The 288358-nt window shown below is 37.7% G+C and overlaps 1 protein-coding gene and 1 pseudogene across 18 annotated transcripts; both read left to right on the plus strand.

Moving 5' to 3' along the window:
• The first annotated feature begins 7665 nt into the window (after positions 1 to 7665).
• Positions 7666 to 238611, plus strand: TP63 (tumor protein p63). 18 transcript variants are annotated; one of them, XM_021070042.2, is made up of 15 exons: positions 7666 to 7774; positions 8003 to 8077; positions 93251 to 93379; positions 94156 to 94288; positions 154004 to 154258; positions 204822 to 205008; positions 207125 to 207240; positions 208544 to 208653; positions 209309 to 209445; positions 211414 to 211496; positions 213969 to 214105; positions 228453 to 228610; positions 230793 to 230937; positions 232272 to 232365; positions 235510 to 238611. In XM_021070042.2, the coding sequence occupies exons 2-15, from the start codon at positions 8016 to 8018 to the stop codon at positions 235804 to 235806; spliced, it is 2043 nt and encodes a 680-aa protein (XP_020925701.1). In that variant the 5' UTR covers positions 7666 to 7774; positions 8003 to 8015; the 3' UTR covers positions 235807 to 238611. The 18 variants fall into 18 exon arrangements, with proteins under 18 accessions (XP_020925701.1, XP_020925703.1, XP_084846830.1 ...); XM_021070044.2 differs by lacking the exon at positions 8003 to 8077; XM_084990704.1 differs by lacking the exon at positions 8003 to 8077 and having other exon boundaries at positions 209309 to 209433.
• LOC146397666 (small nucleolar RNA U3) lies at positions 69962 to 70030 on the plus strand (annotated as a pseudogene).
• Positions 238612 to 288358: the final 49747 nt, after the last annotated feature.

Here is a 288358-nt window from a genome sequence, read left to right on the forward strand (position 1 = left end):
AGCTCCCAGTTTTTCTTACTCTTGATGTTTATACTGGTTATTGAGTTTCTTATTTACCTAAATATTTAATTTTTTAAACTTTTTAATTGTGGTATAAAAAGCACAGAACATAAAATTTATTTACCAGGATAACCATTTTTAAGTGCATAGTTCAATAGTGGTAGGTATATTCACATTGTTGTGTAATGACTCTCCTGAACTTTCTCATCTTGCAAAACTGAAACTCTGCAGCCATTAAACAAGACAATATCTCCTCCTCTCAGCCTTTGGTTACACTGCATGTGTGTTTTTAAATCTTCTAATAAGTATATGTATTTTACAAGAGACCATAAATTATTCTGGAACAAGATGATTTCATGCAGATATATAGATAGATGGATTGTATGTAAATGAAGCCTATGAGTTTATAGTCATAGAATCACTGACTCTCAGAGTTGGACACAATCTTAACATCATATACTCAGCCCTGTCTTCTGCAGCCCCCATCTAAGTCTTGACAGACACACCTCTCTACAGCACTGCCCATGTTTCATGTTCCTACAAACATGCACAAGTATAAGGATAAATTCTGTTTAAAGCATCTCCCATTATAAAAGGCCACATAATGTATGGTGCTTTGATAACTATATATGCTGGATAAAAGACAGAAGAAAACTTGGTTTGGATCTTGGTTCCTCTGCCTGATAAAAGGAAGAGAAAGTTTCCACAGAGTAGCTTCAGCCTCTGTGCATTTCAAATTCTGCTTCTTCTCTACTGGTCATGCATTTGCCATGGCAGTTGTTGTTGGAAATGTCCATATTGTGGGGTGACCTCCAGCTGGGGTCCTCAGTGACATCATGTTTAGTGCCATGGGCAGGAGAAGTGATCTTGGAAGCCATTCCTACACCAGAATGAGTAGTAATAACTTAACTCTACACAACCCTAACTGCAGACCACAGTAATGTATTCCCCCACACCCAAACTAAAAGTAATTTTCTATTCAACTTGCTCTTGATTGGATCCTAAGAATCCCATGGCCTCTCCATCACCACTACATTGTAAGATGAATGGTGATGAAAGGAAAATTGGAGTAGAAAGAGATGGTCATATTATAAGATTTTAGTTCAAATACCTCACATTTGTATATTTTACAGAAACATAATGATCATGTGTATATATTACTAAGATAGTTCCTAGGACCTTAGAAAGGACTATCAAGGCAAGTAAGAGGTTTTGACATTGAAACACTATGAGGTTCACAGAAAATCTGTTCCTGAGAGGAGAGCTGGGAAAAACCCTTTAAAGGGCTTTAAAAACTGAGCAATTCCTGAAATGATGCTCTGAAATGCATACAATATCACAGCATCACAGATGTTTCTGCTAAAATTAGATAGCTCAATCTAATTGTGAGGCAACAGAGTCAAACCTAAACTAAGGTACATTCTATAGAATAACTGGTCTGCATGCTTCAAAAATATTTTTCATGCCATAGAGAACAGACTTGTGCTTTCCAAGGGGGAGGGAATGGTAGATGGTTGGATTGGGAGTTTGGGACTAGCAGAGACAAATTATTATATATAGAATGGATAAGCAACAAGGTCTTATGTTATCGCCCAGGGAACTATAGTCAATATCCTGTGATAAACCATAATGGAAAAGAATATGAAAAAGAATACATGTATGTATATACTTGCTGTAAACCAGAAACTTACACAGCATTGTAAATCAACTATACTTCAATGAAAAAAGAAATCTGTCATGAAACATGACGGGAACTGTTCCTAATTAAAAAAAAAAGAGGCTAAATAAACAGAACAACTAAATGCAATGCAGGATCCAGTATTTTCTCTTGGTATAAAAAATATCGAGACAACTGGCAAAATCTGATTAAGGTATGTAGAGAAGATAATATTTTCTCAATGTTCATTTCTTTATTGAACTGTGATCATGTTAAGATATTTTCTCATTTTTGGAAATACACACCAAGATATTTAGAGTCAAGGTGCATGGTATCTACAACGGACAAATGGTTCAGGAAACAAAAAATATGGGAAGTCCCAAATAAGGACTTCCTGTGTCTCCTTATTTATCTCTCACTCACTCATGTGGGCATTGGGCAAAGGAGGGGTGGGAGTGAGGAGCAGCCCACACACAGCTGTTCAAGGATGTCTGGAAAAGAAGCCCACCCACACTGCTCTAGGACACTGGGTGTGACTTGGAGGGTGTCGGGTTTGTCTGTTAGGGACACTGCCAACCGCCTCCCTCCCCATTCTGCCTGTGTGTTTCCTTACATGCCTTCTGAATAGAAAAGTGTCCCTTTGCTCAGACACTTCCCCAGAGCATCTTCTTTCTTCTCAGCAGACTCTGAGACATTCACTTTATACGTTTTTGTCTATTTGTTGCACTCTAGGGACTTGTAAGGAGGTGGAGGTAAAAATCAGTAGAAGCACATGGCTAAGCTTGCCAGGCATTTGCTTTCTCACTGATATATAAAAACATTTGACGCTAATCCAGCATACTTAAATTCTAGGACCAGCTTTACTCTTACTAGAGATCCTACTTTAGCAAATCTTAGATTCATAGAGCACAAAGTTGGATGGGTTAGTAAGATCTCCTCCCCATCCCCCACAAAACAGAAACTGGTTTCCACTTCTATAAAACAGAGATTGTAGATTGAACAGAAGTTATATATAGAAAAGTGTTTTAAAACTGAAAATCACCAGACTCCTCAGTCCCTTCAACTCTGTGATACTTGATGAATTTTTTTCCAGTACCTCTCTTGCAAGAAGGTTTTCTCCCAGTCCCCTTATTATAAAAGAGGGGCAGGTCAGGATGCCTTGGAAAGAACAGGACTTGAGGTCCAGTTACTCTGACAAAAAAGTCAGCTTCTCCTATCACAGAGCTACAGACAGCCAGAGCTCCAAGGAATGTGCGAGATCATCCACTTTAAATCCCTCCTGGTGGCATCTGTTGTTTTCTATTGCCCTGAACCTATTGCCCTTTCCTTGCTTAATAGAACTTCTGTTTTCTTTTGGAAACTCTCTTTGCCCCATTCTTGGTGGAACTATTAATTAACATGTTCAGATTTCTCCTGGCCAAACATGGCATCTTCCTTTTGAGGTTTTGAATCTCAAGGTGAATGACACAAGTTAAAACATAGAAACAAAAACACCTGTTGGGTCTGATTTATGCCTACAGTGGCAGTAAGAAATGACTCTTTCGGCTATTTAGATCCCTGAAGCTCTTCTGGTTCCAGCCCCTTCCCAAATCTTGTTTTTCAACTTTCTCTTCCAGTCTGTGAATTACTTTTAATGTATTTTCACATTTTTAGTTTTATTTAGCTGAGTTAGTCTCTATTGCTAATAACAAAGTAATCCTAACTGGAGTTACCATCATGGCTCAGTGGAAGCAAATCCAACTAGGAACCATGAGGTTGTGGGTTCGATCCCTGGCCATGCTCAGTGAGTTAAGGATCCAGCGTTGCCGTGAGCTGTGGTATAGGCTACAGACACGGCTTAGATCTGGCATTGCTGTGGCTGTGGTGTAGGCTGATGGCTACAGCTCCAGTTAGACCCCTGGCCTGGGAACCTCCATATGCCACAGGTGTGGGCCTACAAAGATGAAAAACTAACTAACAAAATAAATAAATAAAAATAAAAACAAAGTAATTCTAACTGGAATATCTTTCCTCTCAAGAATGTAAAGCCCAAAGAGAGTAGGCTACTTGCCTCAGTCAGAGAGGAAGTTAGGGCCAGAGCCCAGATTAAACCCAGGTTAGTCAATTTCTTGATACCACATCTGCTGTCTCTTCTAGAGCTATAGCAACCTTGGAAGGAACAAGCTATTCCACATCACTAAGGGACTCAATGAGATGAGTTATTACTGAGATCTCAAAGTCTGTTGGACTTCTGCTTCTGGTCGTAATTGAGGATTTGAGACCAGAATTTATTCTTAATAAAGAATAAAGAGGAGCAATCTACACATTCAACAGACATAAAAAAAGAATCAGTTACTAGCATACATAACAACATGGATATATCTCAAAAATAATTCATCGAATGAAAGAACATACTAGACACAGAACAATACACATTATGTGTGTCCATTTATGTGACATATTAGCATTGTGATGCCAACATGGTAGCCACTCAACACATGTGGCTATTTAAATACAAGTTGATTAATATTAAATAAAAATTAAACTGTAGTCTCTCAGTTGCATTAACCATATGTGACCAGCGGCTACAATGATAGTGCAAATACAGAAAATTTCCTTCACCACAGGAAGTTTTACTGGCTACTGCTATTCTAAAAAACATATATCTGGAGTCCCCACTGGGGTGCAGTGGGTTAATGATCTGGTTTGTCTCTGTGGAGTTGCCCTTCTATTCCCAACCTGGCAGAGTGAATTAAGGATTCCATGTTGCTGCACCTGTAGCATAGGCAACAGATGTGGCTTGGATTTGGTCCCTAGTACAGAAAATTGCATATGCTGCAGATGTGACTAAAAAAAGGGAAAAAAATAATAAATAAATAAAAAACATGCATCTGATACACAGTGATAGAAAAACAGGAGAGTGATAGATGGGCCAGTGGTGAGGAAGGACTAAGGGCAAAGGGGAGCTTCTGGCATAATGGAAATGAGGAGACTTGAGGAGTCATTGAATATTCTATGTCTTGGTTGTGGTGGAGGCTATGTGGTATATAATATGCCAAAATTCCTCAAAACTGAACAGTAGAGTTAGTGAATTTCATTGTATGCAAATTGTACCTCAATAAAGTTAATTCTGAAAAGTCAGGTGTTTTATGGAAGAACTTTCTTAACCGCTTCTAATTATTAGATTCATCTTGCAAAAATATATGCATGTTATTTGTTCACTGGACCATATTGTGCTAGTCCCTAGAGATACAGAGATGAATCAGATAGTAAAGCAGCCCTCAAGTTGTTCACAGTCCAGCCCAGGAGATGGGTCTTATGCAAAAGTAGCTCAAATTCAGAAAGAAAGTAGCAGGTACCCTTACACAAGTATACAATGTGCCCTTACACAAAATATAACGATTTAAGATAGAGGTAGAGAATCTTCCTTGTAGCTGGTGGGATGAAAAAAATTTTCTGTTCTCTGAAGTATCTGTGAGATGCAGATATATGCACATGGGGTTTTAAAACATTTTGGATGAAGGACAAAATATGATCTAAGGCAGGGGAGCAACCAGAAAAGTATGTGGATAAAGGAGAGCAGTTAGGAAATAATTCACATGGATATAAATTAGAAGGTAGGCGTTTTGAATATCTGAGTTTGGCGAAGTGCAATTCTTGGCTGCTAGGGAAGGAAAAAAAAATGTAGTTTTATCTTACATTATCTTACATTATGTACAGAGTTCCAGGCCCTAAAAGCTACTGTTTCCCCAAGCTCTTTATTTTTCTCCTCCTCTTCCTACAAATCAAAAACCTTCACCAACAAGAGCATTTAAAGACATAGGCCACGGCCAGAAAGGCAATTGCCTTTTCCCAGGCTAATGTGTATGTAAGACTTAAGGTGTTGGAAAAGCATCTAACTTGCACAGCAAAGAAATAATTTATGCATTTGTATAGTAGCCTGGGCCCCCTGGGCGAAGAGGGATGTAATATAAATGTAAGTGGCAATTATGGTAATTATGGTATAATTGTCACTTATTTTCCAAGGTTCTGGATGGTTGTGTGATATTGGTGTGCTGTTGAATCCCAGAGAATTTGTCTTTTGTTCCTGGTCAGCGTAGCTCTCTGCATTTATTTCAACAATGCAATAGGAACCAGTATGTTTCATAATTATTTATATACATTGTTATCATTTAATATCTGTCCCTCTTTGCTAACTAAATGTAGGTTTTTTTTAAAAAAAATAACAATATTGTTGTCAGGACATCCATTTTAAATGATCCTTTTTATAAATCAGCCTATAAAACTTTTGAAATTAAAAACATGCTAGGAAAACTTTCAAATTCACCTATTATTTGGGAACCTAGAGCCTCTGCTGGTGATTTTAAATATTTAAAGGAGCTCTGCTTATTTCCTAGAAGTAAGTAAATAGCAGGCCTGAAAAGAGCACTAGGTTATGCTACTCAAATTGTGATGCAAAATCTTAGTAGCACCTGGGAGCTTTAAGATGTGCAGAGTCTCAGGCCTCACCCCAGACCTACTGAACTGGAATCTGCATTAATAAGATTTCCAGGTGAGTCACAGGTGCATTGACATTTGAGAAGTACCACAGTAGAGATCATTGGGACATCTGTCATTGTATAAATGGGGAAAAGCGAGGTACTATGTGATGGACCATCTTGGCCATGCTCAAAGGAAACTGAATATTTTCAATTTCAGAGTTTTATATTATTCCGGTCATCTGTATTTGCCAATAGCAGGGAATAAAGCCAAACACTTTAACTCCAATTAACAAATCTAAATTAATTAGTAAAATGATCTTCCCTCAAGTTTCCCATTTTTTAGAACAAGCTGCTTGAGTTGGCTGGGGCTCAGGCCGGCATATTTGTGAATTTCACAATTCACAGATGTTTGACGCTCTTGGGCTAAGTAAGGAAGAGAATGTCAAGTTTTAAATAGCTTCTCCCTTCTATCCTGGCTGAAGCAACAAATAAAATATTTTTATGAAACACATTTTGAATCAAAATTTCTCAAAAGAAAATGTCGAATTTCTCTGGACAGGACTTTAGATAATCTCACAACCCTGACAACTTCTGATGTCACCAGTTTTGACCTGTGATCGGGGGTGAATGGAGGATGAGAACTTGCTGTGTTAGTGACCCTTGGGCACAATAACTGGTTTTTTTGTGTGTTTGCGTGTTTTTTTTTTCTTCTGTTAGAGTCTATTTTAATTTAGCTTCTGAATCATATTTCTTTCAATTTCCCGGTCCACAAAATCAGTATAAGTTTACAGCCTGGATTCAGAAAGGAAGTGAATTATTCTATATGTAGACTTTTTTGATGTTTTATTAATTTTTGATTTTTTAACCAATGAACAGTCTCACTCCAAAGTAACTCAAGCCAAAGCAAAACCAAAACCAGCAAAAACAGTAAGACATACATAAGAGAGTAGGAGAGACTGAGATGAAAGCACTCAAATGTTTCCAGTAACAGGGAATTTGAAATAAATTTTTAAGCCACCAAATAGTCTAAAAGGGTATATTATTTTCTATTTTAGTATTACTTTAAGAGAATTATGTGTAGGTATGTTTGAAATAGGATACTTTAAAAACTCAATAATTTTTTTTTTTTTAATTTAGAGAAAGTAAAACTTCTAAGGGGATGTGAATGGGTAGCTCTTTTAGTTGAGACGAAGAGTGAGTTCTAGGTTAAATATAATCAAGGAATTTCCCTGTCTTTGCTATTTGAGATTGTGACCACAACAGGCGGTTGGCTGAAAGGGAGAATGAAGGGGGAAAAGGGAGGGGTGGAGGTGGACATAAAAAAATAAAACAAAAAACCCAAACAACTTCTTAAGCAGCTCTGTGAAATATTTAGTTTCAGAGCAGTTAAAGAAAAGTCCTCAAATCAAATCAGTATGCAAACACAAGGGAATATTAATTAGCTGGAACGGAGTGGACACTCATCTGCTCTGTTCTGTTATGAAAGCCCAGGCTGCTGAAATTAAACTCTGATGCCATTCATGCCAGCATCCAATCACCAGAGAGACCAGAAGCTCAGAGATGACTCCAAGTTGCCAACAAGTGTGGCCACTATACGTCAAGGACTCTAAAACTGTGGTTGAGGGGGAAGAACAACTTTAGAGAGGATGCCCAGCTGGTAAGATTTGACTGTTTCTGATGTTTTCGTCACTTGATGAATCTCATTGGCTCAAATCAAGAAATGCTCCGCCTCTTTGCAAATGTGTGTGAAGTGGGGGAAGTGTCTACCCTTCTATGTCTGATAGTATTTGACCCTATTGCTTTTAGCCTCCTGGCTTTATATCTGTATATACACAGGTATATGTATATATGTTACAAAATTGTTCTCCATTTGTTGATATTAAAGAGAGTTGAAGGAAATGAATTTTGAAACTTCACGGTGTGCCACCCTACAGTACTGCCCCGACCCTTACATCCAGCGGTGAGTTTAAATGTGACGTAACTTCTATCAGAACTTAATTGGAGTGCCTTGTGTATGATGAGTGTTTCTGCCGTGTACGAAGAGCAGTCCTCCCTGTTTATGAGCACGATGATATTATTTGGGATCTTCTGTGGACTTAAAGCGGTCTGTGGCATCTTTTCTGGTTTTCTTTTTTAGTTGCTATCTGGATTTACATAGGGACAGAGTTTGAAGACAATCTTCCCATGGCTTCTTAAAAAAAATTGTCACACCATTTTAAGATGTTTAAAATCTGTTATTTGCCTGGCTCAGGACTCACCCGCCCAAGAAGAAGACATTTCATTGGACAAGGATTTAATAATCTGTGGAAGATCCTCAAGTCAAAACAAACACAGAGTGATTTTGATTTGTATGTTGCAAAATAGATAAATAGCCATTGTTATACCAAACAGATTGTAGCTTGTCATTTTGGCTCTATGGCATATTTTCTTCTGGATTTGTTTCATAACAAACATCATCTTTTGACAAATCTTTCTTTTAAAACTTATGATTCTACTGAATTTGACTTCAGTTTATAGGAAGGAACATTTGCCTTGCCCTAAGAGGGAATATTAGTGAGCATGCATGATGTGTGTGTGTGTGTGTGTGTGTTTCAAATCAGAGTTTGCTATTTTTAAACTGGTAAATGAAATCTGAACAGTGTTTTTCCAGTCATAAAGCTATGGGAGACATTCAAGTTGCATATAGCAGTGTGATGTTGTTAATTTAACAACAGGAGACCTGATGTCGGAATGTCATACTTTATTTTCTAAGATTAAGGAGGGAGGTCCTCTGAGTGTTGAAAACGGTGTGGTTGCAAAGGGGTTAACCTGTCATTCACCACTGGTGTCTCTTAGAGTCTCACACCAGCAGTGCAGTGGGCTCTCTGGCCAGGACTCACTGTCGCATTGCCCAGGCAATTAAGGAAGACGTGTGATCTGTTTTCATTAATATGATTTGTCACCATGTAAACATTCATGTGGACTATGCAGTGTTAGCTTCTTTTCCTGGGAGGTTTCTAGGGGACTGTGTGAGAAAGAAGAGGAAAAGTAAAGGAGAAATGTAAATGGAGTCGTGGAGAGAGTAAGAAAAGAGAGGGAGAAAAAGGAAGGAAAGGGAGAGAGGAAGCAAGTTTGTGGTCTTCCAGATTGAAATGGGAAATCTGAATGGTGATTTAATTCCGGCCTTGCTCTGTGACAGGAAGAACAACATTAGCCAAAAGGAATGGCTCTGGAATTCATGTTCATAGATAACTTGAAAATTAGATTTCGTTGAAGTTGGGAAATAGGTGGATAAAGAGCACAACACAAAAGAGTGTCTGGTTTTCAAAAGTGTTTTCCAGCCTCAAAATTTTCTATTCTAATAAAATCTTTGAAGTGATATTTCTAATAGAGTAATTCTGATGAAACATTAGCTGCATGAAGCTTCCCTTGAGGGCATCTTTTTTAAAGTAGGTACTTGGATCTACCTCTGCTCTAGAAAAAACTTTCTTCTATTGACTAGCAACCCACATGTCAATCATGTACACCTCTGTCCAGAAGTATTTCTAGTGATTGATGTGGGAAGCCTGTAAACATAAATACTTGAGGAAATTGCCTTTCATAGTGTCCCAACAACCTGCTAATTCATAGAGCAAATATTATCTTAGTTTTTGACAGATTATGAAATCTAAAATAATAGCAGTGCTCTTAAAATGGTTTAAAAATTTTGAATCCTTGACCTTTAATCATAGCGAGTGTCACTTTGGGGGAAATGAGGAGAGTGTGTTGGGGGCTGTGAGATTGTGGTGTGGGGTGGTCAGGAAATATTTTTTTTTTTTGCCAAATTGTACAAAGTACAAGATTACGTACTTTCCATGTGCAATAAAAACTCAACTGACCAATACATTAAAGAAAAATATTTGTTGCTAAGCATTAACTCTGTGCAAGGCACTGGGAATACAAAATTGAAGAAGATACGGCTGTACTGTTCATCTAACTCTATGGTACTTACGTATTTAATAACATGTATTTTCCTCACGTATTTTAACAATTTTCTCAGATATTTCAAGGACTGATTTATTGCTATTTTTCTGTCTATTCTACTTAGTGAATAAATGAATCAACGAATAAATGAAATATCACTATAAGAAATCTATGATACTGTATATTGTCAAAGTAAAAATCAAACAGTCTTCTCTTTGATGTCTAAGGAGTGAATGGGTTTGAGCTGGTTTTTCTAAGCAGACAACCCTTGCAGTTCTCAGTTTACAAAATCTATTTTAAGTAAGACCAAATTTAATCATTCCATAATCACAGTCATCTACATAGTTAAATTTGTCTTTTTCCTGACCTTGTCTTTAGAAAGAAGTTATGAAAGAGAATTTTCAAAAACGGAAAGAACAGGATTTCTTGTTATTTTTAACTCCAAACTACCTTAATGCATGAATCTCCTTTTATCACGGAATGGAATAAATGAGAGATACTATTATCATTTATTACTGAATGTTAATATCATTCCCCAAAAGCCAATTTTAATATACATTTCAAAGTATGATGGTAATCATTCTCCCAGTTAAAAATTGAAATTTCACCCTTTTTTTCCTTTGCACCTGAACATATTGACATATTATGCACTTAGTTGTGCTCTGATGTGAGTTCTAATTTACTTAAGTCTCTGCAAACATTTTTCTGAGAATAAAAAGAATATTTAAACTATAGAACTTAGATATCCCCTTTGATGATATATGGCAATTACAGAAGAAGAGAAGGTGGACAAATCACAAGTTTTGTCATTTTATTGCTAATTTAATTGTAATAAAAATAGATAAAATTATGCAAAATAACTAAGAACAAAAGGGTAGACACCATTTCCTTATCAACTAAAACCATATACAATGAGTTCTGTTTATTTTTACTAGTAAATACTCAAAATAAATCTAAAAGTTAGCATTTTAGAAGTTACAGTTTTGTTAATTTATTGTTTGGGTAACAATTTGGGCCTTCTTGCATCCTTTAGTTTTTAGAATTGCCACCTAGTTTGTAACATAGATTTCTTTAGCCAAGTGTTTCTAAAAGGCAGATTAAATTCTTCCAAATACAATTTTGAAAACAAACCACTTGAAATGATAAAAAGGAATCAAGACTAAATTTTGAAATCTTATGATAGCCTAATGATAAATTTTGAAACCTTATGTTAGCCTTATGATAGGGCTAAAAAAAAAAGAGAAAGAAAAGCATATTATAATTTGAACCACATGTAAAATAATTTTGAGGTTTTTTTCAGTCACCCTCTACTCAGAAGAAGTTTAAAATGTTAAGGTACTGTATGAATAAGAAGTATTTCCTGTGTAAATTACATATTGATTGTGAATTTTATGCTCTATGAACTTAAAGGTCAACTCTATTAACTGTGTTTTCTAAATATATCCTGAAAGGACAGGGGAGGGGCGTGGTGATTACAGGGAACTTACAGTGAAGGATCATTTTATTTGTCAAATACAATCGTGTAAAGGAAGATGTGGGTCTGTGCTGAGCGTCCTCTGCTTGCTTCTCCACAACCCCCCTTCATCCTTCTTGTTTTGAACCCCAGGAGCTGACTTCCAAAGATCTCATTGACTGATCCTTTCTCCTCTGATTTCCTCTTGGGTTCAACCAGTGGGCACCTCTAGCAGGAGATCAAAGGGTGGGAGGAGAGTGAATTGGGGGTATATGTGGCCCTGGTCCTCTCTCTGTTAGCTTTTCTACTAAAGGCTGCAGGTCCTATAGAGGCTCTTACCCACCAATACAGTTAACTACTCTCTTCTCTCCCGTTTCTTCAAGCTTAAGGGTGGTAACCCTTTCTAGCCACTACTAACTCCAAAAATCCATACCATATCTCTTTTCCCTTTGTTAGACAGTCCCTTTATTCAGCTCTCTTCAGCTACTCTATTTTCAAGTGCTCTTTTTCTTCCTAGGATCATACCCAGGATCAAAATTTAAAATGTGCCCATAGTGTTGTTTGTGTGCATATGAAGACTGAAAATTGACGTAATAATATAATTCCTGATGTAAGATAAATGAGGTACCCATTCAATGAGCAAACCATTTTTTAATAAGGCTAGTGCATTAATTTTAGCCAGCTCTGTAATCACTAAATTCCTCTGTCTGTCTGAAAGGAATGAACTGACATGCTACAGTCTGTGTAGGTGGTTTATATCCGTACTTGAAGTGAAACAAGGCAGAGGGCAGGAAGAATCTGTTCATAAAGAAATAGAATGGTATAGTTTCTCAACAGGGACAAATGTAGCCATCAGCTATAGTCAAGAAAATACTGCCTCCAACCCTTAAAATTTTTGCAAGAATACATTTCAAATGACCTTTATGACCTACTGTAGCTAGCCAAAATTATGATGTGTTATAATTCTGTATGCTGCTCCTGAGCTATGAATGCATTTAAATGGCAGGGAAGTAGGGAAGTGTGTTAACTGAAGGTACCTAGGACTTAAAAGGTCTGAATAACGGTCTTAAGGCCACCACTAAGTGATTATGTGACCTTAACAAACTTAGGCTGTCCAAATCAAAGTTTTTTTGTAAAGTAAGTAAGGATAACAACTTTTGATCTACTGTTCACAACTAAGACATTGAGAATGAAATATTAACCCAACAAAACTCTGAAAAGCATCCCCTCAATGTAGTAGCTGAGTTCTACTATTGTGTGTACGCCACATCGGTGGATTGGAGATTCCATCCCAGCAACAATTGCGTCCTGGTGCAGGCATACCTTAAGTCCCATTTTGCTCTCCATCATTTTAAAAGTAAGAACAAAGATCATTATGAGTCTTGACATCTTGATTTGTCTCTCTCAATTCTTATGCTTTAGAATTGAGAAATCTAAAACCTAGAAAGGTTAAGATATTTGTCCAAAATCAAACTCAAAAAATAGTAACAAAACTAAGTCTAGAATTCAAGTCTTTTCCTTGTTCAAGGCTGATTCTACCACAGACTATAACAGTTTGTTAGATCTGTAGGGAACTTTACAATTAACAAAGTGTTATCAAACACATTACATAGTTGACCACCTGGGGCAGTTGGGGTAGACAGAATAATGACCTCCAGAGAAAGCCAGGTCTAATACTCCAAACTTGTGAATCTGTTATCTTATGAAACAAAGGGAAGTTAGGTTGCAGATGAAATTAAGGTTGCAAATCGCTGACCTTAAAATAGGTAGATTATTGGGAGTTCCCTGGTGGCTCAGTGGGTTAAGGATATGGCATTGTCACTGCCATGGCTCAGGTCAATGTTGAGGTGCCTGTAAGCTCCCTGGCCTGGGAACTTCCTCATGCAGCAGTTACAGGCCAAAAATAAATAAATAAATAAAAATAAAAAATTACCTTGGATTATCTATGTGAGCCTAATCTAATCACAAGAGTCCTTAAAAGTGGGAGTGAGAGGTATAAAAAGTGTCCAAGTGATGTGATGTGAGAAAAGATTCAACAGATTTTGAAAATAGAAAGGGATCAGGGAGCCAGGGAAATCTGGAGGTCCCTAAAAGCTGGAAAAGGCCAGGAAACAGATTTTCCTTTAGAGCCTCTGGAATGAACACGGTCCTGCCAGCACCTTGATTTCAGCCCAATGAAATCTGTATCACGCTTCCAATCTATAGAACTGTGAGATAATATATCTGTGAGATAATAAATCTGGGTTGATTAAAGCCACAAGTTTGTGGTAACTTGTTACAGCAGTCATAGGAAATTAACTCACTATGTGAGAGATTTTTACCCTCAAGTTGTAGATACGAAACTGAATTTTTTTTGGTTTGGATTTGTTTGCTTAAAGTATTCCATGAGCTTATTTATTTTTTTGATGCTGATAGGTGAAAAAAAAAAAAAAACAGAAGGAATGAGTAAGATATAATCCTAGACTTCAGGGAATTCAAGGAAGAGATGTATGTATAGAAATACTACAGTGCAGTGCAAGGAAGAGGAGCAGACCCTGGACACACAGGCTGGGGACTGCAAGTGCAAAGCCCATACCTTGGAGGCAGCAAGTGGGAAGGGTGACTTTGGCTCATAGCATCTCTTAAGGTTCCTCAAAATGCTTTATACAGAAATATATTTGACTCTTAGGAAGTAACTGAAACTATGACACCCCAATTCAGATTCAGCAAAACACAATAATATACATACTCACTTCTGATGTTGTCAGGAATTCAGAGAGATGTCACATCAACACTCTGAGACTATGACTTGATAAATCTAGTGAAACCTCCGAATTGCATAGTTAACAAAAACAAACAATTAAAATTCATATAATAGAGTTCCCATTGTGACTTAGTGGGTTAAGGACCTGACATTGTCTCTCTGAGGATGTGGATTCGATCCCTGGCCTTACTCATTGAGTTAAAGATCTGGCATTGTTGAAGGCTGTAGTGTAGGTCACAGATGCGGCTCTGATCTGGCATTGCTGTGGGTGTGGTGTAGACTGACAGCTGCAGCTCTGAGCTGCAACCCCTAGCCTGGGAACTTACACATGCCACAGATGTAGCTGTAAAAAGGAAAAAGGGGGGGGGAATAAAATTAATGTAATTTTCAGACCCCTCTGAGGATAAACAATTCTAGGCCTTCTGGTGCTATAAGTTTCCCAGTTAATTTTAGGTTTACGATTACATCGGCACCTCTCTGAGAAACTGAGGGGAAGGAAGGCAAAAGCAACATTTTTATCAAGCACCCCAGGTGAATTGTTTCTTTGCACACCCAGTTTTGAGGACCATTACATAGTGTGAGGCAAACTTGGATCCAGTGTCCCAGTCGAAGCTCATAAGAAGGTACCCGTGGTATGAAGGGCAGAGACACATGCCTTTCCAAAGAGAGACTTCATGTTCTCACTTTACTTAAAAGCCAAATGGATTGTGAGATTAAAGTGGCAATTTTCAATCTGTTTCAAGTCAAGAGAGCCAAGTTTTTGATTAGCTGTTTTGCAGCTCAAATTTGTCCTGACAGGGTTTCTATCTCCTTTAAAGAACTCACCAAGGAATAGTCCTCAAGCAACAAGTGATGGATGGATAAAGCACTATAATTATGATCAAAGTCCAAAGACTCCAGTCTATGTAATTATGTACTTCCCAACCTCTGAAAGTCACTTTGTTCCATTTAAAATAGGATGAAAAATGGACATGGGGTGATGTGTACTTTTTGGTTAGTCAAGGTTTGGGAAATGACAGTTATTAACATTTCTGTTTTACCTTAAGCCATAATATTTGGGGGATAATTTAGGTGGAGAGAATTGTCACTCCATTCTTATTGTTTGCCTTCCATCCTCCACTTATATCTGACTCTCTTTTTATTATCAATTAGACTCTTTGAAGTTCAAAATGAAATCATTAAGCTTAGAAGAAGAAATGTAAGCGCTCAAAATCTCCTTGACACTTTCAAATCTCTCATACCCTTTTCTTGTGTTTCAAATGAGCAAACTTAATTTGTCAAGTTGAACGGTAAACACTCATTCTCACTTTCCATTAACTCAGGCAGCTCTCTCATAATGGAAGATAATACCATCATCATAATAATGTTAAGAATGATAAAGCATTCTGAGTCAAGAAGTACAAAACTGGAAGCTGGTGTGAAAATTTAATCAGCCTCATGGTTACCTAGAGCAGATTTTTTTTATGCAATTTTTTTTTTTTTTAAGAGATGGTGGTGTAAATTGAAATAAACAATAGGATGCACACAAATTCATCCTAGGGGTAAGGCTGCAATAAAGACTTTTGCTTCTAAAGTTAAATATGTTTTATCTGGGGAGTTCCCATTGTGGCTCAGCAGGTTACGAACCTGACTACTATCCATGAGGATATGGGTTTGATCCCCGGCCTCACTCAGTGGGTTAAAGGATCTGGCATTGCAGTGAGCTGTGGTATAGGTCACAGACAACATGGAGCCCAAGCTGCTGTGGCTGTAGCTCTGATTTGACCCCTAGCCTGGGAATTTGCATATGCTACAGGTGTGGCTCTAAAAAGCAAAAAAAAAAAAAAAAAAGTTATATCTGAAGATTGTTGATTCTATTTTTGCAATTAATTTATCCTTCAATCATATCTTGCCATTTTATCAAGGTGGTCAATTTTTAGAGCTTCCTTTAAACTACTTAGCTTTAAATAGTTTATTTGTAATTCAGCATTAGCTTTTCTTTTCCCTTTTTTCTGACTCAATGAACTTCCATTTTTGTGTTTGAACTTGGTAACGTCATTTGCTTTATCTTTTGGCCACACCCAGGATCAAACTCACACCACAGTAGTGACCTGAGCCGTGACAGTAGCTTTAACTTTCTGGGCTACTAGGGAGTTTAAGAGTTTTTTGTTTGCTTGATGAGTTGGTTGCTGTTGTTCTTTTTTACTTCTTAATAATTATATTTATTGAAGCTTTTCATGAGAAAAATCACTTTCTTCCAATTTTTTCTTTGCAACTTTCTCTAAGTAAAACGTGCCAATAAGATATATATTTTCAATTTACTTTTTCTTTATAACACTTTTATCTCAAGCAGTGAATGAAGAATTTTCTACTTAACAGGATTTTCTAAATAAATTATAAAGAAATCAAAGCATCTAGTCCAAATGAATTTTTTCAAACATCTCAATTGATACCATCTAATACGATAAATCTTTGCACCTGCATAAGCTATTTTTTGGTATTCTGTAGAGGTTGATGTGGCTCTAATTAATATTTCAGATTTAGTGAAAAGATCTCAGTAGCTGACTTATCTTCATTTTAGCACTGGTGGGAACATAGGCCACCCTAAATTTTGCATTTGTATTGACACACTTTATAAAATCTTATGCTGAATCATGTTTTCACTGAGCAAAAAAACTTTGCCTGTGAAAGCACTACTTGCCTGTCTGGCAGACATTTGAGGACCCACCTTATCTTCCTACATAAAATGTATATGCAATTTTACCTCCAAATCTTGAATTTTTTCCCTTTCTACTTTCCTCCTTCCTTTTTTCTTTCTTTTATATAAGCTCTATGTACCTTTCTTTCTTGGGAAGACAAAATATACCCAAAAAGGCTAAAAATATCATAAAGTACTTTAAAAAAAAAAAACAGTTCAAACTTTGCTCTGCAAAAGTGAATTTGGGGCATTTTGTAAGTGAGAGAAATTATGACAACCACATAAAAACACAAATAACACTGACAAAATATGTAGCTTTTGGATTTTTTATTTTAACATCTAGTTCATCTGAGTAGCTAAAAGAATTTTAAAGGAGTTTTATAAATTAGCAATTATTTGAATAAATTGATAAATACAATTGGCATAACAAGGAAGAATAGAAAAAGGGAAATGATAAAGTCTTAAATAGTCCAAACTTACTGTAAACTACAAACTTATTCAATAATGTTCAGTAAATATTTACTAAATGGATATATGATAAGAAATTTTAAAATTCCAAGTTTTTAAGTGCTCATTTTTACTATAGCAAATCTTTTAGGATCATCTGAATTAAGTCTGATATAAAGGAAGATCTTTGAAGCTCAGGTAGAAACATAAATATCAGCATATTTTAGGTATTCTCAGATGAAACATTCAGATAAAAGTACTTGTAACTTGATATTAGTGAATCAAAAGCTTTTAGACAAATGACATGTTCTCAGCAATAATGGAAGCCAACAATAAAATAAACAATAAATAAAAACAACTAATAAAACAGTTGTTTTCCATGTCATCTTCTAGGTCCATATTGTTTTCACAGTAGTTGTAATATAAAATAATTTCAGGAGTTCCTGTTGTGGCTCAGTGGGTTATGAACCCAACTAGTATCCATGAGGATGTGGGTTAGATCCCTGGCCTCACTCAGTGGATTGAGGATCTGGCATTGCTGTGAGCTGTGGTGTATGTCACGGATACGGCTTGGACCCCGAATTGCTATGGTAGCTCCAATTTGACCCCTAGCCTGAGAACTTGCTTATGCCACAGGTGCAGCCCTAAGAAGCAAAAGGAAAAAAAGAAAAAAGAAAAAGAAAAGAATTTCAATGTTTTATTATATAAATTACTTAAGTTGTATATTATATAAATTACTTAAATTACTTGTCCTTTCCATTTATCATGTATTTTGCATTTATCGTATGTAACTGCATAAGAATCTCATCAGATCAATGCGACTTAATACATTTATTTCTCTTATTGAATATTTAAGCTAGCTATTATAGATTGAAAAATATTGTATAGACACCTCCTTTGCTTTATTCTCTTGGGATCATTCCATGAAACAAATATTTAGGGAATGCAACCTAATATGTGTTCAATCTCTACAAATTGCCATGTAATTTACTTACATCTTTACATTTTAGGCTTTTTTAGCTAAGTAACATGCCTAGTTTATAGATGAGAAAATGATGCTGAGAGAGATAACTGACTTAACCAAGATGATATAACTGGTATATGGAAGAAACTCTTTATGTTTTCATTTTGACCTCAGTCACAATTTGAACCCAGGATTATCTGATATAAAGATTTTGCTGCTTCCCTCACAACATACTGTGACCTAAGAAGTTAAGAAGGTTGACAAGTTAAAGTGTATATATTTTTTAAAGTTTTCTGGAAAACATTACTCTTTAAAAGGATGTGTCAATGAATTTTGCCAAAGAGTTCCAGCTTTAGATATTATTTAAAAGTTTTGCTAATTTATGGTAAAACCACTATGGAAAACACTATGGAGGTTCCTCGAAAAACTAAATATAGAGCCACCATATGATCCAACAATCCCACTCCTAGGCATGTATTCAGACAAAACTTTCACTGAAAAAGATACATGCACCCCTATTTTCATTCCAAAACTATTCACAATAGCCAAGACATAAAAACAACCTAAATTTCCATCAACAGAACAGATAAATGAATTAAGATGTGGTACATATACACAATGGAATACTTCTCAGCCATAAAAAATGAAATAATGCCATTTGCAGCAACATGGATGCAACTAGAGATTCTCATACCAAGTGAAGTAAGTCAGAAAGACAAATACCATATGATATCACTTATATGTGGAGTCTAAAATATGCCACAATTGAACCTCTCTATAGAATAGAACAGACTTACAGACATGGAGGACAGACTTGTGGTTGCCAAGGGGGCTGGGGGAGGCAGTGGGATGGACTAGGAGTTTGGGGTAGTAGATGAAAACTATTACATTTAAAATGGATAGTAGTGGAGTTCCCGTCGTGGCGCAGTGGTTAACGAATCCGACTAGGAACCATGAGGTTGCGGGTTCGGTCCCTGCCCTTGCTCAGTGGGTTAACGATCCGGCGTTGCCGTGAGCTGTGGTGTAGGTTGCAGATGCGGCTCGGATCCCGCGTTGCTGTGGCTCTGGCGTAGGCTGGTGGCTACAGCTCCGATTCGACCCCTAGCCTGGGAACCTCCATATGCCACGGGAGCGGCCCAAGAAATGGCAACAACAACAACAACAACAACAACAACAACAACAACAACAACAACAAAAAGACAAAAAAAAAAAAAAAATAAAATAAAATGGATAGTAGTGAGGTCCTATTGTATAGCACAGGGAACTGTGTCCAGTCTCCTGGGGTAGAATATGATGGGGGATTATATGGAAAAAAGAATGTGTATATATATATGTATGTATGCTTGGGTCACTTTGCTACACAACAGAAATTGTCACAACATTGTAAATCAACTATACTTTAAAAAGTAAAAAAATATATTTTGCTAATTTAACATATGTAAAATTACATAGTTTTAATAACACTTTTTTTTATTATTATTAACTAGGGCAACTATAGAAACCCCAATTACTAATTTTCTGAGGTTTCAACTTCTGATCCTATATTTTTAGAAAATGAGGATGAGGCATAAACTGTAAATATCTAGTATTTATTGAATTATTATGTGCCAGAATGATTCTAAGCACTTTACATATCTAATTTTACACATTTAATTCTCAAATCCCCATAAAGAGTATTTGTTGGTATTATCTATTGGTAACCAAGAGACAGCACTATAATGGTTGAGACTAGGTTTTGTGACTCAGGTGCCTTAGTTCAAATTCTCTCTCCACCAATTGTTAAATCTCCTAACTTAATCTCTGTATGTCTCTTCTCATGTACAAATGAGCATGATGATATGACCTACCTGACTGGGTGGCTTTGGGAATTAAATGAGTTAATTGTACAAATGATTTACAGACACCGACTGGTGCATGGTAAGTGCCATATAGCTGATAGGTCTCATTATCGTTATTCTATAGAAGAAGTTGTGGCACAGAGAAGCTGTGAAAACTGCCCAGGTTATAATAGCTCAATACTGGTGGAAATGAGTAGGATCTTGATTTCTACAACATTATTTTTATGGTCATACCTTAACTAATCCTCAGCAGATTCTATGCAGCCATCATTTTTTAATAAGTTTTTTTTTCTTTTTATGCTTAGAGACCCTAGAAACAAATTATTTAACATTTTAGAAAAATAGTGTGAATCCAAAGAGGAGAAAGATTACTAAGGATTATTTTTACCATCAAATTAAACCTGGTAAACATTTGAGAACAATTTATTCTATCTCAGGATATAATTTTTTTCAGCCATATTAACTAGGACTTTACACAGGATTCAATTTTGAAAGTTTGGAATTACACTATTTGAAAACTCAGGACCTCTTCAAAAACTTTCCTTTAATTGTTTTTTTTGTTTGTTTTTTGTCTTAAATCGCTGCTTTTGTTCCCTCATGGCTGTTCATAACTCACAAATCCCTTATTTCCTAATTTCTGTTAATGAAAATTGTTGACTTAAATAGAATCCTCTTCCATAAACTCTCAACTCTAAATTAATTCTGACTTTTTCCTGTTTCCACTCTACCAATGTGATTTTTTTTTTTCCAGAGTGGTATTTTGACTTCCCACCATTTTTGTTTTTATTTTGTTTTGTATTGTTTTATTGTTTTATTATTTTGGCTGTGACCATGGCATGCAAAAGTTCCCAGGCTAGAGCTCAAACCCAATCCACAGCAATGGCAATACTGAGTCCTTAACTGCTAGGCCACCAGGGAACTCCTGCCATCACCTTTGGAATAAATTTTCTCTCCATCTTTGATCTTCATCTTTGACATTTCTTTTTTTATACTCCTCTGCTAGCTAGTTTTAATTAAAAGCTGTTCTTTCTCTCAAAAATACCCATATTGCCCATTGTGGTTCAGGAGAAGCAAAACTTTCTATATATACCCCTTTTTATTCAAGGGCCAAGAAAAGGACTTAACATACTTCATGCTCAACACTGCTGTTTTCAGATCACCGTTTATCCACTATCACTCAGCAGTTTCATGTCTTCTGAAACCTCTTCTATCAGAGTGCTTTACTGAACTTCATGACAATGCTCTGACTTTAGGAGCTTCTCTTCTGTAACTTGGCTCCATTGTCCTCTTTACTTATGCCAACTCTTTGAGAACTCCAATAGCCCCTTTGATGACCTTCATATAATGTAGTCTCACACATCCTTGGCCTGTTTAACTCAAGGAGCTCCCATTTCTACTCTGTTCTAGTTACTAACTCTGTAGCCATATGCTGGCCTTCCTCATTACCTCAAGTTATTCCAATCCCAAATCATGCCACCTCACATTTCCATTTCTGGTCAAAATCTATTATCCCTTCACCTCTTACACACCCTCAGCTTATAGTGAACCTGTTCCATCTGTACACTCTTAAAATCTCCCCTACAAAACCCAAGGCATGTCTTAATTTCTGTTTATTTCATAATGTCTTTTGTGCATATTTTTTTGGTTTTGCTTTTTAGGGCATGCCCATGGCAAATGGAAGTTGCTGGGGTAGGGTCAAAATTGGAGCTATGGCCATTGGCCTATGCCATAGGCACAGCAATGCCAGATGCAAGCCACGTCTGCAGCCTACATCACAGCTCATGGCAACACTGGATTCTTTAATCCACTGAGCAGGGCCAGGGATCAAACCTGCATCCTCATGGATACTAGTCAAGTTTACTACCCCTGAATCACAATGGAACTTACTTTTGTACATATTTATTTACAAGCATCTGCCCACCTACTAGACCTTCTCTACTCAAAGTGAAGTGCATAGGATAATACAGAATCTGGGGGCCTACATCAGTCCTATTAAATGAGAAATTGCATTTTAATGAAAACTCAAGGGAATTTGTGAACATTAAATTTGAGAAGCATTGCTCTAGCCTAGTAGCTCTCCAGGGATAATTCTGAGAACATAGCAGTACCCTATAATGTGATAGAAATGCAGATTCTCAGGTACACGAGCCCTATTCAATCAAAAAACCTGGCATTGTGGTCCAGAAATCTACATTTTAACACACTCTTTAGAGGCTTCTCTGATGCACACTTAACATTGAAACCTACTTTTCCAGCTTTTCAGGGGAGGGGCTGTCTTACTTATTTTGATATTCCTTGAGTGTATATAGTAGGTACCTCACAAATCCATAATAAATGAAGGAGTGAATGCATGTGTGAATAAAGCTTTTGCTTTCCTTTGCAAATAATGTGTTATATTTCTTTTCTGATATGCCATGTAACTATACCTCTCTAAAGGCATTTATATTACTTACTTAAATAACTAAGCTTTAGTTATTTCTGAATATATATCATGTCTAGCATTGAGTCCTGCACATAGTAGGTATTCAACAATTGTTTAATTCAGTTAGAAAGTTTTTGCTGTGTATTTTAATGTTTTGGTTCTCTTGCCCTCACTCCTTATTCACCTTTCCCTTACTCGATCCATTGTTTCACATCAAGTAAAGGACCAAACAGGAGATATTAAGCAGGCAGAAACATGACATTGGAATTCATACACATAAAACAGCAGAGATAAATCTTAGGGGAAAAAGTTTTAAAAAGCGAGAAAAGCAAATGAATCAGATTTGAGACTAGAGGTGGTGGCTGGCTACACCCACAATCCCCTGACAAAACAGCTTTGGTTGTCATTGTCAAGCCATGTGAGAATGTGTATGGTACAAACACTACTGGAAACCAGAGGCAGCTTGGGTTTGAAATATGCTTCTCTAGTCATGGGGAATGTCGTGATTTTCATTTCCCAAAGAATTCTGTTCAGATTCAACCAATGAGAACTCTGCAATGAAGTTGTCAGGCTGGAAAACTAATGCTACTCTTGGCAGCAACGGCCCATGAATCTTTTTCCTTGAACAGGGACAGACTATAAATAATAGCGTTTGTCTCGCACTTTGTCACTTCCAAGAACTCCAGAGGTCCTAACAAATGACACCGATGTTCTATGCCAACTTGCGGGTGGATAGTTTTTAATACCCAAGGAGGAGGGTCACTGTAACCAGATAGCAACCCGAGTGCTGATGTGGTTCTTCAGATTAAGATTTTAGGCCAACAGTGACTATTCTGTCATTCTGGACTTTCTCTTAGTCATGTCCTACAAATTAGGTCTTTACCAGGGCATTACATATTTCTAGCATTGTAAATATCTGTGCGAAAACAATGACTGGTTCATATGTCTAACTTGTGTGATGAACCATTGACCATAGTCATTAAATATGACCTGTCAGCTCATCCCAACGACCTCCCCCTTAGTGGGCCCAATTCAACAAGTCTTCTCCTTATGGCTTCTCTAGTCACACACCACAATCCAGGGCGCTGATGGAGAGGATCAGTTGATTGTGTTTGTCTAGAAAGCTATTTCAAACTCTACATGGTTGTTCTCAGGAAGCTTAGCATCCCTTTTGCCATTTTCCTAATTCTACAGGGTACAGTTGCTTCGTCATTGTGGATGCAGCCCTCCTAGGAAAGTAAAAGCCAAATGGGACATTGTCAAAAAACAAAAACAAAAACAACCCCCCAAAAAAAACCTCTTTCCTCCCCCTCCTTGTTTTCAGTTTCCAAGAATAGAAAATGTAGCAGTAAAAACATGAGTTTCAGAACAAGTGGACTAAAAAAAAAATGCATGTTTTAGATATATTATTTATTTAATTTGTAATGGAAATACTGCTTCTTTTAAAGAAATTAGTAATTAAGAAACCCTATGTGATCAACTGCATTTCATGAGAAGCTTACAGATTTTGCTTGGAAAGGTTAATAACCACTGCAAATTTTCTACAGTAATATTTCTTCAAAGGTATATTATTATATCTGCTACTCCATTGGGAGTACATAGTTTCTATAATTTTAAGCAAAATATATAGGATCGACTTTTGAGCAAAAATAAAACATATAGAGGAGGAGAAGAAAAGTCTTTCAATGACAGTGTATGCTCAGGGGTCATGGCCCCTTATTTAATTGTAACCTGACCCCCACTTCCCATATTTCTAATCCGCAGTTCCTTACTACACAATTTTGTCCATATAATAAACATCATCTTCTAATATACTACTTTATGTACTTATGTTTCCTCACAAGGGAAGGTAAACTCCATGAGAGCAGGAGATTTGTCTTCTTTGTGCCCTGATTTATCTCAAATGCCTAGAACAGAGCCTGGCATGCAGGATGCCCAGTTAATAACTTGTTGATTGAGTGAATTATGAAGAAACAGTTAATAAAAAATCCTTAATCACTGTTGGTTTTCCTGATGAATGAGATATAATTTATTTTTATTTTTTATAATTATTTTTTTTCCATTATAACTGGTTTACAGTGTTCTGTCAATTTTCTGCTACACAGCAAGGTGACTCAGTCACACATACATGTATATATTCTTTTTTCATACATTATCATGTTCCATCACAAGTGACCACATGTAGTTCGCAGTGCTATACAGTAGGATCCCATCCATTGCTTATCCATTCCAAAGGCAATAGTTTATATCTATTAACTCCAAATTCCTAGTCCATCCCGTCCCTCCCCCTCCCCCTTGGCAACCACATGTCTGTTCTCCATGTCCATGATTTTCTTTTCTGTGGAAAGGTTCATTTGTGCCATATATTAAATTTCAGATATAAGTGATATCATACGGTATTTTCCTTTCTCTTTCTGACTTAACTTCACTCAATATGAAAGTGTCTAGTGTCATCCATGTTGCTGCGATTGGCATTATTTTGTTCTTTTCATTGCTGGGTAGTATTCCATTCTGTATATATATGACATCATCTTAATCCAATCATCAGTCAGTGGACATTTAGGTTGTTTCCATGTCTTGGCTATTGTGAATAGAGCTGCAATGAACATGTGAGTGCATGTGTCTTTTTCAAGTGAAGTATTGTCTGGATAAATGCCCAAGAGTGGGATTTCTGGGTCATATGGTAGTTCTTTGTACAGTTTTCTAAGGTACCTCCATATTGTTCTCCATAGTGGCTGTACCAATTTACATTCCCACCAACAGTGCAGGAGGGTTCCTTTTCTCCATACCCCCTCCAGCACTTGTTATTTGTGGACTTATTAATGATGGCCATTCTGACTGGTGTGAAGTGGTACCTCATAGTAGTTTTGATTTGCATTTCTCTAATAATCAGTGATGTTGAGCATTTTTTCATGTGCTTGTTGGCCATCTGCATATCTTCTTTGGGGAAATGTCTATTCAGGTCTTTTGTCCATTTTTCAATTGGGTTGTTGGCTTTTTTGCTGTTGAGTTTTATAAGTTGTTTACATATTTTAGAGATTAAGCCCTTGTCAGTTGTATCATCTTAAACTATTTTCTCCCATTCTATAAGTTGTCTTTTTTTTTTTTTATGGTTTCCTCTGCTGTGCAAAAGCTTGTCAGTTTTATTAGGTCCCTTTTTTTTTTCTTTGCTTTTATTTCTGTTGCTTTGGAAGACTGACCTGAGAAAACATTTGTAAGGTTGATATCAGAGAATGTTTTATCTATGTTCTCTTCTAGGACTTTGATGGTGTCTTGTCTTATATTTAAGTCTTCAAGCCATTTTGAGTTTATTTTTGTACATGGTGTGAGGGTGTGTTCCAGTTTCATGAATTTGCATGTGGCTTACTTACTGAAAACACTGTCTTTTTCCCATTTTATATTCTTGCATCTTTTGTCAAAGATTAACTGACCATATTTCTGGGTTCTCTATTATGTTCCACTGGTCTGCATGTCTATTTTCATACCAATACCCCACAGTCTTGATGACTGTGGCTTTGTAATATTGCCTAAAGTCTGGGAGAGAGATGCCTCCTGGTTGGTTTTTGTTCCTTAGAATTGCTTTGGCAATACTTGGTCTTTTGTGGTTCCATATAAAATTTTGGATTGTTTATTCTAGTTCTGTGAAAATGTCATGGGTAGTTTGATAGGGATTGCACTGAATCTGTTGATTGTTTTGGGTAGTATGGCCATTTTTTACAATATTAATTTTTCCAACCCAGGAGCATGGAATATCTTTCCATTTCTTTGTATCTTCTTTAATTTCCTTAATTAATGTTTTATAGTTCTCAGCATATAAGTTTTCACCTCCTTTGTCAGGTTTATTTACAGGTATTTGATTTTTTGGGGTGCAATTTTAAAAGATATTTTATCTTTGTATTCCTTTTCTAATATTTTGTTGTCAGTATACAGAAATGCGACTGATTTCTGAATGTTAATCTTATATCTTGCTACTTTGCTGAATTTGTTGATCAGTTCGAGTAGTTTTGGGGTTGAGTCCTTAGAGTTTTCTACATATAGTATCATGTCATCTGCATAGAGTGAAAATTTTACCTCGTCTTTCCAATTTGGATACCTTTTATTTCTTTTGTTTGTCTGATTGCTGTGGCTAGGACTTCCAATACTATGTTGAATAAAAGTGGTGAGAGTGGGCATTCTTGTCTTGTTCCAGATTTTAGTGGGAAAGCTTTCAGCTTTTCTCCATTGAGTATTATATTTGCTGTGGGTTTGTTGTAAATGGCTTGAGTTATATAGGCCCAAACATATAAAAAAAAAAAGAGTCTACATTTTCTTACTTTCTTTCCCCACATTCTATGATTTTGAAGTCCTTTTTTAACATCTTTGTGTTTGTCCTTTTGGTGTTCCTTGTGTTTACTATCGCTTTTACAGTAGTTTTTGTTCGTTTGTTTTGTTTTTTTCCTCTTTTAGATCTGTGTGCTGGCTTATTTAAGCGACTGCTTTCCAATTATGGTTTATTTCATCCTATTTCATCTTGCTTCTTCTTTTTTTTTTTTATTATTTAGAGAAGCCCTTTCAGTATTTCTTTTAGAATGGGTTTAGTATTGCTGTGCTCTTTTAGATTTTGTTTGTTGGAGAAATTCTTTATTTCCAGTCCCATCATGATTCACTTTTTTTCTTTATTTTTTTCTTTTGTTCTACCCAATTATGTCAGGATTTTCTTGTCCTTTTTGGAGTTTTAGTTTCTTCTGCTAGCATTCGGTAGATGTTCTGTATGAGTCATTTTACACATAGATGTGTTTTTTTGTTTGTTTGTTTTTTGTTTTTTTGGTTTTTTTTGATGTGTTTGTAGGAGAAGGTGAATGCAACGTCTTATTTCTCCACCATCTTGATCCAGCTCCTAGTTTATTTAAAATGAGTGAAAAAATATTATTGGAAAAGTTTTTTTTTTTTTTTTCATCAGGGAAATGAAGCTTAAAGGTTTTGAACTGACCCAAAGTCACAGACCTGGTAAGTGAGAGAGTCAAGGCTAACAATTGGCTTTTCACACTCAGAATTCAGTGTTCTCACTAAAGTTTGTTGCCTATCCTATTTGTAAGCCTGGCTATCTTGTTTATCCAAATCTCTCATAATCGTATAGGATTTTATTATGTAAAACACTTTTACATAAAGCATTTGAACCACAGAGGTATTATTAGTTGCACTTTATAGATAAAGAATCTGAAGGTAGGGAGCCAGTGACTTGTTGAAAGTCACACAGATGCCTAATTGAAGGCAAAGGTAGGATTAGGGTTCTGCAATCTAATCAAATAGCCTTTGTTATTACACATTTCTCTTGCAACTGTTGATCTAAAAAAAAATGAAATGGGTACCATCTCTGTGCTAAGACCAGTTCCAGGCACTAGGGGGCAAAAACTCATGAATGCTGTCATGGAACCGATACCTTCAGTTCCACAAATAAGGACATGACGTGTTGGGTAGTGGTAAGTCTCAGCATAAAAGTGAGGCAAGATAAGGGGTCTGTAGAAAGAATGATAGGTTTGAAAAGAATGCTATATTAAATAACATGCTCATCTAATAAGTCCTCTCAGATGAGGTGACATGTAAGTAGATATCTAAAAAGAATAAGGAAGAAATGGGGAGAAAGAGAATTCCAGAATGTGAGGAGGCTGGAGTGGCTGCAACAGAGCAAGAAGGAAGGGAGAGATAAAAACAATTGTTAGGGAGCAGGACTGCCGAGCAGAGATATAAAGATTGACTTCTCTCTCATAAGAATTTTGTCTTATATTTTGAAGAATCACTTTGGCTGTGTGTGTGTGTGTGCGTGTGTGTGTGTGTGTGTGTGTGTGTGTTTCCCCATTGACTCCAGCAGAAGCCAGATATGCAGAGAGAAATGAGAAGCTCTACATCTATTTCTACAGAATGAAAATCCTGCTGTGAAGGAGATAGAGTCAGTGTGGATTGCTCTGCTCTGGCCTTTGAGGGTGCAGGTCTGGGGGCCATTGCTTTGAATGAGAATCAGTGACGCTTTGTACTAAGGTGATTAAGAGTGATAGTATCAAGAATATATTTCCAGAGTTCCCATTGTGAATGCATAAGGATGTGGATTTGATCCCTGGCCTTGCCCAGGGCTTAAGGATCCAGCATTGCTGCAAATTGCAGTGGCATAGGTCATAGATGTGGCTCTGATCTGGCATTGCTATGGCTATGGCATAAGCCTGAAGCTGAAGCTCTGATTGACCCCTAGTTTGGGAACTTTCATATGTTACAGGTGTGGCTGTATAAAGAAAAAAGATAGAATTGTCAAAGTTTATAGAAAAGGACCTTATTTTGGGCTTGGGTGTCATCCATGGAAGGGCATCTGGTTTCTGGAGCATGACATTACTTTGGTGAATATATTTCAATTCAAAGCTAGCTCTCAAACCTGAAAACTTAGAGGCTTGGTTTTAACACAAGATCCAACTTCTTGGTTAACCAAGAACTCAGATTGATATATGAAAATGAGAAAGCCAATGTTTCATGTCTTACAATGGGAGATATGACAATCTTGAATAAGCTTCTGTTGGCTGATAAGTATATTCCTTTCTTGTAAGAATATAAGTAGACATATTATAGTGGACAGCAAATTAGATTCTGAATGTTAGCAAATGAATATGGCATAGTAGAAGAATAGAGGTCAATGGAGAATTTGATAGCCTAATATATTCATTACTATACAGCTTACTCCATAAAAATATATGCACTGAAAGGAACATATAGATACTCATGTTGGGCCGGAATATACATGTGCCAGGACAGAGCTGGAGACCTAATAAAATAAAGCTCTCTTCTGGTTTCTCAGCCCTCACCAATGACCAACAAATTCTATAACCCACCTTGACTGCACATTTTTCCTTTAGATATGCTAGTATATTTAATCATATTTCATTCTATTTTTGGCCTGAGATCATGCCTGTCTCTTTTGTGACTTTTCCAATGAGACCTGCTACATTTTTGTTTTACTCACAAAAGGCAATTAATCTTATTTCTCAGTTTCTGAGGTGTCCCCATTATATGTCATTATTACAAACTACTTTATATAATTCTCCTAAAACTCTGCTCAATAATTATCTGCTAAATTTAGACCGATTGAATCAAAACAAGTACAGTTTTCTTTTCAAATCATGGTAACTGCTGGTTGTGGTGGTGGTGGTATTCTTGTTATAATATTAAAATAACCTAATTTCCAGATGTCTCAGTTGAGTCTACTAAAACTAGACCTTTTATGATATACGATATGCAGATTTTTTATGAGCTTTAATTGTTAAGAAAATTCCTTGAGTGTTTAATTTTGAAAAGCATTTGCCCTAAACCGTATTTCATTTATAATAAGATACTTGTCTAGTTGTCTATAACTTTTATATTTTAAGGGATTAGATCTAAACAAATTCTTAGTCTTTGTTATTTTAACACCAAAATAATATGTTAGAGAAAAGCATCTCATATCTTTCATGTGGTTCTTTATGCTTGGGGGAGCAATGGTTGAATTTCAGCCCACCCTCCACTAGGGCTGAAGAGATTAAAGAATCAAATGATGATTATATATTTTCTTTATGCATGTTTTGTTATTTATAATAAACACAATTCCTAGTAAACTAATTTCTTATTTATGTGCAAGATAACTTTGTGCTGATTAGCTAAACCTATGAAAGCATGAGACCTATTTGCCAGCAATATCTTAATTGTCTTAAGGTACAAAACCAGTTGAAGTATCACATTATATATGTGAAATCTTTACTTAAATAAAAGAATATTAACATCAAGGTTTTGATTTTTTTTTAATTTATAATCATTCCAAAGAAACAAATGACAAGGGGTAATTCATGACAAAGTGAAAATAGATTATTAAAATGAAAGCATATGATGGAAGATAAGTTATATTTTATTCTTCATGCTATAGGAAAAGAAATAATTTTAATTCCAGAATCAATCCATAATTATTTTGGTTTATTGGCTTTGATATTAAAACATAAAAGTATCTGAGGTTACTTTTTAGGATATTTACTAGAGGGTAAAAAGTGTACATACACATTTCCGGTATATATAATTATTTTTGAATAAAATAACTTTGAGAAATATTTTCAGCTGAATCTCGGCGGGGGAGATGTATTATTTAGCTTCAAAAGACTCGAGTTCTCAGATATGGCAATATTGTAATGGCTTTTTTTCCCAAAAATATCTATCTAAAAAAATCCTAAAAAACTGATTAATAGAATAAGTTGGAAAACCTAAAAGTCACAAAGCTTTTTCATATTTGCATTAATGACCTACATATTTAGAAATCTCATGTACTGAGATATCCCACACTCAGATTTCAACATATAATTTCCTGGCCCCTTTTTCATGCCATGTCTTCTTATTTTCCATTGTCACATGCCCTTGATGTAATTTTTTGTTCAGGTTAATGAGCTAGAAGGGATCTTAATTGAGTTAATGGAAAGAAGCCAAATTTTTGCTTTTGCATCCCACTGAGAACACCTGAATGGGAAGATCATGGGACAGCTTTTGAAATGTAGCAGCCAGCAATGAATTTTACAGTGATTTCAAGTTTGGTCATCAATTAGGAAGAAATGCTATAGCTAACTTTCTCATAGACTCACAGAATTTGTGGAAATGAAAGGAACATTTGTTACAATTTTTAAAGCTACCTTTAGGCTACTGGAACACAATTAAATGGAAGTTGAGACATCTGCTTCTGCACAATCTTTAAAAATTAGGGAGACTTCTGGTTTAACTCTAATATGTAAGGAACTCAGATGCTGTCACCTCTCTCACAAGAAGAAAATGTTAGACAAACTGAAAATTTCTGTACCTACTAGAGAAATGAGGTTGCAGGACAAATGGCCATCGTAAAATCCGAAGAGATAGGTTCATCCAGAGAAAGAGAATAGAGATCTGCTTAGCTGCAGCAGACGCCATAAAGTGGTGGGAACATTTAACTGATTGATTGCTGGAGGTGTTGTCTACTAGCTTAACAGTGAGAGATCCTTTGAAACACAGTTTTGGAAGAGATCTACACTTTTCTGGGCTTCTACCAGGAACCCCACTAAGGCCTTACTATGAGGATCTAAGATGTCCCATTGAAGGGAAGGGAAAGAGGAGCCACTGTAAAATAAACAGTTTTCTCTGTAACACCACAGTAGGACTGTTATCCAAAGGGAAAGACTGCCAGAGGTGCATCAGTTAGTAATCTTCCCTTTGGAGTCCCATTCAGACTTAATGTCTTAGCAGGGAGGAGTGATAACATTAGTAGGGGTCAGGGTTTCAAGCAAATACATTGGAGATACTGGAGTCAGAGAAGACAGTAGAATTCAGGAGAAATAAAACTATTCTAGTGGAGAAATGCTTGTGAGGGTCACATCCCTGTGATATAAATCCAGTGAAAGACTGAGATTTAATTAGAATCTTATAAAACCTTTTTCCTTCCCCAACATTTTATCACTATACCAAGTGGAATTCAATAAAATTTTAGTAGATTGTGGCTGAAAGAGCTGCAAGGTACAGACTTTCGCAAAGGGAAGCCCAAAATCAAAAGAAGAGATAAAAAGGAATGCGAAGCCTCTGACACCTCTACCTACAGAAACTTTAATCAGTCTGACTTCGAGCAATGTTAACATAAGTCATCACACTAAAGGCAAATTTACTTTTACATGCCCAACATTTGACAAATGTCAAAATGTGCCTAGGTAGATAAGTCACAGTTTGAAGAATAAAACCACCATAGCCTGTCTCAGATATGACATAAATGTTGAAATGATCCATGGGAGATTAGTAGGTTAAGGGCTGTCATGGAAAAATTCAAAAACATGAAAGAGCAGATGGATAATGTAAGAGAGAGGAAAATTAAAGTATTAAAAGGAAATGATAAAAAAAATTAAAAAAAAACGCTATAACATTATGATTTACCCCAGGTATACCAGGCTGTTTCAACATTATAAAATCAGTTTATGCCACCTGTCATGTCAACGAAACAGCAATAGTAAAGAGATCAGTGGTCACCAGGATTTTTGGAGAGGGAGGGATGAAGAGGCAGAACATAGAGAATTTGTAGAGTGAAACTCCTCTGTATGATACTATAATGGTGGCTGCATGTCATTATGTATTTACCCAAACATACATGTACAATAAACAACACCAAAAATGAACCCTAATATAAACTATGGACTTTGGATAATAATTTGCCAACTTAAGTTCATGAAGTATCACAAATGCATGACTTTGGGTGATAATGGGGGAGATGGTGCATATATAGGAAGAGGTGATATATGGGAAACTTCTGTACCTTCTGCTCAATATTGCTGTGTACCTAAAACTACTCTCAAAATAAATTCTTAAAAATAAACAAACACAAAAGCCAGGATAACAAGAATGAAGAATACCTTTTATGGGTTCATCAGTAGATTCATCAGGAGCCCACAGCCAGAGGAAGAAGCGGTAAACTGGGCAACATCAGTAGAAAATCCCCAAACTGCAATTCAAGGAGAAAAAAAAAATGAAAAAAAAATTAACAGATCACCCACACTGTGAGGCAATGTTAAAACATAACATATTTATAACTAGAATACCAGAAAAAGAGAGAACTGAGCAGGAAAAAAAAAAGAAAGAAAGAAAGAAAGAAAAAGAAAAAGAAAGCAATGATGGCTAAGAACTCTCCCTAATCAATGAAACAGAGAACTGAAGATTTTGGAAGCTCAGAGAACAAGAAGCAGGATAAATGCCAAAACCAAACACACACATACCTTTAGGACTATCATATTTAAATTGTAGTAAACCAAAGACAAAGAGAAAATCTTGAAAGGAGCTGACAGGGCAGGGGGCACAGAGGGGATTATCTTACCTCTAGAGGAACAAGGATAAGAATTACAGTAGACTTCTCAGAAATCATTCAGATAAGAAATAGAGTGAAATACTGCAAGTGTTGGAAAAAAATGCAAACCTAGAATTCTACATCTAATGAAATTATCTTTCAAAAGTGAATGAAAGAGACTTTTTTCAAACAAATAAAAACTAAGGGAATCCATTTCCATCAGACCTGCAAGAACTGTTAAGAGAAATTCTTAAAGCAGAAGAAAAATAATATAGGTAAGTATAAGTATATAATAATATATATGTTTCCTATATGAAGAAAGGAAGAGATTTGGAGAAAGAATGAAGATATAATAGAATATTTTTTTTTATTCCTAATTGGTCTAAAAGAAGACAGTTTAAAATAACAACAGTAAGAGTGTATTAAAATATATAGCTAAGTAAATGAATGATAGCAGTATACCAAGAGAGGAGCAAAAGGGAACTGAGAAGTTTTGATTGAAGAGTTCCTATTGTGGCTCAGTGGGTTAAGAACATTACTAGTATCCATGAGGGGGGAAGGTTCCATTCCTGGCTTCACTCAGTGGGTCAAGGATCTGGCATTGCCTCAAGCTACAGTGTAGATCTCAGATGCGGCTCTCATCTGGTGTTGCTGTGGCTGTGCTGTAGGCCTGCAGCTGCAGCTCTGATTCAGCCTCTAGCCTGGGAACTTCCATATTCCACAGGTATGGCCCTAAAAAAAAAAAAAATTGACTGGAAGACACCTACTACATGAAGTAGTAGAGTGTGATTTGAAGATAAATTTAGAATAGTTAAAAACGTATAATGTAAACTCTAGGGCAATCACTAAAAGAATGCTAAATTTTAATTGATAAACAAATGGAAGAGATAAAATAGTGTCATATAATATGTTCAATTAAAACCAAAGAATGCATTAAAAGGGGAGATTAGGAGGGGGTCAAATAACAAATGCAATGAATAAAAACAATTGGAATTACATTAATGGTCAGTGTCAACCCACCTAAACCAATAATCACTGTAATGTGAATGGTCTAAACATACCATTTAAAAGACAGAGATTGTTAGAATAGAATGACAAAAACCAATACCCAAATATATGTCATATATAAGAAATGCACTTTAAATACAAAGACTCTGGTTAAAGGCAAAGGAATGGAATCCTCCAGTGGAATGTGGAATGTAACAAAACAATCTCACCATATTGGAAATGTATAGAACTGCTCACTGAAGAGGATGGGGAAAGGTGCTGAGCTAAGTAACTTTAGAAATTAGTCTGTAAAATGAACCGAACATAAAAACTGTAGTCTAGTTGATACAGTTGTTTCCCCTGAAGATGCAGTTTAACCATTCTGAAACTGCTATACATGTATACTGGAACTGAGTAATCAGATTAGTGGATGGTGGATGGCAGAACCAGATTTCCCAACAATGCAATGGAGGTTGTGGATAAGCAATGGAAGGAAACTAAAATGACCCATATAGTAATGGATTCAAGTTGAAGACATTAATATAATATCATGTGTATTTAAGTTAGCATACAGACAGTTACATACAGAAACATTTATTGACATGTTTAAGTGTTAGCATACACCCATATATTTCCTTGCTCTATCAGCTGAGAAACTAGAAGCAATGAGCACACTCCTTAATTCTAGGACTGGGCATAGAAGCAAGGACATCGCAGTAGCAATGAATATAGTTAGTACCTAGAACTTGACTTCTAATACTTATTTCTAAATACTAATGTTTCTTCAAAAAATGGCTGATTGTTGAGCTGGGACAAAAATATACAAGATAAATTTGGAATATTTTGTAGTTCTAGAATGTAAAAATTTGCTTAAGACAAAAATAGAATAAGCAAAACTACAAAACAATGATGGAGGTGTGCTAAAGGGACAAAAGCACCAAGTGAGAAGTTTCCAATGCCCAAAGCTAGCAAAATTTGAGTAATAAAAGATGTGGACAATCCAAAGCAGTGTCGGCAAAAGAACAAATCTGGAGGTATCATACTCCCCGACTTCAAACTATACCACAAAGGTACAATAATCAAAGCAATAAAAAATTGGCACAAAAATAGATGAATAGATCAGTGAAACAGAATGAAGAGGCCAGAAATAAACCCATATGCATATTCTCTATAAATATATGACAAAGAAGGTAAAATAAACAGTGAGGGAAAAACTATCTGGTCTCTTCAATAAGTGATGTTGGGAAAACTGGACAGCTGCATATAAAAGAATGAAACTAGAACATTTTCTTACACCATGTACAAAAACAAACCCAAAATGGATTAAATATTTAAGTGTAAGTCCTGAAACCATAAAATTCCTAGAAGAAAGCATAAGCAGTAAGCTGATTGACAAATGTCTTTGGATCTCTCTCCTTAGGCAAGGGAAATAACATTTTAAAAATGCACAATTACAACTATGTCTAACTAAAAAGTTTTACAAAGGAAACCAAGAGAAAATGAAAAGCCATCCTACTGAGTGGGAGAAGATATTTGCAAATTATGTGTCTGATAAGGGGTTAATATCCAAAAAATAATAATAATAGGCACATGAAAAGATGCTCATCACTAACTAGCAGGGAAATGCAAATCAAAACCACAATGCACTTGTCATCTTATGCCAGTCAATATGGCTATTATCAAAACGACTGGTGAGGATGTGAAGGATACACTGTTCCTGGGAATATAAATTAGTACAAATACTAGGATAAAACAGTATGGAATGCCCAAAGAAAATTAAAAATAGAGCTACCATATAATCCAGCAATCCCAATATTGGGTATACATCTGAAGAAAACAGTAGCGCTTATTTGGAAAGACATATGCACCATGATGTTCATTGCACTATTACTTACAAGAGATAAGATGTGAGAGCAACCTAAGTGTATACCAGTAGTGAATGGATAAAAAGATGTAGTGTGCAAAGACAGAGGAATATTACCTAGCCGTAAAAGAATGAAATTTTACCATTTTTGACAACATGGATGGATCTAGAGTGCATTATGTTAAAAGAGAGACAAATATTATATGTTTTTCCTTATATGTTAAATCTAAAAACAAACAAATGAATATCATAAAACATAAAAAGACTAATAGATATAAAGAACCAACTAGTAGTACCAGAGGGGTGTAGAGTAGGTGGATCAACAAAATTGATGGTGAAGGAGATTAGTAGACGCCAACCATCAATTATAAAATAAATGTCACAGGGATGTAATGTATAACATGAGGAAAATTGTCAATAATGTTGTAATAACTTTGGTGCATAATACAGAAAAAGATTGAATCACTACATTGTAACCTGAAATTAATAGGGTTTTCTAAGTCAACTATACTTCAACTGAAAAGAAAAGTGATTTGATATAAAGAGTATTTTACCCCTGTGGCTTTCCTTCCAAAAACCTATAACCCCAGTCTAATCATGAAAAAACCTCAGGCAAATCCCAATTGACAGACATTATACAAAATACCTAATAATCCTCAGAACCGTCAATGTTATCAAAAACAAGGGAAATCCATGAAACTGTTACAACTAAGAAGAGCCTAATGAGGAAAGATGACTAAATGTAAGGTGGTGTCATGATGGGATCCAGAAAAGGAAGAAGGACACAAGTAAAAACTAAGGAAATTTGAATAAAATGTGGACTTAGTTAATAATAATACATAAACATTACTTGTGACAATTGTGTTATATTAAATATGATGTTAATAGGGGAAGTGGTGTTGGAGTTGTATGCAAATTCTCTATAACTCTTTGCAGTTACTTTGTTACAGAGTTTTATTTTGTACCACTATTCTAAAATAAGAGTATTTTTAACATTTTGTTTAAAGCTTTACTCTTTAAAAATTCTAAGACCTGAATTTCCCATTGTGGCTCAGCAGAAACAAACCCAAGTAGGATTCATGAGGATGTGGGTTTGACCCCTGGCTTTGCTCAGTAAGTTAAGGATCCAGCATTGCCATGAGCTGTGGTGTATGTCGCAGATATGGCTCAGATCCCGTGTTGCTGTGGCTGTGGTGTAGGCAGGCAGCTGTAGCTCTGATTTGACCCCTAGCCTAAGAACTTCTGTATGCTGTGGGTGTGGCCCTAAAAAGAAAAAAAAAATATTCTAAGACTTCTTTTCAACTCTATAGTGATAGTTATTGTTTATGCTCATTTTCTCTCTCTCTCTCTATATATATATGTGTGTGTATAGTGTATATACATATATAGTATATATTATATATATACTTAACAAAGTTTGAAAATAAATGACTGGGTTAGCTCTGTGTTTAAAACACAGTACTTTAGTTTATTAGATAATTTAATTATCTTATTCTGACATTGAAAGAAAAAATATTTTTAAGTAAATATATTTACTTTCCATTTTCTTTTGGTGGGGAGGATGGTTCTTTCCTTTATTTCAGTATTTTAAACACATGTGGATATATGATATAGTTTAAAGAGAAGAATATTGCAAATGAGGCAACCTAGTTGGAATCCAAATCTGACTGCCAAGAGATTTCTGGGATGACCTTTTTTCCCTGTGTAAAATGAGGATATCTGAGTAGATTAAGTGATATTAACCTAATCTTCTGTATGGCCTTCGAAGTTACAAATTGAGCTACTGAAAAATGGACATTTTCCTGGGGTATACGTTTATGGTTTTGACCACATTTTTAAAAATGTCTATTACTCATAAAATGGCTAAACTCTCTGGCCTGGCTGACTTCTGTACCTTGGACACTGACTCTGTGAAAACCTAGAAGATGGTACTCTTGATAAATACCCAAAGGTATCAAAATGATTTTTAAAATATCATTTGAGTTTTTTTCAACAGTGACTATAGTTAGAAGTGTAGATTATCTGAGTCTGGAAGGACTTTAGAGTTGGCACAAACCACGAAGTCCAGGTCTTTTAAGCCCTGTTTCATCAGTGGAAGAAACTGAGACACAGAGGAAGAGAATTACAGAAATAACAAAGGATCTCAGCTTAAAACTTCTACCCTATTCTTCATAGTCCACAAAGATGAGCATCTACAGATCTAAAAGGATGTCAGGGCCAGATCCAGGCAAGATGAACTAATCATCTAATTCATAATTTGATCATTTCATTCAATTCATTCTTTCAATCACTTGTGCATTTAGCAAATAGTAAGTTTCTAATATAGACCAAGTGAACTGTTAGGTGCTTGGGATACAGAATATCTATCTATCTATCTATCTATCTATCTATCTATCTATCTATCTATACTTAAATACCTACTAAGTGCTTTAGTTAATTTTCAAAATATTTTAAAGACCTGACAGCATAGAGACTCAGAAAGTTTGCATTACCTGTCCAAGGCTATACGGATAGTGAGCTCCGTGTTTGGCCTTAAAACTCAGATCTGACTTCCCCCATCCCTAACCATAGTCTTTTACCTTCCCTACCTCGCTCTCGTAAAAGCTGCCCTTAACGCACTTAGAGGGTTTGGAGAAAAAAAAAAAAGGCATGTAAAATAATAATAGATATGTCAGTAACAACAGCAAAAATAGCATAATACCCAGCAAAATTATTTAACATAATTTCAACAAATCATTTGTTGAGAGCCTACATCTTTTTTTGTAAGTTGGAAATACAAAGTTCAGAAAAGCTATACTCAAACACATACAGATATATTTTTTAAATCACAATGACAAACGTTAGAACTACATGTACAGTAAAATTATCTGTTATTGCTTTCCCATTTTCTGAGAAAAACCTATTCCTGTGGTGTAATATATCTTGACCAGAACAAACAGGAAAAAAAATCTAGCATGAGGAACATTGACTCAACATTAAGGATTTCTGGCTTTAAGCTTTATTCAAGATGTCATTTCTCAGCTTTCCTTTCTTTTGATCAAATATTGGTAAAATGGCACAATAGGACTTTATTAGTAAGCCTTTTCATTCTGTTGTACTTTATAAAATATTTTGGTGTTCTTATTAGGTATTGCTCAATTTTCTACCTTGTATTATTATTAGGTATTGCTCAATTTTCTACCATGCTATAAAATACAGCAAATACAGTAAAGTTGCATCTACTTTTATAACAAATTAAATAGTAATATTTCTTTGTGTATAATGTGTGCACATGGTATAAGGCCCTTTTATGTGTGCACATGGTATAAGGCTCTAATTTTAATAAAGACAGAGGGAGATGGCTGATGGGAAGACCGTGGTGCACTGGAGCTAGCTTGGACCTGCGCAGAAGAGCTGGTTATTATGTTTTCAGGAATTTCCAAGTCAATTTTTAAACACAGCAATTTTTTTTTAAAGCACATGAACTTATTACTAAGTGAATAATATTAAAAATGAAGGTAATAAACAAAACTCATCACTTTTTAATAATCATTTTAATACATTTCACTATTATCTCTGGTCTTTAGGTTTACATTCATTGCATTTGGGTGGTGAAACTACTCCTTTTTAAGAGTGTGCTACTTTCTGTGTCTTCACTACTCTGCAGTCAATGTTATCATTTTAATAGCTTAAAATTGGCCACAGTGGGAGTATTTACACTACAGAAATTGCCATATGCTACAGTTTAGAAATATTTTCCCCTAGAGAGTCAGTTGATAAACATGTACCATTATGTCACAGAAAATAGGGGACTATCACAAATATTGATTAACCACTGCTAGCCACAAAGTCAAGCCTAATTTAATACTATAGTCTTATGTTTATACTGATTAAACTGTTTTGGTACTGGGTCAGATTGCAATCTGATATGTTCCATGTAAAAATTCCAAATAGACTGATGTCTAAGCAACTTGAGGATGAAGTAAATGTTATACTTGCTGCCATTGCTTCTTACTTGAAACTATGAAGGAACTTGTCTAAGGGCATCAGCCAACATGTTGGGGAAGGCAGACCAGGAAGAAGGGATAAACTCCAATCCTTGATGATGTTATTGACCCACTGAATTAATTAACTTGAGAATCACACTTCAGACATCTTGTTATGTAAAAAATATATTATTTGAAAGCCACTATTAATTGGGATGTCTGCTATTTGCAGCAGAATATAATCTAACAAATACACTAATTACCCTTTTTATGGATAAAAGTCAGCTAATTTCTACAGCCAAGACAGTTAGGCAAGTTCACTTAAGGACTTATTAGCACTTCTATTTTAAAGGCTTATCTTTTTTATTTTTAATTTTAAGTGCAACTTTGACTTAATTATAGCCTCCAGTATATGAAAGTGTTATTTGAACGTAGGTTCTTTATGTGAAATGTAACCAAGAAGACACTTTGAAAAGTATGAATACTCCAAATATATACATTCATATAATTATGAGTACTAATGAGTATGGTGAATGTCTGATATCCAACTTAAAACAAATATAATTTTCCTTAGCAAAGAAAGGGCAGAACCCAATTATTCAAATATTTACTAAGCCTTTCTTATTTTTAGAGCTTATTTACAGCTGTAACATGCTTACTGAATATATTATCAGTAAGCATTCATCCAACTATAAACTGATTAGTAACATTTAATTAAACATAATTTCTTAAATTTATTAGAAATTCTAATAATTATAGAAACAACACCTAGTGATCTGATTTTACACTATAAAAAATATGATCCTTTTATAGAGAAATTCCATTTTGGTTGAATAAAGTAAACACTTTAACCCAAAAACTCCTAAGGAGTGTTACATAAAAGTAAGACCAACTAGTTAAAAAAAAATTACAGGATGTCATTTTTTTCTATGCCATAGAGGGACAGAAAACAGTGAAATAAATTTCTAAGATAAGCACGATATTGTAAATTCTACCCTACACAATACAATTGGAAGTGTACAAAATCACCCTACACTCTTAAATTCTAATATTGTAGTAAAAGGAGAAAAGAGGGAACTAGAGGAAAATATGAATATTAATAGATGGTTTGAAATAGGCAAACAGAATAAAATAATAATAGATGATACAATATTGGTAAACTGCCATGCGATTTACTTTGTGGTATGTCAAGGATTCAGAGGATAGCTGAAGAAATTCTTTACAGCTTCTAAGGAGAATATAATGATGCATTATTCTAAATTCAAGATTATTCTATATAGGTAGTTCTCTAGTAAAATAATTTGAGTATAATCCTCTAACTGGCTCAAGTCTATTAGAAGGTACAATCTTTTCATGTATTTATTCAATCATATGCATTTTCAAAAAAAAGATTTGGTATTTTAAAGTGACAGTAGAGAAACTTATGTCTATGATCATATACAACACTTTAACACTGGACATAATATATGAGAAAACTGTTTTTAGAAATTGGACAACAAACCTGAAATTCTTAAAGAAAAAACTTACGAAATGTGTTCCATGATTGTCCTAGCTCTCTGCCTGAAAACAATTTCCCAAACTGTGACAGAGAGGGCTGAAGCCTAAGCAGATCATAGACGTCCCACTAAAGTTAGAGCAGAGATCAGAATAAAGAGTTACTGCAGTAGCTGGGAACCTCCATATGCCACCTGGTGTGGTCCTAAAAAAAAAAAAAAAAAAAATGTACGGATCATATCCTAGAGCAGACAAGAGCAGACATCAACAGTTTTCCTGTAAAGCACAAGAGAGCAAATATTCTAGGGTCTCTGGTCCATATGGTCTCTGTTGCAACTATTCAACTATCTTTGTGGTATGAAAGCATCTATAGATAGTATATAAATAAATGGGTGTGACTATGTTTCAATAAACCTTTAATTACAAACTAACCAATTGTTGAGTGAGGTTTGACCCATGGGCCATAGTTTTCTGACTCCTCTTTGAATAAGTCTACTCTATACATACATTTCAAAGCCTAAAACTAAGCTTTGAAGATACAGAAGATACAGAGCTCAGAGGTAAAGTCTCACCAAGTTAGAAGGGCTTGAGTAACACTTTAGGCATTACACTGATATCTCCTGGCAAAACATAAAACTAAACTAATATAAGTCCAAGATAAATATCCAGTAATTAAGCTGCTTGCTTGAACAAAAATCCACAATCTTCAGAGAAAAATAACAAAATCCAGCATATCTAAATCCTATCACCCAAAAATCTTAATATAAAATAACACAATTACAAGACCAGAAAAAAATGAAATCAATATAAACAGACTTTGAAATAGCCCTGAGGTTTGATTTAGCAAACAAAAACTTTAAGGGAGTTGCTATGAATAATCTCAAGGCTAAAAGCAAAATATAGCCTTATTGATAGACATATGAGGAATCCAAGCAGAAAAGTAGAAAATATAAAAAAGAAAAAAATATATACAATTAAAATGTATAGTAACTGAACTTCTAAAAATTCACCATGTGAACTTTACAGAAGACTGGAAATGAGAGAAAAAAGTGTTAGTGAACTTGAAGCAAACATAGATTACTGAAATATGAAGAAAGAAGACAATGAAGAAATAATAAGAGCACCTCTAGGGTGTTATGGACATTACCAATGAATATTGCAAATATTTAATTAAAATCCTAGAAAGAAAACAAAATGAGATTGAGTTACGAAAGTATTTAAATAAGTAATGGATTAAATGTCCCCAAACTTCATGTAAAACATTGACTTTCAAATCTTTAAACAAAACTCAGAAAACATCAAGCACACAAAAAAATACCTAGACATATCACATATATATTTATAAAATCCAAAAATAAAGAAAAGCCACCAAAGAAAATGGAAATAAATAATTTAACAAATAATACAAATGGTGGCTAGTTTCTCATTAGAAAAATGGAAGGCAAAGGACAGTGAAATGGCATCTTAGAAACATCAAAAAATAAAAAAATAAACAAAGCTAACTAGAAACAAAACAGAAGCCTATTAAATGAGGATTCTATAGCTAGTGAAAAAATATCTGAAAAACAATGGTAAAATGAAGACATTTTCAGAAAAAAAAAAAAGTGTGGGGAATTTTTTGTTAGCAAGCCTGAACTATAGAAAAAAAAGTCAAAGAAAATTCTTCAAGCCAAAGGAAATTATACCAGACAGAAGCTCAAATCTCTAAGAAATAGTAAAAAAAAAAAAAAAAAAAAAAATGCTAGAAATGACAAGTAACTAGGATGTAGTCAAAGTACTACAGAGGGAAATTTATAGGTTTAAATATCTGTATTAGAAAAAATATATAGGTTTAAAATAAATGATATAAGTAGCTACATTAAGATCATAGAAAAATAAGAGCAAATTAAAGCCTAAGTAGATAAAGGGATATGAACAGAAATCTATATTAGAAAAATTAAACAAAATCAACAATTGGTTCTTTGTATACAAGTAATAAAAATTATTAAACTACTAGCAAGATTAATCAAGAAAAGAAAAAGAGAAAAAGCACAAATTCTGATACCAAGAATAAAAGAAGGGCTATCACAACAGATGCTAAAGTTAGCAAAAGGATAACATGGAAATATTTTAACTCCTTTGTCCCAATAAATTCAACATAGATGAAATTAATATATTCCTTGAAAAATATTATTTACCAAAATTGACTCATAGAGAAATAAAAACTGTCAATAGCCCTACATTTATTAAATGTATTGATTTTTTTTATCAAAGACCTTCCCACAGAGAAACTAGGTCCAGATAGCAATGACTCCAGTCAACAGTTAAGCAAGAAATAATACCAACTTGTATACATTATTTCAGAATATAGAGGAGGAAAGAACTCTCCCCAAATCATTGTAAGAAGTCAGCAATGTGGTACAAACATTCCAAAAAAAGAAAGATTTCACACCAATATCGCTTATGAACATAGATGCAACCAACATGCTAACAAAAATATTACCATATCAAGTCTCTCAGTATATAAACTAACAACATCGGATGACTAAGTTGCTTTACCCCAGAAATTCAAGGTTTGTCCAACATTTAAAAATCAATCAATTTAGTTCACCACCTTATCAGAATAAAAGAAAAAAATGTTATTATATGAATAACTATTTGACAAAATTTAACATCTTTTATGATAATAACTCAAGGAACTAGGAAAGAAGAGATTTTTTTTCCCTTTCTGATAAAGGATATCTATAAGACAAATTTCAACTAACATTCCATTTAATGAAACATTGAATCATTTCCTTTTAAGTGGGGAAAAGGAAAGTTTACTCTTGCCAATAATTTTCAGTATTATTCTGGAGGCTCCAGTAAAGGCAATGAATTCAAACAAACAAATAAAAAAGATAGAAACTGGAAACATATAGAGTAAACCAAAGAAATCCCTAAAGAATTTATGAAAACAAATAACCTATTAGAATTAACAAGTAAATTTAACAAGGTCACATACTGTAAGTACCCCCCCAAAAAAAAAACCTATTTTATTTCTGTATACCACTAATAAAGTATTGGAAAACAATGTTATTTACAATAGTATACAAATAAAACCACAAAATACATAGAAGGAAATTTAACAGAAATGGACAAGGTATCTGCACTGAAACATTAATGAGAGAAATGCAATCATGTGTTTTAGTATGTGACATTCCCACATTAAAAAACAAAATCACCACAGTTTTATCATCTCCAGTTTTTTCACTCCTGCAGTTTACTTCAGTTAGCTTAAACTCAGTTTTATTACTAAAATACACTTTGCAGATGGGTTATTGAAAGAATTAAAAATATAGTATTTAAAATAATTGGCATAGAGCCTGTATCTGACAGAAGCTCAGCATATGGAAAGTTTTATTGTTATTATTATGAGTAATAAGATACAAACTGTGATGCTTATGTGTATTATTTAGAGATAAAGAAATTATAGGCAAAAATTTGAATAAAGCTAACAATATACAATAGAGTTCACATGTGAATATTAATTTGTATAATGGTGAGAGCACCAGGTTTCTTTAGCTCTGTATTTAATAATAAATCCTGAAGACAAAAAGAAGCCGTAAAACCATGTTTGGATAGTTAATACACTAGTGTACCTATTTTACCAGGTCTATGCAGAAGTGCCAAGTGACCACAGAATATTTCAATATGAAGAATTTATTGCATGAGGAAATGAGAAATCATGTTCCAGAGCTTCTAACTGGGGCCCATCGGATCCTGGACCACATCACCTAAATCTGCATAGCTCCAGAAAATGCAATTGCCATGATTGTTTGGAGTGGTGATCGAGTGTCTTCATTTCAGTTTCCCTCAAAGCAGAGACTGAGACAAGGACTTAAGGGCTAGTGTTTTATTTGGGTGATGATCCCGGGAAGCAAGAATGAAGGAGCAGAAGAAATAGGATAGGCAACAGAAGAGTCAATTTAAAGTGATATACTGAGGTTATCCCTATGGGCAGTGGATATTTTTTCCACCAGGGTCTCCTAAGAAACATACAGAATGCTTTCCCATAATTTTCTACTAAAAGAACAGATATCTAGAGTATTTATTCACAGGCTGCATAAAGTAAAGATTATTTGGGGGGCATCAACTCCCCTAATTCCCTGCTTAACCAGGCTGTGCAGATTCTTGCAGCATCAGAGAAGGCCTTGGTAGAATGCAGATAGAGACATAAAATGAGTTTGAGATGAAACCCCATTAATGTGTGATAGATCTGAACTGGTGCGACATTGCTCTCTGTAGCTGGGTCTGGGTGAAATCAGATGAGTTGAGGTGATAATTATGTCAAGGTGAAGAACTTATGTATGACACCAGTTTGAAAATAGGTTAGGTTTTTGTTTATGAATGCTGGGAATAGCATTAATAGATTTTCATCTGGAGAGATTTTCATCAAAGGACAATTATCAAATTAGAATATTTAATTGTTACAGTATATAGAAAAAATTACTAAGTCCATAGTTCATTATTTAAGTTTATCAAAACATAGGGATCTCAAAAAAAATGAAGAGATTAGATTTCTAATCGAATCTCATATTCTATTAAAGTCTAGATTGCCAGTGCTTTTTGACCTAGGTTATATAACTAAGTTAGAAATATTCCACATATTCTCAACCCATAGATTTTTCCACTACTCTACAGTCTGTATCCATATTACCTCCTGGTTGCCCAAATCAATCTTGTGAATAGGTTAAGTGGAGGGTTCCATGGCACAGCTATGTCTTTCTTCTCCCCATCTCCCAACACTGGGCAAGGTGGGCTGCATCAGAAGAAATAAAACCAGTTATATTGTGGAGATGCAGTGCCACTTCAATCTTTCTTCTTTTTCATTCTTTCTTTCTGTCTTTTGACTCTTTAGGGCCACACCCCGCACCTGCGGCAGGTGCGGTTCCCATGGAGATTCCCAGGCCAGGGGCCCAATCGCAGCTACAGCTGCTGGCATATGCCACAGCCACAGCAATGTGGAATCTGAGCCGCGTCTGCAACCTACACCACAGCTCATGGCAATGCCCGATTCTTAACCCACTGAGCGAGGCCGGAAGATCAAACCCACAACCCCATGGTTACTAGTTGGGTTCGTTAACCACTGAGCCACTACGGGAACTCCTAATCTGTCTTCTGATCTAAGTGTTGCCTCATTTAAGAGACTGAATTCAGAGATTTATGTTTTTTGTGCAAAAATGTCTCACTGTTTGTTAGTTCTTCTGAGGAACAGGAGAGGAAATTCTTTCCACATCTCCCTTTCTCTGGTGGAGCCAGAAACTTTTCTGTGGCCATTAGCACACTCAACAAAAAGAACTCTGCATGACTTGAAAACCACTAGTGTATACTTTAAAGTTGGTAATTAGGTAGGTTAAAACATTATACTTAAATATCTGAATATTAACAATTTCCCCATATATCAACAAAATCATGTGAAAATTTTAATGGCAAATATTTTCTTTAGAAAAAAATAGCCAAAAACTTAAAATACTTGGAGATGACAAGAAAAGCACAAGATACATGAACAAGACCATGAAACTTCAATGAGAAACACAGAAGACCTTAATAGAAATAGAAAAAGCAGCATCTTGAGGGAAATACTCAATAACATAAAGATGTCATTTCTCCCCCAAAAATACATACACAAATGCAGCAGAATTCCAATCACAATTCTTATAACTTTTGTTTTGCTGTAAGAATTTGACAAAATGATCTGGTGAAGTAAATAGCCAAGAAATAATTGAAAAAAAAAGTTATTTTTCATTACCAGATATTAAAACATATTCTAGTTTATAATACCAAAACTGTATGACAAATAAGAATGCAAGAAGACAATCAATCAACAGAATAGAAATTTGAAGAGTGGAGTCTGCTACTTGGTGCTATAAATCAGATTATTAGTGCTCATGCGAGTAAGAGAAATAGGATGGTTAAACAGTTATGCACAAAAACAACAAAAATGTGTATTTATCAGAATGTGAAGAACTCTCTAAAAGTAAATGCAAAGGTAGAAACCATAAAAGAAAAGACCAATTGATTTCATTATATAAAATTCTAATTGTCTACATTAAAATACTAAATTGAAAGGGAAAACTAGGGAAATATTTCAACACATAGCATACAGTGTGTTGATATTCTTATATGTATATTTATGTATTACTATAAAATAGAGGATCTGAAAGAAAATTAGCAAAGGACATAAATAGGCAATTCCCCAAAGAAGAACTTCAAATAACTAATGTGTATGTGAAAAATACTCAACTTTGCGAGAATCTAAAGACTGGAAAATTAAGAACAAGTTGACATTTTTTCCTGAATACACTGGCACTTTTATCTTCTTTTTTAAGTTGAATATCCAGTGTCCTAGAGGGTCATAGGAATTGGATACCCTCCTACACTACTAAAGATGTTATATCATTATGGAGGAAAATAGGATAATACTTGCAAGAGTCTTTCACCATTTGACCTAGTAGTTTCATTTCTCGGAATTAATTGCAAGGAAAAAAACAGATATAAAACTCGGTACAGATTTGTTCACTAAAGTATTATTATTCATAGTGAAAAACAACCCAAAGAAAATCCATATTAAAATGTCCTCTACAGCTTTAGCGAATTGATTTTGCCTAAGAAGATTTTCGCCCTTTTTCTGCTCTGAAAATTCCTACTCGAAAGTAACACAGGCATTACTCCTGTCTCTGTGACCTTATGGTCTTCTCTACATAATGCCAGGTTTCTTCTTACCCCACTGCACCAAAACTATCCTCCTACTTCCCACACTAGACTGGAATTCTTAGAAACAAGGGTCTTTGGATCCCTGGAGCTTCAGTTACTGAACGATACATAGAGGGTATTATAAAAGTTACTAATGAGCAGTTAGATAGGAATCATACCAGGCGCTTCCATACACTATTTCATTTAATCTTAACAAAAATCTTAACTTTTAGATTCTTTTATTATTTCCATTGTACAGGTAAGAAAATGCAGGATTCGCAATTAATTAACTTGTCAAGTCCATGTAGCTATTAAGTGGTAAAACTGAGATACACGCCGAGGTGGTTTTTAATCCATGGTTCTTTAATAACTGTAAAGATATTGCCTAAAAGAATAATAGTATCTAACATGTAATAGATAACCACGTGCCAAACATTGTGTTAAATGCTTTATATGTACCTATTCATTTAAGCTTAACAACTTCATGAAAGAGATCTCCTATTATCCCCATTTCATGGCTGAGAAAGTAGGCACAGAACAATTACATAAGTTGCCCAAGGCTTGATGGCTAGTAAATGGCAGAGCAAGCATAACGCCACATCCATTACACTTTGCTGTCTTGTAAACATTTTACCATTTGTATGATGCCTTGATAACATTTTTTAACACATGGTCAACTCATTTGCTTCCTGTAGAGACATATCTTTCTTTGAAAACTCAGTCACTGAAATACAAGATGCCAGGGCAGCAGATGCAGTAGGAAGCAGGAGAAATGCTGTTTCTAAAACATGGACTATGTTTTCTTCCCTAGCATCTGATGCATCAGTTCCAGTCCCTATCATATTTAGCATATTGAATATCCCACCATATAGTTGGATAACTTCAGTTCCCAAACACAGCCAAAAATGATGACTTCATCTTCTGATCTCTCTTTGAGAACACGGTCTCCTCTTTATACTTGAACATGAAGTCATCGCAGTAGCTGCTGATCATACCCCCAGCTCACTACTTCTGAATTTGTAGAATCTCTGTTTTGTATGACCTGGGATAACAACAACTCAGCACCTGCTTTCAAAGTGTTAAAGCGCCTAATGTTCTCACCAGAAGGAAATCTGCAGAATTCAGACATGTCATGTAGGATGAAAAATAGGTTCAGTAAGGTTTTACATTCAGAGTTTTAGGGACTAACGAGATTTGATTACATCCTAGACATCTGCAGTTTCAACAACTGCAGCAAAGCAGTTGGTGAAATATCATTCTGATGGCAACATGGGGTTTGAGTGGGTGAAAAGAGAGCCCACGGCATGATGTTGTCTTCCTCCAGAAGTGTGCTGATCTCTCAAGACTATACAGCCATATTGCCTCAAAGAAATTCTTTCATTCTTTATCCTTCATTTAGCAATTCAACATGTTTTTGGTACCTATAGTGTGGTACTTAGCTAGATACCAGGAATATAATGCTGAGAAAGATGCACTCTGTCTTCAAAAACCTAACATCCTGTAGGGAAGAGAGATGGCTAATCAAACAATTGCCCTACACATTATAAATGTTATGGTGGACAACTAGACAGGGGACTTTGAAGGTAATATGGATAGAGGGACCAACTCCCTTTTAGGAAGTTAAAGGGAATTTCAGGAAGCAGGAACCACATGTAAGTAGGCATAAAAGTAAGAATAAAGCTATATTTTGAACTCTGTGAGTGGCTTAGTGTGTCCAAGGCTGACAGCAGGAAATGTGATTAGATTAGGGACAAAAGGTACCATTTTGTGGGTGATATTAAGGGGTTTAGACTCAATCTCCTCATCCGTAGGGCATTACATGATCATTTACTCTCAGGTAATGGAAGTAGGAAGTGGAATGGACAAGGAGTTTGGGATTAGCAGATGCAAACTATTATATTTAGAATGGATAAGCAATGAGGTCCTGCTTTATAGCACAGGGAACTATGTCCAGTCTCTTGGGCTAGAACATGATGGAAGATAACAAAAGAAAGGGAATGTATATATATGTATGACTGGGTCATTTTGCTGTACAGCAGAATTTGGCACAGCATTGTAAATCAACTATACTCTAATTAAAAGATAATAATTAAGGAAATACAGAGTAGAAGTAAAAAATAGAAAAATATTAATTTTAATAATGCTGCCTGTGACGAGAGGAATGGCTGTGTGGGTAAATGAGAGTCTCTCGTGTCTTGCTCTATATCGTTATTTCTGTGGTGAGAATGTACTAATATGTATGTAGTGAAAACAAACAAATGAATACAAAGAAAAATGGGAGAATAAGGAAGACCATAATGACATGTCCTAAGAAAAGTAGAAATGAGGTGAGTTGAACAGAAGGAAAAGAATATGATGAATTTCCTAAAAATCAATGAGATTATTTTCAATATAGCCAATTAGAGGAATTAGTGAATAGACTGCCATAGCACAAAAGGGACCTCAGAAAAGGGAGCAGATTGCATGGGAAGGGATAGGGTGACAGGAGAGTAGGAGAGAGTATGAAAAGGGTTTAAAGGACTTGGGTGAGTGAGTTTGTAAAGACTAAGCACTGACTGGACTAGAGATGCTAGTTTTTATCTCTTTTTCCATTCACCATCCTGGTTTTGTCCCTTGCATGTGTTTCTTCCTCTGGTTAATTTTTTTAAAAAATGCTTCCAAGTCCATGGGAGGGGGAGGGAGTGGGAGGGATCGGGAGCTTGGGCTTATCAGACACAACCTAGAATAGATTTACAAGGAGATCCTGCTGAATAGCATTGAGAACTATGTCTAGATACTCATGTTGCAACAGAAGAAAGGGTGGGGGAAAAACTGTAATTGCAATGTATACATCTAAGGATAACCTGACCCCCTTGCTGTACAGTGGGAAAATTAAAAAAAAAAAAATGCTTCCAATGGTTTCTTTCTTCTTTTTTTCTTTTCCTCTTTTTTTCCCCCTTTATTTTATTTATCTATTTATTTATTTATTTATTTATTTATTTATTTATTTATTTATTATTGGCTGTGCCCGCAGCATGTGGAAGTTCCCAGGCCAGGGACTGAACCTCTGCCACAGCAGTGACCCAAGGTGCTACAGTGAAAACAATGACCCACTGTGCCACAAGAGAACTCCTGTTTCTTTCTTTTTTGACCCTTTTGTTTATTTAATTTTTGTTTCTGTTTTTAAGTATAGTTGATTTATAATGTTGTGCCAATTTCTCCTGTTTCTTTCTTTGTCCTCATTGCTACTTCCTTCTTACTTCTCCTGACTTTGTTCTTCTCACTCGGCTTCTTCTGTTCTCTAAGTCTCAGTCAAGATGAAGCTTTCTAGAGCCCACTTTGTCTCCTTCCTCCGAATTTCTATGGTGCTTTCGTTGAACTTCTCTCGTAGTACATGAGAAGTTCATATACTCCATAAAAGTAAAAAAGTTTTATATAATAACCAACATGGGGCTTATTTCTAGGACTGGTTTGTAATTCATCTGCAATAAGCATGTGTTCAGTGGAAGAGAGGATAGGAAAAAGGAAAAGAAGAAAAGAAAGCTCTTCTTCTCTGAGCTGATAGTTCTATAGAATTGGAATTGTGATAATAATATCTATTTAATGAATTTGTCTCTCCCCAGAATTCTTAACTTTAAATGGTTGAGGGATGAATGAGAAACCATATAGATCTTCTTCAAAAAACAACCACCTTGAGACAATATGAACTGAGAAATAGCGCATGTGTGCGAGAGAAGGAGACTAGCTAAAAAGCAAAAGAACAGGAAAAAGGAGAAAGAAGCAATGAGGAGAGCCCAGCTTTTGGAATTGGAAACTTCTTATTTTAGCTTTGACAGTATACCAACTAGCTCTGCAGTCTAGAATATTGCACTTCACCTTTCTGAGTAACAGTTTTTCCCTCGTAAAATGAGGAGCTTGGCTAGAGAGTCTCTAAATTGTCTGGCCTTTGGAGTAGAAGGACAGGGAGAGAGAGTGCAAAGCTGTGACTAGTCTTTTCAAGGGTGAATGTAACTCAGGTGGGAATGGGCACTTGAGTATATGGGTCCAGACCCAGGCCAGGCATGATTTCTGAGTTTGTCCCTTCAACCTGTTTCTTTTATGAGAAAAAGGATATTTTAGAACCAATATTTGCAGCTTTTCCTCCTTAACACAGGTTGGGGATGGAAAAGAATGATTGAGTGAGTGAGCGAGCAATCTAAACAAGAGCGGCTGAGAAGGGAACTCTTTCAGGCTCAAGGTGGTGATGCCATGCAAAGAAACTGATACGAGGTGTAGCAGAATGTCCTCGATTCTTCAGGACCATAGACCCTCACATCCTGGCTTTTAAAGAGTGAGTGGCAGGAGGCCTTGACTGTGACTCCACCAGAAACAGATTCATGGACTTCTAGAACTAAATAGGATTTTAGAGTCCACCTCATTGAAAAAGAATAAATAATAATAAACAGGAACTAAAAAATAATTGCAAAGTTCACTAACTTTCCAAGTATGGGAGCACAACACCAGTGTAACAAATGACTGAAAAGTTATTAAAGGGGAGTTCAGGGTTTCTAAGTGCTAGAAAGAGAAGTTTTATGGTGATTGCGCTAATGAAGGAGTAAAAATTTGCACTCTGGAAGGAAAAGGGAGAAGTAGTCTAGTCTGTACACAATTGGGCAAAATAAGTCTCATCGTTCATTAGTCAGAAAAGAGTCTCCACTCAAGTTTTATAGAGGCTGGAGAACCAGGATCACTCAAAGTCCACGGACACTGACTGGCTTACTGTGTTTGAATTAGTTGCGATGAAACAATTGTGTTGATATTTCCTAAACTAGCTTCTCTTTTACCCAATTCAATGCCTTCATTTTAGAGATGCGAAAACCAAGGCAAGAAATGGAAAATAACTGGCTTAGTTTGAAGGAGCTCATCTCTGTCAGAAACCTGTTTGTCTTTTACCCTGGATGGCAGCCCAGGGAAGGATTTTGATGGCTGCTTCTGAACTCTTTCTTCATTGACATCTTTACTTCCTTTGTAAATAGGGAATTCTGTTTATGCTCTTCTTGCATAATTTCAAAGGAACTTGAAATTAGGCATGAAAATAAATGGGCTACCACAAGAAATAGACCTCCAATGATCGGAGTTGACCACAGGCAGCAAGACAACAGCATGGCTACTGGAAAGAAACATCAAGCTTCAAAGGAGTGGCTGTACTAGAAAACTTTTAAAGTGCCTTCAAATTCTAAAACTCTGTGTTAAAGGGACTGTGAACATTGTGTTTTCATTATCCCAGTATCTTTTCCTCTACCATGAGAATGTTGAAAGCAGAAATGGTGGAGTTCCCGTCGTGGCACAGTGGTTAACGAATCCGACTAGGAACCATGAGGTTGCGGGTTCGGTCCCTGCCCTTGCTCAGTGGGTTAAGGATCCGGCGTTGCTGTGAGCTATGGTGTAGGTTGCAGACGTGGCTCGGATCCCGCGTTGCTGTGGCCCTGGCGTAGGCCGGTGGCTACAGCTCCGATTGGACCTCTAGCCTGGGAACCTCCATATGCCGCAGGAGCGGCCCAAGAAATAGCAAAAAGACAAAAAAAAAAAAAAAAAAAAAAGAAATGGTGCCTTTTTCACAATGCTCTGGAATGTAGCAGGTGTCAAAAAAAAATGTCTCAAGTAACTGAGTGAACATATAAACTGTGGAGAAAACTATCAGAGACCTTAGGAAGGACATCTATCAATATTAGAGTATGTTGTTGTTCTTTATTCCCTTTTCATTTTGAAGAAACTCTCAATGGTGTGTGGTCTGAAAGTTGCACCTTCTTCATCTGTTACAGCTCTGAAATTTTATTAGAGGCAAAGTGAAGCAATGATTATATCAACGAGTCCAAAAATATGATTCTTTCTGGTTCTTACAAGGAAATGGGGGTTGGAGGGTATTGATTTTAAATAAATATTTTCACTTTGAGAAAAACACAGTGTCACATGCCTTAGAGGTAGTCTTGTCTAATCTTCCCCATGTCCACCCCTCAGCCCCCTGCCAGTGTAGAGATGAGTAGCCTGAGAACTAGAAAGAGGGATAATTTAACTCAAGTCTCCAGATCTCCAGTTCTCAAATATTTAGAAATGTTAGCAAATGTGAGTATGGGGCATGATCTTTCCTGAGATAAGAAAGATTTATTCCAGACTTTTTGTGCCTGGGGAAAGCTCCTTGATTGCAAACACTTGGTTGCTTAAGAGGATGTAGTACACTCATTTCTGACACTGAAAGTATTGGCTATAACACCCCTATGTCTAGGAAACAGCTGTTTAGTTTCCTCTTGTTCTGAAGTTATTTCCTGACCCATTCTCTCCCTAAACCCAATTGAGTCTTTATCACTATGCTCTTTAACAAATGAAGATGGGACTGCTGATAAGGGTCAATCCTCTAGGGGTTTATGGCCACCAAGTTTGGCAAGGGGACTGATCAAAAAACTGATATCCAATGCTACAACATCCCCACTCACCTGCTACACCCTAGGACCTAGCCAGGAGCAAGTTATGAGGTCTTGTCTATATAAGTGGTGGCTTGAGAGGTCTGGTAGGATGTCTGTTTAGAGCAGGTGAATCTAGCTCTAAATGCTCATTAGGGAGATAAAGCAGTTTCCTGCCCCCACATTACTCTTTCCTGAATTAAGAATCTCAGAACATTAGAGCCGAAATGTACCCTACAGATCATCATGTATTAATTCCTCACTCTGCAATTGGCAGAGACTAAGGCCCAGAGAGGGGAACTAAACCTCCTTGAATCACACATCTGCAGTGTCAGCCATCTGACTCCTAGAGTACTTTCCACTGTATTCTGCTGCATCCATCAGCAACATAGAATGATAGTTGGGCCAGTGTGAAAATCTGCCTTCTTATAGGTGGGGAAACCGAGACACTGGAGTACCTTTATGTTCTAGGTCATACATATCCCTAATGGCAGAGCTTGTTCTTAAACAAAAATTCTTTACTGGAAAAATCTGAGGTCCATTGAGAGGCTTCTCGGGTTTTCATGGATTGTGTGTAAAAGTATGTCAAATCTGTGAGCATATACACACATCCATTCTTTTTCAAAAATTTTTCCCATATGCATTATCGCAAAATATTGGGTAGAGTTCCCTGTGCTATATATATAGCAGCTCACCATGGGCCAATCAAAAGATTGGATGTGTGTCTATGTATAACTGAATCACTTTTTTTTGTGCAGCAGAAATTACCACATTGTAAATCAATTGTACTTCAGTAAAACTTTAAAAATGGAAAATAAAAAACTGTGCAAATATGTGCATTTTTCAGAGATCATTGATAACTTCCATCAGATTTTCAAAAGGGTCATGACCCAAGAAAGGATAAATATGTGCGAGATTACCTATTCTACATGGTAGGTTTTTTTTTTTTTAATTTTTAATGTCTTAAGGCATACACAGGAGGAGTTTCTGTCTTGAAATTTTGGAAACTCTTTCTAGTAATACATCTCCTTGTTAAAGTAATATTTACTTAAAAAATCATCGGCTACTTTATGGGACAGGGAATTTAAGAAAGAGAAGATGGTGGAAATTGAAAACAGGTGAGGTAGGTTTCTTTTCTAAAATTGTACATATTGTGTATTCATATTTTTACCAGGGAAAGTCCTTGTTTTTTTCATCTTCAGTGTGATGGTAATCCTTGCCTCCTTTCCTCTACTTTGTCATTCCCCCAACCACAATTCATAATCCAACCCATTATACATTTTGCACTTGGAATGAGATGGCATGGGCTTAAATTCAGGCTCTTGCCACTTGATAGTTCTGTGGGCTTGGGAAAGTAGCTTTTTCTTTTCAGACTTCCAGCTTCCTCGAAACCCTTTCAGCCAGATGAAATCAAATGCTTCTACTCTGTGGGTAAAATCAACTACGTATACAGAACCTAACAAAGATCATATAGAGTAGGTAGAAAACGTACTACCTTAGTGCTCATCTACCATTAGTTTTACAAAGGTCAGGTTAGCCATGAAAAGAGGATTCTGGCTCTGCCCTAACTTGTTGTTTGTCACTGAACTGGTCACTCTTTTGCAGCCCCCATATCAGGACCTCAGTTTCCTTACCTGAAAGTCAGGGTAGTTAACATAAGTCATCTCTCCTTTATTTCTAGCATCCTGTGGATTCTCCAGTTGTCAATGAAGTCTCTTTGGGTCTGTGAAAATTTTTGTTATTCCACTGATTCCCCCACATCTGCACTTTGTAGAACTTCTTGCAAATGCCTTTCTTTGAGCTGATTTTGGATGATACCCTCACAGCCCAAGAACTAAGTTCCTCAAGAAAGAATGCAAACCTGGCTGGAATAAGGGAAAGTGAGGAATGACACTTTAGGACCATTACTGGCATGCTTAATTGTTCTATTATATTCTTTTTCTCTTGTGCCCAGACCAACTCATTGTAGCATCCATTTTTATAGAATATTAATGTAGTTAATCTATTAATGTAGTTTCTAATAATTATAGAACTATTTTTAGAGGCATATTTAATTCTTCTGTATGATTCCTTGTACTTTCAACTAGAGTTGAAACACGTTTCCACATGTTTGAAGTTTGTCCTGATGATGTTTGTCTGACTAGACTCTTGAACAGTGTGTTATAGAATAGAAAGCTAACTGGAGTTGGCACTATCATGAGTTTTCAGTTTCTGATACATCATGACAAGAAAAATACAAACTGATTTAAATCATTCATAGTATGTTTATTAATATGACCTCTTTTACTGCCAGACACGTAAAAAGGTGACTAGCAATGTGTGGTAACTCAGGTTCTCTCAACCTTCATGTTATTGCTATTTGGAGCTTGGGTGGTTCTTTGCTATTGGGGGGGGGGGTCCTTCTGTACCATGAGGGGTATTTCACAGAATCCCTGGCCTCTTCCTACTAGATTCCAGTAGTATGTGTATTTTCCAAGCTATCATAACCAAAAATGTCTCTAGACATTTCACAATATGCCCTGGGGGACAAAATCACCCCCGGTAAAGAGCAATTGTTTTAAATGACCCCTTTCCCAATTTAAGTTGTAGGGCTCCCAATTCAAGAAGGAAAGCAGCTTTTCCAACTCAAGAAATCTGAATCTATATAGTTTCCCCCTGGTGTCTACACACCAAATGTTCTTTTGTTCTCCTACTGTTACCCTTTGGGTTTCCATTGCTATTTACTATATAAACAAGACTTTTTTTTTTTTTTTAACTGAATGGCTAATAGAAATGTAGAACTACAGAGCTAGAAGCACTCAAGTAGATCATCTTGCCCAAGAAGCCACATTCTAGTGTAAAAATCAAGGCCAGGGAGAGTAAGTAAGCTGTTCAAGGTTAAGTTCATTAAGGCCAGGACTGAAACACAGATTTCCTACCCTTTTTCATGTCACAATTAAATTGCTTTTTTGTTGTTTTAGGTTGTCATCTTCAGAAGCATTTTTAATCTTACCATAAAAGTGTTATTTTTACACTCTCAAGTATTTGAATAATAAACAACAGGGAGTTCCCATCATGGCGCAGTGGTTAACAAATCCGACTAGGAACCATGAGGTTGCTGGTTCAGTCCCTGCCCTTGCACAGTGGGTTAACGATCCGGGCGTTGCGGTGAGCTGTGGTGTAGGTTGCAGATGTGGCTCGGATCCCGTGTTGCTGTGGCTCTGGTGTAGGCCAGGGGCTACCGCTCCGATTGGACCCCTAGCCTGGGAACCCCCATGTGCCGCAGGAGCGGCCCAAGAAATAGCAAAAAGCCAAAAAAAAAAAAAAAAAAAAAAGCCAAAAAAAACCAAAACAAAAAAAAATCTGTGATTTGAAACTATTTAACACACTTATTGAGCTCATCTGTACATACTGATATTATGTATTTTTCCACTTGTACTAAGATGACACGTAACATTATATAAGTTCAAGGTGTAAAATGTCATGACATATGTGTATATTGTTATAAGATCATCATCATAAGTTTTTAACATTTACCACTCTATGTAACTAGAAAAAATTTTTCCTTATGATGAGAAATTTTAAGATCTACTCTCTTAGCAGCTTTCAAAACTACAAAACATTAATGTTAGCTATAGTCATTACATTGTACGTTATATAGAACTTATTTATATACCTGAATGTTTAATCCTTTTGACTATTTTTACCCAATCCACCACCCCTCACCCCTGGTAACCAAAAATCTGATCTGTCTAAATATGAGTTTGGTTTTTGTCAGTTTGTTTCCTTATGGACTTGCCATTCACCTCAATAAATGTAAAATACTTTTGAAAGTTTGGACATATCCTTCCTGTTTTGTGTTGGGGTAGGAAGGAAAGCTGCAGATGACAATTCAGTGATTCTAAAAGATTGAGTTCAAAATGCAAGTACTATCAATTATCTAGTTATCTGTTATTTTTTCCAAGACAATGTTGTAAAAAAATGGAGAATGACTAAATGTTAGAAAAGTAGGACAGCAGCTGTACAAAATAAACATAGATTTGATCTTTGAGGTAAAAAAAAAGTTATTACAGATATGAAAAATTATAGAGTTGGCAAAACTATAAATCTAGATATTTTGACATAGTTTTATGCATAATAGGATTGATGTTATTGCAAATCACCTCTGCTATCATAGAGAATTTTAATTTCTTTCCTTGACCGGAAAGAAAAAGAGAAAAAGAAACTAACCTTTAAATTTAAAATTTTAGTGTTAAGTGGTTAATTAAGTTTGGGTTATGATGCCTTACACAAATGTTTACCAACTCGGATTCTAGCTACTAAAGGAATGCATTTTATGTCATCCTGGTTTAGGCAGTATCTGATTTTAGAAACAGAAGGGTTATGTGTGCTGATGCTATTTGGTGACTAGGGAACACTTGTCTGATTGCAGTGCTGAGTAGATAAATCCCCTTGTACCTTTGAGAAGTTTTAGTAGCATAATCTGCATGGATATTTGAAGTGTCTGGAGTGAGACTTGATAAAAAAGGTGGATCAACAGGTTGTGCAGTGACTTGAGGTTAAATGCCTGCCCAGAGGCTCTTAAAGATGATTCTTTTGATTTTTTTAATTGAGGTTGTTAAACATCAGTTGTAGGAGCAGCACTGTGTGAGCGAAAAGAAGCAGGATGGTTTTCTGATATGTCTCCATCTTAAGTAATATGGTCTTGATGAAAAAGTGGCGCCATCCTTCCCAGATTCTGTTTCAACAAGCATTTATTGAAAATCTTACTCTGAGTCAGGCACAGTGTTTGGTGATCCCCGGTACTCTGTCTCATTTGGTTATCACTACAATACCACCACTTAAGCATTGTTATTATCCCTAAATTACAGATAAGAAATGGAAGCCCTACATGATGAAGACCAATAAATGACAATTTTCTAGTTGTAAATGCAGAAATTCCAGTATGGTGTAGATAGGTATCATGGTTCCAATGTGGCATCACCACTTGGGACTGGCTCTGACACAATAACATGTCTTATGCCTCTTGATGCAGACAAGGTAAACCTCCCATTTTCATCTTTATACTGATGTGCTTGAATAAAAAGAGTTGACAGACAGAGAACTGGAAACAGGACCATACGGTAGCAGTGACTTCACTTCTTGAAGTTAAGATAGTGAGTTCTTTTACACCCTCTAAATCTTCCAGGGATAATTTCAGGAATGATCGTGGTGATGTTAATAATCACATTTTTCATTCTAGGAACATAAGGTGGCTTGGGTCATATTAGTATATTATATATATATTGTATGGGTCATATTAATATATTATATGGGTCATATTAATATATATATATATGCACATACACACATAATTTCTTTTTTCTTTTTAGAACCACACCCATGGCGTATGGAAGTTCCCAGGCTAGGGATCCTATCAGAGCTGCAGCTGCTGTCCTACACCACAGCCACAGCAACACCAGATCCAAGCTGTATCTGACCTATACTGCAGCTTGTGGCAACACCAGATCCTTAACCCACTGAATGAAGCCAGAGATTGAACCTGCACCTTCAAAAACACTATGTCAGGCTCTTAACCCAATGAGCCACAATGGAAACACCCTATTCCAGATATTTTTGACAGTTAATATAGAACAGAAACGATGTTAATAAGTTGTAGTTAGGCAGATTACCAAGATCCATTAAAACTGGAAAATCTGTGATTTGTGACTTCATGAAGGGTAGTTAAGATTGATTACCAAGCTTCTTAAAAAGAGAGGTAGACTTTGAAGCTAGAAATCAGGACTATCTTTAGGATTAATGGCAAGGTGAGGTACAGGATTATTTTCTTTTCATGATTTATAATAAAGCAGATTAAATAATAAAGACTCTAGAGATTAGTCTAATTTAAAACTATTTGCTCCCTCCTACTGTTAGCTTATTAGCTGTTTAGAGTAAGTTATTACTCTAGGACTCAGTTTCTTCAACTGTAAAAAAGACAGCAAAAATTGTACCTGTCTTATGTGGCTAGTGTGAAGATTAAATGAGCAAATGCAGATAAAAATGTTTAAAGTTTAGCACAGAATAAGTCTCAGTAAATATTATTGAGTATTAGTATTAGTACTGCATTGCACTTCAAGAAAGCCCTTGTATTACAGGGAGTTGATTCCAGTAAATGCTCTTGAAGAGTTGTGCATGTCAAAGGGAATTAAGAATTTGTCTATTTCTGTGAGTCTGTAAAGGCTATGAAAATTTTTCTCTTGGTATTTCTAAAAATCATGATAAATGAATGGCCGGTTTTTTAAGAAAAGGGATAAAATTTAAGTGAGGCATACACAATATGAATTAATGGATGAGAGGAAAGTCCAACTAATTATGGAAAACCATCTTTCAGGAAGTTAGAGATAAGGGTGCATGAGAACTGATTTGCAGCAACATAAGGACATATATAATTGTTAAGATGAGTAGGGAATGTGGGAGAAATACAAAACAGTAATTATTTGGATAATATTTGCTCCTAGAGATAATTAAAAAAAAAAAAAAAAAGATTAACAAGTTCACAAGGTCCAGTGGAAAAAAGCCTAGACTTGAGTTTGTCCCTAGGGAGCCCAATCCCTTTTCTGTCATATACCAGATAATGAACTTGGTGGGGTTACTCGAGCTCTCTACACTCACTTTCCTTCATGGCAAAGCAGGGGGATAGATAATGCCTGGCATAAAGTCATGTTTGATAATGTTAGCTGAATACATTCTGAACTACCTCTCCTGATTTGATTGATTTGGTGCTAGGTTTTTGTTTTTGTCTTTTTTTTTTAGGACCACACCCAGGGCACATGGAAGTTCCCAGGCCATGGGTCCAATCAGAGCTATAGCTGCCAGCCTACGCCACAGCCACAGCAACATGGGATCCGAGCCACATCTACAACCTACACCACAGCTCACAGCAACACCAGATCCTTAACCCACTGAGCAAGGTCAGGGATCAAACCCGCGTTCTCATGGTTACTAGTCAGGTTCATTACCAGTGAACCACAAGGGGAACTCCTTGTTTTTGTTTTTTCATTTTCTTTTTTTTCCCTCAAACCAACACCACATGCAGGATTTACACTTAATAAGCTAAGTGGGTGACTTCTCTGCAAGTTTGAAATTCTTTAGTGTGAATGCATTATTTTATGGAGCATCTCTAATGGTATAGGTTGGCCAAAGAACTCTCCTTAAATTAGCCGTGGGGGATGTGTGTTTAAGGATTAGACCTGCTGAATTGGCCTTTGAGGGCACCTTAGATCAGGAGCTACATTAGTGGGTTGTTACTAAGCTTCCAGCGGGCCTCTTGTTGTTTTAGTAGCTTCCCTGGAAGAATTAAAGGTTTAACTGAATGTGAAACATCAGACAGAAACTATGGGGAAGATTTGACAATGAATCTCAACTTTCCAAAAGTTCACTTGAAACCAACTTCCTTCTCAGTTGAAATGATTCAGATTTGAAGCCCTCCAGGGGCCTCTCTGGGACTTTAGAGCATTAGGGAGCTTTTTACTTGCTGTCATAGATTATTTCGCCATTGTTTCTTGACTTGTTGAGGAGAAGATTTGATTGGTAAGTTACCTCTTCCCTAGGGCTTTACATTCTTTGCTCATTCAGAAGATAAGTAGGACTCCAGCAATACATTCCACAAAGCTTTCTCCCTTGCAAGGATCCCAAGGCAACCAGCCAGAGCCTTGCCAGGGTATAATGAGCGGGGCAGATGCCACACTGTAAGAGCCAAAGGAGAAAGGCCAGGTTGAGTGTGCCGGAGGTTGCTGTGGCTGCTCCTCCATTTTAAGCTAAGTCCTAAATTGGGACTGAGTAGAGCAAAAAGCAGGCTTGAATTTGGCATTCCCATCATAGCTCAGTGGTTAACGAATCTGACTAGGAATCATGAGGAAGTAGGTTCCATCCCTGGCCTTGCTCAGTGGGTTAAGGATCCGGCGTTGCCATAAGCTGTGGTGTAGGTCGCAGACTTGGCTTGGATCCTGTGTTGCTGTGGCTCTGGCATAGGCAGGTGGCTACAGCTCCGATTCAACCCCTATCCTGGGACCCTCCATATGCCTCAGGAGTGGCCCTAGAAAAGGCAAAAAGACCAAAAAAAAAAAAAAAAAAAAAAACAGGCTTGAATTTGAGTCTTTTCTCTGTCATTGGTAATGTGACCTTGGAAAACTTAAACTTTTCTCGTGTTCCTTTTCTTCATCTGTAAAGTGCATGGAATAATTTCTGTCTTGAAGAGTCATTGACATTATTGGAAATTGTATGTTAAAGAATAGTAGGAAATTAAAAAATCACGTCATTAACAGGTGTATGGCACTGACTCAGGCCCTGTGTGCCAGGCATCATCTATGTGTTCTGTATGTATTTTCACATTTCAGTCTCTCAAAATCTACAAAGTAGACAGCAATGTCATTATCATTTTGCATATGAGAAATACTAGAATTGCCGAGGGTAAGTAACATGTTTTCCAACCAGCTGGTGAGTGGTGCAGCCAGAACTGTATCCGGAGCTGACTCCAAGGCTGACCTCATATCCATAAGCCCCTTTCACTACTGCTGTTTTCATGGTGCCTGAACCAGAGTTCTCTCTTTATGAAAAGGAAAAGTATAGGCAGTTGGCTGCCAGTCTGAGTAGGGTTTGCATGTGATGGGATTGAAAGGGGTGTGTAGAGGACAGAGTTTTTTAGGACTTTAAATAAAAGTAGTTTTCTAAACAATAAACAAGGTCCTACTTTATATCGCAAGGAACTATATTTTCAATATTCCCTAGGAGTTCCCATTGTGGCTCAGTGCAGGTTCCATCCCTGGCTTCTCTCAGTGGGTCAGGGATCCAGCATTGCCATGAGCTGTGGTGTAGGTCGCAGATGGGGCTTGGATCTGGCTTTGCTGTGGCTGTGGCATAGGCCAGTTATTACAGCTCTGAATGGACCCCTAGCCTGGGAACATCCATATGATGCAGGTGCAGACCTAAAAATACAAACAAAAATCTCTAATAAACCATAATGGAAAATAATATAAAAAAGAATGTGTAGATATATATATATATATATATATATATATATATTATACATGTAAGATATATAATACATATTACATACATTGTATATGTAATATATTTTATATATATATATATTATATATCTGAATCACTTTGCTGGCAGTATAACTTAACACAACATTGTAACTCAACTATACATCAAATTTAAAAAAATTTTAAAAAGTAGTTTTCAAAATTTAATTCCTTAAATCCAGAAGCAGAGAGCCAGAAAGTGAACTAACACTCTATTTTTGTCACACAGTCATTGGTGATCCATAGGAGAACTTAGAACTCTGCTACTTGTATTTCTTTCTCAAAAGAAAAAGAAACAGAGGCTCAGAAAGTGATCATGACTTTTCCAGAGTCATGTTAAATCAGTCATTGGGAGAAAAATATATCACATCTGGTGCAGCCTCATCCTGGCCTCCAGTGGAGGGACCCCACTTAATGGGATGGCCTCAAGGTCGCTAACAAAACTTTACTCACTGGTAGGAACCTCTTAGCCATCACTTACACTTTAATGTGAGTTAAAAGCACTTTGTTGTTACTTGTTTATTTCTCTGGATTCATATTTGGACAACTAAGCCACATGTCCTCTCTCTCCTTACCAGGCAAATTTCACTTATAGGAGAGACTAGTCCTGTGCCATAGGCTGGAGGAAAAAAGAGCTACAGTGGAGGCAGGAAAATTGTCAGTATGCAGGAGTGTGTGTATATGGATGCATATATGTAGGGTCTCTGTCCTGCTCTGCTTTAAAAGGTTCAGTTATGATGTCACATTGACTAAGGCTATTTTTCTTCCCAGAATACATGTTTTCTGATTCTCTACATGGCAAGATTGAATGAACTTTTCAAACCTAAGTTCCCATCACTTCCCATGGGAAGCCACCACAGTCCAAAAAGTAGATTTTTCAGCTTTCTAGACAGCCCAACATTTAGATAACATCTTCCCACTCTTCAGATCCCAGGCTAATTGTCACTATCTCAGGAAAATACCTTGATATCAAGCTCAGGGCCCCTTAATGCATGTTTTGTCCTATCCTCGATTCCTTTCTTCATCTGCTTGTCATTTTTGTGAGTATAACTAGGTCTGATTGATGTCTGTCTCCCTTACTAGGCTCTAAGATTAAGGAAGGATAGTTCTCTTTGGTCCAGAGATCCATTTCCTCAGGACCTAGTATAGTGCTGAGCATAGCATCATTCAATAAGTATTTTTTGATTGGATGAATAGTGTGTGTCACTTTGTATTGTATGTAGATTTTCATATTCCTGGTACTGTCATTGAATTTTGTTTCCTTAGAGTTCAGTACAATTTTGGCACTTAGACAATGCTAAAAAAAATTTTAAAACATTTTTAGGAACATTATGGAGGATAATGTGAGAAAAAGAATATATGTATATAACTGGGTCACTTTGCTGTACAGCAGAAATTGACAGAACATTGTAAATCAACTATAATAAAATATCTATCTATATATATAAATTTTTAAAAATTTTAAAGAGTAAAATGAATAAAACAGATTCAAATCCCTCCTGCATGGGAGTTTTATAAATTTTGATAAATCCTGGCTGCTAGAAACATTCCTAGGACTGACCTTTTCTATGAGATGAAAAATATAATCACAGAAACCCAGTATCCCAAATATTTGTAAATTGTTATGATTTTTAGATTTACATGTACCCAGGCATATGGCTTCTCTCAAGTATTGTCCATATTGGGATCATGTGTTTATGTATAACATATGGTCATTAAAAATATTATCATGATTGACAGCTCAGGTATTTCTACCCAGGCTGTCTGGGAAGGTATGTGATATAGATTCATGGGTTACACTTTGATATAAAGAATGTATTATGGTCTCAGCTCTGCCACTTTCAGGTTGTGCTTTCAGGCAAATGTCCTAACCACTCTCTGCTTTGTTTTCCTCCTATATAAAACAGGCATGATAGTAATAGCACCCATCTCATGGGATTTGTGTGAGTTAATTGGTGATAAAGGATAATAATGTGAATTGTCTAACATATAGTAATAATTTGGTGAACAAGTTTAAACTAAAAAAAGGGGTTTCTAATTATCTGTTTCTCAAAAAATGAAATGCTCTTCAAATAAGAGAATTTTTTATTATTTAATTTGAATTCGAATGATTATTTCTTTTAGGACTTTGAGGAAGGAGAAGAGGGGACCATGAAATCAAATAGATATTTCATGTGTCTCAAGGATTAAGGACTTTAGTTTTAGTGTGTAATATATATATGGCTTCAAATAATCAATATTACATCAAAAACAAATCATTCCATAAAATGATTCCATATGGTGACATCCTAATTTGTAATAGGAATATCAATACCACAAGAATGGTATCATAGTTTCTAGGTAACTGAGTTTATGAATCTCTACCTCTTTCCACTAATGCAGAGGAGTAACAGCAAGGCACTGCTGGGGAGTAGAAAAACCCTTATTCTCTGGGAATAAATAAACTATGGATTTGCTCTTATCTAGATCATTGCAACCTTGAGCAAGAAGGTGTCTCTCTATGGGGCCTCAATTTCATTACTGATGAAAAGAGATGGTTAGTTGTTCTAGGATTTTTTAACTTCCTTCATCCTTGCTTTAGAACTTCAATTTTTTTTTTTTTGTCTTTTTTTGCCATTTCTTGGGCCGATCCTGTGGCACAGGGAGGTTCCCAGGATAGGGGTCGAATCAGAGTTGTAGCTGCCGGCGTACACCAGAGCCACAGCAACGCAGGCTACACTACAGCTCATGACAACACCGGATCCTTAACCCACTGAGCAAGGCCAGGGATCAAACCCGCAACCTCATGGTTCCTAGTCGGATTCATTAAGCACTGAGCCACAATGGGAACTCCTGAACTTCAATTTTGTTTTCGAATGAAGTTTTACTGGAAAACAAAGACAACTTAAATAAACGCAAGCTGAACTGCTGTTCCTGATGGGAGTGAAGAAAGAAACATAGATGGAAAAGCATTGGACAAGGTTATCTCTAAGGCCCTTTGCCCTCTAACATTCTACAGTCTGTTAGCCTAGGAGGTTCCAATCCTGGATACACATTAGAATTGCCTCAGGAGTTTGTGAAAAATACAGTGTCCTGACCTAAACCCTATGGATTCTGATTCAGTGAGTCTGGGGTGGGGCCTATGCACTGGCTATGTATATTATATGTAAATATAATTTAAATATAATGCATATGATAATATTAAATACATATGTATACATGTGTGTATATACATATATATACACACAAATTTCCCATATATATATATACAACTTTCCCATATTATATATATATACAACTTTCCCATTAAATATATGTGTGTGTATATATATATACACACACACACAACTTTCCCATACACATGCACTGGCTATGTATATTATATGTAAGTATAATTTAAATATAATGTATATGATAATATAAAATATACATGTGTATACACACATATATATATACACACACACAACTTTCTCCCAAGAAATTAAACAAACATACTAATTCTCAGGAATACTCTTTCTGCACAATTTCCCTATATCAGTTTAGAGAGGAAACACTTCAGGGCCTGACATATTTCAACAAAATAATTGGAAGCAATTCAACATTTGTATACTTTTGAAAGACATAGGTCAAGTGACCATCTTGATCTCATGGAAACTTCTGCCATATATTGTGTTAGCATATATATGTATATTATGCTTCAGCACTCTTCGTTCTTAGCTTGCTGTTGGTATTTACCTAACGCTATCATTGCTATAACTAAAGTTGCACCCTAGCATGGAACTACCATTCTCACTTGCAGGGATCATGCTTCCCACCCTCAAGTTAGTCAAAAGAGTGCAAAGGAATTTTTGTAGGTCGAAAGGTGCAAGGGAACAATGGTTTAGACCTGAACAGAGATCACTTGCTATTTTAAGTTGTTCATATAAGGGAGAACATAGTCTGCTGTAAATTAACCATGCTATTAGCCCTGTAACAGTAGTTGGCGACACTTCCGAAATGCCTGAAAAGAAGGCAAGATTGACTGACTCACAGAACTAAGGAAGAATTGATTAATTCCATATTACTCATTCAGGCACCATGTCTGCGTGTACTTCTCTCACCTTGTTCTGAAATGTGTTTTTTTTAAACACGAAGAAAATCTCTGTGCCTCATTGTAATATTTCACAATTGCCACACTAGTTTTGCCTCCGCTCTCCCCCTTTGCACATGATATGGCAATTATGGCAAACATTATCTTGGCAAGAAAATAGATCAGTTTGCTACTGTAACCTTAGTCCCTAATTCTGTTTTTTACCCTAAAGAATCCTCCTATCTTCTGCCTGTGGGGCCTCAGCTTCTTTTGACATCCAGCCATACATCTGGTGCTGGTGTGCTTCTCATCATCCTACACCAATAAATCAGATCCAGGATTACCTCAATCCTACATATCAGACAGGTGAAAGGTAAAGCTCTCTGAAACCAAGGAACACAGGCTATCCCTGGCTTTGATTAATCGATAGAGCCCAAGAGAGAGGTCTTTAAACATTGCCAAAGCAATAGAATTTCTAATAATAGACCCCTGATACCAAAACAGAAACCTCAAATAGGTCCCCCAAACCCAGAAGAGATAATCCTCCACATACTGCATAATTTCTTCTACACAGGAAAAAATCCTCAATTTGTAATAAGTGTCACTTCGTTTTGTTTCCTTATGTTTCCCTGAAAGCATACTCTTGTGAACTCACTTTCATAAGATTTTAGCAATACACATGTGGATGGAGCACTTGAGCTTTGCTGATAATTGTTGGTGACATTGATTGTATTTTAGAGCCATAATGTGATAATTTTTAATAGCAGTTTTATAATATTAACTAGAAACACAACTTTTTTAAATGCCTGTGCTTTATCACCCTAGCAAATTAAACATTCTATTTCCCCTACTCCCTTCCAATATCTAGCTAGATGCTTGCATGATATTTGAATAGCTGTAATCACAGCACAGATAAAATTGTATTACTTAAATTTATCATATATGCATTTTTCTGTATTTGCCTCAGAATGATCCTTTTAAGGATTTAATATCATGGTACTACATAGATTTGCCAGCATACACTAAAAACCTACCTTTTATGTTGATTTTAGTTGAGTTATATACTTTTTTCTATTAACAATTCTGTAGTAATCATCTGTATACATTCATGTATTTTCCTTGTTATGAAAATTTTTCTTTGGAAATAACCTCAGGTGTAGGTTTGCTGTGTCAGAGGATAAGGATGCATTTATGATTAGAGCATATGCAACTTTCTGCTCTTTTACGTATTTCATACGAAAACCTTATTAGGCATAATACCACTAATTTGAAATTTAGATTATTACCCTGGAAAACAATTACTCCTTAAAAGATATAATAATACTATAAATATGAATACTAATATAAATATTGTAACTAATATTATAAATTAAAACTCCAAAATGCAAATAAAAACCATGAAGTATTCTCTCACAGCTGTTAGAATGGCTATTACATAAAAGATAATAAGTAATAAGCATTGGCAAGGATGTGGAAAAAAAGGGAACCCTTGAGCTCTGTTGATGGGAATGTAAATTAGTGCAGCCACTATGGAAAACAGTACAGATGTTCCTCAAAAAGTTCCAAGTTAAACTACCAGATGATACTGTAGTTCCACTTCTGGGTATTTATCCAAGTAAAATGAAAACACTAACTGGAAAAGACGTATGCATTCCCATGTTCCTTGCAGCATTATTTACAATAGGTGAGATATGGAAACAAGCTAAGTGTCCATTGGCGGGTTGATAGATGGATGGATAAAGAAGACACACACATGATAGAATATTACTCAGCCACATAAAAGAAAGAAAGATTGCTATTTTCGACAACATGGATGTTGTCCTTAAGCACATTATACTAAGTGAAATAAGTCAGACATAGAAAGACAAATACTGTATGACCAAAAATTTAAATAAAATTAAAAAAAACAGGGTCACAGATACAGTGAATAGATTTATGGTAACCAGATATGGAGAGTAGCGGTGGGCAAAGTGAATGAAGAGAGTCAAATGGTACAGACTTCCAAAGACTGTACTTTCAGGGATCATTTCTATAGTTTGTGACAAACTTCCAATCATAAAATGAATAAGTAATGGGTATAAAATGTATAGTGGAGCAACTATAGTTAATAATACTGTATGTATATTTGAAAGTTGCTAAGAGAGTAAATCTTAAAAGTTTCATCACAAGAAAAAAAATCCTGTAACTTTTTATTGCAATGGATGATAACTAGACCTATTGTGGTGATCATTTTGCAACATATCCTAATATCAAATCATTATGTTGTACACCTGAAAATAATGTTATACGCCAATTATACCTCAATTAAAAATTTTAAAAAATCAATAAAGAAAATATAAGCCTATATTTAAAACTTTCAAAAGTATACTCTACTTATGTACATAGAAATTTATTGCTAATTAAAAATGGATCTTAACTATTCTTCAGAGTGGCTTTCCAATATTTTGATCAATAGCCATGATAAAAACACGCTGTTTATGTAGTATGAGTATAGTGTGCACACAGACATAGACACACAAATACCTATGAGGTGAATCAAAAGTTTTATAAAGTAATACTTACCCATACTACATGCAGTAGAATCTGATATATTCCATTTTTTACATTGTGGTTATTTCATTCCAGAGTTACCTATTATGTGTTGCCTTTCTCTCTTTCTTCCTTTAAGCTAGCTAGAGCCGACTAAATTGATTTCATGATCTTGATCAGTAGACTAATAAATACTCTTTGAAAGCAGCTTTGCCAGTATGCAACACGTAGAACTTAAAAATGGTTTGCTGACATTGAAATCAAGTAACTAAATGTACTATCTTTAACTACAATCTGTCTTTTGGCTTTCGCTTATATTCATTAACTAGAATCTGATTTTTGGTTCTGCCACTTGCACATTTTATACGAAAATCTAAACTCATGCCTCATGGCCTACAACAGCATTCAATTGGTTGCTTAATTTCTTCTCTGGCCTGAATAAATCTGACTCTGAGGAAATACTCGAATGGCATATGCTTACTAAGATATGGTATGGCAAAGAAGCTAGCAGTGCTTGATGTGAAGGAGACTTTTAAAGCGTGTTTGCTGACTACAAATCAATAGATTATAAAGGACAATGTATGTAAGAATATTTAGAGTAGGCTGGCCAGGGGCTTAAATCCATAAGATCATCTGACATTCAGAGATGCAGATTTGGTCATTGATTCTTTCCTTATCCACTATTTTACCAAACTACAATGAGCATTGCTTAAAACTGCTAAAAAGTAACATAATATGGAAGGGATGATAATCACTTATAAGAATATGTAAAAACATAATTGCTCTTCATAAACTTCTTTTTACCCACAAATGTCTCTATATATCAGAGATATTAATAGAACAGTAGTTATGAACCTTTCAATTATTTAAAAAATTGTGGAGTGCTAACTAATTTTTTCCTATGTTCCTACAAAAAATAATCATCTCACATATGCAAAATGTAAGGGATTTCCACTGTGGTGCAATGGGTTAGGAATCCAACTGCAGCAGATCAGGTCACTGTGGAGGTGTGTGTTCGATCCCTAGCCCCATGCGGTGGGTTCAAGGATTTAGCATAGCCACAGCTGCAACCTATGCCATGGCTTGGATTCCATCCCTGGCCTGGGAACTTCTATATGCCATGGGTGTGGCTAAAACAAACAAAAATAATGTAATTTATTTTATCCTGATGTAGTTACACGTGTAGTTATTTGTTCAGCCATTTTTTTCTTTGTCATTTTTAATTCACTATAGTATAATACACTATTTTATACATCATTTAAATTTAAAGTTCAGCTGAATTATAGATTTTTTTACATGATTAAGTCAATAATTACTATTTGGCTTTATTGAAAACAAAGATAATATTAAATAAACCACTACTTTTTCCTTTTGGTAGGATTTAAATTTGCTTTTCCAAGAAATTATGTGATATTTTCTTACTTTTAATCTAAAGAGTGTTTTTTTTTAATTCCAAAAGAGTTAAATCCATGAGTAGCTTTGCTTCATAAGACTTTCGCAAATATCAAGATTATATTTCTCTCTCAACCTTTCATTGTTATTTTGTCTTAGATTTTCTCTTTTTTTCCCATTTTAGGGACAAAATTTAAAACTGAACTCTCATGTTGAAACTTTGTTTTATTTTTTTATTTTTTGGCCACACCCATGGCCTGTGAAAATTCCCAGGCCAGGGATCAAACCCATGCTGCAGTTGCAACCTGTGCCAAAGATGAGGCAATATCTGATCCTTAACCCACTGTGCCACAAAGGAACTTCCTGTCATTATTTTAAACTAGTCTTTACTTAATATAACTTTGTGGTTATATTAAGTTATATTTATTCTTAATGGAAAATGTAATGAGTAGAACATTGAATTTTGTTGTTTCACTTAAGAATTACAGTTGCTTTTTTACTTATAATGTCCTTAGCAAATATTTCTGTGAGTCATAGGTCTTGTCTTTGACTTATAACTCCAAAGAGGAGTCACTGAGGCAGTGTAATAAATGGAAAACTAGAGTAAGGGATTATATAATTGAGGGATTGTAGTTCTCCTTTAAAGAGTTGGGCCATGAGACTTAACTTTTTTCCTTTTTTATTTATCCACATAATGGGATATCTGTGACCATACTTATATTTATGGAAATATTTTGGAAATGAATAAACATATAGGTCAATAAGTACTTTGAATTCTTGAAATAAAGACCCTTATGATATCATTCACTTAGCAATAGCAAGAAGAATATGTTGTGTGATACCTAGCTCTCAAGTACTTACTTGAATTTATTATGTTTTTTAAAGTGTCTATTTTTCACTGGACTTTAAACTGTGCTATGTCATGGAGATCTCTGTATGTGTTGGGGGAAAGTGGTGAGAGAGGAAAGTAAAAGGGAAAACATGCACTAATCGAGTGTCCCTATGTGTCATACCTTGTAAATATACTTTCTCAGATAATTCTCCTAACAACTCCATTCAGCATATACTATTATCCCCATGTTGTAGAGGAGGAAAATAAAGCTTGTAGAGACAAAATAACTTGTTTCCCAGTTGATAAGCTCCTGAGCTAGGATCTGAACCCAACTCCAAAACATGGCTCTACAGGACACCATAAGGTTTCTCAACTTCCAAATTGTTGCTTTGGAAACTTCTGTTTACAGCTAAAATAGGAAAGGGAAGGGCTAATTTAATTAAGAGAAATCATTTATATTACCCAAAGAGATTTCTTTTTTTAGCTTCCTTCAATGTTTCCACGACAGTTTTAGCTGAAGATTTGAATCGTTTCTTATTTTATCTTGCCAGTTTGCCTAACTCTAGTTCCTGGACTTACAAAAATATACTTGGTAAACATGAGTGAAAGGGCAGGACTTTTACTACAGTTTCTCTGCTTGGTTATTTATGCAATTAAAATGGTCATTTCAGAGAGGAACTGGAGGTTGAGCTGGAGGAGGGTGATGGAAGGAGGGGTGGCTGGACTGAGTTAGGGAAATTCCAGATGACAAGGATTGCCAGATTTCCTGTGGGCCCCTTATTGCCAAACTCCTCCTCCTGCTCTTCTTGCACAGCTGTGTGCTTCATTAAATTGTGATGTCTACAAATCAGAGCAGTGTTAAAACGCAGAGCAGGGGGAATTCCTGTACACTGGCTGCTGCCAAGTTCCTAGAGTTTTAACCGCACACTCACCAAACTGCCTCCCTTTCCTCCAAAAACTATAAATAAATTCAATATCAAGAGTGTATTCATCAATGATAGTGCCTCTCTGTTCTCTTGGAGAGTTTGAAATACTACATAGACACTTTAGTAAAGATGCCCCTGCCTGAGGCAAGACAGTGTGGGTCTTGAGTAGTCAGAGATAAGACTTTTGACCTTGATGTTGCTACTAGTCTTCCAGTTGAGTCAGGGACCGTTGCCTAATCATTTGAAACAGATTTTCCCATTCAGAGTTTTGGTGTAGTGCTTTCCAGAAACCTGCCTAGAGCCAAGACTCTGGTTGCTACTGCTCAGGGGAGGGATAAAAGGGACATGATTTAATTCAATAATGAATATTGAGGATTTATGTGTGCAAGGCACTGTGCTGAGTGAAGTAGGGGTTGACAGCATAAGGAGGAAAAGCCTAATATACACTAATAGGGCTAGTGTAGGGTAAGCACTAATGAGTACTTAAGGCACAATGGGCTTAATGCAAATTTCACCTCATGGATTGGAAAAGTTTCAAGGGACAGGTAACACTGGCTCAAAGCTTCAAAGGATAGATAAATATGGAGGTGCTTCCAGGGAAGGAAAAAAGAATGTAAACCAAGGTACAGTGAATAGAGTTTGGTGGGTTATCAGAATGATGTGTTGTCTTGTGTTGAAGTGGTAGCCTTATAACTGCATTATAATGCAAATAGTATTGTTTTTCTGGCAGTTAGAAAATATAATATGGCAGTTAGAAAATATAATATGGCTGTCTTCATGTGGATGTATGGTGTCCAATCAGGCCCATCTATATCTTATCTTACACCAGCTGGATTCTTGCATTTGTGTTATATGCCTTGCATGTTTAGGCATTTGAACTTATGACCCTTGGGGCTTGAATAAAGAATATGGGGGGGATCGATGGAGCTTCTGTGATAGGAGATTATTGGGGTGGTTGTTGGTAGATGGACAAAGGAAGAGCAGGAATATGAAGGATAAAAGTGGAGAGGGTCTAGAGGTCCCTGGAAGAAAAGTGGTAGCTAATCCATACCCAGAACTTAAGCCTACCGAATCCAGACAAGAAAAAGAAAACAATCTAAGTTAATTGCATTTATTGAGCACATACTTACATGAACACTACAATAGGCACAGTGGCGGTAGAGACTGAGATACAGTAATACTTTGCCCCATCTCCAACTACAAGGAAAAGAGATGGGCATGTACTATTGCACAAGATAGAATTCAGTGAGAGCTTGCAATTTGCCATGGAAGTATAGAAGAGCAATGATTTGTTTTGACTGGGAAGGGATAAGAAACATTTCTGAGGAATTATATTTGAGGTGAGACGTAAAGATTAGCTAGGTCATTGATCATTAAACAAATGTGGAAAGGTTAGTTTTGATTGAAAGAAAGAATAAGAGTTCTTAAATTGCAGTACTATTTCAGACTAGGATATGAATTACATTTTATTATGAGGTGAGTTTAGTGTCGGATCATCAAGTGTCATTAAAGCCATTCTGTTGAGTTTGGGCTTCAAACTTGATTGGGAGCCATTGAAGGTAACTGAGATGTGAAGTGAGACCAGTCAGGTCCACATATAAACTCAGGAGTGCTGTGGGGCTCCATTTTTGCCACATCTTATAGTTCCAAGAAAGACCGAGGCTTGTCTGAGTATTTTCCAGGCCCACCACAGCGTAGGGAGATAGGTCAGGATTAGAATTACTATTTGGCTTAAGAGAGATATATATGTTGAAATGCCCAAACATAGCTCTTGATATGGGTTTGATGGCTACTCCTCCATCGCCATCTTTTTCTGTGGCCTCCTCCTAGCATTTGATTTATTCTCTCCTATTTCTGGCATTAACATACTGCCTGGTAAGTAATAGTAAATAATTGCTGAATGAACAAACTACTAACTTGTTTTAACAAGTGAGGAAGAGCCTGGTTATCAGAGCTTGAGTAAACAATCTGTACATGAGAACCTGGCTTTGAGCAAGACAGAGGACTAGCCTTTGATTCCTTTCCTTTTGTCCTTGTGTACTTGGGTAAATCACGTACTTCCTGAGGTGAGCCTCCTTCTTTTGAAACCACTAGGGAACACCCTTAACTGTGCTTTATCCCCAATGGACTGATCCAGTTACAGCTTCAGAAAGCCAAGCTTCACATCTCCCTGATTTATTTCCTGTTTGAATTTTGAAAGGCTCTGAGTTTGAAGACTGACATAAAACAAATAAATATATTTCAAAAAAATACTCTTATAACTATCAAGGTTGAACAGTTAAGTTACGATTTAATCCCTAGAGCTAATTGTCCAAAACAATTACTAAGTTTCTAATATTATATTAAGAATCCATTACCTGGAAAATGGGTATACCCCTTTTCATAATTGCAATTGATTCTTTTAGAACATTTACAATTGCATACTATATTAATTAAGCAAGTCAACAATAATGTAATAAGTGGAAATCAATTTCTAAGTCTTTTAAGAGACATTACAAATCAATAATTAGTTAATATTTGATCAAGTGAAAAGATTTTGTCCCCTATGGGAAGAGTGTTTTAAGTCTAGAGTCTTTGCTCTCTACAAAGAATGTTTTTAATAGTCCCATTTTTGCTTAACACATTTGAAATCTAAAGCAATTTTGGTAAAGTTGGGTTTCCACTTCTCCATTTTACATGGGGCATTCACTGATACTCAGAGATAAATCATTGCTACCTGTACTCAGGTTAGAGACACCAGACACCATGTGAATGGAATTGTGTTCAGTTGGGGGGGGGCATGATAACACAGGACTCTTATAAGTTGAGATGTGGAAGAAACGTTATTAAATTTCCAGGTGTTCTCCCTTTAAGTTCTCATCTTTTCCTTTTTCATCTTTGCAAGAGCTGAGCATGTTCCTAGCGTTCTCTCTGAACCCTGATGCTCTGCTTGTCCTGAAAGCTGACAGAGACACATGCAAAGAGATTAGGTCTCAGCTCTGGTCCCTTCAAATAATGTAATCTCATTATAAAGCCATGGAATATACCAGAGAACAATGCAGATATATTATCATTCACAGGATAGGTACCAAAAAAAAAAAAATCTTGCTTTGGCAAATTTGATAAGGTGAACATTTGCAGTCAAGTGCCTGGAAATTCTGTACACATTAGTGCTATTTGAGTGACTTTTTTGTGTCTTAGAGATCTCTTTTAATAAGAGCTTTCTCTCTCCTTGTTGTACACCACAGTCTTTGATTCCTCTTGGTTAGGGATCATCCTTACACCTTTCCAAAGTACTCTCAAATATGAGAGGCCACTGGTTTCTTAGGAGAGAGTGTGAAAGAGGAAACAAATGCCAAAGATTTCATTCAGCATGCTTCTTAGAATCAATGAGTCACCTTTACACACATACAGCCCCCCCATATTTATATAAAAGGCATTTTTTTAAAGTGTTGCCCAAAAACCAAAACCAAAAAATGTCCAAGAAAGCTTTTTCCTTTGGGGTATAGTTGAATATATGTTCTAATTTTGCTTAAAATTAGACATGGCCAGTGACTTGGCTCTAAGCAATGCAATATGGACTAGAGTGCTGCAAGCTGTTTCTGGGCTTCCTAAGGTTATCTTAAGAGACTTTGCTTGCTGGCACCCTTTTTCTTCCCAATTCTCCCCCTTTCCTTCACTTTCAAGCTGGATAGAAAGGACCCAGAGGAAGTTTTTGTTGTCATTGTTTGTTTGTTTGTTTGTTTTATGGATATGCTGGCAACAAAGGGAAGTTCCAGGGCCAGGGATTGAATCTGACCTGCAGCTGTGACCCATGCTACAGCAGTAGCAGCCACAGGGGATCCTCTAACCCACTGTGCCAGGTGAGGGAGCAAAGCTGTTACCTCGGTAGAGACCCAAGCCGCACTGCACCACAGCAGGAACTCCCCAGAGGAAGTTTTGGAGCCCTGAGGATAGTCTGGCTATTACATGGAAGAATTTTAGATCTCTTTCTAAAACTTGTAAGAAAGATACATGGGAGAGCTGCCTAAAAGGAAATATCCTCATGAGACTGTGTCATAAGAAATAAACTTTGAGGGTGTCATTTGTTTTGAGATTATGGCATTTCTTTTTCACTGTAGTTGACCTTTACACTAAAACAAGGATTGTGTAGGGTATGTCCTGATCAGCTAAAAGATGGAGTTCTCAGGGAGGATGCGTTTGGTCTTTACGAATGTGTCTCTTTTGTTCTTCTAGGCGATATGCCTGAATCAACACAAAGACTGGATATAAGTCAGCAGAAAAGTATTATAATATCCTACTGTCATTGATGGCAAATGACTCTATATCCTTAATAAAGTCCCTAGTACTACTGAGTCTGATACCATTCCTGTGGTGGTTTTGGATCCAGACACCATGGTATATAAATCTGGTGCTAAAAATTAGAGCAGTCAGCCATGTGCAGCATTTGGGTTCAGTACCTAAACCACAATGAACCTTAATGCAGATTAGTAGAGATTTATCACTGTATAAATTTCTGTGCAGTGATTTGGTTTGTTTGTTTTTCTTTTGTTAAAAAAATCAGGAGACCATAAAATTGTCTGAGAAATAACTCTGTGTCTCCATGTACACTGAGGCTCCCAGGAACTGAACCATGTCCCTCAGCATAACCCCTGTGACTCATGATTCTCTGGGGCGGGGGTGAGGTGGGGATTTAACTTTAGACCACAGTTTAGTACAGGGATAACCATTACCTATCTTTAATTGAACATCTGCCAGGTACTGTACTAGACGCTTCACTCTTACAGCAACATAACACTTTAGGTATTTGTATCTCTGTTCTCCAACAGAGGTTTAAAAAGCAAAAGCAATTTCTTCAAAGTCAACCATCTGTATTGCGGCAAAACCAGGATTCCAAAATTCCTGTTACTATTCAGTATTCCAGGCTCCTGTTACTCTTACAGATCTCTGGACCCTTAGATTCTTTATCTTTAATTGTACTGGATACCTCCCTTTTAGGTGTAGTGCTCCCTATTATGAATATATCTTATTTCCTCTTTTCTTGAGTGAGGTTAAACCCCAAGGGATGGCATATTTGTTCAAGATCATTTTATTGTAATGAGTTTACATTGTAAAAATTTTCTGATTCTGTCACACTAGACTTTGGGTACATTGTGGAAACAATGTGATCATTTGCAACATTTTATATTCTCCTTAAGTTACTCTGAATTTGCATTTAGAATGATAATGGAAATGTTGCTCCTGATCACTTCCCCTTTAGAGGGATGGAATTTACCACTCTTTTTTTTCCCCTCCAATGACACTGGAATGGTCTCATCAGCAAGGGAACATTTTAGCTTTCACATCACTAAACACAGTGGAGATGAAGAAACCTGTAGCTCTCAAAATCTGTAGCTCTCAGTGTGACCAGACTGATTTATGATAGCCTGGATTTTGCAGACAAGCTTTTGAAAATGACCCAAAATAATACTTATCTCATTCACATTCTTTTCCCACTCTGGCACTAATCTGTTTTTTCAGAATGTTTTCTTCTGTCCATCTACCTAGCATTCTGCTTGTCATCTCCCAGAAAAGTTGCAGAATCCCCAAGTACCATTAGATCTAATTCACACTATGGATTGCAATAACCTCTGAATCATAACTGCACACATGTACAAACTAACAATGCAGACACACACACATGATGTTTTCTGCCCTAAAGAAATGCCCATGTTTCAGCATCTCTGAAACTATTTCCTACTACTTTTCAATAACCCCTCACCCCCCAACCCCACACACAATACCTACTATTATCGGGACCAATTATACATTACCTCATAATAAATAATGTACTAAATATCATTTTCACATGGATCGAATCATATATTCATTTGAGACAGAGTGTCATGTGATATTTGGGACAAAGAATAGTTGCTTTGAAAAATAAATAAATGAATAAAGTTGTTTAATAACAAAGATGTGGGGAACATAACTACGAGAGCAACTGATTGTTTCTCAAAGGATCTGGATGAAATGGGTAGTTAAAACAGTTATATTGTTTTCATATAGCCATAGCTATAGTTTTTTAAATACAAATATACTGAATTTAAATTTTTCTTAAGCTCACTACATTGATAAAGTGACCTCGGAAGGCTGCAGGTCACAGAGAATATCTAAAATCAGGGGGGCAAATATCCTGTTTTAATGAGATTGGTCTCAATCAAAAGTAACCAGGCTTGTCTAATCCCTAAACTGTTTATTGCTTCCATAAAATCTGGGAATTAGGCCTGAGGGTATATGCTTACACTGGATAAGCCCCTTCCTTCAGAGCAGTTTAATCTGTTTTTGTTTGTTTCTGTTTTTGTTTGTGTTATCCTGTTAGCTTGAAATTGGATCCAGCAGTCAGTCTTTACCCTAAGCTTGGAAAGGGAAGGCACAGAATTAGTAGCAAAAGGGAACATGGTATATGCAAGGGATAGGATTAAAAGAATGTGTTGATGTGGAAAAGGAGAAAGCTCTTTATAATCTGCTCTTTTCCCTTAGGTCCCAGGAAGCTAAAATCAAAAATTGTTAAAGGCAGATAATAACATAAGGGGGTCATCTGGGACAGAGGATGCCTGTTGGAAAAGCAGAAAGTGCTAATCTATAACAGAAAAAAACTACAAAGATCTGGCATATGCTTCTACCAGAGATGGGCTTCAAAAACATTGATTTCCAAGTGTCTGGAGGGAATTCCCAGAGACAACTTTGCAGTGATCAGAGAGCCAAGTTTGAAGAAAAGGACTTAAACTCCTAGAATAGGAGTCATCTTATGTTTATTTTGGAATACAACATTTACAAGGAAAAAATAAACCCAAGCTTACTATGTAAATCCATGAAACAAGTTAAGAATGAAGACCCTTGCTGTATTATTTAGAACTCTGATGGATACTAGAGAAGATAAGCATATGGTTAACAAAACACGTAACATTTTGAAGTTAGCCAACTAACAGTGATTTGCTTTTCCATGGGAATAGAGAATCTATAAATGTGAGACTGCATATGGAAATAGTTTTCAAATGTACATTGGATTCCTTATTTAAAAAAAGAGTTTGTGTTTAGCAGATGCAATCTATTACATGTAGAATGGATAAGTGATGAGATCCTACTGTACAGCACAGGGAACTATATCCAATCTCTTGAGATAGAACATGATGGAAGATAATATGAGGGAAAAGAATGTATATCTATGTATGACTGGGTCATCTTTCTATACAGCAGAAATTGGTACAACATAGTAAATCAGCTATACTTTCATTACCAAAAAAAAGAATAAAATACATAGGAATAATTGTAACCACGAGGATTAAAATCATGTATTCAGAAAACTATAGGATGTTGGTGAAGTTGAACATAAGGCAAATAAATGGAAAGATATCCTGTGTTCATGGATTGAAAGAGTTAGTACTTTTAAACTGTTCATAGTACCCGAATCAACTAAAGATTTGGTACTATCTTTTTTTAAAAAAAAATGTTATTATAATTGATTTACAATGTTCTGTCAGATTTTGCTGTACACAAAAGGGACCCATTCATACATGCATATATATATATATATATATATTTTCTTTTTCTCACATTATTCTCCATCATGTTCCATCACAAGTGACTAGATACAGTTCCCTGTGCTATACAGCAGGACCTCATTGCTTATCCACTCCAAATGCAATAGTTTGCGTCTACTAACCCCAAACTCCAAATCCATCCCATTCCCTCCCCCTCTCCCTTGGCAACCACAAGTCTATTCTCCAAGTCCATGAGTTTATTTCTTTTCTGTAAATAGGTACATTTGTGCCATATACTAGAGTCCATATTTAAGTGATATCATATGGTATTTGTCTTTCTCTTTCTGACTTAACTTCACTTAGCAGAGAGTCTCTAGTTCCATCCGTGTTGCTGCAAATGGCATTATTTTGTTCTTTTTAATTGCTAAGTAGTAATAGTATCTTTTAATACAAACTTTTTTTCTTAAAAAAAATTCCTTTGGAAAGAGGCATCTCTAACATAAATAGGAATATCAGGAGGATTTAGATTAATGAATATCTATTATTTGTGTTCTCTGTGAGGAACTTGGATGTCTCTCAGCCACAGACATAACTGAGTGAAAAGGGGGGTCTTTCTCAATTGTCAACATTGAAGAGGATGGTCAGGAGAAAACAGTGGCAAAGGAAAACACTTAGATGCCAGGGAGAGAAACCAGTCCCCAGAAAACAGCATTCTGAAATGATTTGGTGGCAGTGAGGGCTCTTATTCCTACCAATACCATGCTCCTGCTGGTAATCATGACTTTTTTTTATACATGATCATAAGTCATCTAATTGAAAGCCAATCTGGGAGCTCCCTGGTGGCCTCCCAGTTAAGGATCTGGCATTGCCACTGCTGTGGCTCAGATTTGATCCCTTTGATCCCTGGTCTGGGAGCTTACACATGCCAGGAGCATAACCAAAAACAAAAACAAACAACAACAACCAAAAAACCTTTGACCTTTTTTGGGGGGGAAACCTAGCTTGTTCTGAGTTCTATGCTTCCTAATCTATTTGTGCTGCCCCCTACCTATCAGGTCTGATATTCCCCTTTGATTATGTGCCTGTACTTCACACGTTCATATGTGCTCCTTTGCATCTACTTTATCAGAAGTCTTGTTATACCCCCATATCATTTCTGTAAATATTCCACCTCACTGACTGACTCAGTATTTCCTTTATAACTTAAAGTATTCATGGTCATGCGGTTAACATTTTATTTTGTAGGTCAGGGCCAGCAAACTTCTTGTAAAAGGTCAGAGAGTAATTATTTCCAGCTTTGTAGGACATAGGGTCTCCATCATAACCTCTCAACTCTGCCCCTGTGGCACCTAAGCCACAGATTGCACCTAAGCAGGACAGTGCTCCAAAAAACCTCATTTACAGAAACAGGCAACAGTAAATTTTGTGGATAAGAGTTTGTGGACCCTACTGAAGATAAGAATCTTCCATTTTTCTTGAGTTAAATTTCCTTTGAGAATATGTTTTCTGTGGACTTCCTTTTCTTACTGTTTTTAAAATCTTCTTTCCTGAAATGCAGATGAATGTCTTTAATATGATCATTTTGGGTATACCTTTGAAGCTATGACCAGCCTGGTTTTGCTCTCAAAGTGAGATGGCATTTAAGAAGCACAGAGCTATCAAACAGAACTTAAAATAATTTTCATTCATTTAAATGAAAATTTTCATTTATTCTTTATCTCTGGAAGGATGTGGAAGAAGACCCATTCCATAACTTTGAGTGACAAATTCTTTTCTTCTTCACTCTTCGCCCATTTTCACCTGTTACACTCTATTAATCTCTTCTCCACCAAACCTGTCCCAAATCCCCCCACCCCAGCAAGCTCTACCCACAAATTTTTAATTTTTATCCTGTCACCTCTGACTCAGAGCAACTTACTTTGTAGGCTGACTAAACTGCCCCTCATAAGTTGATTTTCTCTTCCCTTTTCTCCTTCCTCCATTCTCACATTCAGAAGTAAGAACTAAGGCAAAGAGGAAGAACCCAGGCTACCAGAGGCCAGGTCAAAAACCTATAAACATTCCTGATTTTATGTTTTTAATCCTGGCAAATATTACCTTTATGATTCTTATTATCATTATTAGTTTAAGTATATTTCAATTACTTGTAAAACACACACACATTTATACACAGTACCAAGAAGAATGGCCTGAGAAGCCATTCTACCATCAACTCCTTTAGACTTCTTTTTCGCTTTTGGGGGCCTCACTTGTGGCATATGGAAATTCTCAGATTAGGGGTCGAATCGGAGCTGTAGCCGCCGGCCTATGCCAGAGCTGCAGCAACGCCAGATCTGAGCCAAGTCTTCGACCTCCACCTCAGCTCATGGCGACGCTGGGTCCTTAACCCACTGAGCGAGGCCAGGGATCAAACCTGAAACCTCAGGGTTCCTAGTCAGATTCGTTTTCTGCTGCTCCATGATGGGAACTCTCCTAGATTTTCTTTTATACATACTCATAAGTCCTTAAAGACTGAAAAAACCGGCAGGGGAGGAAAAGGAAGCCACTCTGGCAACCACTTCTCCGCTATGCATTCATCAGCCAGCACGTCCTAACAGACTCAACCATTTCACACTAAGACAAAACAAACAAAAAAAGCTCATAGGCCACACACAGCTGCCACCCTAACCACCTTCTGAGCATCCCTGGATAGCCGGAGCAGTGAGAGCAAAGGGTCAGTCTGTAAGCAAGGTGGGGCTCTCCAAGCCACATTCATAAAGGGAGGCTGCCTTCAGGAGGTGCGAGGCCCAGAAGCCATGAAGGCGATGCCTGTCATGTGGGGGATTGAGAGGAAAGATCTTTTTAGAAATCCAGAGGCCTGAACTGAAGTTTGGGCAGCAGTAGTTCTTTCTACAGTTAGGAAGTTTCGAAGGAAAAAGTTTTTGCCGCCCTAGTGCTGACTTTCTGTGGGTGGTCTTCACCAGAGGTTAGGAATAGCATTGTGTAGAAACATTGTCTGGGTGTCAGCTGAATGTAGAAAAACTGGGATTGGTTGTGTCATAGCTTAGGAACAAGAAATTGGCATCTTAAAACACTAGAATAAAATAGGAAGAAAACTTATTGATTATCTAGTAAACCAATAACCTTCTTTTACACATAAGGGGAATTAAAGCCTTGAGAGGAAAGGGATTCCCCTGAAATTATCCAGAGGAAGAGACCATGGATCTGTTAGTCTACGCAGAGGAAAAGAGCATGGATCTTACCATCAAGTGGTTTTTCCTCCAGATTGCTCTTCATGATTAGAAATAGTAACGTGATGCCGGATGGTGTAAGAACCTTAGGTAATTCTGCGAAGGTGGCTGACAGGAAAGTGCAGTGATCCATCGTCCTTTAGAGATTCTGCTAGAACTTTTTCTCATCAAGGGGTTTCTCCAAGGAAGATATCTCCTTGTTTGCTTCACATGCCCGGACTTCTCTCCCTGGGAGTGAGGATCAGCAGCAGCCCAGGTGACTCGCATTTGCTCCTTTTTCCCACTTGAGAATCACCTGGGTTAGATGCCAATGGTTCTTAACCATGCCACACATGAGCAACTCTTGGGGAACTTCTGAATTCATAAATAATACTTCTGCCCAGATTCTACTCTCCAAAACTCTGATTTAATTGTCTTGCGGTAATGCCCATCCATCTTTATTTTAAGCATCTCATGTTATCTAATGGGTAACCAGGTTTGAGAAGTACGAAACTAAAGGAAGTCTGCAAGTTTAGGCCTGGAATGGAACAAGAGCACACAGTGGAAAGGTAGGGAGGGCAGTTTGGAGAGACATTTCTGAGCTTGAAGAAAGATATTGCTCAAGAGGAGAGGAGGAAAGGAAGATGCTGGGAAGCCTATTTGAAAGAGTAATGAGGTTCAATTAGATGCAGGTGGAAGCACACTGCAGGCCTGATTAAGCAAAGACCTCAGGGCTTCGGAGGAAACTGTGAAGACAGATCTTCCAGGCACTGGGCTGAAGTGCATTTGATTTCCTCAGCAAGAAGGAACAGCAAAGGACAGAGGACTCAGGAGGACGTTCTTTGAACTGGCAGGTAAAGGAAAGATAATAATGGGGCTGTTAGCAGGGGAAGTCTGTTTTACCCTCAGAAATTCTAAGGTCTCAGTCCATCAGGTAATAAGGTCAAAGACTCGTATAAAATGAATAATGGAATCTTAGGACCAGAAGGCCTGAGAGACCATCGGATTCAGCCCCCCACCCATACACACTGCACAGGCGAGCAGACTTGAATCCCAGAAAGGGTCAGGGACTTGCCCAAGATCACCTGTAAGCCAGGCCTCTGGCCTCCATCTGTTCCCTGGTAGAGTCAGCACTGTCTAACAGCACAGCCTGCAGAGTTTGCTACCCTCACTCACTGAGTGTGTATATCTTTAGGGGGGTTATTTGTGTTCGCTCTGTCTCAGTTTCCTCATCTATAAATTGAGGATTACAGTAGTCTAACTTTTTCATGGGTTGCTGGGTAGATTAAAGGAATTGGTATCCATAAAGTATTTAGAACAATGCCTGGCATGTATTATGTGTTATATCGCAGGTATCACAATTATTACCCTGTACTGCTTTACTCAAGTGTTAAAAAGACATCTTAGGGAACAAACCTGTGCTAAGGTCTTGCCTATTTAAGGATACATATTTGGAGAACATGGAGGTTTTTCCAGGTGCTCTGTTTTTGTTTTTTGTTTGTTTGTTTTGTCTTTTTGTTTTTTATAGAGCCACACTTTTGGCATATAGAGGTTCCCAGGCTAGGGGTTGAATTGAAGCTACAGCTGCCGACCTACGCCACAGCAACTCGGGATCCAAGCCGCGTCTGCGACTCACACCACAGCCCACGGCAATACCGGATCCTTAAGCCACTGAACGAGGCCAGGAATCAAACCCACAACCTCATGGTTCCCAGTTGGATTCGTTAACCACTGTGCCATGATGGGAACTCCTGGGTGCTCTATTTTTGATAAAAACTCCAAAGGGGTTAGACTTTAGGTGAATTGCAAAGTTGTGTGTTTTTCACTGCAATTTTAGAAAAAGTGAATATTCCTGGGCCTCACTCCAGACCACCAGGAACTTGGCGGGGGGGGGGTGGGTGGGTAGGGACAGGAACTCTGTATTTTCTAAACATAGGCCAGGTGATTCAGTTGAACTTTCAAGTGTGACACCTACTGTTTCTGGCTGGGAAAATGGAATAACCTTCTGTGGTCAGGATGCAAAGCCTACCCTCTCCAAGAGAGATAGGTACTGTTCTGTTTTCACTATGACAGATGTATGGAAGTTGGGGCTCAGAGAGGCTGAATCACTTGCCTGATGTGACTAATTTTGTAAATAACAGAGTAGAGACTCTGAAGCCAAAGCCTTAAGACCCCAGGGTTGACATCCTCCCAGATGTTGTGAAAATTTTTATTTTTATTTTAGCTTATGGCTATGCCCACAGCACATGGAAGTTCCTGGGCGAAGGATTGAATCTGATGTTTTAACCCACTGTGCCAGGCAGGGGATCGAACCCATACCTCCACAGCAACCCGAGCCTCTGCAGTATTCTTAACCCACTGTGCCATGGTGGGAACTCCAGATGTTGTGAAAATTAATGCATACCAGGCACATTGCAGAGTACCTTACCCACAGAAGCAATCAAATATCCGTTATTTCTGCTATAGATGTTGGCATTGGTATTTTTACTCTTTCCAAATATTTCCTTCAATAGACATTTACTTGACACCCCCTTGGTACCAGATACTCTGCTAGGCTGTGAAGTACCCCAAAGCCAGAAAGCAAAATGAGGTTCTCATCTCAAAGAACTGAACACTCAGTAGAAACTGTAAATAAGAAACCGTGCTAAGGGAGTTCCCATCTTGGCTCAGTGGTAATGAACCCAACTAGTATTTGTGAGGACGTGGGTTCCATCCGTGGCCTTTCTCAGTGGCTCAAGGATCCTGAGCTGTGGTGTAGGTGGTAGACAAATCTCGGATCCTGAATTACTGCGGCTGTGGTGTAGGCCAGCAGCTGCAGCTCTGATTGGACCCCTAGCCTGGGACATTCCATGTGCTGCTGGTTCAGTCCTAAAAAGGAAAAAAAGAAGAAAAAGAAACTGTGCTAGAAGTTGTGCTCCTGATCTGAAAGGAAAATGCCATAATAATTTAGCAAAAAAACAAAACAAAACAAAAAAACTTATCTACCAGAATTCCTTAGAAAATACGTCATTCTGGGTAGTTGAGTTTTCTAGATAAACATACTCTTTAAATTGCATTTTATTTTTCTTTTTATATTTGAACATAGATATTTCTGGAAATAAGGCATACTTTGCTATTTTTTTAAAACCTAGTGTGTGCCATGTAAACTCTTGACGACTCAGGATTAACTATTGGAAATCTTATTTAGTGGGTTGCATTGTCATACCAAAGTCTTCACGGGCTTCTAGAGTGTAACTTTCTCTTTGTTCTTGTTCTCAGTTTTAAGTTTTGGTTTGTTTCTTTGTTTTCTGGTCTCTTTCATGACTTCAAAAAATGTACTTCCCTCCTCACAGAGGTCATTGTGATCTATTAGGAAGAGTGAAAACTTTGGAGTCAATCCAGCCTGTATTTGTATACTAACCATGCTGGTCTGGATGAACTAGGGCCATTCATTCATTCATCAAATATTATTATATCAGGACTTCTGTTATTTACAGGGCTGTGCAGGTATATCTGTGTAAGTTTCTGTCCTCAAGAGGCTATAATGTGGAATTTTCTTGATCACTCATAACTATAATTTCCTCACATCTCTCAAGTGGAGCTAAGGCAAAACCAACATTAAAGTGTTAGGAATTTTTTCCCCCCAGAGGGCAGGTAGGAGAGGAATATGAAATACCTACATCCGTATGGTAATGGATTTTTTTCTTAAAAGCAAAAATCTCCAGATTTCTTTCAGTTCATAAAGGCAGATTTCAATGTAGTTCTTTAATAAGAGTGAAGTGGCATAATAAAAACGTTTGGAAATAGGGGATACCCATTGCTTTAGGCCATTTTGACTGAAGAAAGCTTTCATAGGAATGCTCTATTTTCACATAGCAGTGAAAACCTGTATTTCCAAGTGTTCTTCTAGGTCCTGTGGATGCAACAGTGAACAAGGCAATCTGCTCTGAGTTTGCATTCTGATGAAGGACTTACCATGAACCAATAAATACATAATACAATTTCAGATAAATGATCTAAAAATACATAAAGAAGTGCATGGAGAATGAGCCATTTTCTTGAGTTTATTTATTTAGCTGTCTATACATTCACTAGCACATTCCTCCATCCTAAGAAAACTCTTCAGTAGTGCTCCATTTCCCCATGGTCCTTTCAGAAATCTATATGCTCATGTATCTTAGCCATAGAAGATGCATGAACTTCCCATCTGGACTTCATATTAGTGCAATACCTTAACATATCCAAACCTGATGTCATGATTATTACATCTATTCAAATATCTCATAAATTCTAATTTGGAGGCAGTTTATAGGTAAATGCCTGTGTGAAAGCATGCATGTATCTGTATTGACCTGCTAAAATGTTAAAACTGACATTATAAGATGGACTCAAGTCTCCCTTACAAACTGTCTTCTACCAGATGCCAGATTCTAAGTTGAAATCAGAGTATTAAGAGTGATGTTTGACAATAACTTTTTTTATGTTCCTGGATTTTGAGAGACAGCTCATGTTGTAAAAAGTGTTAAATGTACTTTGTTTCTGCAGAACATTGCAGTGGGATCCAGGATGTCTGGGGTTTAGCATTAGAGCCCTGTGAACTTCCTGTGGGACTGTGAATAAAATCCTATGAGTCCTCACTTACATAAAGAAAATATAGGTGCTGAGAAATAAAATCCTTTGTGGTATTTTTTTTTATTCTACAATTCGGTGTTGTAAAGAACCAGAAAATTAATAATATGGTTCTTGACTTTCAGTTCTTTACTTGCTAGTTGAGGCCATACTATTACAGCATGAATAAATTACAGTAGAATTTACTAAGGGTAAGCATACTTAAAGCACACCAAATTGAGGAGGTAAATGCAAACAAATTTAAATATGTATATATATTGCAGTTGTCTTAATCCAGTCAGTCTGCCATAACAAAATATTGAAGATGTCTTATTTCTAGCCCTAAACTATGAAATACTTTCCAAAAAGCAAATGTCCCCTCATCGCTAAACTCTCCACATAATAGATATTCAATATATTTATTGTTGAATCATTTGCATATAAAATTTAATTGAAATATATTATTAAAGAAGAGAAGCAATAAATGGACAGATTGAATTTTATTTTTTTTTTAAATCTCAGCTATTTTACTACATTATTTTTTAAATTGCTTTCAAGAACAGAGATAATGGTAAAATAATTAGGAAGTGACAAGTTTTGAGTATTTATCTTTGTTTTTAATATAATTTAACTTTAATATTTTATAATAAATTATAAAAATGGTTGTGTTTAATAATCAGCTTGGGAAATTCCAGAAAATTTAACAGTCTGCTTTCATGAGCCAGTATTCCAGCGTAACAGTAGATCTAGGGTAAATTCTTCAGGTCTGGCTCTCAGAGTCCTTATGAAATAAAGTAGCAGGACTGGACAGACACTAAGATCACAGCCAACATTGACATTCTATGAGGTCCTCAAAGATTTAGACTCGTGTGATCCCCATCTTCCCAGCTGTGAGCCGAGTTGATGAGGAGGCCGCTCCATGTTTGATCTGCTCTCCTGGAGATTTCTGGTGCCAGATTCTCTAACAGAACAACTGATACTGGTCAAGGGGGCCTTTGAGTCAGGAAATCTAGGAAAAACCAATGAGCCTCTTGTCTACATCACTACTAAGTGCTGTTTTATTTTGTTAAGTGAATTAGGGGATGCTTGTATAAAATCAAGTGTATTTCTAGTTTTACAACTTTAAGTTTGGGATGATCTAAAGGGGAATAGGGCAGCTTTAAATATTCAGAGAATACTAAGAATGGGAACTATTCCAAGAAGCCAAGAGTTGGGTAATTTGTGATGAGTGTCTGATGCATAAATTTATTCTTCTTGGACTGTGAATAAAAACCTATGTTGAATAAAGACTTCTGTTGAGTAAAATATAGCAGAGTGACCTGATTCTTTTTGGATTTCAGCATTTTCTTCTATTATGTAAAAATATTTATATAATATATAATGTATTTTATATATATATAAGGATAACTGAGCTGGATATTGTCTGAGATCTATTAATTCTAAAATACATCTGTAAAACTAAGGTAGTTTTGAACTTTGAAACTTGATTAAGTGGGAGATTTTTCAGGAGAGCTGAAAGAACCTAAATGTTAGATTCGAGTGATGACTTTGGGGGCAGAACAAGAAAAGTAAGAGCAAATGCTATGCATCTCCACTAGCCGAACTTCACTCCTCATTGAACCTGCTCTGTGTAGGTCCCTGTATCCATACTCATGGATTTATTTTTTACCCTAGGATGAGGATTTCTTCTTCTAAACTTCTGGCCCATTCCTCTCTTCAGAGTTTAAAGTTTATTTACTTTTTATATATCCCATTGGTCCTTCAAGTTTCATGCTGAGGTGAACTCATTGTCTCTCCTGTCTTTTCAAGCTGGCTCTCCCAACTGCATTTACTGATTAGTTACTGGAATCTCCCACCACACAGTCTGAGAAAGCTGGAAACTGGAAATCATCCTTGGCTCTACTCTTCCTTCTTCTTCCATCAGTAACATAAACAATATCTGGTCCTTTCCACTAATGATTAAAATTGTCCCCATCTTCTCTATCTCCACTTCTGCTATCATCCTGCTGTATAACCTAGACTTCCTAAATAACTGCCCTTAAACCAATAAGCTGTAAATACTTCCTCCACACACCTCCAGATTTATCAATGTAAAACATTCTCTGTGTCAATATCATGCTTCAAATCCTTTAATACTGTAGAGATGGATATGCTGACCTGTATGTTGAAATAAATACATAGTACAGTACAGTACAACTGGGAATTTCTGACAAAGATTAGTCACTTATATTAATGTCAATATTCGGATGATGATATCATATGATAGTTTTTCAAAATGATACTTCCCATTGGGGAAAACTGGATAACTGGCATATGGGCACCCTATTTTTGATTATAACAGCATGTGAATCTATAGTTAATTTCAAAATAAAGTTCATTTAAAAACACCTTGCAAAAAAAAATAATTCAACACTCACTAGAAGTATTGAAGTACTTAAACTTTTTTTTTTTTTGTAAAACATATCACACAAGTTTCTACTTCCTCTGCAGCTTTGCCTCTTGACATCTTCTGCCTCAAATTTTTACACTATGCTTAACAGTGCCATAGACTGTTCACTCTGTACTATTAGTCCTTATCTGAACTGACTAATTTCTTCTCATCATTTAAGGTTCTTTCCTTAACTATCAGATGAATGATATATTTCAAGATTGTGCTTTTTATTTATTTATTTTTATTTTATTTTATTTTTTTAGGGTCACACCCATGGCCTATGAAAGTTCCCAGGCTAGGGGTCAAATCAGAGCTACAGCTTCCAGCCTATACCACAGCAGCACAGGAACTAAGCTGTGTCTGTGACCTACACCACAGCTCATGGCAACACCAGATCCTTAACCCACTGAGCAAGGCCAAGGATCAAACCTGCAACCTCATGGTTACTAGTCGGTTTCATTTCTGCTGCACCACAACAGGAATTCCAACACTGTGGTTTTTACAGTGTTATGTACACTCGTAGTACATTTATTAGAGAGTTTTCCTGTTTTACCTTCTATACCATGGCCTTCTAGACGGCAAGGCATTCATTTTTTATTTCCAGTACTCATTGTCTTCCTGGCAAATAATAGATGTTCTCTATATATCTGACTTTAGTAAATACATGTTCATCTCACTATAGCTTGGAAATCATCAGAATAAATCCAGTGCTATTATCCTCTTTTAGGTAGCTAGACCAGAACATTCATTTGCAAATTTAAGATAATCAACTAGCCTAGTACACTATTTAATTCTTTATAATATTAAAAGTAATGATTAAGAGCTTAGCTAATTTCATCCTGGAGTAAAATTAGTCTTCTGATAATCACAATGAATCACATATGAAGATGAAATACACAGATAAAATACAGATTTAGAGAAGGCATCATTGGAGAAAGCTGATGGTTTCCTTGACATATATAGGGATTGATTTTTTTTAAAGTAAATATAAATTTGAGGACCTTACAACAAAATTAAGCAAACAAATACTATTCATGGAGTTCCCATCATGGCTCAGTGGTTAACGAACCCAACTAGTATCCATGAGGACGCAGGTTGAATCCCTGGTCTTGCTCAGTGGGTTAAGGATCCAGCGTTGCTGTGAGCTGTGGTGTAGGCCGGCAGCTACAATTCTGATTGTACATCCCGGGAACCTCCATATGCTATAGGTGCAGCCCTAAAAAGACACAAAAATAAATAAAAGGAAGAAATACTGTTCATTTGCAATGTATTCAGATGTTTGCATATTTCTTAGTATAACATAGAATTCTATCCTCCAATCAAAAACCAACCACATGCACATTAAGACATGTAACTGGTGATTTAAAAAAAAATCTGGGTCCAGAGGTACAAGTTATTGTCTCTGGGTATGAGGCTAAGATAGTAGGTTATGAGAGGGGTAATTATGCTGAGGGTGAAATATAAGTTTTCTGAACTCATTTCCATTTTCTGATTTTACTTTTTACCTACTGGAGGCTGAATGCGCAGATAATCAGTTGAGACATTCATGATATGGGTTTAATAACAGGTCAGACTCACTGTCAGACTTAAAGAGGGAATGTTTATTTTCTTTTTGATATCTACAGAGCATAGATGTTGGATAGTAGAAGTGCAGAGTATAACAATATTACTAGTTAAGAAAGAAGACCTTTGATAGACAATTTGATCGATATTATGGCAAAATGGGATCCCTGCCACTGCCAAAAGAAACACCAGTTGTGTACCTTATAAAATTTGCTATGTGTGATTTTGAAGACTTAATTTTTGATTGACTATGCTTTAATTTTAATATTCAGTATCATAAATACAGAAACTATAATCCTAGTTTCATTTTTGTCTCTTCAAGGTTTGTAGAAACCCCAGCCCATTTCTCTTGGAAGGAAAGTTACTACCGATCCACTATGTCCCAGAGCACACAGACAAGTGAATTCCTCAGTCCAGAGGTTTTCCAGCACATCTGGGATTTTCTGGAACAGTAAGTATCAAATAAACAAAAAAGCTTTGTACTTAAACCATTATAAATAGATAATTATAGACAGTCAAAGTATTGCCTACTAGGGCATATTTCTAGATTCAATAAAAATCATTTAATACTACTGGAAAAAAATAATCCCCTCCAATAATATCTCTGTGTTAAAACTCAGTAGTGATTTTTTTTTTTCAATTTCCAGCAGCAAAAGGTAATCATTGTTTTGGTGATATAGTTTTGTAGAATCAGAAGGGCTCTCGTGTCTAACCCAAAATAACTTCCTCAGTGACTCTCTGATACTCAAATTCTTTCTTTTGGCTTAAAGACTCTCCTTTACTGCAGTGCTGGAGATACTCTCTGAAAGTAAAATACTGAATTTTGTTGGTCTTGATGCCTTGCTAGGGAAAAAAGGTTATTATCTCCTTTCTTAAGATTAGGTTTGGATAAATGAGTAAATTAAGGGAAAGGTGAATCCATATGAGAACATTGAAGACACAAAGGGATAGGGTATAAAAAAAAAACCTGATACTTTTCCTTCTATCCTGTGTTCCACCTAGCAATTCTTTGGTCACAGATCATGATTCCCATTTTACCAAAAGATTTGAAATGTCGCAGATTATATATCTGGTCATTGGTGGGGCCAAGATTCAAACCTAAGATTTCTGACTCCAACCAATGAGCCTTGTCAATTTTGCAGGAGAAAGTGCTCCTTGTTACCAACTGGATGAGTGGATTTTAGACCCTTTCCACATCTAACATGCTTTTGTTTTCCTTTATGGTAGGCCTATTTGTTCAGTGCAGCCCATTGACTTGAATTTTGTGGATGAACCATCAGAAAATGGTGCAACAAACAAGATTGAGATCAGCATGGACTGTATTCGCATGCAGGACTCGGACCTGAGTGACCCCATGTGGGTGAGTGGCACAGGCTTCCCCTTTAATCTGCGAGCCATGCTATCCCCATCTCTGTTACACCTGTCTCTTTCATGGAACATGAAGACACAGGTGGCTCTGAATGGGCAAGGCATTGGGAAATGAGTCAGTGCAGTCAGCAGAGAAAAAAATGAAGAGCTACGGATTCTGGGTCTGCCTCAACTTTTTGTGATGCATATGTTTCCACTGGTGTGGCGAAGGGAGTTAGAAATAATTCCTTGTACACTTTACCTGAATTGTTCCTCATGTCTATCCCGACTTAGAGCTGATAGTACCAGCCCTATGTTTTAAAACTGATGCAGACAGAACCGAAGTCTAGACTGAATCCTATCCAAAGCACTTTCCATTATGGCACACTGCCTTTCTCATAGAATTATTCCTCTTTAGTGAAGGAGGCTATAGCAAATTCTATGCAAACACACATGTTTTAAGCACCTGGTGATAGAGTAAAAGGAAAGAGACTAACATGCATAAAACAGGCTCTTCTCTCTGTTTTTTGTTTGTTTGTTTGTTTTTTGTTTTTTGTTTGGCTTTACCACTGAATCATTCACAAACTTAGACCTTAGGTTTTCAGCTCTAAAATGGCAAGAATTTACATGCACACACCTCCCATGCAGCTAAGGAGTATATAGGTTAATGACAGTAAAACAGTTTTTTGAGGTGTTTAGATGAAATTTGTTTGTGTAGTCCATCACGATCATGCTAATTGGTGGGTTTTCTTTTAAAAAATCATTATTCATCACACAAGTCCTACTGCTTTATCTATAAAAAACAACCTAAAAATTTGTAGGAAAATAGAGACATAAAGAGCTAGAAAGAGAACTGGGTATCTCAGAGCATCTGCGGATGTGATTAAAGGAAGTGCCATGCCTTTCTTTAGGGGAGAGGGAAAGTACCAAATCACTTTATTTGGAAGAACTGTAAAGATGAAAGGTGTTTTGGTATGTCTTGTCTTTCTTGCCTGATGTAAGATTTTATTGGAATTCTTACTGTATCTTTTTTGATATAAATTGTTCTTTTTAATATTAGGAGAGGGAGAAGTGGGGAGAGAGAAGAGGAAAGAGCCAAAAATAGAAAGCTGTAACTCTACAAATACACTGATATTTTGTCACCACATTGATAAGGGATAAATACATTTCTTCATTGGCTTCTGTCTTTTTTGGTATGGGTATTGTTCGTGGTTATCCTTGAGCTAGTACAAGGAAACTGACAGATAAATTCATGGAGCAGGTAATTCAAAGCCTTGGAATGTATTATAACTAAACATAAATATTTATTCATATATAAATTCTGACTTGACAGTGACTTTGAAATTATTATATCCCCAATTCATTTACAAATATCAACTCTTAAGCTGATAGGTTTGCTTAGGCTGGTGCTACCTATCTTTTTATAGTCTCTCCAGGGATTTTCTGTTCTGACATTCAGATTCCTAAAAGCAAGAAGTTGTATAGTTGAAAATGGAAAATCTAGCCTTTGCATTTATGTTCCCTATTATTGTTATCTTTTTCACATTCTGCAGCATGGGATTTTTTTAATGTGCCATGCAGTTTCTTCTTTGTCTTATTAGAAATTTTCTCCTTGAGAACATCTCATTTTTTTTCTCCTCTCTGACCAATTCTTTTTCATCCCTCAACATCCAGTTTTCCTATCTTCTCCAGGGAATACCATATCACTATTCTCTACCAGTCTGAGTTAAAGATCATTCCTCTGAAGCCACCTAGGTATATTTTCTCTCAAATTACTAATTATACAATATTATAGTTGTTCCTTTATCGCCTCTACTAGGGACAGGGACCATATTTTGTCATGCCCAGTACTTTTTTCCCATGTTTGGCCCATAGTAGGCCCTCAGGAATTTTTGAAGTCATTTGAAATGAGACTTGGAAATTATCTAAAAAACAAAATGTTCTCTTTGCAACAGCCCTATCCAAAATAAATTCCTTCAACAGTGGAAATGTCCTATATTTCTACTGTTCAACACAGTAGCCACTAACCACATCGATCCTTTGAGCATCTGAAATGTGGCTAGTGCACATGAGGGACTTAATTTACTTTAGTTAATTTAAATTGTCATGCGTGGCTAGTTGGTACTGTATTGATAGACTGTCACCAGTAAGGGGGACATTCTCTGCTTGAACATTCGCAGCAGCAAAACTTCTGGTCCTGTAGTCCTCTCCTATTCCTTCCCTTTTGATGATGGTGAGTTGATAAAGAAAATGTTCTTTTTCTTTGCCTCCATTATCTCCCCAGTTCTGTTGGAAAGTACCAAGACCTGCCATTTAAGCACTAAAACTTAAAGTTCACTTTGGTGCTTTTAAAAAATAGCTAAAGGAAACTGGAGAAAACCTAGTGGCGTATTTGAGAGTCAGCCAAGTTATACAATGATCTTAGAAGAGGGTAAGAATGAAGGAGTGAATGCCAAGAAAATGTGTAGATGTGATTGCTTTTGTGATACATATCTTTAGCCAAGAATGCACCGTCTTTTGTTTTTTAGGTTATTATTTATGAAATATTTAAGATTATTAATTTGCATTTAATTTTTTCCTGAGCATCAGCTATGAACATATATACTTAATAATGTTGATTCATTGAAGTTTATTTTTACTACTGTTCATAGTAAGAGGAGTGAGTGACCTGACTGAAACTGAGAGTATCCAGTTTGAAATTGATTGAAATTTACAAATTTTTTGAAACTCTGGCTTTCTTAAGCTTCCATATTTGATGGTGATGAACATATCTGATGTTATATTTAATCTTTCCAGGAACTTTGTGAGGTAAAACTTCTCCTTGTTTTATAAATTAATAAACCAAAAGAAAAAGTGGTTAAAAAACCTTTTCTAGGATGACATGTATAGTCAGCAGCAATGTTGGTATTCTATCCACAATACTGGGCACAATCTTTTCTCCTTCTTTCTCCAAGGTATTGTATTTGGGAGGAACTTGAGCTCTGTTTATTCTCAAGTACCTCTTTTTCAATGAAATTTAGGTTTACCCGTGTGGGCAAACCTCTGCTATTCCCTCATGAGATAGTCATACCATAGAGAGTTTGCATAATTTCCCTGCTCTGGAGAGGCACAGGGCACCACTGGTAACTAGGAATGATGAGACAGAGTTCTACTGTCACTTAGAAGCAACTTGGAACTTGAAATTGTATGTCAGATTGAGGGTAAGAGCAAATCAGGAGAGAAACATTTACAAGGAGCGAGGAATCGAAGTGATTCAAGTAAAGCTGGCAAACAAAACGAAAAGAGCTTTTAGCAGTGGGAGAAACAAAATAGGTCACTGGGGAACAACGGTATTGAAAGGAAGATGCAAGTGGAGTGAGAATGAACTTTAATAAATAAACAAACTTGCCTATCTGTGCGCTGCCCTGTTTTTTTTAATCTCCAATAAACTGAGGCATTGGAGTTCTTGTCATGGCTCAGTGGTTAATGAGTCAGACTGGGAACCATGGGGTTAGGGGTTTGATCCCTGGCCTCGCTCAGTAGTTTCCAGTGTTGCGTGGGCTGTGGTGTGGGTCACAGACGTGGCTCAGATCCCGTGTTGCTGTGGCTGCGGCGTGGGCTGGCGGCTGCAGCTCCGAATGGAACCCTAGCCTGGGAACCTCCATGTGCCATGGGTGCAGCCCTAGAAAAGACAAAAAGACAAAAAAAAAAAAAAAAAAAAAAAAAAAAAAAAAAAAAAAAAACCTGAGACATTGCTAATAAAATATAATTCTACATGAACCCTGGATTTTCCCCTGGATCATGTCCCTATGAGAAGTCCCACATAGATGGGACTAGATAACAAAGACCATCTCCGCAACAGGAATGGCAAAATGGGGGACTAGCTCAGCATGTCATGAATAGTCTTCTGGTTTGGAAAGTAGACAGCTAAGATCCTCTGAGATTCTTTGTCCTTCTAAACTGAGAGCTGCAGCTTGTGTGAGGCTTTGTCTTCCATTTCTTGGTAGCATACTTTCACTTTTCAGTGTATAGGCTAGTAGCTAAATAGTTCTAAAACTCTGTACATAAATTACTTTCCTCATGCATATAATTAAAAAAAAATGGGATCTCTGCCAAGCATTCTCTCTCCATGCAAGAAATATGAATCTGTGGACATGAAACGACACGTCAGATTATTAAGGACAAAAATCTTGAAATGGAGAATGTCATCCCCTTTTTATTGATTTTTGAAACAACCTTCACCTTAATAACTAGTCATGAAATGGGATCAATATTTTGCTTTGATTATGATCAAAGGGAAATTGAATTGCAGAGAATTTGTGTGCCTTCTTCATTAGAATGATTTTAGTGTCACTGAAGAATGAACTGCATTGGATTAGCAAATCAAGATGAATAAGATTTCTCAAAAAATGTTATAATTTAGGCTGTTTTCTAGATCTTTATTGGATCTTAATTCTGTTGTCTAATGTATTACCTTATATCTTGGCTTTGCCTTATTTATAAATTCTCTGCATGCCTGTTATGTCTTCAAGAGGTGGATAATGATATTAACACGTAAATGTTCCCCAAAAATGATGGATGGAAACTACACAATGCTTGCTTTTGCATTTCTTTACTCTTTGTACTTTGAAGGAAGCCCTGTTTAGTTTAGAATTGGGTTTTCCCCCAGGGATTTCAATAGCGATTATCTAAAACCATCCAATTTTTGTGAACTGTTATCATAGCCTCCATTTATAAATGAAGAGTCTTCAGCTCCACATATCAAAAGAGCAGATGGTGTATTTGTATTTGGGAAGGCTTAGGCCACAGCACTTAGCATAATACCCTCCATCTTCTAAGACTCAAGATTTCAAGCTAACTATGTAGACTAGATCTAGACACAAGTATTTCTTTAGAACTTACTTTACTATTCTCTATGTTCTTTGTGATGCATATGAACAAATCATGGTCCTTGAGAAGACCATAATATAACAGAAAGACAAGTGTGTATAAAATTTCTTATGGAAAAAACTCAGATATATGTACTTTTTTAAAGGCACATAAAAAGGAAATGATTTATTGTGCCTGAAAAAGACTGGCAATATGTTACAGAGAAGGTGCTTTTTAGACTTTGAAATATGAATCAAATTGATCAAAACAGGGAAAGCCAAAACCAGTTCAAGTTTGGGTAACTATTACAAAAATAATTTATTAAAAAGAAACATAATGTGACAATCACAAGTTTTAAAAGATAAGACTGAAAACAATGACTAAGGGGAAATTTATATAGAAAAGAAAGACAAAATTTAAATTAAAAATTACAGTGCATGATCAAAGTTTAATAGCCCGTATAAACTATATGCTTAAAAAATTAATAACAGATGAGTGTCTCCTTTTGGCAAAGAGTATAAGTAATCTGTAGATGTTTAACAGATATAAAATGTTCAACCTCTTTAGTAATAAAAAATTGTGAATTGAAACAATAATTTTTTTTATCATCTATCTGATCATTAAAGATTTAAATTATTGGTCCTATCCAGCACTGATGAGATTCTTGGGAAACAGTCAACCTTTTTACTTGAGGTAGGAGTATAAAGTGGTATGTAGAGGACAGTTTTCCCATTCTCATTTAAGTTTAAATGTAATTATCCTTTGGTCCATAAGTGCCCCCTTCTAAATTTTTTCCACAAAACAAGTAAAAATACATAAATAAGTATATTCACACACACACACACACACACACACACACAGAGGAATGAGAGCTTCATTGCAGCTTCATTGTTTTTTAATATCCAAAATGATAAGACCACATAGAATTCTATAGACTAAAGTTTTTGGACTGTGATAGATAGGAAGGAAACTATAATTTAAAGCAAATGAAGGTTAAGCCCACCATTGACAGATGGTATTAATAGTTATGATGTGTGGCCATTTTCATTTTGGCAAACCAGTTGTTCATGAACTTCAGTGTGATTTCTGTATTTGTGCTTTATGTGAGACATGCTATATATTCTGAGAAAGATTGTGTAGAATTGATATCCTTTCTTATTAAATGGTGTAATTTGCTAGAGAAACCATCTGGGTCTTAGTATTTCTTTTTCCAGAGTTTAATCATAAATTTAGTGTCTTTAATAGTTACAGAACTATTGAGATGATCTACTTTATCTTGGGTAAGTTTTCATAAATTGTGAGGTTCGGGGGAACTGGTTGATTTTATCAAAGTTTTTGAATTTAAGTATGTAGAATTGTTTGGCATACTCCCTTTTTACCCTTTTAATGCTTGTGGTATCTGTAATGTCCTCCTATTTCATTTCTAATATTGGTAACTTGTGTCCTCTCTCTGTCAGTCTTACTAGAGGTTTATCAGTTGCATAAATCTTTCAAAGAACCAGTTCAGCTTCGGGATTTTACAGTTTTTCTCTACAGTTTTTGTCTTTCTGTTTTCGGTTCCGTTATTTCTGGTCTCATTTTATTTCCTTTCTTCTGCTTCTTTGGGTTTATTTTGCTCTTCTTTTTCAAGTTTAATTGGACATTTATATTACTGAGTTGAGATGTTTCTTCTAAAGTTAGTATTTACTTTTAAAAAATTTCTATTAAGCACTGTTTTAGCTTCATCCCCTAAATTTTATATGTGGTATTTTCACTTTTGTTCAATTTAAAATATTTTCTAATTTCCAATAAGACTTTTTCTTTGACCTATGTGTATTTGCAAGCATAGCATTTAGTTTCCAAGTGTTTAGATATTTTCCATTCCACCATTACTGACTTCTAGTTTACTTTCATTATTATAAGAAAACACATTTTATGTTATTTCAAAATTTTTAATTTGTTAAGCTTTGTTTCATGGTTCAAGAGATAATTTATCTTGATGAACATTTCATGGACACTTGAAGATTTGTATTCTGTTTTTGCTAAATGCAATGTTTTGTTAATGTTGATTATATCCAGTTGGTTTATCATATGTAGTTTTTCTCTATCTTATTTTCTGTCTACTAGTTCTATTGATTACTGAGGAAAGAGCATTGAAGTTCTCAACTCTACTTATGGATGTGTCTGTTTCCTTTTAGATGTGTCAGTTTTTTCTTCATGTTTTTGAAAACTGCTTTTTAGGAGCATCATACTAAGTTTGTTACATTTTCCTTCCATCATTATATAATACTTCTTTTTTCTTGTTAATGTACTTTGCTCTGAAGTCTACTTTTTTACTTATATTGCTGTGGCCATTTTAGCTTTCTTTTGGTTAATATTTGCATGGTAAATTTTTTCTCTAACCTTTTTACTTTTAGCCTGTATTTAATATAATTGAATTGAATTTCTTCTAGACAGCATATAGTTGTATCATTTCTTTAATCCATTCTTACAATCTGTCTTTCAGTTTATTTACTTATAACATTTACACTTAATGCAATTATAGATATGGATTTCTTTTTTTACCTACTGCTTGATTTTTGTTTGTTTCCTCCTTTATTCCTCTGTTTGCCATTTTTCTTTTGTCATTTAGATTATTTGATCTATTTTTAGTATTTGAATTTAATTGTTCTATTTCGGTTTTGACTATAATCTCCTTGAATATTTTTTAGTAGTTGCTCTAGAGATTGCAATATTGATATTTTTGTCAGTCTATTGAGAATTAAAATTTTAGCACTTCAAATGGAATGCAGAAAACTTATCACAATATTTATTTTATAACCATCTCCATGATGTTGTAGTTGTCATATGTATTATGTCCACTGAACACTACCTCAGATGGTGGTATAATTCTTAATTTCAACTGTCAAGTGCATTTTTAAAAACTCAAGAAAATAGTCTATTGAACAGGATATTTATCATTGATATTGTCCATCCTTTGTATCATGGATATTATCATAAAGAATAGGGAATTCCATGCATACTTTTGTTCATCAGAATTAATTTTTTTCAAAGAAAAATAAATACTTACATTTTCTAAACCGGACCATAAACCATTTCAAAGTTCTAATTTGCTGAATTTTTATAATCAATAGCTTAAAAACATTCCTTCCATTTCTCCCTCATCCTCTCTCTCCCTGCCTCAACACACACATGCACACGCACACACACACACACACACAACTCAGTTTGAACATCATGAGTATTTTCTAACATTATAAAATTGAACCAAAATAGTATTTGATATGCCAGTTGTTGCATTTTTATTTAATTATTCATATATAGATATAGATATATAAAATGTATGGTCACTATATATCTCACCTACTCTGAACCAAGTATTTTTTTTTTTTTTTGTCTTTTTTGCTATTTCTTTGGGCCGCTCCCGCGGCATGTGGAGGTTCCCAGGCTAGGGGTCGAATCGGAGCTGTAGCCACTGGCCTGTGCCAGAGCCACAGCAACGTGGGATCCGAGCCGCGTCTGCAACCTACACCACAGCTCACGGCAACGCCGGACCGTTAACCTACTGAGCAAGGGCAGGGACTGAACCCGCAACCTCATGGTTCCTAGTCGGATTCGTTAACCACTGCGCCACGACGGGAACTCCTGAACCAAGAATTTTTAAGTAAAAGTCACTCCAGTCAGGCTGCAAGGGGCTGGTTAACAGCTTAGCTACCTGAGTCACACAAATATTCTAACTCTTTCTTCCTGCATGCCTTCTCCTGGCTCAAAAGGTGGAGAGGATATGATTCCTGATAACTCATACAAACAGCAGTCATTCTCTATGTGTCTTGGTCTCCCAGACACCTGCAATGTATGCGATTACCCAACACTCTAACACTCATATCAAGAGCTCTTCTAGCTCTCTATTTTCTTTCCATTCTCTTCCTGCTTTGGTCTCCTTCAGTCTTTCAGAACCACCCTCCCCACCAAAACCACCCTCCTTTTGTTCCTTCTATACAATCCCTTACTCTTTCCAAGGTTTTTGCTTATTCTCATCTCCACCTCCCCCCTTTTCTGGTCTTCCAGAAAAATCATAAGTGTTCAGTGCAGAGAGATTTGATTACCAGTTGTTTTTGTTTGTTTACTTGCTTGTTTTTACTTTGATAACTACTTGGTATTTATTATAGGGCCTCATAATTTATTACTTACTTTAGAATTACAGCATGAGATTTTTAGTCAGACACACAAGAGTTGGAATTCTGTCTTTACCAATTTTGGTAATCTCTACGAGCCTCTCCTTTCTCATTTGTATGGATGGACATAATATCTACCACTGGCATAAAGAATTATGATTTTTTTCTTAATTATCTGATTTGTTTTCAAATTTCCTGACAAAGAAATATACAGTCAGTTAAAAATGACTATTTGTGTTATCACTTTTCTGACTATGCTTTCATCAAACTCTGTGAGATAGGCAAATATGATTACTTTTAATTTTATTTTTTAAATTATTTCCCCAATACAATTTTTTTCTACTGTACAGCATGGTGACTCAGTTACACATACATGTACTCATCCTATTTTCTCACATTATCATGCTCCATCATAAGTGACTAGGTATCATTCCCAGTGCTACACAGCAGGATCTCATTGCTAATCAATTCCAAAGGCATTATTGAGTGAAGTAAGTCAGAAAAAGACAAATACCATATGATATCACTTATATCTGGAATCTAATATAGGGCACAAATGAACCTTTCCACAGAAAAGAAAATCATGGACTTGGAGAATAGACTTGTGGTTGCCAAGGGGGAGGGGAAGGGAATGTATTGGATTGGGAGCTTGAAGTTAATGGAAATATGATTACTTTTTATAATAAAAGGCAAATTAGAAATTGCTCTTACTATAAAAGCAATGCATGCTAATTAAAAATAATTTTAGATGTAAAAAAATGTATATAAAATCCTAATGATATTAGCCATGAAAATTTTAGTCTGTTTTTCCAGTTGTTTTCCTAAAAGAAATAGATTTTATAAGACCTATTTGGATCATGTTATATATAAATTTTGCAGTCTACTTTTTCTTTGCATTCTGTGGTGAACATTTTTTTCTTATCCAGTAATCTTCAAAACAACATTAATCACCATATTATATATCATTACATAGATACACAGTGATTTATTGGAGCTGTTTTTCTACTCATAGATTTTTAAGAAGAGTACTTACATACAAAACATTTTCTTTGCTCTCTACTTAGAAACATTGAGTAAAAAGTATGAATAACAGTGTTATGGATATTTATTATCCAATTTCTTTTCATGAGTTTTTCTTTTCCCCAATTCACATCAACTGTGCAACAATATCTATAAAGCAGAAATCAATTTTGGTTATAAAATCTCTTCTTTAAAAAATGCAAATATGTCTAAGTGACTAAAAGAGTTTCTAGTCATTTGCAAGTCCAGATGAAATAGTCCCTCTTTATACACTTTCGAGTGCAATCTGTAGAAGGGATGATAGTTTTGTCTGGAGATGAGTACGACATCATAGAAACTGAAGCACCTGTGAGTGGAGTGGAAAAACTTGTAAGGAAAGAGGTGGTAAGAAAGGGGCATACAAAGTATATTTCCAAGCTTTCCCCTAGGATTAGCACTGAACTTGGGAAGGTGTGTGTTTTCTCCTTTCCCATCCAGCATTTCTTAACCCTTGCATTTAGAATCCCTAGCATTCTTACCCCTTGGCTAGTAGCATTATTACAATCATTCAATTAAAATTTGTACCAAATAGGCTTTTATGTATTAGTTCTATGGACACAAATGAAACAAACAAGAATGTATATTCCACATAGCAAAATCTCTCTAATTTTTGGAAAATGGGTTTGCTGTTATTTATGTTGCTTATGAGGTGGCTCAATATCCATTGGTTTAGACTGAGTTTAGGTGTCCCCAGAAAAGCAGGCTGTTTTTCAGTTCTGTTCTTTGTACTGCATAGCCAATCGGAAGGCATCACTTTGTTCAAGGGTGCCAAGCCAGGGACTTTACCTTAAACCCAAGTATGCATTTCAAACCTTGAACAAACAGTCTGCTTAATAAAATAGGGGAAAGCGTTTTCTTTTTTCCTCTCTCTCTTCTCTAGAAATTCACAAACATCACTTGACAGGTGACAACTCCTCTCTTACAAAGGGGCTGTTTGCTTTTTGCTTTGGTGTTTGGGTAAACTGCAGCATGCACTGGCAGAGAATTTATTGCCTAGGGGAAGGTGTTTGCAGTCGCTGTGTTTAATCTGAAAAGAAACCCCTTTCCTGCTATCCCCTCCCTTAGTTTTGGAGGAGGGAGAGTTGGAAATGATAGCCCCAGGGGAAATAGTTCCCCTAACACCTGTCTTTGGTGTAACCTCAGCAATGTTACTTAAGACACTGTGCTCAGTGTGTCTGTATTCAGAATGACAAAGTTGAAGAGGGCAGATAAACAGAAAGGGATTTTAGCAGAAACACTGGAGCTGATTCTGACCTTGCCTCCTCTTTAAAAACCAATCAGGTTGACATTTTATCATGCTGGCATAAAGAGAATCTGACTTGTTTGAAGTAATACTCATGCTATTAGTTACCTGTCCTTCCTTTGGCCACCAGTTTATTTAATACAGTTTTAAGTTATAAAACTTGAAATGATCTAGAATATTAGACTTAGGAACTACAGACATGATTTCGTCCTAGTCCAGCCTTCCTTTAATAGATGAGAAAACTAAGATCCAGGTTGATTATTGTTGCCTCCCTCAACATTACCAGTAGAGTTTGTGAGAGAACCAGGGCTAACCCAGTTTTCTGGTTCTCCATCTACTATTATAGATAGTGTGCAGAGCTCAAACTCTGGAGGTAGGGGGCTGCCAGCATTTGAATCTAGTTCTGCCATTCACTATTTGGACGATCTTGGCTACATTTTGGTATGTTTCTGAGCCTTAATTTCCCCACCTGCAAAATGAGATGATAGTCTTGTTGATATAAGATAGAGAAACAGTTTAGAGAATTGAGAGAAGACGTGTAAAGCAATTAGCACAATACCTTACATGTGGTCAGTTTTCAGTGGGGGTGATTTGTTACTATTACTCTTTAGAATGTGATAATCTGGAAACAGGAAATGATTCATTTTAAGTAGAGCGATTACTGATGCAGAAAAAAAATGAAATTTGCCCAGATTTATATTTTTGTATTTCCATGAAAAGAATATTTGAATACCATGCTGTAAAATCTGTCTAGCCCATTCTTTTCCATTTGAAATTAGATAGAGTTGAGTTTTCTTCAAGTTAAAATCAAATCTTGAAGCACATTTCTTTGAAAAACTGATACACTCTTATGTTTATTCAGGTCACATAGAATTCAAAGAAAACCCTTTCACTTGAATTATTAAATGTTATTTTATTTTAGTTATTTGGCTGTCACTCAGTAATCTTAAGATTTAAAAAAAAATCCTTTTTCCAGAATACTAATTAAGAGCACATACTTTGGATATACCTGGGTTTGAATCTTAGCATGAAAATGAAGTCAGAGCTGCTGCAGGGTCCCCTAGACATTTTAATTCAATAGACCTCAAAGTGTGGTCTCAGGCCAGCAGCGTCAATTCTACTTAAGAACTTTGTTAAAGAGATGCAAATTCGTGGGTTCTATTTCAGATCTGCTAAATCAGGAACTTGAAGGAGAAGAAGGGCAGCAATCTTTCGGTGAGCCGTCTAGTTGATTTTAATGTTGGAGAAACACTGGGGCCATCCATTGTTTTAATATACATATTTTTATAGGTGGGGAAACTCAGCCTTGGGTGGGGAGTGACTTGCCCAAGGGGACACAGCCATAATGACAGAGAAGAAAATTCTGGGCCAGTCTCTACTTTCAAATAGATATTTCTAGCTGTGATTCATCTTAAAACATGTGGAAAGCTCTGCTAGGTTATGTCATTTAGAAAATAAAAAGGTAGAATGGAATACTTTAGAAGTAATTAAATATATTTATTAACTGGTTGGCTACATGTCTTTATCAGTAAGATGTTGTTAAACAAGTTCTCACACCTGGGTGTTTTCTTTTCTTTCTTTCTTCTTTTTTTTTTTAATTGTAAAGATGGTTCATAAGAATCTTTTCCCTGGCAAAATACCAAAAATTTCAAGCGTATATTCTTGTCAATTTAACAAGAATTTACTGATTATTTACCAAGTCCTAGATACTCTGCTATGGGTATAAGTTTAATAAAAGAGCTGAGTCTATCACTAGTATAACTGAGAATTGATAGGGGAAACTGATATGAAATTAATGAACTAGATTGTAAATGATCTAAATGACCATATTTATTGAGACATAAATAGAAAAGACACTGAGCACCAGACCAGAATTCAGTCATCAGCAATGGCTGCTGGGCATTAAAACTTCAAGGACTGTATTCACAACATACTCTTAATTCTTAGGCATTAAGCAGCTCAGTGGTCTTGATGTCTGGCAAACATTTGATGCTGGCTATACTTGAGACAATCTGGGGAATGAATGAATGTAGAAAGAGCACATTCTGATCTCCCAAACCTCCCAGTTTATTATGGAACAGGAGACACATACAAATAAATCTTATCAAGAAATGGTAAGTGTCAGGGGAGAGTATAGATAAGCTTTGGCAGGAATTCCAATGATCATTTCTATTTGAAAGCTCAGGAAATATACTGGCCATGTGAAAAATAAGGGAGAGAAATCATTTTAGGTGGAGAGAACCACTTAAAGTTAGGGAAAAAGCTTAAGTATGTGAAACATTCCATGTAAGAGAAAAGGAAATTATGATGCTTAGAGAGAACACTTGTCTCACCCAGAAGAATGCAATCATTTTAAGTTTCCTGAACCCACAGAACATACGTATTGGCTGTCAGCTGGAGATCCTTTGACTTAGGTGTAGACATGAATTTGATAAATTATGTAACGGGAGGACAGTTGGTTTGATTTGGCTGAAATCCAATGAGCAAGAGGAATATGGAAATGGACAAATAGTTGATTTGGGGTCACTTCAAGGAAATTTATAGGGTAAAGAGTTTGGGTGACTAGAACATAGATGGCTGGAGGTGTGGAGGTGCCTGCACACACACACACACACACACACACACACACACACACACACACACACACACACACACACATATGATCTCAAACGCTACCATGCCATGTGCTTTTGTCAGAAGTGGGTGTGTTGGAATAATGATTAAGTCTCTGTGGGGAACTGTTCTTTTCAGATAAGGACGGGTTCACTGTCTTTTTTCTTCTCCAACATTTACTCAATATACCAAATTCCACTTTTTGGAGTAGGAATAGAGATGAAAATCAGAGTCCCTTCACTTTACAACCTAATAAGAAATAAAACGTGCATATCCCATGAATTAGAACCATGTTGACAAAATGCTGGACTAGAGATCTAAAGCAAGGCTGATAAAACCATGGCTGAATGGATTATTTCTGATTATGGGACTCTTCATCTGGTAAAAGGTCAAATGCAAAAAGTGTGTGTTTGTGTATGTGGGTGTGTGTGTGTGAGAGAGAGAATCTTATTTTGTGTAATATGAGCCACCTGATTCTTTTGTGAATATAGCTTAGCTGAGTGCAGTACCTGTCAGAAGTATATGTCTTCAGTGATGTGAACTTACTTTTGGTCTCTTTTGTCTATCAAAGGTATTTTTTGTGTTTAGGAAAGACATAGAATTCACCTATAGATTAAGGAAAAAAAATGTTCTTACTTCATTGTGTTTACCTACCATCCTTCCAAGAAGCTGAGTGCTAAATGGATATTATTTAAGCCATTTCTCACCACACCCTCTTAAAGAAGTAGAAAGGGAGCAGCTATTTTAACATCTCAATTTTGTGTCTCTGTAGCACAAGGTAATGAATCAGAAACTAAGTTAGAAATAAAACGCCTATGATTTGTCTTGGAATTGAGCATGCTTTGTTCCAATAGATGTTACTAACTACATTTTTTTAAAATGAGAGCTAGACGACCCTATAAAATATGCTTTTAAAAACAGCCCTCCCTTTTAGATGGATAGGTGGAGTAGCAAGATGATTTTTCTATCCTCTGAACTTCTTTGGCTGCACCTGCGGCATGCGTTAAGTTCCTGGGCCAGGGATCTAATTTGCACCACAGCAGTAACAATGCTGGATCCTTAACTCCTAGGCCACTAGGGAACTCCTATAACCTGAACTTCAGAAAGGCATTATGGATGAGTGATGTTGGCTTCCCTAGAAGAAGGAAATCAGCACAATCTCTGCTATTAAATTAAGTTTATAAAGCCCACTCCCCATTTAACCAAGATATTTTATATGCCTTTCAGCAATAGTCTATTTCGAAAAGGAGACAATCTAGGTGCTTGAAATTAATCAGATAGAAGGAAAACTAAGGAGGATATAAAAGAAGAAAAAAATCTATTTTGTGAATAATTTATACTGGGAAAAAAATTATTCCAGTATGTCATGTCTTTCTCTTGAGATTCAAGAATTAACACATCACATGTAAAATTAAGCTCTTTGGAGGTCCTTTGGCATAGGAAGGAAATAGGGTTTTAAATATTGGGCTTTATAAATTTATTATACCTTGTATGTTGAAAGGCACTCAGGCTTACAGCAGTTAGGAATTTTAGTGAAGAAAACACTGGCCTGGGAATCGGGAACCTTGGCTTCTCATTCTCACACTGCTGCTAGTCACTGGCTTTCTGTTGTTGGATAGATAACTCCCCCCCCCACCGCCCCCAGGTCTTAGTTTTCTTATGTGTATAAACATGGAATTGGACTAGGTGCTTACTAAATCTTTTCATCCTCTGTGATAGATAACTCACCAATCTTTGCTTCTGAATTCAGCCTTGCCAGGACTTCTCTTGTGTCTCAATGTGGGGACACAGCACAGCACACAAACACATCTAACAAAACAATTAGTGAAAGCACACCTAAACCAATGTGTTCTGTTTGAAATGCAGAACAAAACCTATTCTACAGCTCTGTTGCATGGAATCTAAGGCCTTTGTCATGATTTTTCTTTTCTTTCTCTTCTCTAAAGGCAAGGGGATTGGGGGATTTGCGAGACTCAGAACCCAAAGGCAACACTTTTACATCTGGGAAAATGAACACTTTCCTAACCATTGCTTTTTGTGGAGGCAAGGTGGGCGGTGAGGGATTGCACTCACAAGATTAGTCACGAATATGAAAACTGTCTGGAGCTGGTGAAAGGCGAAATAACTCAGTCCTTCTGTTCTCTCTCACTCTCTCTAAGGCGCTATGTCTCTCTTCCTGGCAAGTCCGGAGGCAGGGTTCCTTCCAAACAACTACTGGCCTAACCAGTTCATTGGAATGTCTTTCTACAGACTGTCTCCTCATACAGATTTCTTCTGAGAGTGAACCTCTCTAAAAGCATTTAAAAAAGTAAAAGAAAAAAGTGGTAAATGTTGCACACAAAATCCCTCCTTTGGTTTAAAAAAATGTACTACACCACCTTGAAATAGAAAAGAAACAAGCAATGAAGACAAAAGCCACATTGCTCTTTTTAAAGAGAACACTTTTTTCTTGTTTGCATTTGTTTTTTTGGGGTGACAGGAATTAAGCTCTCTTGATGCAATCTTTCCTCTTCATCGCATGCATGCCTCATAATCCCTCATCCTGCAGCCTAAGGGTGATTTTACAAAAATATTAACCATGTGTTGACTTTGCCGGCATTTTTAAATTAGCAAAAGATAAAATGGAAAGCAAAAGTCATAAGCTATGGATGAACACAAATCTTGACTTATAGCAAAGCTTGCCTTCCTACAAACATATAAAAAGGTCTTTATGAGAGAAATTTAATAATTATTAAGAAGTTCAGCTAGAGTATTTCAAAACTTTTCTTCATTGTTCAATAGCATCTTAGGCAATAACCAAGGCATCAGTAAGGTTTTTTCCCTTTTTTTTTTTTTTTCCTGATCCAGTTGGCCATCTAGTCCTACCCAAAACCCAAAAAATGTGGACTGCTAAGGACTCACATAAAATGTTCTTTTTCTGATTGTACATGATTTATATAATTTCTGACTAAATAGGGATAGTTTGAGACTTTAATTCGTGAAAAAAAAAAAGAGTAAAAGTGTGTCAGTCTCTCAATTTGTGCAGTGAAAATGGGATGCTATTCAGAGTGTCCTGGGAACTGAATGTCTTGCTTATCTGGTGAAACTCTCAGAGGCAAGGAATAAAACAGGTATTTTCTTTTCTGGTTTTGTTTTTGAAGAAATTCTCAGAATTATCCGAGGTTTGGCAAATTTGAAGTGTAGTTTTCACTTCTAGTTCTTCTCCTTAACAACATAACAAAACTATCCTTATTCATCTATCAAGAAGTTCAGCTAAAGAATAGCTAGTGGTTAGAAAACCCTAAGTCTCAACTTTTACCATGTAGAGTATAGGGCACTCAATTGTTTGATAGGCAATAGAAACAAGACATTTTCGTACTGACTGAATTGTAAGAAGGAAGAGACTCTTGGTCTCTTGGTTTAAACATCCCTAGAACCTATGCAGTGTATGCAAAAAAAAAAAAAAAAAAAAGAAGAAGAAGACTATTGTTCAGATAGGAGGATGCTACCTTAGAAGTTTGGAAACCAAAATTCTGGTCATGAATTCTATTTGACACATGTTACTAATTGTCTATAGTTTTAGTTTCTTCATAATAAATAATCTAGATATTTCATTCAAACCTAGATATCTTGATGTCTATATTTAGATACCAAAGTTTTCCTAGAATAACCTGTAAAAGTATAATCTCATGGCAACACATAAAACCAATCAAGTAATATTTTATATTAGAGATTTATTTCAAGGTCTAAAGTACTTTAGGTTCTGTGTTCAAATACTCTGGACATATGAATAACTAACCCTCTCTAAGCTTTAGGGTTTTTATTTTCATCGTTACTTGTTTTCTTTTATAATATGGGGTTAGTATGACTATTGTAAAAATTAAATAAGAGTAAATATAAGGAAATTCTCATAAGAGAATTGCTCTATAAATGTCGGCTCTTTTTAATATTTAATTTTTGTTAAGTCAGTCATGAAACTCAAACAGTTGTTTTAAATAAGCACAATTTAAGGGATAGTTTTATGCGGAATTTACCAGCCTCAAGATCCAATTTTTAAATTTTGGTATAGAAGTTATTTTTATTATTGTGTAATTCTTTTTTAAAAAAATTAAATCACAAAAATTTTAAGTAGTTGAAAATTATTATTCTAAATTCTCTTAACAATATGCCAAAGCACTATTATCAAAAGATTGTTTTTTTGGAGTTCCCAACATGGCTCAGAGGAAAACAATCTGACTAGCATCCATGAGGACTCAGGTTTGATCCCTGGCCTTAAGCAGTGGATTAAGGATCCAGCGCTGCCCTGAGCTCAGAGCCTGCATTGCTGGAGCAGAAGCCAGCGGCTACAGTTCCTGTTCAACCCCTAGCCTGGGAACCTCCATATGCAGCAGGTGCAGCTCTTAAAAAAAGATTTTAAAAAATCATTTCTTTTACTTCTTATCATAAATGATAAAGAAGAATTCTGGCCAAGAAAAAAAAAATCACAAACTTACCATATACACTAACATACTAATATATGCACTAAAACTACCTATGATACAATAGCACTTACTGTGCAAAAAAGTTTGCGTTGTCATTGTATAGCTGAGTTAACATTAGCTATGACAAGGGCATGCACTGAAATTTACTTGGTATAGCTTATGAATGCCATAGTGAGAGTTCATGTATAGATTCAACTGCATGTAGTGGATAAAGTGCAGTCCTGAAAAACACACACATGCACACATGTGCACACACACACATACACATGAACAGAGTTGTACATTTCCCAGTCAATATCATTTACAAGAATTACAGGTATGTGCAAAGAGATGTCCAGAGAAACACAAGCAAGTTAATTTGGCTACAGAAGCCTAGTTCAAATCCCACACTTGCCACTTACTAGTTGTGTGACAAAGGGCAAAGTTCTTTTATCTCCCTAGGCTTCCTCCCCCACATTTGAAAAATGTGGTTAATAGTGGTCCCTCCCTCATAGGCTAAAGCATTAAATCAGACCATGTAAATAAACCATGCCTAGCCTTAAGAAGTGCTTAACAAATGTTGGCTATTGTTTTCTGACTCTGTGCATGTATGTATTTTTCAAATATTTCATATTAAAGGTACTATAATTTCTACCATTCTCTAAAACTTCAGTTCTATATAGCGATCAAGTTGAATAGCAGAGTAGAAAATTTATTCTGGATAAAAAGAAAAGTAAAATTTTATTTAATTAAATATTATCTCTACTAGTCTCTTAAAAAACATTGGGCACAAAACAATGTTATCAATGTTGTTATTTGCGTGTGTGTGCTGCAATTCATGTCTGAGAGACCAGTTCTACCATCTGTTTGGATTAGAGATTGTGTGCCCAGTGGATGCAAGAGCTGTTTGATCCTTTCTTGGTATTCTCCCACTTAGTTGATATTCATTCAAAGCATAATTATTTGTTGAGAATTAATCCAATAGATAAAATAATATGGTCTCTGAATTAAAATATAATAAATATATACTATAGATAGTTTATATACCCTATCCATAAAAAATAAATTAAACTTTTTAAAAGACTGTACCCATTTAGACCCTCAAACATGCTGTCCTTCTAAGTGGCCACCTTGGGGGCCAACTGTTCCTGGACCTTGTGCTTGTCAGGCACCTTCAATGGAAACTTAGCAGGAGAACAAGAAAGTGAATCCTTATTTTATTTTATTTTATTTTATTATTTTATATATATATATATGTGTATATATATATATATATAGGTCTTTTTAGGGCTTCACCTGCAGCATATGGAGATTCCCAGGCTAGGGGTCAAATCGGAGCCGCAGCTGCTGGCCTATACCACAGCCACAGCAACGTGGGATCCGAGCCGCGTCTGCGACCTACACCACAGCTCATGGTAACGCCAGATCCCTTAACCCACTGAGCGAGGCCAGGGATCAAACCCGCAACCTCATGGTTCCTAGTTGGATTTGTTTCCGCAATGCCACGATGGGAACTCCTGCATCCTTACTTTAATTATATGTGGGGTTTGGATTTTTTTTTTTTTTTTTTTGGATTGGAACCATCTTATCCAATCTAACCACTCATTTTATACCCTAAATTTAACAGTGCTGAATACATTTTTGGTTCATTTTTTTAAAGGCTAGAGATTTGTCACCATTGATTACATTCCAATAATGAGTTGCAAACTGATTCATAAATTACAACAGATTGTTCACCAAGCTCGAAGTTCTGTGACAGCAGGAACTATTACTTTCTTTCCTGTAAAACACATTACAAAGCCTGGCACCGTTTAGTGTTCAACAAATGTTTGTTGAATGGTTTGGAGGTATGGTGGGCTCACTTCTTTAGATTGTTAGCTCCTTAAGGAAAAGGTGCAATCTGAGTCTTCTGCCTTGTAGAATCTAAGGAGACTCCATAATAAGTGACCCTTCCTCTATTCACTTAAAATCAGGTCAGTCCTATTTCATCTTGTTTTGATATAATTTTTGAAAACTAGATATAGTCCTTTCAACACTCTCTTATCTATCCTTGTTGGGCTTTTGCCATTCGCATTTCTTTTCTATGTGTTTTTGTTGTTGTTGACCTGGAAGGTGTAAATATTAATTTAAAATTCTTCTTTGACATCTATTAAGCAATTTGCAGTAGAATTAAGCAGCAGAAAAATCTGGACATTTGAGGAATTATCAAAAAGTATTGTGCCTAGAAGGCTGTTCTTTTTTTTTTTTTTTTCTTTGAAGCACATTTTTTTTTCTGACTTTATGCAAATTTGAGGAGGCTAATCCAACTCATCTCTAAAGATTGTTGGGCAAGACAAAACATTTAATGCTGCAAGTTGTCTCTTGAAATTAATCAGTCACTTCCACTGTATAAATCATGTTCTATGTCGGAGGTTTAAGTCTGAATGAATCAAAGCTAATTGCAGTAAGGATGGAGAAAATGATATGTATTCATCAAAAACAAACAAATAAATAAACATGTTTGAATAACCCTATGTAATTTTTAAAAAGCTATTTCACTTCCATTATCACCCTTAATCTTCACAACTACATGAAATGTATATCTCATGCCATTCTAAGTACATTAACTCTTTGGATTTAGGTGTAATTAAACATTATTAAAAGTCTTTTACCTTTATTAGCGTACAGGTTAGTATGTATGACTAAATAAGAGGCATCCATAAGATTACATACTGTTAAACAACTGCAAACATGGCTCTTGTTCTGGAGTTTCAAGTGAAAAAAAAGCTAAAAAGGACCTAGGAGTTCTTGAGTTCTTTTGTGGCACAGTGGATTAAGGATCTGATGTTGTCACTGCAGCACTTCAGGTCACTGCTGTGGCCTGAGTTTGATCCCTGGCACGGGAACTTCCATAGTCCATAAGGTGAGTACAGACACACACACACACACACACACACACACACACACACACACACACACACACACAAAAGAGAGAATGAGAGAAAAGAACAACAACAAAAAGAAAAAGTTATCTCAAAGAAACATTTTTTAAATAGTTTCATAATTGACCTGCAGGTGGCATTTATAATATTATATGTTGTTATATATATATGTATATATAAAATGCATAATACTGTATGTAATATAACATAATAAACTATGAAAGATATTTTTAGCACTGACCACCTGATTGGCCTAAAAGAAACCATCACTTTATTTAATTACTCATGATGGCCTTTATTTCAATAATATTACAGACTCTTTTTTAGACCTGAGGAGTTAAATATTCGGGCTTACTCGGTCCCATCTGAACTACATAAGAATGGGTAAAAGCTTGCTTGGTTGATTGCTGGTTATGAGAGAATGAGATCTTGGCTCTTATTCAACTAAATCAGAAAATATCTGGGCACCGTCTGTTAACATCGATCAATAGGTACGTTCTCATCAATGTTCCAAAAATTCATTCATTCATTTAAAATGTGCTGAACTTTCTCTATATAAGACCTTGTTTAATATGTATGCCCAACCTGGTGGTTCTAGTCAGGATATTATCCACAGAAGGGTGTGATAAGTATATCGAAAACCTTGTTTGCTGAGCATAGTAAAGTGATAAATCATGTTTTGTTTTGGAAACACTCCTTGGATGTACTAAGAGCAGCTAATGAAAATAGGTAAATAAACCTTCCTAATGAATCTAGGAGTTCATACAGACACACTCTGCTAATTTGCTTCTTGTCCCTGGCCCAAACTTTTATGTATCTTTTCCTCAGTAGAACACCTCTTTAGAATTTAATGGAAAGCCAGCTTGTTTTTCTTCATAACTAAACGCTATACTCCCTCATTTAGAATGTCAGTGCTGGAACTGACTTTCAAGATCATCTACTACTTAATGCTGTTTTACCAATAAGAAAATTGAAGCTCAGAGAAGTGAAGTGACAAGATTACACAGTTAGTTGGTGTAGGAAGCCGCCTAGAATTCAGGTTTTTTAATTCTTTCCACTATATTGTACAGCTCCCTTTTTTCTTTTCTTTTTTTCCTTTTTTGGCCGCCCCGTGGCATATGCAGTTCCTGGGCCAGGGATCAGATCCAAGCCACAGTTGCGACCTATGCCACACCTATGGCAATGCCAGATCCTTAACCCACAGCACCAGGCCAGGGATTGAACCTGCATCCCAGCATTGAAGAGATGCTATTGATCCCATTGAGCCACACTGGGAATTCCAGATTTTTTAATAATATAACTATATCTTGAAACTAACTCTGTATTTTACCAATCAGCATGTACCAACTTGAGATCTCACACGTTTTGGGTAATGTTTTGTAGTTGCTCTCACACTGTCACTTTGCCTAACTGTAACTCACATTTACTTAGAGAGAGTACTGAGACTTTTCCTCTAATGTGTCTGGTATGTGCTCAATGCCAAGTTTAGTGCCTAGGCTGCCGTATTTGATGGGAAGGTAGATTGAATTTCTGCCTCATTTTCAGGAATTGCACTCTAAGAGCAGGCCACCCCCAGTCCCCAGATAATCCTGTCCGGCAGCCTTGGTGGTGTAATGAATTTGTCTTGCACGAGTCTGTTGCTTCTGGAGGGCTAAGCCGGGGATCAAATCCTCCCTTTGTAGTGAGACAAGCTGCTGGAGAAGTGATTGATATTGCAGGCAGACAGAAGTAGGACTTCAAGGAAGGAATAAGCAGATAAGTGGGGTAATAAGTAGATAATACTGCTCCTTTGCACTTAGTGTCTTTTATCTGAGCATCTGAAGGCAGCTGTAGCTTGAAACATCAAGGGCTCTCATGTAAAGAGAAAATGGGTTCTCCCCTTTTACTTGGTGGGTGTCTCCATGATCAATAAATCAGTGAAAACATTTCCAAAGGAATACTAGTGGTAATTTTTTTTTCCTTTCTCTGGCAAGCTAAGCCACCAGGATATGAAGCAATCACTCTAAAAATTATCTTGATCTTGAATGCAATGTTCTGTATGCACTTTCCCCTACAACGTTTGGATCCGAAAAAAGAAACTTCTACTGTACCAACATTTACTGTATTTTTTAATCCCTTCTGATCGTGTCAGCCTGTTCTCCCTTTGAGTATGTATCATTCTTGCATTTATTTTACTCCTGCAAAATTTCCCTTGTAAACCTTGTTTTAGGTCAAAGTCCTTAGTAAATCTTTCAAACAGCTTCAGGCCATTATGTCTCCAGGAAACCATTGTGAAGTGTGATGCTGTGTTTAATGAGGTGGATGGGCTGAGAGATCTTTGAGTATGCCTTCATCTACTTTGTACATGTCTTGTTAATTCAGGCAAAGGGGATAAGCATCCAAGCCGAAATTTTTTCCTTTTAGCCGATCATGACTCAAAATTCAGAAGCCGATCCTTAGGAGAGTTGGAGAACAATACTGACTGCCACATGTTTTTATAGGTTAGGTAACTTCATTCCTTATTTAGCAGAGACTAGAATATAATTTTCTAGACATTAACCAACCACACATGAATATTAAGTGACATTGAAAATGTTGTTTAATAGGAGTACCCATTGTGGTGCCATGGAAACAAACCCAACTAAAGAACCATGAGGTTTCAGGTTTAATCTGTGGCCTTGCTCAGTGGGTTGAGGATCCGGCATTGTCATGAGCTGTGGTGTAGGTCGCAGATGCGGCTGGGATCTGGCATTTCTGTGGCTGTGAAATAGGACGGCAGCTGTAGCTCTGAATGGACCCCTAGCCTGGGAACTTCCATATGCCTCAGGTGTGGTCCTAAAAAGCTGAAAAAAGTTGTTGAATCACCTTCTCTATCGCATCGTTTTTTCTTGTTTTGTTTGCTAGTTGACTATGTTGTGTTGGAAAGGGGATTTGTTGTTGTTGTTTTCCTTTAATTATTGAAATCTCAGGGTTAAGGGAGCTCTCAATGTTTATCGGATCTAACCAACCAAGCTTGGTCTTTAATGCCTAATTATAATATGTAAATAACTGATAATAACCTCAGGAGGGGAAGAAGACATGGATTCATCCAGTCTATAGCCCCTGAAGATCAGAAAAATATCACCGGATATGGAAAGAAAACATCAAAACAACCACTTAATTCATGGCTAGATGTTTTATGTTTTGTCTAGGACAAATTTGTTTCTTCTAACAAACAGCATTTCCTTTAAAACACATTTCATACTTGGCAGAAGATAAAAAAGAACTATGTATATTCAGCAATTCCTTTGCAGCTATCTCATTGTGGCTGAATTCTCTTGTGAGCTGATGACTCTCATGTTGAGATAATGAAAGATAAAGTGTGAAAGCAGTTGTGTTCATCTGTGTGTTTGGAGGAAGGGGTGTGATAAGGAGAATCGAGGGATAATACATGAATCATCTATTTGGCAATCTCAATCTGCTATTGTTAATTCTAATCTCTTTTACCCTTCCACTTTAAGGTTTATAAGACATTTTTTCTCTTTTGACAATCTTCACTGTTAACCTTGTAAGAGAGGTGATGTAGGTGGTGGTATCCCCATTTAATAAATGTGAAAGTAGAGTTTCAGGTCTGCCAAGCCCACAGACTTAGCAAGTATCAGGACTAGGACTTTAAGGCAGACCTTTTGACTTAGAGCCTCTGCTCTCCAAGCCAAGTGCAAATGCTTTCAAATGCAGCATGGGATACTTTGCTTATCCATATCTTTGGAATCAACCAGCCAGGGATTCAACCATCCATGAGTCAAAAATATATGGAAAAAAATTCCAGAAAGTTCCACAAAGCAAAACTTGAATTTACCATGCCAGCAATCATTTACATACCATTTACTTTTTATTAGCTATTATAAGTAACCTAGACGTGATTTAAAGTATACAAGATATGTGAAGGTTATATGCAAATACTATGCCATTTAACATAAGGTACTTGAGCGTCCTAGGTTTTGGTATCCATGGGGGCCCTGGAACAAATCCCCTGTAGATACCAAGGGACAACTTTATAGCACATCAGTCTACTAGTACGATGGGCTGCACAGATATTAGTGAATGCTGTCATCAAATATATCCTTGAAACCCATGTCCTCAGTTGGCCATTTTGCATGCAAGTCTTTCTACAGAAAGGAAATGGAGTTAAAACCAATGTATTAATAAGCCATTTGCCATGAGCTGAACTCACTTGACTTAGCTTAATAGATAGATAAGCTTTTTATCACTCCAAACTCTATTCTCTCCCAAGTCAGTCTCATTTCTTTTTTTTTTAATTTTTCAACCCCAACCCAGAGGATGTTGCTCCTCCTGCTAGATTCCAAATGTCCTTTCAGTGTAAAGTGAAAACTACTTTCTATACACTTATCTGGATTCTAGTGTCACTTTTTTCCTCTCCTCGCTTCCAGCTAATTTTGTCTATTTGCCTGAGTGTGCTCTTTTCTCCCTAGTTTTTGTGAGGTAACTTGCAGTATACCTAGGTACACATACTTCTTTACGTATCTGAAGCAGCTTGTCTTCAGTTTTTACATATATCTAATTTTCCCTTTTTCATTTAATTTATATTTCTTTTACCTCTTAGGAGACCCAAACTTATAACTTTTCACCAGAGAAAAACAGAGATGAATGGAAATTAACATTTATCAATACCTTAATGTATTTATTAGAAAACCCATCATAGTGACCAAAACTTAACAGATTTCAAAGCAGAATTTGAGGCAGCTGAATGTAATGCATAGGATGCAATTCTGGTACCCATAGAATACAAGCCATGGCAACATATGTAAACATGTATGTCTTTTAGTCAAATGCAGTTGGGTAATGTAATGCTTTCAAACAGGGAATACACTGCTAAGGATGAGGAGAGCCACTTCATATTCACAAAATAGTTACAAAGCTTTGGGACACTTACTTTCCATCTTTGGGTTTTATATTGTCCATCTCTAAAATTAAAAAATAAAAAGTTTTGGCTATACGATTTCTAAAATTTCTTAATGACATAGTGTTCTTTAGTTCTATTTTTACCAGTGCTTAGAATGACTGTCCCTATTACCATCACTATTAAACCCAGCATTCTCTCTCATCCCTTATCTTTGGAAAACACATTTCCCTGCAGAGAAACTGATGGAGCTCTTTGTCCTTTCTCTGCTTTCCTTGCTGGGGCACAAGAAGAGAAAGTGGCACTTACTATAGGTGTGTCTGCTTATAGTCCTAGGAAATAATGGGGAAAGGAATTAGGAGCAAATTCTTAATTGCTTGCTAACTACTGAGACCTAGAGTCTTATAGAAGAAGAAGAATGAAGAAATGGGTCCTTGGGTTTGAATCCCTAAACCATCTTGAGAATACAGGCCAGCCCCTGCTGGAATTGAATCCTCTCAGGCTGTGGATCAGTCAGAGGACTAGTTTTGTTTTACAGTTCTAAATGTAACTGTTAGCCCTGGCTAGGCAAAACACTAGACTCTGTAATTAGCCTTGCAGGTCAGTCTTTAAAAAACAAGGGTGCAGCATCTAGCAGTTTACCAGGTCATTCTGTGCATCATTTGCTGAAGGTCAGAGGGCAGATGCTGTTGTGACAGTTGGATGGACTTGGCAGGCACAGGTCTCTGGGGGGGATGAGAGGGAAGAGCAGTTGATGTTGATCTTTGATGATAGCAGTGGCAGAAGACAGCCCCTCAAATTCTAGAGCCCTTTTGTGGTTCCCATTATGGCTCAGTGGTAACAAACCCAACTAGTGTCCATGGGTATAAGAGTTTGATTCATGGCCTCACTCAATAGGTTAAGAATCTGAATTTGCCCTGAGCTGCTGTGTAGGTGTAGCTAGGATCTGGTGTTGCTGTGGCTGTGGTGCAGGTTGGCAGCTGCAGCATTGACCCCTAGCCTGCGAACTGCCATATGCCATGGGTGTGGCCCTAAGAAGCAAAAGTAAGTAAGTAAGTAAGTAAGTAAATAAATAAATAAATAAATAAATAAATAAATAAATAAAATTCCAGAGTCCTTTTGATATCTTTTCAAATCCTGTGAAGATTTTCCATTTTTAATCCAAGGAGTTAGAAGGATAGCGTCATAGAAAATGAGATGATCTAGCCCAGACTTTTATCTTAAAGGAAGTTTTAAATCATAAATCATAAAGGCTTAGTTCCTTAAGTATGAGGAAGATAAAGATAATTGGAGTCCACCACAATCTTCCTCCAACATATCTTTCCTACTCCATCTTTCAGCCCCCTTATCTTTCCAAGTTCACCTAATTCCATCTTATGCTTCTGCATACATAATTTTATGTCTTTGTCTTTTGGCCTATGCTATTGTTTTAATTCAAGAATGTCTCCTTCCTCTTCCTCTCAACTCTTTCTCAGCTTTAAAGATTCCATTCCTTATCTGCTCATGGGAAATTAATCACTCCTTCTATGTGTCTGTAGAACTGCTACTTGCAACTTAACACTTAGTATCTACATGCATTTCATCCTGACCTTAAAAACATTCATTTTTTTTTTAGACATGTCTTTTCTACTAGACCAGGAAGTCTGAGAACAGATACTGAGTCTTTTTTTCTTTGAATCTTATTACAAGACTGTGTACAATAAAGGACTTAATGTTGGAAATGAAAAGTGTACTGTGCAGGTGAGTGTGTGAGAAGAAATAAAACGGTCTTTCAACGGTGGTCTCACATAGACCTTCTAGCATTAATATACTCCAAGTGGATCTATGATTTAACCTTAAGACAAAATCAAATCAACTCATTTTTTTAAGCAGCTACAATCTATGTTAGCATTTCATTTTTCTATATAGATTCCCTAGTTAGGAAGGGAGAGGAGGTAAAACTCAAATCTGACAATTTTCCCAGTGAGGTGTGCTAACAAGTAAGTTTGACCTATTTCTTTCTAGAGTAACAGCGGAGCTCAAAGGGGAGGTGACCTGATATTTGAGCATCATATTTGAGTTTTAGTTTACCTAAATAGTCTTCTAGCTATTGATCAGGACTAAAATTTACTATGGTTGCTAAATAAAAATTGTAAGAATGTGGATCATTTGAGGAATGAGTTGGGAGAGAAGAAGCTGAATGTTATCATTTAAAGAAATGCTCAGACTGAAGCATCAATGCCTGGGGTTTGGTCACAGTCTACTCACAGATTCAAGACACACCACTTACGTTGTCATTGACTCAGCACCCTGACACTGTAACTTAAACCCCTTACCTTGAAGAGAATCTATCTGAATTACCAAATCTAGTGAATGAAAAGGGATAATTAAAAAGTAAGCAGAAGTAGTTGACTAAGATGAGAGGAGTGTATACCCATCTCATTCACTCAGCAACAGAGTTATATATAATGCCTCAGTTTTATTTTCATTTTCTTGGGGCAGCTGCTCCATAGTTTGTGTGTGGGTGTGTGTTTTCAGATTATATATAACGAAGTCTGACTTTGCCACATATTTCTGTCATTTGAACACCACTGCACTGGTTTCCATATGAAGAAATGATGTCTTCATTATCAGGAAGCTATAATATTTAGTTTCTCTTTACTTTTAAGAAACATAGAATTGAATTCTAAAGTTGATAACAGTCTCTGCTGAAAATTACCAAATTACCTGGAGATTTTAGATGCAGCTCTCCTCTTGAGCCTTTAAAAAAAAAAGGCAGAAACAAACAAAAACAAAAAACTCTTTGAGACAACTGTTGCAGAATTGTCCAGGGAGTAATCAATGCAGATAATGCAGAGAATGATTTATTACAAAATCAAACCAGTGGCCTCTGTAGTCCAGAAGATCTGGCTTAACCACTCAGGTCACCAAGGCACACCTTCTTGGTTGCACCACTTCCTTAATCTAGCTGTGAATCAAGCTTGGGAAGCTGGAACGAAGTCAGTTTATTGTGTCTGTTACAGTAGAAAGCTCAGGAGATCAACATGAAGGGGAAAAAGCTGCTAAAGGGGAAGGAATATTTTTGGGAGTCACCTATGGCAACAGGACCTCTCATTTTTCCTGCCTAGCATGCAAACAAACTGGTTTGCTATGAGACTGAATTTTTCCCCATTGGTAAGGCCTGCATGCAAGATCATAATTTCTTCTGTGATAGGCAACTTGTGTGGTATAGGAATGTGGGCATCCTTAAGCATAGTTTATGTGTGAACTTGAATATAATGCTCAACCACTCTGTAACCTGATTTCCTTATCTGTGAATGGGGAGTAATAAGACCATGCCTGCTTCACAGATGCAGCTTATGCAGCAAACAAGAAGAGTCATCTGCCAAATGGAATTTGAGGGCCTATTCTGTATACTTTCCAAGCTGCAGAAAGTACAGAGTTAAACCAGATATCACCCTTGTCCTCATATCTTAGTGTGGGATTTGTGAAAACATAATTAAAAAGTAATGAGATCTATAATAATATAGGTATCCCCAGAATTGGGCAAAAATTTAGAGGCAAAATTTAGAGGCTGCTTCAAGAAAATAAGAAATGGGTGTTAGCACAATGCTGGATGCATAGCAAACACTCAAGTATTGACTAAAATAGAGGAAACAAGTTACCTGGGAGGTGAAAAATGTATTTGAGTTTGCCTGTCTGAGAGAACAGAGGAGTTGAGGTGTACACTCTGCAACACTGGGAAGTATAAGATCTATTTGCTTTTAAATTGTGATGTACAATCCATATCCTAACACTCTTATATAGTCCCCAAACTTCTGCATCCTTCCTTGCTCATTAATAGAGTTTTTTAAATAGAGGCATGCAATTAAGACTACCCTATACAGAAACATGGACTAGTTTAAAGCTAGAATTGCTCATGGGGCTGAAACCATCACACTGTCATGTATGTACTCTTGATGTTGAGTTTGGTTTTCCTGTTTGATAAAACAATCCCCAGAGTTCACCTGCAAACCTTACTTATGAGGTTTCTAATTCCATGTATGCTTTGCTTTCTTATGTACTCAGAACCCCTGGGACAAAAATGACACCAGGAAGTCACTTATTTTTAGGTATTTATTATTTTTTTGGACCAAGGCTTCTGCACCCCACACTTAGAATGAGACGATGACCTGTTGTCACAGAGGGAAGATTCAGCAGCCTGGTGACATTTGTGCCTGAGAGAACAGCCAGTGTGCACTGCTTTCCCAGTTCTGAAAAAACACACCATGGTCTGTCACTCCTAAGTTACTTCCACCTGTCTGCTGGAGGTGGTAGGGCATCAGTTATACTGGGTCCAGCTAGGACTTCATTCTTTCTTTTTCCTGACCATTTTGACTTTTTTTTTTTTTAAATGTAGATTTCTCTCTCTTATGTGGTGTTTTTCTGCCCAAACAGACATAACACAACAGTTATATCAAGAGTATATTTAGTGTCCCTTAAATGTGTGTGGAGACCATAAGTGTGTGAGTTTATTTCTGGACTCTCTATCCTGTTCCATTGATCTGTCTGTTTTTGTGTTTGTACCATACTGTTTTTATGACTATAGCTTTGTTGTATAATTTAAAGGCAGAGAGCATGATTCTTCCAGCTCCATTTTTTCATTCTTAAGATTGTTTTGGTTATCCAAGCTGTCTTGTGTTCCTATAAAAAATTTAAAATTATTTATTCTAGTTTTATGAAAAATGCTGTTGGAATTTTGAGAGGGATTGCACTGACAGATGAATGGATAAAGAAGATGTGGTATTTATCCATACAATGGAGTACTACTTAGCCATAAAAAAGAATGAACTTTTGCCATTTGTAGTAACATGGACTTGGATGATATTATGCTAAGTGAAATAACCCAGACAGAGAAAGACAAACTATTATATGGTCTCACTTATATGTAGAACATAAAAAATTCAACAAAACAGTCAATACAACCAAAAAAAAAAAAATTCACAGATATGGAGAACAAATGAGTGGTTACCAGTAGGGAGAGGGAAGGAGGGAGCAAGTTAGGGGTAGGGAGAGAAAAAAATGGTTATTATGTGATTATATGAAATTGTGTGTGTGAAGCTTTTGAAAATTGCCAAGCACTATAGAATTTATTAATCTTTCATTCAATTAACAAAAATGTGTATGGAGAATATGAGAATATCAGGCAAAAACAGGACTTTAGAAATCCCACAGGAGAAGTTCCCATGGTGGCTCAGCTGGTTACAAACCCGATGCAGATTCTATCCCTGGCCCCGCTCAGTGCTTTAAGGATCCGGCATTTCTGTGAGCTGTGGCGCAGGCTGGAAGCTGCAGTCATGACTTAACCCCTAGCCTGGGAAATTCCATATACCTCAGGTCTGGCCCTAAAAATGGTAAAAAACAAACAAAAAGAAATCCCACAGGAATTGGCTAACCCTTTGCTGTATTTGTACAGGGCTGAGAAACAGAGAGGCTAGGTAACCACTTCACAGTCACATAGTGATTCATAGGGTACATAAAGTAGAACTTAAAAAAATATAGATAGGTAGATACATGTATATATATATATAGAGAGAGAGAGAGACAGAGAGACAGAGAGAGGCCATGTTTACTTGCCCCACCTTTTCATACTTAGGATCTAGATATAGGGCAGTGTGAACAGTGCAGCTACGACAAGTGAAAACTGGGCCTCAAGAATGGCTCAGTTCAACTTTCATGTCCCTGATGCAAAGGTAGTGTATGCACTGGGGGCAGGAGAAATTCACAGATGTGAATCATTGAAGTCTTCCCAAAGTAACAAACCCGTGATTTCTCTAGTTTCCTGGAGCTGTACTGTGTTTAACAGTGGGAGACATTTCCTGTAACTAAAGATGAGTACTTACCAGTGAGTTGAAACTAGAAAAGGATATTAGAACTCACTTTCTCGGAGAGTCTGAATTCAAAGAGACAAAATGTGATTTTTTTCCCCTGGAGTTCATCCAGGACTCCAAAGTAAATACGCCTTCTTTTTATTATGCCTAGGGATTTTTTTTTTTTTCCTGGAAAGGGTGGAGAGGCTTTACGTAAGAAAGAAAGCTGAGTTGCCTCAAAATACAGCCTCCGGGAAGAATGAGGCATCCCCCGCCCAACCTATATACCTGCTGAGGAGAGAAAAAAAATGAAGAAATAAAAATGAAGCCTGAAATCTTCAGCTTGATAGAAAAATTGAAAGCTGAATGGAAATCATCTGGTCTATAAAGTCAATTGCTTTCACTTGCTCTTTAGAAAGGAAATACCATAAGGAAAAGATAGGGAAGTTGTCCATCTTCATCAGTAGTAAAATTCAGACCATGGGTAAATAGAAAAACATGAGGAGTTCCTGCTTTGGTGCAGTGGGTTAAGCATCTGACTCCGATAGCTCAGGTTGCTGCAGAGTTGTGGGTTCAATCTCTAGCCCTGTGCAGTGGGTTAAGGATCCAGAATTGCCATGACTGTGGGTAGCTTGCAGCTACAGCTTGGATTTGATCTCTTGATCCCTGGCCTGGGAACTTTTATATGTCCCAAGTATAGCCACAAAATTTAAAAAACAAAACAAAACAGGAAACAAACAAAAAAGAAACTACAGAGATTAGAATCACAGTAGTATATAATGTGAAATATATAACAAACCTAAGTCCAATTAACAGACTGTAAAACTATGAGATAAACAAGGAAGTGTCCTGCTTCAGTTCATATAATCAATTTACTGGCAGAGTCAGAACTTAACCCCAAGGCCATGACTCTTGGGACAATACTCTTTGATGCACAATCTGCAAAGACAAGATGGTTGACCTCCCTATGGTTTTAGGCAGGGTAAATTATTTAAAAGCTGGTGTCATATTGAAATATAGCCCAGTAGGAAACAAAAAGGAAAGATGATGTGTTATACAATTATCTAAGTGAATATTTGTTGATTATTCATCCATTTAACAAAGAGAACTACCTCAAAATTGCAGTTGAGACCTGGACCCCAGGTCTTTGCTGTTGATTCCATCACTCTTTCCACTCTTCTAAGCTGGCAGTTGACTGCATGTCTCTGACCACTTACTGTGGCAACAGCCATTTGGAGGATATGGCAGTAAGTAAAAAGTAATGAAATATAGTTTTAGTCAGGTTATCTATTGAAATACTTGAAAGTCTAGTGATCACAAAATAACAATTTTTAGAAGGTATTTGGTGACATATCCAGAACAAAAGAACCTATTATAAACTAATTAAGAGTTGGTTGGAAGTTGAATGTTACAATAGAGAGTGATATTTTGATGTTACAGATGAAGGTTCAAAGAAGCTAAGCAACCACACCAGTGCTCAAACACCAGTTGGTTTGATTTAAAGATCTGCAGTTTCCAAAGCAGACCAATTAATGGGGATAGAGATAAGTATGTTCGTTTTAAGAAATAATGTATAATATCAAAATGAAGAAATTAACATTTTGTGCATTTTAATCTAAAATGTTAAAAATATTTAAAATAGTTGTAGCTGGTAATGATGTCATGTTACAATGTGCTCTGTTTTACTTTGAAGGTCTACACAAAATGGTATAACATTCGGAAAACAATTTAGTAGTACCTAAATATAAAATTTTAAATATTTAAAATATCTTTAATCAAACAATGAAGTTTCTAAAAATGTATTTTAATTAATAGTGTAGTGCCTTTTTGCTTTAAGATTATAGTGCTAGAGAAAAATAGACAAACTGAATCTCTAATTAGTGGGAAATGGCTAAATTAATTTGATAAAACTAGATAGCAATTTAAAAACATAGGGTTTAATAAGATACCTGAGTATGCAATCATATTAACAGGATAATTTTTAAACATAAGCGTATGCATACTTTCATACAGACACATATATACATATTTAATAAAATATATCTTTAATATAGGCTATCATATATTCAATTTATAACATCGATGTAATAAAACAATTATATGGAATATACATATATATTTGGAAGAGAACATACCAAAATTTTAACAGTCATTACCTCTAGGTTCTGGGATAAATGGCTTGGTAGTCATTTTTGCCTAAAAAAGTAATCAGAATTTCTATTTCAGCATATATAATACTCAAAAGCAAAGAAATTTGAAAAATATATGACAAACATGTCAGAGGATTAGTATCTTTATTAATAAGGAAAACACTGCTGGCCCTATAGTATGGGGATTGAAGAGGAAACCAAAGGATATTAATAGGTCTTTTAAAGAAGAAACACAAAGGTCTAATAAATACTTTGAAATAGACTTAATTTTGCTTACAATCAAGGGGATTGATATTAAAATAAGAAAATTTTTTTTGTAAAGTTGGAAAAGATCCTTCAAATACTATAATTCTTGTCCTATACAAATGCAATTTGATTCAATCTTTTTGAAAATAACTTGATTCTGTACCTATCAAGTTACTTAGGTTCATAACCTCTGATCTAGTACTTTTAGCTCTAGGAATATTTACATGGGAAAATGCTCATAATACAATGATAACTAAAAATAATAGTTGAATATAATCCAATTTTGCTTCAAAATGTATACATAAACATGTTTGGCTTAAGTCCATCTGTAAGATTTAGGATGGAACTTTTCTCTCTTTTCTGCACCTTTTGGGCTTGCTCATTTTTCAGAACCCAGCTAGTGATGCTAAAATGGATTTGACCTTTTATCTTGCTTTGGAATTTAGCTTTAGACTTAAGAGAAAATTGATTTGATGAATTAATTTAATGGCCTCTAATAGCTTCTACAAAAGCTAATTCTTCTATCTGGAGCAGGAAAAGAAGGAAATTACTTAACTTGGGAAAGATTAGAGCTGTGAAAGTTACTCGGTGTATTCTATTGGTCATCCTTTGTCTTTATGGGGGCTAGTATTAAAATGACCCAATTAATTTTGTTCTCAGCAACTTGGAAAGTCCCAACAGTGCTTAGCTTTCACACATGCTCTATAAAACACCAATCTTTTTTTTTTTTGATTATAGCAGGTTTACTATGTTGACAATTTTCCTTCTTGACAAGTAATTATTGAAGGTTTGAGGTACTGTCTTTGGATTGAAAGCATCATTTTTCTCTCTTTTATGCAATTAGGCACTGTGCATTGATTCCTATAGGAAAGGCATCTGTGTTGTGTCATAAAAAATACTGCTGTTTGGAGTTCCCTTCACGACTCAGTGGTTAACGAATCCGACTAGGAACCATGAGGTTGCGGGTTCGATCCCTGACCTTGCTTAGCAGGTTAAGGATCGAGCGTTGCTGTGAGCTGTGGTGTAGGTCGCAGACGCGGCTTGGATCGTGCACTGCTGTGGCTGTGGTGTAGGCTGGCGGCTATGGCTCCGATTAGACCCCTAGCCTGGGAACCTCCATATGCCACAAGAGTGGCCCAAGAAAAGGCAAAAAGACAAAAAAAAAAAAAAACAAAACAAAGCAAAACAAAACTAAAAAAACCGCTGTTCAACTCTCTCATTTTTTTTTCTTACAGAATTAAATTGTTCAATTGAACTTAAACTTTTAGATGCTAAAGGTGACATGATGAACAAAAATATTTTCTGACCTAGAAGTTCCCATCGTGGCTCAGAGAAAATGAATCTGACTAGCTAGAGGACACAGGTTCAATCCCTGGCCTTGCTTAGTGGGTTAAAGATCTGGCATTGCCATGAGTTGTGGTGTAAGCGGTAGATGCGGCTTGGATATGGCGTGGCTGTGGTGCAAGCCAGCAGCTACAGCTCTGATTCGACCCCTAGCCTGAAACCTCCATGTCGCAGGTGCACTAAAAAGACAAAAAAAAAAAAAAAAAAAAAATTCCTCTTTCAAAAGTTCATAGCTTAGTGGGAGAGACAGACAGGTATACAAATTTTTGCAGTGTAAAGTAGTATCACATTATTGTTTTTATATACATTCATACAAAATAAGAGAAGACTGAACTTCAGCTAGGGAATTGGAGAACTCATGAAGGTAGTAGCATTTTAAGAATATGAAACTGTTTCAATTTATCAAGTGAAGAGAATGAAAACTTTCCAAACTGAGGGAACAGATTGAGCAGAGGGGCAGAAATGGTCAGCTGGGGCCAGCACATAGCAGGCAGAGTGGGTTACAGAGAAGATAAGACCGAGAGGACAGCTTGGGACCAGCCTATGAAAAAAAGATCTTGAGTGTCTGTGGAAATAGTTGGTTCTGTCCCACTGACACAGACACATTGTAAGAAGTAATGTGATCATAACTGTTCTTTAGGAAAGAAAAAAATGATGGTGAGGGGGCTCTAGAAGTGGGGGGGAGGGGATGTGGAGATATGGCTAGATATTAATTTTTCTACTTCATTCAGGTAAAGTTTTGGTTAAGGCATAGAGGGTTGATACATTTAGAACCTGATACATGTTTTTCCTTGGAATTACAACTGCTACGACTAAAAACAAGTCACCAGTTTTTGTTTACTTTAAAAAATGACTGCCTAATCCTGCCAAATTTAACCCAGCTCTTCTGACTTCTCTGTTTTCTCAATTCAGTAGGATGAGAGTTTTTTCTTTTTTCTTTTTTCTTTTTTCTTTTTTTTAATTACTCAATGAATTTATCATATCCGTAAGGATGAGAGTTTTCATGGGGATATTTTACAGCTTCATGAAACCTAAACATTCCCCTATTCTCTATACTTATCCTTGCCATAGGGGGCGGATCTGGGAGACAAAACCTCTCCCATTTTTACTTTCTAGAATGTTACAGGTACCCCATTGTTCCCTATGCAAGCTTGCATAGCATGAATTAAGAATTTCAATTTTTGTGTGTGTGTGAAAGATTTATATGCTTGTTCAATTTTCCCACATAGAGATATAAAATGACATTGTCAATATTTGGTATGTTATTAAGGTTGCATGTCAAAGTAGAGACAAGTAATTATTCGATAAAATGATGGAACATTATATATTTTAGTTAGGAGTAGATCTTCATTTGTTTTTCATACCAATATAAGTTCCAGAGAATTAAAAGATTTGCATGTAGGGAGTTTGTAGGGAGTTCCCATCATGGCTCAGTGGTTAACAAACCCGACTTGTATCCATGAAGACATGGGTTCAATCCCTGGCCTTGCTCAGTGGGTTAAGGATCCTGTGTTGCTGTGGCGGTGGTGTAGGCCAGTGGCTACAGCTCTGATTCAACCCCTAGCCTGGGAATTTCCATATGCCGTGGGTGCAGCCCTAAAAAGATAAAAAGACAAAAAAAAAAAAAAAAGAAAAAAAAAGATATGCATGTGAAAAAATTCAAAAACCCATAATAATATGAAATGATAATATGGCTGAAGGGTTTTATAATGTTGGTCTGACAAAGGCTTTTCAAACTTTGTTTGAAAAGTAATAAATCATAATAATGATAAGTACAACTCCATAAAAAATTAAAATTCTTCTACACCAAAAAGGAAACCATAAAACCATATATGAGTTTGAATCTCCAAAAACACATATACACACAGGCATATACATAGAGTAGAAACATATGTACAGCACTTATGATAAGGGGTTAATATCTTTAATGTACAAAGAGCTCTTTCCATGAATACCTGTTAAGAAGGATATTCAAGAAATTTTAACAATGTATGTATTTCAGGAAATCATAAATGTTAATTTTACATCTTTTGTTTTTCAGTTGTCTTTTGAGGGTCACACCCATGGCATATGGAAAATCCCAGGCTAGGGGTCAAATCAGAGCTACAGCTGCCAGCCTACACCACAGCCACAGCAATGCGGGATCTGAACCGTGTCTATGACCTATACCACAGTTCACTGCAATGCCAGATCCTTAACCCACTGAGCAAGGCCAGGGATCGAACCCGCATCCTCATGGGTACTAGTTGGGTTGGTTAACCACTGAGCCACCACGGGAACTCCTAATCTTATATTTTGAACGGTTTCTGCTTCCAATTGTATTTACAGCAGTGGCATTTTCATTCAAGGGAGAGTGCTGACCCCTGATCCTAAGGCCTTGCAGCTTTGAGGGAATTGGCTGAGAATGAAAAATTAAGAAAAGTTAAATGAAGTTGTTTTGACTCCTGAGGACTTGGGAAACCCACTTAAGATCTTTGAGTTTATTTATCTGCAAAATGAGAATAATAAAAACTTACCTACATCACTAGGTTGTTAGGAAAATTAATGCACATTGTTAAAACTGTTGAGATCCAAGATAAGCCTTGTTATGTAGAGAACACAGAAAATGATTGCTTCTTTGTAACTTTCTGGTTGAATAAATGCATGTATTTAGCTGTGTCTGCAACCTACACCACAGCTCACAGCAATGCCAGATCCTTGACCCACTGTGTGAGGCCCGGAATCAAACCCGCATCCTCATGGATCCTATTCGGGTTCATTAACCACTGAGCCACAATGGGAACTCCCCCATTATACCTTGTTCTTTATGTCATTTAAGCGTCATAGTATCTGTGTAACTCAGCTGTTTCATTGCACAGTTTTAAGATGAGCAAATTGAGGTACAAACATCCAAGTAAAATAAGAAAAATGTGAATAATCCTCTAAATCACTTTCATGGATTCTGGACTGAGACGCTTATCTTTGTAATGGTCTTTAGAAAAAACTTAGTTCTGCCTCTCATTTCACAAATGAGGAACCTGAATCCACAGTGGTTAAGTAACCTGCCTCAAGGCACAGAGGTTACTCCTATAACCCCCAGTCCAGTACTCCTTCCCCTCAAGTACCCAAAACATGCAAGTGGCCTTAGCAGATGAATCATATCTTATATGTAAGATACACGTCTTAGATCTTGGTAGATACGTTAGAGAGAGATCAGAGTCTGACCTGAACATTCTGAAGGCTAAGGTGATAGATAGAAGGAATTTGATTTTTTTTTTTAATCCATGAATCCTGCTGGGGATCGTCTGACTTTGTGATAGATGAAATCTGTTTACATTCTGATAGAATATCATCAACATCTGAAACTGTGAATCCTAGATTTAGGAGTTCAAATGATTATACTACTCTATTTGCGTTAAAAAGGAAGCCAGAGATGACTTCCTGGCCAGTTGTGCTAAGGGTGTTTACTCCAGATTAATTCTCAAACCTGACTCATTCAAAACTTCCTATTGGGCTATAGAAAACACAGATTTAGGGGGGTCTTATCCCTGGAGAGTCTGATTCAGGAGATCTGGGACCAGGTCTTGAAGTCTGTTTTTAAAAAATACCCCAGGTGATTCTCAGGGTCATCCAAGTTTTTGAACCACTACAATAGAGCACAGCTTTAAGGAAACAGCTACCTACTTTTGAGTATTGATCTGGAGCTGTCAGTAGTTGTGTAATTTAAATACACACTATAAATAATTAAATTGCATTTTGCAAGTCATTTCTCTCTCTCTTTTTTTCTTTCTCTTTTTTTCCTTTCTTTAAATTAGTTTTTGGGGTTTTTTGTTTTTGTTTTTGTTTTTTTAGCTGTAGCAGTGCTTATTTGGTTAGTTACATGTAGTAAGAGATCATGTATCCAAAATTCAGTGAAGAAATGACTATTTTATCTGATATAAATTTGTAGCATTAGAGTATGGTCATCTTCATAAACACTTGAGATCAAATGATATTACTGAAAAATTTTTGCAAAAAAAAGAAACATTCTTGCCAGTAACTGAGGGGCTTTAAAATAAATATCACCTCATGATCATATCATCCCTTAGGTGCATGCATTATATGATATAAAAACAAAGAGGAGGCAAATCTAAGGTCATGAATATACTTGTGTACTTTTAAAGTTTATATACTGGAGTTCCCATCATAGTTTAGTGGTTAAGCAACCTGACTAGAATCCATGAGGACATGGGTTCAATTCCTGGCCTTGCTCGGTGGTTTAAGGATCCAGCATTGCCGTGAGCTGTGGTGTAGGTTGCAGACATGGCTGGGATCCTGCATGGCTGTGGCTGTGGTGTAGGCTGGCAGCTACAGCTCTAATTTGACCCCTGGCCTGGGAAACTCCATATGCCTTGGTGCAGACCTAAAAAGACAAAAAAAAAAAAAAAAAATTCATATACTAATCTGGCTTCAAATTTTCTTCTAATCTTCTAAATTTTAGAAGAAATGTGAATATTCACTTATAGATATCTTGTCCACTTGTAACCTTCAGGCAGGACAGAGGGCATTTGTCTTCCCAAGTATGGGGAAGAGGTGATAGATATAAATCTAACTAGAGTATGCAGAGTACTAGACACTCAGGATCATATTTTAGTGAATCACTCAATAAGCGTCAGGGCACATTTCATCTTCACTAGATTCTGATAAGCAAGGCTGGATTCTACATGAATGTTGTTGTGTATTTACATAAATATATTTTGAGGCAAAAGCTAATCAGCCTCTCAGACTTGAAGATTTATCTTTTTATTAGTAATTTATTACCTCTTCTAAAATATTATCTTTGAGCATTAATAAAAACTAGATACAATAGAGAAAATAAATACTCAGATAAATTATTGTATTGATCCCATGTCTCAAGAAATAATGATAGAAACAGGTATTTCTTTTCCTTCTTCTTCAAGAGCTTTAAAAAAATGGGTACTTTTCCCAGGATTTCTATTTCCTGTACGTAGTGTGTATGTTTGTTTGTTTTTACAAGTTAACGGGACCGATGGTTTAAACTGTTATTGAAACATGCTCTGAACAATCAAATGGCTTATGTTGGCATAGCTTTGTGTGAAACCACTGACATTTCTCTGGAGAGAATATGTTGAAAACTTCACCTATCTGGCAGTGGATTTTATTTTTTTATATTGAGGATATATAAGCATGTATTTGAGTATTTCTCCCAAATTTCTGTGTAATCATGCTTGAAACACCACATCTAGGTTTAAAGAACAAAAACAAAACAAAACCTTCCAGAAGCTTTCCCTGAAGTTTTTCTTTTCAGTTGCAAAGTGTAAAATAACTTTCTGAAGTGCTTTCTATAAGTCCTGGTGGTGGTAAGGTTTGTGGTTTGTTTGGGGAGATTTTGTTTTCAGGAGAGAGTGCACTTTCTTATAAAAGAGACAAGGGAAAGTTTTACCTGTCTCTCTCTCTCTCTCTTTTTTTTCCTCCTCTCTTTCTTTTTCTTTTAAAGATTGGTGATAAGGAATTCTAACTACTTAATGAGATGGGAGAGGCCTCACTCCATTGGAGTGAAGGAGTCCAGGTGGAAGTTGATGGATTGGACAGGTAAAGAGAAGAGTCCCGCCCCCTCATGCCTATAGTTGGGTATATATTGGGGAACCTAAAATTATGTACAGAGAGAGAAAGAGAGAGAGGGACTTGAGTTCTGTTATCTTCTTAGTAGATTCCTACTGTAAGGGTCTCAGAGGGGGTGGGGGGGTTGGCAAAATCCTGGAGCCAGAAGAGAGGACAGCGGCATTGATCAATCTTACAGCTAACATGTTGTACCTGGAAAACAATGCCCAGACTCAATTTAGTGAGGTAAGGCTTTTAGATTTTAGCACTCTATTTAGAGATGCTATTTCATTTCTTTTTTTTCTTTTTTTAAGAAAAGCTTACATATGTGTGGTTCTCGGACACCCAATATAATGTTTTTGCAACTGTATATAGGAATCTCTCTTTCTTGGTTAAGTCTTCTGTGGTGACTGTAAGAATTTTTTTTTTTTTTTTTTTTTTTTTAAGTAGGAGATGAAACAGGAGAAAAGGGAGAAGAAAAATTTCTGGGTGATGTTTTTTATTTGGGGAAACCCAATATTCAGGAGTTTATAAAATCACTTTGTATAAGGACAGACTGAAAGTGCAGATCCCTTTCTGCTAGATATACTGAAATGACTCCTCTGTTGGGTATTCACGTACCAGTGAGACAAATTACTTTATTGTGTCTCAACTCAGTAAAGTTCTTAGTTCTCTCTCCAGACTTTATCCTAAAAGCAAAGGAAGCTTTTTTTTTTTTTTTTTTTTTTTTTTCCCACAGTAATCAGGTGAGATTTTTTTTGTTGTTTTTTTTTTAGGCCATCTTCATTGAATTCTGTCAATCCGGAGACCTCTCTAAATCCTGAGGGGACTTCATTAATGTCCCTGTTGTCTGGTGATTGACTTCAACTTTCCCCGTTAAATGATGAAGTTATTTTAGAGCAATGCGTTATTATATATTTATATATGCAAACATGTAAATGTGTTATAGCACATAGGATTTTATTGAAGGAATTGACATTTGCCTCCCTGGTCTCTACTCAGTTAAGTCTGTCTCAGGGATTTAAACCTCTGGGCAAAGGGATAAGAAAAAAAATCCTGAAGAGACTGTAAGGCTTTGAGGAAGTTTCCTAAGGTTGAGGGAGGTCTAACAACAATATTAGTTTACATTCCTCAGAATAGGGCAGCTGTGTTGACACTAATCAGATGGGGGGGGGGATTGCAGTGTGGAGAGTGAGTTCAGTGTTTCAGATGAAAACGTTTGCAGGTGAATGCTTGGAAAGGCAGACTGGAGTACTCAAACTGAGCTCCTTAAAAATCAAAACAAAGTGCATAGTACTCTGGGCAGACAACACAAGGAAGCGTCCCCCAAAAGGTGACAAAAGCCTGGCCCACGCTATCGTATTGACCATGCTATTGTCTAGACACCTGAACTGTGTAAATACAGCAGGGGAAATATCAAGTTATCTAAAGAAGGAAAAGGAAGTGCCTATTTTCCTTTAAAACATTCAAGCAGCCTTGCTTGTCCTCAGTGGAGAAACTTGAGTTTCTTGTTTTGCTTTAATATTGAAAGTTAGCTTAAAATGTTACCAACCTTTTTTTTTTTTTTAATGGAGGTAACTTTGAAGATTATCTTGTTTCTCTTCAATGTCGTTCTGTTTTAATCATTAAAAAAAAAAAAAGATACGTCGGTTATATCATCTCACTTAGTGTGTATTCATGAACTATTTCATGCACATTTGTAGGCAGGATTGGATCTATGGGTGTCTAAGTTTGTAGAAGGGTAGAAGCAAAAGTTGGTTTTAGAACAGTACAAAATTGATGTAAAGTGAAGAATCGATTATTTCTCATAAAAGAAAAAAAACTGCATGAATGCCGCGAGAAGAGGTATTTGTAGGAATGACAGCCATTTATGGAGGCAAAAAGAGTTGTGCTGTATGTGGGAGTATGACATCCTCGTGGTGAAAGAAAATACCTTTACATGGTCTGGTTTTTCAAATCTTTAGCTTATGTGTGGTCAGGTGCTCAAGAAGTGGTAGCTGTCTGTTTTCCCTTGAAATCCTGTTAATGTACATAGAGGAGATGAAAAAATATGGCGGAATTTCTCTACCCGCCTGTGTCTTTTCCTGAATTTCCGTCAGGATTTTTATATTCTTCCGCTAGTGTGTGTGTCGTGTGTATTAGTTTCATTCCGTTCTTTTGCTCAAGAACAGCTTTCTTTCCTGCATATAGTTAAGTTTTAATATCTAGTCCTTGGTGGAAATGCCTTTTTAACCTCTGGGTATATGAAATGCCTGGGACCACATGGCCCTGAAAATCTGAAAATTTCATACAAAAGTTATAACGTTTTAGCATTCACCTTCAGATAATGTTTATTAGTAACCATCAATACAGAATCAGCCATGGATGACTATCATAGAAAAACTGTTTAAAAATGGGTAGATTAAGAATCCAAAGGTGTGTCACTCCCTGTGAGAGTGAAAATTATTTGAAAATGATAACTGGTTCACTGACTTCAAATAATTTTTTGATTTAATTTGCTGGGGACTTCTTGGAGTGAGAACCTAAAAACAATATAAGGACATTGTTCCTCTTCTTCCCTCTTTCCCATAACTTCCCAGTTCTTTCCCTGCAAGCAGAGCTGGATTTGGGGAAGTCGTTACAGGAAAGGGTCCTGAAGGGAGGAAAAGGTGAACAGGATGTAACAGGCACAGCTTAAGGTTCCACCCTTGGGTTACAATGAAGAGGCTTCAAGCAAGCACCCTTCCAGCCACAGGCTGGAAAGACCCAGCCTCTGGGACTGGTCTCAGACTTGGATAGTGAAGCACCAAAGAAAGGACCTTCTTCACAGATTGTTTTAGTTCAATTTTCTTGCCAAAAGAACTGGGTTGCGTGTGTGTGTGTATGTGTGAGAGAAAAAGAGAGAGAGAGAGAAGCTCTCCAATCTCCTCCCTAAAAGGACGACATTTTATTACAAAAATCTGAATGAGGGCTTCTGTGTGAACATGGAAAAGTACTTTAGTGAATGGGTTGCAATATTGGAGACTTCAAGGCTCATACTGAAATGCCTCATTTTATAAATCGAAGTTAATGGTTTCTCTTTCTGCAATTGAGAGAGCTAAAGGTGTAAAAATGTGTCCCAGTCTCTTAACTTTTTTCTGCTGAATACCAAAAGAGATGGAAAAAATTCTAAAAAGGGCTCTCGTGATTCATGGTGAGTGCTCCAAAAAAGTTTCCACAAAGAACTGAGGTGCAAATCTAGTTGAGAGTAAAAAGCAAAGTGCTGAGGCAGCAGTATGAGCTCTCGAGTTCGGGTCATTGCCAATTAATTGACCTCTGGGCCTGCACTGGTAGGGAAAATAGTCTTTCCTGTCCTTATACTACTTCCAAGGGCTGAATCACACCTCCCCCCCTCATGAGAGTGGCTTCTCTCTTTGCAGTTAATAAATGTATTATTTTTAGCTTTTCCGTGTTGTGCCTCTGAGACATTTAGCACCAGAGGTAAAAATCACGGTAGGTAAGAAGCAGAAGCTGCAGATTTAATTCAGGTGTCAGCCAGGCTGCGTTCCTCCCTCCACACTGTGGTCTTAGATTGCACTACTTGTTTGACAATCGGTTGCCCTCAAGCCCAGAGGGGACTGGGAGAAAGAGACCTTAGATCACAGATCATAGATCATACTTTACTTCACTACTATTGGAAAAATGAGTGGCGATAATAAATCACTTATCCTTTACCTAGATAAGGAAAAAGTATGTTTGGTTTGTTTTGTTTTTTAGAAGAGCAGTCATCCTAAACGGGAGTGTGGAGAGTACAGTAGGAGACATAAATGAATGGCTGGTTAACTATAGTAATCAAAAAAACATCGGTTGTGCTTTCATCATAACACACATATTTTCTGAATACCAAGTATGCTAAAATTTTCCTGGACGCTAAGCATATATAGAATTTAGGTTCTATATTATTCCTATTAAGGGAGTATATATTTAAGGTCATGAGATATTTTAATGTTTATCACGGAAAAATATGTTGCCACAAATGTACCCAAGCTTTCTTTGAGGTGCATGCAATTGCTTTGGGAGGGACCTGTGCTGGTAGAAAAGAGGGGGATGGGTTAAAAATCCTTCCCTCCTGGGAATATCATGCAATTAAACTTTTTCGTTTGTGGAATACATTTTTAATTTCTAATTGTTTTATGTCAGTAAATAACTGAACATAGAGACCCAAAAGACATACCAGTAAAAAATAACTTCATTATTTCTATAACAGTCTTACTATCTTGAAGATGAAAATTTCTCTAAGTCAATGGAATCAGAATTTTCTTTCAAATATATGATGAGAAAAAAGTCAGATGATTGATCCATTGATCTTGTCTAGTGTCAATTTAGTGGAACGAGTTGCCCATGAAGGATATCAAGTGAGGTAGTAGATTTTGGTTCTAGAAGAGAATGGATTGAAGTGTTGGGGTAAAACAGTTGAGCTAAGAGTTAAGTTATCTATCTTAGTCCAGATCTTCTCTTAAGAACACAGTTTGGAGACATAAGAAAATAGGGACGTATAGCTTATTAACATGTTATCTCTATAGACATTTTATAATTTTCATTTATACTTTTTAATTATGGTGAAATTTGTCCATGTTCCTGAAGAATAGAATTGAGGAAGAGAAACTTAGATTAGAAAAAAAGACGTACTCCTTCAAAATAGATGTTTGCTGAGCCTCAGTTACATAGAAGATGGTCCATAGAATATAAAAATGAGTAAGAAACGGTTCCTACACTCATAAATTTGCAGTTCATAAGGGAAACAAATATGTACAGTTATAATACAGGACAGACCTTTTGTGTCATAGGAGATGTGTGAGCAAGATAATATAAAGGGTCAAAGAGAGAGTACCCCAGCAGGAGGATCATGAAAGTCTACATGTACATGTGTGATGCAGCTTCACTTGGAAGGACAGGTAGAACTTTCTGAAGTTTTAGATATATTAGAGGGAAGGAAGATTTCAGGTGAGGAAATAAAGCATCAGCAGAGGCACATAGGCAGAGTTAATACTGGGGTCCTCTGAAATGTCAAATAGTCCTGACAGAATTGAAAGTATGACAGAATTAGAAAGAAAAGGTAGAAAGGTAAGATAGGAAAGGTAGACATGCTCGTGGAACATCAGAATACATTTAATAAAGTGATAATGAAAACATAAAAGGATTTTAAACAATAGAATGGGTGCTTGGAGCTGAACTAGGGTGCATTTGGGGAGAATAAATGGCTTTGTTCAAGACTGCCTAGATGTATAAAAATGCATCTCTCCGCTTTCACATTGGCTACTTGCTTTGCAAGAATATCCATCACTTCTCTGGAACCTTTGGAAGGGTAGAAATGGATTGTTTCTAAAGTCTAATGCAACTTGTGTATTCCTGCCCATAGTTCTTTGTCATAGCTGTGATTCCTGCCATAGATAAATTGATCTTGGTTTGTCCTTATTTATACCTGTTATTCAAAATGTAGTTATTAATAGCACCCCTTTTACTTTCCAGGTGTTCCACTTAGACAATCAAGTATATGGTCATACTATAAAAAAAGACCCACTGTTTATTTCATTCTTTCCTCCACCCCCACCCTACATTAAAAAAGTGGTGTATATATTTGGCTGTAAATTAGAGACAGTGACTTTGATGTCCCAGCCACAAATCCTTTAGATTATTTCCCTTAGAAAAGAAGCATGTCGTTGCAACTCAACATTTACTGAGGACTAGTTAAGTACAGTCATGGTGCTGGTGCTGGGCACCAGCAGGAAAGCAGAAATAAATAAGTTGCAGTCACTGGCCTCTGAGAACTCACAGTCCTAGTGTGTACATAAAGTATTCATAAATGACTCAGGTATAAAACCAAATGTGGTGAGAGACACCAAAGTCTCTCAAAGACAGTGAAATGGGTCAGCCTGTTCATGACGGAGGTAATATTTCACATAGTTTGAGAACTAGAATTTAGCCACAGGGAAGAGGAAGGAAGGTCATCCTGGGTTGAAGGTAGAAAATTAATAAAAATGCAAAGACAAACTGCATAGGACCAAACAAAAGAACATGATATATTAACTTGAAAGAAGAATGCTGATTTAAATAATGATTTATATGCAGTATGCACGTCAAAATGGAAAGCTTTTGTAAGAAACAGTACAAATAGCGGGTAAGTGCTTTTATCTCACTAAGAGCTGGGACCAATGCATATTCTGAAATCATGGACAGTGTTCAAAATATCAGATTCAAAAGTTTGTCCACATGCTCTAGGAATGACAAGTGTCATCCTGCAGGGAGGAAGAAAAATTAGTCCAAATGATTGCTTGGTCTGGGCGAAGTTGAGTGTTTCCCATTCCCATTCTTTAGACCTCTATAGAGACAGATAAGATGTCTCACTCTATGGTAACTACGTTCTTAAACTAATCAAAGCTAGGAACACAACCTAGACTGATTTTCTATGTTAATTATAATTAATTTTATTTGTTAAATAGTCATCTTAGAATCAGAATGGGAAAACTCTCTTCTCTGGTCACTGCTCCAAAAGCAGATAGTAATCTTGGAGCTCAGCGTGACACAATATGCCAACTACGACATTTGTTCAAGATGAGAATCCTAATTGGGAAAATATAAACATATTATTTAAGAAACAACCCCCCAAACTGAACCAAAAACAGCAATAATAAAAAGTCCAAATCTTGGTATCTCAAATTTTAAAAAACCTTGCCATAATTTTTGTTTCAAATTTCACTTTGGACAAGGATACACATTTTCATTTAAGTTTTGAACAGAAATATTGGGCAAGACATGTCTTTACTTATATTGAGATCATTTCCTTCTACAGCCTCCTTCATCACTTCCTTCTCACCCAGGAAGAAAATGCAGTCAATTAAAGAGATAATGGTGGGGTAGGTTCACTAGGGAGGAAACTCAGAGAGAGGGTAGGGGGGAGAACTAGGCTCTATGATATATGAAGGGATGGTCTAAGTTTGTATCACCTTCCTTTCTTGTACTTACCAGCCTAATCCTCTACTAATATAAAATGAATTTTGAAAACAGCCGGTGCTGAAATGTGGTTTGTTCTGCTTTTAACTCTACAAACGTTAGGGGAAACAGTGAGGTCCCACAAAATACCACATTGCTGTACAACCTCCTTGGCAGAAAAGGGTCTGCAAAGTCTTCTCAAAAAACAGTACTTTATACTTCCCCACATTTGATGTTCTTATTTGGTTTGATAGTGTAGCACACCTTTCCTATTCCCAAAGCATTCTTTTCCATTTTCTGTCCCCCCAACTTAGAAAGTGCTCATTTATAAATTTATTTCATGTTTGATAATGACTAACAGTATGTATTCTGTTTTCATTTCTTTTTCAAAGACAAAGTAAAATTGAACCATCTTGTAAATTCTGACATCATTTCCCTGGATAATGTTTACCAGTCAACTTAAAATTCAGTATCTAGTTCTAGGTAGGAGAACAACTGACAACAATAAAACATTTTCGGAAGCTCAGTGGACATGTGTAGAGTGTAAACTAATATCTTATGCAAAACTTGTGATCTGAACTGCATCTTGTCTGTGTTTCTTAAGTGGTGGGGTGGGGCAGGGTGGGGGGGGCAGATTTCTTTATAAAAGCTGAAAGAGGGAATTTTGAGTCAAGCTGTGGTGCATTGCCAGAGGCGGAAATTTATGAAACACTCTCGTCAGCTCTTCTGGAAACACTACAAAAGAAATAGTTCTACTTTCTTATTGGTGCTAAAGCCGCTAATAGGTGCAGTTTAGTATAATACCCCAATGAACATTACCACCCCCAAAGTAAGCTTGCCTTGGAAAGAACTCCGCACAGGCATTTTCTTTTTCCTTTCAAGCTTGCGCAAAACACCCAAAGGGGCCATTTCCAATCCAGGCAGTGATCTTTCTCAAGTTCATTCTTTCTCAGATCACAGAGACAATGGGGAATATGCCCTGTTTACTCAAATCAGTCTGGATTAGTGTCACGCTATTGATGGAATCAGAATTAAAAGGAAAACCATTACCCTCTCAAAGGGCAACATCAGATGTTTGGGGAATGGCTTGATTACTTTTAAATAGACCATGTGAGACTCTGTCACCAGACTGAAGTTGAGTTCTCTTTGAGATCTGCACAGAGAGAAACGGTAACACTGGATGAAGTGGAAAGCCCATAATGAGCCTTAGGCCTGGGAAATTATTTCAATAGATAATCCCGAAGTGCTTGAAAGCCTGAACATCAGAATAGTGAGAATTCTGAGCAAGTACTTTTCCTGCTTTCTTTCTGTATTCCACTCTCCACATACTTATCTTCAGACCAAATCCTTTCCAGTTTTTTAGGTCTTGCTGGGGGGTAGCCTCACCTTTAAAAATGTTCCAGATTCCCCACCCCAACCCCCATTCGGAATAACTCCTATCTCCTGTGAACACTTGTACTTCTCTGTTCCTTCCTCTGTTCTCTCCCAGCCTCTCCCCTGAAACCTTGCCAGGTGGGGAAGGGGGAGAAGCAGGTAGAGGATGAGTGGTATTTATCTCTGTATCCTCCCTGAGGTCACCAAATAATGTTCCTGAATGTGATGAAGGCATGTGTCTGTTGCTGCTGCTTGAAGCGCTATCTTCAGATAAAAAATATGGCATATTGTAAATACCCGTAGAGAGGGCTGTTCACAACTGATCTGTACAGAAGGCAAAAAGCAAAGCAACTACACACATTGGAAAGCCTGGTCTCCACCTGTATGTTCTGAATCATAACTTGCAAGTCTTTTTTTTCTTCCTTTCTTTTCTTTTCTTTCTTTCTTTTTTTTTTTTTTTTTTTTAATGATCCCGTGTATTTACTTCCATTATACTTCAAGCAGCAAGAAGATTTTTAAAAGACAGGGCAGTTTCCTGAATAAGGACTGACTTGTTCTTGAACAAGGTAAACAGTGTAAAGTGTGCTGCTTTCACTTAATTGATTACCCAGGAGGACAGAGAATGTGTTTGATTTTTTTTTTGGCCACACAACGGAACCGATTCGATTTTTATTGTGCTTTGCAGTCACTTAGTCACTTTTTAAAAGTATTTACTTGCTGACACACTGTTCCCTTGATTCATTTTGTCCCCTGATGTTTCTCGATCATCACCAGGGATATGAGTAGTTTGCCCTGGGTAAAGAAGCTTGATGATTTACAAACACTTTCACATGTTATTTTCTATGGTATTATTTCTATAGGATGTCTGAGAAATTTTAAGTCATTTTGTTCTTAATCATGGTGCCCTAGGTTCTTTTTTTTTTTTTTCTGTTCAAACAAGGCACTAATGAGCTGTCGTAATTATTAAGCTGATTGATTGTTACTTTCATAATGGGGTAAATAGAATGAAATGAATAGATCAGTGTCTTTTCAAAGTAAGGCATGTCTTTGGCATAGGTGGAAACTTCAGTTTTATTTTGCAGTTAAAAATGAATCTTAAAGGAACACTTCAATGTTATATATAAGTCACCATGTCTAATTATAAAGCATAGTAAATCACTGAAAACTTTAATTATCTCAAATATAATGAAAAATATATCAATCAGTAGAGAACTTGACAAGCAAAAGCAAATTAGAACTTAAGAAACAGTGTTCTTGAATATGTATAGAATGTACTATGTATAGAATAGACAGAGTAGTATAGTCCTTAGTTCATGCTTTAGTTTTCCATTTGTAACCTGTGTGTGTGTGTGTGTGTGTGTGTGTGTGTGTGTGTGTGTGTGTGTATGAGATAAAGTCTGAGAAATGAAGTCATGGATTTAGACTATTTGTAAGAAATGGTTTGCAAGTCCAATAAACTACAGTCTCAGTTCCTCAAAACACACAATTGTAAGCTCTTAATTATGGCATTATTCTAAACCAAATTCTAGCTAACTGGGCAGAAAATCATGGAAATTAGAGAGGGAGGGACCAACATTGTGGCCTGTCTACTAGAAACTAACATCTTACGTGAAGCTTGAGTTTGGGTGGTTCCTTCTCAATAAGCACTATCCATAGGTAGCAAATAATTATATGATCACAAAGATTTGGATTCTTGTTGCTGACCTAGATGCATGATAAATAAAATCTAGATCATCAGGTAAGAAACACTACCTTGGCACAAAAATGTGTATGTGTTTGTCTTAAGGAAGTAGAAGCTCATTAATATACTTCCCATCTAGGTGTGAGCTACCAAGTATTACTCATGGCCTTGTGAGTGACAGGACTGGCTACGCTGCTACTAGTTCCCATAAAAGCTGAAGCTAAAAGTCCAGTTCTCATCGGTCAAAACAAATCCACACACAAAGTAAAAGTCATAGAGATTATTTGGAGATGCACTGTTAACATTCACCTGGCAGTGTTATATAAAGAGGTGAATCTGATTTGGAGACAGACTTACTTCAGCCCCAAAAAGAAGCATTACTTGGTTGTGATAGAATAAATGAGATACTTTCTGAAGGTGATTTTTATCTTGAAATGTTTTGCATTTATTCTTTAGTATTTCATGAACGTCCGCTGGGTCACAGACACTGTTCTAGATACAAGACCCAGCACTAAGCAAACCAAATATAGACTCTCACAAATTTATGGTCTAATAGAGAGGACCAGCATTAAAAAGGATTTACACAGATAAGTAATTTTAAGTATAATTACATGATGCAAAGAGGAAAGTTACAGTACCATTACAATATGAAACAAAGAATGCCCATCTGGACAGTCAGGGAAGGCTTCTACTTGGACATGACATTGAAGCCAAAACTGAAAGATGAACTGGGAAACAGCCTGCATGTGCAAAAGGCTTGAAGACCAAAGGAATGAAAGAATTTGCCCTTGAAAAACTGAAGGAATGCCATTCTTTAGTGACCAAAGAGGAAGGTTTCAAATAGTGTGACACAGGCCATTTTAAAGAGTTGGGGCTTTTATTCTAAGAGATTAGGAACGTGCTCAAGGTGTTCAACTGTGAGAATGACCTGATCACATCTTCAGGGGCTTTCCAGTGATGGCTCCAAGGAGCTGGCTCTCCAGTTCTTTGCAATGACATACAGTCTAAGAATGGTTATTTTATATCCTGTCTTTAATGAGTGGAAAATATTTTCTTGGGGGACAAAAGAAGTATGCTCTTCATTGAGTTAGCTCTTTAATAAAAATTCCAGGCAGAAATTTGAGTGACCCTAAATGAAGTATACTTAAGAAAGTGGGTTCTCAAGCCAGAGCTACTGGTTTCATATTTGAGCTATGTCACTTACTACCATGAATTCTTAATCTTGTGGAGCTGTTTCCTTATCTATAAAATATGTATAAAACCTTAGTTAATTCCACTTAACTCGTGAGGATTAAATGAATAAATATATGCAAAGCACTTAAACATGGTAAGAAACATAGACTCAGAAAGAACTTAGTGGTGGTAGTGATAGTAGTAGTAACAGCTAATATTCCTTTCGGAGAGGATTGAATACGGATGCTAAATAGGGATCAGATATTTTTTTGGGCACACCCATGGCCTGTGGACGATCCTGGGCCAGGGATTGAATCCACACCACAGCAGTGGCCTAAGCTGCTGCAGTGACAATGCTGGATCCTTAACCCACTGCACCAGAAGAGAACTCCCCAGATTTTTTTTTTTAAATATTGATGGTCACCATTATTTTACTGAAATTGATATGTCTTTAATTTCATATCATGGTGAACAAAGTGATATCCTGTGATAAAACGTTAATCACATTTAATGCTTCTATTGTTTAAGTCATAATTTCTGATATGGTCTAGACAGATACATTATTGAAATTATTTTTAAATATTTAAACTCACTTCAATAACCTAAAGAGCATTATTGGTGAGCTTCTAAAGTCACCAATAGTATGCTTTCCTTGTAGGTGGTATAACCTTCACTAAAGATCTTCATTAGCATGTACTTTCTTCTTTTATCCTGTCTGCTTAAAAGACTATTAATACAAGGATTGTTTGAGATTGAAAATTTCCTCAATTATTTATTTATTTTTTTATGACCACATCTGTGGCATGTGGAAGTTCCCAGGTTAGGGGTCGACTCGCCGACACCGCAGCTATGGCACCACTGGATCCAAGCCACATTTTCAACCTACACCACACCTTAGGACAATGCTGAATCTTTAACCCACTGAGGTAGGCCAGGGATCAAAAACGCACATCCTCAGAGACAACATCGGGTCCTCAACCCCACATTGTGAGCCACAGTGGGGACTCTCCTCAAACATATTTTTGATCCAACTATAATCAGTAACTCCTCCTTCACTTTAAAGAAACTGAAAGTCTGTATCCTTTATCCTATTATATGGATCAAGATTTATTGAATATTAAAATTATACCTTTCTGCTTTCTGCTAACTCAGTGCTTCCTTGGTATGTAATGATGATGTCAGTTTCTTTTAGCATGGAGATACTCATGATTATAATTTTGTTCGTTTGTCCTTAATACTAGAAGGGACTAATGAAATTATAGAATTTAAAGTTTATTTTTCCTTAATTGAGCCCTACACAGCTGTCATTTAGTTATATTTGGATTGAGTTTTAACTTCATTACCTTTCACCCTTCCTGGTTTTTCAAGTATTACGGGTCATATCTGTTGACACTGTTGTCCAGTTGATTAACTAACTTTGTATTTATTTGTCTAAGCTGCTCTTGTTGGCATTGGCAGGAGCTTTTAGGAAATTCTCCCAAGTTATGGAATCTTGGCCCTCAAAGGAATCTTGACAGTTTGCATCATAACATAAAATATCCTAGGTTCTAGTAAACTCTTTGCAGGCTGTCTTTTTAGGTTTGTATACCTAAGTGCTTTATTTTTATATATTGTTCATTATAAGGTATCAGTGTATTTTACCTCCAAACACTCACTTTCTAGGATCATCTGGAAGACAACAGAAGGGAAATATTTTATACCTAACAAAATCTGGCTTTGAGAAAAATGTGCTGCTCAATAAGTTCTTAACAGGGAAAGATGGTGCTTTAACTTGACATTATAATACAAATATCTTCTTGACCTCAAATGGAGCACTTTAAATCAATTGTGTTTAATTCTAGCATAAAACAAACCATCATTCTTTGAGGTGAGGCAGGTGGTAGAAGACAAAAATGACAAGCATTTCTCCCTAAGGCAGTGCTTGTTGAAAAGTCACTACCTTGCCAATATTTGGGGATAAAAATGTAGTACTGTCTGCTAGAGCATAATTGAATGACTGCTTTGCCAAGCCAGGGTCATGAAGAAAACTGTTTTCTTTTCCCAGGAGGGGCTTTAAAGTGTTCAAAAATCTCCTCCATGGAGCCTGAGGTGAAAGGTTATATTAGCTGAGGAAACTATATATGCTGCTGCCTGAAACAATTTGGGTTTGTAGGTTTGGTCTGACAAATCTGTATAAAAAAAAAAAAAAATAGTTCTCTTACTTTTTGAAAGCAATCTGATGGAATTATTTTTAAATAGCACTGTACATGAGAAGGATCATCCCTAAAAGAATGTTAGAACGGGTGCACCCTTTACGTTTGATCACCAGCCTCCTCAATTTTCTACAGATTTTAGTTTATAGGAAACTAAGGTCCAGGTTGTTTAAGTGCCTTGCCCAGGGGTAGATGGCACATTAGTGGCAGAGTTTGGCCTTAGCCCCTACCTCACCAAGTGTAAGTTCTTCTGCATTACTAGAATCTACTCAGGAATAAAAGGAGTGCTGAAAAATGTTTAATTCTCTAGCCTCCTCTAAGAGTCAGTCAAGGGTTATAAATATAATATCTTTCAAATGGAATTTGGGCACGTTATTGTTTCCTGTGACAAAGATCCATTTGAATTGAACTGAGGTAAATAAATTGATTATATGTCCCCAAAGTAACCACTTCTATGCCTGATATGGCCCTCATTCCCATTTTTTACTAATCCCTTGCCATATATTATCAGTTATTGTTGCCAGGTTGCCATAAATTAGCTAATGCAGATAGTAATATTTAGGAAAGAGAACTTATAAAATTTCTTTTATATAGATAAATTCGAAGAGAGAGGTTTTCAGAATTGCCCATTATATCTGTGTTGCTGTTTCATCGCTCTGGTCATATGACTTGATTAGAATTCTTTTTTGATACTAAATTATTTAAATTATTTTTTAGCATCAAACTTTAAGTAGGTTTTAAACCCAGGTATTCAATACTGAGTTTTGTTAACAGTGATAAATACTGATATAGATTATTGCTGAGCTGACGAGAAGAAAATTAAGGCCCAGGATATACTCAGAATTTAAGATCATTAAACAATGTGATGTAGGAAAGAAAAATAAAATGAAGCTTAAGGGATAGTATTTTTAGGACACTTTCAAAACAATGACTCGTCAGGAGAAATCTGTCTTCCACATTGCCATTTTGAGTCTAGTCATCCAAATGATAATTTAGTGAAGAAATGAATCAGAGTCTGTAGATGGCTATGAGGATGCAAAAGAACTTATGACAGGAGAAAAACAAACAAATGAAAAAACCCAAGAAAACACTCTTTATATATTTGGGAATGGGAGTTATATCTGCTCTTTCCTAATGGTGAAAACAAGCAGTTTGTGATTCAGCCCTGGGTATCCCTGTACTTACCACACCAGCTCCAGGTTTCAGAACCCCCCTGGGGTGCTCTGTCATTCCAGGACTAGCTTAAGTCTCAGTGACCAAGGTGTGTTCATCCTTTCTGTGGTCAGATCAGCTAGACTGTGATGAAGCTGGATACATTCCAGCTAAAGATATTGAGAATTTTCCAGGGTCCGGGTGGTGAGTTTCTATTTCAGATTAATTTCATAGGAAATGAAGCATCTGCTTGGATTCCAAGGAAACCCATCGTTTTACTTTATTAGGCTTATAACAGATATCAAACAAACTGCGTTCATTCTCACCTTTTATATTTTGTGGAAAGAAGACTGTCTCCCCTTTCAGACATGGTAGGGCGGCTATATAACATTGTTCATTCATTACTGCATTGAGTGCCAGAGAGTATGTTAAGGTTATTCCAACTTCAAGATGCTCTGAGATTAGGCAGGGACAATCCACTTCCTATTACATTTGGCAAGTTCTAATAGATTTGTTGCATGAGAAACACAAGGGGCATATGGAGTTCTACTCAGGACACTTTTTGTTACTTATGAATGTCATGTTCTAACTTATGAGACTATTTTACTTTTCATTATAAATAGGCATCTCTGCAGCATCCAAGTGTAACACACATTTCTCCCTTATGTGTTTACGAAACTACTGACAGTAAACAAAGGGCAGTATACTGCTTCCTTCATCCCACCAGCTTCACTTCAGCAGGAAATAAAATATAAATATTATTCACATTAACCTGGAACAGAGCTGGTTTCAGAGGCTGTGAAGTGTGCAGTCATGAGAGGGCCATATGCTTTGCTTAAGGCTCTTCTGTCACCATTTTGAAACTCTTAATAATTTGTGAACAAGAGATCCTGTGTTTTCATTTTGCAATGGGCCATGTGAATTATTTTGCTAGCCCTGCCTTCTTAACACTTGTTCTTCTTGGCTATGTAAGTTTGCCCTTGGCCTCGAATTGCTAACTTTGTCAACAAGTCCACTCTCTTCAAATCAAAGAAATAAGCCAATAACCTTTTTTGGTTGTTGTTAACGAAATGCTTTTAAAATTAACTTATTTCCTATGGTAGCTTTATGACATCAGTTTTTAATAAAGCTATGAAAAGTCTCCAGGGGGATTTCCAATCATAGAGTTCTAACATTGGTGGGTTTATTTTTGTCTGTGTTTTAGGCTAGTTAATTCAAAGTTAGTGTTAGTTTTATGCTTAAAAAAAAAAGAAGAAAAAAAGACAACTGAGTATACTACTCAATTTTGTCTTCCTTTCAAGTAAAATTCGAGAGAAGTTTCACATTGAAATATGTTTTCCTATTTTTATCTTGAGTAGTGAGGAGTTCTTTGCCTGAACCTGAGAAATCCAGCTTTATGTTATATAAATTGAGGCATCAGCTTTGGAAGCCAATCCTGTTGTTGTGAAGTAAAATATTTCACCTAAACTGTGTGGGATTAAAAATGAGCACATTTAAAAACACGGCCATCCACACTTATTAGTGAGTCGAAATTCGTTTCTGCTTCTTTGGTGCCCCCCAATGCGTTCAGTCTTATTACTGTCCCAGGGCTGTCTGCTTTGTACCTCTGAGGTAAACGGAGTTTCCATTTCTCTTAAGTCCTTCAAGGAGCTCTGAGTGTTTACTCACTGGCTTTTAAAGCTGGTCCCCAGACTTTTCTCTTTACCTATATTGGGAAAAAAAGAATAATTCAAAGGGCCATGTTTCTTTGTACTCCTCCAAGCCCACAATTAGCTGAAGTTCCATTCTGTGTAGCTAGAAGGAGGAGGAGAGGGTTGGCCTAACAGGCTTTTTACAGCCTGTGAGAAAGTGCTTGGTGAATTTCTTTGTCCCTTTTGTCAGGGCCGGCTGCCTCCCTAATTGTACTGCTGTAGGGAAGCGCGTGCCAGTGGGAGCATTATCTGATTCCTGCAGGACGCTCAGGAGTGCTTTGTATACTGACCCTTAACTTGAACACAAAAGATTTCTTTTCAATCCCCTTTCCAGGCTGTTGCCTCAGGCTTGGATACCTAAGAGCTTCAGTTCAGCCCCGGCTGTGGATGCCTTCATCCGGGCCTCAGGTTTTAGTTTTTTCTCTCTTGGCTGCCTCACCTGGACTTTGCCTCACCTGTCAGGAAGGGAAGCTGAAGGTGGAGGAGAGGAGAAGGAGCAGGAGCTGTGGAAGTCAGAGAGGAGAGAAGGCGAGACTAACAGCTGCTCTTGTCAGCAGGGGGATAAGTGTAAAGAGATTAATAGTTATTTGAAGAGCAAATGGGGACGTGGCATTCGGCCGTGGAATGCGAATATATAAATGTAATGGAATGGACATGCGACCATTAACATTTAGATGGATGTTCTCTGGACTGAATGGAATGGCAGAGTTCTTTCTCCTCCCCACGTGAAATATTTAAAGTTTATTAAAATAATTTTATTCCACTTAAAATTAAGTTAGAATTCTTTTCAAGCATCAACTTCTTTGTGAGTTTGTTCTCCATAATCTGACTTACTTTGGGACTCAGTTAGAGTTCAGTTAAAGAGCCAGACTCAACCCCTAGCCTGGGAACATCCGTTTGCCACTGGTGCAGCCCTAAAATGACAAAAAAAAAAAAAAAAAAAAAAAGCCAGATTCCTCATTTCCTTTATAAAATATGTACCAACAGGACTGCCTCCTTTTTGCTTTTGATTTGTTTTCCTGTTGACAACTTAAAGAAACCATGAGACTTCCATGTTAGAAGGCTTCATAAAGAGAAGACTGTACCAGAGGCTGGTGGCCCCTTCTGGAAATGTGTTCAGTTTGACTTGGGAATGACTTCAGTGATCTGACCAGGCTGACAGGTGTGATGGCGTAGTCAAACCCCTTGACTTGGAATCAGAAGATTTGGTTTCAAAATCCCTACGCTTGGCTTACTAGCCGATGCTTGAGCAAATCGCTTCTTCTCTCTGATGGTAATACAGTATAGATTTTTCTTTTCAGTGGAAATGAAAATTTAAATCATTCTTTGCATAAACATCTTATATTCAATTGAATAGCTATTCAGGACTGGTTTTCCTAGAAGAAATAAAAGCCTTTGGCAGACAAGTTATATGAACTAATGTACTTCTGAATTATGTCAAATATAGAATTTGAATCATAACTAGATGATACTTCTCTTACACATGTTGTGCTTTAGAAAATAAACTGCTACAAAGAAAATGAAAGAACAGATAAACAATTAGGCTGTGTTTGGTTGTTATACTAGCATGTTACCTTATAAAATATATAGTTGTCTCTTCCTCACTCTGCTACCCATTCCCCTCCAGTCTTGGGGAGCCCAGTCCTGGGGAGGGGTGAAGAGGGGTGGGGGAATTGGTACACTGAGACAGAATTTAGAATGATAAGATTAAAAGGAAATTTGGAGGACAACTGATTTTGCTCTGCAAATAACAATTTGATGTTTAAATCTCCTCTAGAACATATCTATCCAGTGGTCTTTCTCATTCTGAGTATCATGACAGCAGGAGGTGGTGGAGTAGCAGGTGATATTCATTTATTTTAAAGAATTCATAAGCAGCTACTGAGTACTGATACTTTTAACCCAGTTGGTGAATAAAGCTCATAATCTATTTTCATAATCTATTTTCAAAAGGCTCTTGATGAGACCCCTGTCTTCAAAGTATGCACGTGAAGCTGTGTGGTCGGTGCAGGTCATTATAAAACATAAACACACGCCTTGGGCTTCTTTGGTGTTTTGAACAATGTATCATCAGTTGGTCATTTTCCCTCGAATGTAAAGTTTCACGGACCTGAGGCTGAACTCTGTAGAAGGCTTGCACCAAATTACGCCTTTTTTGGAGCCATGATATGCAGCCTAAATGGCTAACGTTGGGGTTTCTGGGTGTCCTGCAGCCACAGTACACGAACCTGGGGCTCCTGAACAGCATGGACCAGCAGATCCAGAACGGCTCCTCGTCCACCAGCCCCTACAACACAGACCACGCCCAGAACAGCGTCACGGCGCCCTCGCCCTACGCACAGCCCAGCTCCACCTTCGATGCCCTCTCGCCTTCGCCCGCCATCCCTTCCAACACTGACTACCCGGGGCCGCACAGCTTTGACGTGTCTTTCCAGCAGTCCAGCACCGCCAAGTCAGCCACCTGGACGGTAAGAGCACCGGGCGCCCGCGTGCCCTTGAACCTGACCCCTAAGAATAGAGGTCTTCGCCATCACCCCCAACACCTCTCCCCCATCAAGGCTTAGGGCTGCGTATTGAATAGTACAGTATTTCTCCTTGTCCTACAAGGCCATTTTGGTTTTGGGTATTTAACGCTGAACCGGAGAGAAAAAGTGCCATTAGGTAGGAACAGCCCTGATCCTGTGTTCTGGTTGGCTCCTGGCATTTTTAGCTATTGTGGTCTTACCTGCCTCACGCTGCTGGGACGTCCTTTGTATGAAAACAATTTTTTTTTTAATAGAAAAATTATTCCAGTGGGAAATATAGTTGTGGGATATGTGTTTGCAGTCTGCAAAATGTAGGCTGGTTACCGGTATCATTATTTTGAAAAAATAAATGCCACGTTAAGATGTGATTTTTTAAAAATGAATAAAATCACAAACATGGTGTAAAAAGAAATTAAAATCTCATTCATTAAGGTAAGGCTAAATTCGTTTATACATGTAAGTTCTATAATACGTCATAATTTATTGATACATATATATTTGTTACAGTAGACTCATCCCCCCAAAAGCCTCAAAACTACATATCAGAGCCCTGAATTGGTTCATTGATTAAAAATGTTAAAAAAAGTATATATATATATTTTTTTTTCTAAGAAAACATGCAAATATTTTAAAAATTAAAAATCTGTAAGAATTTGATGCTATTTCACAGTTGACTTTGCAGTGTATTATAACACAAGTAAAGCTAAATATAAGGGAAGAGGCCTATAAGACTGGTTTTTATTCGTTGATCAAGGAATGCCCAAGACTAAAGTGGAACACATGTTTGTCAAACAATTTAACATTTGCATAGTTTATAGAAATTCTTCCAGATACCATCATCTTGTTGAGAAGCAGCTTTAGAATTGTTTTAAAGGTTTTTTTTTTTTTTTTTCCTTATTTGGCAAATAGGTTTATTTAGAAAGCATTTTTATTTGTATATTACAGTATCCAGGCTTTACTCCAGTTGTACAGAGTTTGTGAAATAATCAGCGTGAGGCACACTCAATTCCAACGTAATTCCATGTGTCGCCTCATTTTGACCTCACTTCTTTGTAAACTTGGTAGGACAATTTCATAATTCCCATTTTACAGTGAAGACAGCTGAAGAAATGTGGAGTTTGGTGACCTTCTTAATGTTACAGAGGCTTCTGTGTAGCTGGTCCTGTTACTGCCACCTTTCCTGACTAGATTGTATCCTTTCTTTCATTCTTCCACATCAAGATGTCCCCAGATTGTCTGAAAATGTATTGTGGTGCTTTCCATTCATGGTTTGAAAAGTGTTTCTGTTATGGTTTGTACTTCAACTATAATGTAGACGTATTAGCTTAAAACTTGATCTCTCTTCAGTGTGTGGCTATTTTAATCAGTTATATCATACTCTTTAATCTCTTTTTTTGTTTTTACTAATAATGGTGGAGGGGTGGTCACTATAGGTGAGTAAACTTAAGAGTCTGTAGGAGCTCTTAAAGAAATATCAGTTGATCTAAGTAATATTTTGCCAAAGAACTGTTTGAGTAACCATTTTATAAATGGAGCATTGATGTGTTTTGGAATAGGGGTCACCGATTAGGTGTTTGACATCACTGATCTTCAAAGCTTACCGTTTCTCATCTGCATACTCACACACAGCTCCCTGTATTAGGAGTGAGCAAATCTGATGGATGATGGGTGTATTGGGGCCACTAAATGAATAATCACTTCCTTTGGAAAGTGGCTTAAGAACCGTGGAGATGGAACATGAGGCAGGTCCAACATTACATCAGTCTTTCTTCCTCCTCCCTCCTTCCCCACCTCATCATACAGAGATCTGAAGGCTTCTTTCAGATTTAGCACAATTCTGAACCCTCCTCCATCAAAGCCCTATCTCAGAGAAGTATGTTGTCTCGTCAGAAGGCTGGGTAGGTGTGTATAAGTGGGAGGGTAAAAAAAAAAAAAAAAAAAAAGCAAAACCTCAGAAGGGGGTAGGCACAGGAAAGAGCACCAGATGGGAGCCAGGAAACCTGGACTCTCCTTGTGATCATCCGCATGTCCTCTGGCAAGTCACTTCATCTTTCTAGCATTTAGTCTGTGCCTCGGAGGAGGATGAGCAGGCTGAAACCCAATCTCGTTTCTTATGGCGAGCTCATATTATGAATCAACACAGAAAATTTTTAGAAGAATTTAGGTTCTAATCAGGTATTTTTGCCTGCCATTAATAAATGACTTTGATTTAAGCTGGTTCGCCTTTCTTGAGTTTCTGTTCAGTTATCCAGTTTATGCTGTGGGTATTACAAAATGAATGGTTGAGTTTGATGTCCATTCTATCATACTAGTGTATCACGTGGTATCTACAGTTTTATTAATGTTCTTTCTTATTCACAATTAGACTCATTTTAGGCCCAGCTGCATTTCTTCTGAATTCAGCACATTTGAACTCTTGTTTGAGGAGCTGTTGAGATCACCCAAAAATAGGTAAATTCTTAGCCATGGACACCAGTGTGTTATACATAGCAGCATCGAACTCCTCGAGCCAAATTTTGTATCCTCACACTTATGCACAGATCTCATGTTTTTAAGGGGTCTCTCATGCATTCATCCTAGTTGGAGTCTCAGAACCAAGGCTGTTATCTTCAGTTTTATGAAAGAAGAAAGTTTAAGAAGCAAAGTTTACCTGGCTGATCCCCAGCCAAGGAGGGAGAGAAACCCAGGCCTCTGTCCTTCAAGTTCAAGTCTCTCCACCATCTTATCTAGACTGTCTTCCTCTTGATAGGAACATGCAGGTACTCCCAGGCCCTGTGTAGAGTCGAGTGAAGCCACCTGACAGAGGACATTTCGATGCCACATTATCTTAGGCATCTGTGCATGTTCAAACAATTTTTCACAATAAAACCCTGTATTTTAGAACTTCCCACAAACTGGAAGCAGCAGAAGCAGCTGTCATTAGGACACACTTATTGCACAGTCTTCTGGTAATTCTTTAATAAAAATCTTGTTAGTACCATTTTATCACTTGTCATCCTTTCATGTTGTTTTCTCTTTTAATTTCTGGTGTTACTCAGAGTTACTGCCAAAATATAATTAATATAAAGTATATATGCATATTTCCTTTGCTTTCTCTTCAAATAACGAATGTGTGTTTCCAGTTCTATCAAAATATGGTATTTATTTTAAACTTCTTCCAATTAAATGAAGTGAAGAGCGATGACATTTTTCCATATTCTCGACTTCACACACACACACACACACACACATTCAGTCACACCCAAACTACCACTGAATTTAGGACTTAGTTTCAGACTTTCTTCTTCTTTCTGCAGTGTAATTCCTACCAGTGATAGAGACCTACCATTTAATATAATAAAGTGCTGGTCTAGTATTATAGCTGGGAATCATCAGCCATAGACCAGGTGACAGTAAGGTAATTTTGAAATGATAAGAAACTGAGGTGCAGATTTCAACCCTGAAACTTACTAGCACCCCATGGGACCTACCCAAAGAGTTCAGTCTCTTTAAACCTCAATTTTTGCCCTGGCAAATGAGGATGTTCACCTTTTCCTTACAGTTCACTGCTTTCCTTATGGTGATGATTACACACCATGTGTAAGGACTAGGCTAGTCATAGGCACACGTGTGTTTACTGTCTAAATTTGAATTCTTTTGCTTCACCAGTTTATTATATTTTTTGATTGTTTGTTTTTCCTTTTTCTGCTGCACCAGTGGCATATGGAAGTTCCTAGGCCAGGGATCAAATCCAAGCTGAGCTGTGACCTATGCCACAGCTAGAAACACCACCAGATCCTTTACTCACTGGGCCACAGTGGGAACACCTGTTATAGTTTTGTTGAGGGTTCAATTGCTTAAGAAGTAATCATTTGAAAGAAAGCAAAGCAAGATGTCTTTGACTCTTTTTTTTTTTTTTTCTTTGTGCTTGTGGGCTATCAACATGCATACTCCAGCCCCAAAGGACAGTGATATTATCCACTACTCAAATATATGACTAAATGGCATAGGATGATAACAGGCTCTCCATATGCAGACTTATACAGGCCAGCTGTGCTGCTTCCTTAAGCCTGTCCAAACAGATGCAGGCTCTCCTGGCCAGCACTAGGAAAGGTCTTTTCCAGCTTTTAGAACATGTTGATTTCCAGCATTTATTTCTCATCTTTAATCTGCCCCTTCGTTTATATAGGGATGTCTTTTAAAAAATTCTCAATGTCAAATATAGAATAACAGTGGATCTGTGATAGCAAAAGTATTGGAGACAACCTTACACTCACCAGTGGGGAACTGGTTACCTAAATTGTGGCATATGCACATGACAGAGTATTCTGTGGCCATTCACAAGAATCATAGGTACTGATGTGGAATACTTTTGGTGTTGCTGGCGAGGACAAGATAAGCTTTCAATGGCATCTCGTTGGGCTTTGAGAGGACTGGTGAGGACACCACTTCTGGGGGCAAAATAGTTTTGTTTGCTGGACTCCAGGGACAAGGCTGTTTTGGCGAATATAGGTCACGTATATCTTGATTATCGGCCTCACACATCTTTGACAGTTTGAGACCTGTTTTCTCCGCAGCCCATGCATGACACACAGCATTATCCGTGTGCAAACCCTGGGAAAATGCTCAGGTTAATGTTTTTCTGTTGTGCTCAATCTGAGATAGCGACCCTGGCCTTTGGACATATATCACTTTTTGCTCTTGGGACATTTTCCTTTTATAGACTTCACAGTCTTATAGGGCAGACACCTTGACCTGGTACTCAGAACCATGTCCAGCATATAGTAGGCCTTTAATAAATATATTTTAAAAACATCGTTTTCATCTCATGGTACAAGGAAACGATTCCACTTCCGAGCAGTATTTCTCCATTCTGATCTTGATTGTTAGCTGCCTGTGAGCTTGATGCCTTTTGCCTGCACCCATGATGTGGAGAGCCTTCTTCCTTTGCCTTTCCTAATCATGCTAGCCTCGTGTTCTGTTCAGAGCTTTGAAGCATCTGACTTGAGCAAGTGGAGAGATTAGGGATGTGGCATTTGAAAGGGGAACAGCCAGTTCCCCCAGAGAGTTTCATTGATCCCAGCATATCGGTCTCGCAAGCTCGTTCCCCTTGGCTCCTCCACAGGCAGGCGAGCTGAGATGCCATGCCTGTGGCCCACCCTCCCTGTCATCAGGTTACCTGTAATGTAAGACTTCCAGAAAAAGGCTGCCAGCTCTGCAGAAACCTAATGCAAGCCAGCCCATTGCGTGGCCCTCTGGAATCCTGGGACTCTTAAGAATAGCCCGTCAAAGGACATGATGTACAGACAAACTTTTCCATGGTGAACATGATTTATTAGCTTCCTTACACAAAGGAAACACTTCTCCCATCTGTGTGGGAGCCTTAACTCTGGGGCTTGTCTTCAAATTGAGTGGCTGTTAGATTTCATTCCTGAGGGACAGAAGTCGATAGACTGGGCTCTTGACAGGGGTCCATTTGTTAATCATAACAAGGTTATTTTCACTTCTTGCCATAGCTGTCCTATAAATCTCTGGAGGTACACCTAGGAGTGTGTTTTTGGGCCCTTCCCATGACAATGAAAATAATAACATTGAGCACTGTCAACTGTTATCCAAGCTGTTTCTCAGTTTTTAGAATATTGAGGAAGAAGGGCCTGAACAAAGGACTTGGAGATTCTTAGTTACGGTTCATGTTACTTACTTAACTCTAGGTTTTGGATTCGAAAGTGAATTTCCTTTGTAAGCCATGCTGCAGGGGTATCATGCCATTCCAGAGCAGAATAACTTAATCAGCCAGTTTGCCCTAAGTTATTTAAAGTAACTCTAGGCTAATGTATTTGTGATAAGCCAGTTTCATCTAGTCTAATGTCGAGGGCCCTCCCACACTATTCTGAGTGATTTACTGGATGTACCATAGAGTTTCTATTTAAAAGAAAAAGAATAATATTTATTTATTGCATTAGTATTATGAGAACCAACCACTGATTAAGAAGAAATAAACAGCAAATTTTAATTAAGCTTGCCTTTCTTTTTATATTACAAAAAGAATAAAAGCAGCCCTCCCTTTTTTCCTTATTCTTTGTCCTGCTCCTTTTCCTCCTCCTCCAATCTTGCCCCCCCTTCTTCCTCCTCTTCCTTTTCCTCTTCTTTTTCACTTATGTTATCATTCATAGTAGTCAGTTTGGTTTTGTAGGTATTACCAGCCAGTCAATACTTTGTTTTTTCTCTGTAGCTTTGGTTTCCCAGAATGATGAATTATTATGAGGAGGATTATGATACAAATAAATTACTATGGCAGTTTCTATCAAGAACAGGAATCAGAACATCAGGCCTGTTTCTTGAACAAATCGCTTTTACTAGTAATAGACTACCTTGGAGGTGGAAAACCCAAATATCTGTGGGACTGGGGATAGGGTAAATGAGTCAAATGGTGAGGATGGGGACAGTGGCCTGATAAGCCCTACCCTACCTTGTCCACAGGGGTATGTGCTTTGCACCTCCAGCCTGGTGTCCTGGGGGAAGGCAGAACTGGAGTTAAAAGATCAAATTTTCAAGAGCATCTAGAAACCTCAATTTGCATGCAGTATTTCCAGATCTTTAAATGATATTATTGTTATTTTTTTTAGTTGTGAAAACCAGACCAAACAAAACAATAGTCTGACTGAATGTCATCCCTGTGGTTTACTTAACAGTGACAAGGGATGATAATTAAAGTTTAAATAAAATAACTGGAGACTAGAGCCAGCAGTATTCCATTAGGAAATAATAATTCTCTGTTCCTTTCAAAAGTTGTATAGATTAATCCCTTCCTGCAATAAACTGAGTACTACATCATCAAAGAAGATCTTTCTCAATTTGTTTCCCTACCATCACATTCCTATAACATTTTATTTTATGAAAGTATAATAATGTGCAATAATGGATCCTTGGCATAAAAAAAGAATCTTGGTTGTTTGTTTGGTTTTTTTAATCAGAGGATTTATGGGACTCCATAACTCTCTAAAATTGGCCAAAGCTGTCCTCAGAAAAGGACAGTGAAATTTAAAGGGCTTCAGATTAGTTTTCTCAGCTTAGCAATTGCTGCCTGATTTTTAGTTGGCACATAGAGAGTGTGCCAGAGCAAAAGTAACCAGAAGATTGAGATATAAACAGAGAATAGGAGTTCCCATCGTGGTGCAGTGGAAATGAATCTGACTAGGAACCATGAGGTTGCAGGTTCTATCCCTGGCCTTGCTTAGTGGGTTAAGGATCCAGCATTGCCATGAGCTGTGGTGTAGGGTCACAGGCTTTGCTCGGATCCCGTGTGGTTCTGGCATAGGCTCTAATTTGACCCCTAGCCTGGGAACCTCCATGTGCCTCGGGTGCGGACCTAAAAAGACAAAAAATAAAAATAAATAAAAAATAAACAGAAAATAATGTCATAGTATTTTTTTAATGGCTCAAGAAAAATACTGTGTATCATTAAGTTTGACAGAGGTGCCTCCAGATCAGCCCTGAATGAATGATGTGTGCCATTTACTGGTCCCGGTGCTTTCCCATATGTGAGCTTTACACCTTCTCATGTTTGCATTCCCCCATATTAGCCATTTCCATAGTGTGACCAAGTCGTGTAAGTGTCCCCGCCCCCTCTGGTGGAGAAGGGCAGATGGATTTTTCTCATGAAAGGTATGTAGCAATCAGCTGTCATGTCATGAGTAAAAGCAACTGTGCAAGAAATAAATCCTCATGGTTTTACATCTGTAGGATCAGTATCTCTATTAGGTCTCTGTAGCCAGGACACTTGAGATAATGTAGCTTTCTGCCCAACAACTTCTAATTTTTTGAGATTAAAGAAAAGGTTCCTGTGGAATACAAGGAGAATCTTTAAAACTCTTTGAAGCCCTGCAGATGTTCTGTAGACATGGAATAGTTTGTGGAGTAACTAGAATTAGGCACACAGGGGCCTAACGGTACTGATCTTAGCAGCCATCTCTTCCATGGCCTTTTTTTTTTTTTTTTTTTTTTTTTTTTACTTAGAGTATAGTGGATTTACAGCATTGTGTTAATTTCTGCTGTACAGCATAGTGACCCAGTCACACATACCTGACACACACACACATAGACACACACACACACACATATATATAGAGAGAGATATATATAGGTATATATATATATATATATATATATATATATACACATTCTTTTTCCCATATTATCTTCCATCATGGTCTGTCCCAAGAGACTGGAAAGAGTTCCCTGTGCTGTACAGTAGGACCTCAGTGTTAATCTATTCTCAATGTAACAGTTTGCATCTACTAACCTCAAACTCCCCCTCCATCCCACTCCCTCACCACTCCCCCCACCCTCCGCAATCACAAGTCTTTTCTCTAGTCTCTGAGTCTTGTTTCTGTTTTGTAGATAGGTTCATTGTGCCACGTTTTAGATTCCACATGTAAGTGATATGTAGTATTTGTGAAACAGACTCTTCCATGAGTTTTAATAAAAATTGCGACCTCATTATCAGGGTCCCCTCAGCTGAAGTTTAAAGGAAATTGAGAATAGCCAGAGAGCCTAGATCTAATGTATTGTGAGGTAGATTAGGGAGAGATTCTCACTTTACAGATAGAATGAGCCTTTTCATTTTAGTTTGGATCTAATAACGAAGACTCATGATCTCTTAGTGAAAAAAAGCAAAACAGTGTAATTTGCCGCCTTGTTACTGTATTAGAAGGGTCTGAAGAAGTGCATGGTAACTTCCAGTTGTTTTATGTGGAGTTAGTTTTACATCTTCAAGTTCATCAAATAGGTGTTCTTTTGTGGGTTACTCCTTTAGTTTGCATTTTTGTTTTACTTTTAATGCTATTTAACCAGTATCATCCACACTCAATCTTATAGAAAATAAAACGAATATGAGAGCACCATTTCAAAAGACTTTTTTTTGAGTGGTTTCCAAGTTGTATTAAATAAGGAGAATCATAATTGTTTAACTTAAGGATCCTCATTTAAATTTGAAAAGTCATCTGACAAGCTCCTGAAGAGTGTGGCTCATTAAGTGGGACACAGAACTCAGAAGGACAGCTTATGGGTATCTACTGACAGGCTGTTTGATCTGGGGCAAGTGATTCTGTCTGTGCCTATTTGTTAAATGGATATTGTGATACTTACTTGGAAGGATAGCTAGGAGGTTTCATTAAAGTTTATGAACTACTTCGGGAGCCTGCGAGGTGAAGCTCTGAAAACACAGTGTGTTCTTATCTTATCCTGTATTTTCGTCTTTAGATTTACCTGCATGAGTACCACATCATGCTTACAATTCAGGCAGTCTTTTGAGGTTTACCATTTATTCGTTTATTTATTCATTTATTCATTTATTTTTAGGGCTGCACCTACGGCATATGGAAGTTCCTGGGCTGGGAGTTGAATTGGAGCTCCAGCTACCAGCCTACACCACAACCACAGCCACAGCAACGCCAGATCTGAGCCACCCCAGCAACCTACAACCACAGCTCATGGCAGTGCTAGATCCTTTAACCCACTGAGCAAGGCCAGGGATTGAACCAGCATCTTCATGGATACTAATCAGGTTCTTAACCTGCTGAGCCGTGACAGGAACTCCATATTTGCCATTAATAAGCAGACATGAAATGAAATAATATAGATCTATAAGTCCCTAGAAATGAATGTGGGATGAAAATATATGTATACATATTTTCTAATGTAAAATAATCTCTCTCTCTCTCTCTCTTTTTTTTTTTTTTTGTCTTTTTAGGGCTGCATCTGTGACATATGGAGGTTCCCAGGCTAAGGGTCTAATCGGAGCTACAGCTGCTGACCTATTCCACAGCCTTGGCAATGCAGGATCCAACCTACACCACAGCTCATGGCAATGCCAGATCCTTAACCCACTGAGCGAGCGAGGCCAGGGATCAAACCTGAAACTTCAGGGTTCCTAGTTGTATTCGTTTCCATTGTGCCATGACAGGAACTCCAATAATCTCTTCTTAGAGTGATATTTTAATTGGATTCTATAACTGTTAATCAGATACTTTTTTTCTTAGAGTCTCACTTTTTGTTTGTTTTTGTCTTTTTAGGACTGTACCCATGGCATATGGAGGCTCTTAGGCTAGGAGTCTAATCAGAGCTGTAGCCACTGGCCTACACCACAACCACAGCAACATGAGATCTGAGCTGCATCTGTGACCTACACCACAGCTTACAGCAATGCCAGATCCTTAACCCACTGAGCAAGGCCAGGGATTGAACCTGCATCCTCATGGATGCTGCTCAGATTCCTTTCCTCTGAGCTAGGACGAGAACTCCTAGAGTCTCACTGTTTTATTGGTAATATTTCAGCAAACCAGTAACGGAGTTTTAAATTGTGATCATTTTGACTAAGTCATTAGAGGAAAAAAATATTTTTTCTTTAAAATGGAAAAATAAATACACATAGTTATATAAATACAAATAATGTTACTGTTGTTGAGTATCAAAGGAGTTAATCTATAGTAAGTATTTTGGGCTTCAAAGATATCCTTTTTTCTCTCTCCACTTTACTATTTTTTCCCTCTGCTCTGTGTGTTAATTTGAGATTTTCATATTTATGAATATAGAGCCATACTTTAAATGATATAAATTGCCTTTCCTTTTTTTTTTCTTTTTACCTCATTTTCTTGGAAAAGAAAATTTTATTTTCCCATAAGAACAACTTTATAATTATGGATTATATTTCTGACCAAGGAACTGTCATCAAGTAAGTCATAGATATGATTAACTGTATGTCATAAAAGCAGAATCCTGTAAGATACAATAATAGTTTAAAATAGCAAAATGATTCTCATGGTCCTGTAAAATTTGCTTAAATGTCTTTTGTGCCTTGACATATGCATATTAAGTTTACCTATAAAATCTTAACAGTTATTTTTATAAACTTATCTAAAGCTGATATACTATTATAATAAAACGCAAATTAACATTTGACAGACTAAAATTTGATGCATTTGATATGTAGTGCTCGGAGAAGCCCATATTTCTCAACATTTTCTCCAGAGTAATTAGAATGAATATCTCCAAAATGGATTCCTTTTGCTAAGAATTATATTCTAAAAGTTTTCTGTAGTGTAGACCATTGTTTAAGACATTGGACCAATTATAAAAGATATTTTTATGGATTTTGCTTCTAAGGAAAAACAAAAGAAAAACTGGATCCATTTGAATTTGAAAATAGAATTTTGGTGTGTGTTTTTTATCTCTGCCTGCCACCACATTCTCCAAATTGGAGCAGTCTTGAAAGAATAAAATGTCCCCCAAATCAGGTAGTTATAAGAAGGGCTGAGAGTGCTAATGTAGAGAGTTCGGTTCCTTAACCTTGAAGATTGATGGCAGAGGTCTTTGAGGGCACAAATTGTGTATTAGACCAAGGGTGTTTGCCTCTAAACATCTATTCAAGCTGATCGCTTACACTCACTCTTTCAGCCTTGCTGTACAAAACAATGGAATTAGCCGGGAAGCCCTTTGGGAAATGATGTTTAGTTGATAATCAAGTAAAACAGACTAACCAATAGGTAAAATAGAAAGTAATACAAATTTGGAATAACTTTCTCTATACTTGAACAGTTAGAATGGATACATAAGAAATGTATCCTGTTGTGATAATTAATAACTCCTTCATTGAACTAACCCACAGAGATAAGTACCCTCTTATTCTTTTGCATATCCCCATGCCTAAAATATGTTGAAATTATGCATAAATACACACTCTTAAAATGCTTTAGTCTAACTTTATTCTCTTCAAGTTTACGAAGATACTTGGCAAAGAACTGTTTTAACTGGTCCAAAAAAAAAAAATCATCAAACTCTAAGAGTTACCATGGATAACACATCCTTCAGGCTTATATTGTTATTTCATGATATTCACTGGTAATGAATTATATTTTATGTTTATCTTCGAAGACGCAGCTTACACTTTTGTATGTAATTGTAACAAAGACATGTTTTGTAGCTATTTATATTTTATATCTGAGAACCATCATATAATTTAAAAAATAGTAACTCATCAGTGAACTTTTTGGTATAAAAGTTGGGATGACAAGTGATTGGGGACTTGAGATCTAAAGAAAAGAAAATGTCTCAGCAGCACAACCAGAAGGGGATATACACTTTTTCCTGTCTAGTTTCCTACTCATGAGGCAATTAAATATGTAGCTATTTGTATAAATTTCTATAATGTATTCCTATTTCAGAATTGATTTCTCGCCTAGCACTCCACAGTTTTCAGTTATAATATACTTTAGACATAGGTGTTAAAAGGTATGAGAATTGTGCTGGGAAGTCTTTTTTTTTTTTAAGTTCTTATAGACTCTTCTCTCAACCTCTACCCAAATGTAAGAGTCCTTTTAGGTACTTTTGGATTGGGAGGGGAAATAGGGAGAGGATAATCAAAAAGTAGAACAGAAGAGAGGAGGTGAAATGGTTTGTTAGAAAATAGAGAATGAATCCCTCCCTAAAAGAATACTGTGTACACCTCAAATTTGTGAGTTGATCTTTTCTAGGACACTTTTGTATCTCTGACAGTGTTTTTTTTGTTTTGTTTTGTTTTGTTTTTTCCTTTTTATGACATGGATTTCTACTTTGAGGAAAAGGGCCAAACCAATTCAAATGGAATGTTCAGATTCAATCTTTACTTCCTCAGTTACTGCATTCTGTATTTTCTTCTGAATGTTTTTGCTTTGACGTATGAGAACATACTTCTTATTTTCTTTAGTTGTCGTTTTAGGAGAGCTGACTAAGCTATTTTAGAAAAGCAGAGGGAAGGGGACTTCTTACTTTCTTTTACCTAACAAGTCTTACTCCTTTTTGAGAACCTTGCATTTGCTTCAAAATATGCCCAATACTAGATCGTCTTAGTCAATAAATATATGGTAAGTGTATAATTCTATGTACTTTTCTAAAATGCTTTGAAATTTCCAGGAAAGAAAATCTCTGTAATTATCTGCTTGTGTTTTAGTAAAATAAAGTTAAGCAATAAAATTTTAAGGCCCTTTTCCCATGATAGTAATGATGGTTTTACTTTGATAGATGTGAGGTTTAGCTCTTTAGTTAATGCCATAATGTAATTGAAATAGTTTTTTCATGTAGAAGCATTTTTAAATTTTATATGTTCTTTCTACATGTTAGAAGTACTCCTTAATTATAATTACTTGTGAATCTAAATTTTCCTTCCCACTGACTCAGAATACAACCAAACTTCCCAGAGCTTAGGTTTAATTCTCATATCCATGCTGTTTGCCTTTGAAGATCTTAGTGATTACCCAAATATGCAAAGAAATGACCAGAGCTACTTGGATATATTTTGTTACTTGGATATCTTTTGCTACTTGGATATCTTTTGGTCTTAATAAAGACCAAGTGTCAGTTGTGCTCAGCACGTGGAGAATGCTTCTGGTCAAAGTTAATTAGAAGGGGAGGGATTAGCATGGATATTTTATGCCTGGGTACTGCTCACACTGTTATGTGAACAGTGAGAAAGGTTATCCTTCTAAAACTTGCTCATGAGCGTTCCTAAGTTAACAGATTTTTCTTTTTTTAGCTGGTTTGAAAATTTGTTTTGAGGTTGTCACTTGAACATACGGTTATGGGGCATCGATTAACTCCTAACGTATTGCTCTCTTAATTTGTTTGACATGAGAATTTAGGCTTCAGAAACCTAAATAATAATAGTAATTTGAAACCTTTAAGCAGACTAGGGAATGATCATTTCTCTGTAGAGTCCCTGATTTAAAGTGAAAATCTTCTTGCAACATCTAAATTACAATAAGATGTGATATTAAATATATAATCTTATAAAATATGAGAGATACTTACAGTATACCTGTTTTAGTTGCCTTGTAAGACTGAATGTTACAAATGTTGTGGTCTGTCTTTGTTCTTAGCCATCCAGCACAGCCTTGCCTTTCCCTAAAAGCAGGGACTGTGGCTCTTTTACTAAAGAACCAGCAAAAGTGCCTAAGGAGGCAGAGTGGTGAGTGGAAAGAATTTGGGCTTGGTGGTCAGATAGACCTGGGGTTGAATTCCACAGTTCTCTATCTGTATGGCCTTGGGCAAGACCCTGTCTCCAGGGCAACTTCTTTAACCCTAAAATGGGGATAAGACCTCATTACGTAGAAGAATGATTGGTAAAATTAGGTATTATGAATAAAGAGTACCTAACAGTGTCTGGTAAATGGTGATGTATTATTAGAATGGATCATAAATTTAGGATTAGAATTTAGACCAAACCTATCCTCCTCATAGATTCATCAGGACCTGAAATAGAGAATCCAAGCCATGGAGTAATTCCAGCCTCTGGTACATAGCCTTCCATGGTGTGGTGGCGGAAGTGATATATTAGAACAGCACTTTAACACTTTTATTACAGTTAGGAGTAGGGAGAAATTAATGTCTGCCTATGGTATTCATATATATATATATATATATATATATATATATATATAGTTTGTTTCTTTTTATGTAAATTGTATTTCAATTTTACACTTTAATATAAATATACATTTAAATATAAATATTTTTCCTCATTAGGGAAAAAAAATCTTTACAATTAAAATTCCAGGAAGATGAGTAATATTTATCTTGCCGATTTGAATTAATACTCAGGCACACTGCCATGTATATTTCTGATGTACAAGTATCTTAACCATTTAAGAGGCACAATTATGAGATAAATCGTTTTGTTCTGGGAGAGAGCACGGGGTGGAGTGGGGGGGGTATTTAGTTTTACAGCTTCAACCCCAAAAGAACAAGGATCATGCTCTGAAAGGGTGATCTTGTTTATCAGTAGTGCAGAGCTCTTTTTTTCTTGCTAGTTTTTCTGAAACCAGCCACATTCTAGACTTGTTGGGATGGTCCCAGAAGGCACAAAATTATTACAAAAAGGAGGAAGGCACTGTGGGTAGCAAATTCCAGCTCAGAGGGAAGAATGGTCAGGGTTCTGTGAGGCTGGAATGTACTGCCTCCAGTGGTAGTTAGGGCTCAGCCCCTGGAGTCAGTCAAGGCAGAAATGGGACCCTTGCCTCAAGTTTTAGATGAGAGAATGAATCAAGTGGCCTCTGAAGTACCCTTTGAATTAAAAATTCTGTACATCTAGAAGACAAGGCTCTTGTGCTGGGAAGAAAGAAGAGAACAGCAATTGACCAGGCAGTTGGTTAAGTGGGGAAGAGAGTAGACTTTCCAGTGAGGCAGTGGTAGAAGCTGAAGCAAAAACACAGAGGCCAGCCTGCTCTGCTCCCCTGGTGACAGCAACTCTGCTATTCTGCCTGAAGCTGTGGTGGTGGATAGGAAACAGAAAAAGTTAAGGCTGAAAAGGTAGGATGGGGCCAGCCTATGTAGTTTAAGGTCTTTGGACTCTATATATCCCACGGGCAGTGTCCTGACGCTCAGTACTTCTTGAGCACAGGAATTATCATGCTCTGTAGATAAAACCCATTAATCTGGCAATGTATGGAGGTGGTTTGGAGGGAGCCTGGAGGAAGGGAAATGACTTGGAAAATGCCACAGTAATGAGGACGCAAGATGGCAGGCTGAACACTCACTGGTGACACAGTTCATTGATGTGGGCAGGACAGAAATAAGAGAGGGTAAGAGGCAGCTGCTGAAGTCACAGCTTCCAGAGGCTCCCTAGGAATGCAGGGAGGAGGACTGGAGAGCCAGGGAAGGAGCTGAAGTGATTAACTACCCTACTAGAGGAGATCCATTCCTAAAGGTTTAGGGGAGGCTGCCATTGTCTATCGCTTAACCTCCCTGGTGCGTCTGTTTTCTTATCTGTAAAACAAATATAATGACACCTACTCTCAGGGGTTTGTTGTGAGGATCAAGTGAGATAATGAGGTGAAAGTAGTTTGTAAACTCAGAAGTCTGTCCTCATGCAAACTGCAAAGACTGCCTTGGGATAGAGGCTGCAGGAAAGGCATGACTTCCTGTCTTGCAAAATTAACATTCGCATTTTTTCACCTGAGCTCTAAGCAAAAGGTATTGGTTGAATGAGCTGATTCTTATCCAGCCTATTTCAAAACTTCCTGATGTTCTCTCTCACCCCTGGTAATAACAGTTGAAAGCCTATTAGTTCCCAAACACTTGAACCTTTCTGCCCTTCTGCCTTTCCCAACTCCCCAAGGAGAAACCCAAGTAGTCCATAGACTAGATCCCACCCTCTTCTCCTGGACTGATGGAGGAGCTGGTGATGGGAGATGAGGACCCTCTTGTAAGGCTCCGGGTGTGCTGCGGAGGCCTCCCTGTGGAGACACTTCTTTTTTCATTAGGGTGGCTGCTGTCACACAGACAGCATGGCCCTTTCTCACCGCATTCCACAACAGACACAGTAACATCTGTGCCTCAGTCATAAGCCATCCCTTCCAGGGATTGATTTCCCCCTTGAAGTACCAGTGAGGGGTGAGGTCCTGGTCTGTCAGAATTCTCATGACTGAATCATTGCCATGAGCTAATGTCTCTAGTTTCGTGAGTCAGTGCTGGCCCTGCCTCCATTGTGTAGGTGAGAAGAACGAAGACCCAGGTCAGATTCTCCTACTGTCATTAGCTCGCAGAGGGGGAAGGCAGACTGAACAGTCGTCAGAAAGTGGTATTTTGGAAATCAGATGTTTGGTTCCTCTCCTCTCTATGGATGCAGAATAAGTGTAAGAGTTTCTTTAAGCGTCAGTAATAATATTGTTACAGATCCTGTCATTTTGTGTGTGCGCTTTGTTTGGCTTCAGGCAAAGTGGGTGAAATGATGTGCTTAGGAGATGAATGTTCTTGTAATAGGCAAGATGTAGCTTGCAGGAAAGCATCTGTAACCAACCCATTTCTGCATGAGATAGGGCCAAGACTTGTTTGTGTTTTATTGCCTGTTCAAACATGTCTAATTTTTAAAAAGATTTACAAACTTTTAGAGGATTTCCCCTTAAAATGTTCTTCCTTCACATAACAAGTATGTGTGTTAATTGCCTGGTGGTTCAAATATTTACCCTCGTAGTGTATGGGCAGCGCCAACATTGAGCTGAATGTTATAAAAATAGCTGTCAGTACGAAGTGACATAAAAATATTAGGACTCTCAGGAATAGGTCATAAATCTAATTGTTAATCCAATAGGCACAAAGAAATTGTGCTTTCTAAATTTTTTTAATGTCCGTGGTAAGAGATTTTGTGCCAAAAATCATGAGAGGAGCACCTGAATATTTGCTCTCAACTACTTAGAGATATGGCTCAAAACTTGATCCAAAAGAAAATAACAGAAGGGGGGAAGAGGAAGTTCCTTTTGTGGCTTGGTGTTAGTGAGGCCTGACTAGTATCCATGAAGATGCGGGTTTGATCCCTGGCCTCTCTCAGTGGGTTAAAGATCTGGCATTGCCATGAGCTGTGGTGTAGGTCACAGATGTGGCTTGGATCTGGTGTTGCTATGGCTGTGGCTGTGGTATAGGCTGGCAGCTACAGCTCAAATTCAACTCCTAGCCTGGGAACTTCCCTATGCTGCAGGTGTGGCCCTAAAAAGAAAAAAAAAAGAAAAGAAAAAAGAAAGGGGGAAGAAAATAAATCAGCGATGGGGGGGTGTAAGCATAAGGCTAAATGCTATCAATATCACTTAAACAATAGAATTTTTCATTGTCTCTACCCCTCCTGTCCTTTGTCTTTATCATATATAGATCATATATAGTATGTGTATACATAAAAAATATCCTGTTGCATAGGGAGAAGCGTATTTGTGTTTTGTTTTTGTTTTGTTGTTTTAATAGGCACGACATATGTACCTTCTTAAATCTGTGTGCTTTAAAAAGTAGTCAGGTTTTATGGCAGTGATCTGCTTGACGCATCTTTTGGAAAGAAGGTTGAGGGTATGTGCTGTAATTTATAACAAATATTCAGAGTCCACAAGAAGGACTGTTCTTCCTGTTTTCCTCCTTTTCCCCATTCTTTCATTCTGTCAGAGATATAAGCTACAGTGGTGAAAAAGGCAAAAAAAAAAAAAAAGGATAGGAAATGATAACAAAAAATGGTAAGGAAACTTCTAAAACTTCCAAAGTTTAGTGACTTTTTAAAATAAAATGAATCCTTTGTGCTTCTAGAAGGGAAGTTAGTATAGTGAAATTTTTTTTCCCCAGATCTTTTCAAGCTTTCTGAGGCATCTGTAAGTATTGTGTGTGGCAAGGACAAGCATTGTTCTATCTTAGAAAATTCAGAAGCATTTTGTCGCTTAAAGTGAATCTGGGTTGATTATATTTGAGCAGTTTCTTAGAAGAGACATGATTACACATTCAGAAACTTAATTTACCTTCTGTTCATATATACTTTAAAAAATGATTTTATGGACCCCAAAATATTAACAGTAGGTCTCATGGGAGATGAGACCATGTATATTTTTCATTTTAACTATTTTTCATTTTTCTGTTTTTAACTTTTCTTATCATGTCGAGACACACAAGAGAAATACTGAGAAGATTCAGTCCGAAGGAACTGTATAGTAGTAAGGATTTGAGTGAAATATCCTCATACACAGATAAGAAGGACTCTTTATCAGTAGGTTGCAAAAAATACCAGCTATGTGGGAATCTCAGTAATTACATGAAAAAGATGGTATTCCATATTTTTTATTGAACTATTAAAATTTTTACCTTCTCAGAAGCTTCAGAATTACTACCCACCCAAACTGGAGTGACCAAGTGTACACTTATCAGGGCTGTTAGAGGATTTCCCCACTCGATGCTTTGCCTGTTTTTTACTATACGCACATTCATGCAGGCACCATCATTGAAGCTAAGTTGAAGAACTCCCCCCACCACCCCATTAAGTCTTGGTTGCTGCAATCCACTGAAGCACACCTTCCATTTCAAAATGCATTTCCTTGAGCACCAGAATGCACCCTTGGAAGAAAAGCAGGCATAGCTCCACAGCTTACAAGTAAGCGAGGGACTAGACCCCTCTGAGGCTCAATTTGCTCCTCTTGTAGTTGTAAACAATCTTTCTTGTAGGTTGTGGGTAGGGCAGGGTGGGAGCCCACAGGCCGGTGCGGCAGCTGAGCAGTTCCTGCGCAGACCATGCTAGTTACTGCTGGAGCTCGATGCTGTAGGGTCACTCTGTTCATAGGTAAGTTAGCCCTTCTTCAAAAGGCTCACAGTCTATCAGGGCAAACTGATAAACCAAGCTGTAATTCAGTGTGACAGGTGCTATAATCTGTCTGGAATGTCCCCCTACTTACCACCCTCCTTGTCTGCCAGGCAGACTCCTACTCAGCCTTTAAAACTCACTGAAAGCCTTAATTGTCCAGGAAGCCTTCCTTTGCCATGCACCCTCCCCTCCCCCGGACCCCCCCCCCCCCCCCCGCTCCCCGGCAACATACACACTTACTCAGGAGTTCCTTCTCTTATGTTCATTACATTTTGTGCATATATTCAGAATCCCAGTGTGCAGCATGGCTGTCTCACCATTACCCTGTGAACTCAGACGCAGTAACCTGGTCTTTTCATCTCTGTTATCTCAGTGCTGGCACATATAATGGGTTTCAGCAAATATTTGTCAGATGATATCCTTGTCTGAGCAAAGTGTGATGCAGTACAGGAAACAGACGGATTTGTCCAGCTTCACAGAGGACTTAACATTTAAAATTGGCTCTCCCAGGATGAGCTGGGTCTCACTATGGAGAAAAAGAGGACATTTCAGGTAGAGGATCCAGGTAAGTGAAGGCATGGAGACACAACCATGCTGTGTAAGTCTAGGGGTAGGAAAGGGTCTGGCATCTCCGGACCACACAATATTTGGAGGAATGGCTGAGGAGCAGGAAATGAGGCTGGAGAGGAGTTCACAGAGCCAGATGGAGAGGGCCTCTGAATCATCCTAAGGGATTTGACTCCCATCTTGCAGGCATGGAGGAGACTTGGAAGGGCTTTGAGTAGGGGGAATGACATCATATTGTACTAGAGGAAGATAACTGGCAATGGGTTGGAGGTGGGAAGACCAAAGGCAGGGAGGCTGTTGCAATAGTTCAGATAAGAGATAAGATGGGGGAAGTGAAGGTGAGTGTGCGGTTAGGAGTGGATTTGCAGTGTATATTCCAGAGACAGAAACCTACTTCCTGGTGATTGGGGTTGTTTTGAGTCCTAATATTGTACATTTCCTGCAGTTTTTTAAGAGCTACTTCTTATCAGGGCTACAGTAACAAACAAGTCAAAGGATATAGTCCTCAAGTGTCGGGGAATTTTTGGGGTTATGCTTTTACTTTCTTCTCTTAGGATTCCTCTTGGCTATTCATCCTACAGATGTCTATTGTTGGCCAGAGAAAGAAACACCTTCTGTTCTTTCTGGTTCTGCCTTGCCCTGGAAGTGTCTGGGAGGAAGTTTTATTGATTGAAGAAGGATGAGCTCTGGCCAGAAAGCCAGTGACTGGCTTGATGGCTTTGGCCAGGCCGTCTTACTGCTTTGGGCTTCAGTTTCCTTATTTATGAAAAAAAAAAAAAAAACATATTGAAAGAAATCTTTAATCCTTCTTTGTATTTCTTATCCTAAATATAAGAATTAATACTTTCTGGTAAAATGCTTTTACTGGGTAAAAATAATATATCTAACCATAGCCCACAGAAATGGAAGCATCTTTTACTTCAGTTCAGTGTATAATGAAAAAGAAAAAAAAAAAAAATGCTGTGCCAAAACAAAACAAAACAGTTCTACTTTACAAAATCAATAACTGGAAAGATGTACTTTGACCTGGAGTTAGCCCTCAACTCAGTTCAGTGAAGTGAATTATAAAATCTCTCCATTCCTTTTTGCTGAATGTTAGAGACGAATGTGTGACAAAGGATATTTACTGTTCAAACAAACAAAAAATAACTACTTAAAATTTTTACTGGCACCCAAAGAAGGATTCAAACTTTTCTTGACAGATACAGTATTTCAAAATCTATCTATAGGAACTGGGCCAAAAGAAAGACATTGTAAATTACCTGCCTAGACACCCAAGCATCTGAAAAGAAGAATCAGGAAATGAATTAAATGTTTTTTTCCTGTTTCAGTCCCTGGAACATACTGTTTCTGAAAAGTATACTACAGAGAGTGCTCTAAATTGGTACTAAATATAATGTGGTTAAGAACTTTAAGCATTCATTCTGTCTTTTTTTTTTTTTTTTTTTTTGTCTTTTTGCTATTTCTTTGGGCCGCTCCTGCGGCATATGGAGGTTCCCAGGCTAGGGGTCTAATTGGAGCCGTAGCTATCGGCCTACACCAGAGCCACAGCAACTTGGGATCCGAGCCGTGTCTGCAACCTACACCACAGCTCACGGCAACGCCGGATCGTTAACCCACTGAGCAAGGGCAGGGACCGAACCCGCAACCTCATGGTTCCTAGTCGGATTCGTTAACCACTGCGCCACGACGGGAACTCCTAAGCATTCATTCTGAAAGCTAGATCTATGCAAACAAGTTTTGGAGAATCTTCTTCCCCTTCTCCTTCATGTAGTTATTTGGCTCAGATATTAAGGGAGGGAATGGAAGCTCTTAGAGGAGGGTGCATGTATTAAAGCTGCAGCTGGACAGTGTTTGCAACAACTGCTTTGAAAATTAGTTCATTGCCTTTCTTAACTAAATTCAGTGTCAGTGATCTCTGTGCTCTTCTGACAGTTTTCTTCAAATAGCTGCCCTTTTAATCCTTTCATTAGCAAACCAAAATGTAGCCTTAACTTTTTTCAACCAAGATCAGACATTTTTGGGGGGCAAATCTGTACTCATTACATAGGTATATCTCACCTGATATGTAATGATTCCTTATACAATTTGGGAGGTTCTAGTACTAATTAAATATTAAGTATACTGTCAACCTTCATTTTCTTGGACTCTGAAAAGAAAGGCCAGTGGCCCTTTGCTGGGATTAGAATAGGATGTGGGAGGAGGCTTTGGTGAGAGAGTATTTAACTATTATTGACACAGGACAGCTCAGTATATCTGGAGTTCACATGTTAGATCTGACAAAGAGAATCTGATTGGTGAATAAAGCTAGACCTTTATAAGTTATAGTTAAGATACACCCTTTTATCAGTCTGTCATAGGTTCCTGATACAAAGGATAGATAATTCCTGGGTCTGAAAAAAAAAAAAAAAACAACAATGTAAAAAAAAAAATCTTTCAATTTGATTTATTGTAACCCTCATTTTCATGGCAAGGGTTAAAGATAAGGTTTATTTGATAAAATTAAAAAAAATTATGAAACCATCTAGAAATTGGATATCAGCATTCATTTTATTGGAGTGAAAAACTTGTGGTTTAGTGGCAGGCTTTGAAATCATTAGCATGTGTTTTTTAACTCAGTGAATTTTATTGCATTTATAGTTGTACAGCAATCATCACAACTCAATTTTATATCATTTCTATCCCAAATCCGTAGCCCATCTCCCCACGCCCCAACCTGTCTCCTCTAGCATCTTTTCTCTGCTAATGGTGAGTTTGTATCACAGACTTCAGTGATATATTTATTAATCTCAAATATATTTTTATTTGCCTGTTTTATATGTGTCATTTCCCTTTGCAAACCATGCAAGGTTGTTTTTTTTTGTTGTTGTCATGCTTACCACATGAGTGATGGATCAGGTAAGGTCTCTATCTAGAATTCATAGCTTTTTGGCTGGAAAGACAATTGAAGGTTTAGAATTATAATAAAAGAACCAAATTAATATGCATCACAAGAAAAAGCATTGTTTTTCTTGGCATTGAAGGGGTAGGAGAGCATGTGCACATTCAGTAAATATTATTGGAACAAAGGTGTGAAGGTGTAAAAGTGGAGTGAACATCACTTTTAAGGTCTGAAGAAATGGAAACACAAAACAATCATGTAGAACTCTATAAGGCTTAAACCATTCTGTACAATTGTCCTGTTGCAGCACTGGGGAAATGCAAAAAACAGAGTTCATCTTTTTCTAGAGGACCTAGGCCTGAAGTGCTAACTCAGAGGAAAAGCCTGGCTTTCTGTTGTCTGTGGTTTCTCTTTCCAGTGCCATTGAAAACTTCCTCTGAAAAGAAAACCGGTAGGGATTCAGAGTGTAGTTAAGAGAGAACAGGCTTGTTCTATCTCTGACCACCATCACCACCACAACGATCCTTGTCATTTTCTTGGGGAAGATAATTATTTCAGTCTACTGCTTGAGGTTTCTTGGCTTCTGAGTTCTTTTTTGGATTTTTTTTTTTTTTTTTTTTGGTCTTTTTAGGGCTGCATCTGCAGCATATGGAGGTGCCCAGGCTAGGGGTCGAATGGGAGCTGTAGCCACTGGCCTACACCACAGCCACACGGGATCCAAGCCACATCTGCGACCTACACCACAGCTCATGGCAACACCGGATCCTTAACCCACTGAGCAAGGCCAGGGATTGAACCCACAACCTCATCGTTACTAGTTGGATTCGTTAACCACTGAGCCACAACTGAAACTCCTCTTTTTTAAATATTTCCACTTGAATTGATTAGTCTTTTGTTCATTTGTTTTTGGGTTTTTTTGTCTTTTTGGTTTGTTTGTTTGTTTGTTTTTGTCTTTTTAGAGCCACATACACAAGGCATATGGCGATTCCCAGCTAGGGGTCAAATTGGAGCTGCAGCTGCTGGCCTATACCATAGCCACAGCAATGTGGGATCCAAGCTGTGTCTGAGACCTACACCACAGCTCACAGCAATGCCAGATCGTTAACCCATGAGCAAGGCCAGGGATCAAACCTACATCCTCATGAATGCTAGCCTGATTTGTTAACCCCTGAGCCACGATGGGAACTCTGATTAGTCATTTTTAATTGTTAGTTCTTCCCAATCAGTTGGCTTAAATATAAATCTGATGCAGAGGATAGTTTAAGTATGCCGAAAGTGTAACTTCGCTTTGAGGGTATTTCTTAAATTATTTTTTAAGTGATGATTTAATTTATATATTTCTTATGTATGGATTAACTTCATTTGCACAATGTGACCTTCACAACAACACTTCAAGTTCAGTGTGTTATCCTCATCTTCTGGTGCAGGGTGAGGAAAGTGGAAGTTCACAGGTGAAATGAAGAGCCTAAGACTCCAGGCTACTAGGTGGTGGCATTTGGACCCTGTATCCTGGTCCTATGCTCCTGTTAAAATAGCAGTGCAAGTCCCTTCCTAATCTGCATTGTTTGAGCCCCCTCCCCCTTCCTAATTTTATTCCCCTATTACAAGGGCACTGTAATTAAAGAAGAGGGTATTCAACTGATAAAGTAGTAAGTTCTAATTTACAACCTATGGGGCTTGCATTTTAATGTTTGTCTTGAAATTCGGTGTGCTATAAAAGCTCTTATGTCCTCATTAGGAGAAATGAATCTTCAGACAATGTGATCATTCTAATTTCTTTTTCTCTGTGGGTTTTCCTAAGTGACTGGCTACTAGAAGACATGAAAGTTAACTTTGTATCCTCTGAATAGGGTTTGGTAGGCTAGACTACTCTTTTTATAGTCAGCCCCAGGAACTGGCAAATGGACAGCTATTAGAACCAGTGTCCTGAATCGAAGAAAGTTGCTCAAAACCAGCTTTCCTGAGTAGGTAGCTCAGGTGGGGTAGCTGGGGCTGGAGGCAGTGTACCAGCTGAAACTGAAAGTTATGGTAATGACTGAGCATGGGAGGGTAAAATAAAAACCTGTTCACTTCTTTCCTTATCTAATAAAACATAATGTTTGACTTAAAATTTTACCTCTGGCAGTATGGTCAGTTATGCTTGCAGTCAGGAGTTGGTAACTGATGACCAACTCCAAAATTTAGATGGTGGAGGTAAAATTGCTAGTTACCATTTATTGAGCATCAGGCCATAGGTAACACGAGGTACTCTGATCTTATGGTAACTGATCCATACAAGAATTCTGCAAAGTAGGTGAGTGATATTCACGTTTTACAGATGCAGAATTACATACCTCTCTAGGCCTAAAGTCATTAGCAAATAAATAGTAAAGCTGTACTGTCAATCCAGGAATGAATGACCCTTGAATGAAGGGTCCTCCCTGCTAGTATCTTGGCTTTTAATATTTTATGTCTGTTACTGTTCTCTAGTTGTCATTTTTGCGCACCGGAAGTTAAGGACCTCTAATGAGATAAAGCAAGGGCAAAGGAAAGCTGCATCTTCCCTTATTCCCTATTGGTCAACAGTAACTGGGCTCGGATTTACTAACACCCTCCCTCCTTCAGTCCTGATTCCTTTACTTTGCTCCCACCTCCCTACCCTTGGGGTAGAAAAGCAATGTGAGCTTCCACTCAAGTTAAGTTCTGTATCGTAATTTAATTTCCTTTCCATTTCCCTGTTTTGCCTCAAACAAAGCATGGTGGGAGAAAGTAGGAGTGATGACATCAAGAATAAAAGAGGGTGAATAAACAGCAGAAAACAAGAATGTCAGACCAGTATGCAAATAAGTTAATCTCTAAGTGAAAAAAAAAATTGTCCCTTTGACTTGAAAACTACCTTCCCAATTTGTGAGCATGTTTAAGATTATGTAAGTGCAGTGTCTTCATAATAAGCCCAGCACCTCTCACCCAAAGAATGCAAAGTGCTTTGCAAACAGTGGAACTCACAATATCCTTGTGATCTAGGGACTTTTTTTTTTAATGCTTTATTTTATAGACTGGGAAATCAACTCAAGATCTACTGATATGTCCACGTAGACAAAATAGATCTGGAACAGAACTCCTAACTCCAGCTTCCTGTCTCCTTAGAAATAAGCCACACTGGAAAATTAATTACACCTCAAAGACAGCAATTTTCTCTAATTTCTTTTTATTTTAAGGAGGAAAACACAAACTATATAGTAGATGTATTTGCATAAAAGGTAGATCTTAAAAAGAAGATCGTTCCTCTTTCCCTTAAAAAAGAAAAGAAAATTAGGTCTCTGCTCCACTGGATTTCAAAATCAGAGCAGTTTTAGTAATTAGAAAAGAATAAGTTTTTGCATTCTGCCATTTCTCTTCATAGGAAGAACCCGTGAACTCAAGTGGAAGAGAGTTTATTTTGAAAGATGCATAGGAAATAGTGTTATAACTTTTGTTTAGAATGTATATGTGTATATTAATTACAGGTAAAAGGAAGAACACAGATGGGATGCATGTGCGCATGTGTGCATGTGTGCTACAGATAAAACAGATTTTGGAAGGTTAGGAGACATGACGATACTTGTAAGGAATGAGGGAGACAAGACCGGAGGCGCCGGGAAGCTTGACTACTGTGGAGTGCTCAGTTGAGACTTGTTCTTGCCCATGGCCTGCAGCGTTTATGTAGAAATCAGGGACGCTTTTACTCGTTCCAAAGCCTTACCTGATCAGACCTGCCCAGGTTTGAGTTTGGGAAAAAAAGTGTTTGAAGTAAACAGGAAAATTACTCACCTTAATGATGTGTTTTACTGGCACTGACAATGCTTTGATAGTCTGACAGATTCTTTTTTTTTTTTTTTTTCAAATTTTGGAGAGGAGAGACTTGGAGGAATTTATGCATTTTCTCTTTGGAAAACATAGATTCTTATGCTTACCCATTTGTTATTAAAGGAGTGGGGGAGGTATGTTCTGCGCCATTTAAATTGATGGGGTTCGTTCTGTTGCTGGTAGTATAAATCAGGAATTTTCCACTAGAGATTTCTGCTGAAAAGCAACAAAAATCAAAGACCATTTATTGTGTGTACTTTCCAGAAGCACATGTGTTGCCGATTGCCCTGCTGCTGTTCCCACAGAGCAGATTCTTTCTAGCACTTGGGCTGGAGGTTCCTGAACTTATAGGTTGCTTTCATGTATGGTAGTGATTAAGACCATAATCCAACTGGTTTGATGAGAGAATTTGGTGCACCAAACAGACCAAACAAACCCGCTCCCCCCCACCCCCACAGGAAGTATAATTCCTAAATCTCTGCTTAGGATGTGTCATTTGGGCAGGGGGAGGGGGCAGGGAGTCATGTGTATTTTGACATTTTGTTCAAATGTAATAATTATATGTTGATTTCATAATTTTTTTTTTTTTTTTTTTGCTAAGCTTGTTGAAGGATACAAAATTTTCGAAACTTTGAGAACTGAGAACTGAATCATGCATTTTAAACTATTTTAATCTTGATTGGGATAGAGATGGTGGTCTGGTCCCATGAAGGGCGTCCTTGGGAAAGAAACCCTGAGTTCTGAATCTGATACATCCCTGATTCACTGTGACCTTGGTGGAGTCCATTCTCATGCCCAGATTGTGATCCTACACATGTGGAGTTATAGGGTTTATAAGTTAAATTCCTTTGAGCTTTGCATTCTCAGATTCTATGTAATTTAGAAAGCTGCATATAGGGTGACATATATAGTTTGAAAGAATACCAGTGGTTGATTAAATTTGATAAACTTCGACTCCTAATGCTAACAAACTAAGAGAGGGAAGAATAAAATGTACATTACGAAGGCTTTTAAAACAAGCCCACTCTCTCTCCCCTTGGTCTCTAATTAGGAATACTTTTTGCATTTTTTTTCTAAGTCCCAATTGGAAATGAATCAGGTGATCAGTAAGATAAAAATGAGTGGAAATATTGACTATGGTATATGTATACCAGCCACCTGATGTTTCAGATATAATGAGCATACGGAAAGCAAAGCAATACTGCATGCTTAGTCCCCATTCTCTTAGCAGCTGTTTGCTTGCAACCAGAGCAGATCTGGTTTCAACCATTGTTAGATATTTCATAGAAGCAGGTTAGGGAAGATTTGGCTTACTAGTCAGATGTTACTGTCAGCAGATCTATCTTGAAGGAAGTACTCAGAATGCACATTTCCTTGATTGACTGGATAGTGATTTCTTTTCATGAGGACTTGCTATTTGCAAAAGATTTCTCACTCCATATTCCACATTCTGGAAAATGTCAATTTTGGAACAAGAGATTTTTTTTGTTTTCTTAATTTGGTTCTTCTGAGGAGATAGAATGTCAGGAATCCCTCTTTTAAGAGTGGATTTTCTTATGTCAGTTGATGTATAATAGGAAATTGAATGTGCCCGAAGTGTTAGAGGCCTGCAAGGGTCATCAGCATTTATTAATGGCAGGTTTCACCCAAGGGAAATGGGATTATTTAGAAAATACCTTCTAGCATCGGGACTAGCAGGCCATTGGAAAGGATTGGGTTGAACCAACCAAAGAGTTTTGGCCTGTGACCTGTAGAGAAAGTGATGTCAGTTAGCCAGGGTGTGCCACATCTCTCATCTCGTCCGTCCCCCCCCCCCCCCGCCTGCCCCCCAAGTGTTAGAGTCAATGCCATCTTGCTGGTAATAGTTCTGACAATATCTCTCATACCTACTCACAGTGTCTCTGTCCCACAGCAAGCCTGTGTGCCCCTGGTTCAGCAGGTGCACTTGGCACCCTCTCAGCTCTTCCTCTTCAGGGTCATTCAGAGAGATCTTGGTAACACAGCTCAGATCAGGGACCCCTGATGGCCTGTAGTTGGTGACTGCACACTGACCTCTGAGCATGTCATGCTCTGATCAAAGTGTTCCTTTCTGGCCCAATCTCCCACTAATAACAATAATCCCTTTCTGTTTGTAAAATGCTTTCTGTTTTTCAACACACAAATGTGTGTATATTACCACATTTAATCCTTATAACCAACCTGTCAAGTTAGTGGGTATTAACCACACTTCTCAGCCGAAGGGTTATGTAACTTCTCTTGAGATTACACACTAATTTGGTACACAGGTCTTCTGCCTCTGTGGGGATTGTGTTCCTCACAGTATGCTGGGATTCCGAATCTATACTCTGCTCCACAGTCGGGCATCAGAAAATGATTGTTGTTTTCTGACACTCATGCCTAGTCTCCTGCTGTCCCTTCTGTCCAAGATATGCCTCCTTCTCCTTCATTCCTGCCAGTCAAAATCTCCTCCCTCCTGAAATAAGATTAGTAGGGTGTTAATAACTGTGGAAGGTGGGTGACGGATAATGGGGTTCAATATATTTGAAAAGTTCAATGATAAAAATTTAAGAAAACTTCTATAGATTCCTCCAATCTAGGGTTGCCAGATTTCACCAAATAAACAAAAAGTCCAGGATGTCCAGTTAAATATGAATTTCAGAGAAATAAAAAAATTTAGCATGAGTATGTTCCATGCAATTCCTGGGATGTACTTATGCTAAACAAATGATGCATTGGTTTTGAAGTTAAACTTTAACTGGGTGTGCTGAATTATATCTGGCAGTTCTATTCTAGACTCAAACAATTCCTTAAGCAGAAATGATGTTTTGGGAGTTCCCATGTGGCTCATCAGGTTAAGGAACCAACATTGTCACTGCATCAGTCTAGGTCACTGCTGTGGCACAGGTTCAATCCCTGGCCCGGGAATTTCTGTAGACAGAAAAGAAATGAAGTGTTTATCCCTCTTACTGTACTGAGTTAAGCTTTAGTGAGGTGATTGAAATTTACACGTGACGGTGACGTTAAATACAACCTAAGCTGTCACACTGTCCTCCACAGCCTCTTGGAGCTCCTTTCTTCCCTCCTTTCCTTTCTCCATCCTCCCACCCTCTGTTTCCCCTCCCTCCCTGCCTTCCTTTCTTCCTTCTTTTTTATTTTTTTATTTTTAAGTGTCCTATCTGTTTCTTTCCTCTCTTTTCCTTTCTGGTAAGGTTTTAAATTTGTTGTTGAGGGCAGCTGCTCTTAAAAGGTTTATTCTTGTATTTGTCTTGTTAGTTCTAAAATATTTTAATAGATAGACTGTGCAAATCCAAGACATAACTAAAACAGTTAGGGTGCATTCTTTTCCCCATCGGGGCTAATTAGAATATTAAGTTCATAAAGAATGCAGAAGAAGCAAGCAAGATGAAGCATGTTTCCACCTTCAGCAGATGAATTCTCAAGAAGTAGGAAGTAACATTATGATAAGCTTTTAAGAGGTGTTGCAAGGAGAGGGAAAGGTTTGTTTAAATCTCTCCCCACTCGCCACCTCCTACCCCCACCTCCAGCCAACACAGACACATACGCACGGGTGGCCCACACAGTCCCTTATTATCAACCATGGACATAGACGTCTCCAAGTTATTTTAGTTCCTGGGGATTTCTTTAAAAAGAGGGAGGAGAGCAAAAGTTTAAGGCTTGGATTAAAGGTATTAAACAGAAAATCTGATCTAATTTATTAAGTTACACCTTTCCTTTTTGGCAATATCCTAACAATACACTTAGGATCTCAGTATTTCAGCATGCTGACTTCCTGTATTTACCTGGAATAAAGAAACTCAGTGATTTGCCTATAAGATGGTATAGCCTTGAAAGAAATTTGTCTTATTGTTATTTACTTAGAAATTTAGGGACAGCTGCCATTGAAGGAACCGTAGAGTCTCTTAAATTCTCTTCACCAGTTCGTTAGATAGAGCACATGGAGAAAAGGTAATGAAAATATAGTAAGTCGGAGATCAGCAAGCGTGGCTGCTGTTTATGTTTTGAAATCCATTTACCACTCATTTCCCTCATTTTAAAATCCTATTGTAGTTACACCTGGTCCTCCATTTCTCTGAAGTGAAAGGTATGAAAGCTCTAATATCAGAGTAACAATGATTCTCAACAATTATTGTTGGTTTTCTTTCATGAGATGATTTAAAACTCTTGGCTAATCTGACTTAGTTCCTGTCAGAAGGACAGGGCCATGGGCCGTGGGATTGCAGTTTAAATATTGTATGTACAAGCCCAAGAAGAGAAACTGGTCCCCGGCACAGAAGAAATAATAAAACTCGATGCATCCTTAGGAACCTTAGAAAGGAGTGGAGAACCTTAGCAATGAGATTTCAATTGCAGTGATAAAACCAGCCTTCTGATTTTTTTGTCTTTCTGTCTCTGCTTTCTTGTCTGTGTTTCCTGATTGCCCTCATAAACATATCTCCCTTACTTTAGCTAGGACTTGAGTCAAAGATGACTCTTTAGAAATTTGTTTTGAAAATCCTTTGTGTCACTAAAATAACTTTGCTGGTTGCTGGTCTAGCAGTAAAGCTACACAATGAAAATTACTGCTGAGACTAAACACAATGATATGATGACAGCTACTGTCCATCAAGCATTTACCTGTGACCCAACTCTGGGCTGTGGACATTGAGGGTTTCCCCCATTTAAACCCTTACAACTGGCTTATGGAGGGTGGTGTCATCATCTCTCTCTTTGAGATGAGAGGTTCAGGCTGGCTGCATCACCTGGCTGCCTACACAGGGTTTTGCAGGGGATCAGACTCTTGCTTCCCTAGTATCCTGAACTGTTCTATGTGGACTAGGACCAAGGGCGCTGCCATCTGGAATTGAACCTGGCCTTGCCACTTACTAACTAAAAGATTGGGCAATGTATTTAACCTTTCTGAAGCTCTGTTCTCTTATCTGGCAGATGAGAGTAATAATAGGTACTTCACAGCTTACTATGAAGATGATATTAGACATAGAACACTTAGGAAAGTGCCTAGACGAAGTCATTGTCAATAAATGTTAGCTTTTTTTAAATAGACCTTGAACTTGGGTCCTGTTCCTATAGCTGTGTCACCAGCCCTCAGGACTCAGAATATTTGAGCATTAGTGATGGTAAATGTTGTGTTTCATTGCAGGGTACAGATCTTAAATTTTTCTTTTTTGTGCAGTAGTCTTCAAAACTGTCATAATTCATTCTGAAATTGGAAGCTGCACAGTTGTTTCAGGAATGAATTGAGTTGTTTATATTTCTTCTCAAAAGAAAACACCATTAAATGCTCAATGATCCAAAAACAGTTTAACTGTGTATGTGTGAGAGAGAGAAAGAGAGAGAGAGGGAGTAAAGGAGAGAAATGGGGGAAGGTAAGCACACACAGTAAGAGTTTAGAAGGTATTTATTGCAGTGTTCATTGGCCTTACGTCCTTGTTAGGTGAAGAAAAGAAATTTTCAAGGCCTCTCAAAAGCCTTTTGGGATTTGGAGCCAGAAAACACTTTGCTATTTTAGTTTCATTATATTTGTGTCTTTATTTTATATTCTATTGGTGCCAATGATATTTATGTACATCTTGATATTTCCCAAGTGGTGAGTTCTGGAGGGTAGGGAATTGTCCTCTCTTGGTCATCTCCTTGCGTGTAGTACAGTGAGTTGAAAAAGGCAAGGGGTCTATAAATGCACAGGGAGACATCATTCAATGCCTCATATGATGTGAATGCATGTACTGTAGGTGCCCTGGATTTGAAGTTCAAACCTAGATTAGAGGATTGACCTTGCCTTCTACCCTTGTCTTGTTGCGAGCAAACTAGTCTACCTACTGATTCGTCATTGACAGAAAGAGGATAAAGGTGACTTTCTCACAGAGTTAGCTGAGAATAAAATGGAATAGTGTGTATGAAAATGTTCTATAAACTCTGAAGGACTCCATGGACCCGTGAGTAACAGTGTCATTTGTGGAATTCAATCGATGCTATTACCCTCCGTGTTGTCTGGCATATCCTCCCATCTTGTCTCATAAGACTGGTCAATCTAGCCTTCCCGTAAAAAGATGATCTCACAGATCCAAGCACATTAAAATGATTTGACTAGAAAGTTCACTCTTAGGCTTCAAATGAAACTCCAAAATGAGCCATGAATCTAACAAAAGAGGACAAGGATGATTGGTAATATCTTTCAAAGGGTCCCTGGGCCATTACATATGGATAGGGCTGCAAGTGCATCTGAAAATCAGTAGGTTCTCAGTGTGTTTCTGGTCATCAGAAAGACACAGGCTTCAGCAGAGACTAGAGGTTTAAGAACTGTACACAGTGAGTCATTTTAAAAGAGAGCACCAGAGTGTGTGTGGAAGTATAAACAATAACCCTAGCATATAGGGGGTAAAGAAGGACAGCCACCAGGGAGGAACACCTGCTAGTTTGGGCCTTGTCCTGGACCAGGACACATTCCTGGTGGACAGTGACCCAAGCTCCAGGCAGGACCAAGGCTGCCTTGTTGATATGCCAAGCTGGGGACTGAAGAAGGAACCAGGGGCATCAGGTTTGGGCCCTGAGGGGAGAGAAATGGCAGATGTAGGAGCCCCAAGATATTCAGGCCATTGGGAACCGTGAGTCACCCTGAGGGGGAAGGAAGAAGCCCTCTCTCTCCCTTAAGGGCAAGTGATGGCTGAAACTCAGAGTATGTGCCCAGGAGGCTCTCGGATGCACCTAGATTGCACCTTCTTGGACAGAAGAGATAGGAATGTTCAACCATGAAGCCATCACAGGGGAGTTCCCATTGTGGCGCAGCAGAAGCCAATCCGACTAGGAACTATGAGGTTGCGGGTTTGATCCCTGGCCTCGCTCAGTGGGTTAAGGATCTGGCATTGCTGTGGCTGTGGTGTAGGCTGGCAGCTGTAGCTCTGATTCGACCCCTAGCCCGGGAAGCTCCATGTGCTGTGGGTGTGGCCCTAAAAAGCAAAAAAAAAAAAAAAAAATCACGGGGTTGGCAGTTAGGAGTCCCAGGGTCTAATCCTGTCCCATTGCTCACTTCCGGTGTGACTTTTCCTCTTGAGTGTGTTCTCTTGTGTGTGTGTTGCAGAGTTAAGCTAGGTTTGTCCAGTGGGGTGAGAGTGAGAATTCCCTGCCGCCATGGTTCCTGCTAGAAGAATATTCACTCTACAAGTAACTATCTTCCTGTATCCCTGGGGAACATCCAGGTTTGTTTTACTGAGGGACATGGAGTACGACAGGGAGTCAGGAGACTTGACTGCAGGAGGACTGAGAGGAGGACAAAATCCCTGAAGTTCATTGGTCTGTCATTTATTGAAGTGTCACTTTCAACATTTGAGCCCCAGCTTCTCCACCTGTATAACAGGAGAGTCGTCCCACCACAGGAACATTATGGTTGTTTCAATTTCAGGAGACATGAAAAGATCTGCTAACATTTATTGAGTACTTGCTGTATGCCAGTCCCTCTGACAAATGCCTTCCAGCGTCTGCTTTGTGAAGGGAACTGTGAATGGTCTTACTGGTCAGGCAGGGTTGGCAGCAGGGTGGCCCTGGCAGGAGACTCTAAATGAAAGGTCATTGTATTCTCCTGGGGAAAATTAGTTGCAAAATTACCAATCAAAACTGTCAACTCTTTTCCAATGGGCTTTCCAAAGTCATACCCTCAGGCAGCTAAGATGAGGCTGGCGGCCTTCATCCTTACCTCTTCCCAAGGTTAGTGGAAACATGCTGCCCTCCAGCAGGGAGGCTGCAGCTGCCTTCTGGACTGCATGGGTGCCCAGGGCTGCTTACAGAGCTGCCTTTGTCCAGGAGAGGTCCCAGAGCCCATTGCCCTCCTCCAAGGTAAGGCTGCTTTGTGGTGCAATCTGAGTGTCCCTGGACACACTAGCCAGGCCCCCCGTTGGCTCCCGGCTGATCTTCACGGTAAGCAGGGAGCAGACAGCCCACCTGCTGGATGTCAACATTTGTGGGCGAGGCCCCAGGAAGAATGTGCCGCTCCCAGCCTCAGCGCAGGTAATTAATCCCCACAACTGACAGGTGGCAACAGGCGGCCCTTTGGCTGGGGCCATCAAGAAAAGTGCTCGGAGGAAGGATTTTTTTTTTTTTAACTATTAGCACAATTCATACAAGTCTGGCAGCTCAGCAACTGCGGCAGAAAGGGAGACGGGGAAGGAGACGTGAATACCATCCCAGACAACTCAGTGGGGCCAATTTGGGGATCTCCTCCTGCCTGAGCATTAGGATACATCCAGTAGGGTATGGTGGTCCGGGACCTGTTTGCAAGCTCACTTTGCAGATTTCTCTTCCTTTGAAGTAGCTTCAGTCCTAAGTGGGGTGCCTTAGTTCTGAATGAAGAAGTTGGAGTGGCAATTGATTGTCAAAGATGATGCAAGAAGTCCTTGTGCAGGGGGAGGAACAGAGTCCCGTACTCTTGACCTCCTGTCCACCATTCTCCAGGCAGTGTTACTGCCCCATTATACACATGCAGTTCAGAAAGGCCAGGAGATGGGTGAAACAGCAGTTTAGTCACAGGAGGGATAATTAGTTGCCTTTTGAATGAAATTCTGGTTTTCCACCTAACCTTTTAAACTTGGCTTCTCAAGGGAACACCCCCCAAGCCACCCTCAAACTTTATGCCTACGTTTACTCCCTCTTTGTGTTTTCGGTGCACCCTCCATTAGAGCCGTCATGAGACACTAGCCTGACATTTGTTTAGAGTGTATTTACTTCACTAAAACCTTTGAAATGGCCACTTCTTAATTTTTTAAACAATTTTTTTTAAAGCCTCTCTTCCTAGATGTGAAGTTTATAAAGTTTCTCAAGGGGGTTTATTTGTAGAGAATAAATCCAGAGTATAACATATGATTAGCTCATATAATTAGATGTGATCAGGTTATTCAGTATATTCCAAGCAGCTCATAATGAAGCTGTGTCTAGCTCTTTCTAGCTAAGACTCTTTCTGCATTTTAGAGAATTGGATATTTATCATTAATTTTCCAAAGTATCCTGATCAGAAATTATGTTTTGACCCTTATGTTTTTATTTGCAAGCATCTCATCTCTCCCCTTTATTAACATTTCCCCCTGCCAAGTCAATTGTCAGAACTTAATTTTGTCCTCTCTGAATACCCCATTTGTTTTGTATTATTGTCTTTCCTACCTATTGCAACTATTATATCACCCTCTTGCTCTTATAAAAGGGCTTAATTTCACATTTCTCAAGAATATAGTTTAGGAAAGAAAAATTAAGTCACTGAATGGGGATTGCTCTAAATTAAGACAGGTTTTGTCCTCTATGATTGCTGAGCTTGGACGAATGGAGTTGTGACAGCTTTTAAGGTTGCCTTTTTTTTTGTCAAATATTTTAGGTTATTTAAGATGGTACAGATCTCACCTTTCACCTCTTGTATTCTTTGAACTCTCTGAAAAAAAAAAAAAAAAAAGAACTACAAACTAGAAGTGCACCTAGCATTTCCAATTAGTGAATGGTGGTTGTCTTTAGATTATTTGTAAATGTCATTATTTTTTGAAATTTTATTTTAATCAACCCAAATTCATGCAGATGGCCAAAAGTGCTACTGATGTATTTAAGCATTAGCTTAGGTTTTGCTTTCTCTTTATGATGCAGCCATCCTCAGAGTAGGTAATTTATGCTGAGTCTCAATGTGCCTCAGCTGCATTTCGTTTTTATATATGCTAAGGTTAATTCTGTGGGCTAATGGCCAATAGGTCATAATGTGCATAGTATTACATTAAAGAAATATTAAAACAGCTCCTTTTAGCATGATAGCATGCTAGATGAGGATTTATCTAGAAGCTGTCATTGTAGCATCAGGATGGCATTGATACTACCTTATGCAATCGCTTCTCTTGATGATAGATTGAGTAGTCAGGTGAGTTACATAATTATTGATTTCTTTATTCTGCAGAAGTTTATTCCAGTCGTATTCTTGGAAAATTGTGGGTCAAGGTAGCCTTGCATTGGATTTTCATATAGTATGGCATTTTTTCGGGACTGTTTGAAAGAGTAAAGTTTGTTTTGTTTTGTTTTGTTTTGTTTTGTTTGATGGAGTTGGGAGGAAGGGTCTTTGTTGCACCTTTAGGAAAGAGAGCTTTTAAAAAAATTATGCAGGTGTGTGCTGCTATTTGCTGGCATCTCTATGCATTGTGATACTGAATTACCAGTCTGGCAGCCAAGAGCGTGTAATATAGTATGTCGACTGAGGCAGGTGGTAACGGTGGGGTCGTAGTTACTGGAATGCTTTTTTTTCCCCTTCTCTTTGCAACATATTATTAGTAAAGGAGCTGAATTTACTCTTGTTTTCTAAAATCCCCTGGGGTTATTTTATTTGAACATGATATTTGGCTTTGAGCAGCTCACTCCTCAGTATGCCAAACCTCGTCTCCTCCCTTCCAAAACAAAACAAAACTTAGGCAAAGCTTACTTTTGCATTTTGTCAGGGATATTGTATAGCAAGAAAGGGTTTAGTTCACGTGTTAGTTTTGAGGTACCTCTTTCCCATACAACTGTAGAAATACTTTGTGTGGATGTTCAAGACTGTGTAAGAGGAAATTTGGCTGAGCCCACCCCAAGATTTGGCTCTTACTTCTTGCTTGTAGGCTGTACTCCCTAGGAATAAACACTCTTGAATCTGCATATATATGCATAAGTACATACATTGATTCCTACTTTTCAGATATTTCTTATCAGGAATCAGAAAGATTATCAACACTTTGTTTTCTATATTCTTTTTTTTTCTTTTTTCTTTTTTTTTTTTTTGCTTTTTAGCGCCGCACTTGTGGCCTATGGAGGTTTCCAGGCTAGGGGTCCAATTGGAGCTACAGCTGTTGTCCTCTGCCCCAGCTGCAGCAATACCAGATCCCAGCCATGTCCCATAGCTCACCACAATGCCAGATCCTTGACCCAGTCAGCAAGGCTGCATCCTTATGGATCCTAGTTGGGTTCATTAACTGCTGAGCCATGGCAGCAACTTGTCCACATTCTTTTTAAAGAGTCACCTTGCCAGTGTGAACCTGCCAACTGGTGTCTGTACCATATTTGCCCAGATAGTAAAATAGTCAAAATAGAAGAAACATTATAGATCATATAACAGAGCTTACTCATTTTCCCTCTGCGGACAACTGGCTCAGGGTTGAGGGAGATCCCATGAGTTGCCCTAAATCCCTCAGTGAGTGAATGTTTGAAATCCATGACTTCTTTTGAGAGGTCATTTATTTCCATCACTAGAAGTAAATTATTTTCATTCACATGCGCTTTCTTTTCTTTTTTCTTCCCTGTCACGGTATGTCATTTTCTGATTTTACATTGAGATTTGCACAATTTGAAGAGCCACGAGTTGACATGCAGTGTTACCTAAATATGTACAAAGCTTAGTACCATCCGCTACTGACTTATCAGACCTAGGACCTGATGGACTAGAATTGGTTCTAAAAACAACTGGTGGGCATTTGATGTCATTCTGTTGTTCAAGATCTCATTGTAAGAATATGATTACAGATGAAGGAAGAAAAAAATCTCAATACCTAGACACATTTATTTACAGAACTGAAAGGGATGTAATATTGGGTCAAAAAGCAGTATGGAATATCCTTGTAATCACACAGGAAATTGGTGATCGTATTTTATAGTTTAGATGACCCCCGAGCTTTATACTGGCTAATCATATTGCGTTTATGTAAATTCACTCTGCTACCAACTACACCTGTTACCCTTTGGCCTCATACAGTGAGCACAGCCCGCATGGTGCATGGAGAAGAACATTGATGTGTGTGTCAAGAAGGACCTTACTCCTGAGTATTTTTGAGCAAGTGTCATTTCCTCTCTGGAATCAATTCCTCTTGGATTCCTCCTCTGTAACTGAAGTAGCTGAACCAAATGATCTCTAAGCTTTTCCTGATCTAACTTTCTAAGAAAAGCTTGACAACAGTATCTTATACTAAAAATGCCTTGAAACAGGTGACTCAGTAATAGAAGCATAGAACCAAGTCCTTGTTTTAAAATGTCAGTTTGGTTTTCTATGGAAACTCAGTCGTTAGAGTATGATGAAGTTGTAAAAATATTCAATTTCCAGAAGTAAGGAAATGTGAGCTTATCTCCATGTTGCCTGTTAAAAATCATTTTTTTCAGGGATGTTTTCTGACCCTCCTAAACTAAGTAAGCTCCATATTTTGCCATGCTTCACTCTGCCTTTTCTTCAGAACATATGTCACAATTTTAGGAATAATTGGAGTTCCCTGGTGGCTTAGTAGATTAAGGATCTGGTGTTGTCACTACTGTGGTTCTGGTTACTGTTGTGGCACAAGTTCAATCCTTGGCCCAGGAACTTTCCATGCCATAGGCATACCCAAAATAATAATAATTTATTTCATGTCAGTGCTTCCTTTAAACCAATCCCCTTAGGATAAGGAATACTGCATGTTCCCTGGAACCTGGGACAGAGCCTGGCATGAAGTGTGCTTAATCCATATTTGTTGAATTAATGAACAAACTTCACCTCTCTAAGCCTAAGTTTTATATCTGAAAATTAAGGGGAGACGGTTTGAACATGCTATAATGTTCCTTCTGGGTTCTAATATTTTATTTCTATATTCTGTCTTTTAAAATCATAAGTATGCAACAATTTTATTGGTTGATGCTGCCCAAGTGAAATTTATTTATGAAAAATTTTAATTAGGAAATATTTCAAACATACAGAGAACAGTAAATTTAGATACCAGAGTATCTGTCTATTAAAATGTTAAAAATGTTTCCATATTGCTTCAAATCTTTTCTTTAAATAAAATATGAAAGATAAAGATCTCCCTCCATTCTATTTCAATCCCTTTCTTCTTCCATCTGTTAAAATGAAGGACATATATCTATATGTAAGAACATTAATAAATCTTGAAAACATGGGAAGCAAAAATCATACACTAGAGATTAAGTTTTCATCAGTATAGTGTAAATTTTCATCAGTATGGTTTTCACATAATATTATATTACATGTACTTATGGATACATGCATGTATGTTTTAATACTGTATGGGAGCAGATAAACTAAATCCATTTAAAAAACAACAAATGAATATAGTAACTTGACATAGTTTAGAACTTAATGATTACTAGCAGATAAATATGAATAGTGTGATTCATTGTAAGTGGTTAATCTTCAAACTTTTCCAGACTTTTATTATTTGGCAACAACCATTTCCTGATCAGGTTGAAATAATAATGTTTCACAATGTTCCCAAAATTACTAAAGCTACATTAAGCACTTTACATGACAATTTTAGAAATGGGACGCTTCAGTAATAAACATAATACATGCCTTTTATGTTGGTCTTTGCAGTTGACAAAAGCTTTTCATATCCATGATTTTTTCCTCCATTCTAAGAGATGTATATTGCATATTGTATTTTTTTATATTTTATGTTTGAGGTATGAAGTAACCGCATGAAGACTCAGGGTATATATATATAAATAGAAGAGGCAGAATTTAAATCTTGTCTTTTCACCTCTGGTCCAGTAAATGTTGCTTCCCATTGTGTTGGTTAAAAGTCTTTTTCCAAAGCTCTTGGCTTTGAGAATTAACCCCTTTCTTCTTTCACAACACAACTGGCCTGTTAATTCCAGTGTTACCTTATAATGTTTTATTTTCTTTGTCCAGACCTAAAACTAATTATTTTTTCTTTTCTCTATCTACTGATGAGTCCATTGACTAAGCCGTGTCTCATTTCCCTCCTGAATATTGGGAGCCCTGGGTTAAAACTAACTCCTGTTCATTCTGCTTTGATTTTAGAAAAGAGATAAGAGAATTACATATTATTATTATTGCTTTTTAGGGCCACACCCATGACATATGGAGGTTCCCAGGCCAGGGGTCAGATCCAAGCCATGTCTGCGACCTGCACCACAGCTCACAGCAATGCCAGATCCTTAACCCACTGAGCGAGACCAGGGATTGAACCCTCATCCTCATGGTTCAGGTTCATTTCCTCTGTGCCACAATGGGAACTCTGAAATGATGTATTATTTTTGCAAGCATTTTTTTTGTTCTATTGAATAATAGTTCTTGGTCTATTTTGGTACTTCTGTCTGTATCTTTCATGATGAAAAATAGAAGACTGAGTTTTTGTAATTCCAAAACATTTCTTCCAGCTCTCCACCTTTTCCTTCATTTCTATTTACTGCTCTGGTTTAAGCCCTCCTCATTTCTTGCCTCAACAGGTCCTGATAGGTCTCCTTTCTTCCTACTTTGCCCCAATCTTGCTGCTATCAGTTTTTTGTTTTTTGTTTTTTTTTTTTTACTTAATACACAGAAACTGATTAGGTCTTTTCCCTGCTTTGCAATTCTCAGTGACTGCTCTGCCTGCTAGTAGAGTCCATCTGTTTCTTATGACATCCAAGACTCCTCTGAATCTGGGAGCTGCCTTCTTAGCTTAGCCTCCTTGCTTTCTGCTCTGTCTTGCCTCTTCCTCCCCACAGTCCATCTCTGTTTCAACCATATTATTATCTCTTTGCTTATACTCATGATGTTCTCTCTTCATAGGGAGCTTGCTCTCTGGCCTTGGCTCTTCCTTCCTCTTATCCTTGTGTGCAACCATTTAATTGATGAATAAATTGTCTATTTTAAGGTCTAGTTTAAATATCACTACCTTGAGGAAAACATTTGTATTTAATGGAATACATTTTATTTTTCTCTTTCTCTCTTACCTCCAACCAATTCATTAGCAGATCTGCTTCTCACCAACTTCCCTGCTGGTCTAAGTCACTCGTATTTTTTTAACTTGGATTATTTGCAGTAGCATCCTTGCTGGTCTCTCTGCCTCCATCTTTGATCCACAGAGTTTATTCTACATATAATAGCCAGAATCTTATTAAAAGGCAAATTAGATCATGTCACCTTCAAACATCAAGGAAAACTGAAGTTCTTAACTCTAGGCTGAAAACCTTACATGATCTAGGCCCCAACTTCTTTCTGATTTCTGATGGTACCCCAGATCTATAGCCTTTGTTTACTGTTCTCCAGTGACACTGGCCTTCATGACAGACGCCACTCACCCCGGGCCTTTGAACTTGCTGTCTCCAGTAATTAGAACATCATGTCCCTGTATGCATAGCTCCCTCCAATACTTCCTTCAGATCTTTCTTTAAATATCATCTTAACCAAAGTATTCCTCCGTGACAACTCTAGATAAAATTATATCCTCTCTTTGGAGTTCCCGTCGTGGCTCAGTGGTTAACGAATCCGACTAGGAATGATGAGGTTTCGGGTTTGATCCCTGGCCTTGCTCAGTGGGTTAAGGATCTGGCATTGCCCTGAGCTATGGTGTAGGTCGCAGACGTGGCTTGGATCCCGCATTGCTGTGGCTCTGGTGTAGGCCAGCAGCTACAGCTCCAATTTGACTGCTAGCCTGGGAATCTCCATATGCTGAGGGAGTGGCCCAAGAAATGGCAAAAAGACAAAAAATGGCATAACACTCCTTTTTAGGGTGTGGCCCTAAAAAGACAAAAAAAAAAAAAAAGTTAGGGAACTGAATTACTACAAAATGTCAAAAAGTCATGAAAGATGCAAATACTAGCTATGGCTTTAGTTTGCTACATTCATGGAAAACTACAAAAGCAAATTACGAGCCTATATTCTTTTTTTGGTTTTTTTTGCTTTTTAGGGCCATACTTGTGGCATATGGAGGTTCCCAGGCTAGAGGTTGAATCAGAGCTCCAGCTGCCAGCCTACACCACAGCCACAGCAACTCGAGATCCAAGCTGCATCTGCTACCTACCCCACAGCTCACGGCAACGCCAGATCCTTAACCCACTAAGCAAGGCCAGGGAACCAACCCACATCTGCATGGATACTACTCAGATTCATTACTGCTGAGCCACAACGGGAATTCCGGGGCCTATATTCTTAAAAATAAGCATAAAGGAACATAATTTTAATGAATTAAAAAAAGCGTAAGCATCAAAACAACTGAAAAAAAAATGTTTAAAAAGTTGCTTCAGGAGTTCCCGTCGTGGCGCAGTGGTTAACGAATCCGACTAGGAACCATGAGGTTGCGGGTTCGGTCCCTGCCCTTGCTCAGTGGGTTAACGATCCGGCGTTGCCGTGAGCTGTGGTGTAGGTTGCAGACGCGGCTCGGATCCCGCGTTGCTGTGGCTCTGGCGTAGGCCGGTGGCTACAGCTGCGATTCAACCCCTAGCCTGGGAACCTCCATATGCCGCGGGAGCGGCCCAAGAAATAGCAACAACAACAACAACAAAAGACAAAAATAAATAAATAAATAAATTAAAAAAAAAAAAAAAAGTTGCTTCAGTACAAAGCTATAAAATATAAGCACTATAAATTTTGAGAAGAAAATAATAAACCTAGAACAGCAGGCTCTGATGAAAAGATGACTGGATAAGGTAAAAAGGGAGCTAGATGAGATAAGGAAGGTCATTTGAAATGCAATAAAAGAATTTTAATTATTTGTAGTAGGATAGAACAGAATTAACTCGTGGTAGAGAAAACAAATTTGAGTAGATTTTTCAAAATGCAAACAAAAGAAAAAAAGTGTTAAAAATTAGTGTTTGAGTATACAAAATGTATGGTGGATAGAGATGGGTATCCAAAGGAATTAGAGCAGAAGGAACAAAAATACGAGTCAAAAAAAGAAAAGAAAAGAATTTATTGAATTGATTTCAAGCATGGAAGTTCAAAGAGCTCACCAACTTCCAAGTTACTTCAAGGAAAAAAAAAAAAAATACAACGTTAAGAAACGTTCTCACTTAAAAAAGCAATAATAACAACAACAAAATAAAGAAGGAAACAAAATCCTGCAAGGATCTAGGGAGAAATAAACAGCTTGCTTAATTTAAAGGAAGAAAATTCAAATTGACTTCAGACTTCAACAACACTAAAATATGTGTTGACTTAATTACCTACTTAATTACCCAGTTTCAAGAGCTTTGGTTATAACTAATTTATGTACTAAAAGTCTGTATATTGACATATGCGCTTCAGTGTTATTTTTAATGTTTTTATATTGGAGTAAAATTTATACTATATAAGAACATCATGTTTAAATAAATCATAGCATATCCCTTTTTAATGCTATAAATGCAGCCACTTAAAATTATATCTTTAATTACACATGCTCATGATATGTTAAATTTAAAAAAGGTACCACACTTTTTATGACATGGCCCCGTTTGTGTGTGTGTATATGTTTGAGAGAGAAAGTCAAAAATGTTAGGGGTATGTGTCTCTTGGGAGGAGGAATATATCATATATTTTCTTTTTTCCATTATTTCTATGTGTACATGTTATAACTATGAAAACAGCTTTGTAAAAAAAACATTGGGAAGAAATTTATATGTTTTTAATCCTCCGTAACTGCTGCTAATACTGACAACACTACAGGGAGAGAAACTTTATATTATCAAACATAAAATTTGGAATGTTTAATATCCACTCAAAAACATGGTGGAAATTCAGTGCAGTGGAGTTGCATCACTAAAGGAGTTCTTAGCTATGGTAGATTACTTTTTCCTGGTTTAAAATCAACTAAGTTCTTAATTTGATACCTGTAAATAGGAAAAACCTAGCTAGAGATAAATATAACCTTAGAACAGCAATGAAAAAAATCAGTTTAGAATGGTAAGAAATGTACAAAGTTCCAACTAAAAATGAAATCATGAAACAAACCAAAAGCCTAGAGAAAGAATTATTTTTCTGAAGAGTGTACATGTGGTACCTCGTATTATATTGCATACAAGGACTAATAGAACCACCTCCCGCCCCAATAGAAGTGTTTCATGTGTTCCTCGGTGTTAAAATTTAGATACATCAAAATGTCATCCATATAGCTAAAGGAGTGCTCAAAGTGAATATTATAGAATTAATTGCTTGTATTAGGAAAATATGAAAGTCTTAAATCAGTTATCTAAGATATCAATTTAAAGAAGAAAATAGTAAATTGAATTATATTTCAGTTCTTGTAAGACAAAAATAAAAAATTAGAAGTCATGTATATTGGAAAAGAAGAAGTAAAACTAGCTTTACTTTCAGTTGACATGGTTACGTAGAAAATTAGATCTACAGAAAACTAATAGAACTAATAAGTTTAGCAAGATCACAGGATGTATAGTCAATATACAAAAATCAACTAAGTTTTATGTATTAGAAAAAAACAATTAGAAATGTAAAATTCTAAAGTGTCATTTACAAAAATTAAGAAAATACTGAAGAAGCAGTCTAACAAATTTGTGCAAGATTTGCATACCAAAAACTATAAAATATTCATGAGAAATTAAAGATGTCCTAATTAAATGGAGGTATGTACTATATTCATGGATTAGAGGACAACGGTATTGCTAAGATACCAGCTCTCTTCAAGATGGCATATATTCAACACAATCTCATCCAAAATTCCACTAGGTATTTTTTTAGGAATTGATAGGTTTATAAAGATAATGTGGAAATTCAAAGGATCTAGAATAGCTAAAACAATTTTGAGAAAGAACAAGATTAGAGGACTTGTATTACCTGATTTTAAGACTAACTATAATGTTAGAGTAATTCTGGTGTATGAATGGATTAGTAGGGAAAAAATGACATTGTCCAGATAAAGATTTGAATGCATATGGTCAATTAATTTTCAAAAAAGTTGCCAAGGCATTTCAATAGGGGGAAAATATAATCTTTTCAACAAATGAGGCTGGATCAATTGCTTATAAATTAAAAAGAAAAGAAAGAGGAGGCAGAAGAGAAAGAAGAGATTGAAATTAGATATAGGACTAAATCAAGAGCTTGGACTATAAATCTTCTAAAGGAAAACATAGAAATCCCTCTAACATCAAGTTAGCCTAAAATTTCTTAGGACACAAAAAGCATGAGCCTTAAAGGCATAATATTGATAATTTCTTAAAATTAACTGTTTTGGAAAAACACGGAGAGTTGAGTAAAAAAGGCAAGTTGTAGCCTGGGAGAAAATACATTTTAAAAATTTATATCAGATAAGGGGCTTGTATCCAGAATACTTAAAAAACTCTTCCAACTCATATTATGAACATAAGCAACCTGTTTAAAAAATGAAAATGTAAAAAGTATAGAGCATTTTAATAGATATTTCAGACAAGAATAACAAATACATATATAAAATAATATAAAATTAATGTAAGTATATGTATATGTGTAACTTTTCATTGTATAAAATATAAATACAAATGAAGTATATATGTATATGCAAAGATACTCAACTACATTGAGCATCAGGGATATTCCTATTTAAATCGCAGTGAGATCCAGCATATACCTGCTAGAATGGCACTGAAATTGACAATGCCAAGAGTTGGCAGGGATTAGAAACTCTCATACATTGTTAGTGGTAATATAAAATGGCACAGCCTCTTTGTAAAACAGTTTAACAGTTTCTTATAAAGATAAGCACATATTTACCCTGCAATCACACTTCTGGGTTCTTGTCCAAAAAATGTAAACATATATCCTAAGATTTGTATATAAATGTTCATGGTACAGTTGTTCCTCCATATCCGTGGGAGATTGGTTCCAGGACCCCTCATGGATACCAAAATCTGCAGATGCTCAAGTAAATGTTAGGGTGTTTGCATTTAACCTACATTCATCCTTTTTTATACTTTAGATATTAGATTACTTATAACGCTTATAATCCAAGTTTTGCCTTTTTGGAACTTTCTGGAAATTCTTTTTCCCCATGTGTTGTAGATCCATATTTAGTTGAATCCGTGGATGTGGAACCCACAGATATGAAAGCCAGCTGTAGTTTTATTCATAGTAAATGCAACTGGAAATAATTCGTGACTTAGTAAATAATGAGATTCAACTAAATAATAAAATGGAATGCTGATATATGCAAAAACTTAGAATCATTATGCTAACTGAAGGAATCCAGGCACATGATTGTATTAGCCGTTTCTATAAAATTCTAGAAAGGCAGAAGTGCAATGAGAGAAAGCACGTACATGATTGCTAGAGAAGGAGCTGGGGAGAGGATTAAATGCAAAGAGGAAAAGGATAATTTTGATGAGGAGTAGGGGTTGGGAGAAGGCAGAGAAGGGGTAGAAAAATGGTGTATCTTACGCACAAGAGTGGTGACAATGGTATACCTTTGCCAAAAGTTATCAACATGTACACTTAAAAATTGGTATGTTTTATAATTAATTATACTTCAAAATTGATTAAAACAAAACAAAGCATATATACCACAAAGAAGAAATTGGTCTTTAGATTTACAGAATCTGAAGTCAATGTTTGGGAGCATTTTAGAGGCAAATTTTAGAACTCCCAGAATGAAAGAGGGACATTAAAAGAAGCCAGCTGTATTCCAATGTCAGACTCTGCTGATTTGAATCACCAGGGTATTTTATAATATTGGCATTAATAAAGAGTCCCATTTTTTTATGAGCTTGCATGGAAAATTGGTGAAGTTGATAGTAGCTATTTGGTGGGAGAAGTGGGTAATTCTAAGGAATTATGAGTACACTGTAGGCCAGGAGGACTGAATTTAGTGCTGGAAAAATAGTAAACATCATCACACAACCAGTGCACAAACAATGAAGGAAATAAGAGTAGCAGAAGCCTGGCTTTGTAAAGAAGCAACCACGCCAGACCATTTCAGCCCCTCTAATTACTGGTCTGGAAGTTTAACCAGAAGCAACAATTGGAATGTATCCTGGCCCTGGTCAGACAGACGTTTAGTCAGTAGTAAACCTTCATCACCAAAATTGGAAAATATGGTCAATAGTCCTAGACGCAGCCCTTATCTGGGGAGTGATACCTAAGTTGTCTTGGCCTAGTGTGGAAAAGTGAGCTTGAATTGCAGGTAATGAATGTGTGGTGTGTTTGAGGCATTAAGAGGTTTGCATGGGATGCTAGATATGTGTGTTTGGTAGGTATGGGGAGGGAATAAGAGAAAGATGGAGCCAGAACACAAAGGGCCTCAAGAAGCCATGCAAAAGAACAGGACTTCATTCAGAAATTCCCCAGAGCCCTATAGAAGTACTGACAGACAGCTGGTCCTAGACTCCAGGTCAGCTTCCTCCTAATCCAGGATTGTTTCATTTTAATCACTGCTGCTTCTCCCAGCAATGAAGTGAACAAACATTATGATACTGAGAAATAAAGAGGAACTGTTGATGGTAAGTAAATCAGTTTTGAGCTCCACTTTAATGTTATCGAAAATTTTTTTACCTCTCAAATTGATTCAGAAAATAGTCACACTGTTGGGAATTAGAAAAAACAAAAAAGTACAAAAATTTGCACAGCTGAGCCAAAAGAATGAAAGATGAGCAACCATAGTGACAGGACTGGGGACAATTCTTATACCCTGGTTGTTAACCAGCTTTTCTTTGTGACCTCAGGCGAGTCCTCTCTCTGCCTTTTTTCTTATCTATAAAATGGGGATAATAATCCTGACCCATTATCTGTTATCTGCCATTCTGAAATTCAAAGAACTCTGAAAAACAAAAGTCGCTTTGGTTTTGTTTTAATTTCATTTAAGCCACTGGCAAACCTGGCCTGAACATTGAGCCTTAAGAGTCATTTTCCCACTTGATGTGAATATTCATGCATTCTGAAGAAATATTCAGATTTGATTATGGGGTACTCCTGTAAATCCTGCTGGAGGTGTTTATAACATATACTGTATGAACTCTCCTCCCTTTCTAAAGTCTAAACAGTTCTGGATTCTGAAACATCTGGCCTGAGGAGTTTTAGATAAGATATTGTGTATCTGTAATACCTTCCTCTTAGGCTTCTGTTAAAGCTTAAATTTCTTACAGCAGAGCTCAGAAAATGGTGAAGTTATTATTGCATATCATGACTTAAATTCAGAAATGAGAGTCCCCACTCCCATCTCTGACAGTGAGTGAAGATTTAACACCTGATGATGCCTAAGATTATTCTTAGTACTTTTATATTTTAGTGTGTCAAGTGTGATTTATAGTGTATCAGTTATTGAAATGGAATGTTTCTCTTAACTGTCCTACTCTGAACATTTATCCTTCTTTTTTTGCAAGCTTTACATTCTTGGATGGGTGCCTTATTTGCCTCTAGGTGTTAGCTGACAAACTTATTTTGCAGTCATCTTTCCTAAGGTGCGTTTTATGAAACTCATGTTTAGATTATATAACTGCTAACTAAAATAAAAATGGATATGCTTATTTTCTGAGAGTTCTCGATAAAAGTGAGTCTGTAACAGTTTTTTAAGACAATGCCTTTGTTAAGTCGTCGGCTAAAAACACCTAGATTTCATTCAGTGCTTCCAAAGTAGAATTTTATTTTTGTGGTTGATTTTTTGGCATGCTTCGTATTTCTTCAAGCTATGTAAAGCCCTTTTGCTGTGTTTAATCCTTGACCTGTGGGAATGGAGAAATTATTATGCAATACAGGTCTAGTATTGGGAAATTTTTAACTGAAAATTTCATATACTGAAATGCCTGGGAGAAAAAGAAAGATTATTTAAATAAGTATTATATTTCAAAAGAGATAAAGCAATTATTTTAAGTGTACTTTTCAGTGGGTCACTTGCTTCTGTCCAGAGTTGGGTTGGAACATAGCAAAAATGAATCCCTTTGCCATTTTGGCTCTTGCTCCGTGCTGTCTTTTCCTTGGAAGGACGTTGCCACCAATTTAGGATTGGAACCTATGCGTGTGTGTTTACCTTTGTTTGCTAAGTGTTACTAGGTGCCCTGCTCTTAGCCAGCAGTTCCCCGGCCTGGGTGGTTTCACTAAACATTAAAATGAGGAGGAATGCAGTGATGAGGAATTGACTCAGAGAACAGGGGCAAAAAGGTTTAAGATAGTATAAGGATTAGAGTGGAGACTTTCTATTCTGGTTCAGAGATGAGAAGTAACACAGGATAGGACTTTTTTTTTTTTTTTAATTTATTCTAGGTCTCATGCTTTCTCCACCCTGTTTTGTCAATTTTGAAACCACCCACCCAGCCAGCCAACCACTGAACAACGCCTTCCTGCAAAAGCAAGCATGAGAGGGAAAAGTTTCAATAGCTTGTGAATTTCAGTCGCTTTGCATCTTTATCCTTTTGCTAACATGATTTCCTGTGTTACAGTAGAGCAGTCCTTCTTTCATAAGAGCAAAGGATCAAATGGCCCCTTCTGATGTCTCATTGCCTCATTCTTTTAAGCTATGACATTAGAGGATAAAGGTAGTTGTTTGAGGGAACTTTTGCTTTGCAGTTTTCTAGTTGGTTGACCTCACATAAAATCTCTTTACTCTTGGCCAGATATTCCATCTTAAAAAAAAAAAAAAAATTCCATAAACCCTATTCTTTGAGTCTTTCTAGTATTATAAGGGTAGGATTAATTATAATCTATCTACTCTCACTCAGTACAGGAGAATACTATTTTTCCATTTCATTTCTGATACTCTGTAAAGCTGTTCATAGCATTAATTATTGAGATCTTTCTGAGAATCATTTTTTTCGTCCTAAAGATAACGATGTAATAACATTACAGGAAATAATGATGTAAATGTATTTTGATAAAAAAATAGTTTGAGAGTTCCCACTGTGGCTCAGTAGATTAAGAACCCGACTAGTATCCATGAAGATGCGGGTTCAATTCCTGGTCTCTCTCAGTGGGTTAAGGATCCAGTGTTACTGTGAGCTGTGATATGGGTCACACTTGTGGCTTGGATTCCGCATTGCTGTGGTATAGGTCACACTTGTGGCTTGAATCCCGCATTCCTGTGGTATAGGTCACACTTGCGGCTTGGATTCCATGTTGCTGTGGCTGTAGTGTAGGCTGACAGCTGCAGCTCTGTTTGACCCTTAGCCTGGGAACTTCCATATGCATAGGTATGACCCTAAAAAAAATTAATAAATTAATAAAAGCTAAAACAGTTCATAAGTATAGAATTGCAATTGAAGTAGAAAAATTATTAATTTGATTAATGAATATAACTCCTTCTAATAAGATTTCTAGATGTCATGAATATAGTAGCCAATTGGTAAACATGCAGCTATAAAGGTACATGCTTACAGAAAGTGGATGTATTTCTCTGGTTCTGATTTTGAGTATAATGGTATCTCCTGTTGCTTCTCTCCTTCCCTTCACCACTGGCCTTATCTCTAAGCAGTATTCCACTGAACTGAAGAAACTGTATTGCCAGATTGCCAAGACATGCCCCATCCAGATCAAAGTGATGACCCCACCTCCACAGGGCGCTGTCATCCGTGCCATGCCTGTCTACAAGAAGGCTGAGCATGTCACTGAAGTGGTGAAACGGTGCCCCAACCACGAGCTGAGCCGTGAATTCAATGAGGGTAAGGAGAAAGGGGATCTGTGGCTGTTCAGCCATCTGTCTTGCAGTAGAGCTCCTGTGAAAATTTTGTTGGGGCCCCAACTGCCTGGTCCCAACCTCTGCAATCTGATGGCAGCTCAATCTGCCTGTTTCTGGTCAACAAGAGTGACTGAGAATAATGATGAATAAATGGATGACTTTCACAGTGATTGAATTGGTTATTTTAATATTGATAATTGCTCTATGACCTAGACTTGTCTCTCTACTCCCCACTGCTTCCTTCCTTCTTCTTCTTCTTCTTTTTTTTTTTTAAATAAGAGGGCGTAAGAACAAGGTGGCATCTCATCTGTTCCGCTCAGGCTAGGGTGTCCTTCAGCTTCAGTGACCCTCCCAGGGTGATTGTCAAGGCTAAACCAACTGGAATCTGAAGGGGTAAAAGGAAGGAACATAAAATGGGAGAAATATTTTTTTACAAAAAAAGAAGAGGAAAGTGGGAAATAAAAAGAAATGAAAAATAATTGATAAGAGGAGTAAATAGACGATCTAGAACATACAGTCCAGCTCTAGACAGTAAAGTGAAGGACTGGGAGTCGGAGAGCAGGTATCTTGAGGACACTTTAAATACAGTATCCATGGATAATTCAGGCCCCAGGTTCTGAGCCTCAGATCCAGTAATAGTTTTACAGAAGAGGTCATGATTTCCAGGGGTTCCCTTATATCTGATATTCTAAAGTTCAATGAAGGGAGGCTACATTGAGAACACGGAAAAGTGGAGTAGAAGAAGAGGAGAAAGCATAAGTAGTCATCAGAGAGAGAAGAGGGTTGGGATTTAGGATAATTTTATAGAAATTATATGAAAATAGAAAGATTGGTAGGCGGCCAGAATGTGTGAATGTAGAGAATATAATAGATGGTAGAGAAAAAGTAAAGGAGAAAGAGAGTGGATAGAAATTTAGAAAGAGAAAGTTAAAATCCTCCCATCTAACACAACTGTTTTTTACACATTAATTTCTAGTCCTTGTCTACATGACCTCGTTATCCATACCTTTGCATCTTGCTTTTCATTTAACAGTATGCTCTAAAGATTATTCCTTATAGCTAGCATTCTATAGGTTTCCATAACTGCCCTTAATCCATCAAGGAGATATACCACTTTTTGATGTTGTTGTTGTTATCTTATTGTTTGACCTAGTAGTTGTTTTTAGTTTTGTCATAATAGATGATGCTTCAGAAAGAAGAGAGCATCTTGATATACTTAACTTTTTACTTTTACTGTATATCAGTTGTTTTTGTTACATGGGAGTAGGTGGCCAAAGTTTAAAACACCTTTGTGTGTGGTGTGTGTGTGTGTGTGTGTGTGTGTAGAACTGAATCATTTTGCTGTGCAGTAGAAATTAACACAGCATGTAAATCAACTGTATCCTTCATTTTTTTTTAAGTTTAAAAAACAAACAAACAAAAAAAACCTTTATGGCTTTAATGCTCCACTTCTTTCTCTTCAATTTTCACCAAGTATCACATTTTGTGAAACTTTGCCTGTTCTCTGTTTAAAACTTGCTTCCCTTTTCTTATCCTCTATCCTGGAGGTCTTCCAGCACAACAAAAGCAGTAAATTTCACATCTTTATGACCAAAGCAAGGTCTAAAGTTAGAGACTTCATGCTGGAGAAAAAAATAGCAAAGTGAAAGGTATATATCCTTGCCATCTGTAGCATCTTATTTAGTATTTTTAATGATCAATTTGGGGGCAGTATTTTCTCTCCAGATAATATTTTTTAATTAACTCACTTTTTTTGTCTTCCATTTTCTGGAGAGGCCAGGAAAATTCCCTGCATGGATCAGGTCAGAGATGTAGGCCTAGAGTTCTTTACAACTTGATTTGTTTCCCTTGGACACCAGAACCATGAGACTGTTCCTTTAAATAGAGGTGAACATTCCTGTCCTTTCTGTGACTATCAAGTTTGTGATACCTTCATATATTAGATCTCTGGCAACAGGATCCTTTTCCTTTTCAAATACATATATATCCTCCATTGCATGAACCATTTCTTTGGCCACCAGCATTCCGTCCATGCAGTTTCATTTGGTTTTCTTTGTTTTGAGAGTGAAAAACTTTTTTTTTCTTTCTCTGTTCCGCAGGACAGATTGCCCCTCCTAGTCATTTGATTCGAGTAGAAGGGAACAGCCATGCCCAGTACGTGGAAGACCCCATCACAGGAAGACAGAGCGTGCTGGTACCTTACGAGCCACCTCAGGTAAACAGATAAGAGCTGGGCTGACCTGAGAGATTCTTAGTTTTGGCGATGGGGGTGTTTCAAGCATCTAATTTTGTCTTAGTTCCTGTCCTAAAAGAGGTATGCATTTTGGGGATTTCTTCTCTCCCTCTTTTCCACAGGCCACTGCTCTCTCTTCAGAACTCCTAAATGTGTACTAAATTTATACTTGGTAACGTGCCTCTGTGTCCATGTTCCCATCTTAGAGGCAGATAATTGAAACTACAGTTCAGTTAATACATGGCGTTACTATCCAGAGATTTTAACTGGCAATTCAGTGGGTAGTGGATATGCACCAGTACTGGATGCAAATATTTTGACTCTAGCCTGAAAATGGGAGACACTAAAAGGGATCTCTTAGCTGAAGTTTGAATGAACAAACTTGGAAGATGAGAGGAACAGAGTGGTGCAGCAGAAAGACCATGGGAGTAGTGAGATCAGAGTCTCTTCGTTGATGATTTGCTCTGTGGACCTTTCGTTTCTTCCATCTCTGGGCTTCAGGTTGCCACACCCATAAATCCATTTTCTGGACTAGATGGTTTAATTTGGAGGACCCTTTAAGCTCCAGAGTGTTCTTTATAGAAGTGTGTCTTCACATGTATATCGTACTGTTTTATCCTCATCGGGAAAATATTCCCTAGAACAGTGCTACTATAGTTGGTAATTTTTTTCATCTCCCCCTTTTCATATATGTGATGAACACTATTCGAATTAAGTGATATGGATCAGCTTGTAAATGAATAGAGTCAAAGATCCTCATTTATTTATTTATTTATTTTAAAGACAGTTTTTTTGTTTTGGGGGAGGTTTTTTTTTTTTTTTTTTTTTTTTTTTTGGTCTTTTTAGGGCCACACCACAGCGTATGGAAGTTCCCAGGGCCAGGGGTTGAATTGCGAATTGCCAGAGCTGCATCCGTGACCTATGCTACAGCTTGCAGCAATGCTGTATCCTTAACCCACTGAGCGAGGCCAGGGATCAAACCGGCATCCTCATGGATACTAGTCGTTTTCTTAACCTACTGAACCACAATGGGAACTCCAAAGACCTTTATTTTTAAAAAGCCTACTTTACCTTATGGAGGGTACAAAGTTGCAGACATTAGCTTTAAGCTTCCCAAGACTGGGGCAAAGAAGAATAATCTATCTTGGGCTCTAGATCTTATCTTCTTGGAAGAAAGCATATCACTTCCTCAGAGGCAGAGTTGTTTAAATAGTGAAAGCAACTAAGAAGGAAGAATGTCAATTGAAACAATTGTTAACAGAGATCTTTTCCCCCCTGTGTTCAGGTTGGCACTGAATTCACGACAGTCTTGTACAATTTCATGTGTAACAGCAGTTGTGTTGGAGGAATGAACCGCCGTCCAATTTTAATCATTGTTACTCTGGAAACCAGAGAGTAAGTGGCATGTACAGAATCATCATTCTGTAGAAAATCTGGGCAGAGGGCACAGTGAAATTGAGTTTGCTTTATCATTACCTTTGCATGTACAGCAGAGCGTTACCCTTGATTTTGTCCTTTGTGCTTTAAATCCTCGCTGCAAACACATCAAAGATCTAAGAAAGTGGAGACAGAACAGGGTGGGTAAAGGTAGAAGAGAAAAAAAAAGACGGAAAAGTGTTCTAGTCACTTCATACCTGAATTCTTGACATTTGGAATAGTTTCTGATTAGACAGTGTTTGTTTTCATGTGGCCCCAAGGCATTTAACAGTTTCTTTGAGTAAGTCTGAGCTGCCTAAGGGGATTTTATCTGGAGACATCCATGGGCTTAACTCAAGTTTCCTTCAAAATATGTAGCTAAATACAGCTGTTCAGCTAAAGGCTTGGAGGTTCTTTGCAGAACAAATGGATGCTATTTACTAATATTGCTCATGCCATGTAAGCACTTTTGTCTTCTGCCAAGTGCCCCCGGGCCCATCCTCAAAGCAGCCACAACTGAGCTGGTGGTGGTTTACTGGTGATGGCCTGCAGGGGAAGGCATGGAAAGGGAAGAATTCCAGGGGACTGGAGTCTTGTCCATTAACCCTTTCTTCTCCTCTTCTCCAATACCTAGTGGGCAAGTCCTGGGCCGACGCTGCTTTGAGGCCCGGATCTGTGCTTGCCCAGGGAGAGACAGGAAGGCAGATGAAGACAGCATCAGGAAGCAGCAAGTCTCGGACAGCACAAAGAACGGTGATGGTACGAAGCGCCGTAAGTAGCTGTAGTGGCCAAAAGGGATTAGGGTTAAGTCTTCTCCAGATCTGGGGGCTGGGGAGTGAAGAAGCTGCAGAATAAGACCTAAGGGCTTTAGAGGCAGGTATGACCTGAGGCCCCAGAACCGGTGAGAGCAGCTATTGCGGGAATGGACGCCAGGTGTGCACTGGAGCTTTTCAAAAGCAAACATCATAGTGAGGGTTTCTTAATGTAGCAGTCCTCAAAATATAACTCCCAAAGCAATTTTGTCAGTATCGTCTGGAAACTGGGTAGAAATGCAAATTCTTTGTTCCCAGATTGCTGAATCTGAAATTCTGAGTGTGAGGCCCAGGAATCTACCTCCAGGTGATTCTGTCGCCAACTAGTTTTGAGAACTGGTATCTCAGTCTATTGGTTTCCATTTATCTTTTGGTTATTGAGCATAAGGACTGAAAATACCACCTGCCTGCCTGACTGCCTGCCTGCCTTATGAGTCTGGGGGAATAGTGAGATTTAAGAATGCGTTTCATAAAGCACAGTCTGAGGAATAGTCATTGAATCTTGATGTTTAGGACCCTCTTAGGAGCCTTAGTTACATCATTTACAGTGACGCTAATGATTGAGGTCAGTTGTTTTAAAGCTTGATTTTTTAAGGAGTAAAAGCTTTTTTTATTTTAATGAGCTATTTCAAGGAATGTAAAATAGATGAAAGCATATCTGCTGTCGTTGAAGGGGTAGAAGTGGGGGTGAGGGGCTGGGAGTGGAGTGTGTTTCATGTTCCACTCACACCACCCCTGGTCCCAGAGCCTTGTTCTTCAGGTAACAGAGTTTGAAACCATTGTTTCTAGAAGGTGGCTTGCATAAGCCTGACATTACCACAGCAAGTATTTTAAAGTAACATCCTAGTGTTACCTTTTTCATGATATAACTATGGGTTATGTCATGAAAACTGTTTTAATCTTATTACTGATTGGTATGCAGAAGAAATAAAAACCGTATTGCATTTTATAGAACGACAGTATTATAACAGCTAGCCTCCTGTTTTGTGTGATTTGCTTTTATAGTTAATCTCCTTTTCTCCCTGATTATTCCTCAAAAAAATCGTGTGTGTGTGTGTATATATATAAAATATACGTATATAATTTAGATTATATATACAATATATATAGTGTACACAATATCTATATATATATGTAAAATTTAGATTATAGATACAATATAAATAGTATACATAATATCAATAATTATACCTCCACCCCAGTTTTACTCCTGAGTCTGTCTGGTGACCTAGTTCCATATGCTTCCCTGAGCACCTCAGTTTCCTGCAAATCAGTAACTATCAGTAAGAACAGTTATCCAAACTCTGGTAGAAGGATCATCTCTGTACCCGTGATCCTGGGTATAGTTTCTAGATTGGAAAACTTAGAGACTTATGAGATTACTTCACTTGTTTTATCAAACAGAAAACTGAGGTCCTAGAAAGAGGGACTGCTTGTCAAAAGTTATATATGTATTAACATGGGAAGGGTGAACTCACATGGCTGAAGGCATTGGCAGAACATGCCTTTGCCTCCTTGTAAGATATTTATCTTCCATCTGAAAAATAAAACACAAAACCTATTTATCAAATCAACTATAATAGAAAAAATAAAAATCTTAAAAAAATGTATATTTGTTTTCCCTTGTGCTCTTCACAGACACACGCCTGTAATATACAAGGGTTCCTGCAGCACTGCTTAAGCCCAAGGCCATTTCCCAGCTCTCCCTCAATTTTTCTTTCACTTGTTTAGCCTCACCTTCCTTTGTCCCCTACCTCATTATTTCTAAGTTTACACTTAATGTAAAAGTAATCATCACCGATTGAATGGATGCTTAGATCTAGAAATTCTTATCTTGTAAGTGTTGCTGGCACAACTGTCTGTTTAATAAATGTTTTACTGCCTCAGAAATGTTCCCAGGATGAAACTTGCATTTTTCCTCCACCAGCTTTTCGTCAGAACACACATGGCATCCAGATGACATCCATCAAGAAGCGAAGATCCCCAGATGATGAACTGTTATACTTACCAGTGAGTCCCCCCTTGCATATTCATGATGGCTTCATTTTCATCCCCTTTGAATGAGCTTTTACTCTGTGGTCTTCTTTTGATTATCTGTAACCATGAGAAAAGGGTGGTGGAGGCTAGTGAGATAAAGCAGATAATCTATGTCTTGAAAAATTAGAAAATTATTTTTTTCCCTCTCCGGTGCTGGTACATATTTATAGTGTGGCCTATTCTTCTTACTACTCACCTAATCAAAGCTATCCTCCTAATAGAATTTTTCATTTCTCTTCTTCCTGCCTTTTCTTTTTATCTAAGTGGACGTACCCACAGCATATGGAAGTTCCTGAGCCATGGATCTTACCCACGCCTCTGCAATGACTTGAGCCATTGAGGTCGGATTTTTAACCCACTGAGCCACAACAGGAATTCCATTAATGGAATTTTTCTTATGAAATAATATCAAATAAATTTGTACTTCATTATTTAAGAGTGATAAGATGACCCTAAACCACATAGTCATACAAATTTAGCACTAAAATTTTGTCAGAAGGCATTCACAAAGTAGATAACACAATAATTACAGAGAATTGGCTATGGTTTCTTTTAGAGAGTGCTATGAAGAAAGACAAGCTATGTAGAATCCTCAACTATGTGTGAATGGCCAGAGACTTGACCTAGTTACTGTGTAAGAGCATCGCTCACTCCTTCAAGGAAGATAAGGTCCTCTCAAGGTCATTAAGGAGCCCTTTTTTAGACTATGGTTGAAATTCATTGAATTCTTATTACCTTAGGCCATCACCATCTAGAGTGGCAGCAACGTTTTGGTAACCAATATAGCCCTTGAGAAACTGGACACAGATAAGCAAGGCAGGGAGATCTGACTGGGATTGAAACAAAGCAACAGGTTTGTGTGTGCCATGACTGCTGCCCTTCCTCCTTTGGCCTTGAAGGTCAGGTCAGGGAATTAGACTGCCTGCTGGTAGAACAGTCAGACAGTGAGTTAGCTGAGATGCTCAGGGTCTTGTTTTTCAGGCTACATATAGAAACTGATGTGAGAAGTCTGAGTGAAACATTTTGCTGCTATGCTAGATATTCCAAAGGACCTAATGTTTTTAGTTCATGAGCTAGGAACCACTTGAAGCTTGTTTTTTTTTTTTTTAAGTAAAATTTTAGTTTATATTAATGAAGGAGGTACGCTTTAATTAGTTACATCTTATATTTAGTGAAGAATTAGCCAAACTGAAGTGTGTGAAGAAAAAAAAAAAAGCTCTTAATTTAACATGAATTTGGTTGGTATTTGTTGAGTGGCAGAAGTGCTAGACGCTGAGCATTTAGAGATCAGTAGGATACAATTCTGACCTTCCAAGAGCTTACCTTCCAGTGAGGAGACAAACAGGTATAATACAAAGAAATAAATGCTTCAGCAGAGCTAGACCTGACACTGTGGGAGCACATAGAAAGGACGGAAGACTCAGCCTAAAAGATGGAGGTCAGGAAAAGCTTCTCAGAAAACATGATCCCAGAGCAGGGATGAGCAGGAGTTAGCCCAACAAAAGGTAGAGAAAATCTTTCCATTTTTGAATTTTGACAAACTCTGCCTCTCATCCTCAGGGAGGGGATAGGGCTGAGGAATATGAAGTGCTAGGGTGCTCAGCATGAACAGATATTCAGTCTTGGACCAGACAAGTGTCCTTTGTTCTTGACCTGCCTCTCACTAGTCCTAGTTCTGCTCAGACTTTTTAAAGCTTTTAAGAGACCCTCTTAAAGAAGGAAGTATCTTTTACTCTCACTGAAAACAGGTGTCCTTCCGGAAAGGTTACAATTAATTCTAGTTATTTGTGCTAGCTATGCTTTATAAAGTGTTGTGAACACTGTGCTAGCAAATACTGAGTTGCTGTTCCTGGAGGAAATACAGGATTAGGTTCCTGGGAGCCTCTGGTCACATTTTTAGCAACCGATCAATGTATTTCTTTGTTTCATCTGTTTTTCTTATTTAATATATACTGTTGATTCATTGTCAGTGAACTCACAGACCATAGCACTATAGCTCATGGCTGACTTAAGCCGATCTAAAACGTATTTTCTCCACAAGGTACATCACAGCCTTCTGGTACTTGGGATCCACTAGATAGCACTTCATCTGCCCTTGGGAACCATTTTAAACAGAAAAAAAGTACAGAAAAAGTGAAAGATGTGGCCCTCACTAGACTACAAGAATGACACTTGTTTCTAGCATGAGCACTGAAACTAGAAGGCAGAATATCACCTCTTCCCTCTCAGCTGGGAGCATTCATACTCCACTTTTCATCACTCCGCACAGGTCTGGGAGTCTGGGAATGACTGCAAAACTTGCTGGTCTTGATAGTCCTGTTACAAGGAAATGTGAACAAGTAGGCAGATTCGTCCATGCAGAATCCACAAATAATGAGGACTGACTGTACTTAATATTTCTACAGCTCTTCATCTTTTCTTCCCTTTCCTTCTGCTCTTTTATAGGTGAGGGGCCGTGAGACTTACGAAATGCTGCTGAAGATCAAAGAATCCCTGGAACTCATGCAGTACCTTCCTCAACACACGATTGAAACCTACAGGCAGCAGCAGCAACAACAGCACCAACATTTACTTCAGAAACAGTGAGTGTGTCCATGTGTAGTCTTAAGAAATGCAGGGTGACTGTTTATTTGGGCCAGCAATAGAGTGATTGGTGGGTGCTGCAGAAGATCAACTTGTGTAACAGCAGGTCAGCGTAGGTTCAGATGAGCTGGTGTGGGGCACTTTTTTCAGCTTTAGCAATCTTCAGTGGTTCTTATAACCTTACTTTTGGAACATTCCACCTATATCCTGAAATTAAATCCAAACCATTTCAAGTGAGTTACAGAAAGACCCACAGGAACAGATTAATTCTCTTCACTATACCCCTGATCCAGACACATCTATCAGTAGTAGAATTCTGAGTATATATTTGATTCTAGCAATAATGTGTCTATTTAAAAATGTACTCTCCCCTTGTCCCAGTAGAATATCCTCTGCCTCTCCTGGGATGCACACATTCCACTTTTGATAGTTTAGGGATAGCACATAGGTTTTACTATAAGTGAATTCTTTAAGTGCTGTGTTGAGTAGGACTCCGAGTCGTGGTGCATGCTTGTCGGAAAACATCTGTATGCGGAAGGGCAAAATGGCATAATATTGCTATGTCTTAACATGGCAAGGTTCTAGGTCTTCTTCCAGCCATGCATGTTTATGCAAATGATTCTAGATGTTACAACCATATTAGAATATACGTACAACCTATTTTGTATTCATTTTAACCTTGATTCTTGGATCTTTGATGATGTCAATTGTTTTATGACTAACCAGAATAGAATAATAGTTCTTATGAACGGAAGGGAAGTTGGTGAGTCAGGATTCCACTTATTCTTAACCTTCTGCAGTTAAGAATAATCACTGGTAAAAATGATTGTGTAAAACTGATTGTGTCTGTACTGGAAATATTGCCAGTATCTCTGGAAATAAATGTAAAATGTATGCATTTTGGGGCTCATTTGAGTAATTCAAGCATTTGACTTTACTCTTCAGGCAAAAAGAAATGAAGCCAAACTATCTTGCCTGGGGCAAAGATTGTCTTTTTAAACAGCAATGTAAACAAACAATAAATAATATATCAGTTATTTTCGATATATTGTTAGCTACTATAGAGAGATAGCTAGGGAAACTAATGAGGACTTTTTATTCTTTTTTTGTAAATCAAAAGAAATCCAGTTGAGGAGTCAGACTGCATCTTTGATAGTCAAGAAGCATCTTCTAAGCACCTGTAGATTATGATGTGTGGGGTGGGCAGCAAGGGAATAGGAAAGAAGTGTGTGCTCTCTCTCTAAAAGACTTTAGCATCTTTGTGCATTTAAGACTCTTTTTGCCTAGAACGGACCTCACCATTCACTTCTGGCATGAAAGTTTGCAAATCATAATTTTAAGGTTTTAAAGTCAGTCTGAGTAGAAAGTTTACTCAGGAGGTTCCATGGAGGCACAGAGTACTCCAAAGGAGAATTAGAATTCAAGGTTACAGAATTCCCATTGCCAATCCTACATGTTCTCAAGGAGATTAGAGAGAAATATCTATTAATGTATTCAAAAGCAAAACTGATTTAGTGCTTATCACTAAATCAGTGATCCGAGTTAATATATTTACTATATTAAATATGTATTAATATATTCAAATCCGAAACAAGGATCAAAGAAACAGATCTATAACATCATTTACAGACCCAGAGGGGATAAGTGCCTTTTCCAGGATAGGCATGTCATGCTATTAAAACATACTCTCTGATTGTCTCCAGTTCACTCTGGAAATCTGGCTTAGCCAAAATAACTGCAGAAAAATCACTCAGTAGCATATCATGCTGAACTAGTTGCTTCATGATTTCCTGTCTTTTTTCCTGTTAACAGGAAAAGTTCTGTCAGTATTAAAAGGTATAGTTTGAAAGGTCTGACCCTCTAGCACAGGAGTTGGCAAACATTTTTTTCCATAAAGCACCAATAGAAAATATCTTAGGCTTTCTGGTCCATATGCTCGCTTGCAGCTCCCAGTTCCGAAGCACAGAAGCAATATGTAAACAAGTGAGAATCTCTTTCCAATGAGACACTGAAATTTTATTCTCATGTAATTTTCACATGTCATGAAACATTCTTCTTCTTTTGAATTCTTCCTACCTTTTAAAAATGTAAAAACCATTCTTAGTATGGACCAGATTTGGACCATTAACTGCAGTTTGCCCATCCATCTAGATAAAAGAATGGCTCATTCATGGCTTCTTTAGCTCATATTTTTTGATAGGAGCATTTGGAAACTGATCTGTATATTTTTAAAGTAGAAAGGTATAAAATGATTTCAAGAAATCTTTTAAAGTGACATTTCAGTATCTAACAAAATAACAGCCTTTAATGAGGATCTGTTCTGTCTGAGAGAGTTAAGCATGCCTATCTAGACACAGAATATGGTTATTCATCAGCTAAGTCTGGAACAGTTGACTTAATTCATGTGACAAGCATTTACTGAAGATCTGCTCCATGAAAGCATTAAAAATAAAGATGAGAGAGATGGGGTTCCTGCCTTCCCATGATTTACAATTTGGTGGTAAATTCCCAACCAGAACACCTTCTGAATTTTAAGAAAGCTCTGAAAATTCATTCTCAGCATCATGTAAGTGCATAGGACAATTGTAAATAACCTCCACAGATCATACAATAGAAGGAATTGTTTTGTGTCGCAGTTTTCGAGGCATTACTAGCCAGGATGGTCTACTTCAGTCAATATGGGGCATATTTGTTTGTTCCCATAGCACAGATGAAGGTACATAGTCTATGTGGCTTATAACTTATCTAGCCTAACTGGCTGGCTATGGGGAAATTATTTTTTTATAATTCTTATTTCATAAAACAATCTATTTCATCAAAGAAAAAATGTATCTTAAAATTGTTATTTTAAGAAGCTCAAAAGATTTCAGAAGTGTGTTTTCACTTTTTTGCATGTGTGGTCCCAAATAGTGAGGAATTAGTAGCCCCATAGTTCCCCGTGGTGTCCATTTATATGCATCATTGCATGTTTTTGAGTGGTTATCTCATAGTGTGTAAGAGCTAACTTCAGCTATGATAACTTGTGCATGGAACTATAACAGACTACAAAACAGAATCTTTGCAAAATACAGACATTTTTGGTCTAATTATGCCTTTGTTCTGCTATATGTACATGAGGTTCCTTCCAGTGATTGATATACATCTATATAAACTCTCTGGTTGCTGTATTCTTCAGCTGAAGCTCTTTTATTTTTATGCACATCTCCAAGAAAGAGCATAAGTGATTAGACAAAGAAAAATGGAAATTTAATTCCCTGGCAATCATTTGTAAAGAACATATCAGCTTGAAACATACCTATGATAGCCTGTGATTTCCTTTCCAAAAACTTAGTACCAATGTTATGCCAGTAAGGAATCCATTTTGTACTTTTCTTTATAGTAGAGGGAAAATTAGTGGGAAGGGAACATACTGTGCCCAAGGTGGCAAAAAAATATTTTCAGTTTAATTGCCTCTATTACTTCCCCACTATGTGTTTTCTCTCTGCTTGCTTTTTATTTGTGCATGGTTTTCCTTTTTCAAAAATTCCTTCACAATTACCTTCATGATCATAGATTTTACTTAGGATAAATTTTACAGTGAGTTTTTGTGAATCAAATTGCCATAGACACAAGTAAGCTTTATATTATTCCATTTTTAAAGAAATTTGATTTTAGTCAATTTTCTCACATGAGCATAAACATAGGGATTCATATTCATAGGAGCCAGAATCTAATGAGAGGACAAATTAGACTCCTTCTTGACACTAGACTCCTTACTGTTATATTTTCAAGGGACAGTCGCTCTTAAAGACAGCTTTGCCGAAGGCACTCGAGACCTTTTAAGCAATCTTTTGACGTGTGTACTCTAGACCAGTGCTATCTCTTTTTAGTTTTTTTCCTGTAATTTATCCTCCTTCTTGGCTTTCATCCTGATCTGAGGCTAACATGACTCTGTTAAAATTGTACTTAGCCTAACTCATGCTTTCCTCTGGAGAATTATTTTTGAGTTTCTACAGATGGATTTATTTTAATGTCCATACAATATCTGACATCCTAAGGAGCCCTGAGTGTTTTCTTCTCCTTGATGATCACTTGATGATCATGGCTCCTTAGTAGTTAGATCAAGAATATCAGAGCAGAACGGGATCTTCCAGACCATAATTCTAACCCCTTCATATCATAGATGGGGATGATGAGGCCTGTGATGCCATAGCCAGTTGAGAATAAAGCTAAGACTAGAATTAGATTGGGGAGACGCAGCTCTCAAAATATTCTGGTCAGCTCCATTAGTTAAGAAAGTTATCACAATAAAACCAAAAGCAAACAGGTATTCCTATTTTTCTGTCTCTGTATCAGGTAGTTGCTATTTACCCTTGTGGTTTCAGTATAAAGTCCTATCTCTTTAAGCTCATTTGGCTATGATTTTCTTTAAGAATATTGATAATTTTTGCTCAGAGTCATGTTTCTAAGAAAGAAGCGAGCAATTATTTTCAGGGTTATCAATGGAAGAGAAAGCAGAATACCCAAATCTTTCCGTATCTCACTGGTAGATATGATTAATACTCAATTTCCAAGTTTGATTTGGCAATCTTCCACACTTTCAGAGTATTTGTTTGAAATTGTCAGTTTCATAGATTAAAAAAGAGTAATAATTATTGGCAATTTCATATGACTCGACCTTACAGGTCATGTCACTGCACAGGCTTTTAAAGTTTGTGCATTGTTAGCTTTGAACATCGTGACGTTATGAGAAAGTTGTCAGGTCAGAGATTTATTAGCTCTGAATTGGTAATGTGGAAAAACCCCTCAGATTAAATTCAGGTAGGTCAAATCAGTTTTTTAAGTTCTCACATCTCATTGCAGAACTAGTCTCAGTTCCAGGTCTCAAAATTTGCACTCCTTCTGGTACAGAAACTTTTATCATAAGTGAAAGATGATCTCTGCATGTTGTCTTATTCAGCCAAGAGAAGCCCCAAGATGTAATATCCAAATAAGGAGTCAAAGCCATTGTTCTTTAGTTGCTAGTGAATTACTTTCTTACTAATTTGTATTCTGGGATATTCCTTAAGAAGAAACCAGCTCTCGTTGATGAGATGGTTTACTGACTCCCAGACCTGACCAAGCAAAAATAAGGCTTTGTTCCTTAGCAAGGAGCGATTCAAAAAGCCATCTGGGAAACAATTCCCAAGCAGTTCGTGGATTGCCCAACCTTTAGCAAAATAAAAGGATTTGTTCCTGGCATCCTTGTGGCATAATTGATTTCTTAATTATGCAAAAGTTGCTTTCATGAGTTTGATTTGTGCATTTCTAGGCCAAGTTTGTGACTGAAGGGATTAAGATATTTATCCCTCTCAATCTGGGCACATACAAAATGCTCATTAATAGTTCTTTACAAAGGCATGATGATGCAGCCCCCAGACTGATAAGATCATATTTCTTCATACTTGAGAGTTAGGCTAGACAGGAACAGTAATGAGGTATTATAATTGGGCAGATGACATTTTACAAAAGATTGACGTTAATTCTTGTCTCTGCATTCCTTTTTTTGTAATTAATTGGGTCCAACATGCCAAGCACTGTACTAAACACTTTGACCTACCTTGTCTCTGTAGTCCTCAACGAAATCACTTGTGGAACTTGTTAAAAGTATATCTATGCCTGGGGAAGGATCTGGAAAAAATGCACTCTTTTAGGTTCCACCAGTGATTCTAATAGTTCTGGATAACTACCACTGCCTTCTCTCATTCTTCTCCTTTTTTTTTTTTTTTTTTTTTGTCTTAGGGCCACACTTGTGGCATATGGAGGTTCCCAGGCTAGGGGTCTGATCAGAGCTACAGCTGCTGGCCTACACCACAGCCACAGCCACAGCCACAGCAATGCCAGATCCGAGCCATATCTGTGACCTACACCACAGCTCATGGCAACGCCGGATCTTTAACCCACTGAGTTAAGGCCAGGGATCGAACCTGCGACCTCATGGTTCCTAGTCAGATTTGTTTCTGCTGTGCCACAACAGGAGCTCCTCTCATTTCTTCTTCATAAAAATCTTGAGAAGTCATCTCCGGGTAATTTAAAATGAGGATAAAGAGGAAGGAACAAAAATAACTTTGCAGGCATTCTTTTCTGTCCGTACTATGATCATGAAGGTAAGAAGATGTTTCTGTCTTCAGTCGATTTGGATATATGACGTCCTAAGCCTTCATCTTTTCTTTTCTCTGGTTCCTCTCTGCAGTCTCCTTTCAGCCTGCTTCAGGAATGAGCTTGTGGAGCCCCGGAGAGAAACCCCGAAACAATCTGACGCCTTCTTTAGACATTCCAGCCCCCCAAACCGATCAGTGTACCCATAGAGCCCCATCTCTGTGTTTTGAACCTGTGTGTTTGTTGTGTTTCCGTGACTGTGTGTGTGTGTGTGTGTGTGTGTGTGTGTGTGTGTCCAACCCTCGTAACCAGAACTTGAAGACACTTTGGCTCAGAGACCCAACTGCTCAAAGGCATACAGCCACTAGTGAGAAAATCTTTGAAGGGACTCAAAACTTTACAAGAAAGGACATTTTCTGCAGATTCTGTATGCTTAGATCTAGCGATGGTTAGTCAGGAACCCCTGTGTTTGTCCATGAGCTTTTGTGTTGTTTCTCCAGATGGAGGAGCTCAGGTTGGGAAGAGGGGCATTAAGATGTTTATTGGAACCCTTTTCTGTTACCTTCTGTTATGTTTCTAAAACTCATAAGGAAGCTTTTGAGCAGGTCTCAAACTTAAGATGTCTTTTTAAGAAAAGGAGAAAAAAGTTGTTATTGTCTGTGCAGAAGTAAATTGTAGGTGACTGAGAGTCTCAGTCAGGCCCTTTTAATGCTGGTCATGCAAGGATATTGGAAATAGTGACAAACTGCGGTGTCAAGTGTACTGCTGGGCAGAGAGGTGATGATTACCGTGAGTAGCCACCCACCATAGGGGATGATGTTTTCTTCTTTTTGAGAATTTGCATTATCAGTACCCTCCCCTCACACATAGAAGAAAGTTCATTAATGCTGTGTCAGATCCTGCTACTGCCATCACACATCAGCCTCTGAGGTGATGGTCTTCCTTGCTCCTGGAAACCCTAGAACCCACCCCCCACCCCTGCGCAGTTGATGTTTGGACCCCAAGACAGGTAAACCTCTTTTGTAATTTTAATAGACGGGAGAAACCATCCCAGTCCTATTGTTCCAGGCAGTTATGTATCATTCTTGTTCAGTGTCCAAAATGGAGTTCAAAGTCCTCTCACCAAATCTGTGATTAACTTGTTTAATTGGAGCGCCCATCCCTTAGTCCTACCTAAAGTCAGCCTTATTACTGACACCGTTCAGACTGCCTTGTCCGGGACACTTATGTTTTGTTTAAGGGATGTTCCAGCTGATGCATGTTAAAATCAGTGCTCTTGGCCTAAACATGAAAGGTAGAATGAGTAGGTGACTTTCCTTTTTTGGGTCAAAGAGTGTAGAGAATCAATTTATTTCCATTTTAAAATTATATTTAAAAATGATAATACAAAGACCTAAGAAATCTCCTCCCCAGCCCCAATCTCTCCATACCAGATCACCAACTCTTTATTCTTTGTCATCACAGCAGTGATTTCTTGTTATTGAGGCTGTTGCTTTATGGATGTGTGATTTTAATTTTCAATAAACTTTTGCATCTTGGTTTATCTTGCAGTTTTTCTTTTCTGTCTCTCGTGCTTTTTTAATTCCTTAAATACGAGAATATTTTCATTTAAGTGCTGGAAGTACCATGTTTAAGTGTAAAGAACCAGAATAATTGGTTACTTTGCTTCTGTCTACACTATTGTCAGTATTTGATGTTTTTATTTAAGATACTCTGTATCAAGGTGAGCAGTCCTAAAAATAAATTTTAGTGCCTGTATTAGCTTGAAAATATAGTTGAGCCCTGTGCATGTTGAATGTCATCATAAAGAGCCAAGCACTACAGTATCATTTGTTTACATCTCTGAACAAGTTTTGCATTATATCTTCAGTTGTCAAATTCACTGAAAGAAATTTGAATTCAAATTTATTAAATGATTATTAATTTAATTAAATTATTACATAATTTCTGTGGCATAGGCATTAGGAAATATGTATCCATAAATCTATAATGGAACTTGTTGTCTGGTGCTTTAAAAAAAAATTGCACTGTGTTCTGATCTTTGAGTAATTGTTTTTAAAAATTTCCAAAACAATTGTTTGAAATAAAACTAATACAATTGCTTAGAAAAACACTTAGGGAAAAAAATGTTTTGATGCTTGATATAAAAGATTAAGAGTAAGATCAGATGATCTTGTTACATTCATAACAATTAATCTAAAACTTTCTAGTCCCTTTTTAAGGAATTCACAAATTCCTTAAAGTATTAGTATGTTTAGTTTTTAACTTTTGCTTTTCTTTCAGATTTTTTTTCTTTTTCCTATCACTCTATTTTTATGGAAGTCTTAATGTGTTTATAGTGAAGTTTATATAAATGCATATATTTGAACTGATAGAAAATATTTTACAATCATGATTAATGTCTCTAGAGAATCTAGATGATTTCTGCCTTTTGTCTTCCAAAGCAAGATTCCCCAGAGAGAAAAGTTACAGGTGGGGCAGTACTGGGCAGAATTTCAAGGAGGAACAATTCCTTTTCTCATGTTCCATGTCTCCCCTCCCCCCCCTTTTTTTTTTGCGACACTCACAGCGCTTGGAAGTTCCTGGGCTAGACATCATACCCATGCCACAGCAGTGACAATGCCAGATCCTTAACCACTAGGCCACCAGGGAACTCTGTCTTCCACTTTTTATGACCTACCTATATCTGAGGTCTTTTGCTCTACCCCAATATCCCTTTTCTCCTCTTGGATCCTGCACTCCAGAAACGGTTTGGAAAAATAGATTTACCCTGAGGTATTGCCAGATTCCACTAGAGAGTTGCTTTTTCTTTGGCAATAGAAGCTTTAAGGAAGAAGAAGGAATTCTTGGTGGAATTCTAGGCCTCTCCAGCAAAATGGAGATGACTTTGAATTCGTGTCTTATCAAGAATTTTGACTCTCTACCATGTAGATTGTCACTAGGCTCAGGATCAGAAAACCTGTTCTTCAATCCTGGATGATCCTAAAGATCTCTCATAGCTCTGAGGTACTGATTTTTACTCTTAGCAATGTGTGCAGAAGCCTATGTTATTAGAGTTAAGAACTCGGATTAAACTTAACTAGGATTTCTCCTCAAAACCGGAAATACATGGAACATGCCATTTCTGTATATCTATGTTTAGGATTCCTAGAAAAATCTAGGATGCCTCCAGAGAGAAAACCTGAGGCTTACACTTTGTTGTTTTTCTGAGGAGAGCTATGTTATTACTTTTTTGTGGTGTTTGTATATTTTTGTTTCTGAGTGGAAGAGATAAGAAAACCATAATGCCACAGGTCCTGTTGGCCTCGAACATGTTTCCCATGTCTTCAGATTTCCCAGCAATCTTTGGGGTTATCTGCCCCATTACTGTGACATTATATTTGTAAAGAAAAAAAATAAAATTCTTCAATGCCTTTAAATTGATCACAAATTTAGCCTTGCTCCCTTTTCCACAGACTATCAGAGCATTTTCTATTTCAGACATTGAAAACTTATAATAGATAACCCCAACCTTACTCCTTGTGGCTTTAATACTCACTTTTCCATTAAAGGAGAGGTGTTCAAAATAAATGAACTTTTCAGACTCTCTCATTTCCATTCATCCATTCACCCTAATTTTTGGATTTTCTCATCTAAGAATCCTTGACACTTGCTCCTGTTAATTCTTTCTTTTTTTATTCTTTTTTTTTTTCTTTTTCTAGGGCTGCACCCGTAGCATATGGAAGTTCCAGGCTAGGGATCCAATCATCAGAGCTGTAGCTGCTGGCCCTTAACCCACTGAGCAAGGCCAGCAAATGAAACTGCAACCTCATGGTTCCTAGTCGGATTCGTTAACCACTGAGCCATGACGGGAACTCCCCTTCCTGTTAATTCTCTTTTTTTTTTTTTTTTTTTTTGGTCTTTCTGGCATTTCTTGGGCCGCTCTCGCGGCATATGGAGGTTCCCAGGCTATGTGTCGAATCGGAGCTGTAGCCACCAGCCTATGCTAGAGCCACAGCAACGCAGGATCCTAGAGCTGCACCTGTAACCTACACCACAGCTCACGGCAACGCCGGATCCTTAACCCACTGAGCAAGGCCAGGGATCAAACCCGCAACTTCATGGTTCCTAGTCGGATTCCTTAACCACTTCACCACGACGGGAACTCCCTTCCTGTTAATTCTTAAATGGACACCTCTTATCTCCTTGACTGCACACTGCAGTATTAAACATTTGGAGCTGGAGGGGAAGAAGAAAAGGAACCATTGTCTCTTGAGCACCTACAGACTGCAGGACCATGTCCAGGGCTCTCGCATAATATAATTTCATCTCCATAGCAAGTCTTCTGGAGTGAGTATTTTACAGATTAAGAAAATGAGAATCAAGAGATTTGTATAATACCCAGAGTCACTTTTTTGATTTGTATCAGATCTAGAATGTGAACTCAGGTATTATGATGGGCTCCAGAATTCTTGTTTCTTCTTTATTCATCTTTGGTTTATGACTTGCCTTCCTCAAAAATAGTTTAGATGGCTTTAATAAATGAACTAATAAAATAGTGAATAGTAAAGACAAGAGTTCCTGCTGCAGCTCAATGGGTTAAGAACCTGACTGCAGTGGTTTGGGTTGCTGTGGAGGTATGGGTTCAATCCCCAGTCGACACAGTGGATTAAAGAATCTGGCTTTGTGGCGGCTGCAGTGTAAGGTCCCAGCTGCAGCTAAGTTCAGATTCAGTCCCTGCCCTGGGAACTTCCATGTGCTGTGGGTAAGGCCATAAAAAAACAAAAACAAAAAAGGAACAGAAGAAATTTAACAGGATTTGGAAGAAGACATTCACTATATTTGAAGTCTAGGGAAAATTCAGAACTTTTAAATGCATTTTAATTTTCCTGATAATGGACATTAATGGTTCAAGCAATGCGTCCATTAGCTCTTGCTGTACATTTAACTGATTTGGGAGGATGAAAGAGTTGGGTAGATACTTCTTTAAGTTACGGAGGACCAGTCTGCTTCTGGAGTGTGGGCAACCTGGTATCTTTTTCACTTTGTGGTAGGCAAAAATAGAGGAAGAAGCACCTGGCAAAGCTTCTCTTGGTCACCTTGCCCTGTGCTTTTCTGCATTTCTATATGGACTTACGGATGTTCTGAAAGTATATTCAGATGTGCTTGCTGCCTTAAATAAGTCTTCTACACAGGGGTGGAGTAAATTTGAGGACAGATGGCACCCCTTTTACTATATCCCTTGTTTCCTGCTGTATCTTGCACTCCCATGTTTCTCTCACCACTTCTCTCATTTCTTTTTTTTTTGTTCTTAGGGCTGCACCCATGGCATATGGAGGTTCTCAGGCTAGAGGGTCCAATAGGAGCTACAGCTGCCTGCCTATGCCACAACCACAGCAACATCAGATCTGAGCCATGTCTGCAACCCACACCAGAGTTCACAGCAACGCCAGATCCTTAACCCACTGAGCAAGGCCAGGGATGGAACCCACAACCTCATGGTTCCTTGTCACATTCATTTCTGCTGCACCATGATGGGAACTCCTCACCCATTTCTTGATTATGTAACCTATTACATTCCGCAGTCTTATTTCTGGGAAGCTACCACAGAATGAAAAGAAAAACTCTTGGAATAGGAGCCAGGAAACCTCTCAACATTTAGTAAACTGTGACCTGGGCATGTTTTTCCTTAGAGTCATTTAATTACCCATCTGTGCAACAGGCATAATCATTTCTGCCCATCCCTACCCTGCCATCCTGTGTCCTCATCCACTGAAATGTGAGTCATTCAGAAAATGGATGGATGAAGGAGAGCTTGGTAACCTGAAAAACCTTGAGTTGGGAGAGTTTGTTATATAAGTACATGTTTATACAACATGGATCAAAACTTGTGATTTGGAAAAGGACTCAGTGAAAAATCAGTGCCCTCCTATTTTAAAGGCAGGCATTTTAAAATGAGGCTGAATTGTTAATTGTGTATTAATTGTCATGTAATTTATGCAGATTTGCATACAGCCTATTGTTTGAATTCCTCTAACTGACTCTTCACTGAGAAGAAATGGAATGTGGAGTGGAATGGAGCCTTCCCCTCTGTGTAGTTATGGAGAATGCAGAGGGCTGGCTTCAAGCCTAATACTGCTATAGCACTCAAGTGTTAGAGCCACTTTTTATTTTTTCAAACAATGTTCTGCTTTCTTTGCTTGGAACTTGGATTCATTTACAGAGCCTTCTAAATCTGATACATACACAGATAAAACTCAAACACTTTTTCTCTCTTCTCTAATATAAATATGGCTGCAGCAGGAAGGAGGCAAAAAGAAACAAAATACAGGAGTTCCCGTCATGGCTCAGTGGTTAACAAATCCGACTAGGAACCATGAGGTTGCGGGTTCGATCCCTGGCCTTGCTCAGTGGGTTAAGGATCCGGTGTTGCCATGAGCTGTGGTGTAGGCTACAGACGCGGTTCAGGTCCCGCATTGCTGTGGTGTTGCTGTGGTTGTAGCAAAGGCCAGCAGCTACAGCTCTGATTAGACCCCTAGCCTGGAACCTCCATATACCGTGGGTGCGGCCCTAGAAAAGACAAAAAAAGAAAGAAAGAAAGAAAATACATTATATTTCAGGAGGGTAAAAGAGGCACTTTCCACCTTTTACGTGTTCAGCCCCATCCTCATTCTGTGGTCACGATAATTTTAACTATAAATGTCGTATAGTGTATACAGTTCTTCCTTATCTTTTTCAGTTCTTACCATATCCCTACAAGGTAGGTTGGATTATTTTCTCCGTATATCCACTACTCTATGGGTTTCTCTCTTTCTTCTCTCTATCTCTCTCTCTTTTTTTTTTTTTTCCTTTTTCCATATGCCACACATGTGGCTGCATGTGTGGCATATGCAGCTTCCCAGGCTAGGGGTCAAGGAGTTAATTTGCAGCTGCAGCCACAGCAACATAGGATCTGAGCCACATCTGTGACCTACACCACAGCTCTTGGCAACACTGGATACTTAACCCACTGAGCAAGGCCAGGGATGGAACCTGCATCTTCATGAACAGCATGAACAAGCTGCCTTCCGTGAGCCAGCTTATCAACCCTAATCAGGTTCCTTACTGCTGAGTCACAATGGGAACTCCTCTATAAGTTTCTCAGAGATGGGACCATTTCTTATCAGTTTTCCTGCCTGTAGTATCTAACTCATGCAGTAAGTGTGTATGTATACATATACATATACATGTGTACACATAAGTAAGTATATACATATATATACACACACATACTTCATAAGCTAAATTATATATATTTAGTTTATATAGTTTTCTAGTGAAGGATGTTTACTGCCTTGCACAGGGACCTATAGCTTTCTAATATATGCTAGAGGAAGAGGTAAACATTGATTCTCTGACTCTGTATTCTCGCCTAATTCCCTAGTAGATGTCCCTTGTTCTATATTCAAAGAAAAAGTCAAGATTGGCAGTTGAGTAGGGAATATTGTGTGTACTACAGTGCATGGTATGAAAAATCAATTCTGCCAAGTTTCCAAATTGAAGTTATGCTAAATGGAAATTGATATTTTTTTTCCTTTGTCTTTCCAAAGATTTGTGAACGGAACAGTTGTTTGGGCTCCAAGGATTCCCCTTTGTGTATAGAGACCATTGGCATTCTGATGGGCTCTCTCATGGCCCATGAACATCTAAGCTAAGGAAGCATGTTTCTGTGTTGAGGCCTCCACATGCTGGTAGGGTGTGCTTCTATTTGCCCTATTTGATTGGCCTTGCAGTTAATTTCTGCATATCTCAAATGGCCTAGGAAGCTACAGATGAAATACCTCAGCTGCCATTTAACCTTGGTATCTCCATGTCTTTCATAAGCCTTTGGTTCTTCACTCAGTTCTTTTCCCTTGTTGATTTTCAAACTTGTTAGAGTTAAGGGGTGAGCGAGGGGAAAAGGATGGAGAAAACAATAGAGGGCAAAAGAGGAGGCCATGATTGTCCCTCTGACAAAGGAGATGCTTTAGGAAGACAGCTTTGTCCTCTACACATGGAGGGAAAATATGATTTGATGATAGCCTATGATCCCTCCCAAGACAGGAAAGGTTTTCGGATAGAAAGACAAATAACTTCTTGTCATTGTTCTGGAGGAATACTTTTGCAAGTGTACAGTAGAGGCCATGTTTTCATCTGAGACCCGTAGGAAACAACCAGTCCCTACTCTTCAAAGCCCCATGCTCACCATCGTTCCCATGTTTGTGTTCCCAGGACCTCGATGCAGTCTCAGTCTTCCTACGGTAACAGCTCCCCACCTCTGAACAAAATGAACAGCATGAACAAGCTGCCTTCCGTGAGCCAGCTTATCAACCCTCAGCAGCGCAACGCCCTCACTCCCACCACCATTCCTGATGGCATGGGAGCCAACAGTAAGAGCATCTCCCTTTAGCTGCAACTGAAGGACCAGCAGGGCTAGTGTAGGGGAAGATCTGCCCCTGGGCTGGAGGAAAGGCTTGCTCTTTAGTTACGTGAGAGGCAGACTGGGACAGACCAGATTAAAGTTGAGTGGCTTAAGTTTCTCATGGTGAACTTTTTCTCACTTTTAAGATGCATGGTTTATTACAAAACACACTGGTAGAGATGGAGCAGGCTCTTGCTTTATTAGGGATGAAGATCCCTGTGGAAAGCCCACTTCCTGCCAACCTGGATGGGAACCCACCTTCTGCCTTCTTTGAGATAACCAAAGGAAGATGTGTCCAGCTTGTGGGAAGTAGCATAGTGTGATGAACTTAAAATCTAGAGGGATAGATTATAGTCTGGACTCTATGGCAATATTAGCTGTGTATCTCTGGACAAGTAACATCTCTGCTCTGATACTCAGTTTTCCATTCTTAAAATGATCACTCTGTACATTTAGCCTTTTATGATTCTCTGTCTCTACAGTCTTGGCCTTTTCAGCTCATCTACTCCATCCTATACACAGTTATTAAATAACTGACCTGGGGAAAGGAGTCTCCCTTTTATTTATTCACACACATATTCCTTATATCAACTAAGTATAACTATAAGAGATAATGTGAGAATTGGGCCTTGAAACTAATGATGATTGTTGCATGTATTTGCTGCAAATAAAATTAGCTTGTCCACTAGAATTTAATCCAGCAAAAGAGTCAAAGTAGATAACCAAACTTGAAAGAAAAAAGGATGGTGAAAATACAGAGGGATGGTCAAAATGTAGAAGGGATGCAGAAGCCTAAGTACTGTCCTTGTATCCTGTAATCACCCTCATAAAACACTGCCTAAATCTTGTCCTTTCAAATCCTTCATTATTTTGAACCAGCCTTTAAACTTGCATTTCACTGTTGCCTTGAAAGACTGGGTTTTCATAAGGATGTTAAGGCAGGCTAGGATTATGACTCTCTCTGGTTCTGATAGCATATGCTCAGATTTTAATGAGATAAGAGTTATGGTCGTCTGGTGTGGCAACAAAGACATTAGAGCCAGAACTGGCCTCTCACTAGTGACAAGTGCATCCTAAGGCTCCAAAACTGACCCCTTGAAAGCTCTGCTACTTGGACAGTAAAAGGAAAAGGGACCATTTATTTTTTATTTTCTTTCTAGTGACATCTTAGAGTCCTCAGCTTTTTCTTGAGATGACAAAATAATGGGTGGTGGATCCTTCACATTTGTGTTAACAGTTTGCCTCCTTTTTCTTATTCATGTTCCATAATTTTCCTCTGATGGCATCAGGAACATCAGAGAGGAAGCCAATGAGCTATGCTGGGCCTGTGCTCTTTGGCTGACTAGTTGGTGGCAAAGGCCTTTCCCCTTCGGCATACTACTATTCACTAAAGTAGAAGCCAATTACATTCATCTTTTTGTAGATATGTTATTTTGCTTTTTTTTTTTAAACCTGAAGACAACATTTAGTTTATAAACATTATTGGTATTGAGCTTTCTTCCCTATCAGGAGGTGTTTACAGCTTATGGTTTAGTAAGAAATCAACCAGAGTTGGTGGTGTTCCCAAATACCATTCTGAAATGGACCAGAGGAAAGAGCCACTGTCTTTCATTGCATCCTTCCTTTTGAGGCCTTTTGTTCCCTATAAATATTGCAGTAAACCATTCCATTTCCAAACCAGTATTTCAAATGCCCCTCTCTTACTCACAGATATGTTCCTTTTTTCACTGAACCAGTATTTCCTGAGCATCTGCTCTGTGCAAGGCACTGTGCTTGGGTCTAATCTCCATGCTTGAGGAGATGAATCTGGTGAGGGAGGCAGAAATCTAATCCATGAAGGCAAATACAAGGAGGACTATATTAACATTAGGAGCAGCGGGCATTTGGGACAGAGGATTAAAAACGGAGAACAAAGTGGGAAGAGATTGTCCCAAAAGAATATACCGGGGTCGAGAAACATGTAGTTAGTTTGGTGATTATTCTGCTTGATGAGACATAGGGCATTGAAAGGGGCGTGGTAAGAGATAAGACTGAAAAGGAAGGTTGGTAGATCAGGCCCTTGGTAACATGAAACTAGGCCAGATGGACCACTGGGATGCTGGTACATGATGATGGCAGTAACCCTCTCTGTTCCTCCTGCTTCTGTTCAGTTCCTATGATGGGCACCCACATGCCAATGGCTGGAGACATGAATGGACTCAGCCCCACCCAGGCCCTCCCTCCCCCACTCTCCATGCCATCCACCTCCCACTGCACCCCCCCACCTCCGTACCCCACAGATTGCAGCCTTGTCAGGTGAGTCCACAGCATGTGCCCTTGGGGGCCTGTCCTAAGTATCTCTGGGTGGTGGAGGGTGGACACTGTCAAAGTTAACAGCACAGTTGGAAAGAAAGAAAGCAACCCTATGGTTGAAGTTCAGCCACTATTATCTGTGATTTATGGAGTCATCAGCACTGTTGAATCAAAGAAAACCACAATAATCAGCATGGGGAAAAGTGAAAATGTGAGTTGATAGGCATAGAATTTTTCATGCCTGTTTCCCCCATTTTCACTTACTCCCCTCCTCTTCTGTCACATTTTTACAGTCAGTTGCAGCCTTCAAATTGGTGCTCAGGGCTGGGGTTCCCAAAAGGGCAGTAAACTTGCTATCTCGCTCCCTTTCCTGCTCTCTAGGCCTCATAGCTCTCAACAGCCACGGGCTCCTTGTTTTGAAGTCAGATGGCCACAAAAAAGTTCTAATATTAGCAAATAAGATAGAATTTCAAGAACCTGATGGCCTCTTCTGCTTTGTCTCATGAGAGTGTGGTACCTTCTAGGAAAAGGAGTTCAGATAGCCAAAAGAAAGGAAGGCATAAAGCCTGGAAAAATCCTGTCTCCTACAGAGGGCAGAGTAGATGCCTGGATCCCATACCTAATGCCCATCAGTCTGTTCCTGCTTCATATGCAGAATGATTTTTTCATTTGGCTGCTGGAATCATATGTGTTGTTTCCCATGTGACTGATGCTCTGGGACTAGCAGTGTCAGTCAGAGAGATGACAAAGTGCCTGGCTTATCCCCTCCACTGTCTGGCTCTGTGATGGCAGTGGCATCATCGATCTGAAACCAAAACCAAAACGAAGGGTGTCTGCATTTTGAAGAGGACATAAATCAAAAAGCGTGAATGGCATGCTACAATTTTTAGTATAGTGGCCTACAATTTTTTTTCCTAGCCACATAAACCACTCTCAGCAACCCCAAATGCAAACAAAGTAGAGGTGCTCTTTTTGAAGTGAAGAGCTAGGAGGCAAGAGGGCTGGAAACCTGAGCGCTGGACTCCTTCCTTTCACCCCCTGCAATGGCTCCTAAAGCATTTCTATGGAATGCCTACAATTCCATCAATCACCATTTGAAAATCACTGCTCTGCAGGAATCCTTGAACACTTGATTGAAATTTCTACAGACCTAAAGTTCATGTCACTAATCATCCCCAAACCTCAAATCCAAGGCCCCATATATATTTTATCTGCCCCTAGTCTCTTCTGTAGGGCTTCCCAGGGCAAAATGTTGGGTTTTCCTTTATCTTGCCAATGCAGTTGGGGTGAACTTTCTTTTTCTGTTTCCTCCTTCCTCTTCCCTCCTCCCTCTGCAGTTTCTTAGCGAGGTTGGGCTGTTCATCATGTCTGGACTATTTCACGACCCAGGGGCTGACCACCATCTATCAGATTGAGCATTACTCCATGGATGTAAGTAACTGTTAGACTTTTCTCTTGAGTTGTGTTTCTTAATTTCCTCCCTCTGGTGACATCCACCTTTTAGTTGAATCCCCTCTGTTTTTTGTCCTACCCCGAATCCTTAATTTTGTTGGAACCCATAACCATATTAGAAAGATTCCCTGAAGCTCAGTGCTCCTCAGCATATCTGATTAACAGTGGTTTATTGCATGTATCGTATAGGTAGAGTGGGAGAGAGGACACCCCCCTTCAAGGAATGTATGTTCTCTGTAGAATTTAGATGACTTTTTGGGTGTTCTCATGAATTGGCATAAGATCCCCAGGGACGATGGCAGGAAGCAGGTGATGGGATTCTCATGTTGAAATCTGGGGAGACAGTATAATCATTTGCATGGCTGAGTTGAGGACAGCACCAGGAATAGAACCCTGAAGTATAAGCTTCTGGTCTCTTCTGCCACTCCTAAGTAGGACATTACAGGGGGGATTGAGCTGTGCCTCTCAATTAGAACCATATGTTCATTCATGGCCAGTTCTATCAGAATAGGGCACAGCCATCCCTGATGACTGGGAAAGATCACCAGTCATGGGTTCAGGTCCCAACCATGCTTTTTAGTGGGAATGAAAAGCTTGGGGTTATCACTTTGCTTCTCTGGGCCTCAGTTAATCGGGTTCAAAAATCATTCCCTTCTGGCTTTGATAGTCTTTGGAGCAAGCTGGATGGGAGGGGACTTTTTCTTGCTTCCTACAGCACTTCTGGAACCACTGCTCACATGAGTGGGAGCTCATATTGTCCTGGTTTATGGCAATTGGGGTTTCCTTCCAGGCTGCTCTTCCTGCTCTTTCTTTGGGTTTACTATCCTCTCATCCCGCTTCCAGAGGGCCCTTTAGGCTGGTGGAATAAGATACTCTCTGTCTCTCCAACTGCTTCTGTAACTGGGACTTCTTTCCCCACCCACCCCCACCCCCTTGAGCACCGATGCTAGAGACATCCGGGCACTGTGAGAATACCCCAGGCCCATGGTGACAGGTGTATGCTGTGCTGCCCCTATGCTTAGCCCTCTCCACCCACTAAATCAGCCCTGACTGCTGCTCCCTGATAGAAGGAATTCTTAGTAAAAGCTACAGAGAAAGCTTTAGAAGTGCTTTCCAACAGGTTTCAGGGCACTTCTCAATGATGTCCATCCATCAAAGACAGTGTGATCCAAGACAGTGTGTGTTGCCCTGTGTTTAAGAGCCTTACATGGTGAAATTATCCCCTCCCTATATTTTTAAAGTTACACCTTCCCCTTGCTCATTTGTCCCTGCTGGGGACTGTGTCAAGATGTTCCGTTGGCCATTAGGACTGCTGATGTTCTCCACAGCCCATCTCTGCTGGCATTGGCAAGGTCCTGTGCCAGGCTGTGGGCCACAGCTTTCTCACCTGTGAGTATTAGTTAAAATCTATACAGAGAGGCATGCAAATGAATGGAGCCTAGTTGACAAAGAGTTTGGGATTGATGGGGCGTTCCAGCAGCATAAAGAGCTATGCTCGCCTACCTATTTGTGGATTACCTTCTTTATAATTATAGTATTCCTCGGCTTGAACAGGCAGTTGGAGTCCCCATACTGCGTGTTTATAAACTGGGAAATATTGAGAGGCTTTGTAATTTCTACATCCTTATCTTAGCTTCTTCCTCTTCATCACTGGAAATAGACACCTCCTTTTCAGCTTGTCTCTCAACACCAGTTGCAGTTATTTCCCATACCTTCCTGGAAAAGGAATGTGATTAAATTTGAGAGTTTTCCTAAGTATTTCCTCTAAAATGCACACATGGGTTAATAATGGTATAACATAGTAATAATACAAATGATTTAGGTTCACATAGTATCCTTTATAATTTGCAGAATACTCTCATGTGCACATTTGTGTATGAGTCCACAATACGCATTGACCTAAAAAAAGGAATTTGTATCCCATTTTATCAGTGAGGGAACTGAGGCCAGTAGAAAATAGTGACTTCATGAAAGTCTAGAGGCAGTCAGTGGTGGAATAAAAACATCTACCAGGGTCTTCTGACTCTAAACACAATGTGCTTTCCAGCTACCATGCTGCTTCATAAAAAGAGGCGAGCCATCACTACAAGAAGCTTGTCAAGAGCTAATGAAGATCAAAACGGAGATGCCACCACAGTTAGTTAAGATCAGCCATCTTTGTAGGAATGCCTTCTACCCCATCCATAGAATGTGGATACACCCTCTGCATTTTGATACCCTGATTTGTCCAAACACCAAAAGATCTTTTGGCCAAGAGGGCAGGCTGTCCTGCATCCTCAGCACATTCACTCAGTTGTGTAACTTTAGAATTATTGACCTCTCTGACCTTCAGCTTTTCTGTCTATAAAATAGGGTAATAATATCTATCACTAATCTCAGCGTTAAGTTGGATCATGAATAAAAACAATTAGTTCAATGCCTGGCACACAGAACGTGTTCACTATCTGTTAGTAATCTTTTTTCCCCCCATCTCCTCCGTTGAGAAGCTGTAACATTCTATTAATATACATTCTACTGGCTAGAGCCAGGTAGATTTGAAAGTTGTATTTATGATGTATTTTTGTTTGGGGATTTTTGCTCTTTTTTTTTTTTTTGTCTTTTTAGGGCCGCACCTGCGGCATATCGAAGTTCCCAGGTTGGGGTCAAATTGGAGCTAAAGCTGGCAGCCTACACCACAGCCTACACGCGGGATCTGAGCTGCATCTGTGACCTACACCACGGCTCATAGCAATGCTGGATCCTTAACACTGAGCAAGGCCAGGGATGGAACCTGCATCCTCATGGATACTAGTCAGATTTGTTTCTGCTGAGCCACGATGGGAACTCCAGGATTTTTGTTCTCTGATCTAAATACTGTCTCTGTTTTGTCCATGAAGAAGCTGAGACCAGTAGGGAATAAGTAAAATGTTATCTACAAGAAGAGATGGCACCTCAAGGCTGTACCTCTGTACTCAGTTACATGTCATACCAATTATTAAAGAGCTAATTTTATTTCCAATTTCCTCATTCAATAAATGAGGATCGGTTTAAGGCAGAACATTGGGGAATGACAGAATGGTGTGGGCTAAATGTCACTTAGTCTCTTTGTCCTAATTCTCCCTGATTCCCTTCCCTATTGCACAGGATTTGGCAAGTCTAAAAATCCCTGAGCAGTTCCGACATGCCATCTGGAAGGGCATCCTGGACCACCGGCAGCTCCATGACTTCTCCTCCCCTCCCCACCTCCTGCGGACCCCAAGTGGTGCCTCCACAGTCAGCGTGGGCTCCAGTGAGACCCGGGGTGAACGTGTCATTGACGCTGTGCGCTTCACCCTCCGCCAGACCATCTCCTTCCCACCCCGTGATGAGTGGAATGACTTCAACTTCGACATGGATGCTCGTCGCAACAAGCAACAGCGGATCAAAGAGGAGGGAGAGTGAGCATGGCTGTGCCAGCTGTGCCCATCTGCCCAGCCCCGTATAAGGCACTACTGCTCGACCTGCCAAGCACTCTCCCCGGCTCCTCTCCTTCCTCTTTTCAGTCTGGTTTATTAAGGCAAAGAGAAGTAAGAGATGACCTTTAACCTAATGTCTGACCTGCCATCTGATTCTGATTCTGGCTTTGAGCCTTCAAATCTCTTGCTTGCAGGACTGAAATTGGCATAGCTAGGAGGAAGTGAGCAAACAAGCAGTGGGTATCTCCTTAAGCTGAAGAGATCTCTTGTTGACTTTTATAAAGCATTTTCACCCTTATAGTCTGAGACTATATATATAAATATATAAATATACAGTATATATATTTTGGGTGGGGGGCATTTAGTATTGTTTAAAATGTAATTTAAAGACAAAAAATGGAGTTGCACTTAACGACTTTTTTCTTTTCATTGTTTTGGGTGGTTTATCTATATACCCCTTCTCTCAATGCCTGCCATGTCTAGTAATGGGGATCCAGATCTTGATAGTACCTGTGAGTGACAGTGACATGTAAGTCCCTTTGGTTTCTTTGTTGCTAAATACATGCCCTGTCAAACCTTTGGATCCACTTGTATTTATGTGGGTAAGACTGTGCGCATATGTATACTTATCATATGGATGCAACTGGACGCATATGTGTACTCTATGTGGCTATATTTTATGTTACTGCTATCCCTACTGCTGATGGGGGTTGACTTTTGAGTTAATTGAATCTAATTAGAAATCAGTATTCACACCACCACTCACCAGAGGAAAGGAAATATCCTCTGTTGCTTTTGGTTGGAATTGGGGAACATGAATCACGGCTAAGGGTCTTAAAAAGTCATAGCAGCCAGTTCAAAAGCAGCTGGTATCACGTGTCTGGTTCTATCTGCAGTCTCCTCAAATTTAATACCAGGCTCTTTAACTCTTAGTATTTATTGACAGAGCATTTGCAGCCAATACTGAATTTCACTAGATTGATTAACTTGATCACACATTTGCTACCCAAGAGAGAATTAAGGTTGATTTGATTGGGATGAATGCCCTCTGTCTAGTCGTGCAGTAAAGCTATAATGTCTGTTAAGGATATCCAGGAAAAAAACAGGAAATATACAGTTATTTAATTGGTAAATCTCTAGACAGTGAGAGATCTCAGTGAACTCTAAATTAAAATACTTAGGAGACTCTTTGACCCATAAATACTATCATTTGGTAAAGGTTTCTTTTAATAGCTCTCCTGTTCTGTAAAATTCTGCACATAAAGACTGGTTTATTGTTCTCTCTGTAAGGTTTAAAATAAGAATAGTGATTTGGAAAATACAAAACCATGAGATCAGTTTTCCCATAGCATCCATTGTATTACCACATCGTTTTCTTCTTTAAACAATAATGGTTTCACTTTGTTGGAAAGTAACTGAGAACCCAATTTCTCTTCCATATGTCTTCTGGGCTGTGCAGACACATAAAAATGTCCTGTCAAGTCAGCCTTCCATTGGAGATATTGCTTGAACCACAGAAACAAAGATTTGTCTTCAGACTTTGCAAAAACATGTGAATGGCAATATTCCCATACATCTTTTAGAAACATACTTTGTAGCAAACAGCTTTTTTTTCAAATAACAAAATGAATATTTTGTACATATGCTAATGAGCTCTAAAACCCTGCCATGCCTTCTGGTAAAGGGCCATCATTGCACATAAGCTTCCATTTTTTTAAGTTTAAAGTGCAAAAGGGCTAATGTGTCCAGAAATATATATGAGTTTCTTCTGAAAAGTGTATATAAGTTTTGCGTGTGTGGTACTTTGTGTTTTGATTTTTCTTTTCTTCTTGGGATCCCGGGTTTTCCAGAACCACAGTTTGAAACTTAATTATTATTATTATTGTTTGTTTTTATATTTTCATGGCTATATCACTTAGGCTGCAATGTCAAATTTAAAAAAATGCGGTACTGTAAGATGGGGGGGAGGGAAAAATTTTTTTATTTTTTTTTTTTAATTTTGTATGTTAAAGAGAGTGAGTCCTTGATTTCAAATTTTTATTGTGCTTAGATGCTAATAAGCACCTGATTAAGGGGAAGATTGCAAACCATGCCTTGGCAATGCTGGGAAGGCAAATTTCTCCCTTGACTGTCCTGAGTGTTTGAATAAACCTGGGACTTCTGAGCTATTTCAGCACTGTTAAGTGGCACTAGGGACTCAGAAATTCTCGTACTGTATATCATGTGTCTGGCATTAGCCAAGGCTAGGCACAACTACTGGTCTCACATCCTGGTGGCATCTTGCAGTTTTTAAGAGTGTATGAGTATCTAAGATAAGGGGTGAAAGAATATTAAGGACAGACAAGTCTATGGGGCTTAATGGGGTTCTTATGGCCTCAATCCAGTTAGCTGAAGAATGGATGTATTTTTGTTTGGATGTATTAGAAATGGAAATGGAGAATAGAATTTTCTTCATTAAATCCATTTACCTTTTGTTTAGGATATTCACCTAAAATACAGTATGTGGGATGTTGAATGTTAAAGGGTTGTGTTTTTGTTTTTGTTTTTTATTATTTTTATAATTGTAAAAATTAAGTAAATGCCAAATGTTTTATATGCTTTATTAATGTTTTTGAAAGGTTCTTTCTTATAGATGTGATGCTTTTTTGATATTTTGTGTAATGGGTTTCATTTGCTTGTCTTTTGATATTTTGTGTAGCGGGCTTTTGGTGAGCCAGAGGCAAGTCTACAAGCCACTCATATGTCAGAACATGCAATAAAATTAAAAAATAAATAAAAATGCATTGAGAAATGGTGTTGATATGTGCGTGTGTATGTGTGTGTGGGGGATTGTCTTTATGTCTCTCCTTTGGCCTTATGTTTATCAAAGAAGAGGAAGAGATACTAAAAGAAACAGATTTATCTATTGATGCTTCTAACAAGTAGTCATTATTTTCTAATTTTAGCCAATCTAAATACCATGAAGCTATATCTCATTTGGTACACAAGATACTCACAAATGTAGTATGTTATTTGATTGAGGTAGGAATGAGTTTGCTTTGAAAGAAGGACTAGACTGCAGATGTTTCCAGTGTCTAATTTAGTGCTCAGCGATGACCTCCCCAGTATTGCGGGGCTGGGATGCAGATTATCCTGGCTGTATGCGGGAACTGCATCACTGATGGTGGTCTCTGGCCATGTTCCCCTTTAAATTCTGTTATATAGATTGATTCAGCCAATAAAATACCTGCAATCAAAATGGTTGAATGAATTTTTTAAAGAGGTTGAATTTTTTATGGACTAATATTAGATGGCATGAAAACTGTTTATTACCTTAGATATAGAGATAACTTTACATAATAACATATAACATATAGTGTTTATTTTTTTTGTATTTTTAGGGCCACATCCATGGCACATAGAGGTTCCCAGGCTAGGGGATGAATGGAGCTGTAGCCGCTGGCCTATGCCACAGCCACAGCAACGCGGGATCTGAGCCACATCTGCGACCTACACCACAGCTCATGGCAATGCCAGATCCTTAACCCTTTAGCGAGGCCAGGGATCAAACTGGCATCCTCATGGACAGCAGTGAGATTTGTTTCTGATGAGCCACAACGGGAACTCCATAGTGTTTAAAAATATTAATGTGTTTTCCTATTTGTAGGTATAATCACATGATTAATACATGCATTTCTATAGGCAAAGTAGATTCAGCTTAAATTAAGGGTACAAAAAGATTCCAATTTTTATCCCTTAAAATTTAGGTATGAGATCCCCAAAGTGACATCGTCAGTACAATGGCTGCCAGAAAAAGAAAAAGATAAAACAATGAAAATGGTTAATCCTTGATCTACTATGGGGGAACTTTGGACTCAGTTGTCATTTATTAATTACTAGTATTTCATGACTTTTATTCTCAGAGGTCTTCTGAAGTGCATCCAAAAAAAGGTTTTCTTAGGAAATTTTGGGTTCAAAGAAAAATTGAAAGTACAGAGATTCCCCAGCTTCCCTTGGACTCCGCAGATGTACAGGCTCCCTCATTATCAACCTCCCCCACCAGAGTGCTACATTTGTTATAGCTGAGGAAGCTGCACTGGTACATCTTTAACACCCAAAGTCTGGAGTTTATATTAGTGTTCACTCTTGGGTTGTACAGATGATGAGTTTGGACAAACCATTATAGTGTAACAAAGTGTAGTTTCACTGCCCTAAAAATTCTTTGTTTCACCTATTTATCCTTTCCTTACCAAAACTCCTGCCAAAAGCTTTTGCTGTTCAGCAATTTTAAATTGTGTCCATAATTTTGTCTTTTCCAGAATGTCATATAACTAGACTCATACAGACCTTCAGATGAACTTCTTTCACCTAGGAATACACATGCATTTGAATGTCCTTTTTTTTTTTTTTTTCTTTTTTTGGCTTTTTCTGTCTTTCTAGGGCCGTACCTGCGGCATATGGAGGTTCCCAGGCTAGGGGTCTAATCAGAGCTGTAGCCGCCGGCCTATGCCACAGCCACAGCAATGCGGGATCTGAGCCACGTCTGCAACCCACACCACAGCTCATGGCAACGCCGGATCCTTAACCCACTGAGCGAGGCCAGAGATCAAAGTCACAACCTCATGGTTCCTAGTCGGATTCATTTCCACTGTGCCACGACGGGAACTCCCTTCATATCTTTTTATGGCTTGATAGCTCATTTATGTTTAGCCCTAAGTAGTATTCTATTGTCTGGACATACGAGTTTATTTGATCATTTCCTCTTGAAGGACATACTGGTTGCTTCTAGGTTTTGGCAATTATGAATGAAATTGCTATATATAAACATCGATGTGCCAGTTTTCATGTGGACATAAGTTTTCAGCTCCTTTGGGTAAATACCAAAGAGCATGATTGCTGAATTGTATAAGAATGTGCTTAATTTTGTAATAAACTGCCCAACTGTGTTCCCAAGTGGCCATGCCTTTCCATTAGCGATGAATGAGCATTCCGGTTGTTCCACATCCTCACCAGCCTTTGGTGTTGTCTGTGTTCTGGATTTTGGCCATTCTAAAAGGTGTGTAGTGGGGTCTACACATAATGACCTAAGCGAAGCATCTTTTCATGATTATTTTTCATCTCTGTATCTCTTTTGTGAAATATTTGGCCCATTTTTTAAAAAATCAGTTTGTTGTGTTAAATTTAATACTAAGAATACCAAAACTGCTTAAAATAAAAAATAAAATGTATTTCTTATGATTATCAGAGGGTATGTGATACCCTTTTGTAAGTGCAGTATGGAAAATTATTTTGTTTTTCCATATCTTGAGATGTTTTTTCTTTTATCATTCTAGAAATTACTTTTTCTCAATCGATTCAATTATCAAAAAAACTAATGATTAAAATTTTTAAAAAGAAAGAATGGAATTGTCCAAAACTGTGCTAATATGGTAGCCACTAGCTACATATGACTACTGAGTACTTGAAATGTGAGTATTCAAAATTGAGAAGTGCTAAAGGAACCTTAAACCTAACCAAAACTGAGAAGTGCTAGAAATGCAAAATACACATTAGATTTCAGAGACTTAGAATAAAAATAAGGAATATAGAATAGCTCACTGATCATTTTGATGTTGATTATGATATTACAGGTTACAAAACTCTATTACTAAAATTAATTTTACCTTTCTCTTTATATTGTATGTGCCTACTAGAAAATTTAAATTTATATATGTGGCTTTCATTATAGTTTTATTGGACAACTACCTAACAAAGATGATGCAACAAGAACACTGAAGGGTGATTAAATGAATTTACCATTGTACAATTATCCAGTTTTCTTACTGTGTTGCCCAAAATGATTGCATTATCTTTCAATGACGTATAGAATAATATGAGACATTTAACTTTGTAGTCTGCTTTTAGTTTTTTAAAAGAATTCAGAATTTTTTTAATTTCTCCCCAAAATGTCAAAGAGATTAGAAGTGGTAAAAGTAGGAGTTCCGAACCATTGCAGCTCAGTGGGTTAAGAACTTAACATAGTGTCCATTGATGCACGTTTGATCCCTGGCTCCGCTCAGTGGGTTAAGCATCTAGCATTGCCTCATGCTGCAGTGTAGGTCACAAATGTGACTCAGATCTGGTGTTGCTATGGCTGTGGCACAGGCCTCAGCTACAGCTCCTATTCAAACCCTAGCCTGGGAACTTCTTTATGCAGGTGCAGCTGTAAATTTTTTTTTAATTTTAAAAATTAATATGATAGAAGAAGATGTTTCAAAATTGTTAGCTCAGAAGATGACTAAAAAGAGACAGGGCCACTTCGAACTCTAATGACAGTGAAATATATACTAAGTTAAATCTCAGGCTGAATCTTTGTGTGATGATCCCTAGGTAAACTTTCTCAAACAAAAGCCTCAATGGTTGAGCAATGTAGTTTTAAGAATGAAAAAGACATATGGTACTCTTATATAGTTAATTATTAAACAGGTGAATTTCAACATGTAAACATGGAGGACAAGAACCTGACCATTCTAATTTTCTAAAAGGACATGTGACAATATTCTTTAGCTCTAATGATCTAATGTTTTTTTTTGTTTTTTTTTTTTAGGGCTGCACCCATGGCATAGGGAAGTTCCCAAGCTAGGGGTCAGTTTGAAGCCACAGGTGCCAGCCTACACCACAGCAACACCAGATCTGAGCTGTGTCTGTGATCTCTCACCACAGCTCATGGGCACCACCAGATCTTTAACCCACTGAGCAAGGCCAGAGATCAAACCTGTGTCCTCATGGATACTAGTCGGGTTCGTTACTGCTGAGACGGGAACTCTAAGCTCTAGTGATTCTTGGCATACCCAATATGCTTCACAAACGGACAAATACTAAAGACAGGTATGTATCAAATGTAGTGGGAAGAAACTAGAATGTAGAAATTTAGCACATTGAATTAATCATAATTGGTATTTATAAGCATAAAAATAAAAATATTTTGCAATTTTGGAGGAAAGAACATGGTCACGCTCTCTCCAACAAAATCATAAGCCATCACATTTTACAATTTTTTTGCAAATTACAATAACAAATAGAAAATGAATAATCAGAAGTAATGATAAGCTAGGATGTATTCGAGATGTCTTTGAAATCAGTATATGCAGGGTGGTTTTGTCCCAGGTTATAACGGTAGTTCATGAGCAGTTAATTGCATTCAGCGGTTATTTCTCATTTTGTGTATGTGTACCTCTAAAATCATGAAAACAAAGAACAAAAATTTAGGTTTACTATATTTAAATTCTTACTACCATTTCCAACGACGCTGTTTTTCACTCTTTATTCTTAATTCTGTATTTCATAAAATTACCAAAATATTTTTTAAGAGAAAGGAGATGCATATGGTAATGGATAATGGCTTTTTTTTTCTGACACACTGTCAGTTATTAGAATAATTTTTAGAATAACCTTAATAATAGAGACCACAAAAGGCTTAATGTCAATTAAACCTGCTTGAGTTATCTAAAGTTTGCATAGACTTCTGAGATCCAGGGACTATATTTCTTGGTTTTGGTGCATTGTCTAAAGTATCTAGAAGATAACCCAGAGATCCTGGTTGGTAAACAAGACACTGCTGATGGTGATTAAAAGTACAAAGCGAAGGGTGGTACCTGTGTGGCGGGGTCCACATGTGAACTTTCCTGACCCAGGACTCTTGAGTCAGGACACCCACAGTCTGGCAGGAGACAGTGTTTCTTCTCCCTTCAACAATTCTCTTTTCCTATTCTACAGTCCTCTTACTAGGTAAACTAGAATATAGAATACTTCCAGCCTTGAGTATAGATTTCCCAGCATCCTCTTTGTAACCATAAATACTTTAGGGGTAACTATTATTTTATTGTAATTTTGCTGAACTCAGTTGACAATTTTTCCTCCAATGCTCCAGACCCGTCCCCAAAATAATTATGCAGATGTATCAATTTTCATGGAATCCAAACAGGCAGAGTAGGAAGAACAGGGGACTGAAGTCTGATGACCCAGGGCTGGATGATTAATTTTCTGCACCTCAGTTTCAGCATCTGTAAAATGAGGTGTGGGCACACCCAACTTGTCAGTAATTTGCTTTAGGAGAGTGCTGAAGGATGGCATAAAACAGTTCTGCCGCTACAGATAGGAGGTTGTAGTTTTAAGACAAATTACAGTCTGAAAACTCAGAAATGTGTATACACACACATATATAACTTTTTTTCATATAAGAATAGTTTATTAAAGTTGTGCTTTTGTGTCAGTGTTGGGCGTGTGCTTGAAATTTATGAGATTTGTAGCTCCTCACACTAATCCTGAATCTAGGTGCCAAGTGGTTGGCAAGTGCTGGCAAGTACATTTCTCATTTGTGATTCTGATCAGAATTCTAGGCCTAGGACTTGGGAGGTAGAGCATTTTGTAATTCCAGTAAAAGTTAGATACAGAGGGCCAAAAGATGGGAAGAAATTTCTAGTAAAGAGAGCTTGGCTTAGAGAATTACATATAGTAAGTGAATTTTATAAAACTTTTTAATTCATTGGACATTTGGAGTTCCACCATTTTATCAGTAAAAGAACTTATGATGATTTTGAATGATGGTTTTATATTCCTAAACTCTAGGTAATATCTTCTACAGAGTGGTCTTTCTGCCCTACCAGTTTTTAATCAAATTTGTTTTTTATGAAGGTATATTTGATTTACAGTGTTGAGTCAATTTCTGCTGCACAGCGTAGTAACCCAGTCATACATACATATATACATTCTTTTTCTCATATTATCTTCCATTATGTTCTCTCCCAAGAGTTCACTGCTATACATCAGGACCTCATTGCTTACCTTTTTTTTTGTTTGTTTTTCAGCTAAAGTTCACCTTGGCTCTGTATCTTTTCTTCAATGTACCAATAACTTCTTAGTATTACTGTGCTCCATTAATGAGTAAAAATTAAAGAAAACACTTGAAGGAACTCACAATATTGAGGGAACAGAAGAGCTAAAATTTTAAATGAGAGCTAAAGGAGTAGAAACACAAAGATCAACCCATTGTCAGATTCTGGGCTCTGAAATGAATAGAGATTCTGCTGTGTCATTCCACAGGGCCTCCTGCCAGATGCCTTTTGGAGATGCTCAGAATGTTTGCTCTCAAGAATTCTGGAATTACAGTGGCATCAAGGTATATTATATTTGGTGTGTCGTAAGAAATCCTGGCATTCATCAATATCCAACAGAAAAATTATAGAGGAGTGTTCTAGGAAATTCACTTTTGTGAATCTCATCCAGGCAGGCAAAGCCAAGCCCTAGGAAAAATATTTCTAACATGTGGTGTTCAAAAGGATCTTAGGTCACTGACAAGTGTGTGGGTATATGGGTGTGTGGACATCTGTGCATGTGTATTTTTTTTTTCTTTTACAACTTTTAAGGTAGGGGCATCTCAGTGTCCTTTCCCTGTGCCTTTTGTTTTCAATAGACCCAGAGGTGTTTTACTTGTAAGCAGCACAAACTCAGCAAAATGATGTGAAAGTTGTTTTGGGAACATTCCCTTTTCCCTGCTTGTTCCCTTCTTTCACCTTCTACTGGAGACATCCACAGTATATTCCATACTCTACTCAAACCTGAGGTTCTCAGGTGAGTGGGAATTCCCTCTGTGATGGATAGGGCACCAGGGTTATTTACATATTGCCAGGAGTTACCAAGCCATTCCTTGGAGGTAGTTTCCTGCCACCTCATTTTTATTGGCCCCCATCCTTAGACTGTGATACTCTCAAGAGTCACAGGCAGAGCAGGAAGTCATGTCTAATTGTCCTCTCACCCAGACTCAGCAGAAGGCATCCTGCTGTCCCAGCGATGGCAGGTATTCAGTCAGGATTTGGAAATGAATGGGAGTTCTGTCTTCTCAGATACTGCCCTTCTTCTTCCCTCTTATAATGTCCTATTCATGAGAACATAGCTTGGCTGCTTCTCCTCTCCATCTTTCATCTCCTTAGCCTCATTACTTCTTGTCCTGGGGTACAATACCACAGTCTTTGCTCATCGTTACAGCCTCTGTAACACTTTGACCTCCCTTGATGAGGGTGGCAGGAGTGGTGAATATCTGCTTCTCTCCCATGAGTGTAATGCATTCTTTCCTTCCCCAAGGAAAAGAGCTCCCCTGTCTCCTGGCTGAAAGACTATTTTCTTATGAACCCCACTCCAATTATTTCCATGGTACTCTTGTGTAATGCCAGGCTCTCCTCCTCATGTTGAATGGGTCAGTGCATTCATGGTGAGAAAACAGATGGTAAACTTTGGTAACATGTGAGATTCTGACAGGGCAGGCTGACCTCAGCAAAGGTCTGCACAGAGGCGGCCCGTGGGCTTTGGGCTATGAAGGTTCCCTTTGTGCTTCCTTCCCAAAGGATTGCTCAGCCTCCCTTGATGCGTTCTGGTTCGTGCAAGGCACTGTGGGAAATTGGTGGTTGAGAATACTATGATCTTAGAAGTGCAGACCAAAAGGAACTTAGGAATCATCGAGCCTAATCTCATTTCATGGAGTAGAAAACTGAAGTCCAGTCAGGAAATAGAACTGTGGCAGCATCCCACAGTAGGGCTGCATCCAATTAGCCAATAACAAGGAAGAACCAGAGGCTCCCAAACCTCCCTTCCCAATTTCAGGGCAACACAGCCTAAGGTCTACTACATCCCATACCAGAGCAAGGCCCTTGTTCTTGTTCTTATTCTTTTCGTTACCCTCTCTTTCTCAATGGAACGTGGCAATGAATAATTTTTGGGTGCTGCTTATAAACAGAGCTTTCTCTTGCTCTCTATTTGCTTTACTGTTTTCCCATCTCTATGCTTTTGTTTAGCCGCAAACACTCCTGACCTGAAACACTCTCTGGAATTCATATATTAGGAGTGTTGGAACCAGTTATGGCTTTTATGTTCTGGGTGCAAATCAGCTCTTGCTGCCTCTGCCGCTTGGTTCAGTCTTTTTTTATTTGTTTTTTTCTGGATGCAAAAAGAAATGTCCACTGTGGTGTCTGGATTAAGAATTACAAATATCTCTGCATCCACAGATTTTCTTATTTCAAAAAAATATATAGACAGTTCCATTGCCTATCTGTAAAAAATTCCTTTCGGAAAATCTATGTTCTCCTTGATCCAGGAAAGACATCATAGTTGCTTTAAGCCTAGCACCCTTTAGAGGGAATGGATCAAGTGTCCTTCCCAGATGGACAATCCCTTGTTGCCAGGGAATACCTGAGACTAATGATTTTGGATGACATCTCCCACTCCATTGAAAAATTGGTGTTTTGCGTTGAAGAGCACGTATAGGAAACATGTGTTGAATGAAAGAGCGAACAAGTGCTCAGCTCTGCAGTCTGACCCCTATATTCTCATCTTGACTTCATCACTCATCACTGGTGGCCTTGGAAACATTATTTAACTTCCCTGCCTGGTTTGCCTCATGGAAAATGGGCAGTTGTGGTACTTCCTGACTGTGCCTGGGAGCTAGATGAGTTAACACCTGCCAAGTATTTTTCAAAAGCCTAAGCATGATGAATGGACTCTAAGGATAAACTTATTTTATAGTATATTTTCCATGAGAACACTTCTATATCTGTGTCATTGGTAAATCCTGAGCACCTCGCAGGTTAAAGTGCCCAGTCTGAACTTCTAAGTTTTGCAGAAGGGCTTTCTCTGAGAAAGACCCTCCCACATGTTGGAAGGAAGACACCAGGTGTTTTTTCTCCATTCATGTTCAGAGGCATCAGGAAACCCCAATCTGGGGTAATGAAGAGATACTAGAGATAGAAATCAGAGAACCTGTACTACAAGGAGTGGGAGCAACACAAACAGGAGAGTCCAGAACCTGGTTTCTAATCATCCCTCTGCTGTGAACTCATGGAATCCTTTGACAAGACATGTAAGTCTCAACCATCCCCCATCTCTCAGAAGGTAGAGAGCTCTGTTTTCTTCGGTTGTAAGTATTCCAGAAACATCTAGTTCTGCATGAAGTACCCACCATTTGAGGAAGACAATGAGGATTTGACTACATCCTGATAGCTAAGATTAAGAGGCCATAAGAGTTAATACTGTTTAGGAAATTTCCGTGGGAGATGGAAATTTCCGTGGGAGATTGGAATTGCCGTGATAAAAACAAAGATTTGTGCAATCTATTTTCCATGACAATATCTCTTTATGCCACACCTTTCCAAGTTGAGACACCGTCTTCTAATATCTTAGAAAATAGAAGAGACAATGTCAACACAAGGGAAAAGAGGTGGCAATCAAAGTGTTCTAGATTGTTCATCCCCCCCCCAAAAAAAGTACTTCCAAGAAAAACAAAACTAAAAAAATCTGGTTAAAGGGCCGTATGATTTATATCGATTGCATAAATAAATATTGATTCTATTTTTAGTATATGCTAATATAAAGTTTTCTAAGAAATTTCATATAAATGATTTCTTGACTTCCACGACCTTGTGAAATAGGCAGAGCACGTATGATCAGCTCTAGTTTACAGTCAGCAAACCTGAGCCTGAGAAGTATATGCAAGTCCTGCTTCTCAAAGCTAGTTAGTGGTAGAATCAGGGGTCACATCAAGTTTTCCTATTCTAATTCAAAGCTCTTTTCCACACCACCAATGAGCAAGTAAGTTTTCAGTAGGTCACCCTTCTCTCCTAGGGCTGAACACATCCACATCCAGGAAGCCGAAGCCTGTGCTCTTATGCTGGGCAGTTTCAGAATCTATCATCCCCAGATTACATCCAGGGCACCCAGACCCCTATTGGAGGAAGAACCCTTCAATTGCTGGCCATTGCCAACAGGATGAAACCCATCTACAGTCTGTCACTGGTTTACTCTTTAGATCTAAATGTCACCCAGCCAATTTGGACTACTCAACATTCTCTGCTCTTCACTAGGCAGGGGTCTTTGTGTTGTTCACTGATGAAGCCCAATGTACTAGTCACTCAATCACTTAGGAGAATGAACAAACAAACACTGAACTTCATGCTTCTGTGCATTGCTATGTTGTTCTCCCCAACAAATCTCAACCTACATCTTCAGGGCTAACTATCTTTTAAGAATTGACTTTTAGATGATTCTGCCCAACTTAGGCTGATGTAATTGTCCTGAGCACATTGAAGGTGGGCAGGGCTATGCTATGATAATAGAGATAGGCTAGGTGTATTAAATGCATTTTAAGGCTATGATATTTTCAATTTATGATGGGTTTATTGGGATATAACCTCATTGTAAGTCAAGAAAGAACTGTATGGTAAGGTTTAAAAAATACAGTATTTATTCACATACCTATACCCCATAAATTATAATTATTAACGTTTCCATGTTTACTACAAACCTATATGTATGTATGTGTGTACCTGCATGTGTGTATGTCAAACATTCGAGCACAGTTAAAGTCCCCTTTATCTCCCATCTACAGGCCTGTATATCTTTCCCTGTCACTTCCCCCCATTACCTTGGGCTAGAAACAACCTGTATCATAAATTTAGCTCCAATTCATTTTTATGTCATTTTTCATAGTATAGATAGATACATTTCACAGAGACACATAATAATCATAAACATGATCATTAACAGCTGCTTCCATTTGTTGAGGCCTAATTTTACACCCATATTCTCTACCCTCATACAGTCCTGTAAGTTAAGTGATGGTATTGCCATGTTACAGATGAAAAAGGAAAACTTTGAACAACTTGACCAAGGCCATCTTGAGAGTAAGTAGAAGGATTCAGAGTGAACCACTGCCTTCTTCTTTTTTTTTTTTTAATCTAAAATCTTTGTTTTTTCCTCTACATCTTACTATGTCTTCTAAAATGATTGGATAAAATACGTGCCAATGCTCCTGAACTTAAAGTCCATATTTTTTTAGTGTGTTCCAGGCTCTATGAGGTATCTTTAGAAGCAGCATAGATACAGGTATGACCTGACCCTTGCCCTTTTGTTGCATATAATATAGAGTTTGGAGAAAAGATAATGGAAGATAGAGAAGCATAGACAAGTCTCTATAAGGTCTTTTAGAGTGAGATTGGGGTATGAACTAGGGAAGAGAATCTAGGGAGAGAATCTAGAGAAAGAAGAAATGTTTTTGATTAGACAGATCTGAGGCAATGCCAGAAAAGAAGTCACCTTTGGACTATTTGTTTGATAAATGTCACAAGCACAGCCATCAGGTGATGACACTACAGGAAGCCAGTTAATAGGTGGCTTCATTGGCCTAGAGACCTGAATGGGAACCTCCAGTGTCACATTTGCATATCACCAGGAAAAAGATGCCTCTGCATCTTTTTCAAGGATTTTCTTTTTCCTCTGAAAAGATTGCAAAATTTTATAAAAACTCTGTTTTATAGTCCTCTACAGCTTAGTTAAACATTGAAAAATGGCTAGTAGGGCTAGCCACTTTTCAGAATATTAAGACTGTTGCTCACTTGCCTCTGGAGTAACTTTCAGTTTTAACACTTTCCAGGAGCTGTAATGCCTTGAGGTCAATGTCCTGTGGGAAGCTGTCCAGTCACCTGCACTGAGGTTAGCTGATAAACGTAATCATTCGATGTTCGTAGAAACACAAGCTACTGCTAAGAACATGACAAAATCATAGAGTACTGGCAACAGTGAGCTCATAGGGATACTTTTGCCCAGGTAATCTCAGCCAGTCTGCTAAATTCACACAACAAGCCAGTGATTACCTGAAGTGACATCCCAGGTGTTATCCCACATCCACTGCAATATACTTTCCATCACTCCATGGTAAAAGATATCCCTAATTGTTTCTCTGACCTTCTTGTGTAACTCATGACCCAGTTTGACTTGAGTTAAGCAATGGTACACTAGCAAGATCCTGAGAGTGAAAACTACGTCCTAGGATACGAGATGAGGGCAACTTGCCCTCCCTGCTCAGGTCTTACATGATAAAGAGATAAGCCTGTTCTTCCCTAAACCTCCCTAGTCTTTGGGAACCCCACCTGGGCCTTGGGGGAGTAGGCCTGGCCCAGTTAGCTTGGGCCACCGCACCCATATACTGCTGTTTCTAGAGGATTTCTGCTTGCAGAGACAGATAACACAGGGTAAGGTGACTTCTGTGGGCCCTATTGGAGAGACAGCCCCATCAGAGCTGGAAAATACCTGCATTATTCAAAGTCCTTTAGGTGTTCACTCTGCTTCAGTAGTGCCAAAGGCTTGCCTTGAAAGGAGACCCAGAATGCTTTCTTGCAGGAAAGTTAATCCCACTGAAAGCTTCTTCAATTAAAGCAAGCTTTAGGGGCCAAGAAATAGGCAAGTGAATTAAGCCTTCGTGACTCAGCTCCTCTTTCCTCCCTGCCCTTGTCTATCAGCCAGGAAGGTGGGGGAGGAAATGAGTTAGGTCAAATCATGCTTGAGCTCTATGAAGCAAAGTGCTGAGATCTATGCACGCCCAAGGTGATTCTGCTACAAAATGCTATTTCTTTGCAGTAAGTCTTCCCTGGTACTTGGCTCCAGTAAGTAGACATTGCACATGGACAAGTCTGGAAAGAATATGAATGGAAAGAAAGACAATGGATGCATATCAAAAGGCAATTGAGGTGCAGCCAAAGTAGTAACCCTGAAAGGAACTGAGTGATTCACTTTCTTTGGTTAGACTCCCTACCATCAGACCCAGAAACAAAAACCCATAATGTTCAAGTGATTTATTGACAAAGTATTCCAACAGAAAATAGTAAAAGAGTCAAGGAAATAGGGCAAGGAATAAATGAACCCCAACCAGGCAGGGGTACCATGTCAGGCAAAGTCCTGGACCATGCGGCCTCAGCTTCAACTTGAAAGTGAACTCTGGAGTGTCAAGTTGTCCCAAAGAAGTCCCAACCTGAGGCCAGAGAGTGTGAACTTTATAAACCTATACCTATCTGTCACTGGTAAAGGGCTCTCCAAGGGGTATATAATCTCCTGGGCCTTCTAGCTATTTTATTTTCCAATAAAAGATTCCTGTAACTCAAAAGCAATCTTCCAAACACAGCCACAATTTCAGCCTGTCAGAACTGAAATATACCAGAGGCTAGGACATATATTTAAGAAATATATATATATATATATATATGCAAACAAAGAAAAAAACATAAAACCATTATCCTGAGGGCATCTAGGCCTTAACCCGATAGTATACTATTAGCTACATTCTGAAAAGTTGTCTTTTGACTTAGAGGTCTGTGATCAAGAGAGTCACCTTCATTTGCTAATTTGCAGGCACTGTGCTAATGCATTCCTGTATACACTGTGGCACTGTGATGGTTACCACATGTACTCTGTGGTGTAGCAAGACCATTGGAGCTTAGCAGTCCTAGGTTTACATTTCCATTCTTTCATTTACTAGCTGAGTAACTTTATGAAAGTTACTTCACCTCTATGTGACTCAAGAAAGTGGTTGTGAAGAATAAATGAAATAGGAGTTCCTGTTGTGACTCAGTGGGCTAAGAACCCAATATAGTATTCATGAGGATGAAGGTTCAATCCCTGGTCTCATTCAGTGGGTTAAGGATCTGGCGTTGCCAAAAGCCGTGGCTTGAGTTGCAGATGCATCTTGGATTCTGTGTTGCTTGTGGCTGTGGTGTAGCAGCTCCAATTCAGCCCCTAGCCCAGTAATTTCCATATGCCGCAGGTGCAGCTGTAAAAAGAAAAATAAATAAATAAAATAAATGTAAGAACTAAAAGTAAATGTAAAACTTTTAATAACCTAGTCATGGCACATGAGTAAAGTCTCAACAAATACGGGTTATTAACAATGATGATGAAAGCAATAATAATATTGTTCTCCATTTATTCATTCATTTTTACAACAAGTATTTATCAAACACCTATGAGGTATCAGAGCCACTTCCAGGCCAAGAATTACAAAGGTGTTAGATGAAGATCATGCCTTACATTTTGGTAAGAGAAACAAATAATAAGCACACAAATAAGTAACTGGTGCAATATGTTACTGATAAGTGCAATTAAAAAAATTGAAGCAAGGCAAAGAAGAAAGAAGAAGTGTGATATTGGAGTCTGCTAGAAACTGTTGTCATTGATTAACCAAACAAGTTCAAAATGGAAATTTAAAAAAAGATAAATTTCTGAATAAAATTTATAGTGATACAGTTTAAAAAAAAAAAAAAAGTAAGGATTAGATGTGGTGGTCAAGGAACACCCTGTGGGAAAAGCAATTGAGCAGGGATCTGAATGAGTTGAAGGGTGAGACATGGAAAATCTGAGAAGTGTTCTGGGAAGAGGGATCAAAGTCCAGGTGGAAAATATACTTGGCATGTAAAGAAATAGGAAGACTCAGTAGAGTGAAGCAGGCCAGGAGTACTAGGAAATAAAATCAGACAGTGGCAAAAACAAGACCAGATCATATAGAACCAAGCAACCCATGGTAAAGAGGCTGACTTTCATTTGATCTGAAATCACAGGAAATCACAGGGTTTCTGATAGTGACAAACCTGAGTCATATTGTTAAAAGACTATTCTTTTCCCCATTTGTCTCCAAGGGGCACAAGAGCATCTACACCAGTCACTTCCTACACTGTTGGCGGGAATGTAAATTGTTAAAACCCTGTGGAGAACAGTACAGAGATTCCTTAAAAAACTAAAAATAGAGCTACCATATGCTACCAGCAATCCCTCTCCTGAGCATATACCCAGAGAAAACCATAATGTGAAAAGATACATGCACTATTTACAATATCCAAGACAAGAAAGCAATCTAAATGTCCATCAACAGAGCAATGGATAAAGAAGTTGCAGTACATACATACAATGGAATATTATTCAGCCATAAAAAAGAATAAAATAATGCCACTTGCAGCAACATGGATGGACCTAGAGATTATCATATTGAGTGAAGTAAGTAAGACAGAGAAAGATGAGTATTGTATGATACCACTTATATGTGGAATCTAATAAAAATGTTACAAAGAGCTTGTTTTTTTTTTTTTTTTTTTTGAATAGGACCAACGGCTTTATTGAATGGTCAGAGTAGAGCCCCTCTCCTCCCGCAGTCCTGGCAGCGTCGGCGCCAAGCTCTGAGCATCCAGGAGTCCTGTAGGCCAAGAGCAAGATCTTATTTATAAAAGAGAAACAAACAGATTTCAAAACCAATCTCATGGTTACCATAGACAAAACCACTGGGGGGAAGGAGGATTTGGGAAGGTAGGAATAACATATACACATTGCTTTATAAAACAGATGGTTAATGAGAACTCATTGTATAGCAGAGGATAATCTACTCACTAGTTTGTAATAACCTATGTGGGAAAAAAGTGGATATATTTATATGTATGACTGATTCACTATGCTGTACACCTGTAACTAATACAACATTGTAAGTCAGGTAGATTCCAATAAAAGTAAATTAAAAAAAAAAAAGAACAGGAGTTCCCACTGTGGCTGAGCAGAAACGAATCTGGCTAGCATCCATGTGGACACAGGTTTGATTCCTGGTCTTGCTCGGTGGGTTAAGGTTCCAGAGTTGCCATGAGTTATAGTGTAGGTTGCAGAGGCGCCTTGGATCCTGCATTGCTGTGGCTGTGGCTGTGGTGTAGACCAGTTGCCACAGTTCCAATTCGACCCCTAGCCTAGGAATCTCCATATGCGTGGGTGCGGTCCTCAAAAAAAAAAAAAAAAAAAAAAGAACAGCCCTGGATCTCACAAAATCCCCAAGCTAAACTCATAGCAAACAAAAGTTACCCATTTATTCATGTCCCTATATCCATTTGATGGGTATTTATTCATGTCCTTTTGAGACAACTATAGTAATATCCAGTCCCATTTACAAAGAAAGTCTCCGAAAGCAATCTTTACTATACAGACATGGCTGCAGGTGCACCATCACAATATCTTTAATCTTGAGTTCCTTCTATTTGATTCATTTTCAGTTTGTTTGGTTTGTTTTAGCTTTTTCGCCTTTTTGGAGTCTAGTCTCCCCCATCCAAATAACTGCTTTAGATTGACCTTAAGGAACAAACCTGCCTGGTTAACTAGAAACAAAATTACACACGGTTGGAAATAATTTTTTTGGATGCATCCCATTTCACAAAAAAAGTTCCTCCAATAATACACCTGTGACGACTCCTCACTGAATACAGATCGAAGTTCAGTCCTTAGCTAAGTGTCCCCCTCCTTCTCCTGGACCCCACTGACCTCTCCCCATGCCTTAGCTGATCACATCCTTACACGGAGAATCACCTGCCACAATATTACTCTTCTCCACTGTTTCACAAAAACAAAGTGGACAGTTTTATGGCTGCATCATTGTTTTTTTTTTTTCAGTATTTTCCTAAATATAATGCTTCTTTCAAGGTCAGGTTTTAGTCCCACATCTGTGTGGGTCTTCCCTGGCAACTAAACCTTCACTGATTATTCCCTCATTCTGAGCGATTTCTGCAGTTGTTACACTCCACCTATGACCCCTTGGATTATTACTGATCTTCTAAAGAACATGTTTATCTTTACAGACCATCTGTGAATCTATTCAAGGTTGGGATCACATCTTACATGTCTCTTGTACTCCAAGCATTCTGCCTACTGCACTTGACTTTCCCATCAGACTCATCATTGTTCAATCCTGCTACATTCACACATCTGCCTACCCCCAGCACACCTTACTTTTGCACTTTTTTGGTTTTAATTTGGTTTTACTTTCAGTCCAGAAACTGAAATGTGCAAGAAATGGATCTATATTTTTACGAAACCTCAACTTCTTTTTCCAACTCCTCTTTTGCCATTGTGGAAGCAGTCTCAGTCCATTCAGTCTTCTCTTCCTTCCTTTGCCTGATGCTCAGTTTAAGTTGCATTTGAGGAGGCCTTAAGTACATTCAGTCATCTCTCCACTCAGATAGCCACAAAGAATCCCATGAGATCATTTGGTGCTTAGTTGTGGTGTCGTTTCTGAGAGTTGCTTTCTCTTATGCCAAGGCCTCCCAGCTCTCTCCATGCCAGGCTCAGAAGCTTGGCAATTTCTCTGATGCTATTTAAGGGTCCATCCACCTAGATTCATGCACAATATCCATTCTGAAGTTCTGCTACTTTCCCAGGGGTCTGTTGTTACAGCAGGACACATGATTCTCTTCTCCAGTGGCCACACACAGTGCCTTTATTCTCATCTCTTGAACATCATGAGATGTGCTGATCAAGGAAAGCCTCTCAGGGAAGAACAAAGGAACGTTGTCCTGAATGAGTTGAAGGAGTAAGCCATGAAAAGCTTTTGGGAAGGGGCTATGGTAAGAGCAAAGGCCATGGATGAGAATACTCTCTTCCCCTCTGAGTGAGGAAAATTTCTTTGGTCAAGAGAAAGCCAAGTCACATCTTCTTTCCAACATTTTTTTCTCTGCACAAATTCTCTAAGTTACCCTTAGAGATATATAACCAAAATCCAGGAAAACGCTACCAAATCACTTTCTAATTCTACCTTGAAACTTCTCTATCTTCAGGACTAGAACAATTTTTGTTTTGATTAGGCAGGTGTGCGGACAAAGAGATAAAATGCTAGGAAAATAATCATGGATATAAAATGTTATTATTCTTTTAGTGAGTAGCATACACTAAACTTGAGTGACAAGTTAGCCTCTTTCCTCCTACCCATTTCCATTTTTCTTATTGTACATGAAAACAATACTAAAGATAACTCCTTGACCTGCAGTTAGGTCCAATAATAACCAGACTCAGAAGATTCTGCTTTAAAAACAAATACAATGGATAAATGAATGAAAAAAATTGAAGTAGGTGGGGATAGACCATAAGCAAAGAAAAGATAAACTGTTATAGATGTTTAGGTAAAGAAATCAATTCCGCCTTACAGTTTTTTATCTTCCCTGAGGTTCACCCACTGGACTACATAATACCAGATAATCAGTGGGCAGTTGTTGAAGATAATAATCATGGTGTCCATTTGAAGATCAAGTATAATTTTCTTTGTTTTCTATTTTATTTTATTTTATTTATTTATTTATTTATTTATTTATTTTTGCTTTTTAGGGCCACACCCGCAACATATGGAGGTTCCCAGTCTAGGGGTCGAATAGGAGCCACAGCTGCCTGCCTACATCGCAGCCACAGCAACGCAGGATCTGAGGCGTGTCTGCAGCCTACACCACAGCTCATGGCAATGCTGAATCCTTAACCCACTGAGTGAGGCCAGGGATCGAACCCACAAGCTCGAGGTTACTAGCTGAATTCGTTTCCGCTGCGCCACAACATGAACTCCTTCTTTGTTTTCTTCAAACGTAAATTTGATGTTGTTTATAATAAAGAATGTCTCATCTTTCCAAAAGCCCACCACAAGTAGTTATACAGTGAACAAGGGCACAGCATCCAAAGCTGTGATCTTTACCACAGATATCACACACTTGTAAAATTGTGACGAGAACTGTAGAGAGCTGAGGGGAAAAAAAGTGTTCTAAAAAACCAGCATATAATGACAAATTTCTCAACAGAAAGAAGAGAAGGATCTTGGGGAAAAAGCAACATTTGGTAATTCACACATTTGCCATTTGGGCTAAGGGGCACCTTTTAGTCCTAAGTATCAAAGAACTCTCTAATTTGCTCCTCAAAAGCTTGCTTTTAAAAACCACCGGGGCTCTTGATTTCATTCCTACCAGCAGGTTTTAGGAATACACCAAGAACCATCATTTAATTAAAAAAAAAAAAAAAAAGGCAACAGACAGGTGGGAACCCCTAGACCTCTCCTCTTCTTCCACAATCACATACATTAATATATGCACAATACAAAATCAGGAACCAATCCGGAATGAGCCAACATAAGATTACAGAAGTGCATCAGACTGGTCATCACCCTCAGCAAGCTTGCAATCTAATTTATGAAGTAACACAAAGACAGAGTACAATGTGATGAAAAACTTAACTAGTACATGGTGGAGTTCCAGTCGCGGCACAGCAGAAACGAATCTGACTAGGAACCATGAGGGTGCAGGTTCAATCCCTGGCCTCGCTCAGTGGGTTAAGGATCTGTGTTGCCGTGAGTGGTGGTGTAGGTCACAGACGCAGCTCAGATCCCGTGTTGCTGTGGCTGTGACGTAGGCTGGCAGCTACAGCTCTGATTCAACACCTAGCCTAGGAAACTCCATAGATGGTTAGTGCAGCCCTGAAAAAAAAAAAGAAAAAACTTAACTAGTACAAAGAGGAAGGAAGGAGAAAGAAATTACTAACTCTGCCTTAGGGGATAGGAGAAAACTTTAGTACAGAAGTCACACTTGACCTGAATTTTGTAGAATTGGTGGGGACTTCCCAGGCAGAAAAGGGAGAGGATACATCCCAGAGAAAGAGATAGCACATACCTATTTCAGGGAAGTGAATGATTCTGCTGCAAAATATTAACTGAGACTGGACCTCAGGGTGCAGGGAGTGTGGGGAAAAGTAATGAAAGGTAGATCTGGTAAAGCTGGTTGAGAACTGGGAGAATCAGGAGGGCCCTGGCTACCGGGACTTTGAATTTTACGTGAAGATGGAGCAGAGAATTTCACCCTGTAATGGAGAAACTGCAGAAGCTGTTGCAAAAAGTGAGCTACTTTGTTTTTTTGTTTTTTGTCTTTTCTAGAGCTGCTTCCCGCGGCATATGGGGGTTCCCAGGCTAGGGGTCAAATCAGAGCTGTAGCCGATGGCCTACGCCAGAGCCACAGCAACACAGAATCAGAGCCTCGTCTGCGACCTACACCACAGCTCACGGCAACGCCAGATCCTTAACCCACTGAGCAAGGCCAGGGATCGAACCCGAAACTTCATGGTTCCTAGTCGGATTCGTTAACCACTGCGCCACGAGGGGAACTCCGTAAAAGTGAGCTATTTTGGATGCTGAGTTTTAGTCATTTCTTTCAGGCAGTGCTATGGAGATGGACTGGAGGAAAGCAAAGGACCAGTGGAATTGCTAAGCTAAGTAGAAGAGAGGCAAATGTTAACTTCAGAAACCACTAAGCCCTAATTGTAGTAAGAGCAGGAATCTGACTGACTCTTCTTCTGTCCACAGCACCAAGCAGCTTATAGTACTTATTCCCCATATGCCATTTATTCCTGAGGCCCCAAAAGGGTATATTTATTTACCCCTCCATTACTGGCTCTCATAGCATCTTGCTTCTTTTATTCAGAGCATTTTTCTTAAATTTGGAATTATTCTTTCATACATGTGATTATTTAACCACTGTCTGATGATCCTCATTAGACTCTAATCTCTGAAAGATCAGTAATTGTACCTTATTTTGCTCATCATTATCTCTGGGGACTAGCAGAGAACTTAACATATAGTCCATACTCACTAAATGTTTGGTGAAAGGATGTTGACTGTAATATTGAGAAACAGTTGAGGTGATGACATTTTGCTTGAAAAAAATATTTAGTTGTTCTTGTTTTTCAAAATTGCAAACAAAATATTCAATCAGTGATTTAATTACTGCTCAATTCATTTGGGGGCCCTTTGATATCAAATTTTCTCTCCAACACTGCATGTGAACACTAACTCTGTAAGTTAAATTCCAGATCTGAAATTCAGTTGAAATAGAAACCAAATTTAATCAAATTATTTTATTTTCTGGACTTTAAATTCCCCCCAAAAATAATACCAACTGCTTAGCCTGGCTTTAATTATTAGTATTTCCTTTTCTTTCTTGCTTTCTTTCTTCTCTTTCTTTCACCCTCCTTTAAAAATTTTCTTCTATAGGAGTTCCCATCGTGGCTCAGTGGTTAACGAATCCGACTAGGAACCATGGGGTTGCGGGTTCGATCCCTGGCCTTGCTCAGTGGGTTAAGGATCTGGCGTTGCCGTGAGCTGTGGTGTAGGTTACAGACGAGGCTTGGATCCCAAGTAGCTGTGGTTCTGGCGTAAGCCGGTGGCCACGGCTCCAATTCGACCCATAGCCTGGGAACCTCCATATGCCACGGGAGTGGCCCAAGAAAATGGCAAAAAGACAAAAAAAAAAAATTCTTCTATAGCTAAAAAGAACACTTTTAACCTAAGGCAAACAATTTTTCAATCATGACTTTACATTTGATGAGTTTCCATTAAGAAACTCCATGCATGTCCTACTTCTCATAGGCATACACATAAAGAGACAGTCAAAGCACTTCATTAAAGGCAGGAAGATTAAGGCAAAAGATTACACAACAAAACCACCCACGTTCAGTTTTGCAAGTCTAACAGTCAGCCTGAATCATCACCCTAGAGCCGCTTGCATTCCGTTCCAACTCGAGGCTTTAGCTTACCATTCAAGACTCGAGAAACTAAAATATTAATATTAGTATTTGGTGACCAAAAAGGCAGATGTGTTTCTCTTTCCTTGGTTCCTTTTAGCCCTGGAGGCAGCAACTGTTTTTCGTTTTTTACTTGGTAAACACGTCTCTTGGGAGGTAAAGACCCAGCACAGATCTTAAGATCACCAAAGAATAACAACTGGTCCTCATATTAGCAATAGCATTGCTGCCTTAAGAATCTCAGAAACTAGTTTTAAAATCAGCCTTACGCATCCCTGGCTCACTCCCATAAAAATACCCCTCACATTATCCATCCCTTTCTTTATCTCATTTTTCTCTTAAGTTTTTATTCGTATTGTGACATTAGCCTAAGGTAACAGCCCTCTCCTGTTATTCCTAGTCATTCTTCAAGTGTTCACTCAAATGCACCCTCATGTTTCCCCTTGTTATTTGAGGAAAACGATTATTCCTTTGTCTGCATTCCTATAGCCAGTGACTTAGGCACTGTTGTATAACCTTTCCACTCTCTACTATCCCTGTCATCTGGTTGTCTCTTATTTTCCTGTTATTTGATTGCAAGGCCCTTTAAGTGAATAAATGTGGAATTCATATGGATAGGCCTACTCAGAGTCCAATTGGTGCCCCAGATAATGTAGAGAGGTGATAATAAATAATGAGTGAATGGATTCTAAAAAGTATTTGAGAATCCCTATAGTAATAGATATAGATACAGTAAGACAAGTTACAAATAAAAGAAACATTTGTTATAGGAACAAGAAATAAAAATATAAAACAAGGCCGATAGAGCTACTGAAGTTGAGCATTAAAATTAACATTAACTTCCCAGCAACCAGTGAAAAAAGAGAGATAAAGGACTACATTACTCACACAACTTGGTTAGGAGTAAGTGCAAACTTAAAACTAGACTAGTTCTTACAGAGACTGAAACTGAGTCTCAAATTATCACAATCGCTTATAGAATTGAGATGATCAAGGTTTTATCTGTGAGCTAAAAGAAGATAAATACCCTTCAGAAGAAGAAAAAAATACAAAGATGCAATAATTTTTATATACACTGTCAAGCATTCAATCCAAAATTACCAGTTAGGCCGATAATAAGATAAAGTGGTGACAAGGAAAACAAGCAAAAGACTATAAATAGCCCCAAAGGTAACATATATACAGAAAACAAACAAAAAAAAGTATACATTCAAAACTGACAAAAGAAATTGACAGATTCATAAAGCTCTATATAGCTCAGTAATGATAAGTACTAACAAAACCATCCTTAGACATACCAGAGGAAAAAAAATACTAAAAAGAAAACAAAAAGCAAAAAGAAAAATTTAAAAGCATCCGGAAAACCAGACACATTTCTTTCACAGAAGTAAAAGACTGATAATTCTTCAATGGAAATTATGAAAACCATTAGAAAAGAAAATGTTATAGATAAATAATGAAAAATAAAATTTAAGTCTAACATTATATACAGGTGAAATATATTTCAAAAATAAACACAGACATTTTCAAAAAATAGTGAGGAAACTGGAGTTCCTGTTGTGGCTCAGTGGAAAGGAATCTGACTAATATCTATGAGGACGCAGGTTCGATCCTAGGCCTCGCTCAGTGGGTTAAGTATCTGACATTGCCATGAGCTGTGGTGTAGGTCGCAGATGTGGCTTGGATCTGGTGTTGCTGTGACTGTGGTGTAGGCCAGTGGCTACAGCTTTGATTAGACTGCTAGCCTGGGTGTGGCCCTAAAAAGACAAAAAAGACAAAAAAAAAAATTTGAGAAAATTAATTGGCCACAGACATTCTTTAAAAGCTATACTAAAGAGGATCCTTTGGGCAGATGGAAAATGATCCTAAACAGAAATGAAAGAAGGAATCTATCTTACAAAAACATAATAGGAAAAAATAATAACTAGAAAGTAAGTAAATTAAAATGAATATTGATGGTATAAATCAATAGTGATAATATAATGTGGTGTTTTATATATATATAAATAAATAACATGCCAATAATAGCAAAAAGGGCTGAATGGAGAAAATGAAAATTAACTGTCCTTCATTTCTCACATTTTCTGAGAGATGGATAAAGCACTAATTTAGAATAGGCACTAATAATATAAAGATTCATGTTGTAAGCCCTAAATGAAGAGAAAAATAATTTATAACTAATAAGATAATAGGAAAATGGAATAATAATTTTTAAAAGCGATTAATCGCTAAGAAGACAAAAGGAGTTCCCATTGTGGAGCAGTGGAAACAAATCTGACTAGTGGGTTTGATCCCTGGCCGCACTCGGTGAGTTAAGGATTCGGCGTTGCTGTGAGCTGTGGTGTAGGCCAGCAGCTGTAGCTCCAATTAGACCCCTAGCCTGAGAACCTCCATAAGCCCTGGATGTGACCCTAAAAAAAAAAAGAAGGAAAAAAAGAATAGATGGGGCAAACAAAAGGCAAATTGAACAATGATAGATTTAAACAAAAACATCAATGAAAAGAGTTCTCTTGCAGCACAGCAGATTAAGGATCTGGCATTGTCACTACCACTGTTGGTAGTGGAGTCACTACTGTTATATATATTTCTATGCATGACCTGGGAACTTCCATATTCCATGGGCACAGTCAAAAAAAAAAATCAGTGATAAGTTATCTGTAAACAGACTACATATTTCAGATTCAATAAAAATAAAAATGCACATTCAATTTATGAGTCACACTGTAAACATAAATATTTAAAGAGGTTAAAAATAAAGAGGTGGAAAAAGATGTTATCAGATATTAACCAAAATGTACCTAGTGTTATTCTATTAATATCAGACAAAGTAGGCTTTAAGTCAAAAATAACTACTGGAAATAAAAAATAAAAATTTTAACAATTATAAATCTTTCAGTGTCTAATAACACAGTCTGAAAGTACAGAGTAAAATGTGATACAACTATAGTCAAGGTAAGTTAAACATTCTCTAAATAATAGAAAAAGCAAACAGAAGTCAGTAAAAATAGAGATTTGAACTATATAATTAACAAACTTAATCTTAATGTTTCAAAGTACTAAAATAATACAGAGTACACTCACTTAAAAATATACAACATAGTATACTTAAAAAATAATGTAAAAATCTCAAATGTTTGCATAACAATATAATTCTAAAATAACCCATGGGTCAATGAATAAATTACAATATAATTACAAAATATTTTTGAATGGCATACAGGAAAATGCGACATATGAAAACCTGTAGTATGCAGCTGTGGTGTAGGTTGCAGATGCAGCTTGGATCTTGTGTTGCTGTGGCTGTGGCATAGGCCGGCAGCTGTAGCTGCGATTCAAACCCTAGCCTGAGAATTGCCATATACCATGGGTGTGACCCTAAAAAAAAAAAGAAAAATGAAAAAAACTTTAAAAACTTTAACTTTTTTTTTTAAAAAACCTTTAAAAAAACTCACAGATGTGGCGCAAATGTGGCATCGCTGTGGCTGTGACTGTGGCTGGCAGCTGCAGCTTCAATTCAACCCCTAGCCTGGGAACTTCTATATACCACATGTGAACATCCCCCCACCAAAAAAAAAAAAAAAAAAAAAAAAAAGAAAGAAACCCAAAGCAGAGAGAAAAAAAGAAACAGAACAAGAGCAACAAATAAAAATGGTTAAAAACATGGTAGATTTCAATCTAACTATATCAATAATCACTTTGAATGGTCTAAACACATCAAAGAATATAAAATATCAGAATGAATAAAAACAAAGAGAACACAACAGTATGTTGTTTACAAGAAACTCTTTTTTAAATATAAAGACAAATAGGTTAAAAGTAAAGATCTATTATGCTAACTCTAATCAAGTGTCAGCTAAAGTAGATGCAAACTATTACATTTAAAATGGATAAGCAATGGGGTCCTACTGTGTAGCACAGGGAATTATGTCTAATCTCTTGGTGTAGAACATGATGGAAGATAATATGAGAAAAAGAATTTATATATATGTATGACTGGGTCACTATGCTGTACATCAGAAATTGGCACAATATTGCAAATGAACCATAATCTAATAAATTAAAAAAAGAGAAATCTATAAGTCGTTTTATTCATTTCAAACAAAGCCAACTTCAGAACACGGAAGAAGAAAAGAGTTCAGGAGGACTAAGTTCAGTAGAACAGAATAGGCCAGAAATAGACCCATAGAGATATAGTCAACTAAAAACCACACAAAGCCAATCCCATAGTGAAAAAATAGCTTTTCAATAAATGGTACAGATAGCCATATGCCAAAAAAAAAAAAAAAATATATAGGGGGGGAGGGTAAGGAAAAGAAAAATCAACCAGTTAGAACTCACACATTTCACAAAAAATTAAAACAAAATGAATCATAGACCAAAACGCAAAATGCAAAACTACAAAACATAGGAGAACATAGGAGAAAATCCATGTAATGTATTTTTCAATACAACACCAAATGCACAATCCATAAAATAAAATTTAGGAAATGATCAATTGGACTTTATTAACATTAAAAGCTTCTCTTTTAAAGATGGTGTTAAAAGAATGAAATATAAGCCACAGATTTGGATAAAATACTTGCAACACACATAACTGCTAAAGGGTTTATATTCAAAATGTATGAAGGTCTCTTAAAAATCAGCAATGAGAAAACAAACAAGCCAACAGAAATGAGCAAAGGATCTGAAAGAGATCTCCTCAAAGAAGTTATATTGGTGGCAAATAATGATATGAGAAAATGCTAACATAATTTGTCATAGATAATTTCAAATTAAAATGACATCCTACTACACATCTATTAGAATGGCTTTTTTATTTTAAAAACGAAAACAAAACCCAACAATACCAATACTGGTGCAAATGCAAAGTAATAGCGACTTTCAATTAGTGCTAGTGGACACGCAAAATAACATTTCAGTGTTGGAAGACAGTCTCTTAGATTCTTACAGGGCTAAACTTAGTTATATAATATGATCCAGCAATTGCACTCCTAGGTTTATACTTAATAGATTTGAAGAGCTATACCTCCACCAAAATCTACACAGAAATGTTTATAGCAGCTATATTCATATTCATCTATCCTGAAAGCAACCATGATATTCTTCAATAGGTGAAGGGATAAACAATTTGTGATGTATCCATGCAATTAAATACTATGCAATGATAAAAGAAAATAGCCTTCAAGTCATGAAAACACATCTAAGAATCTCAAATGTTGGAGTTCCCATTGTGGCTCAGTGGTTAACGAACTTGACTAGTATCCATGAGGATGCGGGTTCAATCCCTGGCCTTGGTCAGTGGGTTAAGGCTCTGACATTGCCGTGAGCAATGTATGTCACAGATGTGGCTCAGGCATAAGCCAGCAGCCATAGCTCCAATTTGACCCCTAGCTTATGCCACAGGTGCAGCCCTAAAAAGACAAAAAAAAAAAAAAAAAAAGAATCTTAAATGTTGATTGGTGTGCTAAAGAAACCAGTCTGAAAATGCTATATGCATATGCATTCCAATTATATGACACTCCAGCATAGGCAAAACTACAGAAGGAACAAAAACATCAGTGGTTTCCAGGGGCTTAGGAAAAGGAGGTGATGGTTGAAGAGCTGGCACTTGGGTGATTTTTAGGTCAGTGAAATTATTCTGTATGATACTGAGTAGATACCTATCATCATCTGTTCATCAAAACCCACAGAACTTTATAGTACAGAAAATAGCCCTTAATGCATAGCAATTTATTAAAAAAGAATCATTTAGAAAGTCAGAGGATCCCAGGAAGGAGTGCAGGAGTGCAGACTGTGACAAGGGAATTTAGCTGTATTACAAATTAATGAAACAACCTCCCTAAAAGGCTTAGGGGAAAAGGTGCTGGATGAACTTTGGAAATTAGTTGAAGTGTAAAACTAAAAGCAAAAGGAATTGCACATAAGCATTGTACTTTAGTTAATGAAGTTGTTTTCAATGGAGGTAAGAATTATCAATTCCTATACTGCTATTATGTATACTGGAACTGAAAAATTAAGTGGATGTTGGATGGTGGGAGCTGGGTTACTCACTGTCAGTGTGAAAGTTTACAGATAAGCAGGGCAAGGAGACCAGGATTATCAGTGTTTTCAGGGATTATATTTGGAGACATCACTAAGAACTCAGTTTAGTTTAAATTATAGATATAGATGTAACAAAATATTTATACTTGTTATATAGTCACTGGTTAGTATATTCCCTTATTCTTGTTTCAGAATGACACAAATTATCAAAACCAACACAAGAGAAATAGAAAATCTGAATACCCTTAGGTCTATCAGAGAAATAAAAGTAGTAACCTCAAACTTTCATCCATATAAAACCTTAGTCCTAAATGTATTCACTAGTGAGTTCCATCAAATATACAAAACATATATGTGTGTATGTATGTATTTTAAAGTCCTAAACAAACTTTTTCATAAAATAGATGGAAAGACTTTCTACTTATTTTATAAAGTCAGCATTACACTGATACCAAAACCAGACTGAAACATTACAAAAAAATAATAATAATCTGAAAGACAAGTCTTCTTCAGAAACACAGATGCAAAAATTCTTGTCAAAGTATTAGCAATTTCAACCAAGCAATACATTAAAAAAATGCCAAATGAGGTTTCTCCCAAGAATGCAAGATTGAAAATTATACATTTAATCAACAGAATTCATGATATAAATAGACTAGATGAGAAAAGATTATCATTAAATATGTGCAGAGATAGCATTTGACAAAATCCAATGCCCATTCATGATTTTAAAAAACTCTCCTCAAATTAGTAATAGAAGACAATTTTTTTAACTTAATGAAGGACATTCAATGGAAAGAGAAGGCAGCTTCATATTTAATGATAATAAGAGAAACTGACAAAACTGCACTGGTTGTAAAAGCAGGTTTGAAGAAAACCTGAGAACAATTTTTTGATTCCTGCTTATGAATTGACATAATTAACTTCTGCTGCAGGCAAGGTCAAATGAACACTTCAGGGGAACATAAATTGCTATACTCTTTCAGGAAATCAGCTCCTCAGCATAGTCAGGGAGCTTTAAAACAATCATATCTTTTGACCTAGAGTTTTCAGTTCCTAAAATCTACTAGAGAATCTTATCAAATATACAGGTAAATACTGATGTATAAGAAAGTTCATTGGAATATCTTTTTCATAAAACCATATATCAAACTTGAATTTTAAAACAATGGTAATTAAGATCCCGTAGCTTTCCTTTTAGAGCACACATTTTGCCTCCAAGTCTGTTTAGGAACTCAGTTGTTCCCTCCTCCTGGCAGGGAGAGAAAAGGAAGGCATTCAAGGATTCTGTTACCTGTCTTGAAACTGGCAAAGAAAGGAGTTCCCTAAGGGTGACAAAACTGGTCTAGGGAGGTTCACTGCTCTTAGATAGAGGAACAGGAAAAAGAAAAAAGAAAACAAAAACGACAAAACCCCCTAAGCTCCTCAAAGGGCTTCAGGGAGGATCATCGATGAAACTGCCCCATTTTGGAGCTGCTTGATCCAAGTTTTATCCATTCAGTTCTGTACAGCATTCATGTGACAAGTGTTCACCAGAAGCTAAGCCCTAGCTAGGTTTTACCCTTGGACTTTGTGAAAGAAAGTTCCTTTCTCTCTATATGCACTTGCAATTATTCCACCCCTCTTCTCTAGATTCTAGGAACAATCTCAAAAGAATGGCTTACATTTTATTTTTTATGTATTTATTTATTTTTGATCTTTCTGCCTTTTCTAGGGCCGCTCCCTGTGGCATATGAAGATTCCCAGGCTAGGGGTCCAATCGGAGCTGCAGCCACCGGCCTCCACCGGCGCCACAGTGATGAGGGATCAGAGCCTCGTCTGCAACCCAGACCACAGCTCAGGGCAACAGCCAGATCCTTAACCCACTGAGCAAGGCCAGGGATCAAACCCGCAACCTCATGGTTCCTAGTCGAATTCGTTAACCACTGTGCCATGACGGGAACTCCCAGAATGGCTTACATTTTAAACTAATACTTTTCTTTCCATCATCTCAGGCTATTTGCAGCAACACATAGTTTATAAAGTAACTTCATAATTTTATTTTATTTTATTTTATTTATTTATTTATTTTTGTCTTTTTAGCTATTTCTTGGGCCACTCCCACGGCATATGGAGGTTCCCAGGCTAGGGGTCGAATCGGAGCTGCAGCCACTGGCGTACGCCAGAGCCACAGCAACGCAGGATCAGAGCCATGTCTGCAACCTACACCACAGCTCAGGGCAACGCCGGACCGTTAACCCACTGAGCAAGGCCAGGGATGGAACCCGCAACCTCATGGTTCCTAGTCGGATTCGTTAACCACTGCGCCACTGCGCCACCACGGGAACTCCAACTTTATACTTTTAGAATATGAAGCAATATATCATATATTTTTCTATACACACACATTTTGCTATGCTGCTTAATGTGAGGTATAGGCTCAGAGGGCCCAGAGCAGATTCTCTGAGGAGTGAGGATTTTTGATGAGATCTCACCCTACAATAAATTCTAGCAATCGAAATAGCCATTAAAGAGAGACTGGTCAAACTCGTTATTGTATAACTATGTAATATTATATTTTTCATCCAAAAGTTATGTCTATGAGCCAAGAATATGAAAAAATGTCACCATTATTTATAGTAGGTACTCAAAAATATTTGTTGAATTAATTTGTATTTCATATGTCTTATAATATTAGCATAATACTATATATACATGCTGCTTTTTTCCCCATCTGTCACCATGAACATGTCTATAAACATTCTTTGAAAACATGACTTTTAAGTGACTACGTAATATTTCATTATACATTAGTAAATAAATTGGGACTTTAATAAAATATATCATACTGGACCCACGATAAAAATATAAATAGTATTTTCCTTAGATTATTTCATTGTACCATTGTATACTGTGATAAATATTATCAGAGTTCCCCTTGTGGTTCAAGACCCAATGTTGATCCATGAGGATGCAGGTTCAATCCCTGGCCTGGCTCAGTAGGTTAAGGATCCAGCATTGCCACAAGATGTGGTGTAGGTAGCAGAGGCAGGTCAGATCCTATGTTGCCATGGCTGTGGCATATGTTGCAGCTGCAGCTCCGATTTGACCCTTGGCCCAGGAACTTCCATATGCCAGAGCCATAAAAAGAAAAAAAAAAAAAAAGCTGTGACTGTAAAAAGAAAAAAAAAATATATCAAGGGAATTTTGCTCTCAAGATCAATACATGTTATCTCTATCAAAAAAAGAAAGAAAGAAAAATTGGCCACTGAGAAGCAACTCTTTAATTCTCTAAGGCCACCAAAGGAGCCTCCCCTGGGTCTACTATGAAATGATTATATCTGTACAGAATTAATTAGTTACCATGCCCTTTCATACTGAGTATATCATTTGAAATTTACAATAACCTTGTTATGTTGGCAAGAGTGCCTTAATCCTGTTTTAGACATGAAAGCACTGATATCAGAGAAGCTAAGTAACTGAGTCACATGGATTATTAATGGTGGAAACAGGGCTCTGTCTCTCTGATAATATAAACCCAATCAGTATTCTTTTTGCTCCATCTTGTAGTCTTCTGTGATATTATTCTGTAATAGATAGAATGGTTTTGCATAAGAAATATAGGGTATTTCTTCACCATATAGATTTAGTACCTGTATGTAAATAAAAAGTCTTATGTTGGTTTTGCTGCAGTTCTGGTTTTTACCAGATTTGACTATCTGATCCTCAGACATACTGAAAGTTTAGGAGGAATGTTTCTAAGGCCTCAACTACCAGATTTTGAGCAGTATTCTGGGTTTAATAAGATTACTACATCTTATTCTAAAGTCCAGGGGAAGGGATCAGGAGATTGACAGTAAGGCAATGGGCAGCACTGGTTGGAATTCACACTGTTCAGTGGTTCTGTAACTTCAGTGGACCTAAGAATCACCTTAGGGAGATTTAAAATATAGATCACTGCATACTATCTCTGAGTGACCAGATCAGATTCTGTTAGGTTTGGGTTTAGAATCTGCACTTTAATAAGATGTCGAGGACAGTATAATGCAGATACTCACTGGAGAAATTCTCTGCAGCCTTCTAGATTTTTTTTTTTTAATTAGGAATGTTTGACAAAATAGTGAAAAGTCCTCAGAGTCCATGTAAATTCTTCCACAAAGATTAACTTTCATGTACTTGCATCTTGGAAAGCATTTACACCTCTGCCTAACTTTGATCCATCATTTACCCCAAAGAGAATATTACCTATTAAATAGGTGTCAACTTAGAATCAGGACATTGGCCATTGACTAGCTGTGTGAACTTGAGACCTTCAATAAAATGAAGAGAATAATACACCTGGGTCAGTGAGTGCCACTGGTAAGACCATGATAGAAGTGAAAAAACTTTGGCAGTCAATTCCCACAATGAAAGGGTATTCATTAGCTTAATTCTCGAACTCTGCTTCATAATAGAACCTTAGGGATTTTTCAAAAATCTCTGATGCCCAGGCATTAGTCACTTTTTGACACCCCCAGGTGATTTCAAAGGGCAGCCAAATTCAAGAACAATGGATTAGACCAATCTTGCCTTTTTACCTTCTTGAATGGTTCAATCTCATTAGAAATTAATAATCACTGATAAATCACTGTTGTAAAGTCCATTCATTGGGTTCTCTAGGATCAGCTCCACTCTCATCGTAAATCAGCCATGTTTTATGATGGGCAAGAGGACAGCTGCCAAGCAGGCCATTTTTTTATTGTCCTTCAGTGTAGCTTTAGGTACTGACTGGCTTGAAATAAGGAAATTGGCAACCAAGTCAGAGAGACTCAGGAAAACAGCTGCCATGCTGTACATCGCCACAGGGAAAAGATCAACCCTTCATTTCTGGGAATACTTAGTCATGGGCCACATGTCATCATTCTTACCAACCGCTGAGTTCCATTTCCCTTCAGGTGAGACTGAGTCACTTTTCTAGAATGATGACAGCAATATAAGATGGTGGATAAAGAGATACATTCCCAATGAAGGGATAAGGATAACTTATCGCACTTAATTTATTCCATGTACATGCCTCTGGGTACAATTAGTTCAGAAAACCGTTAAATTATTCAGGCATCTGTCTAGATAAGATCCTTTACCTCATCAAAGATCCGCTTAAGTTTGGAGGAAGCAATGGTTTGTTTCTGAGAGAGATCAATACATAATGCTCAACCCTATCTTGAAATTAAGAAGAGGGAATTCCCGTCGTGGCGCAGTGGTTAATGAATCTGACTAGGAACCATGAGGTTGAGGGTTCGGTCCCTGCCCTTGCTCAGTGGGTTAATGATCCCGCGTTGCTGTGGCTCTTGGTGTAGGCCGGTGGCTACGGCTCCGATTTGATCCCAAACCTGGGAACCTCTATATGCCGAGGGAGTGGCCCAAGAAATGGCAAAAAGACAAAAAAAAAAGAAATTAAGAAGAAAGACCAGGAGTTCCCATCTTGGCTCAGTGGTAACGTACCTAACTAGTATGCATGAGGACGCGGGTTCCATCCCTAGCCTTGCTCAGTGGGTTAAGGATCTGGTATTGCTATGGTGAGCTATGGTGTAGGCCAGGCCGCAGATGAGGCTTGGATCCTGAGTTGCTGTGGCTGTGGCATAGGCCAGTGGCTGAAGCTCCATTTCGACACCCTAGTCTGGGAACTTCCATACTGGGGATAGGTGCAGACCCCCAGAACAAAACAAAAAACAAAGAAAAAATACCATGTGATGGAAGGAGTATATTTTTTGTTTGTCTGGTTTTGAGTTTGTTCTTTTTGTTTTTCTTTTAGAGCCAAACCTGCAGCACATGGAAGTTCCTGGCTAGGGTTTGAATAGGAGTTATAGCTGCCGGCCTATGCCACAGCCAAAGCAATGTCAGATCTTAGCCGAATCTGCAACCTACAACTTGGCTCAAGGCAACACTGGATCCTTAACCCACTGAGTGGGGCCAAGGATCAAACGTGCATCTTCATCGATACTAGTTGGCTTCGTTACCACTGAGCCACAACAGGAACTCCAGGAAGAAACATATTAAGCCAAAAATACCTGATAAGAGAATTTATTTATCACTCTTGGCTTTCTGATAGTTTCAAAGAAACTTGGACCTACAGCATTGTTCCAAGTTCCTTTGTAAATACCTGCACTAGAACACCAGTCTTACAATTCACCCCCTCACCAGCCTGGCAGCATGGACTATGCCCCATAACGCTCAAGCACCATCATTCATTCTCATTGCAACATCACAAAATTGCAGATTTCTTTTCCATACTCTCTTAAAATTTAATTTCATATTGGGCATGGAAAGAACAGTATTTGAGTGTAGCCTTTGGCTAAATAACTGTTAGCAATTTACTTACCGTTTCTGAGTCTCACTTTCCTCATCTATAAAACAGTTAGTCATTCTGATTCCGTAAGTTGTCAGGGGTTTTCAGTGTCACATTAAAGACACTTTCTAAACTATCAAACTGTTACACGTGAGATTAGTATCCCTTGTCTAGAAACCAGGATGCCTGAAGAGTTTCTTCATTTGGGAGATTATCCTCTCATCCTGTCTTCTAAAGTGATCCAGGGTGTCAGGAGCTGAAACAGAAGGCCTCCTTGTGTTTGGAACTCTCTGGCCCTCTTCTTTGTGCAGTGAAGTTAGTGCGATGTCGTTTGAGAGCCCTGGAGAATTGTCAGAAGATCTGTGGTCTCTTCTCACTTTGCTATTCGTAATTTAAATGCCCTGAATTCCTGTTTTCTTTCCTAGGATGAAACAATCTTTCTGGAAGGCTCATTTTAGGGTTTACATGGGCAAATGGATGTGAAAATGCTTATAAATATTGTTTAAGCTATTCAAACATCAGACTGTGATGCAGGGTAATGGTTCTTAAACATGATGATGCTGGTTAAGATCCCCAGACAAATCTCTGGGTAATCATTTCAGCGATATGGATGATTACAATATTGGAGTTTTAGGATCCAAACATGGGGTGACATACAGTCAAAGTCCATGGCCTTTGAGTCATTCCAAGCTCACCTTCACACAGGTTCACAAAGACAGTAGTTATTGCACTAAGGATCTAGGTTTCTACTTGCCCCCTTGCTCCCCAGACATACTCATCATTTTCTATCTTCCCTGCTAATCATTTCCTCCCTGATATTAATTTGATTCGTTCTAAAAGTAATGAACACAATATTTCGTCTTTTTTTGTTTTTTGTTTTGTTTTGTTTTGTTTTTTTGCCTTTTCTTGAGCCGCTCCTGCAGCATGTGAAGGTTCCCAGGCTAGGGGTGGAATCAGAGCTGTAGCCGCCGGCCTACGCCAGAGCCACAGCAACACGGGATCAGAGCCTCGTCTGCGACCTACACCACAGCTCACGGCAACTCCAGATCCTTAACCCACTGAGCAAGGCCAGGGATGGAACCCTCAACCTCATGGTTCCTAGTCGGATTCATTAACCACTGCGCCACAATGGGAACTCCACAATGTTTTGTCTTTAACTGTTTTGTTCTCCTTTCACATATTGCTGCATGAGAAAAGTTTATCCAGTGTCATAGTTTGACTAATATGCATTTGTTAGGATTCTAACATCATCCAGGCCTTGTGCTTACTGCAGGTAACTTGTAAATATATATCCTTAGCAGTCTAATTTCTTTTTTCCTTTCCATCCCTAGTAGACATAATTTCAGATCCCTGGTAGACATCTCTTAGAATTCTCATCAGCACTGAAAAAAAAAAATAATAATAATACAACCCCCATGGTGCCTAACCCAAATCTTCTCCTACTCAGTCATCTTTTACCACCTGTTCTGTTATTGTTCGTACAATTTTCCAGGATGTAAATATGTAAAGGCACCTTTAATTTAAGGGGTTGCCAAATTACAATGTCTCTTCCATGATATTTCACAGATATATTTTCTCCTCTGCTTTCCCCCTGAAAAAAAAACAAAAACAAACAAACAAAACTTCATTCATATCTTCACTACCTCTCCCCCAGGATTATTTCAGAGGCACATGATTGGATCTCCCTGGTTCCAGAATTTTTCCATCCTATTCATCCTGCTCAGATGCTATCAGTGTACTGTTCTTAAAGTTCCTTTCTGACAGGAGTTCCCTGGTGGCTCAGGGGGTTAAGGATCTGGTGTTGTCACTGCTGGGGCTTATGTCACTGCCTTGCAGCAGGGCATATTCTTAACTTGGGAATTTTGCATGCCACAGGCTTGGCCCTTCTCAACCCCCACCCCCCAAAAAAAAGAAAATAAAAGAGAAAAAAAAGGAAAAACCTCTGTGACAAATGTGTTTCATCCATTTCATGTTACATTCTCCTCCTGCCCATCTTCAAACCCCTTCTATCTCCTCACCTCGAATTCTTCTCCTTACTCCTGCAAATAAATCTTGCCCTTTGTCTTGAATAAGACTTGATTTACCTGTTGCCTTCTCCAAGATACCTTCTAGGTTCCTCTTACCTGAAAATAATTTTAGTCTCAAAGGTTAACCAACATGAAGCTTTCATGATGATATTTTGAGTTCTTAAACTCATGCCCGAGGTGGTTCTAATTTCCCTTTGCATTTTAGTTGTCCACAAAATGTTAACTGAATGACATTTAGTTCAATGCAAACAGCAATGCTGGGTCATCTCATCTGTAGAATGAAGACCATCTCTCTGAGGGACTTTTGATGTAACAAGATTCTCAGCACAAAGAGGTATTTTTGACATATTTTATTCTTTTTACTTCCCTTTATCTACCTTCACTGTTTACCCAGAAGCCACGTCCTATGACCAACTTTTTTTTTTCATGGATTCCATAATGTAAGATGATGATATTAGTCATTAGCTTTAATATCTACAAAAGACAATCACTCCAGTCAGAAAAAATGCAACTCCGGAAAAACTGAAAGACTTCTCACTCAAATCTGGAACAAGACAGGGATGCCCACTCTCACCACTGCTCTTCAACATCGTTTTGGAAGTCCTAGCCACAGCAATTAGACAAACAAAAGAAATAAAAGGCATCCATATAGAAAGAGAAGAGATAAAACTGTCACTGTATGCAGATGACATGATACTATACATAGAAAACCCTAAGGACTCAACCCCAAAACTACTTGAACTGATTAATAAATTCAGCAAAGTAGCAGGATATAAGATTAACATTCAGAAGTCAGTTGCATTTCTGTATACCAGCAATGAAATATTAGAAAAGGAATACAAAAATACGATACCTTTTAAAATTGTACCTCACAAAATCAAATACCTCGGAATACACCTGACCAAAGAGGTAAAGGACCTATATGCCAAGAACTATAAAACTTTAATCAAAGAAATCAAAGAAGATGTAAAGAAATGGAAAGATATTCCATGTTCCTGGATTGGGAAAATCAATATTGTAAAAATGGCAATACTACCCAAAGCAATCTACAGATTCAATGCAATCCCTATCAAATTACCCAGGACAGTTTTCACAGAACTACAACAAACAATCCACACATTCATATGGAACCACAAAAGACCCAAAATCGCCAAAGCAATCCTGAGAAACAAAAACAAAATAGGAGGCATAACCCTCCCAGACTTCAAGAAATACTACAAAGCCACAGTCATCAAAACAGTGTGGTACTGGTATCAAAACAGACAGACAGACCAATGGAACAGAATAGAGAACCCAGAAATAAACCCTGACACCTATGGTCAATTAATCTTTGACAAGGGAGGCAAGAACATCAAATAGGAAAAAGAAAGTCTATTCAGCAAGCATTGCTGGGAAACCTGGACAGCTGCATGCAAAGCAATGAAACTAGAATACACCCTCACACCAGGCACAAAAATAAACTCCAAATGGCTGAAAGACATAAATATACGACAGGACACCATCAAACTCCTAGAAGAAAACATAGGCAAAACACTCTCTGACGTCAACATCATGAATATTTTCTCAGGTCAGTCTCCCAAAGCAATAGAAATTAGAGCAAAAATAAACCCATGGGACCTAATCAAACTGAAAAGATTTTGCACAACAAAGGAAACCAAAAAGAAAACAAAAAGACAACTTAAAGAATGGGAGAAAATAGTTTCAAATGATGCAACTGACAAGGGCTTAATCTCTAGAATATATAAGCAACTTATACAACCCAACAGCAAAAAAGCCAATCAACCAATGGAAAAATGGGCAAAAGACCTGAATAGACATTTCTCCAAAGAAGATATACAGATGGCCAGCAAACACATGAAAAAATGCTCAACATCGCTGATTATAAGAGAAATGCAAATCAAAACTACCATGAGATACCACCTCACACCAGTCAGAATGGCCATCATTAATAAATCCACAAATAACAAGTGTGGGAGGGGCTGTGAAGAAAAGGGAACCCTCCTGCACTGCTGGTGGGAATGTAAACTGGTACAGCCACTATGGAGAACAGTTTGGAGATACCTTAGAAATCTATACCTAGAACTTCCATATGACCCCGCAATCCCACTCTTGGGCATCTATCCGGACAAAACTCTACTTAAAAGAGACACATGCACCCACATGTTCATTACAGCACTATTCACAATAGCCAGGACATGGAAACAACCCAAATGTCCATGGACAGATGATTGGATTCGGAAGAAGTGGTATATATACACAATGGAATACTACTCAGCCATAAAAAAGAATGACATAATGCCATTTGCAGCAATATGGATGGAACTAGAGAATCTCATACTGAGTGAAGTAAGTCAGAAAGACAAAGACAAATACCATATGATATCACTTATAACTGGAATCTAATATCCAGCACAAATGAATATCTCCTCAGAAAAGAAAATCATGGACTTGGAGAAAAGACTTGTGGCTGCCTGATGGGAGGGGGAGGGAGTGGGAGGGATCGGAAGCTTGGGCTTATCAGACACAATTTAGAATAGATTTACAAGCAGATCCTGCTGAGTAGCATTGAGAACTTTGTCTAGATACTCATGTTGCAACAGAACAAAGGGTGGAGAAAAAACTGTAATTGTAATGTATACATGTAAGGATAACTTGATCCCCTTGCTGTACAGTGGGAAAAGAAAAGAAAAAAAAAAGAAAAAATGCAACTCCTTATGTGACAAAAATAATAGAGATATTAATATTAGGAATGATTTTTGTTTTATACATGAGTGTTTCCAAGAAGGAAATTTTAACTTATAATTTATAACTTTTCATTTTTATGTCATATTTCCTGTTATGTTTGTCAGAGTAAAATTATTGTCCTCTCCCCACTGTGTTAGCCTCTTTTAAAATTTTTTAGGGGAGTTCCCGTCATGGCTCAGCGGTTAAGGAACCGAACTAGCATCCATGAGGATGTGGGTTTGATCCCTGGCCTTGCTCCGTGGGTTAAGGATCCAGTGTTGCCCTGAGCTGTGGTGTAGGTCACAGACTTGGCTTGGACCCCACATTGCTGTGGCTCTGGCGTAGGCCAGAGGCTACAGCTCTGATCAGGAAATTCATATGCCACAGGTACGGCCCTAAAACAAAAACATTCATATGCCACAGGTACGGCCCTAAAACAAAAACAAAACAAAACAAAAAATTATTAGGGAGTTCCTATCATGGCTCAGCAGGTTAAGAACCTGACTAGTGTCCATGAGGATGCCAGTCAGATCCCCGGCCTTGCTCAGTGGGTTAAGGATTCTGCCTTGCTTCAATCTGTGGTATAGGTCTCAGATGTGGCTTGGATATGGTGTTGCTGTGTCTATGATGTAGGCTAGAAGCTACAGCTCTGTTTCGACACCTAGCCTGGGAACTTCATATGCTGCAGGTGTGGCCCTAGAAAGAAGAAAAAAATATATATTGGATTTTCTTTTATGAGCAATTTAAGTTTACCGAAAAATTGAGTGGAAAATAGAGAGTCCTCGAATACCCCCCATCCCCTACCCCTGGGTTTCCTCTATCATTAATATCTTACCTTGGAGGAGTTCCCGTAGTGGCTCAGTGATTAATGAATCTGACTAGCATCCACGAGGACGCAGGTTCCATCCCTGGCCTTGCTCCGTAGGTTAAGGATCCGGCATTGCCCTGAGCTATGGTGTAGGTCATGGACATGGCTTGGATCCTGAGTTGCTGTGCTGTGGTGTAGGCCAGCAGCAGCAGCGCTGCTTCAGCCCCTAGTCTGGGAAGCTCCATATGCCACAGGCGTGGCCCTAAAAAGCAAAAAAAAAAAAAAAAAAAAATTCTTACCTTGATGTAGTACGTTTGTTAGAATTGATGAACCTATACTGTATTATTATTAACCAAATAGTCATATTAGAGTTTACACTAGTTTCAATATTTATGTTGTATGTTCCATGAGATTTTATAGTTTAGAATGACATGTAGCCACTATTAGAGTTATCGAACAGAATAGCATCACTGCTCTAAAAAGCTGCTGTGCTTCATCTAATTTTCCTTACTCCTTCTCACAAGTTCTTCTGGACCACTGAGTTGTTTTTTGTTTTTTGTTTTTTTTTAAACTAGTTCTGTAGTTTTGTCTTTTCCAGAGTCTCATAGCTAGAATCTTACTGTTTACAGTCTTTTCGTACCGGCTTCTTTCACCTTGGCAGATGCACTTAAGGCTCTTCCCTGTCTTTTCATGGCTTGATAGTCCATTTCCTTTCAGCGCTGAATAATACTCAATTGCCTGGATGTACCACAGTTTATTAATTCAGTTACCTACGAAAATCCATCTTGGCTGCTTCCAAGTCTTGGCAATTATGAATGAAACTACTATAAACACGTGTGCAAATGTTTGTGTGAGTATAAGTTTTCAACTTATTTGAGTAAATCCCAAGGAGTGTGACTGCTGGATCACATGGTAAAAATAAGTTTAGTTTTGTAAGACTGCCAAACTCTCTCCCAAAGTGGCTGTATCATTTTGCATTCCCAACAGCTATGAATGAAAGTGCCTCTTGTACTCTCGTCAGTTTTAATGTTGTCAATGCTTCACATATTAGCCATTCCAAAAGGTGTTTAGTGGTAACTTGTTGTTTTAATTTATAATTCCCAAAGGAAATAGGATGTTTAGAATCTTTTCCTATGATTATATGCCATCTGTGAAGTGATTGTTCTTATAGTTTACTCATTTTTTAGTTGTTGTTTTCTTACTGTTTAGTTTGAAAAGTTCTTTGTATATTTTGAATATAAGGTATTTATCTGATATGCCTTTTGCAACTATTGTCTTCAATTCTGTGGTTTGTAAATTTATTTTCTGGATAATATATTATGCAGAGCATTTTTTAATTTCAATGAAGTCCACTTTTAGAAAAATTTTCTTTTATTGATATGCTTTTATGGGCGTTTTATCTAAAAAGTCATTTCTGAAATCAAAGTAACCAAGAATTTCTCCTATGTTATCTTCTAGGATTTTTATCATTTACATTTTACATTTAGGTCTAAGAAAACTTTGTCTCCAATATTATTCTGGGTCTTTTGTTTTTCTATATAAATTTTAGAATTAGCTTGTCGATATCCACAAAATGACTTATTGAGATTTTGATTGGAATTGCATTTAATCTATACATCAATTCTGAAAGAACTTCCTATTTATGTGCATGGAATATCTCATTTCTTTATATTATATATATATATAAATTTAAATATAAATATATATATTTACACACCCATAGATACATATATTACCTCTCTCTATTTTTTTTATTTTTGGTGCTAATGTAAGCAGTATTGTGTTTTTTTCATTTCCAATTGTTCATTGCTCTTATATAAGAAAGCAATTGACTTTTATGTATTAATCTTGTATTAATATGTAATTTACTAGCCTTGCTATAATTTACCATTAGTTCCAGGAAATGTTTTGGGTTTTGTTTTTTTTTTTTACTTGTTTGTTTTTTGTTGTTTATTTCTTGGGATTTTCTAATAGACAGTCATGTCACAATGAAAAAAAGGTAGTTTATTTCTTCTTTTTCAATGTGTATAACTTTCATTTCCTTTTCTTGTTCTATTGCATACCTAGAACTTATAGTACAGTGTTGAATAGGAGAGGTATAAGCAGCCATCCTTGTCTTGTTCCTGACTTTATCAGGAAAGTGTCAATTTTCTCACAATAAAGTATAACGTTAATTTCAGATTTCTTGTAGATGCTTTTTTATAAAGTTGAGGAAATTCCCTTCTCTACTTAGTTTGCTGAGAGTTTTTATCATGAATGGATAATATATTTTGTCAAATGCTTTTACTCTGTTGATACAATCATATAATTTTTCTTCTTTTGCCTGTTGATTTGGTGGATTACACTCATTAATGTTTTGAATGTTTAACCAACTTTGCATACCTACAAATAAATCCCACTTGGTCATGATGTATAATTTTCATTATCCATTGTTGAATTTGATTTGTTAATAATTTCTTGAGGTTTTTTGCATCTTTGTTTTTGGTAACTGTGTTTTGATACATGAATTTGAAAGTGCAGTTGTACTTAAATTCTTTCAAGTAATTTGCAACCCATTATATATATATTTATATATATATATAAAAACATATATATAATATATATATATAAAAACACTTACTAGCCTGTGAGGAACTCAGGGACACTAATTGTCATATTTGTTTTATTATTTCTAGAATGCAGCAAAGTGTGTGGCAAAGAGTAGTACATTAATAAATATTCATTCATTCAATTGATAGGCTGAAAGATTAATAATCTTAAAATGAACTAAGCACATTTAGACCCCACTCTGTAGCTAAAACTGGGTTAACAGGGACACAAAGTTGAATAAATCTGGACTCTGTCCTTATGAATATCATCACTATTATATTGGTCACGATAACTTAGAATTTTGTAAATATGACAACTACTCTAAATTTAGAGCACCATTCAATGTAAAACTAGGCCTAAGAGCAAAATGCTGTGCTTTTTTTGTTTGTTTGTTTGTTTACTTGCTTTTTAGGGCCACACTTGAGGCATACAGAGGTTCCCAGGCTAGGGGTCCTGTTGGAGCTACAGCTGCCAGCCTATGCTGCAGCCTCAGCAATGCCAGATCCAAGCCACATCTGCGACCTACACCACAGCTCATGGCAACATCATATCCTTAACCCACTGAATGAAGCCAGGGACCAAACCCATAACCTCATGGTTCCCAGTTGGATTCATTGCTGCTGAGCCATGACAGGAATTCCAAAAATCTGGTGTTTGAAATCTAATTCTCTATAATGAAAAGGGAATTTTCCAGTAGATTAGGGTATTGAAATAGCACCATTTATAAGTGAAATCCTTATCTGCTATGCAAACTAAAGGGTTAGAAAATATAGTTTGTGGAGCAATGGATGTGGGATTTTCCTTTTTTCTTTAATCGTTTAATTACTCAATTTAAATTAATGCTTTCCTTCCCATTCAATGCCCCCTCCCAACCACTCACTCTTACCTGAACTCCAGAATAAACAGTAAAATAGGTAGTTAGAGTATGAGCAAAGCATCAGTAAAAGTATTTGCAATGACAAAAATAGGACCCATGTCTGCTATTGGCTTTTCTGCTCAAGGGCAATACAGAACTTTGTCGCAGGAATCTGAGGAATAAAGGGGAGAAGAAAGCAGTTATGTAAGAATTAAAAGAATATTGGGTGGAGTTAGTTGTCTATAAAGATATTCTTCCATTCATGATGTGACTTACTGAACAAATACTTACCAAGTTCTAATTATGTGCTGAGCGCTATGTTAAGAACATCAGAGATGAAGAAACTATGGTCTCTGAGCCTTCAAAGAGCACACAGTCAATGAAGAAAGAGAAGGAATGTGCGTAGATAATTCTAGTATCTAATGTACTGTTAGGGTATCTTTCAACAATTATTTGTTGTGATCCATCACTTGCCGTGCCACTCTAAGTACTTGGGATACAGCATTGAACCAAGAGGACAAAAGTCCTTACCTCCAAGTTCCTTGTATTATAACAAGGAAAGAATTTAATGGTAATGAGAGACAGAAGCTCCAAGTACCCTAATGAGAAATACAGATAAAAAGTCACCAGCATCCCATGGAATAAGAGAGTGGTTACGTTGGATTGGGGAATGTCATGGAAGGTGAGACATAAATTATGGTCTCATTTTGTTTCATTTTCTTTTCTTTTTTTTGAAATTCAAAAGAAATGCAATTCAAGCAGAAAAGAGCAGGTGAGTCATGGTCTTCAGTGAGGCAGGCAGGTTTGTGTATGCTGGATCCTCAAGCACTTTATTGTGGTTGGGTGAACAGGATGTGTGGCTGGGAATGAATGCTAAGACATAGAGGGTTAGATGAGAGTCCAGAAATTTTAAGCACATGGTTATGTAACTTGGGTTTTGTCTTTAAGGCAGAAGAGAGGTAATGATGATTTTAAAACCATAGAATGATGTTATAAGAATGGTGCTTTCAGAAAGATGGATGTGGTAGTGTCACTGAGAACTAAACAAAGGAACTGGAAGCAAAGGCCACACTATGTTAATTTAAAACAGTGAATAAATGTAAATGTGGACCAATTCTGGTCTAAGAACAGGAGCTGAAGTTTGTCTCCATGAACTATGCATCAAGGATTTTGTCTCCATGACAAGGATTGTGATCTTGGAAAAGGGCACCAAGATCCTAGAGTAAGAATATTCCATGTATTAGAATAGCTGGTCTCTCAGTGTCTATCCTGAGGTTTACAAGGCTTCCAAGAGGATACCACAATAACTATGAAAAAACATTTGTTATTTATTGACTCAACATTTGTTGAGTCATGGGTGACAATGATGACTCTACCTTGTTGTTCACATCTGTCTTCAGGAAAATAAAGGGCATTCTAGGCTCCCAAGTATCTACTGCCTTGTTGCCTCAACAGTGTTTCCTTGTACCTTATTTCTTATCACGTTAAGCTGAAAAAATACATAAGAAAGAACAGGCGTGGGGGTACTAGCAGAAGATACCACAGCTTTGCTCATGATGATTATTCAAAGTGAGGGAGAGAAGTGGGAACATCAATGGAATGGAGACAACATAGACAAGGCAGTAACAGGCACATAACTGCCTCCCAAAGATGCCAAACAGGAACATTTACAGTTTCTTACACACGCAAGGCCACAGTATGTTGGGAAATAAGAAAACAAAACAAAAGATAAGACACGAAGAATGACAACAGTAAAAAATACATATATACACAGATGGCTGGGAGGTGGTTCCCAGACATCCTAGTGTAAAAGGATATCAAATAATTAAGTCGGAGAATGGAGTGAAAGATCCAGAGCGAGCCTCTCCTGGGCCTCTGATGCTTCTGAGACAGAGCATCCTGGAGCCTTGAGTGGAAGGACATGGGCATTTTTTCAGTCTTAAATTATTCAAGTCCTACTTTTCCCCCCTTATTTCTCTCTCTCTCTCAATTTGCTGGACTATTTTGGAAATACCAAACTTTCCATGGATTTTAGGTACACAATTGCAACTTTCATGACAATTTTAAAGAATGAAATGGCTATGGAGGGCTGTGGAATATCTAGGAAATGAAACTAACTTTCCAAAGCTGGATCATTCACTTTGCCTTACTTGTTCCTATTTACTGACTTAAGTACATTTGTACTTCTAACTGGCATGCTTTTCAGTGTGTGACAAACCTAGTCATTCTTCACGACCCAACACAGATTTAACTCCCACGTGAAGCTTGCACTTTCCATCTCAGCCTAAAGCTACTCTGGACTTTGGAATTCCATGTCTTTTTGTATACATTTCATTTATAGGCATTGTAAGGCATTTAATATTTTAAGGTCTGTCTTTCCCTCTAACTAGAACTGAGGGCCAGGGCTATCTAATTCATCTTTGTTTTTCCCATACCAGATAAACAGCCCTTGATACATCTGAGGCAGATGATACACTCTAATAAAATAAACAAACAAGTAAGTGGGTTGATTGGCTTCTTCCCCCCTCTTCCTGACAGTATAGGTGTAACTAGCACTTTTTCAAGCACTTTGAGGACCTGCCACTCCCATACTGTCCTGGTGGCTGGCTCCGTGGGAATGTGCCTGGCCTTTGCCAGGTAGGTCATCCATTCTCCGGCTGGAGGGTGATCAGACTGGGTACTAGGAGTCAGCTCCTCCACTGAGTCACGGTGCCTCTGGGCACTGTGGTTCTACTCCGTGTGAAAGGGCTCTCTGCAGCATTCTTGCAAGATGAGTTTTCTAATTGGCATGCCCTTATAAGGTGCCAGAGGGGATGGTTGGTCAGCATCAGGGCCATGGATGGGGCAATAGTGGCCAAGAGGCTTTGCCTAAGGCTTTGGGGTGGCTGAAGCCTTCCAGTTAACATCTGGTGAGAATGTAATGAGTCAATGCTCTAGTTCCCATCCCAGGTTCCCTCCCCATCAGCCCTCTTCATTGTGCCAGGCTGGACCTCAAATGCACTAAGCAGTGATGTGATTCTATGCCTGAGCTCCTGACACATTCTGCATGGAAGCCAGAAAGCACAGGCTTAAATGACTTTGTCTTTAAACAGCCACAAGAGGAAATGATACTTCACTAAGTAATCTTTAAGCCCCTTTGTTTGGAGCTACTCTCCAGGAAAAGAGAGGCCTAAAAATTTACAGAATATCCAAAGACTGATACTAATTGAAAAGCAGTAATAACACTCATAGTAATAACACTTCCGACTGCCTAAAAGACTTGTATATGGCTGTGTATAGTCCAATGAAATATGTAATTTTAAATATATATCTTTTCAAGATAAATTAGTAAATTTTTCTGTGTTAAAAATTGGAAAATATGTGAGAAAAAAAATCCAAAAGTTTTCTGATAATTCCATTAGTGTTAGGTTTAGGTATTTCTCCTTTAAATGTATATATATTTAACATGGTTCCTCATACCAAAACAAAGGATAAGTGTGATCTTAATTTGATGGGTGAGTATTTGAGACTCTAAGAGAGCTCAAAGAGTAGTGTAGAAATAGAAAGATTCAGTAGCCTGATCATTTACTATGTGATCTTGGCTATATCTTAAAATTTCTTCTGATCCCTACTCCCCATCTCCAAAAAGTAAGGGGATTCAGAGCCACTGTCACCAGTAGTTCAAGGTCCTGAGCTGGAGATTGATCTTTAAATTCCAAGTATTAGTAATGACAAGTTCGTGTACATTAAATGGGCAAAGACACCAGCTAAATTAACCTTTAACTTTAAACATGCTGCCAGGATTCTTATGAATTAAGAGACTGTCTTGGGAATTAATCATTTACCTGACCCATATTCTTTTCCACTATGTCCAAATTTTCAGGTTGCTGTAGTCTGAAAAGTGAAGGGAATGAGATAGCTCAAAAGATAATGAGATGAGGGGATTGGATATCATTTCAACACAGGAAATCACCAGTGAGTGAACCATGGCATGACCAGCCCTACTCTAGTAATTAGCTGTTGTCTACAGGGTAGATTTCCGCATTCAAATGACCTCAGGTTTTATGAGTTGAACTTAGATATTCTGAGAAGCTCACACTCTCTCCTCTCATGCCCAGACATCATGACTAGGGGGTTCCACTTGAAATAGGCAAAGACTGAAGGAGAAAGGGGAATGCCCACCTTGCTCAGAGGAACAGTGCCCACCTTCAGTACATACACGTACATCTTGTGATAGGGAAAGTTCTGGGGCAGAAAAAGAAAAGGATTTTAGTTACCATTTTTTGCATTGCTGGTCTGTGATCTCTTGAAAATTTTTTTAAATTTTGTCTGATTTTGATGAGAAGATACCTTCTACTTAAGAGAAAAACTTGGACTCTGGGAGCAGAGGGACCTGGGCAGGATGAGGATGAAAAGGGCCAGAGCTAGAAGCATTGGCTTGGTCCTGGACTCTGGGTTTAGAGAGAGAGGGTCTTTTTATCTTCAACTTGCTGTAATACTAGGTTTGGAGCAGAAAACAAGAGGCTCTCAGGGCAGAAGTTCTATTCAGGAATAAGACTAAGCGTTATCTGGAACATTCCACATATTGTATCATAGGGTGGGTTGGCAGCAAAAGGCAGAGAATGTCTCAGGTATATAATTTACAGAAATACCCAAACACTGTTGTTTAAACTGCACCCTGTTGAGTAATGGTGATGACGATGATAGGGTTGAACATAATTACTACCATGGGTTATGTTCTGTGTACCACTTGACATGCATTATTCTCTCTACAACCTCGTAAGTGGGGAATTATTTAACCCATTTCCCAGATGAGGAAGATAATGTTCATAGAAAAAGTAAACAACTTTTTCAAGATCACACAGCTAGGTAGTAACTGAGCCAGAAAGTGGGGTTTTCACAGCCTATGAATGACTTCCCATTACTTGCCAGCCCCAGTGTTGTGTGAGAGCCTGGGTTTTGTCCATTATCATTGCTGCAGCCCTTCATCAGAGAATGCAGGGAACTGAGGCTGGGTTCCGTGGAGACGCCTGAACCTAAAGTGTCAGGGCTACTGCTCTAAAAAGCCCTCACCAGCAGATCCAATTTCGCTGGGTGGTAGGGCATGATGGCATTTTGCAGCTGGGACTACAGTCTGAAGGGGAGGATTAGCCCTCATGAATTAGAGGCAAACTATTACATTTAGAATGGATAAGCAAAGAGGTCCTACTGTACAGCACAGGGAACTCTATCCAATCTCTTGGGATAGAACATGATGAAAGATAGTATTTGAAAAAGACTATATATGTGTATGTATGACTGGGTCACTATGCTGTACAGCAGAAATTGTACAATACTGTAAATAAAGTTTAATTTTAAAAAAAGGGGGAGTTCCTGTTGTGGCGTAGTGGAAATTAATCCAACTAGGAATCCTGAGGTCACGGGTTCCATCCCTGGCCTTGTTCAGTGGGTTAAGGATCTGGCATTGCCATGAGCTGTGGCGTAGGACGGCAGCTATAGCTCTGATTTGAGCCCTAGCCTGGGAACCTCCATATGCTGCGGGTGCGGCCCTAAAAAGACAAAAGAAAAAAAAAAAAAGAAAGAAAGAAAAGCATTATTTCTTGAAGGAAGGAAGGCAGAAGTGTGGAGTCTTCGAATGATGGCAGGAAGGACTGCAAGTGTGGCTGGGGGTGGAGGCAGGAGGCCTGGAGCGCTTTTCTGTATCTGTCAGGGCGCATCAGTCTTCCTTCAGCCCCAAATGAACCCCAAATGAGTACTTTTTTTTTTTTTTAGAAAAGAGATTGTCTTTAGACAAAAGTGGCACTGATATCCTACCACCCTGATTAAAAGCAGGATGAAGGTAAAATGATTCTCTATCCCTTGTGGCCAGGGAGGCCAGCACCTCCCAGGAAAATGGCCTTCTCCCAGCAGCCACGCTGCTCTCCACTTTTGAAGCTGCCTCTGAACCTGTTTGCTTTGGGAGCTCCAGTAAGATCTGTCTCACTGCCTGTGGGCTGGCCCAGTAAGGCCGCTCCTGCAGAGACCTTGGCTGGCTTCCCAGATGAACAACCGCGACAGTTAATTACATCAAGCCAATTAGCAGCAGCACCCACCTTGTGCCAGCAAGGCTCACCTGCAGTCTTACCCCCTGTTTGGAAAAGGGCCCCCAGGTCTTGAGGGAAAGCTGGTGAATTGAGAGGCTAAAGGTTTAGCAGTGACCTCCTCTCATAATCCTCTTGTCTTGGAGAGAGTGAGACAACTGGAAAAAGACCAATCTCTCACACTCTCGTCTGCTAAGCAGCCTACAGATCAGATGGTTTTCAGATTCTTCCACTGGGTAGGAACACAGCCTTCCTTCAGCACCTCGTGAATGATTAGAGGTGGAGTTTTATCAGATCTTGCCTTCGGTAATGAGGCTATGTTTTGCCCTGCCTCTCATAGAACCCAGACTAAGGACCTAGACCTCTCTGGCAAAGGAGGGAGGCAAAGAAACAGGACAAGCATTTTCCTTGGCCCCGCACTACTGCTTTCCACCTTTACAGAGAATCCCAAGTCTGGGTTCAGTGGCAAAATCTTTTCACCCATTAGCCACTGACCTTGGGCAAGATGCTTAAGAAATCTGAGCTTTAGTTCTTGTATTTACTAAAAATATGCTTTTACAGACTATAGGGATGGAGAACACACGAGGGATTGACAGGGAGCTGAGTGGGGAGAGAATGACCATAAAGGACAGCACGAGGGCGATGGAACAATTGTCATGATTTTATGCATTTGTCTCAGAGAAATGTACTCTGAAAAAGGTGTCTCCATTTAAAAGTAAATAAAATTTCAAAGTGTGATTAAAATAACTTTCAGAGGTTATGAGGATAAAGACGATAAAAGATTTGAAAGACTCTAGCACAATGACTGGCCCATACATGTCTTCAACATATGTCAGTTTATTCATTTATTTATTTTTCTTTCTATTTGAGCTTGTTTTTAATCAATAAAATGGCCATGAAAATATGACTTCTTCTTTATGTAAAAAGTCTTTTCTTCTACATAAGCCTGGTATAATGA

Source organism: Sus scrofa, chromosome 13 (genome assembly GCF_054392235.1).
Source record: "Sus scrofa isolate SSC_HxYL_T2T_F1_AM1 chromosome 13, Sscrofa_HxYL_maternal_Yorkshire_Landrace_v2.0, whole genome shotgun sequence".
Lineage (NCBI taxonomy): Eukaryota > Metazoa > Chordata > Mammalia > Artiodactyla > Suidae > Sus > Sus scrofa.

Bases quoted from the DNA above. Each gene is read 5' to 3' on its own strand.
- TP63 (XM_021070042.2), top strand. From the start codon at position 8,016: ATGAATTTTGAAACTTCACGGTGTGCCACCCTACAGTACTGCCCCGAC. The intron at 208,654-209,308 runs GTAAGTGGCATG...TCCAATACCTAG, and splicing joins GTTACTCTGGAAACCAGAGA to TGGGCAAGTCCTGGGCCGAC. The intron at 211,497-213,968 runs GTGAGTCCCCCC...GCTCTTTTATAG, and splicing joins ATGAACTGTTATACTTACCA to GTGAGGGGCCGTGAGACTTA.